The sequence below is a fragment of the Geotrypetes seraphini genome, chromosome 5, assembly GCF_902459505.1.
Source record: "Geotrypetes seraphini chromosome 5, aGeoSer1.1, whole genome shotgun sequence".
In the NCBI taxonomy this organism is placed as follows: domain Eukaryota; kingdom Metazoa; phylum Chordata; class Amphibia; order Gymnophiona; family Dermophiidae; genus Geotrypetes; species Geotrypetes seraphini.
Window position 1 is genome coordinate 17,701,167 of NC_047088.1, and position 243,793 is coordinate 17,944,959.

Genomic DNA, 243,793 nt, shown 5'->3' on the forward strand with positions numbered 1-243,793 from the left:
TTGGTCCTGTCGGGCGGCAGCAGTCTGCCATGGCGATCACTGTGAGGATTACAAATGAAAGGGAAAACGGCAGAGCTTGGAAGAGGGAACCATCTACCAGGGAAAATGTAGAGCCTGAAGTGTCAGACTAGGTAAGTCTGCCTCCTCTCTGGACGTTTTCATTGGTTTTGGGGTGGGTTTTTTTTTTAACTGCAGGAGCTGGAAGGATGTGAGCAACAGATTGCCTAAAATGCTCATTTTGGGGGTTTCTGTTTAGTCGCAGATGAGGGACTAGTACAGGCAAGCGCTGGCGAGGAGGGCTGTGTGTGTTATGCTACAGATTGATTTGCTGTCTCGGTGACGAATCTTCAGCTCTTGACAGCAATTTCAATGAGGTTCTTGCAAACTATTAAAGCATGATCAATCACTTGGAAAAAAAAAACAAGGAAGGCTATGTTTCCCTTCTCTATAAAATTGGCATCAATACCAGAGAGCCAACAATTAGCCGTCTGCTGCCTGCATGATTTGTTTAAAGGCTGCAATCGGATCCTGCCCCTGGGATGTCAGTAGATGCAAACAGATACCTGTCTGATCCACAACAGGAAAACTCTAAACACTTCTGGGCATCTTTCCATGTGGAGGTGGACTTCACAGTTATTTCTGACACATCCCTGACCGTGCAGCAGAACCCCCCCCCCCAAAAAAAAAAAACCACGCATCTGATTACTTACCATCCAGTGCATATATCTCGCCTCTCTGCATCAGCACCTCTGCTATTGACCCTGGGAAGCAAAGCCATGCCGCTGTGTGAGGCCGAGAGGAGAGGGATGCTCTGGGGTCCTCTCTGCCTGCTTTCTGGGCAAACGCTGTAATCAGTTGTAGTGAAAATAATGTTGTTTCAGAGAAATCACTTTCCCTAGGGCTGGAGCAGCCATATTCCATTTGTACAGAGCGTCTTCTCTCCCCTGGAAGGTCTCGGGCAGGTCAGGCTTGAGAACTGGCAGGCAGTCTCTTTCCCTGAGAAATGGGTCTTCTGCGGGTTTCTGGAACATCGACAGGCAAAGCCCTTGGTCCCGAAAGATATTTCAGATCGAAATGCTCACACCAACTTGCATTGGGACGGCGGAAAAAAGTGAAAACGTTTTGTTGAATAATGAGGTCACATGGCTGTAAAAAGCGATAGCTGTATTATTGTATAATCAGCAATGAGTGAACATTTTGGTCGTGCAAATGCTAATTCTCAGTCCTGTCCTATAAACCCCGAAATTACAGTTTTCATTTACACGGTGGACTATTTCTTCATGGATAGTGGTGCATGCATAGTGTGATTAGTGAGCCTGTGTGTGACATCACTGATCCTTTCCTCCCACTGATGAGGTCATAATGATGTCATGCAGCAGGACCTCAACTATGACCCTTCCATGCAGTAGTTTACAGATGTTATATTACAATACACTAAGTAGAATATGAAAAAACCACAGATGTATCTATGTACTTGGAAAATAACTTCTCTTCCCAAAAATCTTTCATCCTTACTAATCTGCTGTCAATTGGTGGCATCTTTCTGTGCGTCTTTTAAGGTGGACCTCGTTTGCAATATCAAGCTTTGTCTCATGCATAATGTGTAGAGCAAGGTTTTTGAAGGGCTGCTCCTATTTTGATGACATTTTCACTTGCTCTGCTTTCCAATTATGCTCGGCAAAGAACACAGCGCTAGCTTTCGAAATATAAAAACACATAGTAAACAACGCCTCTCCGATCAATAAAAACTAAGCTGATGTTTTGTAATGCGCTCGGAACAGATTACTCGGAAATGTCAAACATCGAGTAGCATATGCAGAAACAGGATATTGTCACCAAGCCCACCTGGCCCCTCTCGTCTGTCCAATATTCCCAAACGACCGAATTTTCCTCTGGGACTTCTTTCCCCCCCCCCGAGTAAGGACCCTTTCAGGATTCAGGGATGATGCATTTCTCATCCATCGTTAACCTGCGTTCGGCTTAAATATTCCCACGGAGGCATTTTCCATTTTCTCGAAAATCCCCCAGTGATATCAAACGCTCTCGTACAAGGCTAGAGAGGAGCAGTTTTCTGCTTTACTCCCAGCAAACACAGTAGGGTCTGGGGCACAAGCCATATAGTCTTTTATTCAGTCCATATATATTTGTTTGTGGCATCCCTGGATACAGGGAAAAACATCAGAGGATATAAAAGACCTGTTGGCATCCCCTCCAGACTGGTGGATAATTTCTGAAACAGTTGCAGCAATTTTGAAAGGCAATTTTTAAAAGGCATATTTTTCCTATTTAAAACTATCTTATGGAAAGTACTCGCACACATTCATACCTGTTCTTGGGTGTGCACAAATTTGCACTTTTGATTTACATGCATATAAAGGACATATGTGGCCAGCTTGTTTATATGCAGAAAAATTCTGTTTCTGCACAGAAATTTCCTGACAAAATTGCTCCTTAATGCATTTCTTATATATCCATATTTATACCTTTGTCCATCTATCTAATCTGTAAACAGGTACCATTTTCTCCCTGACTCACAGTGATCCTCAGACATACTTTTGGGTCAATACTGCACCATTTATTCCAAAACATAGACAACTTGCCAATTGATTTTTTGGGGGGTAGATTGATCTTGTTATTCTTAGAAAGTGACCAGATTGAACGCCCAGATATAAGCTTTCTTCTGCCCTAACTGTAAAGTCAATCTGGCTGGGAGCCAATCGCAAACGTAGACCATTCAATAATTGGGTTAACCTTCACTTAAGCACTTAACAGAATGAGCTGTTAGGATTGATCAGTTGGTTGGCGTCTGCCCCGTTGTGTCTATGCAGGGCCTAGAATTAAATCATCCATTTCAACGGAAAATAAAAGAAAATAGGTTTCCAAGGGGCGTCCAGTTTATTATGTGTAATTCTAGACAGAGAGCAAGATCAGGGTGATTAACTTATGTCTTTGCATAAAAACAGAACCTACTTCATTTACAGAGGATGAGTGCATCTTTATTACTCTGTTTTGGGAAGCCATAAAATGGCTTTTATTCAGTTTATCAGAAAAATCTCCTTTTGAAAGACTAAGGTTTGACCGAAATGTTTGTGGTTCCAGTGCTAGAGAACATCTCCGTATCACCCAGCAAGCTGTGGGTCAAGCAATGAAGTCCTCCAGGTCACTAGTCGGCATAATGCAGCTACAATTATATGGGTTTCAGAAGATGGCTTGAGAAGACTTTCTGGATTACAGGCTACCCTAGCACCCAAGCGCACTGATGCTTCAGCTCGGAAGAAAAGTGTCAGGAGAGGGTGTAGGCAAAATGAGTCAGATACATCTCATCGTAAACAAAGATGTAAATAATTTGTGGCTGGGGAATGGAGAGAGTAGGGTTTATTTCCGTTGCTTTCAATGGAAGTAAAACCCTGACGTCTCCATCCGTCCTCATTTTTTTTCTGGAACCATGTGGTAACCCTACGAGAGATAGAGAGAGAGCAAGATTGAGACCCACGTGCACCACCAACGAAACGTCCGTCTAGCCCAGGGGTGGGCAACTCCGGTCCTCGAGGGCTGGAATCCAGTCGGGTTTTCAGGATTTCCCCAATGAATATGCATTGAAAGCAGTGCATGCACATAGATCTCATGCATATTCATTGGGGCAATCCTGAAAACCCGACTGGATTCCGGCCCTCGAGGACCGGAGTTGCCCACCCCTGGTCTAGCTACACTTGTCCATTTTGGATCAGCTCAACCCAACCTTCTGCCCTACTTCAGCTCCCTTGTCATCAAGAGGATTGCGATCCAGTCCTGGTTTCATTGAACGTTCTCTTTAATTGAGCAATAAAACTTAGACATACTATACAGAGTGCACAGAAAGGCAGCACAAGATCGGGGTTATGTCTCTCTTCCTATAACATTGTGTTGCACCGGATTATTACGCAGTAGACGGGCGCCACGAGGCACTTCTCCTAATGACATGACCTGTCTGAAATGGTTATGGGGGTGGATCTGCTCTAGGGACAGATCTATTGCTGTCGCTAATGGTAGAGGCATCTCCCTCTCCCCCTACCCCTCAGGTGTCTTATATGTCATATATAATTCAAGAGGAGTTCAGACCAGAGCAGGTTATGGAGGTGGGATGAGCATCACAACTGGGTGTTCTGCTACATTATGGAGCTTCTCCGTGGCTTCAATTATAAAATGCCCTTACTCTGACTGGAATGTGAATTTTCAGTATCTGCTGTGCTATCTGGCATAGCTCAGAGGGGCCTGCAGAGAAAGCCACAAGCCTGTCACTAGGAGTCATCTATCTCTCCTTGAGTTCTGTTTGCAGCGGAGTACAGAGGAGATGCAGAGGTGATCTGTGGAGAACGAGGAATCTCGGAGAAACAGGAAGCCACATTCCTGATGACCAGAGGCAGAAAGAAGCTAGACCGGTTGGAAGGACTTTGTTTTGGAGAATAATGCCAAGTAGGGCTCGTTCTTCGTTATGCTTCTTAAGTGCAAAATAAACATGTGTCTTCGAGTGACACGCACACATACCACTGCTGTCCATGAACACGTAATTCCCCTAATTCTATATATGGCACTAAAAATTGCACACACACATCTGGGCGCCATGCCCAGTCTGCGTGTGAACTTTATTTGCCTAATGAGCCAATTAGGCAATAATTAGGTGTTAATAATCAACTACTCGGAATGGTCAGTGGTAAAAGGAAGCAGGAGAGACCAAAGGCCTGTTGACTGGATACCATCAAAAATGTCACGGGAATGAACATCAAGCAGTTGAAAGAAGCCCTGGAAAACAGGGAAGCACGGCGAGGACTCGCCTACAGAGTATCCAAGCGATCTTCCTACGCTCCTGCCCCGTGCAGGTCACTCATAGCAAATGGCTGCCGTGAGCTCCCGTAGTCTCTCGAGACTACGACGGGAACTCATGGCAGCCATTTTCTATGAGTGATCTGCACGGGGCAGGAGCGTAGGAAGATCGCTTCCGCCCCGAAAGCCCGCTAGACCACCAGGTAAGGTCTGGGATGCTGGGAGGGAGGCGGGAGGGAGGCAGGGAAGGTCTGGAGTTAGCTTTTTTTTAAAAAATAAAAAATTGTGAATAACCAAATCCGCGAATACTGAAACCGCAGATTCGGAGGGAGAAGTGTAATTGGCACATCTCACCATTGTATATTCCTCAGGTGGTGTAGGAAGGGGGGCGGAGGGCGCTGACACCTCTCCTCCTCTCCGCTCCCCAGCCCTTCCCATCCTTCTCCCACCTTGCATGCGCCTTCACGTCCCCAGCCCGCACTTCTAGCTCTTTGGCATGAGCAGCAGCTCCCGCCTGCGGCTTGCGCCAGCCTCAGCTCTCCCTCTGACATCACTTCCTGGTCACGGCACCAGGAAGTGATGTCAGAGGGAGAGCTGAGGCCGGTGCAGGCAGCAAGTTGGAGATGCTGCTCGTGCCGGGGAAGTTAAAGTGGTTCGGGGAAGGGAAGTGGGGTGTGCATGTGTGTGTGGGGGGGAGGGGGCGGGGAAGGAGTGGGGCAGAAAAAAGGGCGGGGCTTACCATTGCCCTGGGCGCCTCCCACCCTCACTAAGCCACATCTTCATGGATTCTCCTGTTCTGCAAATCACCTTTTACTTCTGTAGGTATGTTGCGATCCCCAAATTAAAGAGTAGATTAGATTAGATTGTACCTTAGTGGTTTATTAAACAACAACAGGAAGCAAATTTGGATCGTTGGGGGTTGGGGAAAAGACTATTTGTCTTTGGCCTGCAAAGATGCACATTTATATACATTCGTCGAGGGCCTTGCTGAATAGCGTAACTGACAGGAAAACAGAATAGCAGTGACCCTTCAAATCCCTTTGCCAGCAGCTGCATTTAACATTCTGATTTCCAAGACAGGGATAGCTGGAGGTTTTGCAATACCGTTATGAGCAAAACAAAAGATCTGTATTGAATGTAAAGGGGGTTTCATCGAGACGACTGTCCCTTCGGGGCTGGGTAGGCTTGACACTACCTTGATTTACAGGAGAGCTGGGAACTTCCATCTCTGCTTCAGTGACCTCTTTTTCTAAAGGGCCTTTTCTTTCGGCAGTAAGAATAAGGTTCTCTGCTTATATTGATGATAGAAAATTAAGGAAGACCAGTTTATGCTGTACCCACCATGGATGATGTCCGTGATGACCCTGGAGCTTCTCTGCAGTGAAAATGAAATAGCCGAAATAATGTTCCATGACTGGAATGTTAATTGTGTAACCATTCACTTAGGGATAGTTCCATCAAATAAGCTAAGAATTGGGGTATCACCTACAATTTGATGTAAATTAATTATGGTATCTCAATTGTCATGTTTGCAGAGAGTATCACTAGAGGCTGTAATTTGTATGACACCCCCCTCCCCCGCTGTGTTTGTTTGCTGTGAGTTGAAGTCATCTCAAATATACAGTAAGTCAAGAGGTTCAGAGAACTCCAGGATGATCTCCGACAACCACTGTTCCCTCTGAGTTGAGCAATGATTGCTGCCGGGGGGGGGGGGGGGGGGGACATCAATATTGTGTTTTTCAATCATTGGAGTCCTGCGGAGATTGAAAACTTGCCTTTCCCTCACTGTTGAATACATGCAATAGTGAAACAGCACCCCCTACTGGCAGGGCTGTAAGTGGGGGACTTCTGCTCAGTTTAGAAGGAACAGTGCCTCCAACCCTCTTTCACAATTTCCATCTCACAGTTTCCTCAGGATTGAAACCTTATCCGACACGATTAATTTCTTGTCAAGGCACACTCGATATCTCAGTTCCATTTTTGAGACACTCTTTTTATAAGGCGATTTAACCAGAGGCTCCTGAAAACCTTCTTTAGCACATCATTAAGGGTAGACAGGAGCAACATCCAAAAATTGTCTTTATGGCTTGGATTCATAGTGGGGTTGCTGAGGACAAAAATAATTCAAGAAAACCAGCGTAAACAAGAGGAAAACCATAGACCAACAGACATCTATAACACTGCACCAAGAATAACATGGGGTGGATCAGAAATAAAGACCTCATTGTACAGTCCTTTTACTAAATGTGGTAGACTTTTACATTACATTAGTGACTTTTATTCCACCATTACCTTGCGGTTCAAGGGTTACTTCGGGGGGACTGAAGTGCTTCCTGCGGTGTTAGTTTGTTTTGATGGATTTCTTGAATAGCAGGGCTTTTATTTCTTTTCTGAAAGTTTTGTAGTCTGGGGTCGTGGTCAGTAGATTGGAGAGTTGGCGGTCTAGTTTCGCTGCCTGCGTGGCCAGTAGGCCATCGTGCAATTTTTTGCGTTTGACGCCTCTGATTGGGGGATGCATGAATGGTGTCTGGGTTCTCCTTTGCCTGGTTGTGGTAGTTCTGATAAGGCGGTTGTTCAAGTAGGCTGGGCTGTCTCCATTCATGGCTTTGAATAGGAGACAGTAAAATTTGAATAGTATTCTTGCTTGTATTGGGAGCCAGTGTGAGTCGAGATATACGGCGGTGATCTGGTCGTACCATGCAGTAACTGATAAAATTATCACATTAGTGTCTGGATTCTATGCAGTCCATTCCCGTTATTCATGGTAGCAAGGTTTGCGAAAATGTGAACTGTGAAATCGCCACTAACGAAAATGCCGAGTCTATGGGAAAATAGGGTGAGGCTTCTGCATGGGACAGCACTTGTAATTCACTCCCCAGACACTTGGGTGGCCGGATCTGGAAGCAAACACCTGACCGCGAGGTGAAAGTGAAAGCCAAGACCGCTCGCTGGCTTTGTGAGAGCTGGTCCGTAAATAAGCGACCACAGTGACGAAATATCGGTTGCAATTGATGCAACCAGAGATCCGCGAATTCGTTCACTGCGAATGTGCGGATAATGAGAATGGACTGTATATCACGCCCAACTTTGGGTGCACATCAGAAATGGCACATGCAAATAAATTAACGAATGAGCTTGGAAATATTAATAATTGGAAGTCTTAAAAATGTGCACACGCGTCTAGTTATGCATTATTCTATAAAGCATGGTGGTTAACTTCAATCGTGCATGTCTGAAAAGGGAGTGTGGCCAGGGGTATATCAAGGGGTGTTCCAAATAGTTACATACAATATTCACAAAATGTATAAAATTCACCCCAAATATGCCCACGTTGGGTGCTGGCATTTACACCTGCTTTTAGCAGGCATGAATACGTCACCTAAATACCTATCATAACCATTTAGACAGTGGTCTCAAACTCGCGGCCCGGGGGCCACATGAGGCCCTCGGTATATTTATCATAATCACAAAAGTAAAATAAAACTGTTTTGATCATATGTCTCTTTAGCTATAAATGACAATATTATTATTAAGACATAGCCAAAAGGAAAGATTTATCAACTACAAAGAGTTTTATCTCATGCAAAATTGTCATTTCTTTAATAAGACATTAACTATTTTTTCTGAGGCCCTCCGAGTACGTACAAATCTCAAATGTGGCCCTGCAAAGGGTTGGAGTTGGAGACCACTGGCCTATAGGAAGAGAAGATGCAAATGTTAAGAGCCTTAACCAATAGGGAGAGGAGGAGATAGTGGATGCTGTGGATGGGCCACTTGGCCTTTATCTGCCATCATGTTACTATGTTTCTATAAGACACACACCAAAAAGTATTCCAATAAATGCTCACTACTATGGAGAAGAATAGTATAGAGATAAGACAAAGTAGTTATTTGGAGAAAAGACCTCAGTTTCCTCATCAAGAGGTCTCTATGTCTGCCGTATACAACTTAAAGCAGCATAGGAGAAAACATCCCAGGTCAGAAAAACTCCACTACATGCTACTAGTTTAATAACTATTAATCGAAATCAAAAAAGAACTAGTAGTAAGAAAAAACTTATCTCTCAACGTCTCAATTCTCCAGGTGAGACAAGAATCCAGTTGGATTATATAGAAATGTCACAATAATCTTCGTCCATTAAGACCCCCGACAGGCCCTGTTTCGCTGTCGCTGCATCAGGGGAAGTCTCTAGAACTGAAGATCAAATGAACATGTAGGTATAATACCATTCATCTCTATATTATTATAAGAAGGAATAACATCTCGTTACTTACATGTGACACAAAACGTTGCTCTATAGATTCTATGAAAAAGAATGGCGGCTCGGCGTTGTGGGCAGGGTTTAAAAAGAAGGTATAAACTCAGAGTTAACCAATCAAGTTAAAGGGGGCGGAGCAAGTTCAAAAAAAGGCGCGCCATTCAATTTTGGCATTTAACCCTATGGGGATAGTAGATTTTAATCTGAACACCCATTTTTGTTCCCGCTGTCGTAACAGTGTCTTAAAATCACCCCCTTTGCTGGATGGGACCAGTTGTTCAATAACCCAGCATCGCATATCCATAAAGGAATGATTGGTATCTAGGCAATTGCCTAGATACCAATCATTCCTTTATGGATATGCGATGCTGGGTTATTGCCTAGGCAATTGCCTAGATACCAATCATTCCTTTATGGATATGCGATGCTGGGTTATTGAACAACTGGTCCCATCCAGCAAAGGGGGTGATTTTAAGACACTGTTACGACAGCGGGAACAAAAATGGGTGTTCAGATTAAAATCTACTATCCCCATAGGGTTAAATGCCAAAATTGAATGGCGCGCCTTTTTTTGAACTTGCTCCGCCCCCTTTAACTTGATTGGTTAACTCTGAGTTTATACCTTCTTTTTAAACCCTGCCCACAACGCCGAGCCGCCATTCTTTTTCATAGAATCTATAGAGCAACGTTTTGTGTCACATGTAAGTAACGAGATGTTATTCCTTCTTATAATAATATAGAGATGAATGGTATTATACCTACATGTTCATTTGATCTTCAGTTCTAGAGACTTCCCCTGATGCAGCGACAGCGAAACAGGGCCTGTCGGGGGTCTTAATGGACGAAGATTATTGTGACATTTCTATATAATCCAACTGGATTCTTGTCTCACCTGGAGAATTGAGACGTTGAGAGATAAGTTTTTTCTTACTACTAGTTCTTTTTTGATTTCGATTAATAGTTATTAAACTAGTAGCATGTAGTGGAGTTTTTCTGACCTGGGATGTTTTCTCCTATGCTGCTTTAAGTTGTATACGGCAGACATAGAGACCTCTTGATGAGGAAACTGAGGTCTTTTCTCCAAATAACTACTTTGTCTTATCTCTAGACTATTCTTCTCCATAGTAGTGAGCATTTATTGGAATACTTTTTGGTGTGTGTCTTATTTATATTCCATTTGCTATTATATATTTTTTTGTCAAAACTATGTTTCTATAACCATAAAGCCCTATGACATCACAATGCAGATGTAAAGAGCCTTAGCCTATAGCAGCAGTCTCAAAGTCGCAGCCCGCCAGGTACTATTTTGAGGCCCTCGGTATGTTTATCATAATCACAAAAGTAAAATAAAACAGTTTCTTGATCATTTCTCTTTAGCTATAAATTACAATATTATTATTAAGACTTAGCCAAAAGGAAAGATTTATAAACTATAAAGAGTTTTACCTCATGCAAAATTGTCATTTCTTTAATAAGACATTAACTGTTTTTTTCTGAGGCCCTCAAAGTACCTACAAATCCAAAATGTGGCCCTGCAAAGGGTTGGAGTTGGAGACCACTGATTTAGACTGTATGCTAATATATTATATTGACATTCCATTTATGGGTTTTTTATTTTATGTTTTCTTGTCTAGGCCTTAATTCCGATATGAGCATATTTGCAGAAAGAAGGCCACGTTGGATGCTTAGAGCTCTTTTTACCATTTTATGTTTTATGATTTCTATATTTTCATTTTTGTCAAAGTTTTCTTTTGTCCTGTTGTTGACTTTTTGCACTCTGCTTTATTCTCCTGGAAGAAGTTTAGGCACCATCTTCCCTAGCTTTTCTAGTTATTTGGATTATTACAAAGCTTAGTAATGGGGGACATGGATGTTGGACTAAAAACAGAAACTTGTACACCATCATAAGAACATAAGAGTTGCCATACTGAGACAGACCGAAGGTCCATCAAGCCCAGAATCCTGTTTCCAACAGTGGCCAGCCCAGGTCCCAAGTACCTAGCTAGATCTCAAGTAGCAAAACAGATTTTATGCTGCTTATCCTAGGAATAAGCAGTGGATTTCCACAAGTCATCTCAATAATGGCCTATGGACTTCTCTTTTAGGAAGTTATCCAAACCTTTTTTAAACCCCGCTAAGCTAACTGATTTCACCACATTCTCTGGCAATGAATTCCAGAGTTTAATTACACGTTGTGTGAAGAAATATTTTCTCTGGTTTGTTTTAAATCTACTACTTAGTAGCTTCATCACATGCCCCCTAGTCCTAGTATTTTTGGAAAGAGTGAACAAACGATTCACATCTAATCTTTCCACACCACTCGGTATTTTATAGACCTCTATCATATCACTATCATATCATCTCTTCTCTAAGCTGAAGAGCCCTAGCTGCATTAGCCTGTCCTCATAGGGAAGTTGCCTCATTCTTTTTATCATTTTTATCACCCTTCTCTGTACCTTTTCTAATTCGGCTATATCTTTTTTGAGCTACGGTGACCAGAATTGCACACAGTATTCGAGGTGCGGCCGTACCAGATAGTGGTACAAAATAGTACAGAACAGAAATTGGCTCCAAAAAAGAGTAGCACATTTAAGCTGCTAAAGTTGACAGTTGGGACTGATCCATGTAGTGAAAACTGTATTAACTGTTTAGGCTGGATGTTTCTGAAGATAAATAGAAGAGTTACTATTCCAGAATGGTTTGGAAAGAGAGTTTGTGAGAATTTGCCTGGTATTTATTGACCTGTCTTCTTCAACGTTTCCAAAATATTGTACAATTGTAGCAGTATACCCAAGGCCACAGTTTTCTTATTGGGTTAGGTTCTGTGCATTTAAGATTGGAGTGTATACATATATTTTGTAAGCACTGTTCTAGATTTGAAAATCAATAAAGTTTATTAAAAAAAAAAAAAAAAGGATTATTGGAGTGGATGCTCTAGGATAGTGTTTCTCAACTCAGTCCTGGAGTACCCCCCTTGCCAGTCAGATTTTCAGGATATTCACCATGAATATGCATGAAAGAAATTTGCATATAAAGGAGGCATTGTATGCAAGTCAAATTACCCGTCGGGGTACTCCAGGACTGAGTTGAGAAACACTGCAGGAAGTCTTCTATAATTATATATGCAAAGGAGTATAACTATAGGACAATTTTAACTTTATCTCCACTTTCTTTTTTTAATCTAATCGTTACTGAAATTTTATTATCAAGCACATACAAAGGACATGAACTACAAGAACTTCAGCAAGTGGGTGTGGATTTTCTATGCACCCATCTTTATCTCCATTTTTAATCAGCCTTGCAGAACCCCAGGGCTATCAAAAGTTATTTTGATCCCGTGCTCTCATTCCCTTCCCACAATAGGGCTCGGGGGCAACCGCCTGTTACCGGCCGCTCTTGGTGGCCCTGTATATCTCTGAATTTGGGCTCCCTAAGCTGCTTGCATTTTTGCAGCCTGCTAACCAAGCGCTCTGCAGCCATCGGAAGGCTGTGCCCTTTGCAGTGTTCTGCTTCATACAGAAAGGATGGAAAAGGCAATTCAAGAGGTAGGATTTAACCGTATGAGTTCTGAGCCTCAGGATCCCAGCCAGAATTCCATGAGTCCTAGCATGTAGTTTATGATGTCATATCGTGGGATCTCCGCCCACTTCAAACCTCCATAGGCAATTCACAATGCCTACTGTGGACATCATTATTTCAGTACGCAATTATATTAATTATTTTCCCTGTGGATCCTTTGTCCAGAGAATTGTTGATCACACGCACAGGAATGCAGCTCACAGCTACAAGGTATTACTTTTGATTCAATGAATATAGGATTTCGTATTTCCGTACTTTGTCCTGTTCTGCATCTAAGAAATTTTGCTGATCCCACCCACAAATAATCAAAATACATAAGATCTTTTCGCTCCTGAGCACAAATCAGGAAAAAGAAAGCATTGTTTTCCTTATTTTGTTTAAAGTTATAACTAGAAAAAAAAACAAAAAACAACCCCAAAATGAATTTTCACAATATTTTATGAGCTGAAATCCATATTGTCAAGTCCCAGCAATTAAGCTGACCTCTTACTGGTTTCAGTGTGTAGTAATTAAAGTAATTAAAGACAGACTCTGCAGACACATGTTGCAACAATATGCTAAAGCCCTTATCTGGGCAAATAAAATCTCAAAAAGTTTTCTTTTGCGTTAAACAAAATGATAGAAACTCAATTGTATTGTTTGCGGGTTTGCTTAACCACCGAAGGCTCACAATCAATTTCATTAGCCCCATGTTCAGATCATAAGAACTGCCATACTGGGACAGACTGAAGGTCCATCAAGCCCAGTATCCTGTCTCCAACAGTGGCCAATCCAAGCCCCAAGTACCAGGCAGAAACCCAAAGAGTAGCAACATTCCAGCGCTGAGATTGTGATGTCACAATGCTTTTTTCCACCAATGCCTAAGAGCCAACCTCTTCAGTGATGTCACAAAGGCTTGATTACCCTACACTTGTCTCACATAAGAACATAAGAGCTGTCATACTGGGACAGACTGAAGGTCCATCAAGCCCATTATCCTGTTTCCAACAGTGGCCAACCCAGGTTACAAATACCTGATAGAAACCCAAAGAGTAGCAAAATGCCAGAGCTGAGATTGTGATGTCATAATACCTCAGTCCACCAATGGCTAAGAGACAAACTCATCAGTGATGTCACAATGGCTTGATTGTCCTATACTCAGCAAACATAAGAATTGCCATACTGGGACAGACCAATGGTCCATCTAGCCCAGTATCCTGTCTTCACGGAGGCCAAACCCAAGTCACAAGTATCTGGCAAAAACCCAGAGAGTAGCAACATTCCATGCCACCAATCCAGGGCAAGCAGTGGCTTCCCCCATGTCAGCAATTTTAACCCATACATTTGTATAATAATTATTTATGGCTGACATTATAGATAAGATTTATTACTTGAAAGTGTAAACCAGATTGCAAGAGAATTAACTTTTTGTCTTGTAAAATGAATATAATGATAATGGTAATTATTTTATTGCTGATATTTTGCATTCTTTTATTATTTTTTACTTTTATACTTTTATGAGTACATTCATAGGTATTCAAACTTGAAAAGGAAATACAGATAAATTATAACAAGATTATTATAATTTCATTTAGGAGAAACATAAAAACAACAAATAGTCCACATAAGAAGAGAAACAAATATCACCGTTAAATAAAAAATATATTAAAAATGAATGAAAAATTCCAGTGCAATAATATTTTACACTAGTCTTATAGCCCATTACATTAACGGGTGCTAGAATAAATGTGTGTGTGTCTGTCTTTATTTCTTTCTTTCTCTCTCTCTCCTTAGCCGCTTTCTGTATTTCTGTCTTTCTTTTTCCTCGGCTGTCCACCACCACCCCTTGCCTGTTTCCCCCTGTCCATTCTTCCTTCCTTTTACCTCCCCTGTGTCCACCACCACCCCTTCACTGCTCCCCTTATCCAGCAGTAGCCCTTCTCCCTTTGTTTTACCTTCCCCCTGTCCATCAGCACCTCTTTCCTGCTCCCCCTGTCCAGCAGTAGGCCTCCCTTCCTTTTTCTTCCCCCCTGTCCATCAGCACCTCTTTCCTGCTCCCCCTGTCCAGCAGTAGGCCTCCCTTCCTTTTTCTTCCTCCCCCCGTCCATCAGCACCTCTTTCCCTGTCCATCAGCACCTCTTTCCTGCGCCCCCTGTCCAACAGTAGGCCTCCCTTCCTATTTCTTCCCCCCCCGGTCCATGAGCACCTCTTCCCCTGTCCATCAGCACCTCTTTTCTGCTCCCCCTGTCCAGCAGTAGGCTTCCCTTCCTTTTTCTTCCCCTGTCCATCAGCACCTCTTCCCCTGTCCATCAGCACCTCTTTCCGGCTCCCCTGTCCAGCTGTAGGCCTCCCTTCCTTTTTCTGCCACCTCTGTCCATCAGCATCTCTTCCCCTGTCCAGCAGCACCCCTTACCTCCGTTCACGTCTGCCCTCCACCAACAGCCGCCTCTGTAACGTTTCCGCCATCCCTGCCACCGCCGCTGCTTGAGAGGCCCGCGGAACCGAAGGCATCCTGGAGTCCTGGTGTCACACATGCGCACTCTTGCCGGCCACAGAACTACAGATCAGAGATCAGGGAACATGGCGGTAAGAGTGCGCATGCGCGCTTAGCATTTTATTATTATAGATTTTTTATTGGAGCATGCTTGCCCATTAATTCTATAGGGGCTCATTTTCACATAAGATAGATCCAAAATCAGCAAAAAGTGGCACTTGGACGTTTTTCTCACCAAAACATCCAAGTGCTGACTTTTGAAGTCGACTCTCTTGACGTCTTGCTAGGCTTCTAAGCCGCTGTGCATCTAGAGTTCGAGGGGGCATGTTGGAGGCATGTAATGGGCAAGTTTTGGGCATCTTGGATGTCTTGCAGTGATAACTGAACCTAAAGGACCTATGGATCCATGGACTCCAAGGTGGGGAGAACGAGAGGGCACTCTCTAAAACTGAAAGGGGATAGATTCCGTACGAATGTAAGGAAGTTCTTCTTTACCCAGAGAGTGGTGGAAAACTGGAACGTTCTTCCGGAGTCTGTCATAGGGGAAAACACCCTCCAGGGATTCAAGACAAAGTTAGACAAGTTCATGCTGAACAAGAACGTATGCTCGTAGGGCCAGTCTCAGTTGGGGCGCTGGTCTTTGACCAAAAGGGCCGCCGCGTGAGCAGACTGCTGGGCACGATGGACCACTGGTCTGTCCCAGCAGCAGCGTCTATTATGTTCTTATGTTCCTGAGATGTCTAAGATGGAACGTACATGTCCAGAGCTAGACCTGTTTTAAAAGCATCTAAGTTCTAAAAAGGAACCACTGAAGGGATTAGGTGCTGATCCCTGCACGCTCCCCCAGTGGTCACTGACCCCCCTCCCACCCCACAAAGATCTGAATCAAACAGTACATACCTTTCTCTAGAACAGCAGCACCTGGTATGGTAAAGCCTAGTAGAGCATCACACGGGTGTCTTAAGTAGCCTGATAGGCAGTATAGTGGTCCATATTCCATTCTAACCACTGCATTTATGGTGGAAAGTTTGAGGCCACTAAGACCCACCAAACCCTACTATACTGCCTTTTGAGTGCCACCTGCAGCCATAAGGACTATTGAGGTGGTAGACAGGTGAATATAGTAGGTTTTGGGGTAGTTTTGGAGGGCTCACCATATGTTATAAGGGGGTTCTGGTGAAATGTATATCTGGAACCCTTTATGTGAAGTTTGCAGAAAGCCCTCTAAGGTGCCCCACTGCTTTGTTGGCATGTCTTTGTGGCCAGTCTATTACAATGTTGGTCCCTCTCGCATCCAAATGGTCTGGATTTGGACGTTTTGTGGTCAAAAATGTCATAAAAAGTTAGGCATCCTAAGGTTGGAGGTCCTGACACTTTGTCCAGGTTTTGAAAAGCTTCCTTTCAAAATCGCATCAGGAAGGGGCTTCCGCATCTACATCATGGCATCATCGCATCTTGTCTGCGCATGCGCAGATGTCATCTGGGGGTGGGGCTGGGGGAAGAACAGGGTGTGGCACAGGCAGAACGGGGCCTTTGGGAAAATATGGTAACCTTACCCCCGCTACACCACCGATTCTATACATATTGATCTTGATTTGTCTTTCAGTCTTCCTTGCCATTTTCAGGATACAGACCGTATAAGTCTGCCTAACACTGGCCTTGTTCTCCAACTACTGAAGCTGAATCTGTCCAGCCTGATCAGGGATTTAGGTCAGACGCCACTAGACATCCCTCAATTAGGGGGCCATTTATAGAATAAGAACATAAGAAGTTGCCTCCGCTGGGTCAGACCAGGGGTCCATCGCGCCAAGCAGTCCGCTCCCATGGCAGCCCATCAGGTCCATGACCTGTAAGTGATCCTTTGTCTAAAACCTTTCAATCCCCATTATTCTTCTATCTATACCCTTTCATAATCCTATCTCTATCTATATCCCTCAATCTCCGTATCCTTCAGGAACTTGTCCAATCCCTCTTTGAATCCCCTTAATGTGCTCTGTCCTATCACATCCTCCGGAAGCGCATTCCGGGTGTCCACCACCCTCTGAGTGAAGAAAAATTTCCTAGCATTGGTTCTAAACCTGTCCCCTTTCAATCTCTCCGAGTGCCCCCTTGTTCTTGTGGTTCCCAATAGGCTGAAGAATCTGCCCCTCTCCACCTTCTCTATGCCCTTCATGATCTTGTAAGTCTCTATCATGTCTCCTCTGAGTCTCCGCTTCTCCAGGGTGAAGAGCCCCAGCCTTTCTAGCCTCTCTGCGTACGAAAGGCTTTCCATATCTTTTATCATTTTCGTCGCTCTTCTCTGAACCCTCTCAAGTATCTCCATGTCCTTCTTTAGGTACGGCGACCAATATTGGATACAGTATTCCAGAATCTGACCCTATATGTTTAGAAGCAAAGCACATGCGCTCATATTATCACAAGTATTTTGCAGCAGGAGGTATTTTTTAAAAGGCCTCTTAGAAACATATGTGGCCCCATGGGTGCAAAAGTGACATGGTTAAATTACCTCCTGAACGTGTGAACTCGAGCAAGTTAACTTTTTCTCCTTGTACCTCCGTTCATCCAACTGTATTTCAGAGGGTACAGTGATAACACTGCACCGTGGTTCCTTAGCCCCTCAACACTTCGGAGACTGCCCAGTGAAAGCCAGACAGCAAGTCTACTATTTATTCATTCAGTTGTCTATAGCAGTGTTTTTCACCTATGGACCGGCCAAAGGTCTCTATTCACCTTTTTACACCTATGGACCGGCAGAAATAAAATAATTATTCTGTGGACCGGCATCGGTCTGTGGACTGGCAGTTGAAGAACACTGGGCTAAGTCATGGGCCAGACCCTGCCCATCTCTACCCAATATCCACCCCAGACCCCGCCCCCCTAATAATACTAATTGCACCTTGCACGTCCCGTGTCTCATCTGGAAACCTTCCCTCTGACGTTGCAATGTCAGAGAGAAGTCTTCCGGTTCAGGTGCAGGATGCCCGTAGGAGCCACTGCCCATGGCTTTGTGCACTGAATCAGTTAGGAAGAGGGAGCTGGCTCGAAGATAACGCCGCATCGATCGCACCGTGGACCGGCGGTTGAAGAGCACTGGGCTAAGTCGTGGGCCAGACCCCGCCCATCTCTACCCAATCTCCACCCCAGACCCCACCCCATAATAGTACTAATTGCACCTTGCACGTCCAGTGCCTCATCTGGAAGCCTTCCCTCTGATGTTGCCTCAAAATAGTACCTGGCGGGCCGCATGTGGCCCCTGGGCTGAAAGTTTGAGACCACTGTCTTAGAGAGAGGAAGACATAATAGTTACTGCGGATGGGCAGACTGGATGGGTCATTTGGCCTTTATCTGCCATCACGTTTCTATAACCATAAAGGTCTATGACATCACAATGCAGGTGTAAAGAGCATTAGCCAATAGAAAGAGGAGATGTAAATGTTAAGAGCTTTAGCCAATAGAGAGAGAGGAGAGAGTGGATGCTGTGGATGGCCATTTGGCCTTTATCTGCCATCACGTTTCTATAACCATAAAGCTCTATGAAATCACAATGCAGGTGTAAAGAGCGTTAGCCAATAGGAAGAGGAGATGTAAATGTTAAGAGCTTTAGCCAATAGGGAGAGGAGGAGATAGTGGATGCTACAGATGGAAAGACTGGATGGGTCATCTGGCCTTTATCCGCCATCACGTTTCTATGTTTCTATAACTATAAAGCTCTATGACATCACAATTAAGGTGTTAGGAGCATTAGCCAATAGGAAGAGGAGATGCAAATGTTAAGAGCCTTAGCCAATAGGGAGAGAGGAGAGAGTGGATGCTGTGGATGGGCCATTTGGCCTTTATCTGCCATCATGTTTCTATGCTGTATTTATTTTACTGCATTTGTTTCTGCTTTTAGATTGTACCTTATTTTTGGAAACCATCTTGTATGGCTTTGACGAAGAAGAGAGACTACAACATTTTCTAATTAAATAAATAAATACAAGACAGCATAGCTGAAAAAAATGCTGATGTGCATATTGCCTACATTTGAACTGCGATAGTGAGTTTCAAATGTAGCAACTGAAAACCTGAAAGGGACAATCCCTTCAGGGATCCCAACAGAATTCAATTTACCAGGGCCTTGTTTTCGTCTCCATAGTAATATATATTTTGTGGATTTAATCTCAGTTCGTTCTGGTGTCAGAGATCTTTGCAATACATTCATTTAGTTTGGCAATCGCTTTGTTTGGGTCCAGGTCAAGGGGATCAATAGCTGACTGCCATTAATGTAATAATGCTCGTAGTAAGTGATTTTGTAGTCTCCGATGGTTTTGCCTACAGGGGCTATGGTACTCCACAGGAAAGAGTGAGAGCAGGAAGATGCTGACCCATTTACACTGTCTGGGAGTGATTGCAGAAGAAGGAATTGAACCAAGATAGAAAAATGATGACAGATAACGATCGTGTGGCCTATTCAGTCTGCCTAATCATTTCATCTATGTGTTGGTCCCGTGCTTTCTTGAATTTAGATAGTTTTAAGTTTCAAGTTTATTAAAAAATAATTGATATACCGCCTAGGCACAGTTCAAGGCGGTATATCCTTATGCAAATTGATACTTCTTTATAATACTAAAATAAAGATACTGAAGAAATGTATATAAAATGCACAATGAGCATGTGGTGGTGTGGACCCGACACTCAGTGGCATAGTAAAGGGGTGCGGACCGCCACAAACACCAAGTCGGTGGGAGGTGTTGGCACCTCTCCGCCTCGCCACACCACGCCGCCCTTGTGCCATCCCTCCCCATACCTCCATATTATCTTCGCTAGTGCGAGCAACTTCTTCCTGTTGTTCACGCCAGCCTGGCTCCCCTCGGAATCCCTTCTGGGTCACGGGTTCCAGGAAGTGATGTCAGGGGGGATCCAACGCTGGCGCGAGGTGCATGCTTGCAGAAGCCACTCACGCTGGTGAAGATTAAGAGGAATGGGGGAGGGAGAATGCAAGAGTGGAATGGGAACAGGAAGGAGTGGGGGCGTAGAGAGGAGGGCGCGGGGGTGCCACCGTCTCGGATGCCTACTACCCTTAGTACGCCATGTTTCGGTTATAAACAACCTTCTTCTGGGGTCCTGTGAAGGTGTGTAAATGTGTAATTATGCAAATTAAGTAAAATAAAGATGTGAAGATGAGAATACCAAATGAAAGATCTACCGTGTTTCCCCGATAATAGGTCATATTTATATTAATTTATATTATATTAATTTGGGGTCCAAAAAACGCATTAGGACTTATTTGGGGGGTGCCTTATTTTTTTATGTACAACAATCATCTCTTCCTTCTTCTCCTCCACCCCAATTCTTCCTCTTTCCTTTCTCCCCCCCCATGTGCAGAATCTTTCCTCCTCTCTCTGAGAGATACTGAGAGATACTGAGAGAAGTATCCAGGAAATAAGTATAGAAACCCGACCAGGTCGTGCATGTGCAAAACCGGAGGGTTAGGACTTCGATGGGAAGATAGGACTTCAATGGGAAACCAGGGTGGCAAGGGGGCCCCTTCTGGTGATTCAGACAGGTGACCTGTTTGGGCCGCCGCGGGAGCGGACTGCTGGGCATGATGGACCTATGGTCTGACCCGGCGGAGGCACTGCTTTTGTTCTTATGTTCTTATGTTCTCTCATCCATCCCCTTGTGCAGCATCTATCTATCCCTCCCTCCCATCCCCCTGTGCAGCAGAGCCCCATCCACCCTCCCACTGTGAGACTGACATACCTCAGCTCCGAGGCCTCCAAAAACAGCAGGGGTGGGGGGGGGGGTTGCTGAAACGAAGAGTCTGATTTTTTTCAGCAAATTAAGCAGCACTAGTGCCATGCAGATCTTAACTAGGGCTTATTTTGGGGGAAACAGGGTAGGTGTAAGTGTAAAAGTTCTGATTGTATACTGAACGAGTGTTTTTGAAAGGATGAATATGGTTTTTTTGTTGCATAGAATGTTTTGGACCCCAGTTCGTTTGCAAAAGTTAGACAGTTCTAAATCTAATAGATGCTGGCATTGTCATCTTGATATTGGGTCTTAGGATCATCTGTTATTCTATTGTCCTTTGATACTAATTTTTGGAAGTCAATATGGGGTCAAATTAATGTTGTACTTGAGTCATCAATCCCATTGACTTATGAAGTGATAATATGTGGAACACTATTACATGTTAAACCCCCTATGGATCGTTATAAATGCCGACTTTTCTTAATTATGACGGGAATAGCCATGCAGATGATAACATGCAATTGGAAGAACTATGATCACCTTAACTTCCCTTTTGGTGGGCAAACTTATGCTCCAGCTACAAATATGATAAAATGAATGCTGAGATACCGGCGCAGAGAATTGTATTTAACTGGGTATGGGGCCCTTTGGCATCTTTTTGTGCTTCTATATAGTTGTCATTTCTCTTTAATTTTTGTCTGATTTCCTTACACATCCAGGGTGGGAATGTATTACTACTTTAAATAAGAGTGGGTTATATAATTGCATTTATATTATTAAGTAAAGGGGCGGGGGGAAAAGATTACTTTCGAATATTTGTAAGTCCAAAGTGCTTTTCTTGATTTGTTATTCGTTCAGATTCATACGTATTGCACTGTTACTACTTGAAAATCAATAAAGATTTATAAACAGAAAGGGCGAACATACTGATTAGAAAATCTGAGTGGATCTGAGTGAACATGTGAAAAAACTGTAGCGTGTAGAACAGGGGTCTCAAAGTCCCTCCTTGAGGGCCGCAATCCAGTCAGGTTTTCAGGATTTCCCCAATGAATATGCATGAGATCTATGTGCATGCACTGCTTTCAATGCATATTCATTGGGGAAATCCTGAAAACCTGACTGGATTGCGGCCCTCAAGGAGGGACTTTGAGATCCCTGGTGTAGAATGACAAGAGTAATAAGCATGCTATTAGAGCAGTGTATTGCAAACTATGTACCTCCCGAGAATTCAGGCGTGCTGCGGCACACTGGGGAGGAGGGGAGGTGCCAGTGCCAACTAACTGCCTACAGAATGTGCCTCTCGCGGCGAGAGGCACATTCTGTGGGTAATCAGCCGGCGCCAGTTCCTCTTCTCTCCGACCCTCTTCCCTGCTGGCTGCCCCCCCCCTTCCCTGGCGTCTCAGGGCCCGTCTAGAGGGCCTACGCGCATGTGTGTGACATCATCACAGCGACATCCGCGCACCTCCGGATATCTCGCGCCGCGGCCACTATGTTTAGTGTGCCGCGGCTCGAGAAAGTTTGCGGGACACTGCATTAGAGGATGATGTGAACGAAGGTGTGCGCACTAATTAAACATGAATGAGAAAGCAGAGAGCACCAAGAGAAAAAAAAATGGAGAAATAAAGTGGACCAAAGTGAAACATTCCAATCTGGTGCTGTCACAAAGATTGGATATACAGTGTTTCCCTGGTCATTCGTGGTCAGCAATTCGCGGTCCCATTCATTCGCGGTATTTTCCGACCTCGACCGCCGACCAGAAGAGGACAGCTGGAGAGGCAGGAGAGAGCAGCCGGAGCGCCGGCGAGTGAAGGAAATTACTCGCTATACGCTCTGAAATGCCTCTTCCTGCACTAAAGTCGGGCCTTACCAATCAGGAGCGGCTTTGACATGAAGAGGCGGTCGGAGCATACAGCGAGTGATTTCCTTCACTCGCCGGCACTCCGGCTGCTCTCTCCTGCCTCTCCCACTGCCCTCTCCAGTCTCCCCCACGAAAAACCGTATTTGTGGCTTTTCAAGATTCGAGGAGGTTCCTGGAATGGAACCCCCACGAATATCGGGGGAGTACTGTACTATATTTTCTAATCAGTGTGTTCACCCTTTCAAAAACACTCATTCAGTATACAATCAGAACTTTTACACTTACACCTAGGTCAATTGATCTGCATTAATTTTAATTGCGAAAGACTTTTAAATAAACTTTTATATCAAGTGACCCTGGGCAAGTAACTTAATCCCCCATTGCTCCAGGTGCATTAGATAGTATGAGCCCACCAGGACAGACAGGGAAAAATGCATGAATGGACAGAAGTAGGGTTACCCCCTTGACCCATCCAGTTCCATCCATGCCCACCCCATTATGTTCCAGTCCCACCCCCCCCACCTCCAATCTCGCCCTAGCCCCGCCCACCGCTGCCTGCTCTCATCGGGCAGGAGGGCATAATATCACAATGCCGATAACGTCAACCTTAAGAATGTCTTCCCCTTCCCTCTTGCTAACTAACATCCTAATATCAACTTTTTGGTTCTACCCCTCCCCCACAGAGATATGCAGCTGCTGCAATCATGGCATATGCTTTAAATGTGATATAATATGCACATAAGTAATCTCTATCCCTTCTTGCCATTCATGGGGCAAAGAGTATAGAAGTCTTCCCGGCATTGGTTTTACTTCCTAACCACTGTGTTTCGTAATGTTTTAATAAAGTAGATTGCATATATTATATCATAAGTCACTGAGGATGGCAGATCATGCAGCCTATAGATATTTAAATAAATAATGAATCACTCAGTTCTCTTTATAGGGTGATATGATAGAGGTCTAGTGGAAAGGGTAGATGTGAATCACTTGTTCACTCTTTCAAAAACACTAGGACTAAGGGGGCATGCGATGAAGCTACTAAGTAGTAGATTTAAAACAAACCGGAGAAAATATTTCTTTACTCAACTTGTAATTAAACTCTGGAATTTGTGGCCAGAGAATGTGGTGAAATCAGTTAGCTTAACGGGGTTTAAAAAATAATTGGATAATTTCCTACAAGAAGTGTCCATAGGCCATTATTGAGATGGCTTGGGGAAATCCACTGCTTATTCCTAGGATAAGCAGCATAGAATCTGTTTTGGTATTTGGGTCCTGGGTTGACCATTGCTGGAAACAGGATGCTGGGTTTCATGGACCTTCGGTCAGTCCCAGGATGACAACTCTTATGTTCTTATGTGAGTCAATTGAAGCACAGTCAAGCCATTGTGACATCACTGATGAGGTTGGCTGTTAGGCATTGGTGGAATGAGGCCTTATGACATCACAATCTCAGCTCTGGAATGTTGCTACTCTTTGGGTTTCTGCCAGGTTTTTGTAACCAGAGTTGGCCACTGTTTGAACAGGATACTGGGCTTGATGGGCCTTCAGTCTGTCCTAGTATGGCAATTCTCATGTTCAAGTTTAAAATTTTATTGAAAGTTACTATTTCGCTCAATCAGTGAGACTTTCTAGGTAACTTACAATTCTAAGATGGAAAGAAAATTCATGAAAAATTACACAATGACATGACAGTGAAGGTTAGGGGAGAGAACTACAAAAATTGACAGTAAAGTGGGTAGGTTGATCACACAAGGGAAACCATCAAAGCTTCTGTGCCTGAAATGGAGTCGAGTTAAGGAAAAGTCATTGGAATGCATCTTTAAAAAAGGAATATTTTTAGATCAGATTCGAATAGCTCCAGTGACGATTGGTGGGGAGTGAATTCTGAAGGACGGGGCTGCAAACAGAAAAGATGGATTGGCATATGTGTTCGTACATAATCTCTCTATAGGTTGGAATTTTAAAGTTGATTTTTATTTGCAGATCTAAGTGTTCTCATTGGTATGTATGGGGTAAGGAGGCATGATAAGTAAGTGGGTTCATCCGACTGTAATACCTTAAAGACCAGTAGAAGTGTTTTATATGAAATTCGACGTGGTACAGGAAGCCAATGTGCATTGTGTAATGCGGTCATATTTCCGGGCATTATGTATTAAATGAATACTGTAGCACTATTTTGAATGTTTTGTAATCTGCGGAGATCCTTACTCTTTACACCCATGAAGAGGGAGTTACAGTCGCCAAATCCGTTGTATGGCCAGTGCATGAACTAGGATATTTACAGTTGGAGCCAGAATTAAGGAATGGATCCAAGTTTATTTATTTTTGATATAACGTTATCATCCAGGTATCTAAACGGTCAACAATAAAATATAATATATAAAGTGAAAACATATCTAAGCGAAATGGAGGGGAGCATTTACACATCGATGTACACGAGACAAAAGTGAGATGGGAAAAGGGAAGGTATTAAATACGGTACATCGAGATAGAAAATAAAACTAAAAGGAGGTAAGTGGAAAAGGGAAATACATTTGGGCAGGGCTCACTTCGGTTTGATTTTGAGAAGGGATCTAGCGAATCAACCATAGTTGTCAAAAAAAAAAAAAGAGCGTTTGATCAATTGTTAGATATGGCCATTGAACAAGAGTTGGGCGTCCAATGTCACCACTGCAGCTTATTTTAGGCAAGCTGGGTTTGTGTCTTCTGTTGGCGATACATCTTTAAAATGCTGGAGAGGACTGAAGAGCCCAGATTTGGTCTTCTTGATAAGCTTTGTAGTTTTAAGGCTATATAAGAACATAAAAATTGCTGCTGCTGGGTTAGACCAGTGGTCCATCGGGCCCAGCAGTCCACTCCCGCAGCTGGTCTTTGACCCCTTAGGTCAAAGACCAGCGCCCTAACTGAGACTAGCCCTACCTGCGTACGTTCTGGTTCAGCAGGAACGTGTCTAACCTTGTCTTGAATCCCGGGAGGGTGTTTTCCCCTATAACAGCCTCCGGAAGAGCGTTCCAGTTTTCTACCACTCTCTGGGTGAAGAAGAACTTCCTTACGTTTGTACGGAATCTATCCCCTTTCAACTTTAGAGAGTGCCCTCTCGTTCTCCCTGCCTTGGAGAGGGTGAACAACCTGTCTTTATCTACTTTGTCTTGAGTCCCTGGAGGGTGTTTTCCCCTATAACAGCCTCCGGAAGAGCGTTCCAGTTTTCTACCACTCTCTGGGTGAAGAAGAACTTCCTTACGTTTGTACGGAATCTATCCCCTTTCAACTTTAGAGAGTGCCCTCTCGTTCTCCCTACCTTGGAGAGGGTGAACAACCTGTCTTTATCTACTTTGTCTTGAGTCCCTGGAGGGTGTTTTCCCCTATAACAGCCTCCGGAAGAGCATTCCAGTTTTCTACCACTCTCTGGGTGAAGAAGAACTTTGTTACGTTTGTACGGAATCTATCCCCTTTCAACTTTAGAGAGTGCCCTCTCGTTCTCCCTACCTTGGAGAGGGTGAACAACCTGTCTTTATCTACTAAGTCTATCCCTTCAGTACCTTGAATGTATCGATCATGTCCCCTCTCAATCTCCACTGTTTGAGGGAGAAAAGGCCCAGCTTCCCTAATCTTTCACTGTAAGGCAACTCCTCCAGCCCCTTAACCATCTTAGTCGCTCTTCTCTGGACCCTTTCGAGTAGTACCGTGTCCTTCTTCAAGGATGAAAAGTAGTGAGATGCTGGGAAGGCACTGGTCCACTTGAGCAAGAGTCCATTGCACTCTTCGGCCACGTGAGAAGAAATGTTCTAGTTTTCAGTGGCTGCACGACAAGATGCATTATTGGTATTTTGCTAATTCAAATCATTTGATGCTTACCTTGAATTCTTAGTTTATTTATTTCTTATTTATTTCAAGAATTTCTATACCGTTTAAACCTAAACCGTTTATATAATTTTACATATATAATTTGTAAAACAAATAAGATCAAACGTACATAGGCAGGTAATCCTCAGAAAATCAACTATTAAAAAGTAGAGCGACACTAGGTTTATACAAAAAAATCATGTGAAAATTCTTCAACAGAGAATAATCATAAGGAATCATTTTCTAAAAAAAAAAAAAAAAAAAATGCATTTACAAAGAGTTGCATTTTTAAGTAATTTTCTAAAACTGCCCCGTTTTCTGTCCCGCCAACACCTTTCAGTTCTAGGTGGTTTACAAAAAGAATTGGTCTGGGCATTCCCAGGGAGCTTACAACGTTGAACAGTTAAGAGTGAGCTTAGAAGAATTGATGGATAGCATGAGCGATGGGGGTCTGGGGAAGGGTTTATAAGGTTTTATTTGGATCATTTGACCTATTTTTTGAACAGCATAATAATAATAATAATTTTATTTTAATATACCGCCAAAGCCATAGTAGTTCGAGGCGGTTTACAACAAGAAGAGCTGGACAGTCAGCGAAAAAATACCAATGAGGAATTTGGTTTCATAAAGTCACAATGTAGGGATATCGAGTACATGTGATAAGAGTACAGGGGAAGGTTTAAGAGTTCTTGGTTACAAATCGGTTAAACAGGTTGGTTTTAACTAGTTTTCTGAAATTAAGATAGGATGAGGAGTGTTTGATGATGTTGCCTAGCCAGCCATACTGTTGACTTGCTTGGAAGGCTAGCGTTCTGTCAAGGAATCTTTTGTATTGGCAGGTTTTTATTGAAGGGTGGCTGAACATATGTATTCTACGTGTAGGCCTGATGGAACAATCCAGTTTAAAATGGGAGACCAGGTATAGGGGGGCCATGCCAAGAATAGATTTGAAACAGAGGCAGGCAAATTTGAACAGCACTCTTGCTTCTAGGGGCAGCCAATGGAATTTTTGATAGTAGGGGGTTATGTGATCCCATTTTTTTGTGCCGAAAATCAGTCGCACTGCTGAATTTTGCATAGTTTTCAGTTCTTTCCCGAATGTTGGTCGTCTTGGTCAATAGCTTGGCGATGTGGCGTTCTATTTTCGCTGCTCTGGTGGCTAGTAGTTCGTCATATAATTTTTGGCTTTGTATGCCTTTTACTGGGGGATGGGTGAAGAGAGCCCGTGTTCGCCTTGGCCTTGATGTGTTTTTTCTCAAACCTGTAGCTGAGATGTGAGTAGGTTTACATACATACACCAGGAACCATACACGCTCATTAAATCTCAGCTCTTAAGTTAAAAAAAAAAAAAAATACTAATAATACCGCTCTTCAGTTCTATGACTCTTTAATTGATTTACACCCTTTTGTTACTACGGTAATACAATAGGGACACATGTAATGAAAGCCTGAGTGAGTCATTCAAATACTTTAGCACTGACAGCTTGCCACAGCGTGATTGATATAGAAAAAGAGATGACGTGAAGAAGTCATTTGAATGTTTTAAGTCAGGTCGCATTACATGAGACTCTGAGCTGTTAATTGGCAGCAGCCTCATTCTCTGGCTCTTTCTAGAAGCATGGACTTTTGGAAGACTCAGCAGAGAAAAGACCATGACCAGCATTTTAAAGAATGCAGAACAAGCCCTCGGTCATCAAAATGACCCAGTTCTGTTTGTAATGGTGATTGTAAGCTTGGCGATTTGCTTCCTGTGCGCGTCATGGATCAGGGGGCTTTTGATTGGGGTTACCAGATGTTTGGGAAAACCTGGACATGCTCTTTTGAGAAGGACCGTCCAGGTGCCTGGACGTTTTTTTTTAAATGGGGGGAGTCCATTTAGCTGGCTTTCCCAACTCCCCCACCTACCTCCTCCCCTGGCCTGGCCACTGTAATTTAATCTTCGGGCAGCCAGCAGGAGCAACGAGGTAAGCCTATTGCCGCTGGCCTGCCCTGGAAGCCACCTCTCTGCAGGTCCCACCTATGGGGGAACAGGAAGTCGGGGAGGAGGTAGGCGAGGGAGTCGGGAGCTAGAGAGGTCATGAGGGGAAGCAGCATTGGAGGAGGAAGGGAAGGGGCTGGAGAAACAGCAAAGAGGGAGGCTGGAGAAACAGCATGGAGGGAGGGCCGGGGAAGCATTATGGGAAGGAGAGAGTGCTGGAGAAAAGAGCATGGAGTAAGGTAGTGATGGATGGGAGGGGGAGAGACAGAATCAGCAGAAGAGGATGTTGGAAGGCGAGAGGGGGGCACCGCGAGGGTGGGGTTGAGAGTTGGAAGGAGAGAGAAAGAGAGTGAAAAGAAAGAAGCACCCATGGAGGAGGAGGGTTGGGGGAAGGGAGAGAGAGAAGTAATAAGAGAGTACAGAGAATGGAAAGGGGGACCGAGGAAATGGGTGAAAGGTGGGGAGAGGGCATTGGATGGGGCTATTGGTGAGGTCACGTGTCCTCTCTTTTTGTCTTCACAAATATAGTAGCCCTACCCTTGATGTAACTCTCCAACACCATAGATGTTTTAAAACAGCGTAGACTTGGAGAGAGGACGTAATTTTTGTTTTATCCTCCTGCGCCTCTATATTTTCCCCTCAATTGGAACCAGGGCTGGGCTCTGGCCTCATCAGTCTTCATTCACAACTACCTGGGTTCCTCCTTCCTCCAGTGTACCTGGTTTGGCCATTGGATTGATGCTTCCGGGCCACGGACCACGAACGAGGGATTCGTCCGGAATCCTGCAATCATGGGCCCTGAATCTGACCACTAGGTGAATTCCTTTGAAATCCCAGGGGGCTCTGCAGCAATGCCCCCGATCCAGTGCCTGATCCAGGCCAAACGGTGCAGAAGCTAGCCTTCCCTGGCTTTTACTGTTATGGCGATTCATTGTAAAAGCAGAGTTATCGGCAAAATGAAAAGGCCTCCTTTTTTTATGCTAATGGCTATTTAGTTTCTAGGGTTTTTTTTTAACCTCGCAGATTTTTCAGTGGCTGATAACTGGGTTATGAGGATTTTATACCTCTCAGTTCTCATGTAATTTTAATAAGGTGTGCACAGTCTTAGCCTGTTCAGTACAGCAGCTGTCTTTGGATGGCTAAACATACCCTCAGGATTTGCAGTTTTGCATGCTAATGTAACTCGCAAAATAAAGTCACCTTGACTGAACAGTATCCGTATCTGCTTCTGCTTCTACTAAGCTGTATTGTGTGAGAATGTCAGGTGCAGCCACACAGAACCGGCCAAATGAGCACGGTGTCACCTCAGATAACGTATTTCTGGCTGACCTTGGGCTACAGGGCAGGTCTAAGATTTTGACTTCAGGCTCATTTTGAAATGCAAGTCAAATTCAGAATGTGGCCTTTTCATCCAGCGATGGTGCTTCTGTTGTGCGCCAGAGTTCATTATTGCCTTGTGAAAATTGCCGGTGTCAGGTCAAAAGTGTGCCGGGACAAAGGCGCGCGCAGACAATTGAGCGCAGTGCGGAGGCGCGTGCCGAAGAAAATTACTGTTTTTAGGGGTTCCGACGGGGGGGCGTGGGGGGACCCTTTACAGATCGTGCTGCGTTGTGGGGGGCGTTGTGGGGGGTTGTAACCCCCCACATTTTACTGAAAACTTCACTTTTTCCCTGTTTTTCGGGAAAAAGTTAAGTTTCCAGTAAAATGTGGGGGGTTACAACCCCCCAAACCCCCCACAACACCGTCGCGATCTGTATTAAGTAAAGTGGGGGGGCTCCCCTACAAAAACCCCCGTCGGAGCCCCTAAAAACAGTAATTTTCTTCGGCGCGCACCTCCGTCTTGCGCTCAGTTGTCGGCGCGCGCCTTTGTCTTCCGCGATTATGTCTATGAACCAAATTGCCTGCCACCCGTTCACAGCCTGGGACCTAAATCTCCAAAGTCATTACATTACATTAGTGACTTTTATTCCGCCATTTCCTTGCAGTTCAAGGCGGATTGCATAAGAGGTTAACTGGACAATTTCAAAAGAGTTACAGAGTTGAGCGGGTTACTTTGGGGGACTGAAATGCTTCTTGTGGAGTTAGTTTGTCTTCATGGATTTCTTGAATAGCAGGGTTTTTATTTCTTTACTGAAAGTAACATCGGGATCTGGATAGTCCCATCATGTTGTCATTCTCCCCCCTTTCCCTACCCCATATTAATAAAACAACACCTTATTGTGGTAAATAGCCGCAGCTCTTTATTATATCACATTAACCCATAAATACATTTGCATAAATTAACATCATTAACACATTGAACCTTAATTAACAATGAACCTCAGCAAGCTCCTCCCGAGCTACCCTGTGTAACAGTACCTTTGCCCCCGACCCCGCCACCAACAGCAAGTGTCTGAGGGATGGCATGACCTCATGCCCCTTTAACCCGGGTCACCTGACCCCAAGGCACGGCTCCCAGCCGGCCCACCGCTCATCGCCGGATGAGCCCCAGCACCCAGTAGCTCGGGAGACCCGCCTCACACACCACGAAGTTCACCAAAGGGAGGGAGGGCGGGACAAAATTATGCCTTGGAGGACCTGCAATGAACTCAGTCCTCCAAGGCTCGTGCTAAAACTTTAAGTAAAACGCCCCCCTTTTCCTGCACTATCCAATCCCTGCCTCTCCTTTTGGCGCGAACCCCTCCCCTTCTTCCATATAATTCCTTCTAACGGTTCTTCTCTACCAACCCCCCCCCCCCTTCTTCCCTACCTTGCCTGCAAGCAACACACGGGCCTCCCAGCCCCGTGTTACTCTCCGCCCTTTGAGACCAGCTCTCGGGCTCCTTCTTTTGTAGTCTGGAGTCGTGATCTCTAGATTGGAGAGTTGGTGGTCCAAGTTTCGCTGCCTGCGCAGCCAGTAGGCCATCATACATTTTTTTTGCGTTTGACGCCTCTGATTGGGGGGGGGGTACGTGATGTCGATGACAGAGCAATAGTGCACGAGTGGGACCCGCCCCCCTCCAGGCCTGCCCAGTTCCATCTATCCCGGCCCGTACGCAGATGCCCTCTTGCCCAACACAATTTCGTAGAAGCTTTCAAAACCTGGACAAAGTGTTGGGTTTTGAAAAGCCATCCGGACCCACGGACATATCCAGGGAAATCCAGACGTCTGGTAACCCTAGGCAGAAGGGTAGCCTGGAATATGACCAATGTGCAAAGAGCTATCATAGAAACATGATTGCAGGATAAAGGCCAAATGGCCCATCCGCAGCATCCACTATCTCTTCCTCTCCCTATTGGCTAAGGCTCTTTACACCTGCATTGTGATGTCATAGAACTTTATGATTATAGAAACATAGTAACATGATGGCAGATAAAGGCCAAATGGCTCATCCAGAGCATCCTCTATCTCTTCCTCTCCCTATTGGCTAAGGCTCTTTACACCTGCATTGTGATGTCATAGAACTTTATGATTATAGAAACATAGTAACATGATGGCAGATAAAGGCCAAATGGCCCATCCACAGCATCCATTATCTCCTCCTCTCCCTATTGGCTAAGATTCTTAAGATTTGCATACCCTCTTCCTATAGGCTAAGGCTGTTTACACCTGCATTATGATGTCAAAGAACTTTCTGATTATAGAAACATGATGGCAGATAAAGACCAAATGGCCCATCCACAGCATCCATTATCTCCTCCTCTCCCTATTGGCTAAGATTCTTAAGATTTGCATACCCTCTTCCTATAGGCTAAGGCTGTTCACACCTGCATTGTGATGTCAAAGAACTTTCTGATTACAGAAACATAGAAACATGATGGCAGATAAAGGGCAAATGGCCCATCCACAGCATCCATTATCTCCTCCTCTCTTTAAGAGATCCCACGTGCCTATCCCCGGCCCTTTTGAATTCAGACAATATAGCTAAAATGTTACCTTTCTTTAAGTAAGTGCATGCATCTTCTTCAGTGGTATAGTAATGGGGGGGGGGGTAGTGGACCACCCTGGGTACAGTCTTGGTGGGGGCACCGGCACCTCTCTGCCCCCTTACGCCACACTTGCACCCTCCCTTTCCACCCCTCCCATACCTCTTTAAATCTTTGCCGGCGTGAGCAACTTCTCCAGCCTGCTGCTTGCACTGGCCTGGCTCCCCTCTGAAATCACTTCTGGGTCGCTGGACCAGGAAGTGACATCAAAGGGGAAGCTAACGCTGGTGCGAGCAGCAGGCCAGAGAAGCTGCCACGCTGGTGCAGATTTAAAGAGATATGGGGGAAGGGAGGGTGCGAGTGGGGGTGGGGGGTGGGGAAGGGGTAAGGGGGCACAGAACAAGCAGGGTGATGGAGAGGAGGGTGTGGGGTGGTGCCATCGCCCCAGGTGCTTCCTACCCTTACCACGCCACTGATCTTTTCTAATTTTATTGAATTTTAAACAATTTCACAAGAAGTCTCTTGTTCTACACCAGGGCTGCCCAAGTCCGGTCCTCGAGATCTACTGGCAGGCCAGGTTTTCTGGATATCCACAATGAACATGCATGAGAGAGATTTGCATACCAAGCCGTCAGTGCAGACAAATCTCTCTCATGCATATTCATTGCGGATATCCAGAAAACCTGGCCTGCCAGTAGATCGCGAGGACCGGACTTGGGCAGCCCTGTTCTACACCATACATTTCTACATGAATCCAGGCCCAAGCCTCAACCTGCTTGTCTGACACTGCTGCCTGGATGTCTCATTGCCATTTAAAACTGAACACGGCCAAGACTGAGCTTCTTATCTTTCCACCTCAACCCACCTCTCCTATTTCCCCATTCTCTATTTCTGCGGATAACACTCTCATCCTCCCTGTCTCATCAGCTCACAACCTGAAAGCCATCTGTGACTCCTTTCCCCCCTTCTCTGCACAAATCCAACAGATCACTTAAAGCCTGTCATTTCTTTTTTGCTATAAAATCACCAAAATCCGACCTGCCTTTCTGAGCACATTACCAAAATCCTTATCTACACTCTTATCACTTCAACTTGCTTCTCACAGGTTTTCCACTAAACCCTTTCTCTCCTCTTCAATACGTTCAAAATTCTGCTACATGTCTTACAGTACGTATAGTCCACCAGTGTTGGGTAGGGTCACATTACCCCTCTCCTCAGGTCGCTTCATTGGCTCCCTATTTATTTCTGCAAACTCCTCTTACTGACTTACAAGGGCATTCTCTCTGCAGCTCCTCAGTATTAGAGAATGACACGGGGAAAAAAATCTGTCCCCGTCACTGGACCACCATCCCCTTCACCGCCCTGTCCCTGCTGTCTCCTTCATCGCCCTGCCGTCCCCTTCACCACCCCGTTCCCATAGCATCCACCCTTCCCTCTCGCCACCTCACTGCCCTTCGGCACCCCTCGCATGGTCCGTGCATCTCCTTCCCTGCCCCTTCCCTTCTCGGCGCATTTTAAAAGTTTCAGAATTGTTAAAAGCCACTGGAGTGTTTGTGCCTGTGTGGGCGGAAGCTTCTCCTCTGGAAGTTGCATCAGAGGAGAAGCTTCTGCCCACACCCGCACGCGACTGCACGTACGCTCCAGCGGCTTTCAACAAGCCTGAAACCTTAAAACACGCCGCGAAGGTAAGGGGGAGGGAGATAGATAGATAGATAGGTTTGAGTGGATAGGTAGGAAGGAGAGAGGGGGCTGCATGCGATCAGTGACCACGCGCGTTCCCTCCCTTAACTGCGGGGACAAGGCCATTCACCGCTCCACGGGGCGGTGGATGACCTTGTCCCCGTACCTGCAGTGAGCACCATTCCCCCCTCCACCGTTTTGGCGGGTTACCCACGGCTACTCACAGTTAGCCACAGGTAACATCCACCGTGTCATTCTCTACTCAGTATCTCTCCTCTCTTATCAGGTAAGTCTCTCTTAACTGTACCCTTCTCCTCTACTTCCAACTCCAGACCCCATCCCTTCTCTCTTGCTGCACCGTATGCCTGGAATAGAGTGCCTGAGTCCGTACGTCAAGCTTTGTCTCTGGCAGTATTGAAATCTAGGCTAAAAAACCCCTTTTATCTCCTAACTCTCACTCAGTTGTAAAGTACCCACATCTGTTTTCTCATTCCCACTGTGAGAAACTCCTTAAGCCCTCTTTGTCCCATTTGCCTGTTTTAATTAGATTGTAAGCTCTATTGAGCAGGGACTGGATACATCTAGCAGCACTATGGAAATGATAAGCAGTGGTAGTTCTGGTTGTGCCATCTCAGCAATGATATAGTAGAACTAGCAAAGGTTCAGAGAAGGAGGACAAAACAATAAAGGAGATTTTTTAAAAAAAACCTCCCTTATGAAGAAAGGTCAAGTAGATTAGGGCTCTTCAGAGGGAATATTATGGAAGTGTATAAAATTCTGAGTTGCACAGAACAGTTAAATAGGGAATGGTTGTGTAACCTTTAAATACAAAGTCAAGAGGACACTCCATGTGACTAATAATAGATTGAAAATAAATGATAAAAAGTTTTTTTCCCATGCAGCTGATAATTAAGCTTTGGAATCAGTAGCTGCAGGATGTGGTCAAGGTGACTAACAGCAGGATTCAAAAGAGGTTTCCACAAATCCCTCGAGTAAAAAGTAAAAGTATCAAGTCACAAATGACTTATGGGGTTACCACTTGCGTGATGGTTTCTCGGCGTACTATTAGCAAGTTGGTTTGCCATAGCCTAGAGCAGGGATGTCCAAGTCCCTCCTCGAGGGCCACAATCCAGTCATGTTTTCAGGATTTCCCCAATGAATACGCATGAGATCTATTAGCATACAATGAAAGCAGCGCATGCAAATAGATCTCATGCGTGTTCACTGGGGAAATCCTGAAAACCCGACTGGATTGTGGCCCTCGAGGAGGGACTTTGACACCCCTGACCCAGAGGAAAAGTCAACAAAATCTAATGACTAGGTAGACTTGGAAAGCCGTGGCTTGTCCTAGATTCCTGTGATGCAAACTTGTCACTGTCAGAGACTAGGCTTCTTATTTATTTATTTATTCAATTTTCTAGACCGTTCTCCCAGGGGAGCTCAGGTTGGTTTACATGAATTTATTCACGTAACTCAAGCAGTATTCTCTGTCTGTCCCGGTGGACTCATAATCTATCTAATGTACCTGGGGCACTGGGGGGATTACGTGACTTGCCCAGGGTCAGAAGAAGCAGAATGGGGTTTGAACTCACAACCTCAGGGTGCTGAGGCTGTAGCTCTAACCACTGCGCCACTCTAGAAATCAAAATGTAGTAAAAGTGAGCCAGGTATAGGACAATCAAGCCATTGTGACATCACCGATGAGGTTGGATTTTATTGGTGGACTGAGGCATTATGACATCACTATCTCAGCTCTGGTTACCAGAGCCAGAAACTTGTCTATACTGTTCTCCCAGGGGAGACCAGAATGATTTACATGAATTTATTCAGGTACTCAAGCATTTTTCCCTGTCGGTCCTGGTGGGCTCACAATCTATCTAATGTACCTGGGGCAATGGGGGGGGGGGGGTTAAGTAACTTGCTCAGGGTCACAAGGAGCAGCGTGAGTTTGAACCCACAATCTCAGGGTGCTGAGGCTAAAAAAAAAAAACCAATTCATTTTATAGGTTGCAAAAGTTTGATTATCATTCTCTGAATGTCAGGCTTTTAAATGCTTTTTCACATTAGCATAAAGAGTAAAACAAGAGTAAGTTGACTGAAAACATTATCAGCAAATAAACAGGTGTAAAATTTGGAAGGCAAAGGCCTGGGAAGAGGCATGCCTTTACCCAGGTTGTACTCTTCTGAACCATAGCAACTGAAGCCATGGCACTTAACTTTTCTCTCTGTTCTTAGAGGGAGGCTGAGCAGGATAAATTAGGTGCATTAATACACAGTAATAATTTTATTTATTAATTATCTATACCGTTCTCCCAGGGGAGCTCAGAACGGTTTACATGCATTTAGTCAGGTACTTGAGCATTTTCCCCTATCTGTCCCGGCGGGCTCACAATCTATCTAATGTACCTGGGGCAGTGGGGGGATTAAGTGATTTGCCCAAGGTCACAAGGAACAGCATGAGTTTGAGCCCACAATCTCAGGGTGGTGAGGCTGTAGTTTTAACCACTCTAGAAATTAAAATGTCGCAAACATGAGCCAAGTGAAGGACAACCAAGCCATTGTGACATCAGTACTGAGGTTGGCTCTTATTGGTGGAATGAGGCATTATGACATCACAATACCAGCTCTGGTTATCAGAGGCTGAAACTTTTTCACACTGTTTATTTATGCAATTGTCTCTACTGTTCTCTGTAGGGAGCTCAGAATGGTTCACATGAATTAATTCAAGTACTCAAGCATTTTCCCCTGTCTGTCCCAGTGGGCTCACAGTCTATCTAATGTACCTGGGGCAACAGGGGGATTAAGTGACTTGCCCAGGGTCATAAGGAGCAGCATGGGTTTGAACCTACAACTCTCAGGGTGCTGAGGCTATAGCTTTAACCACTGTACCACAGATAAAGACCTGCGCAGTCTATCTGCCCTTCAATGTGGTTAGAGCCGCCGCCACCAATCTGTACGTTATAGTCATTCATGCTTAAACACTGGTTGGTAATTTGCCATCATGCCAACTACATGTGGAGGGGAATTTTCGATAGCTTTGTCCACGTTTGGATATTTCCCGCAAGACATCTAAAGGTCGGGGTGGGGAAACATCCATTTTCGAAACTGGTAGACGTCCAAATTTATTTTTTGAAAATGACTTTTTGGGATGTCTTGGCTCCTAAAGATGTCTAATGTTTGTAGCCATTTCCGAATACAAAAAAATCCGTTTTCAAACCGTCCAAATCAAGCTCATTTGGATGTGGGAAGGACCAGCATCTTAATGGACTGGCCACCCATACATCCCAACAGGGCACTGAGGCACCTTAGTGGGCATTGCTGTGAACTTCACATAAAGGGTGCCAGATACATTTATCAACAGAATCCCCATTTAGTGGATTTTGAGCCCTCCCAAACTCCCCCAAAACCTACTATACCCACCTGTCTATTGCCCCAATCGCTCTTATGACTACAGGTGGCACATATATGGCAGTATAGTAGGATTTCAGTGAGTTTTGCTGGGCTCGCACTTTCCACCATAAAAGTAGTGGTCAGAGTGGCTTATGGGCCTGGGTCCTCCTCTCTATGGTTCACTAGGCTACCCACCAGGTTACTTAAGACATCTGTGCGATGCTCTACTAGGCTTTCCCATACCAGGTTCTGCTGTTCTAGAGACAGGTATGTACTGTTTCATTTACATCTTTGGGGGGTGGGGTGGGAGGGAATCAGTGACCAGTAGAGGAGTGTGGGGAGGCCATACTTTCACCTCTCCAGTAGTCACCTGGTGAGTTAAGGCAATGCTTCCCAACTCAGTCCTGGAGTATCCCTTTGCCAGTCAGGTTTTCAGGATATCCACATTGAATATGCATGAAAGAAATTTGCATATAAAGGAGGCAGTGCATGCAAATCAAGCTTATGCAGATTCATTATGGATATCTTGAAAACCTGACTAGCAAGGGATCACTTTCATGATATCCACAATGAATATGCATGAAAGAAATTTGCATATAAAGGAGGCAGTGCATGCAAATCAAGTTTATGCAAATTCATTGTGGATATTCTGAAAACCTGACTAGCAAGGGAGCACTTTCATGATATCCACAATGAATATGCATGAAAGAAATTTGCATATAAAGGAGGCATTGCATGCAAATCAAGTTTATGCAAATTAATTGTGGATATTCTGAAAACCTGACTAGCAAGGGAGCACTTTCATGATATCCACAATGAATATGCATGAAAGAAATTTGCATATAAAGGAGGCAGTGCATGCAAATCAAGTTTATGCAAATTCATTGTGGATATCCTGAAAACCTGACTGGCAAGGGAGCACTTTCATAATATCCACAATGAATATGCATGAAAGAAATTTGCATATAAAGGAGGCAGTGCATGCAAATTAATTGTGGATATTCTGAAAACCTGACTAGCAAGGAAGCACTTTCATGATATCCACAATGAATATGCATGAAAGAAATTTGCATATGAGGCAGTGCATGCAAATTAATTGTGGATACTCTGAAAACCTGACTAGCAAGGGAGCACTTTCATGATATCCACAATGAACATGCATGAAAGAAATTTGCATATAAAGGAGGCAGTGCATGCAAATCAAGTTTATGCAAATTCATTGTGGATATCCTGAAAACCTGACTGGCAAGGGGGTACTCCAGGACCGAGTTCAGAAACACTGAGTTAAGGTACCTTTTTGACCCTTATTCGCTTTTAAAACAGGTCTAACCCTGAACGTCTAAATGACACCCTGGAAGTCTTCAAAAAGGTTTGACTATCTCTGCAAGATGTCAAGAGTGCTAAGCCCACCCAGAACACACCTCTTACAGGCCCCTTTAACATTCAGATGTCATGGCGGGGAAGTTAGTTTTAAAAATCAGCACTGTTTTCAAGGATTTCTGGCAGGTCATAGTTTTGTAATGTCATGATTAATTTCTTGATATTTTAAGATATGCACGTTTTATTGTAATCTGTATAGGTTTAAGTGGAATAAATTTTTTTTTTTAAATAAATAATACATCCAAGTGCCGGCTTATGCCATTTTTGGGATGTTTTTCTCTTTTGAAAATGAGCCGCCTTAGTCAGTTAAATATATGTTATATCCAAAGTATCGCTAATAGCATTTAAGAATGCCTTTCCCTCCCCTTTGAGTCTTTCCCTGGAGTCGTACAGCACCCTCACTCGCATCATACGAGATAATAAAGTGATATATAACAGTGAAATTGCCAAATCTTCATCTGTATTTTGCCATTTGCAAGACACAGGCCTCAGTTCCCACAACATAACACCTCAACAACCATGTTGCATGTCCATCTCCTTTCAATTTATAGATCAATGCACGGCATAGACCAGGGGTAGGGAACTCTGGTCCTCGAGAGCCATATTCCAGTCGGGTTTTCATGATTTCCCCAATGAATATGCATGAGATCTATTTGCATGCACCGTTTTCTATGCATATTCATTGGGGAAATCCTGAAAACCCGACTGGAATATGGCTCTCGAGGACTGGAGTTCCCTACCCCTGGCATAGACAATGCAGAAAAGATCAGCATCACATGTGTAATCATTTAGCCACTGTCTAAGAAAAGTATCTCTGAGATAATTTTTTTTTAATTTTTAATTGAAATTTTACAAATATAAAAGTATAAGAATTAAACAAAACAATAAGAAGCAGATACCAAAATATACCTAATAATATGCAAAATATAGTATAGTTAATTGGGATTTACATGAGTCATTCCATATCCATCAAGAGGGGTCCAAATTTTTGTGAATCTGGCTATGTCATTTTGTTTGAATGTTATGATTTCCTCAGACTTTCTGATGACACAAAGGTGATTCCACCATTCGTAAAAATTAAGCCTAGAATTGTCTTTCCAATTGGAAAGTTATTAAGTTAAGTTTATTAAGTTTTTTTTTAATATACCGCCTATCAAGATTATCTAAGCGGTTTTTACAATCAGGTACTCAAGCATTTCCCCTCTCTGTCCCGGTGGGCTCACAATCTATCTAACGTACCTGGGGCTGTGGAGGATTAAGTGACTTGCCCAGGGTCAAAGGAGCAGCAATATGGTAGATAGCTAAGGCAATCATGAAAGCAAAAATATTTTTTTATATAACGGTGGTATTGATATATCTAGATTAGAGGAACGCAATGTGATTGATTTATACGACATGGGCAACTCATTAATATTCATGTTTAAAATTGAGCAGATTTTGGACCAAATGTCTGACCAGTAAACCTGTAAGTTAGGGCCTTCATATAAGAGGTGTTTTAGAGTCCCAGGTATCTCTGAGATAATAACGAAAGATAAGATGGGGGTGGAATAGGGTAGAGGGAAAGGCTAGATGAAGAAGAGGTAGGTTTTTATAGCTTTTCTAAAGTTAAGGAGGCCTTCAAGAGATCTGATGTGGGGAGGAAGGCTATTCCAGAGATGGGAGTTGGATCGTTTTGTGATGTTTGGAGCTGGAGGGCATGTCCTGAGGGCGCATAGAGGCGTATTTCATCTGGGCATCATTGTGCTCTTTTGGGGGAGTAGAGAGGAAGTTTGTCTGAGAAGTATCTAGGTACCATGTTGTGGAGGGATTTATAAGCTAGCACTAACCCTTTAAGGAGGCAAAGTTTGGTTATATAGCATGTAATTCCTATATTGTAGGTCGCCTTGAACCCGTGTAGGCATGACGACTCAGAAATACTAGATTAGATCTCTCCCTCCACCTTGTGATCGAGTATCTCCCTCTCAAGTCCCTCTACCTGCTCGAACAGGTGAAGCACTGGCTCAAGACACTGGTGATAAAAGGAGCCAAAATCTCAGTCCATCACCTATCCCTCTAAAAGTCTGAAGGCAGTGCCTCACCTGGTCCATGGGTTTGGCCGGCCCGGCTTCTATGTTCATGTATGTGCTGAGGAGCTGCTGTTGATAGGATGCTCATTTCAGTTTCACCAGAACTTTTCAGTTTCAACTTGGGTTGATGGTGCTTTTACTACCCAGTATTCTTTCCCTGTTCTCTACTGCAGTTTTCTTCAACCACTGGTCCATGGACCGGTGCCGGTCCGCAGAAATTTCCTGCCGGTCCACAGAGCCGGCACGTGCATCAGGCCTGAGACAGTGTTTATCAACCGCCAGTCTGCGGGGCGATCAATGCGGCATTATCTTCGGGCTGGCTCCCTGTTCCTCACTGCACAAAGCTGCGGGCAGCGGATCCTAAGCGCGTCTTGCGCCTGAATCGGAAGCCTTCTCTCCGACGTCGCAACGTCAGAGGGAGGACTTCCAGATGAGGCGTGGGACCCGCGAGGAGCCGCTGCCTGCGGCTTTGTGCACTGCAGCAGTGAGGAAGAGGGAGCCAACCCAAAGATAACACCGGGGGCGGCATAAAACGATCAGGCGGGAGCAGGCCAGAAGGTAAGGCTCAGCATGGAGGGAGGGAGACAACAAAGGTAGGGGGAATGATTTTATTTTTGAATTTAGTGATTGAATAGTGTCAATTTTGAGAATTTACATCTTAGCCCAGTGTTCTTCAACCGCCGGTTCACAAAATAATTCTTTTATTTCCGCCGGTCCATAGGTGTAAAATAGTTGAAGAACACTGCTCTACTGCATCCCTTTGGATTCTGTCCAGCTGCTTTATTTTGATGTCATGTGCTTAGAAAGAATTTTCAGCGCAGTTTGTTTTCTGATCAGCCACTCATTCAGCTCATTTTGGATTCCGACTCATTTCTCTCGTTCATTTCCATTAAAGTTAATGGAGCAAGCGCGTTTGCACTCTAGGAGCTGATGTTTCATCCATTTTCAATCAAACAGTCTTAAAACTTGATGGCAGGCATCTTCCATAGAGGCAACAGCACCACAAGACATCAAGGCTGACACGAAGACCCCGCATCAGCACAGTCGGAGCAAAGAGAGGACGCCAAGCCAGCAGAGGACAAGCGAGGCAGCACAACCAGTGGAATGAAAACCCTAAAACAGCAAGAGGGGGATAAAGCAACCCCATATTGGCAGGACGGGAGAGAAGTAGAGTAGGGCAAACACTGGCACGAAGGCCCCAAGATACTGGCAAGGCAGGAATACCTCAAGATACGAGGAGCACCAACATTGGATTGAAGACTACAAGGGTCAAATAGCAAGAACATCTCAAATCCTCTGGGAGAAGGGCAAAGAAACACCAGCAAGGTTAAGTTAGAGTCAGTTTTGTGGGGAGATGAGGGGTTCATGAAGAAGCATTCAAAGGCTTCCCAAGATAGATTTGCTCAAAAGTTGATGGCAAGAACCTACTTTGCTGTAATCTTTCTGCCAGTGTGACCGAAAAGACTTAGGGCCCACACTTTGGAAGACTGGAATGCAGTTTTATCTGTACCATTCCCCAGTCACAGTGAGCAAATACAGCTTCTGGGACAATATAACCTTAACATATGAAAGAGATGTCTTCCTTTTAGGGGCAACTTTATGTCTGCTTTAACTTAGAGTGCAGGATGAAACAGAGAATGACACAGACAATTTTTCCCCTGTCCCTGCGGGAACTCATTTTCCCATCCCGGCAAGTTCTTTTCCCGTCCCTGCTCCATTCCTGCAAGCTCCATCCTCATCTACACAAGCCTCAAACGCTTTCCAATCCTAAGTAGCAACAACATTCTAGAGCTCAGATTGTGATGTCCTAAAGCCTCATTCCACCAATGCCTAAGCTCCGTCCTCATCTGCACCAGCCTCAAACACTTTAAAATCCTAAGTAGCAACATTCTAGAGCTCGGACTGTGATGTCATAATGCCTCATTCCACCAATGCCTAAGCTCCGTCCTCATCTGCACCAGCCTCAAACACTTTAAAATCCTAAGTAGCAACATTCTAGAGCTCTGACTGTGATGTCATAATGGCTCACTCCACCAATGCCTAAGCTCCGTCCTCATCTGCACAAGCCTCAAACACTTTAACATCGTAAGTGGCAACATTCTAGAGCTCAGATTGTGATGTCATAATGCCTCATTCCACCAATGCCTAAGCTCCGTCCTCATCCGTGCAAGCCTCAAAAACTTTAAAATCATAAGTGTCTGAGGCTTTTGCGGTTAAGGCAGAGCTTATAGGAATGGGACAGGGACAGTGACAAAACTTGCAGGGATGGGACGAAGAAATTGAGTTCTTGCAGGGACAGGGACAAATTTGTCCCCGTGTCATTCTCTAGGATGTCATCTTAGCCTAATATTAACACCGTCCCCTGAAACAAGCTTAAATATGTGTTCGTATAAATTATGGCCTGGGTCATTATTGGAAATATGGCCCAGGTAGTACCTATCTTCTGACTAAACGCATTCTGCCTTCTCATTATTGATTTTTAAGGGAAGGGGAGTGGGATTTGATATACCACCTTCCTGTGGGTACAATCAATGTGGTTTTCATATTATACACAGGTGCTTATTTTGTACCCAGGGCATTAAGTGATTTGCTAGTTCCCCAGGTTCCCTGGCCACTGAACTAACGCCTAGGTTACTCCTCCACTCTGTGATACCGTGACCCGACAAATGCGCACAGAACAATTGTGCCCCATCAATCGCGCCCTGTCAAATGCACGCACTGAGAACTGCGTGCAGGACAATGGCGCCAATACTATTTTGTCTTTTTGAGGGTTACAAAGTAACCCTCTTTTTTTAAACCCCCCCCACTACACTGGTATCTAGTGTTAGGGTTAGGTTTACATGGGGTACCCATAATCCTCATCTAAACTTTACCCTAACACTAGCGCGATTGACATGGCACCATTGTCCTGCGGGCATTTGACTGGGCGTGATTGACGGGGCGCAGCTGTCGGTGTACCCTGGGATACAAAGCAGATAGACCAGTGGTCTCCAACTCCAACCCTTTGCAGGGCCACATTTTGGATTTGTCGGTACTTGGAGGGCCTCAGAAAAAATAGTTAATGACAATTTTGCAGGAGGTAAAACTCTTTATAGTTTATAAATCTTTCCTTTTGGCTAAGTCTTAATAATAATATTGTCATTTATAGCTAAAGAGACATATGCTCAAGAAACGGTTTCACTTTACTTTTGTGATTATGCTAAACATACTGAGGGCCTCAAAATAGTACCTGGCGGGCCGCATATGGCCCCCGGGCCGTGAGTTTGAGACCACTGAGATAGACTGTATGGGGCTCATAATCAAAACTTAACCACGTCTAAAAACCCACCCAAGTCGGCTTGATTAGAAACCAAATGAAACATAGAAGATGACGGCAGAAAAGGGCTACAGCCCATCAAGTCTGCCCACTCTGCTTACCCACCCCCTGTCTATGCCCTAATGACCCAATTTCCTTATCTTGACCCTCGTAGGGATCCCACATGGGTATCCCATTTATTCTTAAAGTCTGGCACGCTGTCTGCCTCGATCACCTGCACTGGAAGCTTGTTCCAATGATCCAATGGGATCCCTCTTCTGCCCAGAGGATAACTATTCACTGGCTTCAGATGCAATGATGGTCTTGATCCCTAATGAGCCTCCCACAGGCCAAGCAAAAGCAAGCGCCACTTTCCTGGCCTCATAGACTCTACCAGTGCCATTCTCATTTTCTATACCACCTTCCCCAAATCCTGAGAGACAATGCACAACATTAATAATCAATATAATTAGTACAATTCATAATATAAACAGGCAGAGCACATAATTGAAACAATAAGTAATCCGATAATTTTAAGAACAGTACAAAAAGCCCAAGATGGATTTTTTTTTTTTTTCATCATTAATTCCCGTGCCTTTACAGTTCCTTTAAAGATATTTGAATTGAAGCTTCCCCGATTTGTTGTGTTTTACTGTTTGTTGGTGCATATTGATGTCAGTCTTCTGCCAGGGCGGTAAGGTTTTGGATCTTTCTCATTATCTTGATATTCTGAGGTACTCGTCTATCAATCATGCACTAATTTTATTTATTTTAGCCTGTTACATTAACGGGTGCTAGAATATATGTCTGTCTGTCTTTATTTCTGTCTCTCTCTTTGTCCCGCTGTCTTTCTTTCTGTCTGTCTCTCTCCCTGGCCTCTTTTGTCTGTCTGTCTTTCTGTGTCTCTCCTTGTCCCTGTGTCTTTCTTCTTTTCTTTCTGTCTCCCTTCCTCCCGCTGGTGCTAGAATATATGTCTGTCTTTATTTCTGTTTCTCTCCCTACCTCTGTCTTTTTCTTTCTGTCTCTCTTCCTCCTGCTGTCTTTCTTTCTGTCTCTCTCCCTCCCTGTCCCCCTTTGTCTGTCTGTCTTTCTGTCTCTCTCCCTGCCCCTGTCTCTGTGTCTTTCTTCCTATCTCCTTCCTACTTTTACTGACTGGCTATCCATTAAAACTCCCCATAGGCGTCTTTTAAGTTAAAAAGAAACTTCGGCCCGGCCTGTAGGTCAGGGGTTTCTCGGGCTGACCGCCACCCACTGCTGGTGGGTCCGTGCTCGGCAGCCGACAGCTGCCGCGGCCAACATCCACCTCAGGGGAAGAGAGAAAGAGAGAGAGATTCACGCGCATGCGCACTCCTACCTGCAGTGCCCTACAGTGCACGGAAAACGGGAGCATGCAGGTGGGAGTGCACATGCGTGGCTTAGGGTTTTATTATATTATATATATATATATATATAGTTTGTCACCCGCACTCTCAGGGCAATGGGTCCTGGACTGCGGGAGCAAGATTTGTATCCTTGTGAGCCGCGGAAGGCTCCACAAGGAAAGAAAAAGACACCAGGTTTAGAGCAAGGATTTTGCCAAAAGTCAGGTAAGTTTTCTTGCAAATCAGGAATGTACTTTATTCTGCTGCATAGCAGTAAACAAGAAACAAAAACAAACTTTTCATCAGGATTCCAAACAAAAATCATGCAGTCTTCAAAACTCAATTTCAACATTATCTGGTTTAAAGTTCAAACTCACAGCTAAAGTGAGAAGGACTCTGTATTCATGAGTCTCAGCTTTAAAGTTCTTACCAAAAATAAAACTAACCAAAATAAACAGTCTCTTCCTTTTCATAGAAACTGGAATAGAGTTCAGTGACACAGCACTGTGCTCCTGCAGCAAATGGAAATGCTGGCCAGGTGGTGTGCTCCACGTGTTGTAATAATTTGCTACACAAACGAGCCCTCAATCCCACCTCAAAAACGTGGGGCTAAATCCCCTACCACACTGGCAGGAAAAAAAAAGATTATTTCCTCCAAAACAGGAACAAGCATAACCAACAAATGTACTTAGGGTCATTCAGTCACAAGGGTCTGTGCTTCCCTGCATCAACTTGAAAGGGAGAACAAAGCACAGCTTAACCCAAAAAGAAAAAAAAACAAAACAGTTCAGCAAACTCCTTAGCAATGGAAATCTTCAATAGGTAGTTTCCTTACTTGGCATGGAGTAACATATTTCCATAGGTTGTATTTCCAGCGGTACCTCTGAGCACGGTTCCGGCCCCAACTCCATGGCTTGTGGAATTGCAGAGATGTCAGGAGTTAGGTCAGTATCAGCTTCAGTAATCTCCATGCATTCAGGGCTTTGAAGATCCTGCAGAGCTCTCAGTCCTGAGCTAGACTGCCAGTGCTGTTCCTGTGACCTTTCTCCTCCTCTCCAGTTCTCCCTCTGCCTTTCCAACTGCCCAGCTCTGAGGTTAAGCAACTTACAGCCCCGCCCAACCTTCCCAGGTGAAAAGCATTTCCGGTCATCAACCTTGGGAAGGTGAGGGGGAGGGGAAGTTTGGAATTCAATCCCTAAGCTCCCTCTGCTGGATTTAGTGGGAAAGTCAGGCAAGAAGGCAAAATGTTCTTTATTTTGAACAGCATAAGGATTACCTGCTCTAGGCATGGGGTTTGTACTAGGCCCAAACTTAGCAGGCTTGTCTCGCATACCACAATATATGTATATATATATATATATATATATATACACACACACACACATACATACACACACCGCCTATCACAGTTATCTAAGCGGTTTACGATCAGGTACTCAAGCATTTTCCCTGTCTGTCCTGGTGGGCTCACAATCTATTTAACATGCCTGGGACAATGGAGAATTGAGTGTCTTGCCCAGGGTCACAAGGAACAGTGTAGGATTTGAACCCACAAACTCTATAAGCTTTTTCTAGGGAAGAGTTGCTATTTTTATCTTTTCCTTTTCTTCTGTCCTTGATAGTACGATTTTTTCAGAAATGGCTTTCACTGTAAAGCAGGGGTGTCCAACCTGCGGCCCTGTGAAGTATTTTGTGCGGCCCCGGTCGAGGACGATGCAGTGTCTTCCTCTGCTGCCCCCAGGTGTTTACCGTCTTGCCAGCTCCCTCCTCTGTCTTGCTGCAGCATTTGTGTGTTTGTGAGGCCTCAGAAACATCTTTTTCGGCCAATGCGGCCCAGAGAAGCCAAAAGGTTGGACACCTCTGCTGTAAAGCAATATCTATCTGTTAGGTTAGGTGCCATCGAGTCCTCGCGACTTACTGTTACTACTATTTATTATTTCTAAAGTGCTGAAAGGCTTACGCAGTGCTGTACATTTTAACATACAATAGAAGGTCCCTGCTCAGAAGAGCTTACAATCTAATTTAGACAGGACATTTCGGGGTTGGGGAGATTATGGTAGAGGAAATGATACAGTGAGTCTAGGGATCTGACAGCCATGAGGAGGAGTTAGGAGTTGAAAACAGGTTTTAAAAAGTGGCCTTTGAACGTCAGCATGTATCTCCAGAGCCCTTTTGATGGGGACAAAAAGCCATCCTCACCAACTGGCTCTCCCGTGATCCCCATCCCCCGTCATATGCACAATGGAGATCCCTAATGATAGTGCACGCAACACTGGAGAGACGCATGGTGGGAGACTTGACTCTTGGCCCGGGTCGCAAATTTTGTCAGGTGTGGGAGCACTTCTGGCAGGACCTCACACCGCGTACTCGCAGTAGACTTTTGAATCTTTAAGATTTGATTCCCACTCTCAGCTGTTGGACTGGCCATGGATTCTTGGGGAGGGGAGGGGAGGGAGGGAGGGGAAGGGAGGGAGGGATGGGAGGGGAACTGATTATATTGTTGAAAATGTTATTTCCTGAATGGTACTACTGTTTGTATTTGCTTCTTACTGCTGGAATAATAAAAATTAATTTAAACATAAAAAGTGGCCTTTTAGCTTTAATTTGAACGCTGCCAGGGAGGGAGCACAAAGTATTGATTCAGGCAGCCTGTTCCAGGCATACGGCGCTGCAAGAAAGCAGGAATGGAGTCTGGAGTTGGCAGTGGAGGAGAAGGGTACAGATAAGAGGGGCTTGCTCGATGAATGGAGATCACGGGGAGGAGCAAAGGGGGAGATAAGTGAAGAGAGAGAGGATATCCTGATATCAAGTTTTTGTGGCAAAATACAACAATAGATTGCCGGGCCTTTCTTCTGCAATATCTATTTATCTACTGCTTATTTCTGTAAAATATGAATCGATGACCTTGTTGATGTAATTTGGTTTTGGCCTTTTTCTCTCCTGAACTCAGTAAACCTTTGGTGCCTATTTTCGGCTCGTATTGCTCCTATGCTGTCCTCTAATTCCTGCGTATCCCATCTGCTACTTTCTTCAATTGTTCTGGCTGTTCCATCATTTCTCTTCTGGACTTCCTTTAGGCATTTCCTTTATTGCTCTCGCCGCCTCAGACTTGGTTTGAGACGTTATCACGTACGGACTTCTTTATTTTTCAAATTATAGATCTTAGATTTGCTTCAGTTGCTTTTGCAATTTTTTCCTTTAATAGTATTCCTCTGGCGTGCTGCCTACGTGAACCCTCTTAATTTAAAAGTGATGTAATTTTATTTGTAACTTGCAATTCAATTTATAAGGTTCTCCAAAGAAGTGGCTGCAAAACTAAAGGCACAAAAAGTAGCATTTGCAAAATATAGAACATCACGGAAAAAAGAATGGTGCAAACGGCTGAAAGAGTCATAGAAAGAATTTGGGATGGCAAAAAAAGCGAGCTGAAGGGAAAAAGAAGTATAGCAAGTTAAGAAAAGACTTTATTTTTGGGAAGAGGTGGAAATATCTGACTCAAAGCTGCTGAGGATGTATGGAAAGTGATGGGATGACTGACAAAGATGCATATGGGAATGACATAGGTAACTCGTCATTCACAGAAGACAGTGCTGAAGAATGATTTGCAAAACTGAAACTGGATAAAACCATGTGAGCAGATGAGATACGTCCCAGGACACCGAGGGAACTCAGAGATGTTCTGGTTGGTCCTGTAAAGCAGTGGCTCCCAACCCTATCCTGGGGGATCATCAGCCAGTCGGGTTTTGAGGATATCCCCAATGATTATCATGAGAGAGATTTGCATACGTATCACTTCTGTTATATGCAAATCTCTCTCATGTATATTCTTTAGGGATATCCTCAAAACCCGACTGGCTGGTGGTCCCCTGGAACAAGGTTGGAAACCACTGCTTTAAAGGGTATGTTTAATTGATCCTTGGAGATGGAGAAGGTTCCAGAGGATTAGAGAAAGGTTGATATGGTTGTTCTATACCAGGGTATACCAGGGGTGCCCACACTTTTTGGGCTTGCGAGCTACTTTTAAAATGACCAAATCAAAATGATCTACCAACAAAAAATTAAAAAAAAAAACCCACAAAGCACACTGTACGCAGAGAAAATTTTAATTATTATTTATATTCTGCGGGTTTTCAAAGAGGTCAAGGCAGATGACTTTATGCAATGTCACCTCAGGAACAACTATAAAAAAATAGACAAATATACCCCCTTCATTTTTACTAAACCACGATAGCGGTTTTTAGCGCAGGGAGCTGCACTGAATGCCCTGCACTGCTCTCAATGCTCATAGGCTCTCTACGCTAAAAAAAACGCTATTACAGTTTAGTAAAAGGGGGCCATAGTGCAAAATATAGACAGCAGATATAAATTCTCAAAACGGACACATTTTGATCACTAAATTGAAAATAAAATAATTTTGCCTACCTTTGTTGTCTGGTGATTTCATGAGTCACTGGTTGCACTTTCTTATTCTGACTGTGCATCCAATATTTCTTCCCTTCTTTCAGCCTGCTGTATGCTTCCAGACCTCATTCCCTCCGCCAACTTTTTCTTCCTCTCCCTGCCCCCCTCCCCTTTCTTTCTTTCTGTCTCCATGCCCCTTTCTGTTTGTCTTTCTCTCTCCATACCCCCTTTTTTTCTTTCCTTTTCCCTTCTTTCTTTCTGTCTCCCTGTCTGCTCCCAAGCCACTGCCACCGCCATCGGGGAACAGGCCTCCAAACCACCACCGCTCCAAGCTCTCCCTGCTTCCCCCCCCCCCCCCCCAGAAGCATTGAGCCGACCAGATTTTCTCTCCCCGGTGTCATTTCTGAAGTTGGAGAGGAAGTTCCGGGCCAGCTAGGCAGCGATTGGCTGGCCCGGAACTTCCTCTCCGGGTGGGGGAAGTTGGTCAGCTCGGCGCTTCTGAGTCAGGAATCAAGTAGAACGCAAAGGCAACGCGATCGACTCACGTTGCCTTCGCGATCTACCGGTCGATCGCGATCGACCTTTCGGGCACCCCTGTTCTATACTAAAGCGGTAAGAGAGAAGAGGTGGGAAACTAAAGGCTGCCAAGTCTAACCTTGATGGTGGAGAGATAATGGGGATACTGCTGAAGAAAAGGAGAGTGAACTTTCTGCAATCTAAGAGGGTTGCAAGATCTGGAACAACATTATACCAAATGAATATGACTTATTTCTTTGACTAGATGACAAAAGAACTAAATCAAAGACCTGTGCTAGATGTGGTCTGCTCAGATTCCAGCAAAGCCTTTGCTAGTGTTTCTTTTAGGAGGGCTCATGAAGATGGTGCTTGAGGTGATAAACTAGAAACAGACTGGTTGACTGATAGGCAGATATCCTGAAAACCTGACCTGCCTATGGCTCTCGAGGACCGGAATTGCCTATCCCTGATCCAACAGAAAGAGAACAAGTCAGCCTTGAGACAAACAATCTTTATTTCTATAAACTTAAAATAAATGCAGAAACACGAATAAAAGCATATGTATAGAAAGACCTATAAATGTGATGTCCTTGTTGTGAAAGGATCCGGTAGGTGACCCGACACGGTCCGTATTTCAGCCTCCAGGTGGAGGCCTGCCTCAGGGGGGTGTCTATTGGTCCACTAAGTGTCACTCCAGTGCTGGGAATGCAAACTTAAAAAGCTTGTAAACATATGTACATTTCTGCCTCTGTATTCGCGGTTTTTAGCTTGCTGGCTCCTCCTCCCAAATTACGTCAGCTTGCATAAAGAAATCGCCGATTCCAAGCGTTTACAGAGAAAATCGCCGAGTCCCAGCACTTCACTGTGTTTTGCCTCTCCTTCAGGAACAGGCCAGGTCTCCCACCATGTTATTCGCGGTTTCACCATATTCACGATGGTTTTTAATAGAAAACAGCGAATAACATATGAAAAAGTTATCCGCGTTTTTTCTGTATTTGTGGGTCTGTTAATCCCCTATCACGGCGAATATGGAGGGGCAAGTGTAGTACTCTAAAAAGTATGCAATACTCGTAAAGAGGTCCAAAAACTCAACAGGGTACAGGTACCCTGCTGTTTGAGGTTTTGGACTTCGTTACGAGTCCTGCACATGTTTACCAGCTTTTTAAAGTTTGTATTCCCAGCACTGGAGTGACACCAATAGACACATCCCTGAGGCAGGTCTCCACCTGTGTTATGTGGAAAGATTTGCTTGACTCTTGAATTATTGGACGTTTTTTTCCCTTCACACAAACACAATTCTGGACTTAATTCTAAATGGGCTGCGAGGACCGGCACAAGATGTAGAAGTAGAAGGGACGCTGGGAAACAGCGATCACAATATGATCCACTTCAACCTGGAAATAGGAGCGAAACATCGGTCCAGAACAACGGTCACGGCGCTAAACTTCCAAAAAACCTGGGGGGGAAGCTGGGAGAGCTTGGGGCGGTGGTGGTTTGGAGGCCTGTTCCCCGATGGCGGTGGCAGTGGCTTGGGAGCAGACAGGGAGACAGAAAGAAAGAAGGGATGAGACGCATGGTGGGGAAGAAGATTAAGAAGAGGATGAACACTGCAAAGACGCTAGAGCAAGCTTGGTCTCTTTTTAAGGATACGGTCACCGAGGCGCAAAATCTATATATACCGCATATCAACAAGGGATCCAAGAAGTAAAAGAACAAAGAACCGACATGGCTCACTGTAGAGGTAAAGGAAGCGATCAGAGCCAAAAAAAAAACCTCGTTTAAGGAATGGAAAAGATCAAAAACGGACAAAAACTGGAATAAGCACAAACAATATCAAAATAGGTGCCATAAGGCGGTAAAAGGGGCCAAAAGAGACTACGAGGAAAAAAATAGCCAAGGAGGCTAGTCTCAGGGCTAGTCTCAGTTAGGGCACTGGTCTTTGACCAGAGGGCCACCACGTGAGAGGACTGCTGGGCACGATGGACCACTGGTCTGGTATGTTTATAAGGACACATTTCCCCTTGGGTTACTTTTTGACTGTGGGCTTTATCTGCCATCATCTACTATGCTTTTTTTAATGAGTCATCTGAGACAGACTAAAACACTTATTATTAGTGTCCAATCTGTCTCTGAAAACTAGGTATGGATAGTGGTAGGAGACTGTAGTGTTGCTTTTGAAATCTATTGTTCTTAACCTGCTCTGACTTTTGAAGTAGAAGAAAGCGGGGCATGTTAATTAAGCCTTGATGTAAGGAACCTGAGCAATTCAGCTTCCAAAATGAGGCCGTCTATAAGTCATTGCGAATGCCATCTCAGCACTTGTGACTCCGTGCTAACTCAGAAAAATCAGTCTTATACGATGTCCTGTAAGGTCACTTGAAACCTTCCTGCATATGCTATACGATATAAAACGCTGAACGCAAACTGTGTGATTGAACGTGGGTCACAGTTGACCACTCGGCTGTGCCACGAAAATGGATTATAGCAAGGCACTTCTTACAGTAAACTCCCAACGGAATATTCAAGGTCTTGGTACAAATGGATGAAACAAAAACATGAATTAAAACGCTATTTTTTTTTTGTTGTTGTTATTCGCAGAAATCTGACTCTTTGCTCTCATTTCCATACCAAAAATCACAGTATCATAGGATAATGCCACTGGGTTATCTAATAAATTATTAATTTGGTCCCAAATTGATTTCCAAAAATTCATAATACACGGGCAATGAAACAGTAAATGATCTAAAGTTCCTGCTTCCAGATGACAATGCCAACATCTGTTAGACAAAGAACTATCTAATTTTTGTAACCTAACAGGGGTCCACAACGCTCTATGCAAAAGAAAAAACCAAGTTATAATGACTGGTGTTGCCATTGAGCAAATTACATATAATTGGGAGGATTGGAGGAGATTAAATTACAACTTCTGGTGGAATTCTTTATGCCATATCTATAAAATGGAAAGGTTTATTGCATTACAACGGGGATATTTTAAGAAGTTTCAGGATGTGTGGAAACCATTGACAAAGTATTGCAAAGATTAATTTGAATTTGTTTCCCTTATATTTATCAACTTAAGGTATAGGGAGGGGGGGAAGTTTATTATTATATGTTTTATATGATAATGGAATATATGGGAGGGAGGGATGGGAAAGGGGAAGGGATAAGAATTTATGAAATATATCAATGATTGTTTGTAAGTGATGTATTTATTGTTAATATGAATGAATATATTTAACACTTAATGTATTTTTGAAAATGAATAAAGAATAAAAACAAACAAACAAAAAAGCGCTATTTTTCTAGGTGCTTACCCTGTCTTTTTAATTATGAATGCAATGATCCATTGGCTTGCCTTTGACTTGAGGCCTCAACTTAGGTCTGTCAATGGGAATGAGATATACTGTACATGTGAATCTTAAAAACACTTTTCAGGGGGAAATGAGAAATGCCGCGCCATATCATAATGGGATATAATACAAAAACACAGAACTTGTTGTCAGTTAAAGATTACATGTTACCTCTGGTTTGCCCAATGTACTTTTGCATATAACCCCTCTCCCCGCACCCCCGGATTCTATATATGGTGTTTTGAGTTGCATGAGCAAATTTGGGCACACAGCGTAATTGTTTGCCAAGCCAATCAGCACTGGCAGTGGGCTACCAACAAGCAATCAGTGGTGCTAATTAGATGTTACATGTGCATCTTTTTAGGCAGATTCTGTAAAGAGGTGTGTGTAAATTCTAGCCCATGGAACCAAAAAGGGGGTGTGTGGCAGTGGGAGGGGCATGAGCAAATTGTGGGCGTTCTGAAAATGACACGCAGTTATAGAATACGCCCGCAGGGATTTACACCAGGCTTTAATTGGCATAAACCAGGGGTCTCCAAAGTCCCTCCTTGAGGGCCGAATCCAGTCAGGTTTTCAGGATTTCCGCAATGAATATGCATTGAAAGCAGTGCATGCACATAGATCTCATGCATATTCATTGGGGAAATCCTGAAAACCCGACTGGATTCCGGCCCTCAAGGAGACCCCCCGGCGTAAACGGTCGCGTCTAAATGTAGTCGCATGTCCCAGCTTAAGCGCTATTTTATTAACCGCACCTAACTTTGGGCACAGTTTATAGAATAGCAGTAAGTGGGGGAGGAGGAGGGTTCTGCGCTGATTTTTGGGCAGTTGCCATACATAGAAACTAACTGTGTAAGCCAGACATGGGCAACTCCGGTCCTCGAGGGCCGGAATCCAATCAGGTTTTCAGGATTTCCTCCCTGAATATGCATTGACAGCAGTGCATGCAAACAGATCTCATGCATATTCAGGGAGGAAATCCTGAATACCCGATTGGATTCCGGCCCTCGAGGACCGGAGTTGCCCATGTCTGTAAGCCATGCACTTGCTTAGGGTGGCAGCTCTATTAGGGAGGCAAGGAGGCCTTGTTGCAAGGAGCCGAACAGCATTGCAGCCTTTATCCTGACTATCTCAAGAAGACATTGAATGCTTGAGTGTTTGGAACTAAAGACAAAAACAGATTCTTTCATATAGAACAGGGATCTCAAAGTCCCTCCTTGAGGGCCGCAATCCAGTCGGATTTCAGGATTTCCCCAATGAATATGCATTGAAAGCAGTGCATGCACATAGATCTCATGTATATTCATTAGGGAAATCCTGAAAACCCAACTGGATTGCGGCCTCAAGGAGGGACTTTGACACCCCTGATATAGAAGATACAGGAAGTTAGCTAGAATTCACTTGTATAGATTTTCTTTTTTCTTTTTAATATTCTTTATTCATTTTCAAAATTACATTAAGTGTAAAATAACTTGTATAGATTTTCAATTCAAGACATATATCAACAAAAAAAGATAGATAAGGCTCTTTTTACGAAGGTGCGCTAGCCAAAAAACTACCGCCTGCTCAAGAGGAGGCGGTAGCGGCTAGCTTCTTTACCCAGCGTGTGGTGGACACCTGGAATGCGCTTCCAGAGGACGTAATAGGGCAGAGTACGGTATTGGGGGTTTAAGAAAGGATTGGACAATTTTCTGCTGGAAAGGGGGATAGAAGGGTATAAATAGAGGATCACTGCACAGGTCCTGGACCTGTTGGGGCCGCCGCGTGAGCGGGCTGCTGGGCACGATGGACCTCAGGTCTGACCCAGCGGAGGCATTGCTTATGTTCTTATGTTCACAGTGGCCAATCCAGGTCATTTGACCAAAACCCAAGGTGTAGCAATAATCCATGCGACCGATCCAGGGCAAGCAGTGGCTTCCCCCATGTCTGTCTCAATAACAGACTATGGACTTTTCCTCCAGGAACTTGTCCAAAGCTTTCTTAAAACCAGCTACTCTATCCACTCTTTATCACATCCTCTGGCAATGCGTTCCAGAACTTAACTATTCTCTGAGTGAAAAATATTTCCTCCTATTGGTTTTAAAAGTATTTCCCTTTAACTTCATCGAGTGTCCCCTAGTCTTTCTCATTTTTGACAAAGTGAAAATTTGATCCGCTTGTACCCGTTCTACTCCACTCAGGATTTTGTAGTCATCAATCCTATCTCCCCTCAGCCATCTCTTTTCCAAGCTGAAGAGCCCTAACCGTTTTAGTCTTTCCTCATACGAGAGGAGTTCCATCCCCTTTACCATCTTGGTTGCTCTTCTTTGAACCTTTTCTAGCACCACTATATCTTTCTTGAGATACGGAGACCAGAACTGAACGCAATACTCCAGATGAGGTCTTACCATGGAGTGATACAGGGGCATTATAACATTCTTAGTTTTGTTAACCATCCCTTTTTTAAATAATTCCTAGCATCCTGTTTTGTCACCCCTCGGCACTTAACCGGCTTGGTTAGTGCTTTTGGGCAGCAACAATCTCCCCAGCGTGCCCTCTCTAGCTTGAGGGTTCCCTTCAGGTCTTTTCCACCACCCTAGGCAACTGCCTAGTAGCACAGTTGCAGGTGAGTAAAGGGATTGAAAAAACGGACACCAAGTCAGAATGGCTTCCAAAACAAAATAAAGATTTATTGAGGCCACTGGCCAGATAGATTTCAACCCTTGGGTTATAAGTCATATATTTCATAAGCAGAAAACTGAAAATACATGCAATCCTTGACTCAGGGATTTCTGCTCTGGACTAGTCTTTGCAGAAACAAATACTTTAGTAATTTCCAACCTCCAGTTTGAGGCACTGGCATAGACAGAAAAAACATACAAAACACTATTCGTAAACCATAAGACAATCTTTGTACTTTGCTCTGTACTTATGATAATGGGTTTAAAAAAAATATTTTATATGTTATACTAGTTTTACCATGTATGCTGTTAACTTGTGCAATGCTATTCATTTTTTTGTATGCCACTGTGATGCCATTCTGGCCGCCCAGTGTGTGAGAGATTCAGGGATATTCTCTCACTGAAGCTGCAGCAGCAGGGGGCAGTAGACCTATCTGCGGGAACTACTTGTCCCAGAATGCAATGAGCTTTGCAGCTCAGTGCTGAGATCCATTAGAGAAGTGATACAGCCCTGCTGAGTCAGAGGGCAGGGACTCGGGGACGAAGGAGTACTTCTGTCCCAGACTGGAATCATTCTGAGAGGTTCCGACTTGATGTTCTGGAGTGTTTCCCACATACTGCCTGGCTGGGGTGAGACACTATTTGTGTAGCTGGGACTTTATTGTAAGAGCGGGCTATAATAACCAGACCTGGGTGATAGACACAGGGCTGCTAACCCTGTGTTTGGAGCCTTAATCCCTTCTTTTTCTTGGTTGAAAGTATCACCGTTCCCTATACCTGTGAGGCAACAGGCAAGGTTTGTATGCCAAAAAAACACATTTCTGTTCATTTGCAAACTGTGTCCAGGTTTTATTAACAGGACCCTTTCCTATTGCACTTGTTCTACCATATCACATGGTGTCAGGTTAAAAGCGCGCCGGGACAAAGGCGCGCGCAGACAATTGAGCGCAGCGCGGAGGCACGCGCCGCAGAAAATGACAGTTTTTACGGCTCCGACGGGGGGGGGGGCGTGAGGGGGAACCCCCCCCACTTTACTTAATAGAGATCGCGCCGCGTTGTGGGGGGTTGTAACCCCCCACATTTTACTGAAAACTTCACTTTTTCCCTGTTTTTAGGGAAAAAGTTAAGTTTACAGTAAAATGTGGAGGGTTACAACCCCCCAAGCCCCCACAACGCTGGCGCGATCTCTATTAAGTAAACTGGGGGGGCTCCCCAACAAAACCCCCCGTCGGAGCCCCTAAAAACTGTAATTTTCTTCGGCGCGCGCCTCCATCTTGCACTTAGTTGTCGGCGCGCACCTTTGTCTTTCGCCGAGTTGTCTATGAACCATATCACACAGCGGTATAACAAGATTTAATAAAGATAAGAAGATAATAATCATCAAAAGACACTAAGGACTCATTTCGACCTAAAAGGCCTGTGTGACTAGCCAAGCTTTGGCATGGAAGGCAGATTTTGTTACAATAGCTCTTAAATTATTAGGAAGACAATTCCATAATGCAGTTTTGCATGTCCTCACCAGGCATGGCACTGTCAGTCGATTTAAATCAGACGACTTTAAATCTTGTGGTGATAAGTAGGGAAGGGGATGATTAAGTAGGCAGATTGATTCATCAACAAAGCTCTGAAAACAATAGACTCTTGAACTGAATCCTGTACTTAAGAGACATCCAGTGGCGTTGCCTTAACAAGGATGTGATGTAGTCAGAAAAACAGCCCGCTCACTAAGCTGTGGTAGAGATTTCTACCGCAGCCCAAGGCGCTAAATGCTCCGATTCTGCAACAAGGCGCCCAAACACGAAGCCACGCCCACGCCTAACGCGCATAGCGCCTGTTTTTTTTGAAGGCCTAAATTTTTAGAGGCACAGAATCTATACATCCCCCAGATATCCAAAGGAAGGAAAAACAAAAGCAAAAGAGAACCAGCTTGGCTAACTAAAGAGGCGAAGGATGCAGTAAGAGAAAAGAAGAACTCATTTTAAAAAATGGAAACGAGAACAATCAAACGAGGCATGGAATAGCCATAAAGAAGACCAAAAGAAGTGTAATAGATAGCGCAAGAGGCAAAAAGCTTCAAGCCCTTTTTTAGATACGTAAAAGGGAAAAAACCTGTAAAGGAGGCAGTGGGCCCACTCGACGACAAAGGAATAAAAGGGTGTATCAAAGTAGACAAACATTGCAGACAGGTTAAATTCTTTCTTTGCGTCTGTCTTTACTAAAGAAGACACCACATCAATACCCGGAACGGTGAAAATATTCAAGGGAGCAATTGAGGAGAAGCTCACTGCAGTGAGTGTGGATTTGAACCAGATATACTATCAGATTGACAAACTGAAAAGTGACAAATCCCCTGGACCAGACAGAATCCACCCGAGAGTATTAAAGGAGCTAAAGGTAGAAATTGGAGAACTACTGTAAACCCTGGCTAAAGAGCTCCAGAGAGATTTGATACGAGTGACCAAGGTCCTCGTCGGGGAACACCTAGCTGAGCCTCCGTGGGTGCGGACCACCGGACTAGATGAACCCATGGTCTGATCCAGTGCGAGCATTTCTTATGTTACAGAATCGCTCTTTCTTGATAGGCACCTAAGTTTCAATTATTGCTGATTAAAAAGCTTAATTGAGCTGGTTATTCAATTTAGATAGACGCTTATCTACTTGGGCACCTCCAAAAGAGGTGCCTCTTGCCGAATTTGGGCCTACTTCTTTACATTTCTCTTGAACCTATGGTAACCATATCAATATCAAAGTGCCCCCATCATAGATTACATAAAAGCATCCACAAACAGCTGAGCTTTCAACAATCTCTGGCTGGAAAATGCGCTGTGCGTGCAAATGATGACCGTTAAGGGCACAGAGGCATTCTACGGCGAGTCACAATAGAAACCTGGAAATGCCAAGTGAAGCGTCAAACCAGCATCAAGCCCCTCCTATACAAAGCGGCGCTAGCGTTTTTTGGCGCCAGCCGCCGCGATAACTGCTCCGACGCTCATGGAATTCCTTTGTAAAGGAGGGGGGTAAATAAAAGAGGGAAGCGATCTCACTCAATAAAGAGAGGACGAGGGACAGAAAGCAGACTTAGAAGGAACAAATTAACAATCTGTAGCTGGCAAGTTGTTTCCAGTGACAAGTGGCCTAGCGGCTACCCAAGAAAACTGTTTAACCACTGTGCTCTAGAGAGCATTTTTACGCTCATGTTATTTTGATAGCTGGCTCTGAGTGTTATTCATTGCCATCCGCACACCAAGAGATTATATTGTGGGATTGTTTAGTTTATTGAGAGAGAGAGAGAAAAAAAAAAGACAATTCTCCAGAAGCACTGAAAAAAAAAAAAAAAAATCCCTTTGTGCCAAGAACTACAATGCAGCAGAGAGGCTTCAGAGATGAAAAGCTTGCCGAGTGTCATCATACTGATTTCCATTAGGGCTGCGTTAGCAGGGAGAGTGGCTGCTGGCAAAACTGACGGCAGAAAAATGCAAAGAAATCTTTTTTGAGACTGCAGTAAATATGCAATATGTGAAAGGACAATGAAGGTTGCATTGCATTTGATTTATGAAGCCAGACGATTAGCCTTCTTTTATGAAGCATTCTCTTATGAATATGAACACAGGATTCGTTATAAAATTCTATTACTTATAATAATGGAGTATATGGTTGGGGGGGATGGGCGAGGGATAGGGATAAGAATATATGTAATATACCAATGATTGTTTATAAGTGATGTATTTATTGTTACTGTGAATGAAAATATTAACACTTAATGTAATTTGTGAAAATGAATAAAGAATTATAAAAAAAAATTTAAAAAAATTCTATTACTTACATTCAAGACACGCCAAAGTAACCAACCTGAATTTATCAATAGCTTACTAATTCCCCATTGTCCATCTAAAACACTTCGTTCCGTGACACAAAACCTTCTTGTGGCCCCATGTCTAAAGCATATCAGCATAAGATCAAATAACTTTGCAGTGACCGCGCCATCAATTTGGAATTCTATTCCTAACTCCATTCGTGAAGAATTCTCTCTGCTTCACCTTAAAACAAAGCTAAAAACATTTCTGTTTCAAGACGCATTCGATACCTAACTGCAACATCCTTCCCCTCCCTGTTGTTTTCTCCTTAATTGTTTTCTTTTTCCAAAATATTGTAGCTCCTCCCCTTTTTCCATTTGTTCCTGACCGTCTTTGTCTGAGTTTATCACGTAGATTCTAATTGTCAAATATTCACTCTTATTTTATCTGTTGAAAGCTGTATTTTTATTGTACACCGCTCGGAAGTCTGATTGAGTCCTGTTGTGGGTTCTCCAAGGGGAGTAATTTTTGGTAAAGCAGCAGCTTGTGGGGTTTTTGGCCAAAGGAAATGTCTCTATTTCAGAAGGCTTGTATGATTGGGCATAAATGTACTATGCAATTTTGGTTACAGAAAGAACCTCCAAGTTCTGGCATTGGAGGAACCAATTGCATCGTTTACTTTTATTCGAGATTTGGGAGGTTCGGCGATCGTCTAGAAGAGCTCATCTTTTTATGGACGTTTTGGATCCTTATATTCAAAACCTTTCACCTAGAGCAATAAGTTTAATTCTCAATGATTTACGTTGAAACTAAGGTTGTCTAAATTACATTCCAGATCTTTATTTTTGTCAACTTTCGCCCGGGGAGGGGGAATTGATTAAGGGATGGAGGGGAAGGAAATGGGTGGCATGAATAGGGGGAGATTATGGTTTATTATATAAAATGTTTGGAGAAATGATATAATTTTATATAATATATGGATTAGAATTCTGACATTTGTGAAATCATTTGTAAAAATATCTTTCTGTATATTTTATATGTATTTTTACTTTAATAAAATGTTTGAACATAAAACAATGGGGGGAGGGAAGGGGGGAGAAGGGGGAAGGGAACAAGGGGAGTGTTTAGAGGTATGAAATAAGGAAATATATTTTGGAGGAATGATAAAATATGTATGGAAAATTAGAATTGTGATTATAATTGTAATGAATATCTATTTATATTATATTATTGTATTTTTATTTGATTCCTTCAATAAAATGTTATAAATTGTCCCCCTTCCACTCAAACACGATGGGTCTTTTACTAAGGCGCGCTAGCCAATTTAGTGCGCGCTAAATGCTAACGCATCCATAGAATATAATGGTCACGCTAGCATTTAATGTGTGCTAATCTTTAGCACGTGCTAAATCGACTAGCGCACCCTAGTGGAAGGACCCCATAGTTTCATACTATTTTCTGACCGCAAACACCTTCTGGGCTGATACATTTCGAAAGATCCTTGCAAAACAGTAGGAGAGGCGCGATACAATATCCGATGGACTATCGCCAAAATTTTTTAATGCGCTCTTCGTTGGATTGGCAACCAGTGTAACTGTCTTAGAACTGGTGCTATGTGTCTCGTATTCAAACTACATATTGGTTGCGGGTGCTGCTACTTTGAGAAATAGCGCTGGCAGGGGCCATGCTCAGATTTTCAGAAGCATTATTCAGATAGTATCACTGAGAGTCTCTACAGACCACCCTGACGGTCTCCAGATAGCGAGGGGGTGGTCTGACAATATTCAGTGCCTGTGTCTTGATAACTTAACATAGAAACAAGATGGCAGATAAAGGCCAAATGGCCCATCTAGTCTGCCCATCTGCAACATCCGCTATCTCCTCCTCTCCCTATTGCCTAAGGCTCTTAACATTTGCATCTCGTCTTTTTATAGGCTAAGGCTCTTTACACCTACATTGTGAGGTCATAGAACTTTATGGTTATAGAAACATTGTAACATGATGGCAGATAAAGGCCAAATGGCCCATCTAGTCTGCCCATCTGCAACATCCGCTATCTCCTCCTCTCCCTATTGGCTATGGCTAACATTTGCATCTCCTCTTCTATAGGCTAAGGCTCTTTACACCTGCATTGTGAGGTCATAGAGCTTTATGGTTATAGAAACATTGTAACATGATGGCAGATAAGGCCAAATGGCCCATCTAGTCTGCCCATCTGCAACATCCACTATCTCCTCCTCTCCCTATTGGTTAAGGCTCTTAACATTTGCATCTCCTCTTCCTATAGGCTAAGGCTCTTTACACCTACATTGTGAGGTCATAGAACTTTATGGTTATAGAAACATTGTCACATACTCTAGAGTGGGAGTATCAATTCATTATACATAATTCTTTAAAAAAAATTTTTAAGCTTTCTACAAAAAAAGAATTACTATACTTCAAACATTGCTTTAATTTAAATATTATTAAAATCATCACAATCAATATACCATACACACTCACAAATGCATAAGCACAGGATGCCTAAAAATCTCCAGCAATACTCCTTATTTAAAATAATCAAACATCTAACAGTCCATCACAATAAAGAAGTATTTATCTTCTGAAGTTCCTGTCTGGAGTTCTTATCTTCTGAAATCGTTATATCATCCTGAGCTCAGCTGCAAATTCCAAAGTGCTCAGTGCTCCCATACAAAATCACAAGTGAAAAAAATCCATCCAAATTTTGTAACATGATGGCAGATAAAGGCCAAATGGCCCATCCGCAGTAACCATTATCATTTTCTCTCTCTGAGAGATTCCACGTGCCTATCCCAGGCCCTCTTGAATTCAGACACAGTCTCTGTTTCCGCCATCTCTTCCGGGAAACTGTTCCACGTATCTATAGAAACAGAGAAACATGACGGCAGATAAAGGCCAAATGGAGCGGTGTTAACTAAGGCATGTTTAAAGGTGTCGGTCTATATCATACCCCCTATCTCTCCTTTCCTCTAGGGCAGACTTCGAGGGCCAGAATCCAATCGGGTTTTCAGGATTTCCCCAATGTCCGGGGTGTTACTTGGAGAGACCCCCCAAGGAAAGAGACTTGGGAGTGCTGGTCGACAGGTCGATGAAGCCATCTGCGCAATTTGCGGTGGTGGCAAAAAGGGCAAATAGGATGCCAGGAACGATTAAGAAGGGGATCACGAACAGATCTGAGAAGGTTATCATGCTGCTGTACCGGTCCATGACCTCACCTGGAATACTGCGCCAAGCACTAGTTGCCGTCCATGAAGAAGGACATAGTACTACTCGAAAGAGTCCAGAGAAGAACTGGAGGAATTGCCGTACAGTAAGAGATTAGAGAAACTGGGCCTCTTCTCCCTTGAAAAGAGGAGACTGAGAGGGGACATGATCGAAACATTCAAGATAATGAAGTGAATAGACTTAGTAGATAGAGACAGGTTGTTCACCCTCTCCAAGGTAGAGAGAACACTCTCTAAAGTAAAGGGGATAGATTCCGTACAAACGTAAGGAAGTTCTTCTTCACCCAGACAGTGGTAGAAATCTGGAACGCTTTTCTGGAGGCTGTTATAGGGGAAAACACCCTCCAGGGATTCAAGACAAAGTTGGGCAAGTTCCTGCTGAACCGGAACGTACGCAGATAGGGCTGGTCTCATTTAGGACATTGGCCTTTGACCTAGGGCAGGGGTGTCCAATGTTGGTCCTCGAGGGCCGCAGTCCAGTCGGGTTATCAGGATTTCCCCAATGAATATGCATGAGATTTATTTGCATGCACTGCTTTCAATGCATATTCATTGGGGAAATCCTGAAAACCTGACTGGATTGCGGCCCTCAAGGACCGACATTGGACACCCCTGACCTAGGGGCTGCTGTGGGAGTGGACTGCTGGGCGCGATGGACCTCAGGTCTGACCCAGCGGAGGCATTTCTTATGTTCTCATGTTCATGCACTGCTTTCAATGCATATTCATTGGGGAAATCCTGAAAACCCGTTTGGATTCTGGCCCTCGAGGACCGGAGTTGCCCATGTCTGCTCTAGGGCAGTGGTTCCCAACCCTGTCCTGGAGGACCACCAGGCCAATCGGGTTTTCAGGCTAGCCCTAATGAATATGCATGGTGCAGATTTGCATGCCTCTCACTTCCATTATATGCAAATCTCTCTCATGCATATTCATTAGGGCTAGCCTGAAAACCCGACTGGCCTGGTGGTCCTCCAGGACAGGGTTGGGAACCACTGCTCTAGGGTATACATATTGAGATCCTCAAGTCTTTGCTCACACATCTTCTGGTACAAGCCCCTAATTATTTGGTTGGCTTCCTCTGAACCGCCTCAGGTCTTTTTTGTGAGATTATGGCCTCCAAAACTGAAAACAACAGTCCAAATGGGGCCTCACCAATGACTTATAGCAGTGGTTCCCAAACCTGTCCTGGGGGACCCCCAGCCAGTTAGGTTTTCAAGATATCCCTAATGAATATGCATGAGAGAGATTTGCATACCTGTCACTTCCATTATATGCAAATATCTCTCATGCATATTCATTAGGGATATCTTGAAAACCTGACTGGCTGGGGGTCCCCCAGGACAGGTTTGGAAACCACTGACTTATACAAATGCATTAACACCTCCTTTCTTCTACTGGATATGCCTGTCTCCAGGCAGCCCAGCATCCTTCTGGTTACAACCACCGCCTTATGTCATCGTTTCACTATCTTAAGGTCCTCCAACACTATCATCTCAAGGTCCCTCTCCTGGTCTGTGCTTATCAGCCTTTTTCTCCCTTTTGGGCAGTGCATGCAAATAGATCTCATGCATATTCATTGGGGAAATCCTGAAAACCCGACTGGATTCCGGCCCTCGAAGACCGAAGTTGCCCACCCCTGCCCTAGGTGTATTTTTACTACTACTATTTATCACTTATATAGCGCTGAAAAGTGTACATAGGGCTTTACATTTTGACATTTAATATATGGTCCCTGCGCAGAAGAGCTTACAATCTAAGTTGGACAGACAGACATGACATATAGGGTTAAGGATGAAGAACCCAAGGTGAGAGGAGTTAGGGGTGGAAAGCAGTCTCGTAGAGGCGGTCTTTTAACCGGGCCTTAAACACTACTAGAGATGGAGCCCGCCGTAGGGATTTGGGCAGCTTGTTCCAAGCATACGGCACAGGAAGGGAGCTCTGTTGCGAGTTTGATAGGAAATACTCTTAGAGGGAGCCGGGATGAGTATTGGCAACATCGGAACGCACTCAGAGCAAACTTGAACATCACGAGTCTTAAGAACCTTAAATATTTACATCCTAGGGAAGATGTTTTCATTTTGTTTGAATTCTAGGTTAGCTTTATTTATTTTATTTTTTTCCCTTTATTTTGGGATTTCTTTGTCTTGTTTTTATCGTCTTAGCAGACAGTAATCATTTGGCAAGCTCAAAAAAAAAGAGATAAACATAATTTCAATGTCTTTTATGTCATTTCAGATTGGAAATACTGCAAAACAAAACAAATTTTGTTGATGTTTCCCTGTCAGTTTAAAACGCCAGCTCATCCTTCATGAGAGGAAAGACAGGTAGGGGGTAGGAGACAGACATTTAAATATCTCTAAACAGAACCTAAGAACATCAACATGCTCCTCGCGACGGCTCTCCCTCGGATGTCACTTCCTATATGCGGCACCCGGAAGTGATGTCAGCAGGAAAGATGACACGGTCATGAGGAGCACGTTGAAGTCGTTGGGAAGAACAACTAGAGATACAAGGGAAGGAGTGGGAAGAGGCGGACGGGTGGAGAGGAGGAGGGTGCCAGCGGACCGCCCCTCCCCCCTTACTATGCCACTTCATTTTTGTAAAGGGGGGGTAAATAAACAAAAGGATGGGAGAGAAATGGCAGAACTGCAGAGCTTGTCCCAGTAAAGACCTTTTACGTAAACACAGAATGGAGAAATTCTCCTTTCAGAGAGATCTGTGTCTCTTTTTTCACCCACGACAGCTGTAGTTAAAATTTAGCAAGGACGGGGAGTATAAGAAGAAGCCTATTTACCTTCTTTCTCACCAAGGAATTTGCACACACTCTCACTGCACGCCGAACGCGAAGAAAAATTCACATAGCTGAAGGAAATGAAAGAGAGCTGCCCAAAGGGAGCCAGCCGGTCACAATTTATTTTTCATGCACCTTGCTTCTAGGCCACTCGTCATCTTTGCTCGGTCATCTGTGAATAAAAAGGTTACTTAAGTAAATGAAAAATGAACCTTGCACAATCCTCAGCTGTGTCTTTGTGTGTATGAGACACACAAAGACACAGCTGAGGATTGTAGCAAAAATGGTCAGAAATCACCAGTTGTTTTTTTTTATATATATAAATATTTATTCATTTTTAAAACTCACAATAAGTGTAACATAAGATACAATCATTTTATACTTTAACATCATTTAATATATCATCAAATTCTAACTCGCAACAAATATCCCCCCTCCCTTATACCCAACAATTATTCATAAGCAAAAGAAATCATCTGCTCACGCTCAAAGGCCCTTCAGACGCGACTGGAGCTCGTCGGAGCTTTCCAACACCCGGACAAATGCTAGGTTTTGGAAAGTCCATCCGGGAGCCCAGACAGTCCTCTAAAAAGAGGACATGTCTCGATTTTCCCAGATGTCTGGTAACCCTATCTATTGACAGGGGAAAAATAACGGAACCTAAAGGTAACTTACCTGGAGTTACTATCGACAAGGTACGAGATAAATACAGATAAATGATTCTGATTTGCATTGGCTTCTCTCTTGTTCTTGACTTCATTGTACTCAAATGGATTTGGGCCCCAACCCTATCTTGATTTTCTTTATATTTCTCCTCGTATCGCTGGTGGTTCTTTTTTCCTACAACGGTGCACCGAAATTTAGCCTAGATGGTGCCTGTCTAGAGCGTAAATTTATAAAGGAATTAGGCGCCTACTTTTCTTTATAGAATTCCAACATAAGAAGTCAAAGTTGAGTGGATTACTTTAATGCAGGTCAGTGAAACTCACAAGGGTTGCCAGACACACTCAGCTCCTCCCAGAAGTGAAAAAGTTAACTTCTGCTGGCTATATTTGTACTCTGGATGGGTGGGGGGAGGAAGATTCTCAAAGCTTCGCGGTAAAAACCGATGAGCCGCTGCTGAAGCATTTCTTGTAACGATTTTAAAAAAAGCGAGTCATTCTCCAAAAACGGTGCATGCAAATGAGGTTTGTGGAGTAGCGCATAGGCTCGCTAAATTTACTTGAGATGAGTCGCTAGTGGTAGCAATCAGCACATTTGCAGAATCCACCTGGATAAACCCCTCCCACCCCCCAAAAAAAAAACAACAAATCAAAGATCAGGAGAGATGCCCACTCTCCTGCCATGTCGCACAACCTCCCGACATCCCCTGGCAGCAGGAGAGATGCCCACTCTCTCCCGCCGTCATCCAACCCCTCCTCCCGACAACTCTCTGTGTTCCCAGCTCTACACCCCCCCCCTGCAGTGGGAGAGATGCCCACTCTCTCCTGCCGTCGCCCAATGCCCATGACAACTCCCCGCATGCCCCCTACTCTACAGCATCTCACTGCAGCGGGAGAGATGACCACTCTCTCCCTCCATCATTCAACCCCTCCCAACAACTCCCCCGTGCTCTCGACTCTACACCCCCTCCACACAGTGGGATAGATGCCCACTCTCTCCTGCTGTCACCAACCCCCCAACAACTTCCCCCTTATCCCATCTATACGCCCCCACAATGGGAGAGATGCCCACTCTCTTCTGCCGTCGCCTATCCAGCCCCCCAACAACTCTCCCCATGCTCCAATGACCCCCACCTGTCCCTCCCTACCACTATATCTTTTTTGAGATAAGAACTGAACGCAATACTAAAGGTGAGGTCGCATTATTGAGCAATACAGAGGCATTATAATATTCTTGGTCTTGTTTATCCTCCCTTTTTAATAATTCCTAGCATCTTGTTTGCTTTTTTTGGCCGTCACCGCACTTTGGGTGGAAGGTTTCAGCATATTGACTCAACACTTTTTTTCAATGATCATCTTAATTCTCTGGTGAAAAAAATGTGGTTTGTTTTTTTTAGTCTCCACATGCTGAGGAAAGCGAGATCCTGCTTCCATCAACAGCATTTTTCTGTTCTTGTACAATCGATCGTTCTTTCGAGGTTGGATTTTTGTATTGCGGTCTTCTTAAACCTGACTAAGAAAAGTCTTCAAAGACTTCAGTTGATCCAGAATACTGCGGCTAGGCTGATCTTTGCAAAAAGTAAATTTGACTCCGCTTTTTCTAAAACTTCACTGGCTTCCAATTATTTCTAGAGTCTATTTCAAATGTGCCTGCTTTACATTTAAGATCTTGGATGGCATTTTTCCTTCCTTCCTTCCTCTATTTTGGAATTCTACAAGATCTGAGACTACCAGACCTACTCAAAAAACTTAAATGATCCTTTCCTACGCTGAAAGGCGTCATCTATACTGGAAAACTAGGGAAGTCTCTTCTTTTCAAAATTACTGAGCTCTGGAATAATCTTCCTGTCCAGTTGCGCGATCTGGGCTCTCTCCAATTATTCCGTAAACATCCGAAAACTTGGCTTTTTTCAAAATTGTGATCTTCGTTTCCTTCTAAATTATTCCTATTCCTATTGTATTTTTTTTCTTTAATTTTCTGTAAACCATGTCGAGCTCTGTTCTTAAAGAGAAGATGTGGTATATAATCTTACGGTTTAGTTTAGTTCAGTGTTTTTAAACCTTTTTACACCTAGGGACCGGCAGAAATAAAAGAATTATTCTGTGGACCGGCGGTTGAAGAACACTGGGCTAAGTCGTGGGCCAGACCCCGCCCATCTCTACCCAATCTCCACCCCAGACCCCGCCTCCATAATATTACTAATTGCACCTTGCACGTCCCGTGCCTCATCTGGAAGCCTTCCCTCTGCCGTTGCGACGTCAGAGAGAAGGCTTCCGGTTCAGGCGCAGGATGCCCGTAGGAGCCACTGCCCGTGGCTTTGTGCACTGAATCAGTGAGGAAGAGGGAGCTGGCTCGAAGATAACACCGCATCGATCGCACCGTGGACCGGCGGTTGAAGAACATAGTTTTGGGCCTGATGCACGTGCTGGCCCTGTGGACCGGCATGAAATTTCTGTGGACCAGCACTGGTCCATGGACCGGTGGTTGAAGAACACTGGTTTAGTTTGTCCACAATGACACCCAGATCTTTATCTTGAGCGCCGACCCCCAAGATGGACCCTAGCCTCTGATAACTAGGATTGCGATTATTCTTCCCAATGTGCAGCACTTTGCATTTGTCCACATTCAATTTCATCTGCCACTTGTTCGCCCAGTCTTCCAATTTCCTACGGACTTCCTGCAGTTTTTCACCATCCGCAGTTGTTTTGACAACTTTGAACAGCTTCAAGGGTTTCTGTAAACAATTGTTTTTAATAAGGACTTGACATGCCCAGATATCATGTCATAAAGTAGGGTTTCAGATTATTTAGAAACACCTGATAATGCTGCAGCTATGCCTGCTTTAAACATTAAGCAAAATAAGTATGTGGGAGTGGCATAGTGAGGGCAAGAGGCGCCCAGCACGGTGGCACCCCTCCCCCACTCTCTTCTGCATCCCCACCCTATCCGCTCCTTCTCTCCTGTTCCTTTTTAACATTCCCAGCGCGAGCAGCAACCCCATCCTGCTGCTCGCGCCAGCATCAGCTCTTCCTCTGATGTCACTTCCTAGGTGAAGGTCCAGGAAGTGACATCAGAGGAAGAGCCGATGCTGGCGCGAGCAGAAGCTTGTGGTTGCTGTTCACGTTGTGAAAGTTAAAGAGTTACGGGGAAAGGGCTGCATGCACACAGTAGTGAGGAGGCGGGAGGGCTGAGAGGACAGGAGCAGGCTCCCCACCATGACAGTGCCCTGGGCTGACCGCCCACCCCTTACTATACCACTGAGTATGTTCTTAGGGTACCAAGGAAAGAAGCACCAGAGTTTTTTCCCCTAGCTATCATGCCCTTATCGCTTGCACTGCCATCTGCTGCATCCATTATGTTAATGTTTATTCAAAGCTTATATACTGCGGCTAATGACTGAAACAGTCAAATCTGAGCGGTTTACGTGAGCCGTCGCAATGGTGTTACAAAGCATGGCTTCCGTAGTGATGCAATAATTCAGAGCAATATACGCGAGCCGTCGCAATGGTGTTACAAAGCATGGCTTCCGTAGTGATGCAATAATTCAGAACAATATACGCGAGCCGTCGCAATGGTGTTACAAAGCATGGCTTCCGTAGTGATGCAATAATTCAGAGCAATATACGCGAGCCGTCGCAATGGTGTTACAAAGCATGGCTTCCGTAGTGATGCAATAATTCAGAGCAATATACGCGAGCCGTCGCAATGGTGTTACAAAGCATGGCTTCCGTAGTGATGCAATAATTCAGAACAATATACGCGAGCCGTCGCAATGGTGTTACAAAGCATGGCTTCCGTAGTGATGCAATAATTCAGAGCAATATACGCGAGCCGTCGCAATGGTGTTACAAAGCATGGCTTCCGTAGTGATGCAATAATTCAGAGCAATATACGCGAGCCGTCGCAATGGTGTTACAAAGCATGGCTTCCGTAGTGATGCAATAATTCAGAGCAATATACGCGAGCCGTCGCAATGGTGTTACAAAGCATGGCTTCCGTAGTGATGCAATAATTCAGAGCAATATACGCGAGCTGTCGCAATGGTGTTACAAAGCATGGCTTCCGTAGTGATGCAATAATTCAGAGCAATATACGCGAACCGTCGCAATGGTGTTACAAAGCATGGCTTCCGTAGTGATGCAATAATTCAGAGCAATATACGCGAGCCGTCGCAATGGTGTTACAAAGCATGGCTTCTGTAGTGATGCAATAATTCAGAGCAATATACGTGAACCGTCGCAATGGTGTTATAAAGCATGGCTTCTGTAGTGATGCAATAATTCAGAGCAATATACGCGAGCCGTCGCAATGGTGTTACAAAGCATGGCTTCCGTAGTGATGCAATAATTCAGAGCAATATACGTGAGACGTCGCAATGGTGTTACAAAGCATGGCTTCTGTAGTGATGCAATAATTCAGAGCAATATACGTGAGACGTCGCAATGGTGTTACAAAACATGGCTTCTGTAGTGATGCAATAATTCAGAGCAATATACGTGAACCGTCGCAATGGTGTTATAAAGCATGGCTTCTGTAGTGATGCAATAATTCAGAGCAATATACGTGAACCGTCGCAATGGTGTTATAAAGCATGGCTTCCGTAGTGATGCAATAATTCAGAGCAATATACGCGAGCCGTCGCAATGGTGTTACAAAGCATGGCTTCCGTAGTGATGCAATAATTCAGAGCAATATACGCGAGCCGTCGCAATGGTGTTACAAAGCATGGCTTCCGTAGTGATGCAATAATTCAGAGCAATATACGCGAGCCGTCGCAATGGTGTTACAAAGCATGGCTTCCGTAGTGATGCAATAATTCAGAGCAATATACGCGAGCCGTCGCAATGGTGTTTACAAAGCATGGCTTCCGTAGTGATGCAATAATTCAGAGCAATATACGCGAACCGTCGCAATGGTGTTACAAAGCATGGCTTCCGTAGTGATGCAATAATTCAGAGCAATATACGCGAGCCGTCGCAATGGTGTTACAAAGCATGGCTTCCGTAGTGATGCAATAATTCAGAGCAATATACGCGAGCCGTCGCAATGGTGTTACAAAGCGTGGCTTCCGTAGTGATGCAATAATTCAGAGCAATATACGCGAGCCGTCGCAATGGTGTTACAAAGCATGGCTTCCGTAGTGATGCAATAATTCAGAGCAATATACGCGAACCGTCGCAATGGTGTTACAAAGCATGGCTTCCGTAGTGATGCAATAATTCAGAGCAATATACGCGAGCCGTCGCAATGGTGTTACAAAGCATGGCTTCCGTAGTGATGCAATAATTCAGAGCAATATACGCGAGCCGTCGCAATGGTGTTACAAAGCATGGCTTCCGTAGTGATGCAATAATTCAGAGCAATATACGCGAGACGTCGCAATGGTGTTACAAAGCATGGCTTCCGTAGTGATGCAATAATTCAGAGCAATATACGCGAGACGTCGCAATGGTGTTACAAAGCATGGCTTCCGTAGTGATGCAATAATTCAGAGCAATATACGTGAGACGTCGCAATGGTGTTACAAAACATGGCTTCTGTAGTGATGCAATAATTCAGAGCAATATACGTGAACCGTCGCAATGGTGTTATAAAGCATGGCTTCCGTAGTGATGCAATAATTCAGAGCAATATACGCGAACCGTCGCAATGGTGTTACAAAGCATGACTTCTGCAGTGATGCAATAATTCAGAGCAATATACGTGAACCATCGCAATGGTGTTATAAAGCATGGCTTCTGACACGAGCCGTCGCAATAGTGTTACAAAGCATGGCTTCCGTAGTGATGCAATAATTCAGAGCAATATACGCGAGCCGTCGCAATGGTGTTAAAAGCATGGCTTCCGTAGTGATGCAATAATTCAGAGCAATATACGCGAGCCGTCGCAATGGTGTTACAAAGCATGACTTCTGTAGTGATGCAATAATTCAGAGCAATATACGTGAACCATCGCAATGGTGTTATAAAGCATGGCTTCTGACACGAGCCGTCGCAATAGTGTTACAAAGCATGGCTTCTGTAGTGATGCAATAATTCAGAGCAATATACGCGAGCCGTCGCAATGGTGTTACAAAGCATGGCTTCTGTAGTGATGCAATAATTCAGAGCAATATACGTGAGCCGTCGCAATGGTGTTACAAAGCATCATCTGAGTAATTATACTATGCCTATGTACAGCTCACAAATCCTATACAGTATAATTAAAACTAAAACTTTGGGGGGGGGTGTTTGTTGAATGTGTGTGAATCGGGGGAGAGAGTGTTGAGTAGCTAAGCATGCGAGTTTGCGAGTGACGGGCCTGGTGGCTTTTTGTGAGTGTATAAAATGGAAAAAGGTGGAGGAATGTAGAGATCTATAGCATGCTCCCTCTTCGTATTATTGTCTTGCTTGTCGATTGGATATAGTACTGTTTCTCTGTTTGAAGAGGTGGCTTGACATACAGTCGTCGCAATTTTGTCTACACCTGATGAAGTGCTGTTCACTATACTAGTTGATGCTTGAAAGTGATTTGTCTGTGTATGCATGTTACCGCTGTTAATAAAGTACATTTAAAAGAAAAAAAAAATACAAAACTAAAACTAACCCCCCTCCTTTACAAACGCGTAGCGCGGGTTTTAGCTCCGGCAGCGGCGGTCACTGCTCCGTCGGCTCATAAGAATTCTATAAGCGTCAAGAGCAGTGACCGCCACTGCCGGCGCTAAAACCCACGCTACGTATTAGTAAAGGAGGAGTAAACCTAAAAAGAAACTTACCTCCAACTATGGTATATAGCAGTGGTCTCAAACCCGTGGCCTGGGGGCCACATCGGCCCGTCAGGTACTATTTTGAGGCCCTCGGTATGTTTATCATAATCACAAAAGTAAAATAAAACTGTTTCTTGATCATATGTCTCTTTAGCTATAAATGACAATATTATTATTAAGACTTAGCTAAAAAGAAAGATTTATAAACTGTAAAGAGTTTTACCTCATGCAAAATTGTCATTTCTTTAATAAGACATTAACTGTTTTTTCTGAGGCCCTCCAAGTACCGATAAATCCAAAATGTGGCCCTGCAAAGAGTTTGCGTTTGAGACCACTGCCAAAGGTCCATCAAGTCCATTATCCTGTTTCCAACAGTGGCCAACCCAGGTCCCAAGAGTAGCAACATTCCGGAGCTGAGATTGTGATGTCATAATGCCTCATTCCTCCAATGCCTAAGAGCCATCCTCAGCAGTGATGTCACAATGGCTTGATTATTTCTCACATAAGAACATAAGAGCTGCCATAGTGGGACAGATCAAAGGTCAGTGTTCTCAAACTCGCGCCCCGCCCGGTATATTTTGAGGCCCTCGGTATGTTTATCATAATCACAAAAGTAAAATAAAACTGTTTCTTGATCATATGTCTCTTTAGCTATAAATGACAATATTATTATTAAGACTTAGACACTGGCATTGTCATCTCGAAGCTGGGACATTAGATCATTTACTATTCTATTGTCCATTGATACTTAGTTTTTGGAAATCCATTTGGGGCCAAGTGAATAATCTACTGGAAAATCTGGTGGCATTATCATATGACACTGTGCTATTCGGTACTTCCACGAGAGCCAAGAGTCAAATCTCTTCTAATAATAATAATAAAGTTTTGCTCATCATGAGAGGGGTTGCTATGAAAGATTGTTATCGGCTGAATTATAATTTTGGGTGGAATTCGTTACGCCAAATCTTTAAAATGGAGCGGGCAATAGCCATACAGCAGGGGCATTTTAAGAAATGTAGGGATGTTCGGGAGCCATTAACAAAATACTGTACAGAATGAATATTATTTTTTTCCCTTTTGTTCATAAACATCCAGGGTGGGGAGGGCGGAGGGAATACTTTATGATTTCTTATGCTTAAGAATAATTGATGGGTATAAGGGGGGAGGGATATTTGATGTGAGTTAAACTTTGATGGTAAAGTATAAAATGATTGTATCTTATGTTACACTTGTTGAAAGTTTTAAAAATGAATAAAGACTTATATAAAAAAAAAAAAGCCAAAAGGAAAGATTTATAAACTACACTTCTCCCTCTGTATTCGCGGGGGATGTGGGCAGAACATAGCCGTGAATACTGAAAAACCGCGAATAATGTTTTGCACGTTATTTACGGTTTTTCGGTAAAATAGACCTGAAAAAGATAATAAACCGTGAATAACCCAATCTGCGATTTGCTCTGTACAACACCGGGAGCAACGATTTCCAATGTGACATGCCGGGTTTAGTCACGAAAATTAGGGGGCGGAGTCAGCAGCTGAAAAATCGCAAATAAGCGAATCCGCAGATACAGAAACTGTGGATAAGGAGGGAGAAGTGTATAAAGAGTTTTACCTCGTGCAAAATTGTTATTTCTTTAATAAGACATTAACTAATTTTTCTGAGGTCCTCGAAGTATCTACAAATCCCCAATGTGGCCCTGCAAAGGGTTGGAGTTGGAGACCACTGGTATATAGGACTGCTTTTACAAAGGCGCACTAGCGGTTTCAGCACTCACTTAGCGCGCACTACATTGCTGCATGCGCTAGCCGCTACCACCTTCTTTTAAGCAGGCGGTAATTTTTCGGCTAGCGTGCACTGTAGCAAGCGCTAATCCTGTGCGTGCGCTAAAAATGCTAACGCACCTTTGTAAAGGAGCCCGTAGTGTCTACCTCAGAAATAGCAAATTAGAGCAAACTTACGAAAACAAAATTAAAGTTAAAATAAATAGCCTAAATTAAATATCAGTATCAGATCATAATTAAAATGTTATTAGTTAAATAAACGAAATGTTAATTAATAAGATAATTAGTACCCCCTTTTACAAAAAGCGTAGCGTGGTTTTTAGCGCCGGCCGCAGTGATAACAGCTCTGATACTAAGGAGTTCTATGAACGTCAGAGCTGTAAAATTTTATATTATGTAATTATCAGATTTTAGGGATTTTGGCCATTGGTTCTTACTCTCTAATTTCCTTTCTGCTTTTATTGTATTTTAAATGTATTTTAAATTGTGTAAACTGCATAGAACTTCATGGTTTTGCGGTACAGTATATAAATAAACTTGTTATTATTATTATTACTGCAGTGGTCGACGCTAAAAAACGCTGGCGAGGCTTTGTAAATTATACATATATAATTTAAAAAAGATTACTGATAAAGAAAACCAAATACAAAGAAATAAAAGAATGCTAAATAAAATAGAAAATAATACTAAGGCACCCTATAAAACATAACTGGTACATAAAGAAAATTCAAATAAATGAACATAAAATAAACATCAGTCCATATCCACAACGAGCCTGTTCCAAAAAGGAAGATATTATAAAGAGAGATGGTCCAGCACGGGGGTGTCAATGTCAAAGACCCTCCTCGAGGGCCGCAATCCAGTCGGGTTTTCAGGATTTCCCCAATGAATATGCATGAGATCTATTTGCATGCACCGCTTTCATTGTATGCTAATAGATCTCATGCATAGTCATTGGGGAAATCCTGAAAACCCGACTGGATTGCGGCCCTTGAGGAAGGACTTTGACACCCCTGGTCCAGCATGAATTTCAGTGTTTTTCTTATCATTATAAATATACAGTATGTGATGTTTTATTTCATAGAATAATGATATTTCTCAGACTTTATTGAGTCTTATTGTCATTTAAGTGAAGTTACGGAAGGACTGAGGGACACCATTGTTAGGCTGTGCTTAGGACATCAGTTAACCTTAATCTAGCCCTGGCAATAGAAGGATAACAGAACCTGCTGCTACACAAAAGATCTGCTGTCATTCCTAATTGCATATGACTATTTTTCCATAAATAGACCTTACTACTCATACTACTATTAATTATTTCTATAGCGTGACCAGACATATGCAGCGCTGTACAGTCACGAAGGAGACAGTCCCTGCTCCAAAGAACTTACAATCTAAACAGACAAGACAGACAAACAGGATGTCATGGATACGGTAAAGGGGAACGGTTAATCTGCTGGCTGGGTTGGAGAGCAGAGGGGAGTACAGGACAATCGAGCCATTGTGACATCACTGATGAGGTTGGCTCTTATTGGTGGAATGAGGCATTATGACATCACAAGCTCAGCTCTGCTTTCCAAAGACTGAAATTCTTCACACTACTAATATGAAATATTTCTATAATGCTACCAGACGTACACAGCGCTGTACAGAGTCACAAAGAAGACAGTCCCTGCTCCAAAGAGCTTACAATCTAAACAGACAAGACAGACAAACAGGATGTCATGGATAGAGTTAGGGGGAAGGGTTAATCTGCTGGCTGGGTTGGAGAGCAGTGGGGAGTAGGGTTATATCAAAAAAGGTTGGTTTTCTTGCCAATTTAAGGCAAATTGAAGAGAGAGCACGGGAAAGGTTTCCTTCTCTGTTGCATGCATTTGTCACCATTTCAGGTAAAGTCTCCAACAAAATGGAGGTCGCGTTTGTTCGTTACGATGAGACCCTGATATGGAATTGCCACCCGCCTCTCTCCCCCATTGCTGGTTTCTGTGTTTGTGCCCCCATGTATTAGCCTCCGTGCTGGCTGCAGAAATACAGTAACCTGCATATCACTGTTTGTTCTTTGGGCATGAACAGATAAATCTGCTTTCCCTCAGTTCCATGGGAACATTTCGGAACACGTTGCCCAGATGGTGCACAAGAACTGTTGGCAAAGAAAAATCAGGAAGCAGCACAAATCAGGATTTATTGGATGAAGCCTCAGATCTGGCCTCTTATCATCATAGGAATACAGTGGAGGGGAAGAGAAGGCAAGAGAACTTGACGTTTGAAACGCTGTCTGTTTCGTAAAATGAAATATGAGCTTTGAGCGCTTATATTTATCTTTGTATTTGAATGATGTGTTTTCAGGGAGGTTTTGTAGCTGTCTGCTAATTATGAATGGTTGTAACGATTAATATATATGCATTTCTGCAACCCACTTTGACAAAAGAGGGATATAAATAAACTATAAACTATTAACTTGGACCTGAGGAGGGGGGGGGGGGGAAGGGGGGGAGACAGAGAGAAGAAAGGAGAAACTTGGAGGTTAAACTGAGAGAGAGAGAGAGAATCTGGACCAGAAGAGGGAGAGATGCTGGATCATGAGGGTTGGGATGATTAATGGAGAGGCATCAGATCCCCATGAGGAGAGAGGGAGATGATGGAGTGGTGCCAGACCCGCACATGGGAAAGGGAAGTGATGGAGATGAGCCAGATCTACGGGTGGGGTCGCAGTGATGTAGAGGTGCCAGGTCCTTGGGTAGAAAGTGAGGGGAGAGATGCTAGACCTAGAGGGAGGAAAGAGAGAATGAAATACCTGGAGTTAAAAGGACAGGAAGAGAAGTGGAGAGATCTTGGACCTGGGGAGGGGAGAAGCAGAAGAAAGAGAGAGAGAGAGAGAGAGAGGAGAGACCTGGAACACAGGAGAAAGGTTTGGGGAAATCCACTGCTTATTCCTAGGATAAACAGCACAAATTCTGTTTTACTCCTTGGGATCTTGCCAGGTACTTGTGACCTGGGTTGGCCACTTGTGGAAACAGGATAATGGGCTCGATGGACCTATGGCAACTCTTGGGTCCTTATAGTGCTGCAGCTGTACTTTGGAGACGGAAAGGCATTTGTTTGATTTGGTCAATGCGGTTTGTATATACCTTATCCACCATGGACCCTGAGAAAGGTGTTGTCCGAAACACGGACCGTGTTGGGTCCACTGGTTGGTAATAAGGTGGTATATTTAACATACTGCATTAATATTGTAATAAACAGTGCCTACATCTTGCACATGGTCTGCAGGTTTGTTTGGTTTTTGCTTATAGAAACATGATGGCAGATAAAGGCCAATGGCCCATCCGCAGCATCCACTATCTCCTCCTTTCCCTATTGGCTAAGACTCTTAACATTTGCATCTCTTGTTCCTATAGCTAAGACTCTTAACACTTGCATTGTGATGTCAGAGAACTTTCTGATTATAGAAACATAGAACTTGATGGCAGATAAAAGGCCAATGGCTCATCCGCAGCATCCACTATCTCCTCCTCTCCCTATTGGCTAAGACTCTTAACATTTGCATCTCTTGTTCCTATAGGCTAAGACTCTTAATACTTGCATTGTGATGTCAGAGAACTTTCTGATTATAGAAACATAGAAACTTGATGGCAGATTAAAGGCCAAATGGCTCATTCCGCAGCATCCACTATCTCCTCCTCTCCTATTGGCTAAGACTCTTAATCACTTGCATTGTGATGTCAGAGAACTTTCTGATTATAGAAACATGATGGCAGATAAAGGCCAAATGGCCCATCCAGTCTACCCATCCACAGTAACCATTATCTCTCCCTCTCTCTAAGAGATTTCCACATGCCTATCCCAGTTTTTCTTTAAGTCAGACCAGTCTCTGTCTCCACCACCTCTACTGGAAGACTGTTCCATGCATCTACCACCCTTTCTGTAAAAAAATATTTCCTTAGATTAATCCTAAGCCTATCGCCTCTTAACTTCATCCCAGAGCGTCCTTTCAAATGAAAGAGACCTCGACTAATGCGTATTTACGCCACGTAGGTATTTAAATGTCTCTACCATATCTCCATTGTATGTAAATTAATCTCATGCTTATTCATTTGGGAAATCCTGAAAACCTGACCTGGCGAGGGCTGAGGATGGACAACCTGCACTAGACATAAGGGAAGAGAGCCTAACCCACACAAAGGACATACGTTCACTAGTTCAGTCAGATTCTGCCCTTCTTCATTGCAGTGTTAGTTTTAAAGACACACAGATCACAGCCTGCCACATCAGAGCTATTACCCTGGGCCAAATAACCAAAACTGACGCCAGGAAACGGAGAGCTGGAACGAAGACAACTGCCTCTCACTGTTAAGCAACAGCTGCTCCTCTTCTCTGGCACTGGCCACCCAAATTTTGTTTGTTTCATATTGGCCTGCGCTCAATAACCATCGTGCCAGAGAGAAGGCCCAGTGCTCAGGGGCAGCCATCGGAGTGTTTTGGTTGCATTGGTTAGACATATGGGGGTGATGGCGGTGAATTCTAGAGTTCTTACCTATGGTTTTCCATGGTTTGTGACAGGGAACATCATTTCTGTTATGGTGCCTCTATCTGTCAACCATCCAGCCAGAGAGTCCATTATTTTTTTTTTTTTTTTTTTAATATTCTTTATTCATTTTCAAAATTACATTAAGTGTAAAATATATTCATTCACAGTAACAATAATATATCACTTATAAACAATCATTGGTACATTATATAAATTTTTATCCCTTCCCCCTTCTCCCATCCCTCCATCCATATCTTCCATTATTATATAATATATGTAATAATAAAAATACCCCCCTCCCTATATCCTGAACTGATAATTAAAAGGGAAATAATTTTACTTAATCCTTACAATATTTTGTTAATGGTTTCCACACATCCTGAAATTTCTTAAAGTATCCCCTTTGTAAAGCAATAAATCTTTCCATTTTATAGATATGGCATAAAGAATTCCATCAAAAGTTATAATTTAATCTCTTCCAATCTTCCAATTATATGTAATTTGCTGAATGGCAACCCCAGTCATTATTAGTAATAATTTATTGTTGTTAGCAGAAATCTGACTTTTTGCTCTCATTTCCATACCAAATATCACAGTATCATAAGATAATGCCACTGGGTTATCTAATAAATTATTAATTTGGTCCCAAATTGATTTCCAAAAATCTAGAATTCTAGAGTTCTTACCTATGGTTTTCTGTGGTTTGTGACAGGAACATCATTTCTGTTATGGTGCCTCTATCTGTCAACCATCCAGCCAGAGAGTCCATCATTTTCAATGCGATATGAACTCCTAGTACAACAAAGTTGGGCACATTTCTGCTCTGTATAACCTTTTGTCTTGAGATTTATGATTAGTAGTAAAGCTATCCTGAATTTGGATGTATAACCCGCCTTTTCCAAACCCAAGCTCAAGGTGAGGGACGTATTCAGGTGCTCAAGTTTCTTGCCTGCCGAAAAGGTCTCACAATCTAAGTTAGACATGACGCAACAGAGGATGAAGTGACTTACCCACAGTCATTAAGGAGTAGAGAATGACACGGTGGCTGTTACCCGCAGCTAGCCACAGGTAACCGCTGAAACGGTGGAGAAAAAAACAATGTTCACCGCGGCTTGCTACAGGGACAAGGACCATTCACCGCCCCGTGGAGCGGTGAATGGCCTTGTCCCCGCAGTTTAAGGGAGGGAACTGCGCGCGGTCACCTATCGCGTTCCCTCCCTCCTTACTGATCACCTCCACTGCCGCTGCCCAGTCCAAACATCTCCCTACTCCCTCTCTTGCCCCTTACCTTCGTGGCGGGCAATTTCTAAATTTCCTTCCTACGAGCAGCTGGAGCGTTGAAGTTGAATCAGAGATGAGCTTTCTTGCAGCCACACGCAACTTCAACGCTCCGGCTGCTCGTAGGAAGGAAATTTAGAAATTGCCCCGCCATGAAGGTAAGGGGCAGGGAGATTTGCCGGCACAGTTGTGTGTTGCAAGCAGGAAACACTCCTTCTGCTTTTTAAATTGAGGAGCACATGAGTAGGACTTACTGTTTAGTTTTTTTTAGTTGGACCGGGGCCTGTTGTCCGAGGGAGGGGGGACGGGGACGCGGTGTGCATTGCAGAAGCGACTAAGAGGTATCCCCACTGTGTGAGGCGGAGAACACTGGCTGGTTTTTGTTCTGCCGCTTGTTCGGGGGATGGTGGGTGCGGCAGTGATAGCGCCGAGAGGACTTGCTTGTTTCCTGCGATAGTGATACAGTAGTGGAAGTAAAATGTGTGGCCACGCCGGCCCAAGATTGGACCTCTCTGGCAGCAGGAGCCATGGATGCAGGGGGGAGGGGTGAAAGCGCAAGGGAACGCAGACTTGGATTTTTTACGGGCAGGACCCATGTCTTTTTCCCCGGAATTTGTTCTTTTGTTTCACAAAGCTGTTCTGTTGCAACAGGCCAACTCAGATCAGGCAGGAGAGAATCCAGGGAGTAGTTGGTTCAGGAGATGCTGGCCCAATCATTGTTTGGGGTGTGGGGAGGTCAGCAGGGAGCCAAATGGCGCAGGGTGGTTTTTGATAAGGAGGAGGAGGAAGGAGCGCATACCTACAACCCTGGACTCTCTCTTGTTCAAACTGGGTCCCCTGGGGAACTACATATGGATTTTGATGAGATATCTGGGTCAGAGGCAGATGATCTGTACATGCTCCGTCTGTTTCATAGAGAAGAGCTGCCACACGCATGCTCATAGGAAAGAAATTTAGAAATCGCCCACCATGAAGGTAAGAGGCAGGGAGGGAGGAAAGGTGGGGTGGAGAGGAACAGACGCTGAAGGGAACCTGGAGAAGGTAGCGTGGGGAAGAACAGATGCTGAATGGAAATGGGGAAGAGAGAGTGGGGAGAATGGCGTTTAAGGGAAATGAGGAACATAGAGTGGAGAGAAGACACTGGAAGGAAGAAGACAAAGATGCCAGACTATGGGGGGAGCGGAGGGAAGAAGATGGGTGCCAGACCAATTGGGGAGGGGGGTGAAGGGAGAGGCACAGTAACAGAGCAAATGGAAGATGCAGAGAGAAGGCAGACAGCAGATGGAAGAAATTGAATGAAAAGAAGATGAGGAAAGCAGAAACCCAGACAACAAAGGTAGAAAAAAATTTTCTATTTCTATTTATTTTCTTTTTTTGCTTTAGGATAAAGTAGTATATTAGTTTGTGTTGATAAAAATTTATATTATAATAGAAAAAATCCCACTTAATTTGAGAAGTGCATTTCCCTTGATAATTTTTAAAGTTTTTCTCTATACAGGAAAAGGCCTCATCGACTGGATTGATCAGCATAGTTGCCATGCTCCTTGCTCCAATCATCGGCCCAACAAAAACCCGCTTCACATTATATAAGTGTTTACTATTTAATTGTTAATTTACCATAAAATCTTAACTTCTAAAAGTATATATTTTAAAAAATTATTTTTTAAATTTTTCTTTTCTTCTTAGTTATCACCTTCTATGTAGTTAGATAGCTTCATACAAACACACTTATACATGCACAAACTCTTATTTGACTGAAAAAAAGTGACTCAAGCCATATAAATTTCACCGCTTAGCTTAGCACAGTGTTTGTCTCAGGAAATGCCACTTCAAAACGGCCAACCGCGGTTAACACAGTGTAGAATTCTGAAATGCTAGAACTTGGCCTGAAGCAGCGGTTGCAGATATTCGCCGAAATGGTGGCCGCGTTGGCCTTTTTTGAAGTGGCATTTCCTGAGACCAAACACTGTGCTAAGCTAAGTATGAAATTTATATGGCTTGAGTCACTGTTTTCAGTCAAATCAGAGTTGTGCATGTATAAGTGTGTTAGTATGAAGCTATCTAACGAACATAGAAGGTGATAATAAGAAGAAAAGAAAAATTTTAAAAATTTTTTTTAAAATAAATACTTTTAGAAGTTAAGATTTTATGGTAAATTAACATTTTAAATATTAAACACTTATTTAATGTGAACGGGTTTTTGGTGGCCGATGATTGGAGCAAGGAGCGTGGCAACTACGCTGATCAATCCAGTCGATGACTGTGCGTAGGCTCCATCTCTAAGGCCTTTTCCTGTATAGAGAAAAACTTAAAAAATTATCAAGGAAATGCACCTTCTCAAATTAAGGTGGGATTTTTTTCTATTATAGTATTGGATTATTTCTACCACTTGGGTTAGTTTATTTAGGAATAAAAATTTATAAACAAAGCCCTGCCAGCTGAACATCTCTTTCCTCTAGTTCAGCAGCCCAAACTTTGATTTATAAGGAAGGAATAAGCTAAATATTGTAGTACTGATGCAGGGACGGGGTGGGGACAGGGGGATGACAGGGACGGTGCTTCGCAGGGACGGGGTGGTGACAGGGATACATTTTTTCCCCCGTGTCATTCTCTAATAAGGAGCCTCAGTGAGAGAGAAGCAGGATTCGAACCCTGGCTTCCCTGATTTGCAACTTATTTCAATGTATTCACTGCCACTCCCTACTTCGTAATGCTCACTGACTGCCAATTAAACATAGGATTTCCTATAAAATATCCCTAATTAACTTTTAAATGATGCAAACTAACCACCCCAATTCATAGATAAATATTTGATTCCCTATGAGCCGTCCGCATCCTTAGATCCTCTGACCGTAAAATTACTCACCGTGCCGCCTCTGCGAATAATAGGCACTAAAAGACATGACATTATTTTAGTGGTCGGCCCTCAACTTTGGAATACTCTTCCAGCCCCAGTCAGAGAGGAGAATAATCTAAACCGGTGGTCTCCAAACTCAAACCCTTTGCAGGGCCACATTTTGGATTTGTAGGTACTTGGAGGGCCTCTGAAAAACATTGTTAATGTCTTATTAATGAAATTACAATTTTGCATGAGGTAAAAAAAAAAACTCTTTATAGTTTATAAATCTCTCCTTTTGGCTAAATCTTAATAATAATCTTGTCATTTATAGCTAAAAAGATATATGATCAAGAAACTGTTTTATTTTGCTTTTGTGATTATGATAAACATACTGAGGGCCTCAAAATAGTTTGATACTCAATTTTTGGAAGTCAATATGGCGTAGAATTAATAACATTTAGAATCATCAGTTCCTCTACGTATGAGGCAGTCATTTGTGGTACAATTTTGCATGTTAAGCCCCTTATAGATCAATATAAAGGTCATCTTTTCCAGATGATCACTCGAAATTGGAAGAACTGTGAGCGTTTAAATTTTTCATTCTGGTGGGCAAGTCTTTGCTCTAGTTATAGATTTGAAAAAATAAATGCTGAAAAATTTAGGACTTGGTAATATATTTAAATTAATATGGGGCCCATTGGCATCTTATGTTACCTCATTGTATTTGTTTGTTGACTGTGAGTCAGTTTGTCCTTTATTTTGGTAGCATATCCAGGGCAGGGTATGAGGGGGATTCTTTATGTCATAAATTGATTTTTTAATATTTATAATTGGGATGGGTGAGAAGATATCATTATTGAGAATAGGTATGATATTTATGATAATACTAGTCCATTAAGCCCATTACATTAACAGGTGCTAGAATATATGTCTGTCTGTCTTTTCTGTCTCTCTCCTTCCTGCTGTCTCTCTCTCCCTGGCCCCCTTTCTCTGTCTATCTTTCTGTCCCTCTCCCTGCTCCTGTGTCTTTTTTCCTTTCTTTCCGTCTCCCTCCCTCCCGCTGTCTGTCTGTCATTCTTTCCCTCCTTTTCCTGTGCAGCAGCATTTCCATCCCACTTCCCTGTGCAGCAGCAACAGCATTTCCTCCTTCCCCTTCCCCCCTCCACTTTCCCTGTGCTGAAGCATCAGCAATATTTCCCTTCCCCTCCAGGTCCCTGTGCAGCAGTAGCAGCATTTTCACCCACCCTCCCTTCCCTTACTGCGATCTGGCCTGCTCCGTTCGGGCCCCTCCCCCTTCCCTTCCCGCGGTCTAGCCTGCTCCATGCCCCTCCCTTCCCTTATTGCGTTCCTGTGGCTGGAGTCCTCCTTCTTTGTCTGGCCCCCCCCCCTTCCCTTCCCCGCAGGCTGGCCTGCTGCGGCTTGAAGTTTTTTTTTAAAAGTTTAAAAGTGCCACGGCGGCTCCTCTCATGATCCCCGCCGGCGTCAGAAGGGTTCTCCGACGTTGGTGCGGCTCGTGAGAGGAGCCGACACCGCAGCTTTTAATTTTTGCTTGAGGAGGTGGAGAGCAGGGAGGTCCAGCGCTTCAGGCCAGTCCTGGCGTCCACGGAGAGAGGGAGCGATATATGCGCGCATGCACACTCCTGCCGCCACAGACCTACTGATCAGAGATCACGGAAGCACGCAGATAAGAGTGCGCATGCGCGGCTAGTGTTTTATTATATAGGATATGTTGTGTTATATACTGAAATGATTATTGTTTGGGGTGGGTGGATGTGAAGGGGGAATGGATGATTATGAACATGAGAAAGATGAATGTGCTTTTATAGTATTACTATGCATTGCATAAGTTGTACTGCACTATTGTAGTTTTGAAAATTAATAAAGAATTAAAAAAAAAAAAAAGAAGTACCTGGAAGTATACTCCAGAGTCCTCTTTAAATGTGCCTCCTTAGCCTTCAAGATCCTACATGGCATCCTTCCTCCCATTATCCCACTCTTTTGGAATTCCTCAAACCCACACTCCACCAGACCCTCCCAAAAACTGAAACTATCATTCCCCTCTATAAAAGGTATATTCCCGTGCAGGAAAACTCAGAACATCCTCCCCTTTAGAACCACAGAACTCTGGAACAACCTCTCATCCCCACTCAGAAACTCAAGCTCCTTCCAATCCTTCCCGCAAACACTTGAAAACTTGGCTCTTTGCAAAAATCTAATCACCTCCATTCTCCAGTATTCTGTCCCTCTCTATCCTCTTAGTCCCTCTCCTGTATCCTTCATTGTAGTTCCTTTCCTCTTAATCTGTAAAACCGTGCCGAGCTCTGCGCTTGCGGAGATGGCGCGGTATACAACCTTAGTTTAGTTTAGGAAGCCGCATGTGGACCCTGCGCAAGTTTGAGACCGCTGATCTAAACCAATTCAAAGGCCTACTTAAGAGCCATTTATTTAAGAATGCTTTTAACATTTAAGCCCTTTGTAATTTCCCCCGGTTAATCTTTCAAAGAAGCAAGTTTCAGCGCTCCCCTTCCCATGTTCCTTCCTTAACTGGTTTCCTATCCTATACTAATTGTATTTCTTCCCTTTTGTCCTCGTGTAAGTCTTGTACCTGACGTTCTTAACTTTTCATTTGATTATTGTGGTTATTGCTCCTTTTTAATTGTATCGTTATTGGCGTGTTTAAAAAAAAAAAAAAGTTTCCCCATTATATTTTAATCTGTATCTCGCTTAGAAATTGGATAAGCGACAGTAATCAAATTTTAAATACAAACTTGAAACTTGATACTGTCTCACAAAGCCCTCAAGTGATTTAGAAAGGTGGAGGGGCATAATCGAAAGGAACGTCTGTCCGTTTACATCCATCTCGCAAGTTGTCCAAAGTTAAAAAGAGCCTAAGACACATTTTCGAAAGAGAACGTCCAACTTTTTTTACTTTCAAAAATCGTCTAATTATACGTCCTACAGATCTGATCGTCCAAGTCGCTAAATCGTCCATTTTTTATACTACTTTTCCATCCAACTTTCCGTCCAAGTCCAAAACGCCTCATAGAACAAGCCCTGTTGGACGTGGGAGGGGTCTGCAAAGTGATGGATTGAACATCCAGACATGCCACCTAAATAGTGGGGTACCTTACAGGGCACTGCTATGAACTTCACAAAAAGGGGTGCCATGGCTTCTCCTCCCTACAGCCCCCCAAAGCCACCTCCAGGAATCCCCTAGACCCCACTTTATCTACCACCCCAATAGCCCTTATGGCTTCAGGAGCCACTTATATGCCAATAAAAAAGGTTTGGGGTTGTATAGGGGAGTGCACATGTTTAAGTATCAATGCAGTGATTACAAGGGCTTATGGGCATGGGTCCTCCTCTCTATGGGTCACTAACCCACCCCCCAAGATGACTTAAGCTGCCTCTGTGCTGGACGACTAGGCTTTCCTATGCCAGGCAGCCAGGTGATGATGGTCTAGAGCAGTGGTTCCCAAACCTGTCCTGGGGACCCCAGCCAGTCAGGTTTTCAAGATATCCCTAATGAATATGCATAAGAGAGATTTGCATATAATGGAAGTGACAGGTATGCAAATCTCTCTTATGCATATTCATTAGGGATATCTTGAAAACCTGACTGGCTGGGGGTCCCCAGGACAGGTTTGGGAACCACTGCTCTAGAGGCTGAAATTTAAAGTTGAGAATAAAATTTTTAGGATGGGGGGGTTGGTGATCACTGGGTAGTGTGTGGGGGTCTGTGTTATGTGTTTGAAGTGCTTATCTGGTGAGTTTAGTGGGTTTTTACATGGTCTAAGTCACAAACGTCCAAGTTTCCGTCGATCCTGGGCTATATAACTTTCAGTTATATATGCTGTACAATTAAGTCTAAGCCAGCCCACGTCCCGCCCAACTCCCGCCCTCAAAACGCCTCCCGAAACACCCCATTTAGCGTTGGACGTTGAGAGGCACTAATGAAGGCCTAGGTCATTTAGAAATACGTCCAAAACCCGTTTTTTATTTTCGGCGCTTGGACATTTTTGAGAATGTTCATCCAAGTGCCGACTTAGGCCGGTTTTTTGGCACGTTTTTTCTCTTTCGATTATGAGCCCCATATTCTATAAAATCTGTGCAATAATATTTAAGAGTTTTGGTGTGGTATATTATAATATTTGCTCTCAGTGTACATGTACAGTTTAATCCAGAGTCATTTTGGCCCTTTACCCAAACTTAGAAATTGTCATGAGAAAAGGCCCATTTGTCCTCATGTATTGTGCAGAATCTTGTCCTGGGGTCTTCTTCCAACCTTTATAAATAGCATCATTTAAGCCCAATATTCAGCTTGTCCAAAAAAAAGTTCCCCGAACAACTTAATCTAGAGATATTTTGCTTTAATCCTCTCAGGCTAAATATTCAGTCTAAAACTAACTGGACAAAGTAGTTGAAGTAACTTGAGCATCTGCTATTTGGCTATCCAAGTATCCACTGAGTTGGCAGCAAGCATTGGCGATCAGCACTGACTCTCCAAGAAAAAACTGTGCTCTAAGACAATCCCTTCACTGCCATTTTGTGGCCAGGCAGTGATTTACCCGGAAAAAAAATTGTTCATGAGTAAAGCAGGGAAGGAAAGGGGAAATTTTAAATGTTGGGTTTCCAAAGGTGAGCGAGAAAGACCCTTTGAATATAGAACTTTTTTGCGTTTTTCCCATACATGCAATAAACACATGAAGAGGCACAGTCTTCTCGGTTACAGCATTGCATTGCCGAACTTACATAAAGGAAGAAAAAAAAAACCACTCAGTAGGTTTAAAGGAATATTAAAATTCTGGTTCTATAAAAAGGCTTTTTGAAACTTGAATCTTACGAGACTCCCACTCACAATAAATCCTTTTAACTCTCCTCTTGTGTTGACCTCAAATATATCACGGGCCGCATTGAGGTGGAGGAAGAAATCTTTTTTCTTACGGGTCCCACGGTGACAAGAGGGCATCCGCTAAACTCAGGGGGGGAAGATTTCATGGGGACACCAGGAAATACTTCTTCACCGAAAGAGTAATTGATCGATGGAATAGTCTTCCACGTCAGGTAATCGAGGCCAGTAATACGCTCGACTTCAAGGGACGATGGGACAGACAGGCGGGGGTCGCTCCAGAGGAATGCTTAAAAGATGGATCCTTGAGGGAGGGAGGGTTCTTGAGTGGGCAGACTTGTTGGGCCGCCGGCCCTTTTCTGCCGTCATACTCTATGTTTCTATGACCTATTGGTATTTCTTTTCTACATGCGTTATAGTTCCTCCCACTTTCCTCTTGTGTAAGTCTATGTCATTGATTTTAGGAATACTTGGGGCTCCTTTTATAAAGGTGTGCTAGCATTTTTAACGCACGCACTGGATTAGCATGCGCAGGCAGTAGCGGCTAGCGTGCGTGGCATTTTAGCGTGCGCTATTCTGCGCGTTAAGGCCCTAACACGCCTTCGTAAAAGGAGCCTTTAAATATGTTGGATTCCCCTTTTTTATTTGTACATCGCTTTGAATTAAGATATAGCGATTGAATCAAAATTTTAATAAGCCTTGAAAACATTATTTTGGCTCTTACCAACTGAGCAGGAAGTCAGTTCAAAATGTCCACTATTCTCTCAGTTATAAAGCATATTTTTATGATACACCCCCCCCCCCCCCCTTGGAAGAGGTTTCTGACTGAGCTTGGAAATAGAGGTCTGCACAGGAACAGGGATTGCAGGGGTCCTGCGGGAATCCCCCCCTAACCCACGGGACTCCCACGTGGACTCCCACAGGGATGGAAGGCTTTGGAAGCAGGGTTCGTCCATATAATATAATGGACACGTCAGCCTTAGTAAAAGAGGGGATTTATAAGTTAATTACCTGAACAGAAAACAAAAAAGGGTTCCACCAAAGAGATTCCACAAGGAAAACAGCAGCACAAATACAAAAGAAACTGTGAAATTGATGATCCTGTCAGAAGTAATTGCTGCTTTTTATGGGGACGGGTGGGGATGGAGAGGATCCTGGCGGGGACGGGCAGGGATGGGTGGGATTTCTGTCCACGCGCAACTAATACTTGGAAAGAGGTGTTTGTGAACAGTTTGAAACTAGCACTCACCTACCTAGGGTTACCATATGACTCCAGAAAAAGGAGGACGGATTGAGACATCTGGGCTTTAGTTCTATTGCTTCTATTAAAATCATCATGAATGCAAAAAAGTTTGACCATGTTTTTTCAACACTTCTCAACAAAATCTCACTGACTCCCAGTATCGTATAGAATAATTTACAGAATATGTGGTATATAAAAATGCTTATATATACAGATGTCTGTTATCACTTAAGGCTCAGCTCTGTAAGTCTCCAGCTTTCATCGACAGGATTCTAATTCCATAGGCCTCCACTAGAATACTTTGGTCTAATGACCAACATTTGCTGACCGTTCCATCACTTAAAACTATTAATAAGAACATAATGAAATGCCCGCACCAGGATCAGACCGGGGTCCATCTAGTCCGGTGGTCCACACCCGCGGAGGCTCAGCTAGGTGTTCCCCGACGAGGACCTTGGTCACTCGTATCCCTCAATGTGTCTTGCAAGAAGATGTGCGTCCAACTTGCCCTTAAATCCTAGAATGGTCGTTTCCCGCACAACCTCTTCCGGGAGAGCGTTCCAGGCGTCCACCACTCGCTGTGTGAAAATAGTACTTTCTGACCATTTGTCCTGGTCCTGTCTCCCTTCAGTTCAGTCCATGACCTCTTGTCCGAGTCACATTTGACAACGTGAATAACGTTGTTTCTTGCTCTATTTTGTCGAGTCCTTTTAGTATTTTAAAAGTCTCTATCAGATCCCCGCGCATTCTTCTCTTCTCGAGGGTGGTCAATTCCCAGTTCTAATACACAAAGACAGTGCATTTTTTCAGTCATGGCCCCTCAATAGTGGAATTCCTTGCCAATCTACTTAAGGGAAGAAAGAAATGTCGACAGATTTAAGTCAGTTGAATGCTTTCTTTTAAAGATGCTTTTGACTGCTAGACATCGTAAAAAAAACAAACAAAAAAAACCCCCCCTCTTTTTGTAATTTTCCATGATTGTCTCATTTGCTTCCAATTATTGTATTTCTATCCCACTTCCCGTACTGGTCCTGTTTGTCTTGAAAGTCATGTATTTGCTATATGAACTTTTGTTCCCTTGTATATTGTTATAAACTGCTTTTAGAATTGTGCATCGCCTTGAATTTATGATTAGGCGATCAATCACATTTTAAATAACTTGACCCTTGAACTTAGATGTCTCCATCTGTCCTCCTTACTTCCATTGCTTTCAATGGAAGTAAAACCCAGATATCTCAATCTGCCCTCCTTTTTCTGGAGCTATATAGGTAACCCTTGGCAAGAGCTTCTTCCGTCCTGATAAAAAGGACTAAACCAAGCTGAATAACAACCTCAAGATAAACAGGTTAGCAACAAGGAAATCTCCAAAAACCGCATCGACTGCAGATGTCCAAGCCTGGTTATTTCAGTCTGCTATATGATTCATATGTGTAAAAAAACTTTCCGATACACTTTTTAAGAATTCTTATCTTGGCTTTTAGCAAAGTCAGGTGCTCTGGGGATTCATGCGCATTTGCTTATCCTATATAATAAAAACGCTAGCCGCGCATGCACACTCCTATCTGCGTGTTCCGTGATCAGTAGGTCTGTGGCCGCAGGAATGTGCGCATGCGCGAATCCCCAGCACCTACCTACACTCGCCGGAAGGACTGGACCCCGGCGCTTGGCATCCTGCTCTCCTGTCGGCTCCTCTCACGAGCCGCACCAGCGTCAGAGAAGGCTTCCGACACTGGCGGGGATCAAGAGGAGCCACGGCGACACCTCAAGGGGCGGGAAGGGAAGCGCCGAAAAAAGACTCCAGCTGCTACTGTCTTCTTCGCGGTCCCGATTCCAAACGCCGATTCAAGCAGCGTGTGCAGCACTCTACACACGCTGCATTCGGGGCCTTCTACTGCCCTGATTTTGCTCTGTGGCCGCGTCTCTGATGATGTCATCAGGGACGTGTCAGACTAAATCAGGGCATTGCAAAGGCCCCAAAGCAGCGTGTGTAGAGTGCTGCACACGCTGCTGGAGTCGCAGGTTTGCGGGAAAGGGGAGCAGGAGAGAAGACATGCACAGCCACTTGCAGCAGGGGCTTAGAGGGCAAGATAGCTGCAATTGGACAGACTGAGGAAGTAAATATTCAGAGAAAGAAGGGCTGAGACTGAAGAAGGAAAGAAAATTGGAGAGACTGAGGTAGGAAATGTTCAGAGAAAGAAGGGCTGAGACTGAAGAAGGAAAGAAAATTGGAGAGACTGAGGTAGGAAATGTTCAGAGAAAGAAGGGCTGAGACTGAAGAAGGAAAGAAAATTGGAGAGACTGAGGTAGGAAATGTTCAGAGAAAGAAGGGCTGAGACTGAAGAAGGAAAGAAAATTGGAGAGACTGAGGTAGGAAATGTTCAGAGAAAGAAGGGCTGAGACTGAAGAAGGAAAGAAAATTGGAGAGACTGAGGTAGGAAATGTTCAGAGAAAGAAGGGCTGAGACTGAAGAAGGAAAGAAAATTGGAGAGACTGAGGTAGGAAATGTTCAGAGAAAGAAGAGTTGAGACTGAAGAAGGAAAAAAAATCGGAATAAATACCTACAGGGAAACACAAGATCAGGAGCATACAGAGAATAAAATACAGCATAGAGGTTTGCAGGAATAAGGAACACATAGAGAAAGTAGAGCAGAGACCCTTGCAAGAAGAGAAAAAGAGCAAAGAGACTGGGGATGAGAAAGAGAGCAGACATGCTTGCAGGAGAAAAAGCGAGGCAGTAATGTTACAAACTGGAAGAGTGCAAAGTGCGAGAGAAAGCAGAGACAGCGCTACACAGGGAAATGGAGGGGAGAGAGACAGAAAGAAAAAAAAAAAAAAGACAGACATATATTCTAGCACCCGTTAATGTAACGGGCTTAAAGACTAGTAAGATAAGAAAAGCGAAGAAGTGCGTCCTGAATGGCACGTTTAAAGAAACAAGCAACCTGTTAGAAAGTCAATCTGGCGAATGAACGTTCTTCTCGACGTTCCAGGGCAGCTGTTCTGCTGAGCCATGAAATGCATTTATCGACCCAAACAGCGCCATCTCCGGAGGGGCTGCGCAACGGCAGTCTTCCGCTCAGTTTGTAGGGCGACATCAATATATGCCCGTGGCTTTATACTCCTGTGGTTTATTTGAGGGGTCCACCCGGGGTATCGATTTAAAAAAATTGGCCCAGAGTTGTGGAATAATCTTCCATCAATTTAAGGCGCGCTAAACTGATTTAGCCCACGCTAAATGCCAAGGCGCTCAGTAGACTATAATGGATGCCTTAGCATGTAGCGCGCCTTAATAAATAGGACCCCTTATGATATCTAGAAGGATGATTTAGGGCCTCTCTTTATAAGCCGCGCTAGAGGGGTTTAACGCGCGTGGCTTTCATCACGCGCTGGCCTAAAAACTACCACCTGCTGAAGAGGAGGCGGTAGCGGGCTAGCACGGCGGCGGTTTAGCGTGCGGTATTACGTGCGTTAAATCGCTAGCGCGCCTTTGTAAAAGGAGCCCTTAAAATATATTTTTGTTTCCCTCTTAACTTGGTTTTTTTTAAATGATATTTAAATGTAAATCTACTGCTATCATGAAGGAATCTGGGTTAATTCGTTATTTTGTTTTTGATGTCTTTATTCTGAGGGTTCAGAGGAGAGCGACACGTCTGATAAAAGGGATGGAAAACCTTTCATATGCTGAGAGATTGGAGAAACTGAGACTCTTTTCCCTGGAGAAGAGGAAACTTAGAGGGGATATGATAGAGACTTATAAGATCATGAAGGCATAGAGAGAGGAGATAGGGACAGAAAGAGAGAGAGAAAGGAAGACAGAGAGAAATAGAGAGAGAGAGAAAGGAAGACAGAGAGAAATAGAGAGAGGGAGAGAGACAGAAATAGAGAGAGAGAGATAGAGAAAGATTGGAGAAACTGAGACTCTTTTCCCTGGAGAAGAGGAAACTTAGAGGGGATATGATAGAGACTTATAAGATCATGAAAGGCATAGAGAGAGGAGATAGGGACAGAAAGAGAGAGAGAAAGGAAGACAGAGAGAAATAGAGAGAGAGAGAAAGGAAGACAGAGAGAAATAGAGAGAGGGAGAGAGACAGAAATAGAGAGAGAGAGATAGAAAAAGATTGGAGAAACTGAGACTCTTTTCCCTGGAGAAGAGGAAACTTAGAGGGGATATGATAGAGACTTATAAGATCATGAAAGGCATAGAGAGAGGAGATAGGGACAGAAAGAGAGAGAGAAAGGAAGACAGAGAGAAATAGAGAGAGAGAGAAAGGAAGACAGAGAGAAATAGAGAGAGGGAGAGAGACAGAAATAGAGAGAGAGAGATAGAAAAAGATTGGAGAAACTGAGACTCTTTTCCCTGGGAGAAGAGGAAACTTAGAGGGGATATGATAGAGGACTTATAAGATCATGAAAGGCATAGAGAGAGGAGATAGGGACAGAAAGAGAGAGAGAAAGGAAGACAGAGAGAAATAGAGAGAGAGAGAGAGAAAGATTGAAGAAACTGGGTCTCTTTTCCCTGGAGAAGAGGAGACTTAGAGGGGATATGATAGAGACTTATAAGATCATGAAGGGCATAGAGAGAGTAGAGAGGGACAGATTCTTCAAACTTTCTAAAAATAAAAGAACAAGAGGGTATTCGGAAAAGTTGAAAGGGGACAGATTCAAAACCAATGCTAGGAAGTTCTTCTTTACCCAGCGTGTGGTGGACACCTGGAATGCGCTTCCAGAGGACGTAATAGGGCAAAGTACGGTACTGGGGTTCAAGAAAGAATTGGACAATTTCCTGCTGGAAAAGGGGATAGAGGGGTATAGATAGAGGATTACTGCACAGGTCCTGGACCTGTTGGGCCGCCGTGTGAGCGGACTGCTGGGCACGATGGACCTCAGGTCTGACCCAGCGGAGGCATTGCTTATGTTCTTATGTTTATTGTTTTGTATGCCTGTAAACCATCCTGAATGATTGACTTGATCAGGGCCAAATCAATGCCTTAACGTCTCACCAGCCCCCTCTCAGGCGTGCAAGGCCTGTCCAATGAATCAGAGAAAAGATATTCCTGCTGTCTCTAATGATTACTCCACCGCAGCAACTGAACATGCCAAACCAGATACAATATTTTCACTAGATGTTTCAGAAAAATGACAGCAGCTTTACAGATACGACTCCAGCGAGGACAACATCTGCTCCGATTCTTCAAGCCCTGGCAGAGACTACTGCTGTTTATTTTACAGCGTGGGCAGTCTATAGTAGAGATAGCATTTGTAGTTTTGCAGGAATTTTTTTTATATCATTGTCCACTCCTTGAATTACACAGGGCATCTAACTTAATTTTTATATCAATCAACCTCTAGTAAAAACAATCTGTTTCAAGTGAGGTGCTCAGACCACCAACCTTCGTGCTCAAATTCCGAGCGGTTTGGGCTCCGGTCTGGGACAATTTGTCTCCGGGTGCCCGAAGTGCCCTTCTGAATTTCTGACACTGGAGTGCTTGGGGGGGTGAGGGGTGGGGTTGGGGGGGGGGAGGGTTTGGGGGGTGGGTTATTCTTGACTTTTGCTGAGTATCTTTTGTCTCCGCGCAGAAACCACACGGTAGACCCTCTAGTCTGGTGTTTTGCTTTGTTCCTGGTTCTTTGTATTCGGATTGTGGTTTACTTCTTTGTATTCTTCTTTTCTTAATAAAAAGAAAATTAAAAAAAAAAAAAAAAAAAAACCGAGCACAGGCTGCCAAAGGGTAGGGAAACCCGACGTTCGGATTTCTTCAGACGTGTCCGGGGGTCCGAACAGCTTTTCAAACCCTGCCAGTTTGCCACTTTGCCCAGGTTTTGAAGAGCTTTCCTCTACGTCGATGTCGTTGCGTCGCATCCACGCATGCGGGGACGCCCTGCCTGACGAGAGCAGGCAGCGGGGGCGGGACTAGGACAGCATTGGGGGCGGGACAGGGGTGGGTCTGGATTTTCCAAAACGTAAAATCTGGTAACCCTACCAAAAGGGACCATCATAGCACTTCACGGTCCCATTCCACCAAGACTATAATATATAACTTAAATTTTGTACTAATTCAATTAGTAAATTGGCTTCACTAATGAGCTTTAAAAAGCTCATAATTGGAAAAAAAAAATTAATTGAGAGATTGGTGCCTTTCTTCTTAGGCACGATTCTACAATATATAGACACCTATTAGGCCCTAACACCAAAGTAGGCGTGTTTAGGGGTGGAGAATGACTTAGGCATCGCTAGGTGTGATTCTCTAGAGCAGTGTTAAACCTTTTTACACCTTTGGATCGGTGGAAATAAAATAATTATTTTTTGGACCGGCATCAGTCCGTGGACCGGCGGTTGAAGAACACTGGGCTAAGTCGTGGGCCAGACCCCGCCCATCTCTACCCAATCTCCACCCCAGACCCCGTCCCCCATAATAGTACTAATTGTAACACTATTTTTTCCATTCATTTTTCACAGATACACAATATAATCTTATTAACAACACATAATGTTTAACCACAAAATTAAACTACACAAAGCACCCTGACAGCAGATGTAAATTCTCAAAATTGACAAGATTCAATCACTAAATTCAAAAATAAAAATCATTCCCCCCTACCTTTGTGGTCTCTCCCTCCCTCATGCTATGCCTTACCTACTGGACTACTCCCGCCTGGCCATTTTAGTGCCGCCCCAGGTGTTATCTTCAGGCCAACTCCCTCTTCCTCACTGATGCAGATGCAGCAAATGCTTGCAGGCAGCGGCTCCTTGCGCGTCCCGCGCCTCATCTGAAAGCCTTCCCTCTGACGCTGTGACGTCAGAGAGAAGGCTTACGGTTCAGGCGCAGGACGTGCGTAGGAGCCGCTGCCCGTGGCTTTGTGTACTGAACCGGTGAGGAAGAGGGAGCCGGCTCGAAGATAACGCCGCACTGAGTGCACGGTGGACCAGCGGTTGAAGAACACTGTTTTGGCCCTGATGCACATGATGGCCCTGTGGACCGGCTGCTAAGCTTATCTTCGCAAAAAGCAAATTCGACCACGTCTCACCACTTTTGTCCAAGCTCCACTGGCTTCCGATAATCTCCAGAGTCCACTTCAAATGTGCCTGCCTTACTTTCAAGATCCTACACGGCATCCTCCCCCCTTTTATTCCTCTTTCTTGGAATTCCTCTAACCCCAATTCCACCAGATCTACCCAAAAACTGAAACTCTTCTTTCCCTCTCTAAAAGGCGTCTCCCTTGTAGGAAAACTAGGTTCCTCCCTCCCTCCCTTTCAGAATCACTGAGTTCTGGAACAACGTTACCTCCCCTCTTAGGAATCTGAGCTCCCTCCAATTCTTCCGTAAACATCTGAAAACCTGGTTATTTTCAAAAATGTAACTCTTCCTAAATTACTGGTTACTCTGTCCTAAATTTTCTCCTCATTTTGCTTTGACACGCAGCTCCTGACTGGTGAGGCCCGACTTTAGTGCAGGAAGAGGTGGTCGGAGCATAGCGCGCGTGATTTCCTTCACTCGCCGGCACTCCGGCTGCTCTCTCCGGCTGCCCTCTCCTGCCCGGTCATTCGCGGTTGGAAAATACCGCGAATGACTGGGACCGCAAATCGCCGACCGTGAATGACCGGGGGAGCATTGTACACTAAAACTTAACAATCCAAGATCCTATAGCTATTGAAACAGAGTGCGCCATTTACGTTACTTTATTCTTTTAAAAATACTCATCTGCTCTAAATTAGGGGAGTAAGACAGCTTCAAAGAAATTATCATGCCCTATTAGACGTAAGCGTCAACAAATATCTTTGGGCTCCTTTTACTAAGCTGCGTTAGGGCTTTAACGCGCGGAATAGCGTGCGCTACAATGCCGCGCGCGCTAGACGCTAACGCCAGCATTGAGCTGGCATTAATTCTAGCTGCATAGCGCGGGATTAGCGCACGCTAATCTGCTGCGTGCTAAAAACGCTAGCGCACCTTAGTAAAAAGGAGCCCTTTGTCTTAAGCAATTTTTTAAAGGTGGAATATTCTGCACATAACTTTATTTGACCAGATAACATGTTCCATAACGACATCCCAGTGATCGTAAACATTTTCATTCCTGTAGAGACATAGTTCATATTTGTAAATGACTGGCATACTAATTTCATACTGCTAACTGATCATAGGGCTTTACCAGGTCTATATATCTTCCAAGAGACGGTGGAAGTGGCGTTAAGACGTCATAAGGCGCCTCCGTAGACACGATTCTCGCGGAAGGTAGGCGCTGAAAATGTAGGCCTTTAAAACCCTGGCCTACATTTCCGGCACCTACCTTTCACCTAGCCGAATTCTGTAAATGGTGCCATTGCATGACTGACACGAAGTCGGCGGCCATTTTTAAGGCGGCCACCGATAATGGCTTCGTTCACAGAATCCAGGCCTTAATCTCTGATTTCATATTGCTTCTTATATTATTTCTTAGGTTAAAACCCAATGCTCATTTTTTTGTGTTCGGTATTCACATTCAGCTGAATAATATTGTTCATAATTTGCATTCAGCCAGATAGTAAATTATGCTATTTGCTACAACTCTGTTAAGCACTCAGCTCTCTAGAAGACCTTGCCTCTGGATCAGTGAAATGTCACAGGATGATAAGTTCCAAAATGAATTTTTAAGGCATTGCAGCTACTCTTCTAGGTATTTTGGACAAAGTGCAAAGCTCTGAATATTTGCATCCAAACCTGACCAAAAGTAACTAAGCTCGGAGACTCTGAGGCTACACGTTGAGATGAAAATGGTTTAGTGCTCAGGGCATGATTTGATCTGACTCCTTTTAACCAATCTTCCCACCTTCGCTGCCAGCTCCCTAGGTTCAGTTGGGGGTTTAGAACTGGAACTAGTCTTTGGTGGTCTTCATCATAAGGTGTATGGAGTCAGACTTAAATATCTCAATTTATATATAATTTGCTGGAAACGTAGGAGAGGGGAGATATGATAGAGACATATAATAATAATAATAATAATAATTTTATTCTTATATACCGCCAAAGCCGTAGTAGTTCGAGGCAGTTTACAATAAAGAAGAGCTGGACAATCGGCGAATATAGGTACAATGTAAAGTCATCAACATACAGGTGGGCAGGATGCAGGAGGTATAAGAGAAATTGGGGAACAATCCGGTTTGTGTTGGGGAGATAAGACTTAAGAGGTCTTAGGTTCCAAATCTTAAAACTAGTTTGTTTTTACTAATTTTCGGAAATTTAGATAGGATGAGGAGTGCGTGATAATATTACTCAGCCAATCGTTCAGTTGACCTGCTTGGAAAGCAAGGAATCTTTTGTAACGGCAGGTCTTTAGTGTTGGACGGTTAAACAGATGGACTCTACATATGGGTCTGGATGAACAATCTAAGTTAAAATGGGGAACCATGTACATGGGGGCCGAACCAAGAATGGATTTGAAACAGAGACAGGCAAATTTGAACAGCACTCTAGCTTCAAGGGGCAGCCATTGGCATAAATGTGCATGAGGCTGGTTTCTTTCAATGAAAAGAAACTGTGGAATGAGGGGACATATGGTGAAGGTGAAAGGAGACCGATTCAGAAGTCACCCCAGAAAATACTTTTTTCATGGAAAGGTTGGCGATTGCTTGGAATGGCCTCCAGGTAAAGGTGTTGGAGACAAAAAGGGTATCAGAATTCAAGAAAGTTTGGGACAAGTACTTTGGATTTCTAAGGGAGAGGAAGAGATAGTAGATGGCATGGCAATTGCCTTCATTTTTCTCTCTGTTTCTACGTATAATTTGCTTGCTCTTACAAACTGTAAAGGTTGATTTGTTTCATTTTTAGTAGTTTGTCTACTCAAACTTTGTGGACAAGAGGGAGCCAAATATTATTTCATCGAGACAATAGATGACAGAGTCAGCAGCATTGCTGTCCTTCACTACGGATGGGTAGCCAGAAAAAATATCGATTCCTATTGTTTCCTGTGTCATTTCTGGAAATATTATTTGTTATTATTTGGCCTTTTATTTCATCAGGGGAGCAAAATGATTAAGAACATAAAAATTGCCATATTGGGACAGACCGAAGGTTCATCAAGCCCAAAATCCTGTTTCCAACAGTGGCCAACCCAGGTCCCAAGTACCTGGCAGAAACCCAAAAAGTAGCAACATTCCAGAGCTGAGGTTATGATGTCATAATGCCTCATTCCACCAATGCCTAAGAGCCAACCTCAGCAGTGATGTTACAATAGCTTGATTATTTCTATACTTGGCTCACATAAGAACATAAGAGCTGCCATAGTGGGACAGACTAAAGCACCATCAAGCCCAGTATCCTGTTTCCAACAGTGGCCAACCCAGGTTACAAGTATCCGACAGAAACCCAAAGTGTAGCAAAATTCCAGAGCTGAGATTGTGATGTCATAATACCTCAGTCCACCAATGGCTAAGAGACAAACTCATCAGTGATGTCACAATGGCTTGATTGTCCTATACTTGGCTCACATAAGAACATAAGAGTTGCCATATTGGGACAGACCGAAGGTCCATCAAGCCCAGAATCCTGTTTCTAACAGTGGCCAACCCAGGTCCCAAGTACCTGGCAGAAACCCAAAGAGTAGCAGCATTCCAGAGCTGAGCTTGTGATGTCATAAAGCCTCATTCCACCAACGCCTAATAGCCAACCTCATCAGTGATGTTACAATGGCATAAGAACTGCCATACTGGGACTACCGCAGGTCTATCAAGTCCAGTATCCTGCTTCCAACAGTGGCCAACCCAGATCACAAGTACCTGGCAAGATCCCAAACAGTAAACCAGATTTTATGTTACTTATTCTAGAAATAAGCAGAGAATTTTCCCAGGTCCATCTTAATAGTGGCTTATGGACATTTCTTTTAGGAAATTGTCCAAATCTTTTTTAAGCTCTATTAAGCTAACCACATTCTCTGGTAATAAATTCCAAATTTTAATTACACCTTGGGTGAAGAAATATTTCCTTCGGTTTGTTTTAAATTTACTACTTAGTAGCTTCATCGCATGCCTCCTAGTCCAAGTATTTTTGGAACGAGTAAACAAGCAAGTCACGCCTACCTGTTCCACTCTACTCAATATTTTATAGACCTCTATCATAATTCCCCTAAGTCGACTCTTCTCAAGGCTGAGGAGCCCTAGCCACTTTAGTCTTTCTGCATAGGTAACTCCCATCCATTTGATCATTTTCAGGACCTTCTCTGTATCATTTCTAATTCTGCTATATTTTTTACCGATTCAGTGACCAGAATTGAACACAGTATTCAAGGTGCAGCCACACCATGGAGCGATATAAAGGCGTATTATATACATAAAAGTGCACTTTTTTTCTGAAAGCGTACATGCTTACGTCATAATTTGTGAGAGCGCAATGGTTGTCCTCTTTACAAGAAGAATGCACTGTTCGGTAGATCTGCACGTTTTTGTGTCATATTTTTCTGCTTGTATCGTGTTTTTGTGTCATGTGCTCGTATCATGTAGGTACACCGAGAAATCCGCGCAGGAAAATTGCGCTGGGACAACTGCACCCCGACAATTGTGGCCTGTAAGAGGAAGGCCCTGATTTTCTGACACTCCTCAGGCCCCGTCTGTTGGGAGGGGCTTGAGGCGCCAAGCCCCTCCCAAGGGACGGGGCCTGAGGAGTGTCAGCAAATCAGGGCATTCGTGTTGGGGTAAGGTTTATATCATGATTAATAAACTTACTAGATAGCAAGTGACTGTTTAAAGTGTATTGGGGGGGTTCCCTCCCAACCTCCCCCTCAAAAAAAGACAAAAATAGTATCCACCGCCACAATTGTCCATGTGTGCACTTGTCCATGCGCACAATTGTCAGGGTGCTTTTGTTGGAGCGCAAATGTCCTGTACTCATTTGACGGGTCACCATTGTGTTTTGGGAGTACTGGTTGACAAGTCAAAGAAAGCCATCCGCACAATGCGCGGCGGTGGTGAAGAGGGCGAACAGAATGCTAGGAATGATTAAGAAGGAGATCATGAACAGATCGGAGAAGGTTATCATGCCTCTGTACCGGGCCATGGTACGCCCTCACCTGGAATACTGCGTCCAGCACTGGTCACCATACACGAAGAAGAACACGGTACTACTCAAAAAGGTCCAGAGAAGAGCGACTAAAATGGTTAAGGGGTTGGAGGAGTTGCCGTACAGTAAGAGATTAGAGAAACTGGGCCTCTTCTCCCTTGAAAAGAGGAGACTGAGAGGGGACATGATCGAAACATTCAAGATAATGAAGGGAATAGACTTAGTTGATAGAGACAGGTTGTTCACCCTCTCCAAGGTAGAAAGAACGAAAGGACACTCTCTAAAGTTAAATAGGGGATAGACTGCGGGAACGTAAGGAAGTTCTTCTTCACCCAGAGAGTGGTGGAAAACTGGAACGCTCTTCCGGAGGCTTTTATGGGGGAAAACACCCTCCAGGGATTCAAGACAAAGTTGGACAAGTTCCTGCTGAACCGGAACGTATGCAGGTAGGGCTAGTCTCTGTTAGGGCTTTGGTCTTTGACCTGGCGGACTGCTGGGCGCGATGGACCAGCAGTGGCAATTTTTATGTTCTTACGTATCGTTTTTTTGTACTCATATTTTTCTGCTTGTTTCCATTTCATAATGACATGAAGACATTTCCCAGATCACTGCAAATGAATGCCAATCCTTGCCCTTCACCTGCCCCTAGAGATCCCAGAAATGAGAGATCTCTATGCCGAAAATATGAACCTGCAAGAACTGACTCACCGTGTCTTCTGCCAGCAAACTCAGCTGATGTTCAAAATAGGTTTATGTTTATTACATTTATTAAAAGTTTTTTTTTTTAGTTCAAAAAGTTTTTATTAAAAGTTTTTAACAGCACGGTGTACATAATATGTACAACAACAAACCAAGAAAAGAAAGGAACGCCATGAATAAATAGGAAAGCAAAAGAAAGCGGAAAAATGAAATAAAAAACGATAAATTAATTAAATTTAAGTCATCTAAAAACCGAAAAAGGCAAATAATCGTTTAAATTTTGTTTAAATAGTTGCCCATAAAATACAGGATCCCAATTCACCAATCTTCTCATAAGAACGCTAAACCAAAAAGATGCATCTTAACCATTGATCTGAATTTTATAAAGGATAACGCAGAACGAATCAAAAGTGGGCGAGAATTCCACAGGCGAGGAGGAACTGCTGGAAAAAAAAAGGGCAGGCTTTTGCGTAGATGCCAAACGCACCAAATGAACTGCAAGGCAAAGCCAGCTGGTGAGCAGTCGATGCACGCGGAGTACGAGAAGCTCAGGGAATTAATTTTCCTAAAGAAAGTCCCTGAAGTCAGGAGCTGCCGAGTTTCAGGTGGCAAAAATGCGCATAAGCCGTGGTGAGCCAGTTGTTTACTCATGTAAGTCGCCTATAGAATACTGACTAGCAAAAAAGTACATGCCATGGTTTGATGCCACGCACTTTGCTAGTGGGCATTCACATGGGTAGAATTTGGGCAGAGCATGGGTGGAACATGCAAGTACGGGCATAAATTGTAGCATTCTATGATTTAAGTGCTTTCCCACCAACGTCTAGGCATGAGCCACAGGGCCGTCGTAAGCGACCGGGCCCTAAATGCAAGCGCATTTTCAGTCACATATTCTGTAAAGAAATGTGGACGTTTACTGGCAGATTCTATAAAAGACGCCTAACATTTGATGCCTAGGTCGGTGCGCCTAGCCAACCTAGGAGCCTAACATACCCCCCCCCTTTTACGAAACCGCGCAAGAGGTTTATAGCACCATCTGGCACTGCTCCGACGCTCATAATAACTCTATGAGCATCAGAGCAGCGCAGAGCGTTCAGCGTGCTGTCAGGCGCTGAGAACCTCTTGCGCAGTTTTGTAAAAGGAGGGGTTAATTATTTTAAAAGCGCTGATAAGTAATTAGCATCTCATAATTAGCTTAAATTAAAACTAATTGGGTGGTAGGCACCTAACTCGGTAGGCGTCTTCTGTTTTCAGGTAGGCGCCTAGTCCAAGGCACCTACCAGAAGTTAGGCATGGTTAGGGGGTATATTGTGGGTATATTTTGCATGTAGGCACCTTCTTTTGGACATAGGTGTCAATGGGTACCTAATTTAGATGCCGTCAATTAGGCCAAGATAACCCTGGTATAAAGATGTGCCCAAGGTTCAGATGCCCACCGGTGCCTAAGTCCACTTTAGGTGATCTACAAACAGCGCCAAACTTAAGATTGACATGTACTAAGCCAGTGTCTCTCAAACTTTCTCGAGCCAGGGCACACTAAAGGTAATGACATCACGCATATGAATGACATCATGACGTCGATGTCCACGCATGTGCAGAGGCCCTTCAAATGGGCCCCGAGACGCCAGTAGGGGGTGCCAGCAGGGAAGAGAAGGAGAGGCCCTGGCGCCAGCTGATGGCCTACAGCAGTGTTTCTCAACTACTTCAAGCTAAGCACCCCCTAAGTCTAACAAATATCCACCGAGTACCCCAGTCAGTTTGCGCCAAAGTTAAAAAGGCACAGGGAAGGGGGCGGAGAGGAGGAAGGGCACTGGTGCCCCACGCAAGATTGCTTCCGGGACAGACCGCCTCCCCCTCCCCCTTACTATGTCACTGGTGAGAAATAAACTTTGCACTTATCACAAATTTCCAGCGGCGTGCTACGAAAGGGGGACATGTACGAAAAGTTTGGTAAAAAAAGCAAGTTACACAACATAGTCTCCATTCACGGTTATGGTTCATAGTTAAAATTGCACGCAGACAAAGCCGGGCCGACAATCGCGTGCAGGACATCAGCGTGCCGGATTTAAACTCAATTTGAAAGCGCTCCGAAGAGGGTTGTGGGGGGGAGGGGAACCACTGCACTTAACTTAGTAGTGTTGACGCTGCTGTTCGGGGGGGTGTTGGGGGGGGTAGAGGAAACAAGATTTTTCCCTATTTTTTTACGGAAAAAAATTCAGTTTCCTCTGTAATGTGTGTGTGTGGGGGGGGGGGGCTAATAGATCGAGGTTCCAGAAAAAAGTCCAACTGCAATCTCATGACATGATCAAAATTCCAATTAGTAAGTTAGACCAGTGGTCCAAAACCCTGTCCTGGAGGACCACCAGGCCAATCGGGTTTTCAGGCTAGCCCTAATGAATATGCATGAGAGAGATTTGCATACAATGGAAGTGACAGGCATGCAAATCTGCTCCATGCATATTCATTAACCGATTGGCCTGGTGGTCCTCCAGGCCAGGGTTGGGGATCACAGAGTTAGACCATCAATCTTAGATTGAATCAGGTTGGGCAGACTAGATGGACCATTCAGGTCGTTATCTGCCGTCATCTACTATGTTACTATGTTATACTTTTAGGCATTGCTACTACACGAATTTTAGATTATTAAACAATACAACTGATATTATTAGGGAGTTTTTGAAGGAACAACCAGGGATCACGTTTTTTTTTTTTACAGAGGCTTTGGTTTCACTCTTACTCTGAATCGAAAATTAGAGAAACGTGTCCTGTTGGTTTCAAATTTTAAATTTACCTAGAAGAGGAAAAAAGGGTGGAGGTGTGGCGGTAGGTTATAAAGTTTTTTTTTACAAGAGTTAATGTCTTTTGAGGTGAAGATGAACTCTCGTTAAGATTCTCTATCTTGCATTTTGTTTCATTGCTCACCTGGAATATGGAATGAAGTTCAGACTAATATATATGATTTTATTGCACATAATGTTCTTAATTTTAATCATGTGCTGTTGCTAGGAGATATGAATTTGCACTTTGAGGATAGGAATGATTTAAATGTTAAAGATTTTTTAGAAACATGATGGCAGATAAAGGCCAAATGGCCCATCCACAGCATCCATCACCTCCTCTCCCTATTGGCTAAGGCTCTTAACATTTGCATCTCCTCTTCCTATAGGCTAAGGCTCTGTGCACCTGCATTGTGAGGTCATAGAGCTGCCCATCCGCAGTAACCATTATCTCTTTCTCTCTCTGAGAGATCCCATGTGCCTATCCCAGGCCCTCTTGAATTCAGACACAGTCTCTGTCTCCACCACCTCTTCCGGGAGACTGTTCCAGGCATCTACCACCCTTTCCATAAAAAAGTATTTCCTTAGATTACTCCGGAGCCTATCACTTCTTAAAGTCATCCTATGCCCTCTCATTCCAGAGCTTCCTTTCAAATGAGACTCAACTCATGCACATTTATATTACGTAGGTATTTAAACGTCTCTATCATATCTCCTCTCTCTCGCCTTTCCTCCAAAGTATACAGATTGAGATCTTTAAGTCTATCCCCATACGCCTTATCACGAAGACCACATACTATTTTAGTAGTCTTCCTCTGGACCGCCGCCATACTTTTTATATCTTTTTGAAGGCGATTCTTTGAGATTACAATATTATGTTGAAGGAGCTACGCACCAAAAGGGTCAGTGAATGGCCTTGTCCCCGATCTCACGGTGACCTTTTTTGGGGGTCACCGTTTTGGCGGGTTACCCGCGGGTAACAACCACCGTGTTATTCTCTAATTACAAACTGTTCAAAATACTGCAGTTAGAGTTATATTCTCAATTCTCAAATATGAAAGGATTACACCTTACTTTGTTCAATTACATTGGTTACCAATTTCTGCTAGGATAACTTATAAGCTCGTGTGTATTGGTTTTTAATATTTCACATGGCCTAGCTCCTTCTTCTTTGCTGGATTTAGTTTCCTTAATGATTGGTAGGCAGGGTCATATACAATTAAATCAATGCTGTTTTCAATTTCCATTGCTTAAATCAATTAAGCTATTCCATCAACTTAATGTTTCTTTTAGTTATCAAGCTCTGAACATTTGGAATACACTTCCTCTCACTGTTAGATCAGAAGAAACTACTGTATTTTTCACTCCATAAGGCGCACTTTTTCCCCCCCAAAAATGGGTGGAAATGTCTGTGCGTCTTTTGGAGCTAATTTCCCTCCCCCCCCCCGATACTTTTTTTAATTCTGGTGGTCCAGCACTGTATCAGCAGGAGCTTTCTACGCTCCTGCCCCTCCCTCGCTCAACAGCTGCCTCATCTCTTGTTGCCAGCGGCGCAAAAGGCAGAAGCGAGCTTTTCGTGCTCCTGCCTGGCCCCACGCCACTTCCTGAATGCTGCCGTCAGTTCTTGCAAGTCTCGTGTGTCTTATGGTGCGAAAAATACGGAAATGATCTAGTTTTTTAGAAAGCTTTTAAAAACCGTTTTTATTAAAAAAAAAAAATTGTTGAACTGCTTGTTTATATAATTTTTTTTCAATATTGCTTGTTTAGCTGGGTTTGTTTCCGGTCATCTGCTTTATTGGTGTCAGGACAAAGGCGCGCGCAGACAATTGAGCGCAGTGCGGAGGCGCGCACCGCAGAAAATTACTGTTTTTAGGGCTCCGACAGGGGGGCCCCCACTTTACTTAATAGAGATCACGCTGCATTGTGGGGGCGTTGTGGGGGGTTGTAACCCCCCACATTTTACTGAAAACTTCACTTTTTCCCTGTTTTTAGGGAAAAAGTTAAGTTTACAGTAAAATGTGGACGGTTACAACCCCCCAAACCCCCCCATAACGCCGGCGCGATCTCTATTAAGTAAACTGGGGGGCTCCCCAACAAAACCCCCCGTCGGAGCCCCTAAAAACTGTAATTTTCTTCGGCGCGTGCCTCCGTCTTGCGCTCAGTTGTCGGCGCGCGCCTTTGTCTTTCGCGGGGTTGTCTATGAACCTGCTTTATTGTAATCCACCTAGAACTCATAAGGGCTATGGCGGAATATAAAAAGCTCTGTAACGTAATATAATTCTTATTTGTAGTGGAATAGAATTGGCATCTGGGTGTGATAAGGAGATATTCAGCAGAGGAGCAAAGTGACAAAACAACCTGAAGCAGCTTCAGAACAGAACACTGACAAAGAGGAAGGAGGTTGAATAGAGAACAAAGAAAATCTGTCAAGAGAATAAATCATTTGCGTAAAATGTGGCTGGTTTGTTCTGTAGCGAGTGCATGCCTTTTTGTAGGTTGTATTTCTGGTCTAGAAGGCATTCCAACTACAGGTGTTTTTACTGCTATAAGAGCTGGCTCTGTGTTATCTTATCCCAAGCTGTTCAGTCTCTCTGATTCATGGTATCTGTAATCTATTTTTTATGTTTTCACACAGTCGCTATTTATTGTGGAGGCCGCTGAAGTTTTGAACAACTTGAAAGCTTAAATGCCTGTTGCTGAGGGAAAACTCCACTAAAGGGTTTTTCCTTTCGTAAATCTAGACTGAGGGCTGCTGTGATAGTGAACACATATTCTCCTTCGTGCTTTCTCTAGCTTGAGAAGTAGATGGTGTGGACCAATGTTGACCGGTGGCGGTAACTGGATTGTTTTAAATGCCAGCCATGTGGGATTTTTTTTTAAATGCTGGCAGATAGCTGAAGGCACTGAATATACACGAAATGCGGTCAGCTCTGCTGGCTCTCTGTATGTGGAGCACCATTTCAGAAGGAACACAGGTATCTGAATTAGAAACATAGAAACATGACGGCAGATAAAGGCCAAATGGCCCATCCATAGCAGCCACTCCCTATTGGCTATGACTCGTAACACTTGCATTGTGATGTCATAGAACTTTCTGATCATAGAAACATCATGGCAGATAAAGGCCAAATGGACCATCCGCAGCATCCACTCTCTCCTCCTCTCCCTATTGGTTAAGACTCTTAACACTTGCATTGTGATGTCATAGAACTTTCTGATCATAGAAACACGATGACAGATAAAGGCCAAATGGCCCATCCAGTCTGCCTATCTGCAGCATCCATTATCTCCTCCTCCAGATTCAAAACCAATGCTAGAAAGTTCTTCTTCACCCAGAGGGTGGTGGACACCTGGAATGTGCTTCCAGAGGGCGTGATAGGACAGAGTACGGTTTTGGGGTTCAAGAAGGAAAAGGGTATAGAAGGGTATAGACAGAGGATTACTATACAGGTCCTGGACCTGATGGGCCGCCACGTGAGCGGACTGCTGGGTACGATGGACCTCTGGTCTGATCCAGCAGAGGCATTACTTATGTTCTTATGTTCCCTATAGGATAAGGTTCTTTACACCTGCATTGTTTATGCTTATTGAGAGCTTCTATACTGCTGCTAATGACTGGGGAGTCAACTCAGAGCAGTTTACATGAGCTTCTGTAGAGATGTTAGAATATATGGGCTCTATACTGAAATTCATGGAGCTCTGTGGTGGTCTTACAATACAGAGTTATTAACACTGGCATGATTATGCCATAATCAATCATCCTACTTATGTTACTGGCACATTGATCATCCTACTTATATGCACACGTTTATACCAAATCAATCATCATGGAGCATTATTGTTATAAGCGTGAGGCTCTTAACACTTGCACTGTGAGGTCATAGAGCTGTAAGGTTATAGAAACCTGATGGCAGATAAAGGCCAAATGGCCCATCCGCAGCATCCACTATCTCCTCCTTTCCCTATAGCAGGGGTAGGGAACTCCTTGAGAGCCATATTCCAGTTGGGATTTCCCCAATGAATATGCATGAGATCTGTTTGCATGCACTGCTTTCAACGCATATTCATTGGGGAAATCCTGAAAACGCGACTGGAATATGGCTCTCAAGGACCAGAGTTCCCTACCCCTGCCCTATAGGCTAAGGCTCTTTACACCTATATCGTGAGGTCATAGAGCATTATTATTTATAAGCTAAGGCTCTTAACACTTGCACTGTGAAGCTATAGAGCAGGGGTAGGGAACTCCGGTCCTCGAGAGCCATATTCCAGTCGCATTTTCAGGATTTACCCAATGAATATGCATGAGATCTATGTGCATACACTGCTTTCAATGTATACTTATTGGGGAAATCCTGAAAACCCAACTGGAATACGGCTCTCGAGGACCGGAGTTCCCTACCCCTGCTATAGAGCTTTACGGTCATAGAAACATGATTTATGTTTATTTTTATTTAAGATTTGATATACCGCTCCTGCATCTTACTGACCTAAGCGGTTTACAATGTATTACATTACATTACAGATTTCTATTCCGCCATTACCTTTCGGTTCAAAGCGAAGGCAGTGCAAGCAAATCTCTCTCATGCATATTCATTGTGGATATTCTGAAAACCTGGCCTGCCAGTAGATCTCGAGGACCGGACTTGGGCAGCCCTGTCATAGTAACATAGTAGATGACGGCAGATAAAGACCCGAATGGTCCATCCAGTCTGCCCAACTTGATTCAATTTAAATTTTTTTACATTTTTTTTCTTCTTAGCTATTTTTGGGCAAGAATCCAAAGCTCTATCCAGTACTGTGCTTGGGTTCCAACTGCCAAAATCTCCGTTAAAACCTACTCCATCCCATCTAAACCCTCCCAGCCATTGAAGCCCTCTTCAGCCCATCCTCCCCCAAACAGCTATATACAGACACAGACTGTGCAAGTCTGCCCAAAACAATTACTTACAGAGAATTTAATAACCTGGAGGACAAAGATTTAACCTCTTTTCTTGATCCAAACATCCTAACCTCCCATTCTGATTCAATATCAAATCAAGTATCAGCTTGGAACACATCATTGACCTCTCTTCTAGACATAATAGCCCCATTAACTACAAAAACCATCTCTACTCGCAAGTTCATTAACCCTTGGTATAATAATGAATTACAATTGATTAAACAACAATTACGTTCACTTGAAAGAAAATGGCGATCCAACAAAACTCTCGATAACTTACAAAAATATAGGGAAACTGTTTCCCTATATAAAACCAAAATTAATTTAACAAAAAAATCTTATTTCTCTAAAAAAATAGAAAAAGCAAAAAATTCTTCCATACTTTACAATATTTTAAAATCTATGGACCCCACAAATAAAATAAAAAATTCTTTGCACAAATCTTCTCTAAAAGCCCAAGAATTAGCCAACGCTTTCACAAACAAGATAAACAATATACGCAATGCTTTCATTCAAAACACATCCACAAATATCATTAATTCTGATCAATCAAACCACATTCCAACAGCAAAATGTTCAAACTTTAAAATTCCAGTATTACAAGAGATTGAATCTCTATTTCCTCAAATGAATCTAAAAAGTTCTCGATTAGAATTAATTCCACCATTTTTTCTGAAAAAATTCTTCTCACATTTCGGTCCTTTTATACTATCTATCATCCAAAATAGTTTAATTACGTCTACAGTCCCATCTCAATGGAAGTATACATCTATTACTCCTATTGTTAAAAATCACAAAATCAGTATCAATGAGTTATCTAATTACCGTCCGATATCCAATATATCATTTCTTGCCAAAATTACAGAAAAACTAGTATTCAACCAGCTTTCGGATTTTTTTGAAAAAACAAATGCGTTACATCCACATCAAACTGGATTTAGAAAGTTTCATAACACAGAATACTCCCTGATAGGTTTAACATCCAATATTCAATACTATTTAGACCACCACAGATCTGTCGTCTTATTTTCCTTAGATATCTCGGCCGCCTTTGATACAATTGACCACGAACTACTTCTACACCGACTTGAAGAAAAAAGAATAACCGGGAATGTCTTAAATTGGTTCAAATCCTATTTTAACAACCGAACTTCATCCGTTAGATTTAACAATGAAGAATCTTCTATTTTTACCTCAACTTTTGGAATCCCTCAAGGATCCATTTTGTCTCCCCTACTATTTAACATCTTTTTATCACCACTCCTAGAAATTTGTCAGGCAACAGGTTTCATCCCTTTTTCATACGCGGATGATATCGAATTGATTCACCCTGTAGATCCCGAAAGTAACACTGACATCTTCTCTATTAATCAAAAATTAGAGTTAATACATAACTGGTTGAACTCAAACAAACTAGCTCTGAATATTAACAAAACAAAATCCATTCTATTTAAATGGAAAAAAGATATTTCTCTCATAAAACCTTTTCTTATTAATAATATACCTATCAACACGGAACCTACGGTTAAAATTCTTGGAGTACTACTCGATAATAACTTATCCTATCATGAACATATCTCTTCCATTGTTAAACATTGTTTCTACAAACTTCGACAGATAAGATCAATTTCCAAATTTCTCTATCCTTCATCTTTAAAGATTTTAATCCATTCATTCATCATAACTAAAATAGACTATTGTAACGCCCTTTTTTTAAATATCAGCCAAAAAGAAAAAAGAAGACTGCAAATCATTCAGAACACAGCCATAAAGTTAATCTACAATGCAAAAAAATTCGATCACGTCACCCCATTATTAATTGACGCGCATTGGTTACCAGTTAACCATAGGATCCTCTACAAGCTGATGTTCCTAATTTTTAAGACCCTCACATTCAGCGAACCACAATTTATTTTAAAATCACTTATCCCATACACACCCCAAAGATCTCTGCGCTCATCTAATCAAAACTTATTAACTGTGCCATCATTAAAAGTCATCGGAACAAGAAGAGCTGAAATGTTTACTGTCGCAGGGCCACAATGGTGGAACTCCCTTCCCCATTACATCAGAATTGAAAGTGATATCCTAACATTTAAAAAGTTTTTAAAATCTTATTTATTTAAGGACGCCTTTGATTTATAATTTAACTAAAGGACGCCTTTAATCAATTTTAATGCATAAATTTTTACGCATAAATTTTTATTCATAAATTTTACCCTACCTTTCGTTCTTTCCTGGTTTTTTGTTTTTTTCTTCTCCCACATTGTAACTTTACCCTCCTTCCCTATCTTTCATGTGAGTCTTAATTGATTTTGTAATTAGGTTAAAGTTTCTATATTATATTATTATGTACATCGCCTAGAATTTTGAAATAGGCGATTCATCAAATGTGAAATAAAACTTGAAACTTGAAACTTCTGGCCTTAGTTCAATATTTAATAATACTTTCTGATTCTAGATCCTCTGTGTTCATCCCACGCTTCTTTGAACTCATAGAGCATTATTGATATAAGCCAAGCCTCTTAACACTTGCATTGTGATGTCATAGAACTTTATGGCTATAGAAAAATGATGGCAGTTAAAGACCAGTCTGGCCATACGCAGACATTCACGTCAGCAAGGGTTTGTTTACTCCAAAAGGTATTTTAGAAAAGGGTCTACAAATGTAAAGCATCCATTTTATTAGCACACATGTGGGAAATGTCCACGGCAGAAAGTCAGCATTTAAGCCCATATATATGTATGTCAGCCATTTTGCAAGCCTACATGTTTAGCTGCTTCTAATTAGCTGCAAAGTCCACATTTTTTTCGCTGCACCATTTAGAGTGGAAACTTAACAACGGGGAATTAAGGAAGGTAGCTCTCTTAATCCCTCCTGTAATGGCCGAACAGAAACAAGCCTTTTTTTTTTTTTTTTTTAAACCTCTACGTGTGTATTCCCTTTCTGAAATAGGGAATATACAACCCAAATTGTGCCGAAAACATGCCCCTTTGAAATCACTATACAGAATGGATTGTAACATTGTGAGAGATTCAGCAGCTTAAATCTGCTTGAATTTCGCTTGCTGTTCCCTAAAACTGGCAGATCAGAACGGTGTAGAATCTAAATTAAGGAAAATAAGAATGAGACGCCAGATAATGATAGGACAGTAATGCAAGCACATGATACACAAGAAAAAAGGTGAAGGAGACAGGAGAAAGGCCTAGCAAGCACACCAGGAGAATTAGGTGTTGTGAGCTTAGTTGAACCGTCATTTAAGGTTGGAGTCTGAAAAAAGTCTCTGAAAGTTAGATTGTGCCAATTGGCGGTGCCTAACTTAAGTGTTTCAGTTGGTTTTAAGTGGTGTGATGATTGGTTGCATCGTTAAAAAAATCCAATTAAAAACTCATTTTAAAAAATTAGGCATCTGGGTCCATGGTGTCTAGTAATGCCAAAGTCCGGAAGTGGGCTTGTTTAAGGGCAGCGCCAGACTTCAGCGTCAACATGCACCAGTGGCCTACATTTCTGGCACCTTGGTAGCCATGATTCTGTAAATGGTGCCTGTCCCGTGATTGCCACACAGCAGGTGCTGCTTACAGAATCAGATGCGTATAGAAAATCGTGCTTCCATGTATTGCCACTTCCGCCATTAGCCACGCCCATAGTGACATTAGGCGGCCTACGGAAGCGCACTTTTGGTGCCGATTTTTGGGGCACCAGTAGGCGCCTTGAAACTCAGTTAAAAATGTTGTGTTAACAGCGTTTTGTAAATTGGTGCTGATTAGAGAATCCAGGCCTTAGTGTCTAAAAATCAGGTCTATCTTTGACTGCTAGGACCTAGCCAGCCAGCCAATGAATTTCAACTCATCTGGCTATGTCTCAGCTGCCCCCCCCCCAAAAAAAAAAAAGGAAATTAAGTGTCGGTCACCAGGTACGGCACCAGCATTGAATTTACGATTTTGCCACTGACTGCTGGAGATAACTGGCTGTCTCCCATGGTCTGAATATCATTACATTACATTACATTAGTGACTTATATTCCGCCTTTACCTTGCAGTTCTAAGCGGATTACTGTATAAGACAGCTGGACATATCCAGGAAGTTACAATTCAGGGGATGTTTACAGTTCTAAGCGGGAAATAGTAAAAGATAGCTGAGATTTTCTAGGAAGTTACAATTGGGGGATGCTTACATAATAGATGCAAGGAATTACAATTTAGGAGAAGGGTTTAGGCTTGGTTACTTGTTAGGGTCGGTTGGGAGGTTGTATAGTTTTTTTTGAATAGTAGGGTTTTGATTTCTTTTCGGAATGATTTAAAGTTACTTGTAGTTGATAACAAGTCGGAGATAAAGGGGTCCAGTTTGGCTGCCTGTGTCGCTAGGAGGCCATCGTACATCTTCTCTCGCTGAGTACCCTTGAGTGGGGGATAGGCGAATAGGTTCTGGGTTCTTCTTGTTCTGAATGTGCAGTTGAAATTAAGACGGTTGTTGAGGTAGGTGGGTGCAGATCCATTTATTGCTTTGTATAGTAGACAATAAAATTTGAATTGGATTCAAGCACGTATTGGTAGCCAGTGAGAGTCAAGGTAGGCATTAGTGATGTGGTCGAATTTTCCGAGAGAGTAGATCAGCCTGAGGGCTGTGTTTTGAATGGTCTGCAGTTGGTTTAGCAAGTTTGTGGGGCATGGAAGGTAGAGGACATTGCAATAGTCCACTAGTCCTAGGACAAGGGATTGAACTATGATCCTGTAGTGGTCTTTTTCGAAGAATTTTCTTATTATATCAGCCCCTTAGCCTTTATTTTGGAAGAAGGAAGTTGACAGTTCAATTTTACTTGTCTATTTTGTACATTTATGTAACTCATAGGAATTTATAGTCAGGTTCAATCTCTGTTCATTTGGGACCATTAAACCTATATATCCTTTTGAATATTGACCCAGAGTATGTTCTCTGAACTAAAAGTTTGTCCTTGATGCTAGGATACCATAGTTGAGGCCTTGTAGATGCTAAATGGAAGTGATTGCATTGTTGGTCTTCTTGGTAAGCCTTATTGCTGAAGAAACAAGTGCCCAAACCAGAGAGAGATAAGATTTTGGTATCTTGTGTGTTTTTTTTAATGATCTCCATGTGCTGAATTTTCACCTCTTTTTTTCTTCTCAATAGGTTGTAACGTCACTATGAACAATGGCCCAGCTATACTACAAAAAGGTTAACTATTCTCCGTACAGAGACCGGATCCCGTTGCAGATTGTGAGGGCAGAGGCAGAGCTCTCACTGGAAGAGAAGGCCTACCTCAACGCCGTAGAGAAGGGTGACTACGCCAGTGTGAAGCATGCCTTGGAGCAGGCCGAGATCTATTACAACATCAACATTAACTGCATGGATCCCCTGGGACGTAGCGCACTTCTTATAGCCATAGAGAACGAAAATCTGGAGATCATGGAGTTGCTATTGAGCCACAGTGTGTATGTGGGCGACGCCCTACTGTACGCAATACGCAAGGAGGTGGTAGGAGCCGTGGAACTGCTTCTGAGTTACAGGAAGTCAAGTGGAGAGAAACAGGTATGTTTTGTGCAAGCCAATTTATGTTCTTAACAATCAACAGTTCATGCCACTAAAAATCTCTTATTGGGTTGGCAAAATTTAGCCATCATGTGTTTTAATATTATAACAAAAAGGAATCTCTTTATCCAAATAAAAAAAAGCAGACATTTGCTTAGGAACATTGTTTCTGATTGTTTATGGCGCAGGAAAGGAACGTCTGTGTACGCCTTGTCTCAGAGTGGCTACTGGGTTTAGGCTTGGGTTTAGGCTTACCAGACTTCCGGATTTCCCCGGACATGTCCCACTTTTGATGACTTTGTCCAGGTTTTGAAAAGCGTCCGATGTCATCCTGCAAGTGCGGATGCCGTCCCGACGCACGAACAGGTTAAAGGGGGAGCTGGGGGGGGGCGGGATGGAGGCATGATGCGGGCCAAACTTGGTGGGCCTGGGGGAGTGGCCATGGGTCCGAAGGAAAATCTGGTAACCCTACTTGGATTGGACTAGTCGACGTGGCTAGACTAGGTGACAGTTGCTGGGCAAGGATGATTTTAATTTTTAGGGGCCCATAGGTACGAGGGGGGTGCCCAACCATGAAGAGAATGACATGGATCTGAAACGATATCAAAACGTAGAATTTCGTTTCTGCAAATTGGCACTTAATGAAATAAGATAATGCTCTTTTCAGCTACCGTAGCAAAATAAGACTCAGAATTTAGGAAGTTGGTTGATTGGGCCGAGAACCTTTCAGCACCCCCTTGTAATGGAGGTGAGAGAGAGCTAGGGGTGCTGCTCAAAACCTCCCCTGTAAAACTTTCATGATGTCTCTTGTCATTTGTCTTCCAGCCTGGCACCCCAGCAGTAGCAGCAAAGTAAAATAGATAAATGATAGATGGTTCCTTGGAAGCTCTTCTTTTTGTACTTATGTTTTTTATGTTTTCCAAAAACCAATCCAATAAAAAATTTTTTTGAACTAAAAAATAAAAAAATGATACATGGTTTTCAATTTCTACTCCTACGATTCAGGATTGCAGTTCAAATGGAAAAGTCTGCATTGTCTATAGCAGGGGTGTCCAACCTTTTGGCTTCCCTGGGCCGCATCGGCCGAAAAAAATTTTTCTGGGGCCGCATAAACGCACAAACGCCGCAGCAAGACAGAGGAGGGAGCCGGCAAGGCGGTTAACACCCGGGGGCAGCAGAGGAAAACACTGCATCGCCCTCGACCGGGGCCACCCAAAATACTTCACGGGGCCGCAGGTTGGACACCCCTGGCCTATAGTAATTCCTGAAGTGTAGCGTGGGTCAGTCGAGAGTCATTTGGTTTTGTTCTTATTTAGTTTGAGGCAGTGGGTCGAGGTCTAGTTATCTAAGACAGTGGTTCCCAACCCTGTCCTGGAGGGTTCATAGACAACGGCGCGAAAGACAAAAGCGCACTCCGACAATTGAGCGCAGCGCGGAGGTGCGCGCCGCACAAAATTACAGTTTTTAGGGGCTCCGACGGGGGGTTTGTTGGGGAACCCCCCCAGTTTACTTAATAGACATCGCGCCGGTGTTATGGGGGGTTTGGGGGGTTGTAACCCTCCACATTTTACTGTAAACTGAACTTTTTCCCTAAAAACAGGGAAAAAGTTAAGTTTTCAGTAAAATGTGGGGGGTTACAACCCCCCACACCCCCCACAACGCGGCGTGATGTCTATTAAGTAAAGGGGGGGTTCCCCCCCACACACCCCCGTCGGAGCCCTAAAAACAGTAATTTAGAGCAGCGTGCGCCTCCGTGCTGCGCTCAATTGTCTGGGCGCGCCTTTGTCGTGGCACGCTTTTGACCTGACACCGTCCTGGAGGACCACCAGACCAGTCAGGTTTTCAGGAAAGCCCTACTGAATATGTATGGAGCAGATTTGGCGGTAATGGAGGTAATGGCGGAATAAAAATCACTAATGTAATATAATTTGCATGCCTGGCGCCTCCATTCCATGCTGATCTCTCTCATGCATATTCATTAGGGCTTTCCTGAAAACCCGACTGGCCTGGTAGTCCTACAGGACAGGGTTGGGAAACACTGATCCAAGATGTGGTGAGGGTACTGACTAATGCAGCTGTTGCAGGGAGAATGAGCGTTAGGTCATCTGCATAGGTGAAATGTTTTATTCATGCAAGATCTAGATGAGTGGTCTAAAACACGCGGCCCGCCAGGTCCTATTTTGAGGCCCTCAGTATGTTTATCATAATCACAAAAGAAAAATAAAACCGTTTCTCGATCATTTGTCTCTTTAGCTATAAATGACAATATTATTATTACGACTCAGCCAAAAGGAAAGATTTATAAACTATAAAGAGTTTTACCTCATACAAAATTGTCATCTCTTTAATAAGACATTAACTGTTTTTTCTGAGGCCCTCCAAGTACCGATAAATCCAAAATGTGGCCCTGCAAAGAGTTTGCGTTTGAGACCACTGCCAAAGGTCCATCAAGTCCATTATCCTGTTTCCAACAGTGGCCAACCCAGGTCCCAAGAGTAGCAACATTCTGGAGCTGAGATTGTGATGTCATAATGCCTCATTCCTCCAATGCCTAAGAGCCATCCTCAGCAGTGATGTCACAATGGCTTGATTATTTCTCACATAAGAACATAAGAGCTGCCATAGTGGGACAGACCAAAGGTCAGTGTTCTCAAACTCGCGCCCCGCCCGGTATATTTTGAGGCCCTCGGTATGTTTATCATAATCACAACTGTTTCTTGATCATATGTCTCTTTAGCTATAAATGACAATATTATTATTACGACTCAGCCAAAAGGAAAGATTTATAAACTATAAAGAGTTTTACCTCATACAAAATTGTCATCTCTTTAATAAGACATTAACTATTTTTTCAGATGCCCTCCAAGTACCTACAAATCCAAAATGTGGCCCTGCAAAGGGTTGGAGTTTGAGACCACTGATCTAGATTGTCTCCCAAGGATTGCATTAGGAGGTTGAACACTGACGGTGCGAGAGTGGGGAACCTTGGGGGACCCCGCCGGGAGGGTGCCAGCTATCCGAGAGTTCACCATCCTCATGTACAGCATAGAGCTGAGTGGTTAGGAAGCCTTGGAACCAGCAGAGGACCGGACCGCTAAATCCAAAATCACTGAAGATCTCAAGACGTTTGATCGAAGTCTACTTGGTCAAATTTGGATTATTTGTTTATTTTTCTATACCATTCTCCCAGGGAGCTCAGAATGGTTTACATGAATTTTTTTCAGGTACTCAAGCATTTTTCCCTGTCTGTCCCTGGTGGGCTCACAATCTACCTAATATAACTGGGGCAATGGGGGGATTAAGTGACAAGGAGCAGGGTGGGTTTGACCGAAAACCTCAGGGTGGTGTGGCTGTAGCTTTAACCACTGTGCAACACTCTTCCCCATTCTCTTCTCGGTTAGGCTGAGAACTTGTCAGTGGCCCCTTGTATTGTGATGTCATAATGCCTCATTCCACCTCATCTGTGAGGTCACAATAGCTTCAGAAGGGTTTACATGAATTTATTCAGGCACTCGAGCATTTTTCCCTGTCTGTCCTGGTGGGCTCACAATCTACCTAATCTACCTGGGGCAATGGGGGGATTATGTGACTTGCCCAGGGTCACAAGGTGCAGTGCGGGTTTGAACCCAGAACCTCAGGGTGCTGTGGCTGTAGCTTTAACCACTGTGCCCTTGCTTGGTAGTTCTTTGCCGTATATTACTAGCACTGCTGTGATTTTTTTCTGAACCCCAGTTGTGAAGTGTGGAGGATACTGAAGCGTTGTAAATAGTCAATTAGTGGCATGCTAAACAGATTCAGGCCTTAACATTGCAGGGGAGCCCACAAATGTATGTTCACCCAGGGCCCCATCTTAATCCAGCCCTAGTCGTGATCCGTACAAACATCTCAATTCCAATTTCTATGTTCTTTCTAAATTCTTCTTAAAGTGAACAGCTTGTGCCAAAGTCGTTTTAATACAGTTCGTGCAATTCAAGAGAGCAGGTCTCCGTGGGTTATAACACTAGCATCTGATTATATATTCTTTGTGCTATCAAAAACTACAGTAGATAGACCAATTGCACAGGATAAGTAAGCTGCCCAGTTCTACCTGCTGTTCCTTTCACACCAACAGCTGAATTTCAATGAATAGAATTATTTGTAAGTGTACCGCGACAGAGGATTTGAATGAAACTCTTACTAACATAAGAACAGCCTTATTGGATCAGACCAATGGTCCATCAAGCCCAGTAGCCCGTTCTCAAGATGGCCAATCCAGGTCCCTAGTACCTGGCCAAAACCCAAGGAGTAGCAACATTCCATTCAGAATCCTAAAGAATAGTAAGATTCCGGAACCCCAAAGAGTAGCAACATTCCATTCAGAATCCTAAAAAATAGCAAGATTCTGGAATCCCAAAGAGTAACGAAAGATTCCGGAACCCCAAAGAGTAACAACATTCCATTCAGAATCCTAAAGAATAGTAAGATTCTGAAATCCCAAAGAGTAACAAAAGATTCCGGAACCCCAAAGAGTAACAACATTCCATTCAGAATCCTAAAGAATAGCAAGATTCTGGAATCCCAAAGAGTAACAAAAGATTCCGGAAAACCCAAAGAGTAGCAACATTCCATTCAGAATCCTAAAGAATAGCAAGATTCTGGAATCCCAAAGAGTAGCAACATTCCATTCAGAATCCTAAAGAATAGCAAGATTCTGGAATCCCAAAGAGTAGCAACATTCCATTCAGAATCCTAAAGAATAGCAAGATTCTGGAATCCCAAAGAGTAGCAACATTCCATTCAGAATCCTAAAGAATAGCAAGATTCTGGAATCCCAAAGAGTAGCAACATTCCATTCAGAATCCTAAAGAATAGCAAGATTCTGGAATCCCAAAGAGTACCGAAAGATTCCGGAACCCCAAAGAGTAACAACATTCCATTCAGAATCCTAAAGAATAGTAAGATTCTGGAATCCCAAAGAGTAACAAAAGATTCTGGAAAACCCAAAGAGTAGCAACATTCCATTCAGAATCCTAAAGAATAGTAAGATTCTGGAATCCCAAAGAGTAACAAAAGATTCCGGAAAACCCAAAGTGTAGCAACATTCCATTCAGAATCCTAAAGAATAGCAAGATTCCGGAACCCCAAAGAGTAACAAAAGATTACGGAACCCCAAAGATTAGCAACAATCCAAGCTACCGATCCAGGACAAGCACAGACTTAATAACAGACTATGGACTTTTCCTCCAGGAACTTGTCCAAACCTTCTTTAAAACCAGCTACGCTATCCACTCTTACCACATCCTCTGGCAACGCGTTGCAGAGCTTAACTATTCTCTGATCAAGGCTGTGCTTACTGACACTGAGTTGATGAGAAAGAAAGATAGGGCATATTGTACCTCTAACATTCCCGAATGGGGAAGTGTCTTTAAAGGAGTACGGCCCATATGCTCAAAACTCGCTGTGCCTTTAATGACCGACGTTAAACCAGTTTTAACCGGTTTAGCATCAAAAGTATTTCAGCTATCGATGCTCAAAATGGCTAATCGCGCTGCTTTCCGTGGTTTGTAGCAGCCTCTGATAATCATATGCAAATGGATTACAACAAGCTCATCTATATTGAAATGAGCACTCTGACCGATGCCCGGATGATGCAGAAAATGAAGTGCCGGCCTTTAACGATCCAAAGTTAGTGACAGGTGAGGAGGTGCCGGCAGCGTTGAAACGCGTGCGTTAGAAGTGTACGCCGGCGGATCTGGGCTGCCAATTGCACGCGACGGTTCATAAAAATACTTTCCATGGGATCAGGGACCATATATTATACGTGTGTGTAAAGAGCGCATCTCATGCGCGTGTGTTAAAAAGGAAAATCACGTTTATGACCACAGCATGAATGAAAAAGAAAACGTGCCAGTCCTTTTAAATCACTTTTGTCACACATACGAGATATAGACACATACGAGACGCGCCTAAGATGTGCGCTTATGACACGCACCAATAAACCACGCCTACGATTGATGCTCAGGCGTAACTACGATGTAGCGTTTCCTGGTGCACGCGCACCTTTGTGCCTCTATCCTTGATCTATTCTGCCCCTGTCGGCCGCTTTCCCATACGATCGGTCGGATGGGATTACGGCCGACCTCCGCAAAACTCATTTGCATGCAGAGTCGTTTGAACAAAATCGGTGGCCGTTTCAAAATCGGACAATTTACTGGCACCCAGCGACCCGCAGGATTTTAACGGCGAGCCTCTGCCTCTATGTTTCTGTAGGTAAGGGCAGTTCCCTGTATATGGTTTTATTGTGGTTGGGACCTGGGTCGGGACCAGCACAAACCGAGAGGCCGTAAGTGTGTCCACACATGCTGCACATTTCTCTCAAGCAATAAGGAAGACCGCTCCGGTATTACTTAGTCTGTTTTGGCAAGCAAACAGGATATGGGACCAGAAGTGACATCAGAGAGAGAGAGAACCGAGGCCGGATCATGCTCATGCTGGCAAAAGGGGGCGAAGTGAAGGGGTGAGAGGTAGCAGGGGAGGAGCGGTGCTGGCACCCCCACCAAGATGGCACCCAGGGCGGCCCTTCATCCTCCCCCTTACTATTCCTCTGTCACTTTGGCTAAGGCAGTAAGCAAACAGCATTTACAGATGTCTCTTCTCCAAGCTTTTCTTTGCTTAGGTCTCCTTAGTAACCGTATAGCAAACAGCTCAAGTATGTTACAAAGGAAATGATCATTTACAGGTGCTGAGAGAATCGAGCTCCCAAGCGGTGCGTTAGGTAGCTTGGACGTGATTGGAGTTGTGAAGGTACCGAGGGAGCCCATACCTGCAAATTTAGCTATCATTATCATTTTCATTTACCACCGACTACACAATATAAATAAATGACTGATCCACACGGTTTATATAAAAACACTCTGGAGCTGTTCCAGGAACCTCTATGGGTGGTCCTGGGCGGTGGCATAGTGAGAGGAGGTGCCCAGGGTGGTGGCCCCCGGTGCCACCATGCAGTGTGCCCCCCCCCTTCGGCATGCTTCTTCACCATGCACGCCCTCTGCCCACATGCCTCTTGAAATCTTGGCCAGCAGCAAGCAGCACCGCCTTCCCGCTACGCGCACTGGCCTTGGCTTTCTCTCTCCGACATCACTTCGTGGTCCTGCGACCAGGAAGTGACTTCAGGAGGAGAGCCGAGGCTGACACAAGCAGCAGGGGGGGGGGGGAGGGAAAGGAGCTGCTCACAGCCGGAGATTTCAAGAGGTGGGTGGGCGGAGAGGATGAGATGTGTCAAAGCTGGCGCCTAGGGTGGTCTGCACTCCTACCATCCCTTACCACTGGTCCTGATCGCTTTGCTGGAAATACACAACTTCTCCTTCAATTCTTGATCCCAGGAGTGAGTGCCCCACAGAGAATTCCCAGTTGCAGCACAGATTTTAAGTGATGTCTGGCCGGAACAGGGCGGGCCTGGGGGCAGGGCCATGGGTCCGGATTTTCCGTTTGGAAAATCTGGTAACCCTAATCAGAGAGAGAGCCAAGGCCGGCGCGAGTAGCAGGTTGGAGCTCGTGCTGGCAAAGAGCTAAAAGGTATGTGGCGGGAAAGTGAAGCTACAAACATGGCGGGGGAGGGGTGAGAAGTAGCAGAGGAGGAGAGGCGCTGGCGCCCCCACCAAGATGCACCTGGGGCAGCCCATCCCCCGCCCTATGTCTCTAGGTGCCAAAAATGATATGGCGCTTGGGCCAAAAAGCACATAAGAGGAGACTTGAAGACCTCACTATGTATACCCTAGCGAAAAGGAGGGATGGGGGTGCGATACAGATGTTTAAATACTTAAAAACTATTAATATGCCAACTAATCTTTTTCCGAGATGGGGAAGTGGTAGAGCTGGAGGTCACGAGTTGAGGTTGCAGAGTGGGAAAGTTAGGGGAATGATAGGAAATAATGTTTCACAGAAAGAGTGGTCAATGCCCTCCCAAATTAACTTCCAAAATCATTACTCTGCTCTCCAAAGCTATGCAGGTATTCTAAGGCCATGCAGTCAGGAAGGCTGAATTTTCTGGCGATGACATCCTCGTTCTGAAATGAGGCTGAATACCAATAGCCTTAGACTGTAGCAGAAACAGGTGTTAGGAGAAAGATTATTCACAGCTGAAACAGTCCCCGTGGAATCTTCCACACCAGCAGAAAGCTGGTGTTGTTCCAAGAGCTTTGCCACCAGCTAGAACACCTTATCAAAGGAGCCGGCAGATATGTGCTGAATTAGTGGGAACTGTTCGAGAGAAAAAAAAACAACCAGGTTTCACCCCCGGGGTATTTAAGCTACTGATTACAGCAGATCTGTGGCAGTAGCCGTGAAGAGCGGCAGCCAAGTGCTTGGCTAGGCTGAGCAGGCACAGGGATAAATATATGAAATCCCCCAGGCCACACATGTATCGGATGCAAAGGCAGCTTCTAGGAAAGGTGCAATAAAAGCAGGCAGATTTTGAGTAGGATGCCCGATAGATTTGGGGACAGACTCAGCATGAATCGTCGACAACAGCTAGCCATCAAGATGACTGAAGGCAAAATATATCTGAAACACAACACAAGACAGCAGATAACATAGATACAGTGGTACAGCTAGCGTAGAGGTTTATTTATTTTTCAGTTATTATAATCAAAAATTCTTTGGCTGTGCTACACTGGGCCAAGAACTGTTCAAAGCAGCGACCAATAAAAGAAGAAGAATATTTTGGAAGCAAATCTATAACAGGTTAACAAAATTCATGCACCAAATTTCCAGGGGTTATTATTAGCTTATTCCAGTGGTTTAGACAGACCTAAATTATGGGTGGGCCAATGGGCAAATTGGATGGGCACATGCCCTTCTGCATCTAGCCGCCTCCCTGCTCCTCACCTTCCATCCCCATTTTTTGCTTCTTCCCCCCAACTCAGCATTAAGTACCTGAGCTGGTGGGTATCCCCAAGCCCCACCAGCTGAAAACCTTCTAGAATGGTCTAACACGGTTCTGCGGTGACCCGTCAAATGAGCGCAGGACAATTTCGCTCCACCAAAAGCGCCCCGACAAATGCAGCAGTGGATACTTTTTTGTCTTTTTTTGAAGGGGGGGCCCCCCAACTACATTTGAAAATTCACTTGCTATCTAGTGTTAGGGTAAGGTTTATATTATGATTATGAGAACCCTAATCATGATATCAACCTTACCCTAACAAGAAGGCCCTGATTTGCTGACACTCCTCAGGCCCTGTCCCTTGGGAGAGGCTTAAGGCGTCTCAGGCACCTCAAGCCCCTCCCGAGGGACAGGGTTGAGGAGTCATCCTGCGCAGGATCACAAACAGATCGGAGAAGGTTATCATGCCACTGTACCGGGCCATGGTGCGCCCTCACCTGGAGTACTGCATCCAGCACTGGTCGCCGTACATGAAGAAGGACACGGTGCTACTCGAAAGGGTCCAGAGAAGAGCGACTAAAATGGTTAAGGGGCTGGAGGAGTTGCCGTACAGTGAGAGATTAGAGAAACTGGGCCTCTTCTCCCTTGAAAAGAGGAGATTGAGAGGGGACATGATCGAAACATTCAAGGTACTGAAGGGAATAGACTTAGTAGATAAGGACAGGTTTTTCACCCTCTCCAAGGTAGGGAGAACGAGAGGGCCCTCTCTAAAGTTAAAAGGGGATAGATTCGGTACAAACGTAAGGAAGTTCTTCTTCACCCAGAGTGTGGTAGAAAATTGGAACGCTCTTCTTGAGGCTTTTATAGGGGAAAACGCCCTCCAGGGTTTCAAATAGGGGAAAACACCCTCCAGGGATTCAAGACAAAGTTGGACAAAGTTCCTGCTGAACTAGAACGTACACAAGTGAGGTTGGACTCATTTAGAGCACTGGGTCTTTGACCTGAGGGCCGCCGCGTGAGCGGACTGCTGGGCACGATGGATCACTGGTCTGGCCCAGCAGCGACAATTATTATGTTCTTATGTTTTGTAGCCACCCGAGTGGCGTGATGAGGGCGAGAAGTGCCCAGGCAGGTGGCGCCCCTCCCCCATCCTCGACCCTACCCCTCCATCCCTCCTGCCGCGTGCACCCCCTTCCCTTATCCCAAGAGCAACAAGAACATCGATGTATTCCTCGGGGCCCTGTCAGCTCTCCCTCCGACATTGCTTCCTGTGTGCAGCACCCAGAAGTGACACCAGCGGGAGAAATGACGCGGTTGCGAGGAGCACGTTGAAGTTGTTGCTTGTGGCACTGAACTAGAAGTAATGGGGGAAGGGAAGGGGGTGAGTGCATGGCAAGGGGAGGAGTGGGAAGAGGTGGGAGCAGAGAGGAGGAGGGGAGCTGGCTCCTCCACCAATATGGCGCCCGGGGAGGACCGCCTCCCACACCCCTTCACTACATCACTGCACCCAACAATGGAAACTGGTGCACACTCCATTTTCACACATGTGCAAAAACTGAGCCTGCACTTGGTGATTTTTCTTTAGTTCTCCCCTGCTTCTTTCTTTATCGTTTTCAAATTTTTTACTAAATTATTCAACAGCGTGAACAAGAGAGACAAACAGTATAGAGCAGTTACCAAAATATACAGAGAATACAGTAGCTTTACTGTGCTGTAAAAATATCCAGATTCCCCCCATTGAACCAGCAATTCATAAGAACATAAGGCTAGCCTTACTGGGTCAAACCAAAGGTCCATCAAGCCCAGTAGCCCGTTCTCACGGTGGCCAATCCAGGTCCCTAGTACCTGGCCAAAACCCAAGGAGTAGCAACATTCCATTCAGAATCCTACAGAATAGCAAGATTCTGGAATCCCAAAGAGTAACAAAAGATTCCGGAACCCCAAAGAGTAGCAACATTCCATGCGGAATCCCCAGAGTAGCAACATTCCATTCAGAATCCTAAAGAATAGCAAGATTCTGGAATCCCAAAGAGTAATAAAAGATTCCGGAACCCCAAAGAGTAGCAACATTCCATGCGGAATCCCCAAAGAGTAGCAACATTCCATGCGGAATCCCCAGAGTAGCAACATTCCATTCAGAATCCTAAAGAATAGCAAGATTCTGGAATCCCAAAGAGTAACAAAAGATTCCGGAGCCCCAAAGAGTAGCAACATTCCATGCGGAATCCTAAAGAATAGCAAGATTCTGGAATCCCAAAGAGTAACAAAAGATTCCGGAACCCCAAAGAGTAGCAACATTCCATGCGGAATCCCCAGAGTAGCAACATTCCATTCAGAATCCTAAAGAATAGCAAGATTCTGGAATCCCAAAGAGTAATAAAAGATTCCGGAACCCCAAAGAGTAGCAACATTCCATGCGGAATCCCCAAAGAGTAGCAACATTCCATGCGGAATCCCCAGAGTAGCAACATTCCATTCAGAATCCTAAAGAATAGCAAGATTCTGGAATCCCAAAGAGTAACAAAAGATTCCGGAGCCCCAAAGAGTAGCAACATTCCATGCGGAATCCTAAAGAATAGCAAGATTCTGGAATCCCAAAGAGTAACAAAAGATTCCGGAGCCCCAAAGAGTAGCAACATTCCATGCGGAATCCCCAGAGTAGCAACATTCCATTCAGAATCCTAAAGAATAGCAAGATTCTGGAATCCCAAAGAGTAACAAAAGATTCTGGAACTCCTAAGAGAAGCAACATTTCATGCTATCGATCCAGGGCAAGCAGTGGCTTCCCCCATGTCTCTCTCAATAATGGACTATAGACTTTTCCTCCAGGAACTTGTCCAAACCTTTCTTAAAACTAGCTACGCTATCCACTCTTATCACAACATCTGGCTACGCATTCCAGAGCTTAACTATTATCTGAGTGAAAATTTTTTTCCTCCTATTGGTTTTCAAAGTATTTCCCTGTAACTTCATCAAGTGTCCGCTAGTCTTTGTAATTTTTGACAGAGTGAAACATCGATCCACTTTAACCCGTTTTACTCCACTCAGGATTTTGTAGACCTCAATCATATTTCCCCTCAGCCATCTCTTTTCCAAGCTGAAGAGCCCTAACAGTTTTAGTCTTTCCTCATACGAGAATGGGTCTTAACAGCCAAGAGATCTTCATTTTTCTGGAGAAGGCAAATTGTATTCCAGCACTTTCAAACAAGTAAATACGAGCCCTTCCAGCTTTAAAGCAATAGATATAAAACGGTCAAACAGATATGCATCATCTGAAGGGACTATACAGTATCTCCTGGCCCGTGAGATTTCCAAATAACTACTCCAGAAAAAAGTGTTGCCTTCAGAGGCAGAACAACAGAAATGTTGTTCCCATCATCTAACCAGAAAGTGCATATCACTGGTCTCCAACGCAAGGCCCCAGGGCCACAGGTAGCCCCAAAACTCCTTCGTTATGGCCAGCAAATAGTTGGCTGAAATGTTTCTCAAGTTCTGAAAATTTGTTAAGTTTAGTCTTGCCTGTTTGGATGATGCATAAATGGTGCTCTACCAACGCCTGTCTTAATTGGTAAAAGTCATTGAAAAACATTATAAAGATTGTTTAAAAAAAATAAAATAAAATTGTAGGCACCTACTGGTGCTTAGAAAAATGGCACCTTCATCGCGTCTATGGAGGTGCCTTAGAACGCCTAAGGATGAAGTAGGCGTGGTTAACACCGCAAACAACCTTAGATGTGATTCTTGTCAAAGGTAAGCACCAGAAACGTAGGCCTTTAAAACCCTAGCCTACATTTCCAGTGCCTGCGTTTGAGAAAAGTCATAATTCTATAAACGGTGCCTTTGCGTGATTGACACATGATCGGTGGCCATTTTTTAGGTGGCTGCCAACAATGGCGCCGTTTACAGAATCCTGCCCTAAATGTCTTGAAAAAAAGAATTGCCGTAGGCCGGGCATTGATGAAGGTCAACGTAGGGCAGGTGTAGGATCTACCGAGACCGATTTTCAGTACTATTTAACCGGCAATCTCCTGCTGAATATCTGGCGTAGCGGATTGGCGCGTGATATAGCCAGTCACCACCAATATTTAACGGCTTGCTGACTAAGTTCACTGACATCATCTTATCCAGACTTGATTACTGCAACTCCATCTACCTAAGCCTAACAAAGAAAAGTCTCCTCAGACTCCAACGGATTCAAAATACCGCAGCTAAACTAATCTTCACAAAAGGCAAATTCGACCATGTCTCCCCGCTTCTGTCTAAGCTTCACTGGCTCCCAGTCACCCTCAGGGTTCGCTACAAGTGCGCCTGTCTCACCTTCAAATCTCTTCACGGCATCCTTCCTCCCCTCTTTCCACTATCCTGGCTCTCGAGTACCCACTCCACCAGATCCACTCAGAAATTTAAACTATCCTTCCCATCTCTAAATGGCATTTCCCATACAGGAAAACTTGGAACATCCCTCCTCTTCAGGATCACCGAGCTGTGGAACAGCTTCTCTGCCCATCTTCGGAGTTCGACCTCCCTCCAACACTTCAGAAAACAACTGAAAACCTGGCTTTTCTCCAAAATGTAACCACCCCCCCACCTCCATTATTCAAAGCCCCCTCTTTCCTTCCTGTTTAGCAGCCCTTCTTCCTTCCATTGGAGTTCCTTTCTCTGCTTTAATTCCTGTAAACCGTGTCGAGCTCCACTTCCGTGGAGATGACGCGGTATATAAACTTAAGGTTTAGTTTAGTTTAGTTTAGACAAGATAGAGCCACCTAAAAGAGTGCTGTATTTTTGGCCATTGAAACTTAGCCAGCTAGCTGCTCACTATTGGCCTAACTGGCTATGTCTCAGCTGTTCAAAAATAGATTGGAAATTCAATGCCGGTCACTGAATACAGAGCCAACTTTGATTTTCTGGGTTCGCTGCGGACCATAGGAGATCGCCAGTGATCTCCCACGGTCTGAATCTCAGGGGACTATGTCTGCTCTGCACCATATGTACATGAGGCCATATTACAGGTCAAAGGTCAGGATTCATATTTAGATTCACGTGTACTGCAGTGATACGATAAAGCTAAAGAAACCATGAAACACTTGTGTTCAGAGAACTGCGGAAACCACACCAAAGTTTTGCTAACATGCAGAAGACTTTATACAGATTGAGATCTTTAAGCCTGTCCCCATACACCTTATGATGTACCCGAATCTCCAGGTCATGATACATCTATCATTCAAAACTTGGGGGTTTCTTGGAAAATCTGCTAGAGAGGTTTCAATAATGGTGAAAGAAAGCCAGAGTAAAGGACTCAAATTATCTCTGTCAACTTCTAAGCAGCCTGTAGATGCAAGGAAAAAACCCCCCACAATTTGAAATGTCTGTATACAAATGCTAGAAGCAAAGCTGGGTTTAAGAAAGGTTTGGACATGTTCCTGGAGGAAAGGTCCATAGTGTGCTATTGAGACAGACATGGGGGAAGCCACTACTTGCCCTGGATCAGAAGCATGGAATGTTGCTACTACTTGCGTTTCTGCCAGGTACTGTGACCTGGATTAGCCACTGCTGGAAACAGGAAACTGGGCAAGACGGGCCATTGGTCTGATCCAGTAGATCTGTTCTTATGTTCATTTGTTAGTTTTAAAAAAACCAAAAAACCAGAAGACCATGCAAAATAAAGCTGCTTCCCGTTGATGCTCAGGTCCTTCCTTGGTGAGTAGTTTCATGTGGGCCTGCACTTTTTTTTTTTTCAAACTCTAGACTAGGGGTTCTCAAGCCAGTCCATGGGGCATACCTAACCATTCAGGTTCTCATGATACCCACAATGAATATGCATGAGATATTTGCATGCACTACCTCCATTCTATGCAGATCTATCTATTCATTATGGGTATCCTAAAATACCAGACTAGATAAGCCTGCTCCAAGTCCTGGATTGGGAACCCCTGGTCTAGACTGGATGAGGCTATCGAGGTACATGTCAGTAGAGCGCTGAGCAAAGAAGTTTTGCACTCAATTTGTATGTGTGATAAAAAAAATCTTTTGATTTATTAATTATCCACCCCCCTTTTACAAAACCGTAGTGCAGTTTTTAGCGCTGGCCATGTCGGTATGTCTGACGCTCATAGGAATTCTGGATCATTTCTGAGCAAACGGGGGAGATAAAACACTGACTCCCAAGTGTCCTAATCGATCCTACAGGCAACAGCGTGTCATTGCCAAAGGAGAAAGAAAACGAGGGCTTTGTCCTTTCAAAATATTGGCAAAACGTGGATATTTAGATCCTTCGTCAAAAGGTTCCGAGAAAAATGTTCATGAAATGAAAATAAGCCTTTTCACGCAGTTCACCCCTCCCACTGCAGGATTTGCTCATCTCAAAGAGGCACCTCTAGTGTACCTTTAACCCAGCTGTGAGGGTTTCAGCTCTGCGGCAAGGTTTGGCTATACAGTTGGAGGGTTTTTTTTATGCCAATGACTACCTATGTTTATGACTGTCACTTTATTCGGAGGCTTTTTTTCTCCACCTGCCACTGTTGCAGACAGATTGTTATTTGCTCTCTCTGTGGTCTTAATCCTTTTCAACAGCCAAGTAGAGTTACTATTGTTATTCTGTTGAAACCCTTATTGTTTGCGGTTTTCCATAAGCCTCGTAGAGGTCCTCGCAGTTCCAGCTTGTTTAATCCCACCTAGAATCCCTTTGATTTCATTCTTTTCAATCAATTTCCCTGTTAACTCTAAACCTCTCGCTTTTGTGTCTTGAAAGTCTGTCAGCGCCGTAGAAAGGACTGCCTGCTCCATCTCCCTCCCACCGCCACCTCTTACAAAACTGCGATAGCGGTTTTCAGCGCAGGACGGTACGCTGAATGTTCTACGCTGCTCCCGGCGCTCGTAGGAACTCTGTGAGCATCGGGAGCAGCGCTGTGCATTCAGCACGCCGGCCTGCGCTAAAAACCGCAGTCGCTTCAGTATAGTGCTGCACACAAGTATTATACAAACAATAATAATCCTCACTGCCAGTGCGACAAATGCCCTCTGTGACAAATCTGTTATTTATACAGTCACTGCTCATTTATCACAGTATTTTCATTATAGTGTATCTCTATTGTTACTGCAGCATATCTTACCATAAAAATATGCAAATGAAAGGTCACCCAATAGTATCTCAGTGACAACACTTTGCAGTGCTGCATGGTGGGCCTAGGTTAGAGTCAAAGGTCTAATTTCTGCTCCCCAAATTGGCTGGGACTGAGGCAGTATTGACGGTAGAGAATGACATGGGGACAAATTTTTCACCGTCCCCGCAGGAACTCAATTTCTCCATCCTGTCCCTGCGAGTTTTGTCACTGTCCCCCGTCTCTGTCCCATTCCTGTAAGCTCTGCCTTAACCGCACAGGCCTCGAACGCTTACGATTTGAAAGCGATTGAGACTTGTGAAGTTGAGGACAGAGCTTGCAGGAATGGGGCAGGGGCAGGAAAAGAACTCGCCGGGACAGGGAAAAATTGGTCCCCCGTGTCATTCTCTAATTCACAGCCATCAATATGGGAGGGAGCCCTAGATGCTGCTCAATGGTGACATCTACTGACCGCACTGAGGGTCTACATTGCCCCATTTCAGAAAGGTCTAGGGCTGTAATGGCTGACCTATATTATATAGGAAATTAAAAAAAAAATTTTGGGAAAAATCCTGGAATAGTTGTTAGTTAAAGTTGATGCTGCTGTAGCTGAACAGAGGTTGGTTTTAATTTTGTTACACAATCAGAGGAAGAGGGTTTTTTTTTTTTAAAGAAAAACTTAAACATCAAATCACTTCAGTGCCAACAGGTATAAATCGATAACTCTTCAACTATGAAACTGTCAGTGAGCGCCGAGATGTATTTACATGAAAACCAGAGCAAAATAAATGATTACCAAGTCAGAAAGCTTGCTAACATGTTGTACATTTCAGACAAGGTGAAAAACGAAAGAAAATTAACCTTGCTCTGAAAAATGCCTTTATGGTCCTAGGCTGGCTTCATTGTTTGTACTAAGGCTGACAGCTGTCTGTTGAAGGCCCAGCAAAGACTAGTAAAGTCTCAGTTTCAACCTCTTTGCTTGGCTGTTCTTGTTTTTCCGTCACCGACTCAGGAGGCCGCTGAACTGTAAATGACAACAGGAAAAAGGTGAAGCAATGTACCCTGTGCAAATGAATAAAGGAAGAAGACAGATATCAAACCAAGTAGTCTCCAAGAAATATCGCTGACGTGGTTCCAAATATTGCAGCAATAATTCTGAACCACGTGGGAAATAAATGAACGCCATTCCTCCAAACAAATGAATGTGAAAAAGCTATTAGAGAGAAGAACTCTTCGAACTAAACCTGACACTATTCTTTGAAAATGTACCGTATATATTTTTTCTATTTTAGGGGTAATCATCGTATATAATCCATAGATCACCAAAACAGATCAGCATCGGAAAAGAACTAAGATCATCTGTCTCATATTTATTATGGTGATGTACTTGAAAGGAGCTGTCACTTCTTTTCTTGTTGGGCTTTCTCGGAAGCCTGTTGTTGTTTATTTTATACCTATAAAATCAATAAAAATATTTTGAACTTAAAAAAAAAGAAACGAGGGCATCAGAAACCTTCCATCCTTGCAAGAAATTACAAAAGACTGTAGTGAAGCCAGCAGGGGAGTGAAGAACTGAAAAGTCCAGGAAAAAGTGGGCTTTCTGTGTGGACTTCACCGTGTAGTAACTCCTTTTCTTCCGTGGCATCGATAGATGGTTAACACTACCATGCCAATGATACACTTTTGACCCCCCCCCCCAAAGAAAAATAGCAAGCACAACAACAAAGGTGACCAACTGGTGTTCAGTCTCTTTTATTGTGATGGACTCCACACGACCGTGTTTCGGCCCACAAAGGGCCTGCCTCAGGAGTTTTTTTTTATAATCAAATTGTACAAAATCCACAAAAATTCACCACATTCTGTAGAAAACCGCGGGCAGCAGCAGCTACTTGAGCTGCAGTTTTCTGTAGAATGTGGTGAATTTTGTACGATTTGATTATAGCGCCTAAGTATATCCACACGCAACTTCAAAGGGTGCATACCCAAAGGCGGGTCAGGGGCATTCCAGAAAACCATGTACACCGTTATAGAATCTTGCATGGCAGGATTTACACCTGGTTTTTCAATTGGGTGTAAGTCTTTGTGCTCAATGTTGGGCGTGGAATTCAGCCCCCAGGGCTCTCCTATAAAGAAGGTTCATCCTGGAGCGCTGGGTGCCGATCTGTCTCAGCGCTCACATTTCTGTGCCATTTACTGAATCTGGCCTTATCCTTTAGAACAATATATACGGTAGTGCTCTTGCATACAAACATGACGCTTTCCTGTGTACTTATGCACACAGGGGCAAATTCTACTAGAAGCACTTAAAGATAGGCGCCTATCTTAATTAGTAAATTAGCTTCAATTATGAACTTTAACAAGCTCATATTTGGAAAAAAACAACAAAAAAAACAAATTAATTGGACGATACAAAGTTATTCAGAGTAGTAAAGACGCAGGAGGATTGCGAAGACCTGCAATGCGACATAAACACGCTCAAGAAATGGGCCGCGACATGGCAAATGAGGTTTAACGTGGATAAGTGTAAGGTGATGCATGTCGGTAACAAAAATCTTATACATGAATACAGGATGTCTGGTGGAATACTTGGAGAGACCCCTCAGGAAAGAGACTTGGGAGTACTGGTTGACCCATTCTGAGCTTGTTGGGGAGAAAGGAAAAGAAAACGAATTAAACAAATAACCAGTGATTTTCAGCTGAAAATGACCAGTTAGCCACCAAGACACAAGTTAACAGTCGATCGTTGACGACCGGTTAACTCATTCCGAATAGTAGGATGGTTGCTTCCTTTGCGAGTTACTTAAAACTAGGAATATAAACAAGCTTAAATTTAACAGTTAAGGTGCAGCTGTCTAAACTGAGGAACTGGTCAATTCCCCCCCCCCCCCCCCCAAAAAAAAAAAAAAAAAAAAAATTTCCTAACGATTGCTGATTCAAATTACCTGATTATAATGCACAACAAATTTTAAATTTTTTTCTGGGGCAAAAAGAAAATGAGGTTTACACTTCTCCCTCCATATTCGTGGTTTCAGCAATTACGGTTTCGATTATTCACGGTTTTTAGCTTCCTGGCTCCTCCCCCCAAATTACGTCAGCTTGCATAGAGAAATCGCTCATTCCAAGCGTTTACAGAGAAAATCGCCGATTCCCAGCACTTTCTTCACTGTGTTTTGCCTCTCCTTCGGGAACAGGCCAGGTCTCCCACCATGTTATTTGCGGTTTCACCATATTCACAATGGTTTTTAATAGAAAACAGCCAACAACACATGAAAGTTATTCACATTTTTTCTGTATTCGTGGGTCTGTTAATCCCCCATCACAGCGAATACGGAGGGAGAAGTGTACTTTATAGAAATTGACCACCTGTGTATGAAAATAGCCTCAAATTTTCTCCCGTCACGTCTAGTTTTTGAGCAAGTCGCAAATATTTATGGCATGAGAAGTCATAATGTATCACATTTCGCCGATTGAAGAGTTCCTACAAATATTATTTTCTAGAATCATTTTGCTGTTGATGTGCGTTTTATAAACGAGATTAGGAGCATCTCTAAGTAGCCCTTTCAGGACCAAGGGACATATTTGTCCCATAACTTTAAAATCCTATAAATTTTGATTGGGATAGTCTACAGTTCTAAATTTGATATGTACGGATTCCATATGATACTGCCTTTATGTAAACAAACTGGTTCCGACATTCATTCATTAGCGTCGTTGCTAGATTGACGAGAAGATTCACTTGCCACACTGTCCATAAGCCAGAAGTGTGATTTTTTTAAATAAAAATAATGATATTTCACAAAAAAAATCAATTTTTTGGCATCTGCAAGCCCTTTTTACCATAAAAATGTCGTCAAAACCACAAAAATTGGCCTACGATCCTTATGGTCCTGAAAGGGTTAAGGGCCAATAAAAATCAGCCAGCATTGGTGAATTCCATCTGCCCTGATATCGTTTCTCCATTGTAGCAATGTCCTGGTGAAACCTTTCCCCGTGCTCATCACTAACACTACTAAGATTATCGGGGGAGGAAATCTAATTTGAAGCAAACTGTTTTAATATTTCAGAGATTGTTATAACATTTACTCCAAGCATGAGAAAATATAGCAAAAATGTTAATTTTGCACTATAATGCTCTTTTGTCAAAAATCAGAGGGTTATATTGAAAAATTAAGGTCAGTTTTGAATTCAGTGACCCCCAGATCACTATAGTACACCCACAATTCATGCCCCAAAACCTCTGTTGCACTGTGTTTCCTTTCTCTCTCAATAGCTTTTATTAAAAAAATATCACCATTCTAGTGACTTAGCCATCAAGGGATGTATTTAATAACAATTAGCATATGCTAACGCTGTTAACACGCATTATTTGAACATAAAAATAGCCTTACTGAGTCAGATCAATGGCTCGCAAGCCCTGTAGCCCATTCTCACGGTGGCCAAAACCCAAGGAGTAGCAATATTCCATGCTACCGCTACACGGCAAGTAATGGCTTCCCCCATGCCTTTCTCAATAACAGACTATCGACGTGTGATTATTTTTGCAAAAATGGCCATGGAGCAAATAAAGAGAAAGAGGATGGGATTTGATATACTGCCTTTCTGTGCTTTCAGTTAAGCAATTTAAATATTATATACAGAAATGTGTTTAATGCCCGGGACAATGGAGGTTTAGATGTCTTGCCCAGAGTCACAAAAAATGGGAACGGGAATCAAGCCCAGTTTCCCTGGGTCTCAGGCTTCTGCACTAATCATTTGGCCCCTCCTTCACTCCAGGCTATTCTAGGCTCAAGTCTCCACCTGCCTGTCCAACATTGCCGCCTCGATATCTCAATGCTATCTAAAACTGAATATGACTAAGACCGAGCTCCTTATCTTTCCGTTAAACCCACCTTCCCCTCACCCCATTCCCTATTTCTGTGGACAAAACTCTCCTGCTTAGGGTTGCCAGATTTAAGATTGTAAAATCATAGAAACATAGAAACATAGAAGATGACGGCAGAAAAGGGCTACAGCCCATCAAGTCTGCCCACTCTGTTTACCCACCCCCTGTCTATGCCCTAATGACCCAATTTCCTTATCTTGACCCTCGTAGGGATCCCACATGGGTATCCCATTTATTCTTAAAGTCTGGCACGCTGTCTGCCTCGATCACCTGCACTGGAAGCTTGTTCCAATGATCAACCACTCTCTGTGAAGAAATACTTTCTGATGTCGCCATGAAATTTTCCGCCCCTGAGTTTGAGCGGGTGCCCTCTTGTGGCCGAGGGTCCCTTGAGAAAGAAAATATCATCTTCCACTTCGACACGTCCCGTGAGGTACTTAAATGTTTCGATCATGTCTCCCCTCTCCCTACGTTCCTCAAGAGTGTAGAGCTGCAATTTGTTCAGTCTCTCTTCGTACGAGAGACCCTTGAGCCCCGAGATCATCCTGGTGGCCGTCCGCTGAACCGATTCAATTCTGCGCACATCTTTACTGTAATGTGGCCTCCAGAATTGCACATCCTAGACCCCTCCCCCCCCAAGGCCCGCCCATCTCTACCTCAATCCCGCCCTAGCTCTGCCACCGCTGCATGCTTTGGTCGGGCAGGAGGCAATCCGCGCCCAACGCGATTGAGAAGGCTTTTCAAAACCCGTCTGGTAACCCTACTCCTGCTCCCTGTCTTGTCAGCTCGCAACCTCTGTGTCATCTTCGACTCCTCTCTCTTCTCCGCTCCGATCCAGCAAATCACTAAAGCCGGTCACTTCTTCCTCTATATTACCACAATCTGACCTCTCCTCTCCGAGCATACTGTCAAAACCCTTAGCCACACTCGCATCACCTCTGACGTAGATTACTGCAACTTGCTGCTCTGGGGTCTTCCACTCAACCACCTCTCTCCCCTTCGATCTGTTCAAAATTTTGCTGCACAACTCATATAGGAAGTTAAAGACCATCAAACATTATTTTGATTTCTTAGCCTTTAGACCAGTGGTTCTTAACCTGGGTTCGACTGAACCCCAGGGGTTCGGTGAGTCAGTCTCGCGGGTTCAGCGGAGGTCAAAACACACCTCCGACTCATATAGCGCTTCGGTCACATTCAATCATCTATCAGTTATTCAGTGATTTTGATCAAGATTGATCGTGTACTCGGTTTCTTGATCTATCAATCAACAGCAGAAGTCACACTGATTTGCAGTAAATTTCATTATTATGTTATTATTATTCGAAATATAGGAGAACTTTTTTGTTTTCAAAATTGATATTATTTTTTCCCTCACTGTAAACCTATGTTTTGAATTTGTAAAAATCATATTTTATTTTTCCAATAAAGAAGGGTTCGGTGAACACGCATATGAAACTGGTGGGGTTCAGTACCTCCAACAAGGTTAAGAACCACTGCTTTAGACTGTTGGTGCAGGCATTGGTATTATCCATATTGGACTACTGTAATATTGTCTACTTGGGCGCCCCAAAGAAAGTTGTGAGAAATTAAGAATAGTACAGAATACGGCTGTTTGCCTGATATTCGAACTGAATAAAAGTGATCATATCAGTCCTTACTACCGATCATTGCACTGGTTACCAGTGGAGGCACGAGTAATGTTTAAATTCTCATGCCTCTGTTTTAAGTCAGTCTGGGGATTGGCACCTACATACCTGCTATCTCATTTTGTGCTATATAACCCTGTGAGGATAACCAGGAATTGCAACCTATTTGCTTACCCGAAGATTTTAGGCTGCAAACTTAGGTCTTATTTAGACAGGATGCTTGCTTTCCAAGCAAGCAAACAACAGTCCTGGTTGGTTAATTATATCAGCGGAGCCATGCTGTCCTATGGCGCTTTTAGAAAAGAAATCAAGACAGTATTATTTGACAAATTTATCTCTTAATCAGTGCTTTCTTTTTTAACATAATTAATTTTAAATCCGAATGTCTTTTTAATACAATAGGTTGTATTCATTTTTTACTATTTTGTATTGTCCAGTTTTTTCTCTTTTGTGGAAACCGCCTAGAATTCTTAAGGTGGTATAGAAAAATAAAGTTATGTTATATTATATTCCACGAGAGCCACCATACTCACATTATCCCTCTCCTCAAGTCCCCATCCATTTACGAATACAGTTCAAACCCATAAGTGCATTCACTCTGCAGCCCCTCAATATCTCTCCTCGGTTATCTCCTCCTAGGTTCCACCCCATAAACTCCCTCCTATCTGTACCCTTCTTTACTGTCAACTTTAGACTCCGTCCCTTCTATTTTGCTGTGCTGTATCATGCCTGGAACAGACTGCCTGAATCAATAGGCCAGGCTCCGTCTCGAGCAGTCTTCAAATCCAGGCTAATAGTTCACTTAGAGGCTGTATTCATCTCCTAACTCCCATCACTGTAAAATTACCTATGTCCATCCTATCGTTCTCTCTGGAAGGAATTCCCGAAGCCCTGCCTGTCTGTGCAAACTAGATTGTAAGCTCTTCTGAGAAGGGACCGTCTTTTACATGTTAAATGCACAGTGCTGCACAAGACTTTCAGCACTATAGAAATGATAAAAACATAAGAATAGACTTACTGGGTCAGACCAATGGTCCATCAAGCCCAGTAGCCCATTCCAGGGCTACTGGGCTTGATTGGGTGGCCAATCCAGGTCCCTAGTACTTGGCCAAAACCCAAGGAATAGCAACATTCCATTCAGAATCCTAAAGAATAGCAAGAGTCTGGAATCCCAAAGAGTAACAAAAGATTCCAGAACCCCAAAGAGTACCAACATTCCATGCTACCGATCCAGCGCAAGCAGTGGCTTCCCCCGTGTCTTAAATAGTAGTCGTAGTAGCACTCAGTTCCATATCAATGCTGTTGGCATGCATCCTCTATAATAAAACCCTAAGCGCACATGCGCACTTAGGAGGCCGTGATCCCTGCCGCCGTGCTTTGTGCTTCCGTGGCTGCATTCCATTTGTGGCGCATGGGGCGGCTTGCGGTGCGTGGTGGGCTTGGGGGCGGCTTGTCTCTGCAACGGCAGGAGTTTGTCGTACGGGTGCTGCGAGGTGTCCATGCTGGTAAGAAGTGGAGGAGGAGAGGGAAAGGAGGATGCTTTGGAGGGAGGGGTGTGCTGGGGAGCAGACAGCAATCATGCTTTGCTCTTGGGGGGGGGACAGAAGGGGCCCTGGAAAGACAGCCAGGCATGGTGACACAAAAAATACAGGGACAGGGGGAGGTAAAGGGAAGGGAGATGGGCGGCTGCTAGACAGGGGGAGCAGTGAAGGGGTGCTGATGGACAGGGGGGAGGTAAACAAAGTGAGAAGGGCTACTGCTGGACAGGGGGAGTAGTGAAGGGGTGCTGCTGGACAGGGGGGAGGTAAAACGAAGGGAGACATGGGGGAGGTAAAATGAAGGGAGAAGGGTTGCTGCTGGACAGGGGGGAGCAGGCAAGGGTTGGTGGTGGACAGCCGAGGAAAGAGACAGAAAGAAAGAAAGACAGACAGAGCGGCCATGGAGAGAGAGAGAAAGAAAGACAGACACACTAATCGATTCTAGCACCCGTTAATGTAATGGGCTTAAAGACTAGTTGATAATAAATGACCCTGCAGATGTGTGATTGAGGAAACGTGAATATTAATACTTGTTTCTGCTTTCAGAGCCCAGAATAATGGTAGTATTTTCTTGAAACAGTAGGAGTAAGGCTCTTGCCGTTTCTCGATAGTAGCTCTACAGCCTGCCTGATTGATTTTTCAGACAGGGTTCTCAGATTTAAGATCAGTTTCTTTAGCTGAGCTAGTCAGAGATCCATATATGCATTTAGCAGAGTTTAGGCCCCCCCCCCCCCCCCACACACACATTTTAAGCTTCTTGGTAGTAGCAAGCTGCGAGCCAGCAGAGCCCAGTTCAAATACCTTGGGCAAGTTAGTTAACCCTTCATTGCCTCAGGTACAGATTGTAAGCTCTGCTAGGACAGAGAAATCCTACTGGACCTGAATGTAACTTGCCTTGATCTAAACTGGAAAAGGTACGAGCAAAATCCCTTCCTCTTTCATTGAACCCAGAAATGTTCGTTAAGGTGCTAAGGACCATGGTTCCCTCAGAAGATGGTACATGTAGATCTTGAATCTGGCCACTAGGTGTCACTGTTATCAACTGTGTTCCCACCCTCTCCCCAACCCCCCCCCCCCCTACTCACCACCCCTCCCACCTTTGGAGGTTATAAATTCAAACTTCACAGCGTTGTCCAGAACCAATCAGCTTGACAAAGAGAAGCGGGTTTTTCATATTGCCTTATGCTACTTCTCCCAGTCATAACCTATTATTTAATGTGTTCAAAGCAAGTTAACAGTAGGTGGCATTTCAAACACTATTTTTCCTCTAGAGCGGACAAAAATCAGCGTTAAACTTCTTTCAGCACCTCCAGCGCTGTAGAGAAATAGATCGGCTATGAGGAATTTCTTTCCAGCTGCCATTAGAACGGGGAAAAAAGGCCTGTTGATTTTATTATGTTCTTTATAGCAAAATAACAGCGCACAATTTTCTTTTCCGATTTAAGAAATGTCATATTCAGCTGTTAGGGCTGAAGTAGAACATGACACTCATTTTCAAAGCATATGGCTGAATAAAAATAGCCAAAAACACCCATCTGCCACAATCATTCAAATCATGATTTTTGAAAGGCAGAATTTGGTTGTCCAAATAGCAAGGGGACGCGTTTTGGGCAAGACTAGGGAAGGTCCAAATTTAGGACGTTCGACAGGGATAATCAAACTGGAAGGAATGTCCAGCTCCGAAAATAAAGGGACATCGCATTTTATTTAAATTATGTTTACTCACTTTTAAATCATTAATATTTCAAACCCCCGCTTTTATTTTTAGAGTTTTAATTCCTTATACTACTTCCAGAACACTGAGATCACAGGATCAACATTTATTGGCCATTCCCTCACTGAGAGTCATTAATACGAGGCGTCATACTATTTTTTCAGTGACTGCTCCTCAGTCTTGGAATGATCTCCTACTCTATATAAGAGAAGAAAAGAATTTAGACAAATTTAAGACTAAGCTTAAAAGTTTCCTTTTTAATGATGCTTTTAGTGAATAAATGATCCTTTAATCTATCTTTATCTTATACTTCTTTTTTTTCATGTTTGTCTTCCCTCCTAATGTTTTTACCTTTATATATTAAATTTAAAACAGATTGTAACCATTAAATAATTTCCCTGTTGTTTTGATATTGTATTTACATTTTCTTTTTATTTATTTATTTATTTTTTTGCTTCATAATTTAATATGATATACTGTATCATCCAAAGAGCATTCTTCACAATGCGTAACCTAAGAAAAATAAGAAAATTCTTCATCAAGGATCAATACAAGATAGTAGTACAATCCCTAGTTCTAAGCATAGTAGACTACTGCAACAGCCTATACCTATCATGCCCAAACTACATGATAAAACAATTACAGACCGTTCAGAACACGGCCTTCAAACTCATCTATTCCCTCAGCAAATTTGACCACATCACCAATGCTTACCTTGACTCACACTGGCTACCAATAAAAGCAAGATCCCAGTTCAAATTCTACTGTCTACTATACAAAGTAACACACGGAACAGCACCCAGCTACCTAAACAAAAGACTACACCGTAATCTCTTACACAGATTAAGGAGAACTCAAAACCTATTCGCTTACCCTCCTCTCAAAGGTACACGACGCATGAAACTATACGACAGCCTTTTAGCTATACAGGCAGCAAAAATTGACACTACCATTTCCAATCTACTGATCAAATCAATAGACATAAAAGAATTCCGAAAAGAAATCAAAACTCATCTCTTCAAAAAATACTTTCCATCATCTTAACCTCAACATAGCACTAGAAAATACTCACACGAACACCCCACCATAACTATACCTAAACATTGTACAACTCTCTTCATCAACCTACTATTCATCTACTATGAGCTCTAAATTTCTCCTGGAAACTTCCAGACTAACAATTGTAACTTGATACATTCCTGATTCTATGTACTGTAATATTCCTGAAATTGTCCAGTCTCTTAATTTGTAATCCGCTTAGAACCGCAAGGCACAAGCGGAATAGAAATCTGTAATGTAAATGTATGTCTATGTAATATGTTACCCATGATTTTAGATATTTTTAACCATCTTGTACATCGCCTAGAATGTAGAATAGGCGATTAATCAAACTATATAATAAACTTGGAAACTTGGTGTCCTACGCTAGACCTGTTTCAATTAGGTCCACGGTATGAAAAGGTGCCCTGACTGAGTAGCTGACCACTGGAGGGATTAATTTAATTTAACAGATCGATATTCCGCTTTGACCAATAATTCTAGGCAGATTAGGAGTCAGTACAATCAACTGTCAAATTTTACTCATTACAAAAATACATGTGGAGGGGCATTTTCTTTTTTTTTTAAGTTCAATAAGGTTTTTATTGAAATTTCAATACAGAACAAAGAAATGAAATGCAATCGTACATGGATACTGAGCATCAATACGTGAACAATGAAAGGATACAGGGATCAAAAGAAAAAGGAGAAACATTCTGATCTTGAGTTGTAAAACATAAAGTAAAGCATCATCTGTTTGCTAGACATCATATAACAGTAGGTAACAGGTACAGAAGTCAATTAAGAGAGGAGAATATGTGATGGCATCATCAGCAAATGAATAATTGTACAAAAATAAATAATATGCAGAAAACTCATGTAACCTAGGACTATGATAATTTAGTAAAGGCAATAAGAGGGGCCCAAACCCGTTCAAAACGGGCTAATAATCCTGTTCTCTCAGCATAGATACGCTCATATTTAGCTATCAAGCATACGTTGTTCCACCAACTGTGGTAGCTCACAGACTCCAAAGATTTCCAATTGGAGAGAATGTGTTTTATGGCAATGAGAACCAGTAAATGTAGAAGAGAGTCTGTTTCTTCAGTGAGAGATGCAGAGGAGCCAATACTTCCCATCACAATGAGTTGATAAGATAATGGTAATTGCAATTTTAGCAGACACTGAATGTCATCCCAAACTTTACTCCAAAAAGGTTGCAATAGTGGACATTCAAAAATTCGCAAGACCAGCAGTTATCGCTTATTTCCGGAGTGAATTTAGCTAGTCTACTAGGTGTCCAGTACACTCTATGCAGCAAGAATAGAGAGGTTTGCATGAAGGAGGCGGTACTTGAAAGAGTCCAAAGGAGAGCAACGAGAATGGTAAGAGGGCTGGAACACTGCCCATACGCCGAGAGGCTGGATAGGCTGGGGCTCTTCTCTCTGGAGAAAAGGAGGCTCAGGGGAGATATGATAGAAACCTTCAAGATCATGAGGGGCATAGAGAGGGTGGATAGGGACAGATTCTTCAGACTGAAGGGGACAACAAGTACGAGGGGGCATTCGGAAAAACTGAAGGAAGATAGGTTCAAAACAAATGCAAGGAAGTTTTTTTTCACCCAGAGGGTCGTGGACACTTGGAATACATTACCGGAGGAAGTGATCAGGCAGAGTACGGTCCAGGGATTCAAACAGGGATTGGACAGATTCCTGAGGGATAAAGGGATCATGGGATACTGAAGGAGGAGCTGGGATGTAACACAAGTATAGAAAGTTAACCAGGTAATGAGTAAAAACCAACCAGGTCGTGCATGTGAAAGACCGGAGGGCTAGGGCTTCGATAGGAAGGCAGGACTTAAATGGGAAGCCAAGGTGGCAAGGGAGCCCCTTCTGATGATTCTGACAGGTCGTGACCTGTTTGGGCCGCCGCGGGAGCGGACTGCTGGGCAGGATGGACCTGTGGTCTGACCCGGCGGAGGCACTGCTTATGTTCTTAACAAAAATCCAGACGTGAATATGACCATTTTCAAAGCAAAGATATGTCATTTTGTTTCGAAAATGGCCATTTCTCAGATGTGCTTGTCCTCAGTATGTCTATCTTTTCAACCATTTTTTTTTTGGGGGGGAGGGGAAATTCCAAAAGAAAACCACACAAAACATGTAGGAGGGGGCCAGAATTTTCAGTAGATTGCCCCACACACATTCCAGCAAAGCAGCGGATCACCCTAAAGGGCAATTCATATAAAAAGGTCCCGGTATACATCTCACCATAAACCCCTTACATAGTATTCTGTGCCCTCCAAAACACCCTCAACTGTACGAGTAAGTAAAATCTGGTAACCCTAGGAAGATGTCTTTAGCTGGCTGGGCTTGGGAATCCCCACTAGCTCAAGTATTTATATATTGCACTCAGGTAGGAAGAAACTTTGGTGCCCGTCCACTAATTTTGGGCTCCAGTCCCTCCCCCAAATCAGCTGGATGACTATGCCACTGAATACAAAAATAATTGTGATGCACATATCCCAAAGCTAACATAGTCCAGTTAATAGGCGGTCTATAAATAGGGTTGCCATATTTCATGTTGGATAAACCTGGATGCATTGCCCCGCCCCCATTCTTCCCAAGCCCCACCTTCTTCTGCCTCCAGCCCCACCCCCAAAAGGCCTTGTGTGACATCACCCGTGCATACTTGTTGAAGACCCTCCAGTTATAGCCAGAGCTCGGGACTTTCCAAAATCCAGACAAACTACCGAGTTTTGGAAAGACCTAGATCCTAAAAAGAGGGCAAGCCTGGGTTTTCCTGGTAACCCTATATATAAATAACTTAAATAAATACTAAGCATTAAAATGTTGGCAATTTGGGGTTCACAGTGATGATTTTCAAAGATACCCACTTTTTATTTAAAAAGAACAAAGAAGGGTACTGAGAAACTTATGGTGACTTTTGTCCCAGAATGCAGTGCAGCCTGTTGTCTTACATGTGGCTGACGGGGATAGCAGCAGGCAGACTTACTGAACAAACAATATTTAGCTTGTAATTGATGCTTTGAGACCAAAAAGGTCCCCGTCAGGAGTTATAGGGGTTTTACATAGTGGCTCCCTCAGTGAGGGCTGGATAGAAAGCTATTTTAAAGGAAAAACTAGCAATAGAGGGAGAAGTGAACATAAGAATATAAGAATAGCCTTACTGGGTCAGACCAATGGTCCATCAAGCCGTTCTCACGGTGGCCAATCCAGGTCACTAGTACCTGGTCAAAACCCAAGGAGTAGCAACATTCATTCAGAATCTGGAATTCCAAAGAGTAACAAAAGATTCCAGAACCCCAAAGAGTAGCAACATTCCGGAATCCCAGAGAGTAACAAGATTCTAGAATCCCAAAGAGTAGCAACATTCAATACAGAATGCCAAGGAGTAGCAAGATTCTAGAATCCCCAAAAAGTAGCAACATTCCATGCGGAATCCTCAAAAAGTAGCAACATTCCATGCTACCGATCCAGGGCAAGCAGTGGCTCCCCCCCATGTCTTTCTCAATAGCAGACTATGGACTTTTCCTCCAGGAGCTTGTCCAAACCTTTCTGAAAACCAGCTACGCTATCCGCTCTTACCACATCCTCTGGCAACGCGTTTCAAAGCTTAACTATTCTCCGAGTAAAAAAAAATTTCCTCCTTTTGGTTTTAAAAGTATTTCCCTATAACTTCATCGTGTGTCCCCTAGTCTTTGTCATTTTTGATGGAGTTAAAAACCGATCCACTTGTACCCCTTCTACTCCACTCAGGATTTTGTAGACTTCAATCATATCTCCCCCTCAGTGAAGTTAGCTTATGATCCAGAACTGGGTGTCCATGCTTTCTGACCGTCTGAGTGATATTTAAACTGGTGGAAATGATTATTTAGAACTTAAAAATCCTTCATGACAAATGCTGTTCGTTCAAGTAGGGTAGGGGTAGGGAACTCCGGTCCTCGAGAGCCGTATTCCAGTCGGGTTTTCAGGATTTCCCTACTGAATATGCATGAGATCTATTTGCACGCACTGCTTTCAATGTATATTTATTGGGGAAATCCTGAAAAGCCAACTGGAATACGGCTCTCGAGGACCGGAGTTCCCTACCCCTGATGTAGGGGAATGCCAAAAAGGATGCATGGTGGACCACAGAGGGAGAGGCTTCATTTTATAAAAACATAGAAACATGATGGCAGATAAAAACCAAATGGCCCATCCAGTCTGCCCATCTGCAGCATCCACCATCTCCTTCTGTCCCTAAGAAATCCCACATGACTGTCCCATGCTTTTTGGAATTCAGACACGGTCTTTGTCTCCGCTACCTGAAGTGGGAGACTTATAACCTTGGCAAACATCAAGCTTCTAGTTCCACCCCCTCTAAACCATGCAGCTGTCCCGAGTGGTCTAGGCTAGAGAGCGTTACAATTATGAATTGAGCAGTCACTTGCGGACTCCTTCCATGTTGTGAGGGGAGCGTTGCTTGGGGGCACAGCCGATTTCTTAATAATCCTCTCTGCATGCAGACGTTTTAATAAGCAGCGAGGCTGGGTTTTCTGAATCGAGCCTCACCTTCTGTCTGGTAATAATGATTACATTGTGTTTTCCATTGTAGATGTTTTAGGCAGTATAATTGTGGGAAATTAATGATCTCTTTGGCAAGCGGAAGGCCATGAGTTAGGGATGAGGAAGAGATGCGAGATTTCATTTGACTATCGAACACATTTTTAGGTGGTAATTAAAACCAAATTGCTACACAACAGCCCTCTGGTTTTCATTCTGAATTTATACTATGGTCCCAGGTCATACGTTGAAAGATTGGAGAAACTGGGGCCTCTTTTCCATAGAGAAGCGGAGACTTAGAGGGGACATGATAGAGACTTACAAGATCATGAAGGGCATAGAGAAAGTGGAGAGGGACAGATTCTTCAAACTTCTGAAAACTACAAGAACGAGAGGGCATTTGGAAAAATTAAAAGGGGACAGATTTAGAACCAATGCTAGGAAGTTCTTCTTCACCCAAAGGGTGTTGGACGTCTGGAATGCGCTTCCAGAGGGTGTGATAGGACAGAGTACAGTATTGGGGTTCAAGAAGGGATTAGATGATTTCCTGAAGGAAAAGGGGATAGAAGGGTATAGATAGAGGGGTGACGGGTCAAAAGCACACGAGGACAAAGGCGCGCCGACAACCAAGCGCAGACAACTGAGTGCAGGACTTCATCGCGCCGAAGAAAACCCGTATTTTAAAGGGTTCCGATGGGTGGTGTGGGGGGGGGGAACTCCCCCACTCTACTTAATAGGGATTGCGCTGCCTCACGCTGCCATGTTGGGGGGTTGTGGGGGGTGTATACTGAAACTTACTGAAACCCTACAGAACAGGGAAAAAGTTAAGTTTCCAGTATAATGAGAGGGGTTACAACCCCCCAAACCCCCCACACCAGTGCGATCTCTATTAAGTAAAGTGAGTGGGGGGTTCCCCACCAACACCCCCCATCGGAGCCCTTTAAAATACAGTTTTTCTTCGGCGCGATGAAGTCCTGCGCTCGGTTGTCGGCACGCCTTTGTCTTCGCGCGCTTTAGACTATGAGCCGATAGAGGATTACTATACAGGTCCTGGACCTGATGGGCCACCGCGTGAGCGGACTGCTGGGCGCGATGGACCTCTGGTTTAACCCAGCAGAGGCACTGCTTATGTTCTTATGTTTACTAAAGGTGCACTAACCAATTAGCGCGCATTAATCGATTTAGCACGTGCATGTTAGTTTATGGATGCGTCAGCGGTGAGCGCACGCTAATTCGGTTATTGCACCTTAGTAAAAGAGGGGGTTATGGTTTCTACCTCTTAACTACGGCCAATGTTACGAATGCAACAGAATTGTGTTTTATTCAAGAACCCAGGTGTATCCCACATACATTGAATTCCTCACCAATTCATATCCGGCCTTCTCCGTTTCTTTGGATGCAGAGGAGGCCTTTTTGTTGACTAGTTATTGGATGGATGGGTGGGTGCCCCTAACACACCCCTCTCCTCTTCAACTCCCATCAATACTCGTGAACCCCCTCCTTCCCTCTTATCGTACCCTCCAAATCTATTAACTTCCTATTGTACTTTCTTGTATATTCCTTGTACATTCTTTGTATATCCCTTGTACATTCTTTGTATATTCCTTGTACATTCTTTGTATATTCCTTGTACATTCTTTGTATATTCCGTGTACATTCTTGTATATCCCTTGTACATTCTTTGTATATCCCTTGTACATTCTTTGTATATTCCGTGTACATTCTTTTTTATATTCCTTGTACATTCTTTGTATATTCCGTGTACATTCTTTGTATATCCCTTGTACATTCTTTGTATATCCCTTGTACATTCTTTGTATATCCCTTGTACATTCTTTGTATATTCCGTGTACATTCTTTGTATATCCCTTGTACATTCTTTGTATATTCCTTGTACATTCTTTGTATATTCCGTGTACATTCTTTGTATATCCCTTGTACATTCTTTGTATATTCCTTGTACATTCTTTGTATATTCCTTGTACATTCTTTGTATATTCCGTGTACATTCTTTGTATATCCCTTGTACATTCTTTGTATATCCCTTGTACATTCTTTGTATATTCCGTGTACATTCTTTGTATATCCCTTGTACATTCTTTGTATATTCCTTGTACATTCTTTGTATATTCCGTGTACATTCTTGTATATCCCTTGTACATTCTTGTATATCCCTTGTACATTCTTTGTACATTCCTTGTACATTCTTGTATATCCCTATCAACTTAAATGACCATTCCTAAAATGTTAATTCCAATGATCTCATCGTTTGTAATCTTAATTAATTGCTGTGAACCGCCTAGAACTCTCCGGGTATGGCGGTATACAAAATAAAGTTATTATTATTATTATTATGTATGTCTGTAAGATGAATGTGCTTTCCTTGATTTATTATATGTTTATACCCTTCCCCTTCCGTATTCGGGGATTCCGTATCTACGGATTCACTTATCTGCGATTTTAAACCTAAAATTCCTTTTTTCGGGCTATTTTAAGCCCTGTAAGCCCCCCCTTAAGCCTTACCTGGTGGTCTAGCGGGTTTTCGGGGCAGGAGCGATCATGCCCACGCTCCTGCCCCGTGCAGATCGCTCACAGGAAATGACTCGAGAGACTACGGGAGCTCAAGGCAGCCATTTCCTGCGAGCCGATCTGCACGGGGCAATAGCATGGGAAGATCGCTCCTGCCTGAAAACCCGCTAGACCACCAGGTAAGGCTTAAGAGGGGGGGGCAGAACCGGCCCAAATTTTATTCATGGGCCGGCTTTGCCCCTAACCACCGCAAATACGGAGGGGGAAGTGTATACTTCTGTATTGCACTGTTGATATATGAAAATCAATAAAGATTTAAACAAGAATTCCTCACCAATTCTCAAAATGCTGTTTTGTGCTTTAGAGCGGTGTCAACTTCTGGGGGCCTCACCTGGCAGTTTAGACTTTCCCAGGTCTTTAAAACTCATTCTCCCCTACTGTCACAGTGCTGAAAAGAAAGGGCCGGGGGGCGGGAACCCAGTTGTCTATGGCAGACCTACATCCTGCAAAGTTATTAAAGAGGTCCTGTTATAAGGAGAGCGTGAGAGGTTTCCTTTTATACCAGAAGATATGAAGGTAGATTTTAGATAGAATTTAAGATATTGGAATGAAGATGTCCAGGTTTCGATGTCTCAAATTTTGCTAGCATTTTAGAAAACTGCAGACATAGAGCTTTTTCTGCAGTGCATACAAGAATGGACGTGTATATATGCCGTGGCGTGAGGTGAGGGCTTTCAGGGGATTCAGTGAATCTCCAGCCCTGCTTTTTTTTAATTTTGTTTACTTTTTGCTCGATACAGCTTGATTTCTTGAACAGGCAGCCTGCATCAAACAAAAATAAAGCAAAGCAGGGCTCTTGGGCTGGGGATTCTCTGCACCCCCTGAAGGCCCTGACAGCACCGATCCGAATTTGATTGGCTGAGCAGCAGCTGCCTGTTGCCTGCTCGGCCAATCAAATTCTGAACAGTGCCCTCGGGGCCTTTAGGAGGCGGGGTGAATCCCCTCTAGACCCTGACTGCACGCCACTGTATTTGTGTCAGCTATATGCAGTGGCCCCACCCATTAAAAAAATCTCTACATGTACGATATCAGTGGACAAAATTCGGCAACACGCATGCCTTTGAATTAATACATAGAAGTGGATTATGGTAGTTTATAAAATATAAAAAGAAAAAACCAGGGGAAAACAAAACCACAAACAAAAATACAAAGAACCAAAATGGTATTGTCCAGATCAGAATGATGTGCACTAAAAAAGTGTCCTCCAACTCATCTGGTAATGTGAAGATCTTGATTTCTCCAATGTCACAAATGTACATTCAACGACTCAATGATTCAATGACTCGACATGTACATGTTTTGGCCAACGGGCCTGCCTCAGGAGTCTTAAGAATCACGAACGATGATATTCAAAGAAATTCACATAGATTTAACCAAAACTCAAAAAAGGAATGTCATCTGACTCTCATACCTGCCCACCTTTGAATATCATCGTTCGTGATTCTTAAGACTCCTGAAATAAAGATCTTCACATTACCAGATGAGTTGGAGGACACTTTTTTAGTGCACATCATTCTGATCTGGACAATTCCATTTTGGTTCTTTGTAGTTCAGAAAATATATACATTCTTTTGCAGCTGGAATGTAAGATATTTAGGGCTACTATTCTTAGATGTTTATGAACTGTGATTTGTATTTAGCTTGCATTCAACTAGGGCAGGGGTAGGCAATTCCAGTCCTCCAGAGCCGAAGCCAGGTCAGGTTTTCAGGATATCCACAATAAATATGCGTGTGATAGATTTGCATCTCAAGGAGGCAGTGCATGCAAATCCATCCCATACATATTCATTGTGGATATCCTGAAAAGCTGACCTGGCTCCGGCTCTCGAGGACCGGAATTGCCTACCCCTGAACTAGGGGGATCTTTGGAGTACAAAAATCAGTCCAGAAAATATTCATCTAGAAGTGGTCAGCATTCCTTTAAATGCCGGCCATCGCTGGCTAAATTAGGCCTGGATATTCAATGCTGATCCATGTCTGTTTGTTTTCCCCTCTAGGTTCCCACCTTGATGATGGACACCCAGTTTTCTGAATTTACTCCTGACATTACCCCAATTATGCTGGCCGCTCACACGAACAATTACGAGATCATAAAACTTCTGGTGCAAAGGCGGGTAACAATACCCCGCCCGCACCAAATACGATGCAACTGTGTAGAATGTGTCTCCAGCTCCGAGGTGGACAGCCTGAGACACTCCAGGTCGCGACTCAACATCTACAAGGCTCTGTCCAGCCCGTCTTTGGTTGCCTTGTCCAGCGAGGACCCCATCTTAACGGCCTTTCGACTCGGGTGGGAGCTGAAGGAGCTCAGCAAAGTGGAGAATGAGTTTAAGGCGGAGTACGAAGAACTGTCTCAGCAGTGCAAGCACTTTGCTAAGGACCTCTTGGATCAGGCTCGGAGCTCCAGGGAGCTGGAGATTATCCTCAATCACAGAGATGATCAGAGCGAAGAGCTGGATCCCCAAAAATGTCACGATTTAGCCAAGCTAAAAGTAGCAATAAAGTATCACCAGAAGGAGGTAAGTGTGGTTGGGGAGGGGGTTGGGGACAGGATCGTAAAGCCCTAAAAACTGTTGTTGTTTACACAATATCTTAATGGTTGACCTACTGAAGTGACAAATTGATCACATTCTCTTTCTTAGGTTCGCATTCTTTTATGTATTTTGGTCTTTTTTTTTTTTTTAATATCATTTTTATTAAAGAGGCAACAAGAGAAACAAGCAAGGAACAATAAAGATATATTAGTTTGGGACCGCACTGTGGATGCTGCTGGTTGAGAGCTTTGCCAGGGAGGTGTGTGTGTGTGTGGGGGGGGGTCTCTTCTCCTGTAGTTTGATTGCTCCTGGGATGGTTAGAGGCAGGGTTGGGAAAGCGACCTTGGGAAAGGCCTTCAACCTTAGGCCCCTCTCAATTAATTTTCAAGTACTAACAGCTCCCTCTCCCCACCCACACTCAAGATTTTTATAATTAAACTCAACAAATCATAATAATCACATAAATATTCTATAAAAATTCAGGTTAAAGTGTTTGTGTGTAGAGGGGGGTGTTCTTTGAACTACTGTTGCCCCAAGTGACCACCTAGTCTTGTCTAATTGGGTCGGCCCAGGGCCTGATCAGGCCACACCCACAGCATTTCCCTACCCCCTCTTGTCCAGGAACAGACGTCACTTCCAAGGATCAAACCTGGGTTTTCGGAATGGCAGTGCACAGCAGTTGGACGGATCCACGCAGTGTTTCCTCAGTAGCCAATCAAATGCAATTAATAGCCCCTTATGGCTTCCATGCTGTTTTTAAACTCCAGTTACATCCAATCTGGCTGCGCTTCCGTTATTCTCTTTTCTAAATTTCATTTCCGCATAAAGCAGCAACACATTTTATCCTTGCAATATGCTTTGACGCCAGGCCTACTGAAAAGGTTGATAACAGTTTCCGTGCTACAGCCCCTGAAGCAGGGCTTCCCAAACTTGTCATGGAAATCCAATAACCACAGCTTAGTGAAAGCGCCCCACGATCGATAATGCAACGCGTGAAAAAAAGAGACCCCCCCCTAAGACCTGGCGTCTCTGAATGTCTTATGGATTTGTTTTCCCGAGGGATTGCAATGTGCATCACATTTTCAAACCTTTCTTTCAGCTGGAATGCACAGGCTGATTTTGGACAGCATATAATGCCGACGTGATCATCAAAAGCTAATCAAGCTTCGTATGTAAAGAGAAAATATTCTGTGTTGTTTCAGCTCTTACAATATAATCTCTACATGAAATCTGTGAAATAATACTTCTGAGAATGGATGCCAGTCATCTCACCTAGGCCAATGCAAGCAGGCGGTCCTTTTCTGTTATTTTTTTTTTTTGGGGGGGTGGGGGTCGCTACTACTGCATGCATGGAGATGTAGCTCTGGTTTACCTCTGTCCCTAGGAAAACGCTACAAAAGGTTCAAAGAAGAGCGACCAAGATGGTAAAGGGGATGGTACTCATCTCATATGCGGAAAGACTAAAACGGTTAGGGCTCTTCAGCTTAGAAAAGAGACGGCTGAGGGGAGATAGGATTGAAGACTACAAAATCCTGAGTGGAGTAGAACAGGTTAAAGTGGATCGATTTTTCACTCCCGTCAAAAATTACAAAGACTAGCGGACACTTGATGAAGTTACAGGGAAATACTTTGAAAACTAATAGGAGGAAATATTTTTCACTCAAGAGACTAGTTAAGCTCTGGAACGCGTTACCAGATGTTCTGGTAAGAGCAGACAGCGTAGCTGGTTTTAAGAAAGGTTTGGACAAGTTCCTGGTGGAAAAGTCCAAAGTCTGTTATTGAGACAGACATGGGGGAAGCCACTCCCCTATCCCACCTAGGGCAGTGGCATAGTAGGTGGTGGGCGTGGACCACCAAGGCCGCTGTCTTGGTGGGGGTGCTGGCACCTCTGTGCCCCCCCATGCCACGCTCGCGCCCTCCCTTCCCTACCCCCCACACCTCTTTAAAATCTTTCCCAGTGTGAGCAACTACTCCAGCCTGCGGCTCACAAAGGCCTGGCTCCCTCTGAAATCACTTCCAGATTGTGGGGCCAGGAAGTGATATCAGAGTGAAAGCCAATGCCAGTGCGAGCAGCAGGCAAAGATTTAAAGAGGAATATGGATGGGAAGGGAGGGCTTGAGTGTGCAGTAGGGGTGCCGGGTGTCCTCAAAAAAAAGACATGTCCGGGGAAATCCGGATGTCTGGGAACCCTAACCATAACCACCTTATTTTGTATGGTGAGCCCTCCAAAAGCCACCCCAGTCGCCAGTGTAGTAGGTTTTGAGTGGGTTTGGGAGGGCTGACCCTTTCCGCCACAAGTGCAGTATTAGCATGGCATCTGGGCCTGGGACTCCTTCTCTGCAGTCCACTGCACTGACCACTAGGCTGCGCTAGAGATTTGCTTGCTGCTCTAATAGGACTGGCCATAACATCTAAAGCCGTCATGCAGTCTGGCATGAACTCTTTCATTCACATCTTTGGAGGGTGGGAGAGAGTCAGTCACCACTAGGGGAGTTAGGGGAGCCTTTTTGGTACTTATTTATTATTGAGACAGGTCTAGCCTCAAATGTCTAAGGTTTCTGCAATGTTTATTACTGCAAAAATAAAAATATCAATCTGTCTGTCTATGGTGTCTATCTGTAACTGTCTAAATCATGTTTGCCCTAATCCCACCCAAAGCATGCCCCCTTGAGATTTAGATGCACTGCACACAAACAGCATAGAAAACCATCTAAAAATGTGTTTTGAAAATGATAATGTCTAAATACACTTCCCCATCAAATCTGCGGTTTCTTTTTTTTTCCCCAATTTCTTTATTCATTTTATATCATACAACAAGTGTACAGAAATATATCAATTAATATCTATTAATATCACTTGAAAATCGTACTAACAATCATCACAAATACATAAATATTATAACCCTTCCCACCCACCCTTCCTTAATTATTCCAAATAGACACATCATAGTAATATTATGCACTGAATATTCAGCAAAGCTCCACAAAACAACCCCCCTCCCCCCTTATGTGTACCTATATTATCTAAGGAAAATGATGTCTACTCATTAAGCACAGTTACTTACCGTAACAGGTGTTATCCAGGGACAGCAGGCAGATATTCTTAACGTATGGGTGACGTCACCGACGGAACCCCGGTACGGACACTTTTAACTAGAAAGTTCTAGTTGACCGCACCGCGCATGCGCGGGTGCCTTCCCGCTTGACGGAGGAGAGCGTGGTCCCCAGTTAGATAAGCCAGCTAAGAAGCCAACCCGGGGAGGAGGGCGGGTCCTAAGAATATCTGCCTGCTGTCCCTGGATAACACCTGTTACGGTAAGTAACTGTGCTTTATCCCAGGACAAGCAGGCAGCATATTCTTAACGTATGGGTGACCTCCAAGCTAACAGAGAGGGAGGAGGGATGGTTGGCCATTAGGAAAATAAATTTTGTAACACAGATTGGCCGAAGTGTCCATCCCGTCTGGAGAAGGCATCCAGACAGTAGTGAGTAGTGAACGTGTGAACTGAGGACCAAGTGGCAGCCTTGCAGATTTCCTCGATGGGTGTGGAGCGGAGGAAAGCTACAGAAGCAGCCATAGCTCTGACCCTGTGGGCCGTGACAGCACCTTCCAGTGAGAGACCGGCCCGAGCATAACAGAACGCAATGCAGGCAGCAAGCCAGTTGGACAGCGTCCGTTTAGAGACAGGGCAACCTAGACGGTTAGGGTCGAAGGACAGAAAGAGCTGAGGTGACGAGCGGTGAGCCCTGGTACGGTCAAGGTAGTATGCAAGGGCACATTACAGTCCAGCATGTGCAACGTCTGTTCCCCAGGATGAGAATGGGGCTTAGGGAAAAAGACAGGCAACACAATGGTTGAGGTGGAAGTCCGAGACCACCTTGGGAAGGAATTTAGGATGGGTACGCAGAACCACCTTGTCATGGTGAAAAACTGTGAAAGGTGGGTCGGCAACCAGTGCATGCAGCTCACTAACCCTCCTGGCAGAGGTGATGGCAATGAGGAAAAGCACCTTCCATGTGAGAAATTTGAGTGAAGTTGTGGCAAGAGGCTCAAACGGAGGTTTCATGAGGGCTGATAAAACCACATTCAGGTCCCAGACGACTGGAGGAGGCTTCAGAGGTGGTTTGACATTGAAGAGGCCTCTCAAGAACCGGGAAACCAGGGGATGAGCCGTAAGAGGTTTTCCGAGGATAGGCTCATGAAACGCAGTGATGGCACTGAGGTGGACTCTGATTGAGGTAGACTTGAGGCCAGCGTCGGAGAGAGAGAGCAAATAGTCCAGTACAGTTTCCACCGCCAATGAGGTGGGATCGTGATGATGTAGTAGACACCAAGAGGAGAACCGGGTCCACTTCTGATGGTAACATTGGAGGGTGGCCGGTTTCCTGGAGGCATCCAAAATACGGCGGACAGGCTGAGACAGATTCTCTGGAGAGGTCAGCCCGAGAGAAACCAGGTGGAGGGAGGACAGATTGGGATGAAGTAGAGACTGATGCTGCTGCGTAAGTAGAGTAGGAAACACAGGAAGAGGAATGGGCTCCCTGGAGCTGAGCTGGAGCAGGAGGGAGAACCAGTGTTGGCGAGGCCACCGAGGAGCGATGAGAATCATGGTGGCTCTGTCCCTGCGGAGTTTGGATAACGTCCGCAACATCAGAGGCAGTGGAGGAAAGGCATAGAGGAACCGATCCGTCCAGTCGAGCAGGAAAGCATCCGGGGTCAGACGATGAGGGGAGAAGAGTCTGGAACAGAACTGTGGCAGCTGATGGTTGTGAGGAGCTGCAAAGAGGTCCACCTGTGGAGTGCCCCAGCGAGCAAAGATGGAGCGGAGCGTGGGAGGATTCAGGGTCCACTCGTGAGGTTGAAGAATGCGGCTGAGATTGTTGGCCAGGGAGTTCTGTTCGCCCTGGATATAGACAGCCCTGAGGAAGAGACTGTGTGCCGTGCCCCAGGTCCAGATGCGGATGGCCTCCTGACAGAGGAGGGGAGATCCGGTGCCGCCTTGCTTGTTTATGTAATACATGGCGACTTGGTTGTCTGTGCAAAGGAGAAGGACCTGAGGGTAGAGAAGGTACTGGAAGGCTTTGAGAGCATAGAACATGGCTCTTAGTTCCAGGAAATTGATGTGATGTTGACGTTCCTGAAGGGTCCAGAGTCCCTGGGTGCGAAGATCTCCCATGTGAGCTCCCCACGCATAGGGGGAGGCATCCGTGGTGATGATCATGGAGTGAGGGGGCAGATGAAAGAGTAGACCCCTGGAAAGATTTGAGGAGTTCAACCACTATTGAAGAGATTGCTGAAGAGACGATGTCACAGAGATGGGATGAGAAGGAGGATCCGTGGTCTGTGACCATTGGGTGGCCAGAGTCCATTGAGGTGTTCTGAGGTGGAGGCGTGCCAGAGGAAGCACATGGACCGTCGAGGCCATGTGGCCCAAGAGGACCATCATTTGCCGAGCAGGAATAGAGCGACAAAGGAGCACCTGATGGCAGAGGCGGAGCAGAGTCCGTTGGCGGTCTGAGGGGAGAAATGCTCTCATCAGAGTGGTGTCGAGGACGGCTCCAATGAACTGAAGTCGCTGTGTGGGAAGCAGATGCAACTTGGGGTAGTTGATCTCGAACCCCAGGAGATGGAGGAAAGAGATGGTGTGATGAGTGGCCTGTAGCACAAGTGGAGATGTAGGAGCTTTCACCAACCAATCGTCCAAGTATGGGAACACCTGGAGGTTGTGAGACCTGAGGAAGGCCGCCACTACAATAAGGCACTTGGTGAACACCCTGGGCGATGATGCGAGGCCAAAGGGTAGCACTTTGTACTGGTAGTGGCGGTGCTGAATCTGAAATCGGAGATAGCGACGTGAAGTCAGATGGATTGGAATGTGAGTGTAGGCCTCTTTGAGGTCTAGGGAACATAGCCAGTCGTGTTGAGAGAGAAGAGGGTAAAGCGTGGCAAGAGAGAGCATTCTGAACTTTTCCTTGACCAAACACTTGTTGAGGTCCCTGAGATCGAGGATGGGACGGAGGTCTCCTGTCTTTTTGGGTACCAGGAAGTAGCGGGAGTAGAATCCCTGACCCCTTTGGTCTTGGGGGACTTCTTCGATGGCATTGAGAAGAAGGAGGGATTGGACCTCCTGAAGGAGGAGGAGGGTTTGTGAAGAGTGAGAAGCAGACTCTACGGGAGGATTGTCTGGTGGAAGAGTCTGGAAGTTGAGAGAGTAGCCGTGGCGAATGATGTTGAGGACCCACTGGTCTGATGTGATGACCTCCCAACGGCTGAGAAAAAGTTGCAGGCGTCCTCCGATAGGTTGAGGAAGAGGTAACGCCGGTGAGAGACTGGCTATGCCCTGGAGAAAGGAGTCAAAAGGGCTGAGCAGGTTTTGACTGAGGGAGAGGCTTGGCAGGTTGATGAGATTGGGAGCGAGCCTGAGTTTGATGTTGCTGACGAGGTCGGCGAGGTTGTTGCGGAGGTGGCTGAAGAGGTCTGGCGGAGAACCTACGTTGGTAGGAAGACTGCTGTCTGTAAGGGCGAGCAGGCGGAGTCTTTTTCTTTGGTTTGATGAGAGTATCCCACCTCGTCTCATGAGCTGAGAGTTTCTGGGTGGTGGAATCCAGGGACTCTCCAAAAAGTTCATCACCAAGACAAGGTGCGTTAGCCAGGCGGTCTTGGTGGTTAATATCGAGGTCGGAAACTCTCAGCCAGGTTAGACGTCTCATGGCAACAGCCATAGCAGATGCTCGAGAGGTCAGCTCAAATGAATCATAGATGGAGCGCACCATGAATTTTCGGAGTTGGAGCAGACCGGAAATTTGTTGTTGAAAGAGAGGGACCTTACGTTCAGGCAGATATTTCTGTAGAGAAGAAAGTTGATTCACTAGGTGCTTCATGTAGAAGGAGAAGTGAAAGGTGTAATTATTGGCTCTGTTTGCAAGCATGGCATTTTGATAAAGGCGCTTGCCAAATTTATCCATCGTTTTCCCCTCTCTGCCAGGAGGGGTGGAAGCATATACACTGGAGCCCTGGGTTTTCTTCAAAGTGGACTCCACCAGAAGGGATTCATGGGGTAGTTGGGGTTTGTCAAACCCCGGGATAGGAATGACCCTATAGAGACTGTCCAGTTTTCTAGGGCGCCTGGTACCGTGAGAGGGTTTTCCCAATTCTTATAGAAAGTTTCCCGTAAGATGTCGTGGACGGGTAACTTGAGAAATTCTTTGGGTGGTTGCTCGAAGTCTAGGGCATCTAAGAAAGCCTGTGACTTCTTAGAGTCAGATTCCAAAGGTATAGAGAGAGCCGCTGACATCTCTCGAAGAAATTTGGTGAACGAGGTTTGTTCAGGCTTGGAACCGGTATCAAGTGTGGAAGGTTCCTCATCGGATGAGGAAGGCTCCTCATCGGTACCGGGTTGGGATTCCTCCCATAGGTCCGGGTCCCTGACGTCGGGGTGCGTGGGACAGGACGGCGGTGTGGATGGTTCTGCGTGGCGAGTCTTTGAGAGAGATTTGCCAGAACGCATGGAGATGGTACCGGGGGAAGAAGAACGGTGCCGGTGTTGGTCTCGGGGAGCCTGGTGCCGTACCCGATGTCGGGGAGGATCGGCGTCAGATCGTAGTTGAATGAGAGGATTAATGGGTTCCGCCGAGAGTACCGGCATGGATGTGTTCAATGGCACCGATGGAGTGGACTCCGGTGGTATGGAGCGATGCTCGGGCCGGTCCGGTACCGGAAGTAGCGGGGGCAACATTGCCGGCAACAGATGTTGGAGCTGTTGCTGTAGTTGCTCCTGCAATTGGGTTTGGAGTATGGCCGCTATGCAGTCGTCCAGAGGAGGCACCGGTACCGCTTTTTTCTTTTTCGGTACCATAGGTGCCGCTTCACGCCCCGGCGATGAGGAGGCCGATGACGAGGCACTCACCGATATCGGGGCGGAGCGTTTGCGGGGTCGGCGCGATGCCGAGAGGACCGGCGTCGCCGTTGTGGCAGGAGGGCGCTCAAGGGAAGTGGAAGGCTTCTTAGCCGGCTTACCTGGCGCTATCGACCCCGAGGAAGGATCAGGTGGTGTCGATGTAGTCGGTGCCGACTTCGGTGGTGCCGTCGATGGTGTGGCAGATTCCATGGCAGAACCGGTACCGAAAAGAATATTCTGCTGGATCTGCCGATTTTTTAACGTACGTTGTTTAAGAGTGGCACAGCGGGTGCAGGTGTCAGCCCGATGCTCTGGACCCAGGCACTGTAAACACCAATTGTGTGGGTCAGTGAGAGAGATCGGGCGTGCACACCGCTGGCACTTTTTAAAGCCCGGCTGAGGGGGCATGAATGGAAATACGGCCTCCGCAAAATCAAACCCGGAGGCCTGTATGTTGGCAACAGACCCCGCCGGGGCCGGCCAGAAAAATAAGGAAAAAAACTAATTAATAATGTTTTTTTTTGTTTTTTTTTTGAACGAAACAAAAAAAAAACCCGAAGGGAAAAGTAAAAGAAAAGAAAATACGCGAGCGGGAAGGCAAGGAAGGAGATTTCAACAGCCGTTGAAAGCACATGCATCTTCTTCGCTCCGCGGAAACGAAGAAACTGGGGACCACGCTCTCCTCCATCGAGCGGGAAGGCACCCGCGCATGCACGGTGCGGTCAACTAGAACTTTCTAGTTAAAAGTGTCCGTACCGGGGTTCCGTCGGTGACGTCACCCATACGTTAAGAATATGCTGCCTGCTTGTCCTGGGATAACAATAATTTTCTAATAGCCCCCCATATCTTTATAAACGTATTATAATTCCCCTTCTGCAAAGCAATCACTCTTTCCATTTTATAAATATGGCATAACGAATTCCACCAGAATGTATAATTAAAATTAGTCTAATTTTTTCAATTGTTGGTAATATGCTGAATGGCGACCCCTGTCATAATCAACAAAAGTTTGTTGTTTTGTGATGATATTTGACTTTTTTTTTTTTTTCATAGACATACCAAACAGAACCGCTGATTCGGTTATTCACAATTTTTTTTAGGGGGGGGAAAGCTTAATTTCGGATCTTCCCCGCCTGCCTCCCGCCTTCCCCCCGGCATCCTGGTCTTACCTGATGGTCTAGCGGGCTTTCGGGGCAGGAGCAATCTTCCTACGCTCCTGCCCCATGCAGATCGCCAATAGGAAATGGCTGCAGTGAGCTCCCATCGTAGTCTCGAGACACGCAGCATGCACGGAAGGAGGCGATCGGAGGCGGAGACCGGGGGTGGGTCAGAGCCGGCACAAAGTTATTCGCAATTTTTCACACTTCGCTGTCCGGCTCTGCCCCTAACACCCCGCAAATACCTAGGGAGAAGTGTACCGGTTTATGCCATTTTGGGATGCTTTTCTCTTCTAGAAATTAGCTCCATTGTAAAACAAGGACTGGCCTCACTCAGAACATGGAGCCACCTGACCACCCTCAGAAGACACAAACACACAGTGGCTCCCGCATCTCCTACCATCCCTTATGCTATACTAGCCATCAGTCAGTCATTCTCATTCTACTGACTGCCCATATTGTCTGCTAATATTTAATTGTGACAGCTGGCAAGAGAGAAACAAATAACGTTAATATCCTTTCCTTTAGAGAAAACCGGGAAAAGAGTCTCCTGGTAGCACAGATTCCTACTGGATATAATTGCTTGCATAATGCAAGCCCAAATCCTTGGTTTCTGCTCTTTATTGAAGAGATTAGAAGGTACCCAATTTAATGCATTAAGCCGATAAGTCTTGTCTGTGTCATGCACTTCCCGTCTTTTTGGTTAAAATTTCTGCTGCAACCTCTGCTGTAACTGGCATCTAGAACAGGCTTTGGGTACGGAGTGTGGGCATCGCTACAATTTTCAATCCCACCCCTCCACCTCCACCCCCCCCCCAAAAAAAAAAAAAAATCACCGGATATAAAAGACAGAAGGAAAATTGAGTGACTGTGTGTTACGACCTCTTGGGCCCTGGCTTTTATTAATATTTCCCTACATTTGTTTCCAAACGAAGAGGTTTTTGGGTAAAGGTAAATGAATATTGCAGGGAAAATTACAAAGTCTAGGAGACATTCAATGAAACTGCAGGGAAATACTTTTAAAACCAATAGGAGGAAATATTTTTTCACTCAGAGAATAGTTACGCTCTGGAACGCGGTGCCAGAGGTTGTGGTAAAAGCGGATCGCGTAGTTGGTTTTAAGAAAGGTTTGGACAAATTCCTGGAGGAAAAGTCCACAGTCTATTATTAAGACATGGGGGATGCGTCTGCTTGCCCTGGATCGTGTCACCCACCCGGCCTCCGCAAGTGCGGGGAAGGGTGGCTAGGCTGATTGCTGCGTGCCACTCTAAAGCGAGAATGGCCCTTCAAAGTGAAAAAAGATCCAATTGCACTAAGTTAGTTTCAATTCACCATGCAAAACAAACAATTCTTCAAACAGTAGAGTTTCGCAAGGTAAGTTCATATTTATTCCTTCCTATTAGGAAAAGTATCAATCTCAGTCCTTTAGATAAAGCCTTATGATGCTGCCCAAAAGAGCAAACAAAGAAAAGATAACTCAAAACTCTGGCTTTCCAGTAAGTCTGGAGTCAGACTCAAGCAGTTCAGTTTAGCCTGTGCGGTTTTCAGAGTCCCAAACAGGCTCTGGAACAAAAGTTATCAGTAAAGCAAAGTAATGCACAAAAGGAAAAAATTCCAAACACTGTAACATAGTAACATAGTAACATAGTAGATGACGGCAGATAAAGACCCAAATGGTCCATCCAGTCTGCCCAACCTGATTCAATTTAAATTTTTTTTTTTTTTCTTCTAAGCTATTTCTGGGCGAGAATCCAAAGCTTTACCCGGTACTGTGCTTGGGTTCCAACTGCCGAAATCAGCCCATCTACACCCTCCCAGCCATTGAAGCCCTCCCCTGCCCATCCTCCTCCAAACGGCCATACACAGACACAGACCGTACAAGTCTGCCCAGTAACTGGCCTAGTTCAATCTTTAATATTATTTTCTGATTCTAAATCTTCTGTGTTCATCCCACGCTTCTTTGAACTCAGTCACAGTTTTACTCTCCACCACCTCTCTCGGGAGCGCATTCCAGGCATCCACCACCCTCTCCGTAAAGTAGAATTTCCTAACATTGCCCCTGAATCTACCACCCCTCAACCTCAAATTATGTCCTCTGGTTTTACCAGTTTCCTTTCTCTGGAAAAGATTTTGTTCTACGTTAATACCCTTTAAGTATTTGAACGTCTGAATCATTTCTCCCCTGTCTCTCCTTTCCTCTAGGGTATACATATTCAGGGCTTCCAGTCTCTCCTCATACGTCTTCTGGCGCAAGCCTCCTATCATTTTCGTCGCCCTCCTCTGGACCGCCTCAAGTCTTCTTACGTCTTTCGCCAGATACGGTCTCCAAAACTGAACAAAACTGAACACACACTGCCCTTGCATTCAACTCTTAAACAAACCAATTCTCAACAAAATAAACAGTTCATATTCTCCAAGCCTGCCTATTGCCAGTTTTGGCAGGTGTTTAGCTCCTGAGAGCTGATTGTGGAGGTTAAGGCTGCAGTGTCGCTTTAATCACTTTTTCTTCATGTAATACACTTCCCCCTCTGTATTCGCGAATTCCGTATCTACGGATTCGGTTATTCACGATATTTGACCAAAAAATACATTTTAATTTTTGGGGCTTTTTTTTTTTTTAGCCCTGTAATCCCCCCCTTAAGCCTTACCTGGTGGTCTAGCGGGTGTTCGAGGCAGGAGCGATCTTTCCACGCAGATCGCTCACAGGAAATGGCTCGAGAGACTACGGGAGCTCAAGGCAGCCATTTCCTGTGAGCGATCTGCACGGGTAGGAGCGTGGGAAGATCGCTCCTGCATGAAAATCTATTAGACCACCAGGTAAGGCTTAAGGGGGGGGGGGGGGCTTACAGGGCTAAAAATAGCCGGAGGAAGCAGGGGACAAGGGCAGAACCAGCCTGAATATTATTTGATGTTTTTTCCATATTCGCGGGCTGGATCTGCCCCTTATCCCCGTGAATACGGAGGGGGAAATGTATAAGAGAAAAAAAAGAGTCCCTCAAAAAATATCCCACCCGGATGGCACAGCAAACACATCCCCACAACCTTATGCATTCCCCAGCAGTTCCACACACTCTAGGGCTTTTGGTTCCAAACAATCCAACAACAACCAAAAACTCTCAAAAGAATAATAGTCTCTTGCTAACAGCAAAAAACCAGCACTGCTAGTAGCACAAGTCTTTCCCAGAGTCCCAAAGGTTTTGGTAAAACCACACAACAAAACTAGACAAAAACTCTGTCTTTCTTTCCCAAGCAAGAGAAGAGGAAAAAAACCCATGCCAAAAATGGCTACTTGCCCATGGCCTCTGCCTGGTTAGGAAATGGCTCTGATTTAGCAAAGTCCATGCTTTCCACTCCCGGGTCTGGCTCTGGTGTCTGGGAATCTTCAGGACCCTGCCATTCCATGGGGTCTTCTGCTTGGACCCACTGCTTTGGCTGGGAAGGTTTTCTCAGCCACTACCCTGGCTAGTTTCTGCAAGCTTGTTAAGTTTGTTTGAACCACACCCAAACCTAGCTGAGGTAGAAGCAGGCTTCAGCTCCCTCTGGCTCCCCTGGTGCTCGCTCAGGAGATTTTCCTCCTCTGGCTGAAAGGGCTCTGCCTAGGCTGAAATGGAGGATAGACAGCTCTAAGTGGTTTATACTGCCTTTAACTATGAATCTGCTTCTCTCTGTGGCCTGGAAGCACAGTTTCTTGCCTCACCTGTGTGTCAGGGCTGACTAACGGGTCGGAACTGTCACAATCGGTAGCAAGGAATGTTGCTACTCTGTGAGGTTCTGAAATCTTTGGGATTCCAGAATCTTGCTATTCTTTGAGATTCTGTATGGAATTTTGCTACTCCTTGGGTTTTGGCCAGGTACTAGTGACCTGGATTGGCCACCATGAGAACGGGCTACTGGGCTTGATGGATCATTGGTCTGACCCAGTATGGCTGTTCTTATGCTCTTACGTGAGCTGAGTATAGGACAATTAAGCCATTGTAACATCACTGATGAGGTTGGCTCTCTGGTCTGATGAGGATTGGACCTCTGGTCTGACCCTGCAGAGGCATTTCTTATGGCTCTGTGGAATGAGGCATTATGACATCACAATCTCAGATCTGGAATGTTTCTGTCATTGGGGTTCCGAAATCTTGCTATTCTTTGAGATGCTGGAATGTTGCTACTCCTTGGGTTTTGGCCAGGTACTAGTGACTTGGATTGGCCATTGTGAGAATGGGATACTGAGCTTGATGGACCATTGGTATGACCCAGTATGGCTGCTATTATGTTCTTACTTGAAAAAAGTATAGGACAATTAAGTCATTGTAACATCACTGATGAGGTTGGCTCTGAGGCACTGTGGACTGAGGCATTATGACATCACAATCTCAGCTCTAGAATGTTGCTCTCATTGGGGTTCCGGAATCTTGCTATCCTTTGAGATGCTGGAATGTTGCTACTCCTTGGGTTTTAACCAGGTACTAGGGACTTGGATTGGCCATCGTGAGAACGGGCTACTGGGCTTGATGGACCATTGGGCTGATCCAGTAAGGCTATTCTTATGTTCTTAAAGCCGAAGATATGGCCAGTGGCATAGAGTGGGTGAGTGGTGCCCCTCCCCCACACTCTTCTCCACCCTCACTCCTTCCCGACCCCCCCCCCCCCGCTGGGCGCGCCCCCCTTCTCCTCCCCTGTACCTCTTTAATTTTCTCAGCATGAGCAGCATCACGAACTTGCTGCCCGCATTATGTCGGCTTTCCCTCTGACATCACTTTCTAGGCGCGGGACCAGGAAGTGACATCACAGAGAGCCGATACCGATGCGGGCAGCAAGTTTGTGATGCTGCTCGCGCTGGTAAAATTAAAGAGGTACGAGGGAAGGGGAACACGCGTGCAGCAGGGGGAAGGAGAAGGGAGGCAGAGAGGAAGATGGGTGACAGTGCCCTCACCGAGAGGGTGCCCGGGACGAACCCCGCCCCCCCCCCCACCTCCTCTTACTATACCACTGGATGTGGTCACCATCAAGAACTTTCCGTCAAGAATTAGGGGCTTTCCTCTGACCAGTAAAGAAGTAAATGAGTTCCTTATTGTGTGGAACGACATTTGTCTTTCGATTTCTTCAGCATTTACATTTCTGAAGCGAAAATATGAACTGCATGGAAAGTATGCAAGTCACAAAGCATTCGGTGGCATTATCTTGACAAAGCGATGGTTGTTCGGTAGATATTTGGGAGGCAGGGTGGCTAAGTTCCCTGCAATATTCTGAAAATTTGACTTCAAAAGTCCTTGAGATAAGGGTGCTGTGTCAGTGGGAAGTAGCTTATATTTGATGCTGGAAGGTATTTGCTTCTGTATTAATGCAGCGTGAAGATAATAATTTCAGCCTGACTGTGTCGAGCGCCGCTGTATACTGGCTACGGAAGGAGCTCTGCTGCTGGTAGACTCGTGAAAGGAGGAAGAAAACCTGGAAAGTTTCCAGGAGGCTTAAATCTGCTTACGAAGAGTGCAAATAAAAAATTCCGCAAACGCGCAGCAAGGCGTTTCAAGGCCCGCTCAAGGTTTGGGCCAGAAATCAAGCTTTGGTGCATCTGCGCTACAGGAAAAATTTGCCTTTGTGGAACTGCGCAACACCTCCCCCCCCCCACCGAATTCTATAAAGATCGCTAAACGTTACATGCTCAAAGTTGGATGCGTTTCAATTTACACGTGCAATTGAATTGATTACTGAGCCAATTAATGCCAGTAATTCGGATCTTAATTATTGATGCTAATTGAATGTAATTAATATGTTTGCACATCAATTTAGATGTAGGATTGGTGACGGGACAATCGCGTGCCAGACACCAGCGCACCGACAATCGAGTGCTGACAATTCGGTGCAAGACACCAGCGCACCGCGGGAAAACTTAGTTTTAAAGAGCTCCAACGGGGGGGTGTGTTCACTTTACTGCATACTGTTCGCGCTGCTGTTTGGGTGTGTGTGTGGGGTGTAACCCCCCCGCATTATAGAGAAAACGGAACTTTTCCCGAAAAAAATCGGAAAAAGTTCCGTTTTCTCTATAATGGAGGGTTCCAACCCCCCCCCCAACAGCACCGCAAATACTATGCAGTAAAGTGGGGGTGGGGGTTCCCCACTCACACCCCGCTTCGGAGCTCTTTAAAACTACGTTTTCCCGCGGCGCGCTAGTGGCTTGCGCCGAATTGTCTGCCCTCCATTGTCGGGGCGGCTGACTAAGAACCGTAGGATCGATGCCTAAATTTTAGGTGTGAGTCCAAAAAGGAGGTGCGGAAATGGGGAGGATCATGGGTACATTGGAGCCGTTCTTCCACACCTAACTTAGGCAACGGGATTTACCCCATGTTCCCAGTGGTAAATGCTAGTCTTTAAAGAGGTGATAACTTCGAGCGCTGTTTATACAATAGCGCTCGCCCCCTCTTTTACAAAGGTGCGCAAAGCTTTTTTAGCGTGCGCTAAACGCAAAAGCGTGCATGTTATCCTACGGATGCGTTAGCGGTTAGCACATGCGTTGATTTAAGTTTCAAGTTTCACGAGATTTTTGATTAATCGCTTAATCTTGTTTCTAAGCGATGAACATAATAAAATTACAATATTTAGGGAACAATACAATACTTAACAATGAAATAAGTCCGAGAGGACTTGTGACAAACTTAACATACCCATAAACACAAGGAAAGAAAGGAAAGTGAAATACAAAATCATTAAAGAAAGCAAAACAATCAGGGAAAAAACATAAGGCAGGGGAAACAAAAAGTAGCCATAATATTAAACATTAAAAATCCAATTGACCAGAGAACTGGTTAATTCATTATCAAAGGCATCTTTAAAAAGAAAGGTTTTTAAATTACTCTTAAATTTCTCCAGATTACGCTCTTCCCTTAAATAAATAGGGAGAGAATTCCACATTTGAGGTGCTGTAAAAGAATAAATAAATTGCCGTCTAGTGTTAATAACCTTAAGAGAAGGGATCGTCAGTAAATTCTGTAAATCCTGCAGGGGAGAACACTTTGAAAGAAGCGGCGCTAACGGCTCACCGAGACCAGCAGCCATATCGGGAGCCATCTCCAGCAGGGCATCTGATCACAGTTACACCCCTCCCCCGATCCAGCAGGGGAGAACACTTTAAATATATATTTTTTATTTCTCTTGATACTTATTTTTTATCTCTATTTTTTTTATTTTTTTTACTTATTTATTTTTAATTCTATCTTTAAATTTATTTATTCATTACTTGGTGGAATATTCATTTCTATCTCTACCTCTGTCTTTATATTTTTATCTTTACTTTTCATAAATTGTCTCTTCAGGTACTTTAGTTAGATTGTGAGCCTTTGGGACAGTTAGGGAATTCCCAAGTACCTATCTTATTTATTTTTATTTATTGTATCTTTTAATGCATTCATTTTTGTAAACCGCTTAGAAACCTCACGGTTTTGATCCCATATGACCCTCCGAGAAGCTTTAAGATCTATTTCACAATATAATCTTAACATTCCATCTTTAAAAATAATTGGTACACGTCGTACCTCAATCTTTTCTGTGACAGCCCCTATGATCTGGAATACTCTTCCTTTACACTTAACAATGGAAAAAAACTTACAAAAATTTAAAAGCAATTTAAAGTGCTTTCTTTTTAAAGATGCTTTTAATTGATCAACTGTGTTTTAGTAATTAACTTAATCTTGTTTCTTACATTTATTTTCCCAATTCCCTTTTGTGTTTACCTTAAATGTTTCTCACATTTTCTATACCGATTGTATTTCTCCCCCTCTTCCTATTCGTGTCCAGGGGCTTTTCGGTCCTTTTTACCTAGTACGTATTTGTTGTCAGTCATGTAGTTTTTTTTATTATTATTCAATTAATAATAGATTTGTCATCACAGTAATGTAAGTTTAATTTGTTGCATTTTTGTTTAAATGTTAATTTTAAATTTTGTACAACGCTTTGTAGTTTCGAAAAAGCGTTCAATCAAAAACCTGAATAAACAATTAAACAAACAATTAGCGGTAGATAAGAATTAAATTAAATTAAAATTAAATTAATAACCTTAAGAGAAGGGATCGTCAGTAAATTCTGTTCATTAGATCTCAATGTTCTATTAGGAGTATAAGGGATTAATAGTTTATAAATAAATGCTGGGGTTTTCGTGCGCCTTTTGTAAAAGAAGGCCTCTGTGTTTTTTGGATTAGGCTTCATATATAGAATCTAGTCCTTAGAAAGGTGACAGGTCAAATGCGCGCAAGACAATAGCGTGCAGACAAAAACGCGAAGACAACTCAGCGCAAAGACAATAACGCATGAGACAAAAGCATGAAGACAACTCAGCGCAAAGACAATAGCGCACGAGACAATTGAGCGCAACGATAACTCAGCGCAAGACAATTGAGCGCAACGATAACTCAGCGCAATGACAATTCAGCGCGCCTCAAGATGGCGCCTGGCGAACGAAGGGCACGCGCACGTTCAGCACGTTAACACGTGATCACGTCACCAGTTATCAGTATGGTTCCCTTGCCCCTTTGCGTTTTGAATATAAGTCACGTGAATGCATTTTCGTTACTATGGTTACGTTTCCTCTTTATATATGTGCTCCGAACAGGCCGCCTTCCTTTCGCTGCCTGACCGTGTCCGTTATAGGTAAAGATCTGGTTTTGCTAGTACTTCATCTATAACGAATATTTGTCGTGCGCGGATTTTTCTCGCCTCTGGTGAGAGCGAACGTACTTCCACATTTCAGATTTCTTCATTTATAGGTATGTTTATAGTTTCGGTTCATGCGCACGCAGACTGTATATTTTTATGTCGCTCCTTTTGCAAGCTATATAAGATGCGCGCTACCCAATATGCGCGCATTTGACTATGAACCCCTTAGAAGTGTAGATATCCAAATGGACTACCGTTAATAACTACATGTCGATTCTTTATGTCTCATCATCAAAATAGGTGGTGGTGTGGGCGCACAGCCTAATTTTTGTTGCGTGGCATTTACCGTAAATCAGAAAATGGAAAATTGACCCTTTTCCTGCCACAGCTAATGGTGTTCTTAGTGCATAGGGAAGACTTATCATAAGGGCATGCTAAGGGTACGCTGCCAGGCACCTTTAAAGGGCTTAGAACACAATCAAAACTGCTGCCCCCTCTCTCCCCCCCCACCGCTGTGGTCACTCCAGGGCCACACACCCTTCCCAAAGCCCCCTCCAAACCAGATATCCCTTACATTTCCCCAATTCCAAACACTCTTCCTGAAGTCTTGCAGTACTACCGCTAGGGTTCAAGCTAAGAGCCTTATATGGAAGCTTGATCTCTAGTGGTAGTACTGTCAGACTACCAGTAGGGGTTGCCAGTGACATTTGGAACCTGGTACCAGCAATGGCCAGGAGTGAGTGGGGATTGTTCCTTCCTGAATACCACTACATACCAGGGATTTAAAAGGTAGGCCGGGGAGGGGGGGGGCTTCCAGAATGAAGGGAGCTTTGGAACATTAGAAATTGGGGATTTCTTGATTGGAAGGACACTTTGGGAAGGGGGGGATTGAGAGTGTCTGGATTGAAGGGGGCTTTGGGAGATGTCTGGCCATCGAGGGGGAGAGGAGAGAGAGGAAGTAGCAGTTTTGATCATATGCTGGCCTCTATAAGATGAGGCCTGGAAGCACTGGACCATGGCTTTGCAGCTCAGTGCTCCCAGGAAGTTAAAATAAACCCAGCTTATTGCTGGACTTATTTTTCCAGCTGTAGCAAAGCTTGTGGTATTATTAACGTGACCATATGTCCCGTTTTGAATGGGACCATCCCGTTTTTAGGTAGCCTGTCCCGTTGTCCCCAAGCACAGCTTCGGGACACCGAAATGTCCTATTTTCTGAGGTTCGTGGGCCGCTCGTTGAGGGTACGTGGGCTGATCACCACTTGCCCCCCGCCAGTCTGCTCATCGCTCATCTGCTCACCACTCGCCCGCTACATTTAATTACAGCCCTGGTGCCTCAACTACAGGAAGGGAAGGGCTAGCACTTGCAGCCGGCCCACAAGCCTTTCCCCTGACGTCAATTCTGATGTCGGAGAGAAGGTCCGGGCCAGCCAGAATTGACGTCGGGGGGAGGCTTGTGGGCCGTCTGTGTGCAATTGCTGTACATTCTGGCCCTTCCTGTAGTTGTGGCACCGGGGCTGTAATTAAATGTAGTGGGTGGCGAGCAGCGGACTGGGGGGGGGGGGAGGAGGAAGCTGTGGCGGTAGCAGTCCAGGGAGGAGGAGGAAGCAGCAGCAGATCGGCTTGGGCGCAGACAGGCTTTCCACGGCTTTGGGGGAGGGAGGGGGTACTAAGTACATAGGAAAGAGGCACTAGGGGCACTAAGGACCTAGGAAGGATGGAGGAAGGGAGAGGGCACTGGGGGCACTAAGGACATAGGAAGGAGGGAGGGGCACTGGGGGCACTAAGGACATAGGAAGGAGGGAGGGAATAGAAAGGGACAATTATTGGGCCTGAGTGCAGAAAGAAATGAAAGAAAGAAAGGATGCACAGTCAGAAGAAAGTGCAACCAGAGACTCATGAAATCACCAGACAGCAAAGGTAGGAAAAATGATTTTATTTTAAATTTAGTAATCAAAATGTGTCTGAATTTATATCTGCTGTCTTTATTTTGCACTATGGTCCCCTTTTACTACACCGCGATAGCGTTTTTTAGCCCAGGGAGCTGCGTTGAATGCCCTGCGCAGCTCCCGACGCTCAAAGAGTTCCTATGAGCGTCGGGAGCAGCACGGGACATTCAGCGCAGCTCCCTGCACTAAAAACCGAAACAGGAAGTTGGAACCAGAAACAGGAAGTAGATGTCCCATTCTGAGGAAAAAAAATAAATGGTCACGTTAGGTATTATAGACATTGCATTACTATGTAGCCCACAGTGACTTTAAATACTGTGTGTTACGGTATTATAACTTGCATTAGTGCACTGTAACATCCCCTAAGGGACAAATAAAGGACCCCTTTTATAAAGACAAAGTAGCGATTCTCCTGCGGCAAATGCACCAAAGCCAATGGGACTTGAATCTGGCCTTTATCTTCCCTCACGTTTCTGTATTTCTTTAAGAAAGCACGAGAATGACTGTTTATGCAACCATGGATGTGAACACAGCGGGGTTGGACTTCTCTCAGCATCACTAGTGAACACTTCAGGGGAGTTTAGATATGAGGATATAGATGCTAAGTGGTGTGAGAGAGAGTTGCCAGGGCAGCAGAAGGATGGGGTGCCCAAGACCGACGTTGGCTCCACCTCTCTGGACAGACTAGATGGGCTTTGCTGCTCTATGTTAACATGTTACTATGGATCATAAAATAATTTTAAAAAGTGGTTTCTGCCACGTGACAAAAACTGTAACAGGCCGATGACGGGAGGCTCGACAGGCCCTTTGTCCCTGTGTTTCATCATGCCCCTGAATGCCAAGCGAGTGCTTGTAAGGAGGAGCCAAGGGGATGCAAGGAGAGACAGCAAAAGGCGCGAGAGAGTCTTGCTTATCTGACCTTTGCTTGTCTGACGACCTTGGTGGTCACAGCAATGTCACTGAGATGAGCAGAGATTTCTCTTTCCCCGCATCATGTTTAGTTCAAAGGTAAGATTCTTGGACACTTTAAGTTTTAAAGTCTCTTATATACCGCTTCCTCTTTTGAAACATGCATTCGGTGTACATCTGTTTTATCCCTTGCACACTTTTTCTGTATTATCCGACTTTTTGATTATCCAACAACCTGTCAGTGCTGTTTGTGTCAGATAATTGAGACTCTAGTGCAGTGTTTTTCAACCTTTTTACACCTAAGGACCGGCAGAAATAAAAGAATTGTTCTGTGGACCGGCATCGGTCCGTGGACCGGCGGTTGAAGAACACAGGGCTAAGTCGTGGGCCAGACCCCGCCCATCTCTACCCAATCTCCACCCCAGACCCCGCCTCCATAATAGTACTAATTGCACCTTGCACGTCCCGTGCCTCATCTGGAAGCCTTCCCTCTGCCGTTGCGACGTCAGAGAGAAGGCTTCCGGTTCAGGCGCAGGATGCCCGTAGGAGCCGCTGCCCGTGGCTTTGTGCACTGGATCGAGGGAACTGGCTCAAAGATAACGCCGCATCGATCACACCGTGGACCGGCGGTTGAAGAACACTGTTTTGGGCCTGATGCACGTGCTGGCCCTGTGGACCGGCAGGAAATTTCTGTGGACCGGCACCGGTAATTCCATTGTAACCCATCCCACAGGGTCTCCCGTATTATCTAGAAAGGGCTGGCGATGCTGAGGCTTTAAGACTTAGCTTGGTCCTGGAAGAAAAACTTTGCCGTGAATGGTGTACGTCAATAGCACTCGTGTGAAGAAGCATTATCTGCTGGGCCATAGAGAGGACAGGGTGAGCTCATTCCTTCCAGACAGTCATCATCTAAGTGCTTCTGGTCTCAGCACTTCTTCCCCATTTGAAATCCAATGTTCACTAATTTAATAAGGAGAGCTAGCGGGAACGTCCCTCTGAAGCTCTGCTTTTTTCCAGTGGGCCATTATTATTATTTTTTGAATGGTAGCGCAAGAAAGCAGCTGTATAGATGTCATGCTCAAGATTTTGTTGCTCAATTGATGTTTGGGAGCATACGATGTGATTATATGACATACTTACACAGGCTGCTGTTCACTGATAAGTCCAACATGCCTTTTCTTTCTGTGGCCATTGAGATGTGCAGTACTCTCCTGAAATTCGCGGGGGTTCCGTTCCAGGAACCCCCGCGAATTTTGAAAAACCGCGAATAAGGTTTTTTCAGCTGATCGACGGCAGGAGAGGGCAGCTGGGGTGCCGGCGGGTGCTTAAATTGTACTTACGAAGCCGAGCACATTTTCCGACTACCTCTTCCTGGTACTAAGGTCACGGTCACACCAATCAGGAGCTGCTTTGACACGCTCTCTGGCATATCAAAGCAGCTCCTGATTGGTGTAACCATGACTTTAGTACCAGGAAGAGGCGGTCGGGAAATACCGCAAATTACTGAGTCCGCGATATGCGAACCGCGAATTCGCAGCGGTTTACTGTACCAGATTTTCTGTCAGCTAATAAAAGACACCTCTCCTCATTCAAACCAGAAGTGGATAAGGGGAATTTCTCCCTTCGCATACCTCAAACAGGAGGCATTTTTCTGTAAGATTCAGATTCCTAGGATAAGCAGCATAAAATCTGTGTTTCTCCTTGGAATCTTGCCGGGTATTTATGACCTGGTTTGGCCACCATTGGAAACAGGATCCTGGGCTTGATGGACCTATGGTCTGTTCCAGTATGGCAGCTCTTATGTTCAAGCCATTGTGACATCACTGATGAGATTGGCTCTTAGGTATTGGTGGAATGAGGCATTATGACATCACAATCTCAGCTCTGGAATGTTGCCACCGGTACTATTTGGGTTTCTGCCAGATACTGGTAATCTGCATTGGCCACTTTTGGAGATAGTATACTGAGCTTGATGGACCTTCAATCTATCCCAGTATGGCAACTCTTCTGTTCTTATGTCTGGTGTACAGTCCATAGTGCAATGAAAAGAAGACAGGATGCAGCCATCAGAGTGCCTTATGGATGTCCCTCCATCTGACTTGAATTCCAACAGATAAGAGGTGGAAAGGCTTAACTCAGACCTCTTCCTGAATTCCACAAATTGAACAAGCAAAATGTTTGTGATAGTAAAATCTGGCAGAGTGCTCTTATACACAAGGCTTTAGTATTAGGCATTTTTAATCAATGGTAGAGTATTTGTTATCAGGTGTCCATGGGCTTCTTCTCAAGCCTAATGAATAGAAACATAGAAACATAGAAACATAGAAAGATGACGGCAGAAAAGGGCTATAGCCCATCAAGTCTGCCCACTCTACTGACCCACCCCATTAAGTCTGAGTACTAATGACCTAGTTCCTTAACTCGACCCTCGTAAGGATCCTACTAGGGCATCCCATTTATTCTTAAAGTCAATAACGCTGGTGGCCTTGATCACCTGCTCTGGAAGCTTGTTCCAGTGATCTACAACCCTTTCTGTGAAGAAATACTTCCTTATGTCACTATCGAATTTCCCTCCTCTGAGTTTGAATGGATGCCCCCTTGTGACCGAGGGTCCCCTGAGAAAGAAGATGTCTTCTTCCACCTCGACACGTCCCGTGATGTATTTAAATGTCTCAATCATGTCCCCCCTCTCCCTGCGCTCCTCTAGAGTGTAGAGCTGCAATTTGTTTAGTCTTTCTTCGTACGAGAGATCCTTGAGCCCCGAGATCATCCTAGTGGCCATCCGCTGAACCGACTCAACTCTAAGCACGTCTTTACGGTAATGTGGCCTCCAGAATTGCACACAGTACTCCAGATGAGGTCTCACCATGGTTCTGTACAGTGGCATTATGACTTCAGATTTGCGGCTAACGAAGCTTCTATTGATACATCCCATAAGTTGCCTTGCTTTGGATGAGGCCTTCTCTACTTGTTTGGCGGCCTTCATGTCTGCACTGATGATTACTCCCAAGTCTCTTTCTTCTGAAGTCCTAGCTAGTGTTTCTCCATTTAAGGTGTAAGGTTTGCATGGATTTCTGCTACCGAGATGCATAACCTTACATTTCTTAGCGTTGAAGCCCAGCTGCCATGTCGAGGACCAGTTTTCCAACGTAAGCAGATCCTGCGTCATACTATCCTGCAGATTGCTTTCACTTACTATATTACATAGTTTGGCGTCATCAGCGAATAGAGTTACTTTACCCTGAAGCCCTTGGGTCAAGTCTCTTATGAATATGTTAAAAAGGAGTGGACCCAGGACCGAGCCTTGTGGCACTCCGCTGGTCACCTCCGATGTCTCAGAGAGGGTGCCGTTGACCACCACCCTCTGACGTCTTCCACTCAGCCAATCTTTGACCCATGCAATTAGTGTCTCACCTAACCCCATAGATTTCATCTTGTTTAATAGTCTACGGTGTGGGACGCTGTCGAAAGCTTTACTGAAATCTAAGTACACTATGTCCAGAGACTCTCCCGAGTCCAGCTTTCCTGTTACCCAATCAAAGAAGCCGATAAGATTGGATTGGCATGACCTACCCCTAGTGAATCCATGTTGACTAGGATCCCTTAGATTCCCCTCATCCAAAATCGTGTCTAATTTACATTTAAGTAATGTTTCCATGAGTTTACACACTATTGATGTGAGACTCACTGGTCTGTAATTTGCAGCCTCCGCTCTGCAACCCTTTTTGTGCAGAGGAACGACGTTAGCTGTTTTCCAGTCCAGGGGGACTCTCCCTGTACTTAGGGAGAGATTGAAGAGCATGGTTAATGGTTCCGCCAGGACATCGCACAGCTCCCTGAGTACTCGTGGGTGCAATTTGTCTGGTCCCATGGCTTTGCTCACCTTGAGTCTTGACAGTTCGCTGTAAACATCAGCTGGTGAGAACCCAAAATTCTGAAATGGGTCTTCCTTGCTTGGCTTTGCTTCCAGCTGTGGCCCGTGTCCAGGTGCCTCGCAGGTAAAGACTGAGCAGAAGTAATCGTTCAGTAGTTTGGCTTTTTCGGAATCTGTTTCCACATAAATCCCATCTGCTGTTCTAAGACGTACTATCCCGTTTGTGTTCTTCTGCCTGTCACTAATATACCTGAAGAAGGATTTGTCCCCTTTCTTAATGTTCTTTGCTAGAGTTTCTTCCACTCGAAGTTTGGCCTCCCTGACTGCTGTTTTGACTGCTGCAGACCTTGTTTTGTATTCAATGTTAGCTTCTTTCTCCCCGGTGCGTTTGTATGAAAGAAATGCTCTTTTCTTGTCCTTGACTAGGTGTGAGACCTCATCAGTGAACCAACGGGGTTTCTTCTTTCTTTGTTGTTTATTTACCGATTTTATGTAGCGGATAGTTGCTTCGTGTAGTGTCCTTTTCAGTGTTGACCACATAGCTTCCACTTCGTAAGTTGTTTCTTGAGCCTGTAGCGTCTGATGGACGAAATCGCCCATGCTTGCGAAGTCAGTGCCCCGGAAATTGAGTACCTTCGTTTTTGTTTGTGATCTAGGGAAGCCCTTTCTAAGGTTGAACCATACCATGTTATGGTCACTGGTTGCCAGCGTTTCTCCCACCGAGACTTCCGTGACGCTTTCCCCGTTCGTAAGTATCAGGTCCAGGATGGCCTGGGCCCTAGTGGGCTCTAGTACCATTTGTTTGAGCTGTACTCCCTTCATGGATGTTAATATCCTCTTGCTATTACAAGTTGTTGCTGAGAATGTGTTCCAGTCTACATCAGGCATGTTGAAGTCCCCTAACAGGACAACGTCCCCCCGTAAGGTGATATTCTCAATGTCTTCAATTAATTCTGTGTCTTTGTCCTCCGATTGTCTTGGAGGTCTGTATACCACACCGAGGTATAGGCATTTTTCTCCGCCTCTGGCCAGGTTTACCCAGATGGATTCCCCAGTGTACTTGACATCTGTGATCCTAGTTGTCTTGATGTTCTCTTTGATGTAAAGTGCTACCCCACCTCCCAACTTACCCTCTCTATCTTGGCGAAGCAGGTTATATCCTGGTATAGTTATATCCCACCCATGAGAGTCAGTGAACCATGTTTCGGATATTGCTACCATGTCTAGGTCTGCATTTACTATTTCTGTTTCTAGTTCTAGAAATTTATTCCCTAGGCTGTGTGCATTTACATACATAGCTCTCCACTCTTTGTGTCTAAACTCCTTTAGAGAGTTACCCATCTGAATTAGAGTGTCTCCTAGCGAATCTTTTGCAGCAAGGGTACTTACCTCTGACTTAGAAGTGGAGTTTTGGTTCACCTTATCAGGATTGTTACTTACTGTTCCGGTATATAAATGGGTACCCTCCCCCAACTTACCTAGTTTAAAGCCCTTCGAAGCAGGCGGGCTACTCGGTGTCCGAAGACGTTCTTACCTCTGTTGGTCAGGTGGAGTCCGTCTGATCCCTGGAGTCCCTGTAGTGCCTCCCCGTGATTCAGGAATCCGAAGTTCATTTCCCAGCACCATCGTTGTAGCCACTCATTTGTCTTCAGAATACGTTCGTCCCTGTCTCTTCCCTTGCCCCTAACAGGAAGAATTGAAGAGAATACTACCTGTGCTCCTGTCTGCTTCAGCCTCTCCCCCAGAGCTCCGAAGTCTCTAGCTATGCCCTCCAGAGTGTTCTGTATGAGCATATGTATGAGCAGTGGCGTACCTAGGGTATGTGGCACCCAGGACCCATCATTTTTTGACATACACCCCCCATCTATATGAAAAATATGATTTTTAGTAACAATCCACATATCGCACAACAAGAGTGTACCTAGGAAAAGGCAGCATCTTAAACACTGCAGTGAGCACTAGAACACCAACACATACATTGTAAAACTAAACAAGCCAGATCCTGTAGTCAATGCCAACTGAAAACTATGTTCTTTTCATACACACAGAACAGAGATACACCCTCGCCCAATATGGAATAATCACAAACTAAAAATAGAAATATGTAGACAAAAGTCAAACAGAACCGCCAAGAAACCAGACCCTGGATACAATGCAACATCACAAAAACAGTAATACATGTCCTCTAATACTGTGCAAAATATAAAGACAGTAGATGTAAATTTGAAAAAACTGATACATAACAATCACCACTTTACAAATTAACAAATAAAAATAAAACAAATAATGAGAAATAAAAAAATACCATTTTATTGGACTAATCCCCGTAAGCTCGGTCCCCATCCCCGCAAACCACCTGATTCCATCCACACAAGCCTTGAATTGTTTATATTAAAGTATAAAAAGAAACAATATTCTGTACAATTGTCAATTTATAAATCAGCGCCTTCTCCCCACTCTCTCTTCCCCATTTCCCTTCAGCGTCCTCAGCCCACTCTCTCTCCACTTTCCTTCAGCGCACGCACATAAAAACAAGCAAGTAATTTTATATCATTTTCATTCTATTCATTCATAGAAATTAAAGTCTAAATAATGCCAGTCACATAACAAAACATGATTTTACGGAAATAATTCTCTGCACAGTCAAGCCTGCAAGGAGGATTACTGGATGTCTTTCAGCAGCTCCCCTCCCTCCCTCCCCCTTACCTTTGTGGCCAAGTCAAAATGATCTACCAACAGTAAAATTTTTAAAACACAAAGCACGCTGTACGCAGAGAAAATGTTAATTATCATTTATATTTTACGGGTTTTCAAAGAGGTCAAGGCAGATGACTTTATGCAATGCTACCTCAGTAACAACTATACAAAAATAGACAAATATTCCCTCTTCCTTTTTATTAAACCACGATAGCGGTTTTTAGCGCAGGGAGCTGCATTGAATGCTCCACGCTGCTCTTGATGCTCATAGGCTCCCTGCGCTAAAAAACGCTATTGCGGTTTAGTAAAAGGGGGCCATAGTGCAAAATATAGACAACATATATAAATTCTCAAAACGGACACATTTTGATCACTAAATTGAAAATAAAATAATTTTTCCTACTTTTGGTAATTTCATCAGTCTCTGGTTGCACTTTATTCTTCTGACTGTGCATCCAATATTTCTTCCCTTCTTTCAGCCTCATGTATGCTTCCTCTCCTCCAGACCTCATTCCCTCCCCACATTTTTTCTTTGTTTCACCCTGCCCCCTTCTTTATTTTTCTCTCTCTCCATACCCCCTTTCTTTCTGTATGTCTGTCTTTCTCTCTCTCTCCGTACCCCATTTCTTTCTTTGTTTCACCCTGCCCCCTTCTTTCTTTCTCTCTCCATGCCCTCTTTCGTTCTGTCTGTCTTACTCTCTCTCTCTCCATGCCCCATTTTTCTTTGTTTTACCCTGCCCCCTTTCTTTCTTTCTGGTTCCTGTCCCCCCCTTTCTTTCTTTCTCCCTGCCCTCCCCTCCCCCATGCTACCACCATTGGGAAAATGCTGCCACCACCGCTGGCGAATAGGCTGCTACTGCCTCCATCTGGAACAGGCCGGCACCAAGTTCGCCCTGCTTCTCTTCCCCGCGGGGCCGACCAACTCTCACCGCACGACGTCAATTCTAACGTCAGAGAGGACATTCTGGGCCAGACAGGCAGCGATTGGCTGGCCCAGAATGTCCTCTCCGACGTCAGAATTGACGCGGGCAGTGAGAGTTGGTCAGCCCCATAGGGAAAAGCAGGGAGAACTTGGCGCCGGCCTGTTCCCGATGGCGGCGGTGGCACTCAAGTGGCTAAAGAGCCGCAGTTTGCCGGCCTAGGGAGAACACTGGAGGATGGCCAGCTGTTCACCCCCTTGGGGCGTAAACCCAGGGAGGACCGCCCTCCCCCCACCCCCACCTTGGTATTCCACTGTCTGTACCTCACTCCCTCCCTAAGACCAAAAATTTTCCTTTCTTCCATTCCTGTGTACACAACCATCTCTTTCCCTCCCTTCCTCTCTCCCAAGTCCATGCCTTCTGTGTCCAAACACGCACTCCCTCCCCCACCTCTTTCCCTCCCTTCCTCCATCCTCTCTCCCAAGTTCATGCCTTGTGTCCAAAAATGCACTCCCTCCCCTCTTTTGTGTTCCGCGTTTGCCTCCTAGCCCTCATTTTAGCAACTTTCTCAGCCAAATACAACTCGAGCCGCGAGGCTCGTCTTCTGCTCCTACCTGCCCTGCCGCGCACACATAGCCGACCGGAAGTCTTCCCCAATGTCAGCGCTGACATCGGAGGGAGGGCTTAAGCACTTTTTGGGCTTGCGAGCTACTTTTAAAATGACCAAGTCAAAATGATCTATCAACAATAAAATTTAAAAAAAACCCACAAAGCACACTGTACGCTGAGAAAATGTTCATTATCATTCCTATTCTGGGGGTTTTTCAAAGAGGTCAAGGCAGATGACTCTATGCAATGTCACCTCAGTAACAACCATACAAAAATAGACAAATACCCCCCTCCCTTTTTACTAAAGCACAATAGCAGTTTTTAGTGCAGGGAGCTGCGCTGAATGCCCAGGGCTGCTCTCAACGCTCATAGGCTCCCTGCGCTAAAAACCGCTATTGTGCTTTAGTAAAAGGGAATTAAGATCTTTGCTGGCTGTTCGTTTCCACTGAGAAGCTAAGTACTTCCTGTTGGCTTTTTCACTTTGCTGGTTTTGGACGTTTGTATTTGACCCCCCCAGATAAGGGGCAGAGACAATTGCTGTTTATGGTGGAGTGTGTGTGTGTTTTTTTGATTTATTATCTTTTTTCACACCGAGCACTGTTGGGTGCACTTTATCACAAATTATACACAGAGTAAAAGCCCGGGGATGTTTCACAGTTAACACCCTTTTGGGTGTAAGCCAAGTGACAGCCTGTACCGCTGGATCTTCCAGTGGGTGGCTGTGTGACTGAGGGCTCTCCTGTGTTTATCACTCATTCATTAGTGGTAGTTATATATTTGTCACTCCACCAGTTCCGCTCTAGTCTCTCCCCCCCTATCTGGTTCCAGTTCTTGGGGTCTGGGAGGTTTACTTTTTTGATGTTAGTAAAAGGGGGGCCATAGTGCAAAATATAGACAGCAGATATAAATTCAGACACATTTTGATCACTAAATTTAAAATAAAATCATTTTTTCTACCTTTGTTGTCTGGTGATTTCATGAGTCTCTGGTTGCACTTTCATCTTCTGACTGTGCATCCAATCTTTCTTCCCTTCTTTCAGCCTGTATGCTTCCTCTCCTCCAAATCTCATTCCCTCCCCCAACTTTTTCTTCCTCTCTCCCTGCCCTTTCTTTCTCCCTGCCTCCCTTTCTTTTTTTTCTCTCTTCATGCCCCCTTTCTTTTTCTCTGTTTCCCTTCTTTCCTTCTGTCTCCCTGCCTGCCCCCTTTATTTCTTTCTCCCTGCCCTCCCCCAAGCCATTGCCGCCGCCATCGGAGAACAGTCTCCCAAGTCACCGCCGTCGGGTAACATGCCCCAAAGCCGCTGCCGCCCTAAGCTCTCCTTTCCTGTGTCGGGCCCACCGGCATTCCTCTCCCCGACGTCAATTCTGCCGTTGGAGAGGAAGTTCCGCCCAGCTAGGCAGCGATTGGCTCGACCGAACTTCCTCTCCGACGGTAGAATTGACGTCGGGGAGAGGCAGGCTGATCTACACGGTAGAATTTTCCGGACCTGGCAGGCTGTGCACCCCCCCTAAGGCTGCACCCGGGGCCAACCTCCCCCAGTCCCTCCCTTGGTACGCCACTGCATCTACTAGGTTTACTATTGCAGCTAAGGAGGTTGGCCATTTCAACTAAATATAATTTATTTACATGTATCTGCAACATGTTTTATATTTATCTTTGAAATATTATCTTCCTCGGGGTCTAGTTTTCTGGGCTTTATCTATTTATATCCTTGTTGTGCTCATCCTATTGGATAAAGTAGTCTGTGAAGAGTCTTTATCCCTTTCTTGAACTTTCCGGTATCTTTTTCTAGTTTTCGTTCCTTTAGGAGGATGTTCCACCACCTTCGAGCCTTCACTGAGAACATTCTTTTCCTGACACTTTTGCATTTGATGTCTCTGAAGGAAGGAATTTGCAGCAGGTGATTTTGGCTCGAGAATAGTGTGCGTGTTGTAGTCTGGTCGCTAGATTTTGTGGTTCAGAGAGATGAATAATTTTGTGTGTCAGCAGTAGGATCTTGAATTTCACCCTGCTTTCAATCAGGAGCCAGTGTAGTTCTTTCAGTAGCACGGTGGCACTCGTCCACCTCGATTTTCCCAGCAGAAATATTGCTGCTGCATTTTGTACCATTTAATCATGTATTTTGGAATGTCCAATAGGATTGCATTGCAGTAGTCGAAAGGGTTATTATCATGTTGGACATTGCTTGACGGGTGAGGTAGGGTTTGAGTCCTCTGGCCCAGTAGAGTTTTTCTCGATGCATTTGATCTGTGTTGTCATGTCTAGGTTTCTCACCCCATCCATAGAAGATATTATGGCGTTGCCATTCAATGTTAGAGAATGACACAGGGACTGTTTACCACGGTAAACCATGGTCAATGCAGTAAATCCACAGGAATGGAGACATTTGCAAGTGGTTTACCACAGGAATGTGGAAAAGACCTTTCACCGCCTTGCCAGAACGGGGACAAGACCTTTTACCGCCCCATGGGAGTGGTGAAAAAAGTCTTGCTCCTGTGGTAAAAAAAATTGCGCCCATGTCAGACTCGGCATCTCCTCTCCAGCTCCTCATGCGCCTATTTTACCTTCAGGAGCCAGCCATGCTACGATGAAGACAGAAAGAACCCAAAACCAAAGCCTGAGACCAATGTGATTTGAAGAATAAAATTACCAGATAACAAAAGGTAGAAAAAAAATATATTTTATATTTAATGATTAGAATATTTCAGATTTGAAATATGTATCCTTCTAGAGCTGGTATTAGACATAACTGGGGACCGCAAAGCCCAGGCTGTGCTTCTTTAGCTTCCAGCTGGCTTAGGGCTCTCTCTCTGACCGGGGGCAGTTGCCCTAGTTGCTCTCCCCTAACATTATTCTTGCCATGTGTGACTAAAGTACTCTGTTAGCTTGATTTTTCTATTTAGCATTCTGTAGTAATTTGGTTTGTTCAGTTTTCACAATAGTGGAGAGAATATTTGTGAAAGGGAGGGGAGACAGGGGTTTTGTTGATCCTTGCTCTGTATTATTTGTGTTTATAAAATGACAATTATACAGAATATTGTCTCTTTTTATACTTTAATAAAATAAGTTCAGTATAAAATCATAACTATCCGAGGTTTGTGCGGATGGGATCTGACAGTTTGCAAGGCAGGGACGGGAACGGGGCAGGGACGGGGCCGAGCTCACGGGGACGGGCGGGAACGGTGATAAATTTTTTCCCTGTGTCATTCTCTAGTTGGTATCCTGGGCTATTTCCTCCCCATTTGTTAATTAGCAATAGTTGCAACTTGGATGAGAACAAGCTGGGATTGCCATTCTCCCTTGATTTAAGTGCAGGTTTATCAAATTAAGAAACTGGAGAGGTGACTGTTTTATTTCTTATTTAGCTAATTGTACGTTTCCTGTTCTTATGCTCCGTGGTTTATTGTTGGACAGTCCACAGATCATCGCAACAATTTGAAACATACACAGTTGCAATAATCTGTTAAGTAGAGCCAGGGGAAACCATTGCACACATAGCACAATGAATCTTCCTCGCAGGAGGAATTGTGAACAGGTTCAAATGATCAGATCTCAGTGTACAAGAAGGTGAATATTGGGGGAGAGGGCCTGCAAGATTTTACCTACCTTAAAATGAAGTTTTTGCTTTATAGCTGAGATATTTTTTTTCCACAGAGTTTCTAATCCAGGGCTGCCCAAGTCCAGTCCTCGAGAACAACTGGCAGGCCAGGTTTTCAGGATATCCACAATGAATATGCATGAGAGAGAGATTTGCACACCAAGAAGGCAGTGCAGGCAAAGCTCTCTCATGCATATTCATTGTGGATATCCTGAAAACCTGGCCTGCCAGTAGATCTCGAGGACCGGACTGGGGCAGCCCTGTTCTAATCACTGTCCATGATGAAACAGAAGTTTTAATAAGGCAGGATTAAAACCCTGAGGCATTTGTGGATAAAGCGCCTTCCTATTTTTGACTGGAGTTAGGTGAAATGGAGAAGTTTACTTCTCTGCAGGCCGAGGATGTCTCATGATGTACTTACACACCTTTTGATCGAACATGATGTTCTAGACGAGCTTACAGGAGGTCAGAGGTCGCTTTTGCAGATATTCTGATGGAGAGCTCCTGTTTACTCTGAGGCTGGGTTGGGAGTTTTCTGACACCAACTAGACATTTTGGTTTTGAGCTCTGCTGGGAAAATATAGTCAGATCCTGCTTAATAATGGCATTTTCTCTCAAACCCCTATTGTACCGAGCTAACAGGAATTGTGCTATCCAGTCTCTGAAATCAGATTTTGTCCATTGTGTACAGCCGTGGCTAATTTGGTTAAAACAGCTGTGCTTGTCAAGGAAATACTGGCGATGTGATGAAAACATAACAAAATACACAGTTTATGTAATTAAACAGAGCTGGTATCACTTCATCAGTAACCACCTTCTGCTGAATGGGCTTCACTGGTAAGTGTTAACAGCTGCAAATAAAATACATTTAAAAGCCAAATGTACTCCTCGTCTCTATCCAGAATCTTATATTTTTAAGTTCTGTAAAATCTTCCTGCATAATTCAGCCAGGGTCCAGGGAACAGGCTGTCTGCATCTGCCTTAACGGTTAATGTTACATCCGGTGGTAGACCACGGAGCCTGTGCATGTGACATCACACCTAATCTGGACCAATCAGAGAAGCGTCCCATCACATGGATCCAACCTGGTGGTCTCCTTGAGTGGTGCATGGAAAAAGCTGAAAGGATTTCAGTTCTTACACAGATTCCTAGGAGGTCTTCATCCTTAAAAGATTTATACCATTAAAACGATCCTTTCCTCGTTAATCGTGCTTAGTAATAAATAGAAACAAAACAAAAATGATATCTTTTTATTAGACTACTTAATAGATTTGGGGGGGGGCTAGTTTTCCAAGGGAATGCCGCCTTCTTCAGGTCAGGAATGAGCATAAGATGGCGATATCTGGTGGAATTCAAATCCAGATTTAAAGCCCACTTCTTCAAAGCTGTGTTTAAGTTCTAACCTCGCCAACTTGCAAAGCACAAAAATCTGTTTGCCATTCCTTCTGTAGTCCCTTATCCTCTCTACCTCATTCCCTTTTAATTCAATACCTGTATGTCTATTATAAGAAGATTGTAAGCTCTTTTTTTTTTTTTTTTTATAATTCTTTATTGATTTTTAAACAAGAACAGTGTTATATAAATAAAAGAACTGTATATTATTGCATTCAGTCATAACACTAATATCTATATAGATAACAGAACTATCATTCAATAATTACATTATTTTGCATATAGTAATAACATAAGAACCAAATAAATAATATAATATGAAACCAAGTTACCTAAAATATCATTATCAATATTTCCTCCCAACCCCCCAACCCCCCCACCCTCCCTGGATGTGTAAAGATAAATAAACCAAGAAAAAAGCTCTTTTGAGCAGGAACCATCTCTTGCGTGTTCAACGCACATCTGGTAGCAGTATAGAAATAATAATTAGGAATATCCGAATATATACTGTATTTTCACGCATATAACGCACGCGTTATACACAATTTTACAAACCGTGCATAACCATGCGCGTTATACGCGTGAGCGCGTTTTACAACTTTTTTTTACATAGTTCCCCCCCCCCCCGACGTCCGATTCACCCCGCAGGACCGCTCGCACCCCCACCCCGAAGGACCACTCGCACTCCCACAGCCTCCCCACCCCCCCCCCCATCATGGAGAAGCTCCTACCATTGTCCTGCTGCTTCCTCTGCCGGCGGTCCCGGCCCTTCTGTGAGCCCTGCGTCTGCGCTGCTTCCTCTTCCGGCGGTCCCGCCCTTTCTCTGACGTCAGAGAGAGCTGGATGGGTCAGAGGGTGATAAAGCAATATTGTTTCCGGTGTATAATGCAAATGGAAGCCCAGGTCTCTGTTATGACATCTTTTGCTGATGTCAAAACATTTCATCATTCTAACCGGTTATATCGCACAGCTTATCTGGTTAGGCGCTGATAAGTTTAGCGGTCAGATAGGACCACATAAATAGCGCTCCTCTCTTTATCCACTAAAACATTAACTAGTTAGCACTAAATATCGGAATAATCAGTCAACTTTTTATTGGTTAACCTCTGCCCCCTAGCAATGGCCTGGCATTGAATATCCAGATTTAACGCTGCTGGTGGACAGCAAAAGTGCCTGTGATTGTATCATGGGTTACCACGGCAGCACCATTGAACGTACTGGGTCTGCTTTACCCTACGAGGTCTTTTTTCCTCCTTATAAAACAATAAAAAAATTTATAATCACAATTTCTGTATATATTGCTGGTTAGGTACCACTGTAGTTGGGTTATCGGATGATATTAATTTGAGTGGACCCGTCTACTCCATTTTTTTTTGCTTTGTATGGGGCCTGAACGTAGCTAGTCGAGTATAGATGAGACTGACTTACACAAAATAGATTTCCAATTATTTGCAAAATTATGTCATGTCTATACATTGGGGTAATTCTGAGAAACAGGCGAATGATGTGACTTCAGGAGAGGACCCTTGGATCTTCTCTGAATAGTTCTGACCCCATTTTTTCCACTGATAATGGAAGGGGCATTTGTTTCCCCAGGCCTTTGCCTCTTTGTATTCGGCCTCCGTGTATTTGATTTGATTTTCTATAATCCTGCTACAATTACTTCAATCTAATCAAACAAACAGGATAAGTAGGAGGGTAGGGAGTTTCTCAGGCTTGGGGGCTTCACATGCGAGTAGAGGGTTGGTTTTGAATATTGCTTTCTCCCCACCTGTGAAGTTAACAGAAGCCTTCCTGTACACCTTTTAATAAAATTAGGTTACCAGCCGTCCGGATTTCCCCGGACATGTCCTGCTTTTGAGGACATGTCCGGGGGTCCAGACGGTTTTTCAAAACCTTGCACTTTGTCCGTGTTTTGAAAAGTGCGGTTGCCCTTCTGCCTGACGAGAGCAGGCAGCAAGAGGTGGGGTTAGGGCTGGATTGGGGGCGGGGCTGGGATGAGTGGAACTGGGCGGGCCTGGAGATGGGTCTAGGGGTGTGTATTTTCCGTTTGGAAATTCTGGTAACCCTAAATAAAATATTTTTTCACCGTAATATGTTGAGTATGAGTGGTTTCAACATACCTGGCCATGTGGCCTACCTTCCCACATTGTACCATAAATTTTGCTCTATAGACATTTTTCTCTTTCTTGTTAAAGAAATGTTCCAATGCACATTTTGATACGGCTAACTAGTTTCATTATCCCATTGATACAACCAGTATGGTACTGACTCCTACACCAAAATCACTTGGAGCCGATTTTCTCTGTTGTAGAATATTATACCAGGTGTGATCCTGTTCATTTTTCATTTGGTCTCCTTTTTGGGCAGGTTGTTATGCCCTTGGAATTATTATTCCTGTCTTTGAATATTATTGGTTTGAGGGGCCGCATTTCATATTTTACTGCGTGATGCGTTGACTATGAGCGCATGCAACTTCGCTCCCTGGGTGCCTGGTTAGCAAACGACCCTCCGCATGCATTGGGGCAGTGGTCTCAAACTCGCGGCCCGGGGGCCACATGCAGGTACTATTTTGAGGCCCTCGGTATGTTTATCATAATCACAAAAGTAAAACCGCATAGAACTTCACGGTATTGCAGTATATAAGCTATTATTATTAATATTATTATTATTATATTGAACAGTTGAACAGTTGTTTTTCAAAATAGAAGTCACTTATCTGAGTATTGGTATTCAAGTGTTGTCCTGGGGTTAAGAAAGCAGGAAAACTGCTCCATGGAAGAAAAGCTACCAATCATCCAAGCTAAATATTCTTCCAAAACATCAAACAGGGCCCCCTGTTTCGCAAAAAATGCTTCTTCAGGGATTTGCTGCAAAACATAAAGAACAAATTGTAAAAAGTTTCCAAAAAACATTAGAAATCAATCAAAAAAATGATAGCTTTACCCACAGCGATCATACACCCGCTTCCACTCCTGTCATAACCATAAAGCCCTATGACCTCACAATGCAGGTGCAAAGAGCCTTAGCCTATAGTAGCGGTCTCAAAGTCGCAGCCCGCCAGGTACTATTTTGAGGCCCTCGGTATGTTTATCATAATCACAAAAGTAAAATAAAACAGTTTCTTGATCATTTCTCTTTAGCTATAAATGACAATATTATTATTAAGACTTAGCCAAAAGGAAAGATTTAAAAACTATAAAGAGTTTTACCTCCTGCAAAATTGTCATTTCTTTAATAAGACATTAACTATTTTTTTCTGAGGCCCTCCGAGTACCTACAAATCTCAAATGTGGCCCCGCAAAGGGTTTGAGTTGGAGACCACTGCATTGGGGTGATGAGGGTCTGAGGAGGATCAGTCCAACAGCACTCTAATTTTACTCCGATTGGCCGTGGTGTGGCAAGGAAGGTGCTGCTTTAAAACACAAAGCCTTTCTCGCCACAATCGTGATGAAAAAAAAGCGGTGGATGGGGGGGGGGGGAAAGGAAGGCTTGATAACGCGGTGCCGCGTATCAGCTTCCAAATGGATTACTGAGAGTGATTTTTGATAGCACGTGTAATGTTCTGTTTAATGGGATGTGGTGCCAAAGGGCTGCATGTCGTGGAAGAGCGGAAGATTTGGAGATTGTTGAGCCTTTATTTGTGGACTAAAAAGTATGTCAGTTGAGCAGGGTACGCTGAAAAGTGTTTCATTTGGATAAGCACTACCGTATTTGAACCATCACCCTCCTCTACGGGTTTACAGCAATTGCAATCAGTTGGGGGAGGGGAGGGGAGTCAGGACATTACATTAGTGATTACTTTACATTAGTGATTTCTATTCCACTTGTACCTTGCGGTTCTAAGTGGATTACATTATAAGATGGCTGGTCATTTCCAGGCGATAACAATACAGTACTTTACAAACTTTGCATACCTTACTTTACATAGCTTTACATAGATTTACTTTGCATTACTTTACATTACATTATTTTACATAGCATAACTTTACATTACAGAAAGCTATATTCAGTTTATAAACAGAGGTATCGGACGTTTTGAGATATTTAGCGGTTACAATGTTTCCGGGTATGTATTGACGTATCGTCATAGAGACTTGATTAGATGTTGCCTGAGGGGAGGAATTGCAAGGAAGGTGCGGAGGGGATAGGAAATGAGGGGAGATTAGGTTGTTGGGGTGTGTTTTTTGAATAGTATGGTTTCGATATCTTTTCGAAACGCTTTATAGTCAGTAGTTGTGATCAGCAGCTTGGAGATGGTGGGGGTCAATTTTCGTCGCCTGTGTAGCAAGTAGGTTGTCATATAGTCTTTTGCGTCTAGGACCTGCCGGCATGCATCCCTAATGAATTCTAAGCGAGTACAGTGGTGCCTCGCATAACGAACGCCTCGCACAACGAACGCTGCACACAACGAACTTCATGTCTTGATTCACACAACGAACTTCGTTTCACACAACGAACTTCACACAACGAACTTCGTTTCACACAACGAACTTCGTTTCACACAACGAACTTCGTTTCACACAATGAACTTCGTTTCACACAACGAACTTCGTTTCACACAACGAAGTCGCCCGAGCTGCCGATGTATTGCATCCTTCCGCGCAGGCACTGCAGGCAGTCGTTAGTCACTGTGCTTAACTGCCCTCTCTCACTGTATACAGTCGTCCTTTTAAGTTAAACTCAATATTTTTTATATATCATGGCTTCTAAAAAAAGCAGGAAGGTGATTTCTGTTGAAATGAAATGGCAAATAATTAGAAGGAGTGAATGTGGGGTCAAACAGTGTGACCTCGTCAAAGAGTTTGGCCTCAGCAAGACCACCATTTTCACCATTTTGACAAATTTATCTTTTTTTATGTCATCTTAGCATATTTTATGCTGCAGAACGAATTATTTTTTTTAACTTGTATTGTTATGGGAAAACGCGTTTCACATAACGAACTTTTCGCATAACAAACTTGCTCCTGGAACGAATTAAGTTCGTTGTGTGAGGCACCACTGTATTTCTATTAACCGGATGCTTTCTCCTTATGCATAAAGAGGATTCTGTTTCCTGAAGGGTTCTCAGCTCTTTCAGGAAACAGAGATGCATTTTTCCTTTGAAATCCTGCTTCAGGATTCATACCTGAGAGGAGCCAAGGTCAGCCTTCCCTCACTGCAGCAAGAAGCTTCTTCGCAAAGTTGTCTGTTTAGTAGATTTCGTAAACATACTATTTAAAAAAAAAAAAACCCAACCCTTTATTGCCCTCATTTGATCCACATTGCCTGATTCATGCTTCTTTGTCGGATCTATATTATAATATGCGTGGGTAGATTCTCCAAACAGTGCATGGGAACAGAAGCGAAGGAAATGTTTTTTGGTTTTTTTTTTAGTTCTTAGTGTTTTGATTTGTTTTTCTCTCTCTCTTCCTTTCTAGTTTGTCGCTCAGCCGAATTGCCAGCAGTTGCTCGCCACGCTGTGGTACGATGGCTTCCCTGGATGGCGGCGCAAACACTGGGCTGTGAAACTCATCACCTGCGTCACGATCGGCTTGCTCTTTCCGGTGCTTTCTGTGGCCTATTTGATTGCGCCCAAGAGCAGGCTAGGACTGTTCATTAAGAAGCCATTTATAAAGTTCATTTGCCACACCGCTTCGTACCTAACCTTCCTCTTCCTGCTGCTCCTGGCGTCTCAGCACATCGTCAGGACCGATCTCCACGTGCAGGGACCTCCTCCCACCGTCGTGGAGTGGATGATTTTGCCCTGGGTTTTAGGTAAATTGGAACATATATTTGTATTTATTTTTAGTATTTATATATCGTTTACATTCAGGTACAAACCAAAAGAAACTCTGTGGAATGACGATGTTCCTTAAATGGACTTTATTTGAAAAATGTCAAAGTTCCAAAGGTACAATAAATCATCCACATAAAATAAAATCATCCACATAAAATAAAATCATCCACATAAAAGTAAAATAATCTACATGAAAACCTTAAAGGACCTAGTTCACTAGGGACGCAGGACCCAACACGGTCCGCTTTTCGACAGTCTTCTTCATGGGTCCCTGAGAGTCCTATAATGGTGAGTACGTGGAGATGCTAATTTGCGGTAAGCCACAAGTGAGACGCTGCTTGAATCCAAAGTGAATCATGATTTTATTTCATGTGGATGATTTATTGTACTCTTGGAACTTTGACATTTTTCAAATGAAGTCCATTTAAGGAACATCGTCATTCCACAGAGTTTCTTTTGGTTTCTTCTGGATTTTCTTCTCTGTGGGTATTTTGGGTTCAATCCTCTTTGGTTTTCGCTTGTTACGTTCAGGTACTCAAGCATTTTTCCCTGTCTGTCCCAGGGTATTAAGTGACTTGCCCAGGGTCACAAGGAGCAGTGAGGGATTTGAACCCACAACCTCAGGGTGCAGAGGCTCTAACCACTGCGCCACGAAAATGGTAACCTTATTGATGGCCTATCTATGCAGTTTCAATAGAGTGGCTAGTTGTAGAGGTGTGGAGGCCAAATATTTTCATTTCATTCACTTTTCCATGTTTGTTTGTTTTTAGAGGGTATTTAAAGTGATTTAACCAAGCACCTGGCTGGTTCATTCCCTCGTGCGTGGTTATCAGCTGATACGGCATTTAACTGATTAGTGCCGCTGAATATCAACAGTAACCGATAAAACCAAAAGCCAACTATTTTGTGGGTGGTCTGATATTCGGCATTTAACCCCTAAGTGGACCGGATAAAATAGTTCTATCCTTATGCGGCGGCGCTATCGCACTTCCTTTATACAAAGCCGCGGTAGCAATTCCTCCGCGGTCAATGCGCCAAAGCCCACAGGAATCAAACGGGCCTTGATGCATTGGCCGTAGGAGAATCGCTGTTGCGTCTTTGCAAAAGGGGCCCTTAGTCAGAGACAAACAGCCGCGTGCAGTGCTCCGATCAGACACGTTGCTATTCCAGTAGAACCATGCCGCTTCTAGCGGCTGCTGCTGTGGGAATCGCTCCAACGTCCATAGGGAATTAACGGACGTCGGAGTGTTTGCCACGCAGTTTTGTAAAAGATTAAGGCACTGAAGAACCAAACTGCATCGACACCGGCGAGGTGGACAAATGCGCTTTCTTTAAGCCCAATGCAAATGAGGCATGTGCAACAGAGAAATGGATCCGCACTTCCTCAAGGTGTAATTAAGCTTTTGGCGTTAATGCCTCTGCAAGGCAATTTGCACTCTTTATCGTGTGTGCTTTTGGGCTGCGTTAATAGCTCTGCCCCTAACCCCCGCGAATAGGGAGGGAGAAGTGTATCTCGGAATAACTAAGACAAGATGCAGGGCATTGCGAGTTGTGCAGAACGCGGCAGAGCGACTGATAACAGGCGTATCTAAATACGATCATATCTCGCCCTATCTCCAACAATTGCATTGGCTGCCTGTTGTTTTTAGATCTCAATATAAAGCAATAATGATTTGCCATCAGTTCTTGTATGGAACCATACCCGAGTTGTTTAAAAGTAAGATGCCAAACTATTTACCATCTCGGGTCTCTGCGTTCTGAGGATTTAGCGTTATCAAAAACAAATGTTCATTTAAAATATGCTAAGGCCAGTCAAATGGCCTTTTGCTGTGCGGGGGTCAAATTGTAGAACTCACTTGTTGGTCAATTACGAAAATGTCATGACAAGGGTAATTTCAGGAAACTATTAAAAACGCAGTTATTTTGTTAATGCATTTTTCTTGGAACTGATCTTTGCGATTGTTCTGTTGATGGGCCCTTTATGTGATTTTCTGATGATTATATGTTAATGTTTGTTTGATTTTATTTGTCTTATTGAATTATGGTATACACGTTTTTAAAATAAAGAAATACAATTATACATATGTTCAGCACTGCTTCCTATCTGAATAGTGATGCTGCTGAATCAGGGCAGATTTGATTTAGATCAGTGTTTTTCAACCTTTTTACACCTATGGACTGGCAGAAATAAAAGAATTATTCTGTGGACCGGCGGTTAAAGAACACGGGGCTAAGTCGTGGGCCAGACCCCGCCCAATCTCCACCCCAGACCCCGCCCCCATAATAGTACTAATTGCACCTTGCACGTCCCGTGCCTCATCTGGAAGCCTTCCCTCTGACGTTACGACGTCAGAGAGAAACATAGAACATAGAAACATAGAAGATGACGGCAGAAAAGGGCAACAGCCCATCAAGTTTGCCCACTCTGCTTACCCACTCCCTGTCTATGCCCTATGGCTTCGGTTCAGGCGCAGGATGTCCGTAGGAGCCACTGCCCGTGGCTTTGTTCACTGAATCAGTGAGGAAGAGGGAGCTGGCTCGAAGATAACGCCACATCGATCGCACTGTGGACCGGAGGTTGAAGAACAATGTTTTGGGCCTGATGCACGTGCTGGCCCTGTGGACCGGCAGGAAATTTCTGTGGACCGGCACTGGTCCATGGACCGGTGGTTGAAGAACACTGGGCTAAGTCGTGGGCCAGACCCCGCCCATCTCTACCCAATCTCCACCCCAGACCCCGCCCCCATAATAGTACTAATTGCACCTTGCACGTCCCGTGCCTCATCTGGAAGCCTTCCCGCTGCCGTTGCGACGTCAGAGAGAAGGCTTCCGGTTCAGGCGCAGGATGCCCGTAGGAGCCACTGCCCGTGGCTTTGTGCACTGAATCAGTGAGGAAGAGGGAGCTGGCTCGAAGATAACGCCGCATCGATCGCACCGTGGACCGGCGGTTGAAGAACACTGTTTTGGGCCTGATGCATGTGCTGGCCCTGTGGACCGGCAGGAAATTTCTGTGGACCGGCACTGGTCCATGGACCGGTGGTTGAAGAACACTGATTTACTGATTTACTGAGAAGAAGCAGCTTGTTATCTCTGCAGACACAGATTCACAGTTTTCAGAAATGCAAAACCAAGCATCTGTGATAATTGCTTCTAGATAGAAAAATTGCCCATGACATTATGAATGGATTAGTGAAATTCATTTACCCAAAAATTTAAACATTCTATGAATATACAGCCTCATGCTACATAATTAAAAACTCATCCTTATTTCATAATGAATAACTTTTGGACTATAATGTATCTAAAATAGAAAACTATTGTTTTCCCCTCAAAAAAGCATTCTATTTAAAAACAATAATCTGCTTTAAATCCAAAAAAAACCCATTAAAACATCATCAACATCTTGTCTCACATCAGGCAGCATTATGGGGTAAAGATCTGGAACAATTGCTTACGCCTACTACTTATGGGGAATTTAGGAAAAACCGAAAAACATATCTTGTTCCGGAAGTATTTAGGCAACTGACCTGTACAATCTTAGTCCACAATATCTGATCTCTAGAGCTGTTTATCACTAACTCTAAACTTTGTTAATTCTTTTAATCATTGTAAACCGCATAGAACTTCACAGTCCTGCGGTATAGAAACTGTTATTATTATTATTTTAAATCCATTGATTTTTATCCATCCTGTACTGAATCCACACCACCCAACATTCAAAGCGATAAAAGTAGGCAGGTCAGGAGAGGTATGGGAAGGCGTGTTGGGAAGGAAGTAAGCAGGCAAAAAAAAAAACAACAACCCCAAAAGCAGCATCCATTATTCTTTTATAACATAAGGTTTTTATGGCGAGAAAGTGAAGAATTAGGTTGTCCCAATGTCAGCTCCAGTTTCTCTTGGTGCAGAGTCTAATTTAAAAAAAAAAAAAAGTGTGAAAAATACCCAGATCCTGAAGGGGTGACCTAGCGGCTAGAGCTAGAGTCTCAGCACCCTGAGGTTGTGGGTTCAAATCCTGTGCCCTGTGCAAGTCACTTAATCCTCCACTGCCCCAGGTACATTAGACAGATTGTGAGTCCACTGGGACAGACAAGGAAAGTGCTTGAAGGTACCTGTATGTAAACCGCTTTGAGTGTGGTTCTATAAGTACAAAAAAAGTGGTATAGAAATCCCGGTCCCTTTCCCTGATGTCATAATGCCTCATTCCTCCAATAAGAGCCAACCTCAGCAGTGATGTCACTATTGCTTAATGGTTCTGTACTTAGCTCACTTCTGATATTGTTTTGGAGGAGAGTGTGGCGCAGTGGTTAGAGTTACAGTCTCAGTACCCCGAGGTTGTGGGTTCAAACCCTTCCTGTGCTGCTTCCTGTGACCCTGGGCAAATCACTTAATCCTCCACTGCTCCAGGTATATTAGATACAGGACAGATAGAGAAAACACTTGAGTACCTGATGTAAAGGTGTTACATAAATGCTTTAAAAAAATAAATACAATCTAGACCTTTAGACTTACATGTATGGGGTCTGTATTAGGCAGGACTTATCCAGATAGAAGTAGCTCCCACCTGGATAAATCCCACTGTTGATAATGTGGTTGGACTACCTTGGCACATTCCAGGCAATGCCAGGGTGGTCCAGTGGCAGGGTCTGGAGTCCAGGTACTATCCAGGTAAGTTAGTAAAACAAAATATTTGTCCTAACTTTATTCGGGCACTGGTTTGAATATCGCTGGTACCCAGATAAATGCCGGGGAGGGGCCCATTGTACCCAGATATTCAGCGCTGGGTATCGGGATTCAGCCCAGTGCTGAGATTCTGGGTATAAAAAGCGCATGACGGCTGGTGTTTGAAACGACCCTGACTGCCACAGGCTGAACCTCAGGGGAGGAAATGTTGAGTGGCTGAATATTACGGCTGAACGGATCAGAACTGAGAAGTCCAGGTCGGGATGTGTTCAATTTTTTTCTAATATAAATAAGAATGGATCTGTATGTGCCAGCGACATGTGTTGGCACCCATGTTTCATTTGCCAGTGGGGCAACATACATGTCTAGGTATTGCTACACCACTGTTCTATAAGGACTCAAAGACACTTATGATATTTAAGAGTCTCAGCCTATTTTTGCTTATTTTCATAAGGCTACTTCTTTTATTTCCCTCCTATTGTTTTTAGTACCATAATCGTCCTTCTTTCTATCTTTATTATTATTATTCTATTTCATTACCCTGCCTTTCCCTTTGTTTTCTTTTTCTGTTTATTCTGTTAGTCGTTAATTTAATATGCTTTGTTCAGTGTCCATCTGTCTTTTATAACCCCTGTATTATCTGTAAATTGAATGATTTGTTCATCGCTTAGATATTTGAGTAAGCGATTAATCAAATACTTATTAAACTTGAAACTTGTTAATATATTATAGTACAGCCTCTCCACAAGTCAAATTAAATTTTACAAAATCAAAAAACTAAAATATAATTTAAACATATAAGTGCATGTAAAGTGCTCAGATCACCCCCCTTAGTGCTTATACCCGTACGAGGGGACCATCGTAGCACTGTTTAGGTCCCAAACACTGCCTTCTTAATTGCTCTTTCAACATCCACAGTAATTGGTTCGCCACAATTTATACATATTGTAATTGGTTTTGAATTCCTGAAAAGGACGGTGTCCCATTTAAGCTTCCTGCGCGCGTGCTTTTCACCAACCTCAGATCGCCCAAAAAGATCTATCCAGACTTGCAGCCCCTCGACTCAAGTTTTGCGACAAACAAAACAGAAACGCTAAAGGGCAAATTCTATAAGAAGCGCCCCAAAGTTAGACGCCTAATTAGGCACTGTTCAGCGCAATTGAAGTAAAATTGGGTGCTGTTTAGTGAATCACACTGAGCGGAACCTATTTTGGAGGCGCCCAAGAAATAGGCCAGCTCTAGGCACAACTAATTAGGCGCCTAGTGATTCTGTAGCCACGCCCACGCCTAACATGGATAGCGCCTATGTTTTTGAAGGCCGCCTAAATTTGTAGAGGCGCCTTGTTACAGAATCGCGCTTTCTTGATAGGCGCCTAGGTTTCAATCAGCGCTGATTAAAAAGCTTCATCGCGCTTGTTCTTCAATGTCGATGGGCGCCTATCTAGATGGGCGCCTCCGAAATAGGTGCTGGTTACAGAATTTGGGCCTAAGATTCCACCTTTAAATCAAGCTTATAACTCTCATATTTTATTATAAATCTTAAATATTATGTCAAAATATACAAACAACTTACTTGACTGTGTTCCTTATGGCGACCCGCAACGCGAGCGTTCTCTCAGACTAACTAACCACACATTTCCGTTTTGTACGCTATCAGTACTGACGTCAGAACACTGCTCTACAAATCATTGGCTGATTCCTCTTCACATCTCCACTTTACATGCGCTTATATGTTTATATTAAATATATATATATATATATTTTTTTTAAAATTTAATTTGACTTGTGGATGAGCTGCAGTAAGTATTGAAACATACACACATAGGTTGGTATTTTCAAAGATACACGTGTAAGTGCAAATTTATAGACGTATATGTCCGCCTTTGTAGAAACCGACACTTGTAGGTTTTTCCAGTTAGTTCCAGAGCTCACAGTCATTCGGCACGGCTGATTTCAGGGGGAGGACACTAGGAGATATAGGGAGCAACCTCCCCTAACCCCTCCTGTAGAGTGCAGTCCAAGCCAAGCAATCTTATAAAAGCTAGATGTCCCCGGGAGCACGTGTAAACCCCATCATTAATCTCAAGGGGTCATAGTTGTGCATTCCCCTTCTGAAATGGGGTCTAGCTGTGTATTCTTTGATCCTGCTCTTACCCCATCCAAAACTCGCCCTGTCCACATCACTGTGTCATTCTCATGTAGCTCAGTTTCACACATGCAAATCCCAGCTTCCTAAATTCATCTTTTCTACGTTTATTCGACATGCATATGTATATGCCAGCATTAGCATTTCTAAATCGCAAATGGGGCTTTTAAAATAACAGCCATAATGTCTTGGTCCACCCAATTGTGTAGCCAGACCTTGAATTTTGCAGGTCTGAACCCAAAGTGGGGGACACACCCTTGTGTTCCGCCCTCCCACTCTCCACCCCTGCCCTGCTCTCCATGCCTCAAGACCCCCAAATATCTGAGCAGGCAGAGTCCCCAAGTTCATCAGTGGAAGAGGTTCTCCACTGGTGTCCATGACCCTGCCATGGTGTCAGGTCAAAAACGCGCTGGGACAAAGGCGCGCGCAGACAACTGAGCGCAATGCGGAGCCGCGCGCCAAAGAAAATTACTGTTTTAAAGGGCTCCGACAGAGGGTGTGGGGGGGAACTCCCCCACTTTACTTTATACAGATCGCGCCGCGTTATGGAGGGTTTGGAGGGTTGTAACCCCCACATTTTACTGAAAACTTCACTTTTTCCCTAAAAAACAGGGAAAGAGTTAAGTTTCCAGTATAATGAGGGGGGTTACAACCCTCCAAACCCCCCAACACCGCCGCGATCTGTATTAAGTAAAGTGGGCGGGGGGTTCCTCCAACAAAACCCCCCATCGGAGCCCCTAAAAACACTCTTTTTCTTCGGCGCGCTTCCGTCTTGCGCTCAGTTGTCGGCGCGCGCCTTTGTCTTTGGCGGTTTTGTCTATGAACCCCCTGCCATATGTTGTTTCCTTGTTACAGCCTTGCCCTTAAAATTTGCCAAGTTGAGCACCCCCAATCATTTTGAAAAGTTAGTTCCTGGCCTTCCCAAAAAAAAAAACAGAAGCCGGGTCTGGGAATGGAATCCAGATCTCCCATAGGTGTTCCTGGTCTGCTTCCACAATTCAGTCACTTATGTCACTGCCCAGAGATACTGCCCAAAAATGCAGTTAGACATTTGCTGTTATGTCTGTGGACCGTTCCAATTGTGCAAGCGAGACACTTTCTCCATTCAGGATTGTCTATGTAAACACAGCCTTTCTTCCTGCAGGTTTTATTTGGGGTGAAATTAAGGAGATGTGGGATGGTGGATTCAACGAATACGTTCACGACTGGTGGAATCTCATGGACTTTGCAATGAACTCCCTCTACCTTGCAACCATCTCCCTTAAAATTGTTGCTTACGTTAAGGTAATTTACTGTTCCTTCCTTACAAGTTCTTTTTTTTTTTTAATTTATAATTTTGAATACATTACAATATCTAATACTTCAAAAGAAAAAAGGAAAATCACATAGATCGATACATAATCAAATATACGTACATAATTCCTTTTAAGCCCACATTAATGGGGAGTACCTTGCTATTCTAATTAACTAAAGTTAAAGAAAATAAAGGACATTAATTCTTGGTTCACACTAAAGAACCTTGAATCATTCCTTAAAAATAGGGATATTTTATATTAATTCTCCTCATAATCTCAGCTAGGTGAAACAAATCTCATTTATATTTTTATTTTTATTCTCTTGCAACTAAGAATTGTTGTAACTGTATGGGGTCCCAAAATGAATACTCAACATCTTGCAACTTAATCAAACATTTACAGGGAAATTTCAGGTAAAAGGATGCATCCAGTGCCAACACTTTATCTTTCAATTTCAAAAATTCTTTCCTCCTCAACTGAGTGGTTCTAGATACATCCGGAAAAATCCTAACCAAATCCCCACAAAATTTCATTAACCTATTTTTAAGGTAAAGTTTCATAATCAGCATCTTGTCCATCTCGCTCATGCATGTCATCACCAGGGTGGACCGACTCTGAATCACATCCTTGTGTCTTCCAAAAATTCAGTCAAATTTTACAAGTTCTAGGTAAGCCAGTAACAAAATTTTATGAGGGCATGAGATGGGCCTAAAAAATGAACAAGACCAGAAGCTCAGTGCAAATGACTGAACGGATCTTTGCAGGGCTCCTGGAATCAGTGGGACGGTGACACATATGAAATGCTGAAATCTCAGGGGCAAATGCAGGCCACCACCAGGAACGATGCAGGGGTTTTCAACTCTGGCCACCTGGTCTTTATCTGCCAATACCTTGTTCACAGTCTAAAATCAGGATACCCTGCAAGAAGAAAAAGGTCATTTTCTTGCCTGTACAAACTAAGATTAGAGAAATGGATGGTGAGAATGAAAGACGAGTCTTTTTTTTTTTTTTTAAAGGGATATTGAATGTTTCCAAAATGTTTTCCATCTGCCGCATGAGCCGTGAGATGCCAAACTGTTAGCGCCGACTCCTGGCACTGAGCAATGAGTGGACGTGCTCCCCTCTCTGCAGCGCTCTGTAAGAAATCTGCAGCTCGATACGTTCTGGGCCATTAGAACAAAACAAGCTGGATTAAGAAGCTCAATCAAAGCCTGTCAGGTCAAGCCTGCAGACCTGAGGACGGAGAATTATCAGGAGACAACATTGCGTGGCATCACGCAATGTCACCCAGCATCGCAGGGCACATGCTGGGGGCTTTACCAGACAACAAGAGAAATGTAGCTGGGGGCAGCATTAGCTTGACCTCCCCCTCCCCCCTAACATCCCCAGTGGTTACAGTAGAACATGTTAGTAGGACATTCAGGGGTTTAAAAGCAGAAATCAAATTCATATTATTCTGTTATTTCAATAATCTGGCTCTTTCCTGAACTGGGTGTTTTGTTTTGGTTTTTTTTAATTGTCTCTGAAACAAACTATGTCCCAGCCTTGCCAGCCTGAACAGTGCCCTGCTAGAGCTGGCGTAAGGTCATTTGTGATCTGAGGTGGACACTCTTAAGTGGAGCTGTATCGCTGGCTGGGGTTCAGATCTGAAGTAGAGGTCTGCACGGGAACGGGGATCGCGGGAATCCTGCAGGAACCCCCCCAACCTACGGGACTCCCAGGGGGACCCCCCTCTAGCCAACGAGACTCCCACGGGGATGGAAGGCTTTGGAAGCAGGGTTCGTCTATATAATATAATGGACACGTCAGCCTTAGCAAAAGAGGGGGTTTATAAGTTAATTACCTGAACAGAAAACAAAAAAAAGGGTTCCATCAAAGAGATTCCACGAGGAAAACAGCAGCACAAACACAAAAGAAACTGTGGAATTGATGATCCTGTCAGAAGTAATTGCTGCTTTTTATGGGGACGGGCGGGGATGGAGGTAATTCCTTGCGGGGATGGGTGGGGACGGAGAGGATCCTAACGGAGACGAGTAGGGACGGAGAGGATCCTGGTGGGGACGGAGAGAATCCGGGTGGGGATGGAGAGGATCCTGGTGGGGACGGAGAGAATCCGGGTGGGGACGGAGAGGATCCTGACGGGGACGGGTGAGGACGGAGAGGATCCTTACGGGGACGGGTGGGGACGGAGAGGATCCTGGTGGGGACGGAGAGAATCCGGGTGGGGACGGAGAGGATCCTGGTGGGGACGGAGAGAATCCGGGTGGGGACGGAGAGGATCCTGGTGGGGACGGAGAGAATCCGGGTGGGGACGGAGAGGATCCTGGTGGGGACGGGTGAGGACGGAGAGGATCCTTACGGGGACGGGTGGGGACGGAGAGGATCCTTACGGGGACGGGTGGGGACGGAGAGGATCCTGGTGGGGACGGAGAGAATCCGGGTGGGGACGGAGAGGATCCTGGTGGGGACGGGTGAGGACGGAGAGGATCCTTACGGGGACGGGTGGGGACGGAGAGGATCCTGGTGGGGACGGAGAGAATCCGGGTGGGGACGGAGAGGATCCTGGTGGGGACGGGTGAGGACGGAGAGGATCCTTACGGGGACGGGTGGGGACGGAGAGGATCCTGGTGGGGACGGAGAGAATCCGGGTGGGGACGGAGAGGATCCTGGTGGGGACGGGCGGGATTTCTGTCCCCGTGCAACTCTCTAATCTGAAGATCTTACCGAGTTCAACAAACAAAAATCGAAACCCAGCTAATCGGCAGCAATATGGTACAACCGCAAACAAAAGGAAAAAAATTGCGGAGCTGATGTTCCTGGCGCCAGGGTTTATTGCGTTGATATGTAAATATAGGGTTACCAGACGTACGTATATCCCCGGACATATCCTGCTTTTGAGGACATTTCCGGGGGTCCGGATGGCTTTTCAAAACCCTGCACTTCGTCCTGGTTTTGAAAAGCTTTCCTTCATGCAGGAACGCATCCGCACATGCGCAGATATCCTGCCCGACCAGCAGCAGCTACGCATTACTTTGTAGAAGAGGGGGGTTAATGTGTATGTATTTACCAAATAGCGAAGTATTTGCAAAAAAAGTCTTTTAATCAATGTATCATGGCTGAGTGTGAAAACATAAAATGACAGGGTTCCCCCGGTCGTTCGCGGTTGGCGGTCCCGGTCATTCGCGGTATTTTCGGACCTCGAACCGCCGACAAGGAGAGGGCATCGGGAGAGGCAGGAGAGAGCAGCCGGAACACCGCGAGTGCAGGAAATCACTCGCGGTACGCTCCGACCGCCTCTTCCTGCACTAAGCCGGGCCTTATCCAATTAGGAGCTGCTTTGTCACGCAGCTCCTGATTGGATAAGGCCAACTGGAACGGAACCCCCGCGAATATCGGGGGAGTACTGTATATCTATAATACCAAGAAATTTGCTCCGTTAAGCAAATATAATAGCAAATTTTAAGAAAAACTGAGCTTTCTCAAATCAGTGGCTTTGAGTGACCCTAGGTTGGGCTTCAAAAATTTTTTTTTAATGTCTGATCAAGAACAATCAAATTCATGGGGAAAACTTCAATTTGCATAGTTTTTTCTGGACAATCCTACGAGGAGCTGCTGAAAAGTTCTCAGCCTAACCAACAAGTTTGGGGCAGTCTCCATCGAGGGCGTTTCATTTAGGGGCTCATAATCAAAACGTAACACATCTAAAATCCCGCCCACGTCGGCACTTGGATGACCTAAAAGACAGGTTGTGCAAGTGCCAGTAATCAAACCAAATTTCTGGATGCATTAGCGGACTTCCTCCCTTTCCCACAAGAGCAGGCAGCGTGGGGGGGGGGGGGGAGAGGGAGGATTGGGCCGGGATTAGGGCATTACAGGGCAGGGATGGGCGGGCCTGGGGGCAGGTCTAGGGGTCCAGATTTTCCAATTGGAAAATCTGGCAGCCCTACCTGGTTGGGCAAAGCTGGGTAGAAAGGCCAGGGCTACCATTAGGCAAACTGAGCAGTTACCTAGAGCAGTGTTCTTCAACCTTTTGACACCTATGGACCGACGGAAATAAAATAATTATTTTGTGGACCGGCAGTTGAAGAACATTGGGCTAAATCGTGCCCATCTTCACTCAATTTCCGCCCCAGACTCCACCCCTATAATAGTATTAATTGTAACACTGTTTTTTCCATTCATTTTTCATATATAGAAACATAGAAATAGATGGCAGATAAGGGCCACGGCCCATCTAGTCTGCCCACCCCAATGACCCTCCCCTACCTTTCTCTGTGAATAGATCCCATGTGTCTATCCCATTTGGCCTTAAAATCAGGCATGCAATATAATCGTATTAACAACACATAATGGTTAACCAGAAAATTAGACTACACAAAGCACTGTATGCTTCTCAACATTCATTCCTACCAGAACACAGATAACCCCATGCAAATACGGGACCAAAAACTAAAAGTACTAATATGTACTAACAAACCCTAAGATGCAAGACTCTGCAAGCAGTACAACCCCAGAGGAAAAGAAACAAATGCATTTCTTTCTGAACAGCCAAATCAATCACTAAATAAAAGCATTTCCCCCTACCGTTGTTGTCTCTCTCCCTCCATGCTATGCCTTGCCTTCTGGCCTGCACCCTGGTGTTATCTTCGGGCCGGTCCACAGTGCGATCATTGCGGCGTCCTCGGGCCGGCTCCCTGAGTGATGCATTGCACAAAGCTGTGGGCAGCGGCTCCTCGAGCGTGTCCCGCGCCTCATCCGGAAGCCTTCCTCCTGATGTTGCGACGTCAGAGAGAAGGCTTCCGGTTCAGGCGCAGGACACGGGTAGGAGCCTTTTCCCACGGCTTTGTGCAGTGCAGCACTCAGGGAGCCGGCCCGAAGATGCCACGTCGATCGCATCTGTGCAGAACGCAGTCTTGGGCTCAATGGACAGAAAATTTCTGCGGACTGACACCTGTCCACGAACTGGCGGTTGAAGAACACTGACCTAGAGCGCCAGATTTTGGAGGGCAGCAGAAAGTGGGTTCCTGAAAAAGCCTTTGCAGTGGTGACTGTATTTATCTTCCATTCCAGCCATTGCCACCACTGGCATTTCTCCCTGGCACTGGCGAGGGCCGCAGTGCCAGTAAAACAGGAAAGAAGCATGATGTGGAGCCTCTGAAAGTCCAGCCGCTCTTGATCCCTGTTACTCAGACTTCCTGTTTGTACGAAGATGGGATTGTCTGGACCAGGGGCGGGGAACGAGGGCCGCAATCCAGTCGGGTTTTCAGGATTTCCCCAATGAATATGCATGAGATCTCTTTGCATACAATGGAGGCAGTGCATGCAAAGAGATCTCATGCATATTCACTGGGGAAATCTTGAAAACTTGTCTGGATTGCGGACCTCACTCCCCAGCCCTCGTCTGACATTCACAGCGCAATATGCAGGGATTCAAAGACCCCCTGGTCACATTTCATATTTAATTACTATTGCTCTTGCTTCAGGCTTTGAAGAAATGTAGTAGTATCATTGGCAAGGACAGGAGTAGGAGGGTAGGGTCAAGAAAAAGGGTTTATCTAGACTAGGGGGTAGGCAATTCCGGTCCTCGAGAGCCACAGACAGGTCAGGTTTTCAGGATATCCACAATAAATGCATGAGATAGATTTGCATCTCAAGGAGGCAGTGCATGCAGATACTTCTCATACATATTCATTAGGGATATCCTGAAAGCCTGACCTGCCTGTGGCTCTCGAGGAATTGCCTACCCCCTGGTCTAGACCAGTGGTTCCCAACCCTGTCCTGGAGGACCACCAGGCCAATCGGGTTTTTAAGATAGCCCTAATGAATATGCATGGAGCAGATTTGCATGCCTATCACTTCCATTATATGCAAATCTCCCTCATGTATATTCATTAGGGCTAGCCTGAAAACCCGATTGGCCTGGTGGTCCTCCAGGACAGGGTTGGGAACCACTGGTCTAGACCACCTAATATCCCTGCGCTGTCCTGCTGGGCAGTATGCATGTGCTTGGAAGAAAGAATTCCAACAAATGTCTAAATGGAAGAGGCTACCAATTAAGAAGGGAATGGGGACTTGTATACTGCCTTTTTGTGGCTTTGGCATTGCAAAACGGTGGGCCCTGGGTTACAAGCATCAGCACCGGGATTTGATCTCACAACCAGTGAGCCAGACCATCAGCTAAGGACTAATATTCAACATACCTGAATTCAAGAAAGCATGGGATAAGGATGTGGGATCTCTTAACGGGAGGAAGAGATAGAAGGCGATATGGATGGGCAGATTGGACGGGCCTTTATCTGCCATCATTTTCTGTTTCTATAAAAACTATATAAGATGAAAACATTTACATTTTAAAACAGAGATATCAAATATTTAGGATAAGAGGTATATCAATCATTGATCCCTGTGGTTATAAAGAGTACAAAGTTTTTATATTTTTTATTGAGCGTTTGGCTTTCAACATGATGGAAGAGAAAAATGCAACAAAAATGCAACAAAAATATTCAACTTGTACTTTGCATCTCTGAATCTTAGGGCCTTCTTTACGAAGCCATTTAGCACGGGCCGCTGTGGTAACTGCCCCAAATCCCTTAGGGATTTAAAGGGCTTTGGCGCTTTTGCCACACAGCAGCCTCTAGTTAAATAAAAAAAAAACTGGCCTATTTCTAACCAGTATTCACGAGAAGATTCATCTGATCACTTGCCTGTTCCATTGCAAACATTTCTGACCATAATTACATTACATTACATTACATTAGAGATTTCTATTCCGCCATTACCTTGCAGTTCAAGGCGGATTACAAAAGAGTTATAAAAGGTGGGTTACAATATTGGATCATTGGTAAATTCAAGAGAAATGCTGTTATCAGAGAGTCACTTGGTGCCTCGGTCAGGAAAGCTCTTTTGCTCTGTCCGCCGAAGGCCTCAAGTGAAGAACCTTTCCAGTGCTGAAATTTGCTCAGATATTTCCAAGCCTTTCCCAGGGTCATTACATTAACCAACACCCCCCCCCCCCTTTTACAAAACTGCGAAAGCGTTTTTTTAGCGCAGGCCAGCGGGCTGAATGCTCTACGCTGCTCCCGACACTTAAAGAGTTCCTATGAGCGTCGGGAGCAGCGCAGAGCATTCAGCACATTGGCCTGCGCTGAAAACCGCTTTCGCAGTTTTGTACAGGAGGGGGGGGGGTTAAATTAAGAATGCCACTTCCTAAAGCACTTATGCAAAGTCGAGGCACTGCTGAGTTGAGGTACTTTTGCTGCTTACTTGAAAAGATTTACCGTCTTTTAACTAAGGCGCGCTAACTGATTTTGCGCACGCGAAATGCTAATGCTCATAAAATATAATGGGTGCCTTAGCATTTAGTGTGCGCTAAATCAGTTAGTACGCCTGAGTCCTGCTTGGAAATTTACGGTTTGTTTCTTGTGTTTCATTGCAGTATAATGGCTCTCGGCCAAGGGAAGAATGGGAAATGTGGCACCCAACTCTGATTGCTGAAGCCCTGTTTGCGATATCCAATATTTTAAGCTCCTTGCGACTCATCTCCCTTTTCACAGCCAACTCCCACCTCGGACCCCTGCAGATATCTCTAGGACGCATGTTGATAGACATTTTGAAGTTTCTTTTTATCTACTGCCTGGTGCTTCTGGCTTTTGCAAACGGACTGAACCAGCTTTATTTTTATTACGAGACCAGTGCCTCGGAGGAACCCAACAACTGCAAGGGGATTCGTTGTGAAAAGCAGAACAATGCGTTCTCCACGTAAGACTTTTTCCTTTCGTTATCTGAAGGCCCAATCGGCCTCTGTTGGCGTGCTCTTTTAAGATACAGGCCAGGCTGCGGAGACAGGGGGTGTCAAGGGACGTGTCTAGAGGAGTGAACGTTTTTCCGATGCCTTCATTTTCTTGCTATAGGAGTGAAGAAGTGCTGGCTGTTCCTTAAAGTCTGGTGGGAAATACAGTGTTCCCCCGGTCGTTCATGGTCGGCGGTTCGCGGTCCCGGTCATTTGCGGTATTTTCCGACTGCGAACCGCCGACAAGGAGAGGGCAGCGGGAGAGGCAGGAGAGAGCGGCCGGAGCGCCGGCGAGTGCAGGAAATCACTCGCTGTATGCTCCGACCGCCTCTTCCCGCACTAAGTCGGGCCTTATCCAATCAGGAGCTGCTTTGACACGCAGCTCCTGATTGGATAAGGCCCGACTTAGCGCAGGAAGAGGCGGTCGGAGCAAACTGCGAGGGATTTCCTGCACTCGCTGGCGCTCCGGCCGCTTTCTCCTGCTGCCCTCTCCAGTCTCTCCCATTGAAAAACCGTATTCGCGGTTTTTCACGATTCGCGGGGGTTCCTGGAACGGAACCCCCACGAATATCGGGGGAGTATTGTACTGCATTTCTCAACCGATTTATAAATTGTAGAACCCATTGTACATTAATGCATTTGTACGAAGGGGGTGGTGAAAAGGTTTCAGCCCAACCAACGAACTTCCTAAATTCTGAGCGTTATTTTATTTTGCAACGTGCCAATTTGCAGAAATGAAATTCTATGTCTTTGACATTGTTTCAGATCATTGGTTTGAACCATATCCACGTCATTCTCTTCTTGGTTGGGCTGAGAACTTTTCAGCACCCCTTGGTAGCAACATTCCAGAGCTGAGATTGTGATGTCATAATGCCTCACTCCACCAATGCCTTAAGAGCCAGCCTCATCAGTGATGTCACAATGGCTTGATAGCTCTATATTTATTACATACAAGGGGGTGCTGAAAAGTTCTCAGCCCAACCAACCAACTTCCTGAATTCTGAGCGTTTTTTTGCCACTGCAGCTGAAACCACATCATTCTCTTCTTGGTTGGGCTGAGAACTTTTCAACACCCCCTCGTATTCCCTTTTTTTCAGTAGTAACTCAAGGTGATACACTAGGGGGGCAATTCTATAAATTGCCGGCATTGAATATCTGGGTCAAAGTTCACTGCAGCAGTCAGGTTGATCTTCGGGTTGAAGAAGTCCGATCACATAACCCCTTCCTACCGACTCCTGCACTGGCTGCCAATGGAGGCTCGCACGAAGTTCAAGCTAGGATGTCTCTGCTTTAAGGTATTATCAGGTCTAGCCCCTAAATATATAATAGACCTCTTCTCATTCCCAACTAACAGACACGAGAGAAGCACACACCTGAAATTTGTTTCCCCACCGGCTAGAGGATGCAGATATAAGAGACATCATCAACAACTTTTATCGTACCAAGCAGCCTTATGGGGCAAAGACCTAGGAAAACTCATCACACACTCAAACAACTATAGCGAATTTAGGAGACACCTAAAAACATACCTGTTCTTGAATTACATAGGTAACGAACAAGGACAATAGCCCCCTTCATAATTCCACCCATATCTGATCTTGCAAACTGTTAACCTCTAACCTCTAAACTATGAATGTCCCAATCAATTAATGAAACTTTTCTAACTCATTGTAAATAGCACGGAACTTCCCGGTCCGGCAGTATATAAACTGTTGTTATTATTAATGTTGTTAATATCAGATGGTCACTGTTATACTCTGTAATCCACCGACTGTACAGTTTCACCTCACTGTAAACCGCCTAGAAGTCGCAAGATTGTTGGCGGTATATAAGAATAAAGTTATTATTATTATTAACTGGCCAAGCTGATGAATATTGCTGGCAAAACCGGATATTCAGCAGGAGACAGGCTGCTACGTATAGGGTCGCCATATTTTTGCAGGAAAAAAAGAGGATGTATGGCCCCGCCCCATAGCCCTGCCTAATTCCACCACAGACAAACCTTGTCTCTTCGGGGGCCACTTCTAGAGGGCACTTCTGTGCATGTGTGGAAGCGAGACGATGATGTCCCGCGCACGCATTTTGACATCACCGCGTTGCCTCCGCGCCTGCCCTCCAGACGCAGCCCCGATCTCAATGCTTTTCAAAACCTGGATAAAGTGCCGGGTTTTGAAAAGCTGTCTGGACGTCTGGTAACCCTAGCGACATAGTTTGTATGAACTGAAAACATGTCTCTCGGTGATGGGACTAAATCGCGCGAGACAACGGCGCGCCGACAACTGAGCGCAAGGTTGACGGCGCGCCGAAGAAAAGCACTATTTTAAAGGGCTCCGACGGGGGATGTGGGGGGGGGAACCCCCCCATTTTACTTAACAGACATTGCGCAGGCGTTGTGGGAGGTTTGGAGGGTTGTAACCCCCCACATTATACTTAAAACTGAGCTTTTTCCCTAAAAAACAGGAAAAAAGTTTGGTTTCAAGTATAATGAGGGGGGTTACAAACCCCCAAACCCCCCACAACGCCAGCGCGATGTCTGTTAAGTAAAATAGGGGGGTTCCCCACCAACACCCCCGTCGGAACCCTTTAAAATAGTGCTTTTCTTCGGCGCGCCGTCAACCTTGCGCTCAGTTGTCGGCACGCCGTTGTCTCGCGCGATTTAGTCCTGTCATCGGGCTATTTCACAGCTTCAGCATTTTCACCAACTGTGAAAGAAGAAAGCATGCACTATTTCCACGGCAGGGCAAATGCTACCGCAGGATTAGTTCAAATAAGTCTTATGTAATAAGTGGATCAATACAGCATCGTAACCACTACGGTTTTGCCAAGCTATTCCATTCATCATTGCATCAAAAGACAGGGTGTTGTAAGGAGAGTTAAGACTGTCTCTCATGCATACATCTAATTTAAACCAAGACATTGATTTACTGTCATATTCTGCGGCATTGCTCCCCAGAGATGTCTTTAATCTCTTCGCAAAGCGAGACTCTACCACCACACGTGTAGCTCTCGGTAAAGTAATATTCTTCAAGGGAAAGAGATGTTGCGAAAGCATCGACTGGTTAGATCATTTGGAAAATGCATAGAAATGTTGCCGAACCCTGAGTGACTAAGTCAAAAACAAAACACGGAGGAAAAACAGTCCAAAAAGGAAAACGTGAGATAGTCGCACAAATTATAATACACAACACACTTTCATGAAAAAATATAATAAATTCAAAAACATTTTTAAACTTATGTTGATATGGTGCTCGCTTCGGCAGCACATATACTAAAATTGGAACGATACAGAGAAGATTAGCAAGGCCCCTGCGCAAGGATAACACGCAAATTCGTGAAGCGTTCCATATTTAAAAAAACAAAAAAAAAAAAAAACTTATGTTGATATGATTTGTCAAATAAGAAGGTTGTGCTCAGAGATATGGAGGAAAAAGTTCCCCCCCAAAACTCACCACCCAATCGTTGCTGTACCTTCAAATAAACAATGAATTGCTACTGTGATAATATTTTTTGGCCTCGACGTGCCACGTTTCAGTATTTCTTCAGGAAGCCAAACTGAGAGTCTTTCTTTGGGTGTCAGTCTCTTTCGAGCTCAAAGAGTTTTAAGAGCAGATGAGTGAATGTTTTCCTTAAAACTTTTTTCACAAGGAGCAGCGAGGGATTTGAACCCAGAGCCTCAGGGTGCTGAGGCTGTAAATCTAACCCCTGCAAAAAAACAAAAGGAATTGACCCCAAAATATCCACAAAGAAGAAAATCCAGAGAAAACCAAAAAAAAACTCTGTGGAGTGACGATGTTCCTAAATGGACTTTATTTGAAAGTGTCAAAGTTCCAAAGGTCCACTGAAATCATCCACATAAAATAATTCCATCCACATAAAAGTAAATCATCCACATAAGAGCCTTAAAGGACCTAGTCCGCTAGAGATACAGGACCCAACATGGTCCGCGTTTCGACAAAAAGTCTTCTTCACGTACTCACATTTATAGGACCCCCAGGGACCCCTGAAGAAAACTTTTTGTCAAAACGCGGACCGTGTTGGGTCCTGTATCCCTAGCGGACTAAGTCCTTTAAGGCTCTTATGTGGATGGAATTATTTTATGTGGATGATTTCAGTGGATCTTTGGAACTTTGACACTTTCAAATAAAGTCCATTTAGGAACATCGTCTCTCCACAGAATCTAACCCCTGCGCCACACACTATGACTGCTCTACAGAATATGGACCCGGTTCTATAAATGGCTCCAACAAAACGGCACTCAAAGTTAGGCGCCATTTATAGCATAGCACTCAGCGCTGGAGTCCACGCCTAATTTTAGGCATGAGGATTTACGCCAAATAAACCCTGGAGCAGTGGTGTAGCGTGGGTAGGAGGCACCCAGGGCGGCGGTGCCCCCCCCCGCGCCCTCCTCTCCAACCCCTGCTTTTTCCGTGCCCCCACCCCACATTTGCGCCCTCCCTTCCCACCCCCCGCACCTCTTTAAATCTTCGTCAGCACAAGCAGGATCTCCAGCCTGCAGCTTGCATGGGCGTTGGCTTTCCATCTGACGTCACCTCCTGGCCCCGTGACCCAGAAGCGATTTCAGAGGGAGTCAGGCCTGTGCAAGCAGCCGGCTAGAGTAGTTGCTCACGCTGGCAAATATTGGTGGGGAAGGCAGGCGCAAGAGTGGCACGGGGGGGAGAGAGGTGCCAGCTCCCCCACCGAGATGGTCCACACCCCTTTATTAGGCACGGATCCTCCCTTATTCTATAACACTGTGCTTAAATTGAAGGAGTGCCCCCGATCCTCCCATGATCCTTCAGTGGCCACGCCCCCTTTTTGGAACTATGCATAAATTTTACGCCTGGATCCTGGTGCCTAAAAATGTGCACGTGAAATTGATGCCAATTCACGCCAGTAATTGATTACTGGCACCAAATTATTGGCGCAAATTGGCTTGTTATTCAACTGGGCACCCCCCCAAATTTCCACGTGCAATTTTTAGCATCATTTATAGAATTAGGCTGTATGTGTTTACATTTCATTACATTTCTATATGGCCTTTTTAGGACTCAGTCCATCCTAAATATAAAGATCTTGCATACACTTGGGTCAACCTGATCGGAAAAGTCAGAATGATGAGGGTAATGTGGAGGAAATTGACAATCTTCCAATCAAGGGGTTCTCAATGAAGATTTATAGGATCTCATTACAACTTTTCAACATATGTACCTGCATGTGATCAAAGAACAAGGCAGCCCTCAGCGAGCAACACATAGGTCCCGATTGTGAATAATTTTGCATGCTGTTTTCTTTGCAATTCAGAAGCAATTTGGCAAAAATTATGTAAAATTGCTAAGGTGCTGCAGAATCATTCAAATCACCTCATTACCAATGTCCTATTAGGAAAATTTCACATAATAAATGTCACCAAAGCGAAAGCAGATGTGCTTAAGTTTTACTGCGAGAAGATCCATGATTTTAAGAACCTTTTGATAAAACTGAACTCCACAATGCAATTAGGATCATACAGTATATAAATTAGCTGGTACAAGTAATTACGTCACTACAAAGTGGCCCGACTCTCAAATCTCAAACGCTGTGTGCTTCATCCCATGTCAGACCAGACCATGTTTTCCCAAACAATGTTCTTCCATACCTTGCCATACTGTTCACCATCTTTGTCCTAATACACTAGGATAGGTGGCAAAGTCCAGTTGTGGATTAGGAATTGATCATTGGATAGAAAACAGTGGGTAGGGTTAAATGGTCGTTTTTCTCAATGGAGGAGAGTAAACTGTGGAGTGCCACAAGAATCTATACTGGGACCGCCGCATGACCTCTAAAGAGTTCCCAAGTCCCCCCAACCACTTTCTCCCGGCGCTTTAGTGTTAAATCTTCAGCAGCAGCCGTGCAGCATTCACGAGCCCCCCAGAAGCCCCAAGAAGTAGGATGGAGGGTTCCGGGGCAGGCCTGCTGTTTGACACTGTGCGTTGGCTGCCCGAAGATTTAAGCAAACACCGGGAGAAGGGTAGATGGGTGGGCTAAAACCACAGCGACCGAGAATTTTTGAGGAGGCCATGGCCCTCACCCATGTACCATACAATGTCTGAGTGTGGTGCAGGGGTTATAACTACAGCCTCGGCACCCTGTAGTTATGGGTTCAAGCCCACATTATCCCCTGTGGGCCACTTGGTCCCCTATTGCCCCAGGTACATTAGATAAATTGTGAGCCCACCGAGATAGCTAAAGAAAAATGCTTGAGTACTGGAATGAATTCATGTAAACCGTTCTGAACTCCCCTGGGAGAACGGTATAGAAAATGGAGGGAATAAATAAATAAAAACTTCAAGCCGTATTCATTTCAGTGTATTGATTTCTTAAAGACACCTGCGTAGCCCATTTTGTATTTGATGCCCAATATATTTTGATTTTTGGGCACTGAGCTTAACTATTCTCTGAGTGAAAAACTATTTCCCCCTATTGGTTTTAAAAGTATTTCTGCGTTAGATTTTTCCAAAAATGAAGTCAGATGCGTGGCAACCGCTTTCTCAGGGAGTTGAGAGAAGAGTGGAAGATAAGAGAGAGGGCAATAGCGAGACGGGATATTAATGTCAGCTTTTGAGTACTTAAGTAAAAAAATGGATAACGGTCTATATCCAGTCTGATGGAAAGAATCCTCCTGTCTTGATGATAGAGTGGAGGTAAGGAAGAAATGGATCGAAAACTTGTCAAAAAAAACTTAGTTGAAAAGGGGATTCTCCTTTGTGCATTTCTGGAGACCACAGAAACAGAGACACAGACACTAAATATTTCAATCAGTGGCCCAGCCAATCATCAGGCAATACTGTTCATGGGTTTCTGGACACAACCCGAGTTTATAGACTTTAAGACTATTTTGCAAGGTTCATTCCTACCATGGCAGTCTTCTTTGCACACATATAATTAGCTCCTGACTTGACTACTTACTGCTTCCTACCCCATCAGGGAAACTCTGATGGTCAAGCTATTTCTCTTCCCTAGGGATTACACTTCTCCCTCAGTATTCGTGGTTTCAGCAATCACGGTTTCGATTATTCACGGTTTTTAGCTTTCTGGCTTCTTCCCCCCCCCCCCCAAATTACATCAGCGTGCATAGAGAAATCGCCGATTCCAAGTGTTTACAGAGAAAATCGCTGATTCCCGGCACTTTCTTCACCGTGTTTTGCCTCTCCTTCAGGAACAGGCCAGGTCTCCCACCGTGTTGTTCACAGTTTCACCATATTCACGGTGGTTTTTAATAGAAAACAGTGAATAACATATGAAAAAGTTATTGGCGGTTTTTCTGTAGCTGTGGTTCTGTTAATCCCCTATCAAAGCGAATACGGAGGGAGAAATGTATATAGCCTTCTTTCTTTCTCTGTATCAGTTGCTGAGAGGTCCTCACTCAGGGCTGCTCCCGAGAGACTTCTTGACTCAGGTCTCTCTCGCTACTCCCTCGGAACCTCTTGGCTCAGGGCCTCTCTGTTCTGTTCTCAGGGCATTTAATCTATTCCCTGCGTGAGCCCTCACCCCTCTGACTCAGCCAGCTGGAGGGTGGTGCCCAGTACTGCGTCGCCCGACATCGCTGCTCCATGCGTGCCCCCCCCATTCTCCCCGCTGTTGTGCACCCCTGCCATTCTTCATCGCTGCTTGAGTACGCGCCCCCCTCACACCTCGTGAAATGTCCACCGGTGCGAGCGGTATCTTCTACCTGCTGCTCGCACCAGCCTTGGCTCCCTTCTGCTGTCACTTCCTGGTCACGGGACCAGGATGTGATGTCAGAAGGGAGCCGAGACTGGCACAAGCTGGCAGGTGGAAGATGCTGCCCGCACTGACATACGTTGAAAGAGGTACGCGGAGGGAAAAAGAGAAGGAGAGACACCAGTGGGGACCCCCCCCCCACCCATGAATACAGCACTTGGGGCGGTCCGCTCCCCCCTCCCTTGCTACACCACTGGCTGAGTCTCAGTGAGGGAGTGATCCTATGGGTACCCAGCCATGTATCACCCACTCCCGCACGCCCTCTCACCAGCACTTATCTGGTTAACAGCGCCTGCTAACCAGATAAGTACCTTTAAATATTGACCTCATGAAACTTGTCTTGTATCAAGTTCAAGTTTCAAGTTTATTTGAAATTTTATGAATCGCTTATACATAAAATACTAAGCGATTTACATTAAAATCCAAATTTGAACATGCGTTAAGATACAAAATAATAATAATAATATCAACAATATAGACAGAGATAGCTAGAAATGAATGAAGAAAACGCCACATTGAGGTCAATTTTCAAAGGTACTTTACTGGTTCATAGCAAATTTAGCTGTCTGAAAGTTGCCCTCCTTCAGTATGGCTAAAATTATATGCCTTGTATAACGGTGCGCATGCTTTTAGATATGCTTGGAAGATGCAGTCTTAAGGGTATATGTGGATGGTTTGGGAAGATAACAGACTTCCGTTGCATTTTCAAATCTGCGCGTTATTTCCATTGCAAAATCTACCCACAAAAGGAGGAGGTGACGGCATCTGCTGCGAGAGATCGTGGGCACTTTCCATTACTGCCACATTTCACTTGTATGACGCTGAAAGGCGTACGCGGCGCTGCACATTTTGATATTTATAGACAGTCCCTGCGCAGAAGAGCTTACAATCTAACTCGGACAGACAGATAGGATGTATAGGGTGGGGGATGGGTCAGGGGAGAGGAGAGGAGTTAAGAGTTGAAAGCACTCTCAAAGAGGTGGGCTTTTAACTGGGCCTTGAAACACTGCCCGAAACGGAGCCCTCCGTAGGGATTCGGGCAGCTTGTTCCAAGCATACGGCGCAGCAAGGTAGAAGGGACGGAATCGAGTTGGCAGAGGAGGAGAAGGGCACAACAGGAGGGACTTATTAGCTGAGTGGAGCTCACGGGGGGGGGGGGGGGGGAGGGAATCATAGGGTCAGGTAAGTGAAGAGAGATAAGGGGCAGCTGAGTGAATGCATTTTTAGGTCAGGAAGAGGAATTTGAATATATGTGTATTTCCTGTGTCCTTAGATGTATTTTACAAAAGGCTCCTCATTCACAAATCTTTTGTGAAATACTAGGGAAGCTGTGAATATCCAGACTTCAGTTTCCTTTCTCTTACTTAGACAACTTTCTCTTTGAAAAACCCAGTGACATTTCTGCATTATACCGACGACCCATACTCCTACTAATATTGTTAAGTTGTGTTTTTTTGAACTGCAAACCACACAGATATGTTTCTCACTTTTCTCAAGCTTCAGCAGTAGGTAAATAATTAAATAAATCTGAAAACTGTCCCATCCACATAACACTCTGGTAGAGTTAAAACTGGTTCTGGTTTAGGGGAATCACCAGGCCTCTTCACATGCAATTCCTTTCAGCTCCTGATAATAAAACGTTTAAATCACAAAGCCTCTTTTCATCTACCCACTCATACGAATTGGGTCGGTGCCACCACTTGACCTGCTCTAAGTAACTTCCACAACCTAGAGATCTAATACTCACCTGTTTTTCTCACTCAGGCTGTTTGAGACCCTTCAGTCCTTATTCTGGTCAGTGTTTGGACTGCTGAATCTCTACGTCACCAACGTGAAAGCAAGACACGAGTTCACGGAATTTGTTGGGGCCACCATGTTTGGAACGTACAATGTCATCTCCCTCGTTGTGTTACTCAACATGCTCATAGCCATGATGAACAACTCCTACCAGCTCATTGCCGTGAGTACTCTGTATCTTCATGCTTTCCACTCAGAGCTGTGGGGGATGTGGGGTTAGAGAATGAGGGCTTGGTATTCAAAATGGTGGGCCCTAGAGGACTGAGTGGCTTGCCAGGGTCACAAGGAGCAGCACTGGGATTTTGATCTCACAACCTCTGGGTGCAGAGTCAGCAGCTCTACCAGTGAGCCCCAGGAGCTGATAGACTGCAGTTTTTAGTTAATTGCAATATGCTTGTATACCATCTTCTTCAGGTGACAAGTAATCAGTGGTATAGTAAGGGGGGACGGTGCACACTGCTTCCCTTCCCCTGTACCTCCGTAATGTTCCTGGCGTGAGCAGCAACCCCCAACCTGCTGTCGCTCCAGCATAGGCTCTTCCTCTGACATCACTTCCTGGACCCGCGCCTAGGAAGTAATGTCAGAGGAAGAGCCAATGCTGGCACAGCAGCAGCTTGGGGGGGGAGTTGTTGTTTGCGCCAGGAATGTTACAGAGTTATGAGGGAAGGAAAGCGGCACGCGCGGGGAAGGAGCGTGTGGAGGAGGCGGGGAGCAGAGAAGACGGAGGGGGAGGGGCACCACCGCCCCAGGAATCTCTCAACCTCGCTACGCCACTGCGAGCGACTATTGTGAGGTGAGCAAAGCGTAAACTTACACATGGACTGACCTGTCAGAATTCAGGGCGTCGAAGTTCTGGAAAAGTCCTGCACTGTAAGTGGTCCTGGACATGTCGGAGATGAATATGGAATGCTCAGGACGTTGGCCAACATGGCGGTTAGTTTCCAAAAGCGTTTCCATGGTTAAAGACTGGGGGAGCAGGCTTTTATAACACTGCCCACCCATGTGTGGGTAAACTTATAGGGGTCAACTCAATACAGGGTGGTAAAATTTACAAAACAATTAAATTGACTTAAGCAGGCCCTGGACCTGATGGGCTGCTGAGTGAGTGGACTGCTGGGCACCAGGAACCTCTGGTCTGACCCAGCAGAGGCACTGCTTATGTTCTTATGTTAAGCAATGGCCAAAAACCTAATCAGGTACTTAGAATTTCTTTCTGTCCCAATGGGATCACAATCTAACTGTAATACCTAGGAAAGAAATAATTACAGTTGAACCTTGGTTTACGAGCATAATTAGTTCCAGAAGCATGCTCGTAAACCAAATTACTCATATATCAAAGCGAGTTTCCCTATAGGAAGTAAGGGAAACTCGCTTGATTGGTATCACTTCCTCCCGCCCCCCCTTGGCCACCAGCGCTGCTCCACCCCACTCCACCACATCTCCAAAAGACCCCCCACCCTGAGGCCACTGGTGCGCTTCCACATCCCCCCCCCCCCCGCAAACTGCCATTGTCCCCCCCGCTCACAAATGCCACCCCCCCGCAAACAAGCATCGCCCCCCCTTGTGAATGCCTGCCCGCCCAAACTGAAGCCTTACCCCCATCTGGCACCGGCACGCAGCACCAACCCACAGGAGGTGCCGGAGCCTGAAGATCCTGCCTCTTCCCAGACTGGGCCTTGAGCATCTGCGCATGCTCAAGGCCTTCTGGCTCTCGTTCTCTAGAGGCGGGAGCCAGAAGGCCTTGAGCATGTGCAGATGCTCAAGGCCCAGTCCGGCAAGCAGCACGATCTTCGGGCACCGGCACCTCCTGTGGGTTGGTGCTGCATGCCGGTGCCAGATGGGGGGTAAGGCTTCAGTTTGGGCAGGCGTTCATGAAGGGGGGGCGATGCCGATTAGCAGGGGGGGGTGGCGTTCGCGGGTCGGGGGGCGATGCCGATTCGCGGGCGGAGGGACTCACAAATCGAGTCAACGCTCGGTTTGCGAGTCACGATATGCGAAAAAGTTTTGCTCGTCTTGCAAAACACTCACAAACCGCGTTACTCGCAAACCGAGGTTTGACTGTACTTAGATTTACCTATATAAAGAGAAGGAAGAGGGAAAAAATAATACAATGAATTCAATACTATAGGTACATGAAAGGCACAACAGAAGGGCGAATTTCCATATCAAAGAACCTATGGCGCCTTTCGGAAAGCAATTAAAACCGCACTGTTTGACAAATTAATCTCCTAAACAGAAGCCTCACTACTTACAAAGTTATATTTTCCCTCTGTCAATTTCTATGTAATATGTTGTTCCCTCACTTCCTGCATTCTGTAATTCGCTGATTGTCCAGCCTTCTTCGACATGAACCATCTAGAACTCATTCGACTGTGGCGGTATAGAAGAATAAAGTTATTATGATGATGATTATTATTATAAAGAAAGATCAATTTTAAGAAAATGTTGAAAACGCAGCTCTTTGTTGATGCTTTTTTATAAAGGGCGCCTACTTTTATTCTTCTGGTAAGATATAGTGCCCATGAATACCTGGGTTTTAACTTTTATTGCTAAACATTTTATTAACACGATGTTTGTCTATGCTTGTTCATATTTATGCAACTAAAGGGCGATCAGTATATTATGTGTGTAACCAATATGTGAACTGCATAGTTTTATGCGGTATATAAATTTTTCAATAAATAAATAAAAATAAAAGCAGGAAAAAATAGCAAAAGTTAAATAAGCCCAACAAAAACTAAACCAAAAATTAAATTAAAAATAAAAATAAACCTCAGTAATGCTCACTACCCTCAGGGCTCCTTTTACGAAGCCACGGTAGCGGTTTAAAGCACGTAATAGGCTCTTGAGCAGGCGGTAGTTTTTCAGCTAGCGCGGGGATAGCGTGCGATTAAAAGTCACGCGCGTTAAAGCCACTGCCGCCTCCTCTTGAGCAGGCGGTAGGTTTTCGGCTAGCGCGGGGGCAGCGCGTGATTAAAAGTTGCGCGCGTTAAAGCCACTTCCGCCTCCTAATGAGCAGGCAGTAGTTTTTCGGCTAGCGTGGGGGGCAGCGCGTGATTAAAAGTCACGTGCGTTAAAGCCGCTACCGCGGCTTCGTAAAAGGAGCCCTCAGTCTCAGTCAGCTTCTAATTCCATGTCCCCAGTTGAGTCAGGCCAGCACAAAAGCAACTCCTCTGCTTCAATTTCCCTGGAAATAGGATAAATAGAATGAGCTTTTTCTTTTGAAGAGGCTTCCCGTGGATTTTTTAGCTCATGGATAAAATGGTCCATATAAAAGTTGGTTTTAAAGGGCCAGTGCAGCTTTTCCCTTCAGGTATCACGATTTAAAAATCACATAAGCCTGTCCTAATCCTTACATAGTTCTGCAGAGCAGCGATATTGTCCAAAGGAGTCCAAAGGAGAGCAACAAAACTGGTAAGAGGGCTGGAACACTGCCCATACGCCGAGAGGTTGGATAGGCTGGGGCTCTTCTCTCTGGAAAAAAGGAGGCTCAGGGGAGATATGATAGAGACCTTCAAGATCATGAGGGGCATAGAGAAGGTGGATAGGGACAGATTCTTCAGACTGAAAGGGACAGCGAATACGAGGGGGCATTCGGAGAAACTGAAGGGAGATAGGTTCAAAACAAATGCAAGGAAGTTTTTTTTCACCCAAAGGGTCGTGGACACTTGGAATGCGCTACCGGAGGAAGTGGTCAGGCAGAGTACGGTACAGGGATTCAAACAGGGATTGGACGGATTCCTGAGGGATAGGGGGATCGTGGGATACTGAGAGAGGTGCTGGGATGTAACACAGGTATAGAAAGCTAACCAGGTAATAAGTATAGAAATCCAACCAGGTCGTGCATGTGCAAGACCGGAGGGTTAGGACTTCGATGGGAAGATAGGACTCAATGGGAAACCAAGGTGGCAAGGGGGCCCCTTCTGGTGACTCAGACAGGCCGTGACCTGTTCGGGCCGCCGCGGGAGCGGACTGCTGGGCGGGATGGACCTATGGTCTGACCCAGAGGAGGCACTGCTTATGTTCTTATGTTCTATCCGATTGCAAAGCCTCGTTTTCTTTACAAATCCAATTTTACCTCAAGATAATGAAGGGAATAGAGTGGGATCTCAAAGTCCCTCCTCGAGGGCCGCAATCCAGTCGGGTTTTCAGGATTTCCCCAATGAATATGCATGAGATCTATTTGCATGCACTGCTTTCATTGTATGCTAATAGATCTCATGCATATTCATTGGAGAAATCCTGAAAACCCGACTGGATTGCGGCCCTCAAGGAAGGACTTTGAGACCCCTGGTTCAATAGACTTAGTAGATCAGGGGTCTTCAAAGTCCCTCCTTGAGGGACGAATCCAGTCGGATTTTCAGGATTTCCCCAATGAATATGCATTGAAAGCAGTGCATGCACATAGATCTCATGCATATTCATTGGGGAAATCCTGAAAACCCGACTGGATTGCAGCCCTCGAGGAGGGACTTTGAAGACCCCTGTAGTAGATAAAGACAGGTTGTTCACCCTCTCCAAGGTAGAAAGAACAAGAGGGCACTCTCTAAAGTTAAAAGGGGATCGATTCCGTACAAACGTAAGGAAGTTCTTCTTCACCCAGAGAGTGGTAGAAAACTGGAACGCTCTTCCAGAGGCTGTTATAGGGGAAACACCCTCCAGGGACTCAAGACAAAGTTAGACAAGTTCCTGCTGAACTGGTGAGACTGGACTCATTTGGAGCACTGGTCTTTGACTTGGGGGGCCACTGCGGGAGCGGACTGCTGGGCACGATGGCCCACTGGTCTAACCCAGCAGCAATTCATATGTTCTTATGTTCCTGTAACGCTCATTTCGTTAAACCTCACCACTTCCTCATGCTTTCTGTATCAATCCATCCATTTGTTTCTTTCATCCTTCCCTCCCCCCTCTTTCTCCCTCCTACCTCCTTTTTTTATGCAGGGTTTTGAATCAATTCTGTATTTCCTTTGCACATTTTATATCATAGGTAAATTGCTTTGTTTTACTTTACGGTTGGAAAGGCAGTGTATCAAGCAATAAAAGGGAAGAAAACTAATTTTCTCAAAACATGGCACACATCCGTATGACTGTGGATGTCCAGCAGTGTATGGAGCTGGGAGATTTGTGGTACAGAAACAAGAATGTACCAGTCACGTAACTTATAGCATTCAAGTGTTGTATCAGCCAACCTTAATATGCAGAAGTAAGAGCATAAGAACTTAAGAATTGTCATACTGGGACAGACCGAAGGTCCTTCAAGCCAAGTGTCCTGGGAGATCAAATAAGCTAATTGGGATGGCTTGGGGAAATCCACTGCTTGTTCCTAGGATAAGCAGCATAGAATCTGTTTTACTATTTGGGATCTAGCCAGGTATTTGGGACCTGGGCTGGCCACTTTTGGAAACAGGATACTGGGCATGATGGACCTCCAGTATATCTCAGTATGTTCTTAGGTGAGCCAAGTATAGGACAACCAATCCATTGTGACATCACTGCTGAGGTTGGCTCTTAGGTCTTGGTGGAATGAGGCATTATGACATCACAATCTCAGCTCTAGAATGTTGCTACTCTTTGGGTTTCTGCCAGATACTTGGGACATGGGTTGGCCACTGTTGGAAACAGGATGCTGGGCTTGATGGACCTTCAGTCTGTCCCAGAATGGCAGTTCTTATCTTCTTATGTGAGCTAAGTAATCAAGCCATTGTGACATCACTGCTGAGGTTGGCTCTTAGGCCTTGGTGGAATGAGGCATTATGACATCACAATCTCAGCTCTGGAATGTTGCTACTCTTTGGGTTTCTGCCAGGTACTTGGGACCTGGGTTGGCCACTGTGGGATGCTGGGCCTGATGGACCTTCGTTCTGTCCCAGTATAGCAATTATTGTGCTCTTATGTTCTTATAGGCAGGTCTATCTGTCCGCTAGACTTAGTTATCAGCCAATGAATATTAGCACTATCTGGGTATGTCGTGTGACTTAGACAGTGACCAGCAAATCTGCTGTCCGGGACATTCAGCGGGAAATAGCCATTGTCTCCCACTGGATATTGGCAGTTAGCCAGCTTAACAGTATTTAGCCAACTAGAAGCTGTTCCTGGCCGACTAAATACCGCTGCATATTAGACAGATCGTTTCTTTATAGAGGAGGTGTGTTCCTGGCACACTGTTATAGACTTGTCACCCAGTTTCCGAATTCAATAAAGATTGCCTACATTTACAAGTTAAAATTTGAATGCGATCCTGAAATACGCACCCAATTAGTGGCAATAATTAGGAGTTAACCATCCACGATTGACATTCATTGGCACCAATCAGGACTCCGCGAAGCTACGTGCCGTAAGGCAATGCGGCTAACTCTCATAACGTGTATCTCGCAAGGCGGCGTGGCCACGGGAGGAGCAAGGGAGCATTTTGTAAAATCACAAGCGTCGTCATAGAACACTGGCTCAGAACGCCAAGCTTGGACACCATCATTTTCATCGGGTATGCCCGGCGTCCCTAATTAGGCGCCAGATCCACACTTAATGTAATGTAATGTAATTTATTTCTTATATACCGCTAAATTCCGTTAGGATTCTAAGCGGTTTACAGAAAATAGACAATAAGGTGCATTAAAATTATAAGTAAAATAGGTACTTAGATATTCCCTTACTGTCCCGAAGGCTCACAATCTAACTAAAGTACCTGGGAAAATGACAATTAGTAGAGTAATGAAGAAATAAAAATAGAGATAGATGAGAAAAATAAGAAAATAAACGTTCTAATAAGACTACAATGATCTAAAGGACTTTGAAAGGTTGAAAAGAGGGGAGATAGGAAATAGAAGCAGAAGGGAGAACCGTTAAAACTATAGAATTCTGGGGAAATTTAAATGAAATTTAAATAATAAAATAAAAACAAAAACAAGTGGCAAAACAATGAATGAGATTTAAAATATATCATAAACTAAAAAGAAAGTGAAAAATAAAAAACAAAAACAGTCAAGAATGAAGTCCAGCTTGAAATGACTTCACTGCTTTGGCTGCCAAACTTCTCCAGATGTCATCCGATCCTTGTCAGCAAACCGGAAGCCCCAAATCCAGTGTCTCTGGTCATCAACTCGTCTAAAACATTCACACTCGCCTCCTGCATGCCAAATTCGCTGAATCTGTCTCCTTTGTGGACAGGCACCGCCCGCGCCTCTGACCGTTTGCGGCGCCTCGATGACTGTGTCGTCCGGACCAACCATGGCCTCCCGATGGCGGTGGTGGTCGTGGGGGTCGCTCCTATTCATGGCCGAAGCTAGCGGAGTGTTCCCGGCTGCTACTGGGGAGTGGAGCTTGCACTCACACCGAGCCCCGGAGGAACAGAGGTGGCCTGGGAGCCCTGGAGATGTTAGCTGCGGTGAGAGCAGGCAAAAGACAGGAGCAGGCGAACGGCTCAACTGCCGCAGTTCAGGAGGGTTCCCGGCTGCTTCTAGGGGGCTGAGCTCGCTCACACGCCGAGCCCCGGAGGAAGAGAGGTGGCCTGGGAGCCCTAGAGATGTCAGTTATGGTGAGAGCAGGCAAAAGGCAGGAGCAGGCGAACAGCTCATAGTATCTTCTGATGTTTAGAATTTACAGCTGGTCTTTTCTCATAATGCATATACCATATGCTTCTTTTGCTTGGTTGATGTCCTTTTAGAGGATTTTATAATTAAATAAATGAAATATAGTTGTTTAAAAGGAGGGAGCTCAACTGTCAGCCAGCCACCATCCAGCCTCCAAGATTCCGGAATTCTGTTAGCACTTAGCGCCAATTTTTTTCCAGCGCCCGATTTGAATCCCCTTTTATAGAATCCGGCCCCAAGGGGGCACTTTCCGACTTGCTATTTTTTGCTGGTTTTAACCGTAATCGCGCTATGTCTGTAGACCTCGGTGGCACGTTCAATATGAACCTTCTGTTTGCACAGCTACTACATAATGAATCGTTCGCATCTGCTCTCAGTACACCCTTGTCTCCATTTGCAAAACACGAGCACATAGCATTCTTTATTAATTCTTTTCTTTGTCTTTTATTGTACCACAGGCTTGGAGTCTTCTTGGCATTCTGCCTGTGAATCTAACATCTTGTTCAGAGGCTCGAAAGAGCAAACAGCAGTGCCGCATATGATCAGACTGAAGCGAAAACACTGTGCACATGCAGGTTTTGTGTTGGGTTTTTTTTTTCCCAAAAACCTGTTATTTTAATTTTATTTTGTAAATGCTTGTTGTGTTGAGCAAACCAAAGCCGGCGGGCTAACGTGATGGCTCGGCGCCCTCTGTAAAGCAAAACGGCACAGCAAGGGCTCCTGTAATGACACGGCGAAGTCAAAATACCCAGATGTAGCACAGAGGTTGCAGCCCACCGCATTGTCTGGTCTTTCATTTAGATTTGGCAGGCGGAATTAAAATGATCTCGAACTGCTGAGTTAAATAGCCTTTAGTTAACAAAGGAAGAGAGAAAAGCAAACGATGGTGAACTGACGATTCCTTTTCTTTCTGGGTCCAGGCTCCTTCCAGCCGCTTTACGGTGGTTTTGGGTTCTTGAGTAGTGTCAGCGCATGTACTCTTCAAACCAGATGATTAATTCAGGGTGGGTTTGAGCCTAAAGAGAGTAGGCCTCAAATTTTGTCTTCATCCCCCCACCCTCTTTGTCATCTCCTGTTCCCCTGCCCCCTACACTTTTCTGCTTCTATGGAACCTCATTTCAACTTCCAACTGCTTGTCCTTTAACTCGTAGCGCATTTTAAATTTATAAATTAATTTTGTTAAAAATTTCCACCTGATTTGAACACATGCAGCCTGATCATCCATTTGTTGGGGGTAAAAGGTTGCCCCAAACATGGCAGAGAAGCAGTTTTACTACTAGAGGTTTGTCTGTCTTGACTAGATTGTAAGCTCTTCTGAGCAGGGACTGTCTCTTCTGTATTTTGATGTACAGCGCAGCGTATGTCTAGTAGCGCTATAGAAATGATTATTAGTAGATGATAAAGGGGATGGGACTCCTCTTGTATGAGGAAAGACTAACGGTTGGGGCTCTTCAGTTTGGAAAAGAGACGGCTGAGGGAAAATAGGATTGGAGCCTACAAAATCCTGAGTGGAGTAGAACGGGTACAAGTGGATCCATTTTTCACTCCGTCAAAAATTACAAAGACTAGGGAACACTTGATGAAGTTACAGGGAAATACTTTTAAAACCAATAGGAGGAAATTTTTTTTCACTCAGAGAATAGTTAAGCTCTGGAACGCGTTGCCAGAGGTTGTGGTAAGAGCGGATAGTGTAGCGGGTTTTAAGAAAGGTATGGACAATTTTCTGGAGGAAAAGTCTATAGTCTGTTATTAAGAAAGACATGGGGGAAGCCACTGCTTGCCCTGGATCCGTAGCATGGAATGTTGCTACTTTTTGGGGTTCCGGAATCTTTTGTAACTCCTTGGGATTCTGGAATGTTGCTTCTCTTTATGTGGATTATCTATTTGTTTTAATAAAGCCTTCATCTTGAACATCAACTCTCCACAGGTTTTTTTGCTTTGGTCGTGTTCCCTTTTGTGGAGGAATCAGGGTCAACTCTCTTGTTGGGGGGTTTCTCCACCATATCTTGACACTCTGAAGTTTGGGTGGCTCTATGAACATCACACAGCTTAGCTTGGAAAGGGCGCCATTAAGCCCTGAGATTCATCTGTCGCCCCCGTGGTCCAGAAGTACAAGAACAGTGGAAAACGTGGTGCAGTGGGAGGCATCTGCCTCTGACTTGGTTCATAGACAAAACTGCCGAAGACAAAGGCGCGCGCCGATAACTGAGCGCAAGACGGAAGCGCGCGCCGAAGAAAAAGAGTGTTTTTAGGGGCTCCGATGGGGGGTTTTGTTGGGGAACCCCCCACTTTACTTAATACAGATCGCGGCGGCGTTGTGGGGGGTTTGGGGGGTTGTAAGCGCCCTCATTATATTGGAAACTTAACTGTTTCCCTGTTTTTTAGGGAAAAAGTGAACTTTTCAGTAAAACCCCCCAAACCCCCCACAACACCCCCACAACGCGGCACGATCTGTATAAAGTAAAGTGTGAGGGGGTCCCCGGTCCCCTCCCACCCACCCCCGTCGGAGCCCTTTAAAACAGTCATTTTCTTTGGCGCGCGGCTCCACATTGCGCTCAGTTGTCTGCGCACGCCTTTGTCCCGGCGCACTTTTGACCTGATATCCTCTGACTTAGCTGTCTCTGCTGATGGAGCTCCTGCTGCTGTTTCCTCGCCAAGTGGATTGGTTGAGGCAGCTCTTCAGGGATCTTCTGTTGTGGCCCCTGAAGCGGGGAAGTTATCTATGATGCCTTCTGAAAGAACCCTGGTGTTGGATTATCGGCAAAGGTACCAATGAAGCATTTTAGAGCCTAGAAAGGGCCTTTTAGGTATGGTCTCCTCAGTTTTCTAAATGCTCTGCAGATTTTTCTACACAACTTGAGACTCGGGTTCAGGCTTGCAGGCTTCCATATGAATTTAACTCCGTTTCTTGAGTCATCTATGGAAGTCAACTCTTCTGGTCACTTTTGTGTTGGAGCCTGACCATAATTTACCCTCTCGTTTACGAAGGTACGCAAACCGATTAGACTAACATGCACGCCTTAGCGTTTAGCGCACCTTCGTAAAAGTGGGCCTAGCTGTTGAAATAATACTTCCCACACATTTTCCATGGCTGCCAAATATATCTTTATGGCTATGGCTTCTTCACTAGCCCCACTATATTCGTATTTTCTTCATGTGTTTTATATTTTTTATCAAACTTTTAAAGTGTTATATGCAAAAGTCAATAACTTAATATTTATATGAAAAACTTATCTTAATTTTATCTTTTGCTTTTGTTATTTTATCTCATCGGGAAGGGACCTGTCACATCGACATGTTTCGCTGTTAGGCTTTGTGGGTCGGGATGGTACAGATAAGTTTGGAAAGGGGGGACTTTTCTTGAAGCAGCCTAACGGCGAAACATGTCGATATGACGGGTCCCTTCCCGATGAGATAAAATAAGAAAAGCAAAAGATAAAATTAAGATAAGTTTTTAATATTGACTTTTGCGTATAACACTTTAAAAGTTTGATAAAAAATATAAAACACATGAAGAAAATACGAATATAGTGGGGCTAGTGAAGAAGCCATAGCCATAAAGATATATTTGGCAGCCATGGAAAATGTGTGGTGACCAAATGGCATGTCTGAAGCCCTGATAGAATATAGTGAGGAATAAAAGAGGACAAATGACATTGAATCATGTATATTGATGCGAATGGTCTATCAATGTCTGACTTTTGACTGCGGGATATACTGAAATAATACTTCCGGCATATAAACCAGATAGGTTGGGGGGGGGGGGTGTTTGGCTCAATTATAAGAATTTTTCCTGACTTGTTATGAGTGACCCAAGATAGAAGAAAAAGCTTTTTGATTGTGAGGCCAAGGGTTTTGGCTCTACCTGGGACATTTATTTTGAAATTTCCTTCACGTTGTTTTGTAATTTTTGAGTCTAATTCATATTTGTTTCTGGAGCCGAAACAACCTCTGGAATTTTTCATTGTTAAGGAGGTCCACTAGTTTCTAAAGCTTAACTTGTAGGACCTTAACCAGCTGTTTTAACCATTGTGCAACTCTTTATAAAAGCTATGAGGTAAAGTTTCATGATTAACATTTTATCTATCTCGCTCATGCATGTTATCACCAGGGTGGATCGACTCTGGATCGCATCTTGAGAATCTTCCAAAAATTCAGTTAAATTAATTTCTGTGGCGACCAGATGATCCACCTCTTGGGCAGATTCTTTTTTTTTTTTTTTGAGGCACATAGTAATTATTTATTGGAAAATTCTCCGCATTGGGCAACCCCAGTATTTCTTTAAAAAAATGTTAATCATGAAACTTTACTTTAAAAATAGGTTAACTAAATTCTGTGGTGACTTAGGATTTTTCCTGATGTATCTAGAGCTACTCAATTTAGAAGGAAAGAGTTTTTGAAGTTAAAGCTTAGGGTTTTGGCTCTAGAGGCATCTTTTTATTTAAAATTTCCTTGTAAATGTTTAGTTAAGTTACATGATGTGGAATATGTTTTTTGGGATCCCATTCAACTACAACAATTTTTAGTTGCACGTGAGCAGAAATAATATTATTTATTTTTTCTGTATTGTTTTCATCCCTAAGATTATGAAGAGACAAGTATCCCTATAATAGTAAGGATTGATATAAGGTTCGCGTAGGTCGAGCTGAGAATTTTTTTCTTTTTTCTTTTTCTTTATCTTTTCTTTTACTTTTTCTTGTTCTAGGTGAGCTGAGAATCTTTCCTTTATCTTTTCTTTTCTTTTTTCTTGTTGTATTAGTATCCTGCTCCCCCTTTTTTTGTGGGCTTAAAAAGGATTTATGTATGATAAAATTATGTACTTTGATTGTAGATTTCTCTTTTTTTCCTGTTATTAATGGATAATGTATTATTCAAATTACTAGTCATTAAGCCCACTAGAATACTGTTCACCCTCTATGTTGCGCCTTCCATTCACTGCCCTCTCTTCTCTTTCCATCCAGGGTCCGCCCTCTCTCTCTCTCTGTCCCATATGGCCTCTCTCCATCTCCTCCTTCCTTTTGCCTTGGTCTGGCATACCTTCCTCCTTCCCTCCAAGCCATTCTCTCCCCTTCTGCTCCCTTTCCTCATTTAACTACTTCATTGGTCAGCAGCAGCATTCACAATTCATTGCTGTTGCTGGCTTCAGGTCTTTCTCTCTGGCCGGTCCTGTCTTCATGAAAACAGGAAGTAGGCAGGACCGGCCAGAGAGGAAGGCCTGAAGCCAGTAACAGCAGCGAATTGTAAACGCTGCTGCCGCCTGAAGCACCCTAGGCAGACGCTTCTCTCCCCTCCCAGCCCAACTCCCGCTGACTCTGCGACTCTCCCAGCAAGATGACTTTGATATCAAACCTCCCTCCAGCGTTGGCAGCCGCAGCACGCTAAACAGGCTGCTTTGTGGCTTTCTTCTGCCGTTGAGTATCTCTGTCGCATCATTGATGACATCATTAGTAATGCGGCAGAGGGACTCAACTGCAGGAGAAAGTCGCAAAGCAGCCTGTTTAACGTGCAGCGACTGCCAACGCTGGAGGGATGTTTGTACCGGTGCAGAAGCGATATGTCTCTCCCCCTCCAGTACCTGTGCAGCAGGTTCTGACCGAGTAAGGCTATTCTTATGTTCTTAATGCATATCTCTAGTGCATGATGCCCAGATCACACAGGATTTTAATATACATGGCCAGCACCCCACAAACCCTGAGATTTCTATTCAGAGCAGGCTCTTTTCTTTATTTTGGAGCAGAGCATTTCTTTGGACAGGAGGGATTGTGTGCTGTCTGCTAAGACCAGCCCTAAGCACCCCTTCCCCCATTTGCTAGATTTTTGAAAATTTTGATATTTTAAAATGGAAAGATTTACTGCGTTACAAAAGGGATATTTTAAGAAATTTCAGGATGTATGGAAACCATTAACAAAATATTGTCAGGATTAAGTAAAATTATTTCCCTTATGTTTATCAGTTTATGAGGTAGGGAGGGGGGTATTTTATTATTACATATATCATACAATAATGGAGTATATGGTTGGGGGGGATAGGAGAGGGATAGGGATAAGAATCTATGTAATATACCAATGATTGTTTATAAGTGATGTATTTATTGTTACTGTGAATGAAAATATTAACACTTAATGTAATTTGTGAAAATGAATAAAAAATTATTAAAAAAAAGAAAATTTTATCCACTTCATAAGGGAACATAAAAATTGCCGCTGCTAGGTCAGTCCAGCAGTCCATCGTGCCCAGCAATCCGCTCATGCGGCGGCCCTCTGGTCAAAGACCAGCGCCCTAACTGAGACTAGCCCTACCTGCGTACATTCTGGTTCAGCATGAACTTGTCCAACTTTGTCTTGAATCCCTGGAGGGTGTTTTCCCCTATAACAGCCTCCGGAAGAGCGTTCCAGTTTTCTACCACTCTCTGGGTGAAGAAGAACTTCCTTACGTTTGTACGGAATCTATCCCCTTTCAACTTTAGAGAGTGCCCTCTCGTTCTCCCTACCTTGGAGAGGGTGAACAACCTGTCTTTATCTACTTTGTCTTGAGTCCCTGGAGGGTGTTTTCCCCTATAACAGCCTCCGGAAGAGCGTTCCAGTTTTCCACCACTCTCTGGGTGAAGAACTTCCTTACGTTTGTACGGAATCTATCCCCTTTCAACTTTAGAGAGTGCCCTCTCTTTCTCCCTACCTTGGAGAGGGTGAACAACCTGTCCCTATCTACTAAGTCTATTCCCTTCATTATCTTGAATGTTTCGATCATGTCCCCTCTCAATCTCCTCTTTTCAATGGAGAAGAGGCCCAGTTTCTCTAATTTCTCGCTTTACGGCAGCTCCTCCAGCCCCTTAACCATTTTAGTCGCTCTTCTCTGGATCCTTTCGAGTAGTACTGGACCCTGTCACCAGCTGTATGCATCCTACTCTGTGTCAGCCTGATTTTGCAAATTACCCAAATCCAGGAGGGAGATTTTGTGCAAATCCTGGGTCTCTAACATTCCTATCCTGATGCATTATGGGACCTGCAGCCCCTTTGAACTATAACACCATATTCGTGTAGCAATAAAATCTTTATTTCGCATAGATTAAATGATATATTATTTATAGGGAACAACATATTATTTATAACGTGGAAGAAGAAGGCAATGCAGAGTACTCGAGATGGAGTTTCCTGGCAGTGAAACAAGCATTTTCACAGAATCTATAGCTCCATCAGATACAGTGAATGACCGTGCTGATAATGTTATCTCTCCAAGATTGGGAAAAGTCTTATCTGCCTTCGACATGAAGAAACAGGAGACTGTCAGCAACTTTTCAGTCAGTGTGTCCCCTGGCGGTATCACACAGATATCGTACCTTGCTTTGACAAGATTTTTAATTGCGGTGCAGATAGAAGCATCAAATGCCAGTTTTCTCCACCTCTGTTTGAACAGAAAAAGCCAAATAGAGATCGACTTCTTTGCGCTTTCCACAGCATAGAAAATACCAAACTGTATCCATTGTATTTCTGGGCTTGAATCAGTGGTCTTGTCCCTGTAAAGCACAGCCTAATCGGCAGAGTGGCTTCTTACTGGAAACATGAAATGAATTCTTCTTTAAGAGGAGGTAAAACCTGGCATTCCTAAATATATCTGATTGGGCCAGAAGCTGGTTTCATTATTTCAGGACATGCTGGTTCAATCCTGGTTTTACCCCCTCTGATTCTCCTTTCCTCTAGATGCCTCATTGAAAGGAAAAGTGTCAAGAAAAGCGTGGAATAACTTGTAAGTTTCATGGCTCCACATCATTCTCTTCTTGGCTGGGCTGAGAACTTTTCAGTGGCCCTTCGTATTACGACATCATAATGCCTCATTCCACCAATGCCTAAGAGCCAACCTCATCGGTGATGTCACAATGGCTTGGCTTCCCTATACTTGTGCCCATTTACTAGATCAGGGGTAGGCAATTCCGGTCCTCGAGAGCCACTGGAGAAACCCGAGAATATTATGTTCTAGCAGCAGGACTAGAATTTACTTATTTTGGGTTGAGTTTGTACCTTTTTCAAAAGTAGGCCCAAACTGAGGTATATTCTGGTGAAGTTGGTATTTTCCTGTCCCCAAAGGGTTTCCAATTGAGGCAAGGGAAGATTAAGGGACCCTTTTACTAAAACTCATTAAAATTCTGGGTTTAATGCATTTTAACATGGGAGTTTCCTGTGTACTAAACCCAGATTTAACACTGCAGTATATAGGGCTTTTTAAATGTTGTTTTTTGGGGTGTGTGGTCCTTTTTTGCAAGTTGCGTTAGCATATGGGACTTGCAAAAAAAATCATGCAGGAGCCCAAATGATGAAGTTACGACTCATGTCTTATTGTGGTCACACCATCAGAAGAGAAAGATCATTGAAGGAGGACATTATGTTTGGGAAGATCGAAGGACCCAGGTGAAGAGGGCAACCTGCAGTCAGATAGCTGGACATATTGAAAACAACCATGGGATGACCCTGGAAGACCTTTCCAGTCTTGCACAAAACCACTTTCTTTTTGGTCTGTAATTCATCAAGTCACTAGGACTAGAACACTTAGGCCTTTCCTCATATGGAAGTCATCCCATCCTTTTTATCAGTTTCGTTGATCGCTATATCTTTTGATACATCAGCATTCAGAATCCTGGTACAATCCCTCGTACTGAGTCAACTTGATTACTGTAACATCGCCTATTTAGCAATTTCCCAAAAGAATATGCGACGTTTACAATTAATGCAAAATGCAGCGGTCAGACTAATCTTCGGGCTGAAGAAATTTGATCATGTGACACCTTACTGCCGGCAGTTGCACTGGCTACCGATGGAAGCACGCGTAAAGTTTAAGTTCGCCTACCTCTGCTTTAAAGGACTATACGGACTAGCCCCTAAATACTTAACTGACCTTTTCTCTTTCTCAGCCAACAGACACAAAAGAAGCTCACATTCGAACTTCGTTTTCCCCCCAGTCAGAGGATGTAAACTAGAGAATGACACGGTGACAAAATTCATCACCATTCCCGTTCCCGCGGATAACCGCGGGAAACCATCTTCATGTCATTCTTTAAGGAGAGAGGGAAGAATCAGAGTATGAATGGCCACAACCACTGACCCTCAAGCTTTGCTTTGAAGAATGCTGGTGTAGAAGGACCGAGGTTGAAACAGACACTACAGAATGACAGTCTCTGGTATCCAGAGCAGATATTGTGATGTCATAATGCCTCATTCCACCAGTCCCTAAGAGCCAATCACATCAGTGATGTCACAATGGCTTCATTATCCTTGGCTCACATAAGAATCAGAGTATGAATGGCCACAACCACTGACCCGCAAGCTTTGCTTTGAAGAATGCTGATGTAGAAGGACTGAAGTTGAGATAGACACTAGAAAATGGCATGGGATTATTTCCCACGGTTATCCGCGGGGACGGGGACGGTGATGAATTTTGCCACCGTGTCATTCTCTAATGTAAACTGAAAAAACACCATGAACACCTTCTCTCACATCAGGCAGCATTATGGGGTAAAGATCTAGAACAATTGCTTTCGCCCACTACTTATAAGGAATTCAGGAAGCGCCTAAAAACATATCTGTTCCTTAAGTATCTAGAGAGTTGACCCATTCATCTCTTTCTCCTAATAGCGGTTCTTTTGACCTATTAACCACTTTCTTTCACCTCTTTTAAGTTCAATCAATTTGAACCTTCCTTTAGTCTTTTGTAAACCGCATAGAACTTCACGGTACTGCAGTATATAAACTGTTATTATTATTATTATTATCTTTTTTGAGATACGGCAATCAAAATTGCACACAGGACTAAGGGTGCTTAGCGATATATTGTCCTTAGAGCAGAGTGAATCCTAAATTCAATTGAAAGTCAACAAAGATAATATAATATTCACATAACACTAGAGATTGTTCTTAACACCCTGTGACAAAACCTGTTCCCAGGCAGGCTGCTGTTGCTTTCGATTTGACAACTTCCCATCTCACTCACTAAGATGGTTTTCCTCGACCTCTCACCTGGGACTTATTTCCAGTCACCCTCTCGCAGCGCCGATCCTTCCAGCAACTCACTTTGCCCGTTAGTCTTCCCTGAACTGACCTGGTCTGTGTCATCTTCTCTAGGATCATGCCGACATCGAATGGAAGTTTGCCCGAACTAAGCTGTGGATGAGTTATTTTGACGAAGGCGGAACTCTACCACCTCCTTTTAACATTATTGCCAGCCCCAAGTCAATCTGGTACCTCTGCAAGTGGATCCACAAGCAGCTATGTCCAGTCAAGGATGTGGAAGATGAGCAGAAGAAGCACGAAAACCTGAAAACGTTCACGGTAAGCCCGTTTATTTTTCTAACTAGCTCTTTTCCAAATAATATTTCTTAATATCAGCTTGCATATGAAAGTTTTATCTGCTTTTTTATCTATAGCGATTTTCTTACGAGCTTATACGGGCTTTGTTTTTTTTTTTTTTTTTTTGGAACAGTGACATCAGTGATGGGTATATAATACTCATATGTTTCTGATTTCAGGAACGGCATGCTGACAACCTGATTCAGAATCAGCATTACCAGGTAACGGTCTCTTCAGTACATTAAGATATTTATTGCCTGCTTCGTGCATTTGATTCAGAATGGAGACGATTTCCAAGTTGCTGCTTGCTGTACCTTGATTGCAATAGCCTCAGAGATTTCAGCTGATTCTGCAATAAAACATGCATGAATTCACAAGTCTTTATAAATCTTCATTGACAGGTGTATCTGTTATGATTTAAAGGACAGTGGGTTTATTGCTGTAAAGCAGTGCTAAATAAGTTACCTCTTGCTACATAGTAATGAGATGCAAATACATGTAAAGCAGCTCATGAGTATGTAAATTCCTTAATGCAATTTGCAGTGAGCATGTTATAGCCCTAATATGATGATAAAATAACCCCAGTTATTTTATCATGCCAGGCGCATTGGGCTGCAAAGCCATGGCCTGATACTCCCAAGCATCACTTCCAGGTCCCCCCCTCGCTATTTCCCTCCAGTGATTACCCATCCTTCTCATCAGAGCCTCCCATGCAGGACCCTCCTGCTGAGCAAGCCCCTTCATCAAGATCACCTCCCTTATTCAAGTCCCCCCACTGAGCAGGTCCTTCGACCCCCCAAAGGACCCCCTGCCCCACCCCAGCAATCGTACTTCATTCCCTGCTTGTTTTGTAGGTCTCTGGACAGGTACAATCGCCAGTCGCTCTTGCTGTCCCAGTGCCATCACACAAAATGGCACCTCTATCAGTAGGCTCACAGTACCTATATGGAAACATGAGCCCTAGCAGTAATACCACGAGACTGGCACTGGGGTGCCATTTTGAGCGATGGATTCAGAAGAGCCAGAGTGACTGGAGATCACTCCTGCTCAAGGACCCACTAAAACACCAGGGAATGAGATAAGACTATAGTTTTTTTTTAGGGGGGGTGCTGGGAAGGGCCTTGATTGGCAGGGATAGGTGATCATTGGGGGGTGGGAAGGACAGCAGTGCAGCCCCTAGATGATGTGGCCTGAGATCATTGGACCACAGCTTTGAGGACTGATTCTCCCTCACTGCTGGAATAACGCTGCTTGTGAGGTGGCCAGAAAGCAGCGTAATTCATTTACCAGGAAGTCAGCAGTCTGTGATACTGCCATTTGTCGATTCCTTCGGTAATTCAAGGTGTGATAAACCTTGTCTTTCACGGTACCTTGATAACAAACCCCCACCCCCACCCCTATTTAAACTGCAGTGAACAGTTTTAATTGGTATATGATTATATAGACATGTTTTAAAGAAATAAAATTGTTAAAAATACTATATGGGGTGGTGGGGTGTGAACTGATGATTCTTTCGTGAAGTAATATGAGGTTTTTTTCCCCTCTCTATTTTAAGAAATCATTTAACATTTAGTGAAATGATTACGTTAAAAATATTGGGCGGAGAGGTGGGTTTTGGATTGATGATTTTTTTCTCTCTCTGTTTCAGGAAGTCATCCGAAATTTAGTGAAACGGTATGTTGCTGCAATGATAAGAAATTCAAAAACCAACGAGGGACTCACAGAAGAAAATTTCAAGGTATTCCACTATTAAATAAGCTCTAATATTGGTCTCCGTACCTTAAGAAGGACATGGCGTTACTCGAGAGGGTTCAGAGGAGAGCGACACATCTGATAAAAGAGATGGAAAACCTTTCATATGCTGAGAGATTGGAGAAACTGGGTCTCTTTTCCCTGGAGAAGAGGAGACTTAGAGGGGATATGATAGAGACCTACAAGATCATGAAGGACATAGAAAGAGTAGAGAGGGACAGAAAGAGAGAAAGGGAGACAGAGAGAAATAGAGAGAGAGAAAGCAAGAGAGAGAGAAAGGGAGAGACACAGAAATAGAGAGAGAGAGAGAAAGGGAGAGAGAGAGATAGATAGAGAAAGATTGGAGAAACTGAGACTCTTTTCCCTGGAGAAGAGGAAACTTAGAGGGGATATGATAGAGACTTACAAGATCATGAAAGGCATAGAGAGAGAGTAGAGAGGGACAGAAAGGGAGACAGAGAGAAATAGAAAGAGAGAGAGAGAGAGAAAGGGAGAGACACAGAAATAGAAAGAGAGAGAGAGAGATAGAGAAAGATTGGAGAAACTGGGACTCTTTTTCCTGGAGAAGAGGAGACTTAGAGGGGATATGATAGAGACTTACAAGATCATGAAGGGCATAGAGAGAGTAGAGAGGGACAGAAAGAGAGAGAGAAAGGAAGACAGAGAGAGAGATAGAAAGAAAAAGAGAGAGAAAGGGAGAGAGACAGAAATAGAGAGAGAGAGATAGAGAAAGATTGGAGAAACTGGGACTCTTTTTCCTGGAGAAGAGGAGACTTAGAGGGGATTTGATAGAGACTTACAAGATCATGAAGGGCATAGAGAGAGTAGAGAGGGACAGATTCTTCAAACTTTCAAAAAATATAAGAACAAGAGGGTATTCGGAAAAGTTGAAGGGGGACAGATTCAAAACCAATGCTAGGAAGTTCTTCTTTACCCAGCGTGTGGTGGACACCTGGAATGCGCTTCCAGAGGACGTAATAGGGCAAAGTACGGTACTGGGGTTCAAGTAAGGATTGGACAATTTCCTGCTGGGAAAGGGGATAGAGGGGTATAGATAGAGGATTACTGCACAGGTCCTGGACCTGTTGGGCTGCTGCGTGAGCGGACTGCTGGGCACGATGGACCTCAGGTCTGACCCAACGGAGGCATTGCTTATGTTCTTATGTTGTTTCCATTACTGTTTGAATTAACTTTAGATAATAGATCCTGGTTTCCACCTGCAGAACATGGGCTCCAGTTCATAAAGTTTTGAATGTCAGCATCTTTGATAGGTCCAGAGCTAAATGTTCCACTCTTTCCTAGCTTAAAGGAGTCTGGGAAAATCAAAATATTTCCACATTTCAAGATTTGCCCATTGGTCCCATCCACGTTCATATAGAGGGATTTCAATCAACATGATTAAAAAAAAAAAACACACAAAAAAACAACAACACGTTAAGTGATCATGAAAATAAATTGTTTTACTAGAAAGGTGAAAACAATTCAAAGTCACATATACAGGAGATAGATTTCCACTTGGCTCAAGAAGAATTGCCGTATATACTCGAATATAAATCGGGATTTTGAGGCCAAAAAATTGGACCAAAAATGGGGGTCCCGGTTTATATTCGGGTCGATGCCCCTTCTCAGAATTTTTTTTTTAAGGCCGCCGCCACTTCCGCAGCCAGGCTCTGCCCCCGCCTCCCTCCCTGCCCTATACTCATAGGTACCTCATCTTAGCGATCCGCGGTGGAGGTGCAGTGGGCAGGAGCGAACTTTCCAAGTTCCTGCCCTGCTGCCAACCGGCTGCCACGAGTTCTTTCGGCGCTGAGCTACATGAGCAGGAGCTCGGTAGATTTTCAGCTAGCGTGCACCAATCGGGGGCGTGCGTTAAAAATGCTAGCGCACCTTTGTAAAAGGAGCCCTTAGTTAACCTGATCCTAGCGTAATAAATTTTACGTTACGCCGGTTCCAATCGTAATTATTGTAGCAAAGTTTTGTATTATGCACCGTTATCATTTACGGTTATTAAGAACCTAAGAACATAAGCATCGCCTCTGCCGAGTCAGACCACAGGTCCATCGTGCCCAGCAGTCCGCTCTCGCGGCGGCCCCCCAGGTCAGTGACCTGCAAATGATCCTCTTTTGAAGACATTTTGACCTGTATAGTACCCCCTCTATCTATATCCCTCAATCCCCTTTTCCTTCAGGAACCTGTCCAACCCCTTCTTGAAACCCGAAATCGTACTCTGCTCCACCACCTCCTCTGGAAGTGCATTCCAGGCATCCACCACCCTCTGAGTGAAGAAGAACTTCCTAGCGTTTGTTCTGAATCTGTCTCCCTTCAATTTTCTTGAGTGCCCTCTTGTTCTTGTTTCCCCTGCCAGTCTGAAGAATCTGTCCCTCTCTACACCTTTTATGATCTTGTAAGTTTCTATCATGTCCCCTCTAAGTCTCCGTTTTTCCAGGGAAAAGAGCCCCAGTTTCTCCAGCCTCTCGCCATATGGAAGGTTTTCCATGCCCTTTATCATTTTCGTTGCTCTTCTTTGGACTCTCAAGTCTCGCCATATCTTTCTTAAGGTACGGCGACCAGTATTGAACGCAGTACTCCTGATAAGGGCGCACCATCGCCCGATATAACGGCAAGATAACTTCTTTGGTTCTGGTAGTGATTCCTTTTTTGATAATGCCCAGCATTCTGTTCGCCTTCTTTGAGGCCGCTGCGCATAAATATAAATAAGTCATAAGTCTGTAAATTCAAATATGTTGTGTTCCTGGCTCTTTATTAGTCCATACAGACTGTTTATCCACTGTCTATGTCATTTTTGGAATGTCCCGTCATCCGGGACACACGATAAGAAAAGGTTAATCCTCGTGCAAAGGCTTTCTTTGTGAAGAAAAACTCCAGATTCGGTAAGGGGGCATTCATAATGAATAGATAGCTCCCCATTCAGGCAAATTAACGCCCAACTTAATACATAGGAAATTAGAACAGATTGAAAATTTCAACCGACATTTAAAGCTTCGCTTTTTTAATTTTCCACTGTCCCCGGCAGTATTACCTCTAGATTTTCTTAAAAGGTACTTGATTGAAAATTTAAAAATTTCCTCAAACAATATACCTCCAATTAATAAAATCTTTTACCTTCCGACTAAAAAGATGCCTCAAACTGAAGAAGAAAAAAAAGAGCGGAAAAGAGAATCAGATTGACTTTGTTAACGTATCTGTTTTACTTGAACAAACATTAACAGCAGATACCGATAGAGCTACTCTGTGGGTCTCTTTCGTGTTTGAACAGGAAGTTAATATGATCTTGAAATTATATTTGAAAAATTCTCAAAAATTGTTTGGAGATCAGAAAATATGGATATATCCTGATGTCGCTAAGACAACTCAAGAGCAAAGAAAACGTCTCCTTTCCCTACGTCAAGAGACACTTAGGGGTCCTTTTACAAAGGCGCGGTAGCGGTTTAACCTGTGGAATATTTTCTAATTAGGTTGAGATTGTTTGCCTCTTTTTTATTTTAGTTGAGAATTTATGGCATAAGGTTCACTGGAAATACAAGCTAAGAGACCGCCAGGGAATAAAAGAGAGCTTATTGAGTCTCCAAATGCTGCCTGGAACCATGTCATAGCACAAGAAGAACGCCTGAAGCTGGTGCACTCAATGACAGATAAAAAGAACAAAGGCTGGCCAATTAAGAATTACAAGCCCAAATCTCATCTAATAATAACAAGTTATTGCTCATTTTAACTGGAGTTGCCATTCAACAGATCACTTACAATTGGAAGAATTGGAATAGACTTAATTATTGTTTTTGGTGGAACTCTGTATGCCATATATATAAAACTAGTCTTATAGCCCGTTACATTAACAGGTGCTAGATTATATGTGTATGTGTCTGTCTTTATTTATTTTTTTCTCTCTCCTTAGCCACTTTCTGTTTTTTTGTCTTTTTTTCTTTTTTTCTTTCTTTCTTTTTTCCCTTGCCTGCTCCCCTGTCCATTCTCCCTTCCTTTTACCTCCCCTATGTCCTCCACCACCCCATCACTGCTCACCTTATCCTTATCCAAAAAGGAAATTATAACACATTTCAAGATGTGTGGAGGCCATTAATAGATTATTGTAAAGATTAAAAATATTCTTCCCTGTATAAAATTTTAAGACATTAAGAGGGGGGGGGGGGTATTTTTGATTATAATTGAAACAAATCATTTTGTGTGCCTTTCCCCCACTCAAAGGCGCACAACGCAAGAAAACGTTTGACAACCTTCTGGCAACCCAAGCAGCAAAACTCAACCATTCCATCTCCAATCTGCCGACAACATCGGACGACTTCAAAACATTCCGAAAAGAAATCAAAACCCTGCTTTTCAAAAAATTCATCCAAATATCTTAACCCCTCTTCACCTACCTCCGGATAATTCACCTACCTCCGGATAATTTTCCCCCAAATAACCCACCTAAACACCTTCCAAGCAAACAGACCCCTAAAATAGATGGTAATCTTACCTACTCTAACTGTATTCTATTTGTCTATATCACACAGTTCGGCACTGTCAGTTTACTATCCAACCCCTAAGTTCCCCTAGGATTCCATCCAGCTATCTCTCCTCTGTTAAAAAAAAAAAAAAAAATTGGACCTTCACTGGAAAATGTCCAGTCAAATCTTTTGTAATCCGCCTTGAACTGCAAGGTATAGGCGGAATAGAAATCCGTAATGTAATGTAATATATTATGATGATCAATTATAGGATTTCAAGTGTATTTGAATGCTTAATTGATAAATATCAATATTGTACTTGATTTAAGATTGGAAATGAATAAAGATTAAAAAAAAACAAAAAAACAATTACAAGCCCAGCCTGTTCAAACAGCCCCTTTTCAAGGCTACCATGACAAATAAAAATGAATTCCTAGAAGAGATGTGGCTAACAAGTAGCTGCATTGTTTAACTTTCATTCATTTATACTGCACGATAGCAATATAGACATATTCCCTCAGAGCAAAGATTTTGATAGAAATTTATAGTCAGAAAGAATGCACCGTTGAATTTTTAATATTAAGAGCATGTGCCTTGCCTTGGAATCTTGGAAAAGAATTTTCCATACTAGCCCACCTTCCTAAAAAGTTCATTTTATGAGAAGGTGATGCAAAACTTTTCATAGCGCTGTATATTTGTACATTTTAATATTTGGTTGGTTTTTTTTTTAACTTTGTCTCAGGGGACGTGGAGTTGCTAGATAACATTGATAACAGATAACCCTAACACATTTTTTTTTTTAAATTCCATGTTTTAGGAACTGAAGCAGGACATTTCCAGTTTTCGTTACGAAGTTCTTGACCTCTTGGGAAACCGCAAACCACCACGGAGAAGCTACTCCACCAGCAGTACGGAGGTTTCCCAGAAAGACGACATGAACGACGAGAGTACCGGGGAACGAGCCAAAGCAAAGAATGTTTCATTTAACTTAGCAAACAAGAAGAAAGACTTCAATGTGTCAGCTCTAATTAAAACGATGTCTGGGATTGAAATAGGGGGCCAGAAGCCAAAAAGCAATGGATTGAATAAGCGCTCTTTCATCCGAAATGGCAATAGACTCCAGAGACTGTCCACTTCCAAAAAGGAGTCCTTTAAAAGACTGGGTCTCCTGTTCTCCAAAATGAACGGACATGTGCCTGAACCAAATTCAGACCCAGTGTATACCATTTCTGATGGACTTATTCAGCCGCATTGCATGTGGCAGGATTTTAAGCATTCTCAGACGGACAAAGAAACAGAAGCCTGTAAGAGTGAATTTCACCTCAATGAGGTAGGCTGCGACGGGAGCATTACTGGACAGAGCAACGAATGCCCTCCGGTTTGTACTAACTCTCTTCACTGTGCTTCCAGTGTGTGCTCCTCCAATTCCAAACTTATAGAGTCCACAGAGGATGTGTTTGACTCGTGGGGCGAGACCTGTGATTTGCTCATCACCCAGTGGAAAGACGGACAGGAAGATCAGGTCACAACAAGACTATAAGTAGAGCAAAGGACTCGTAGGATCTAGGTAGCTTTTGTCACTAGGTAGGATCACAGAAGATCAAACTCTCTCTCTAGAAACAAGTATGGCGTTCCAATTATTCAGACCTTATTTATGGCCATTGTTTTCCCATTTTTCATATCCATTTCCTACTGATGGGTGCTGATCTATTACCTATTTTGGCATTAAAGTAATGATATTAGCCTGTAGAGTTGCAGACCGGTGTGTCATAGCATTGGTAACGTGACCACACGTCCCGTTTTGAACGGGACCATCCCGTTATTACGTAGCCTGTCCCGTTGTCCCCCAAGCACAGCTTCGGAATGCCAAAATGTCCCGTTTTCAGAAAGAGAGCAACCCACTTACCGTGTTATCCCAAAAATAAGACCTACCCTGAAAATAAGCCCTAGCATGATCTTGGGGGTAGGTCTTAATATAAGCCCTATCCCCCCCCCAAAAAAAAAATAAGTCCTAGTTGCTGGCAGCAATGCTTCCCCGCCCCACC

General features: G+C 44.1%; 1 protein-coding gene and 1 non-coding gene across 2 annotated transcripts; both read left to right on the forward strand.

The window, feature by feature from the left end:
- The first annotated feature begins 115,884 nt into the window (after positions 1 to 115,884).
- TRPC5 (transient receptor potential cation channel subfamily C member 5) lies at positions 115,885 to 243,288 on the forward strand. Its single transcript, XM_033946055.1, has 10 exons — positions 115,885 to 116,265; positions 152,195 to 152,716; positions 191,789 to 192,125; positions 200,118 to 200,257; positions 207,704 to 208,026; positions 217,580 to 217,775; positions 235,309 to 235,515; positions 235,713 to 235,754; positions 237,182 to 237,271; positions 242,566 to 243,288. The coding sequence occupies exons 1-10, from the start codon at positions 115,888 to 115,890 to the stop codon at positions 243,286 to 243,288; spliced, it is 2,958 nt and encodes a 985-aa protein (XP_033801946.1). The 5' UTR covers positions 115,885 to 115,887.
- Positions 211,302 to 211,408, forward strand: LOC117361684. The gene has a single exon (XR_004539719.1). It is a non-coding gene; the product is annotated as a U6 spliceosomal RNA (small nuclear RNA).
- Positions 243,289 to 243,793: the final 505 nt, after the last annotated feature.

What these genes read in the sequence shown, in the direction of transcription:
- TRPC5 (XM_033946055.1), top strand. Translation starts at nt 115,888, where the DNA reads ATGGCCCAGCTATACTACAAAAAGGTTAACTATTCTCCGTACAGAGAC. An exon ending in GATTTTGCCCTGGGTTTTAG is followed by an intron (nt 192,126 to 200,117) that starts GTAAATTGGAAC and finishes TTCTTCCTGCAG; the next exon opens with GTTTTATTTGGGGTGAAATT. An exon ending in TCACAGAAGAAAATTTCAAG is followed by an intron (nt 237,272 to 242,565) that starts GTATTCCACTAT and finishes TCCATGTTTTAG; the next exon opens with GAACTGAAGCAGGACATTTC.